The following is a 288,358-nucleotide window of genomic DNA, read 5'->3' on the forward strand; positions in this document are numbered from 1 at the left end:
AGCTTCTCAAGTGTCAGTCTTACCATTCATCTAAAGGCAACATACTAAGGAAAAATACAAAGAAACAGTTACCTCAAGATAGTCAAACATTCACAGAAATCTTAGTAAAAAACAACATGTCTTCCTCATTATTGTTCCAAGTACAAGCTGCTAGCCCTGTTGTAAAGCTTGGGCATGACCCACCTGTGTTGGACACATCCTCTCCATCTGCCCACTACATCTGTGACAAACTCTCCACAGAGCGTACTAACTTCCCATGCTGAGCTATGTCCCACCCAAGAACTGCAAGAACAACACTGCTTGCTGCGTCTTGTACAGACTATTTCTCCTTACTTTGGATAGGCATAGTTTCTTAATCACTCCCACCTTTGCCTTTTTACACTCCATCTTTTTCTTTACTGTCTGACTTTCATGGTTCCTTTCTTCCCCCACACCATGCCAGCAGCAATTCCCAGCCTCAACAGTGACCTCCTCATACAAATTTTGAGATCAACTCCCAACCATTTCTGAACAGCTGTTTGCTGCAGTCTCACTGTTTTAATCCACATGCTGGTAAACCCATTTTAAATCAGTTAATTCTCTTTTTGCTGTCTCATCACAGCAAGCAGGGGTAGCTCTGCAGGCTACACACCCTGAAATAGCTTGAAGGGATCTACTCTTGTACAGGTGCAGAAGGAAGAGGAATGTGCTCCAGCTGTCCTCACACAGAACTAATGTGCACAAAGTGCCATTGGTTACCCCAACCGCAGGTGAGATCCAGACTGTAAAGTAGACAGTACACATGTGCTTCAGCTCAGGAAACCTTGAAACTACTGACTGCCAGGAGTCTGAAGCAGGACAGCCACTGTAAAGCCACCTTAATATTCTTACTTGTAGGAACAACTGTCAGGGTTCAAATAAAAAACAGTCAGCTGCAGAACGTGAAATACATTTGGTTTATTTCTTTCTAAAGTTTGTACATATACATATATCATTATACATATGTGAGATCCTTCAATAGGGTTGCTTGAGTTCAATGACATAAAAATTATTGAGAAGCTTGCAGGCTCTTTGTTGCCCGTAAGCAACATTTATTCCAACTTATAAAAACACAGAGGAACAGAGTTATAGTCAGGAACATGGACACAAGAGAGAAGTCTACTTTATATCTCACAGTTTCAATACATCAAAGGCAAATTATTTGTCTGTATACTGTAGGCTTACTTTATCAGCAATGATAAAATAGAGGAAAATATTTATATACAGTCACCTCAAGTGAAAAATAAAGCAATGTAAACTTAAATTCCAAAATATTATTTTAAATGATATAACAATATCCCCAAAAGTCCTTCTTCCAAGGGGAAGAGGACTGATTAAGTGCCTTCATTTATCAGGAAATGATCATTCTAAGTACCAGATACATGAAGCAGAATAAGGGAGGGCATCCTGTGATACCTGTAGAAAAGAGTGACAAGTCTGCTTCAGGAAAGCATCTCTGTGTAAGCAAGTATATGTTTGAGTCCTTATGGACATCAGCAGCACATGGAAAAATCTCCCCTGAACCAGGGCTTGACTTAAGTCTGCACAGCTCTGACTCCAACCACCCAGTATACTTTTCTGGCTGGGCCTATTCCTAGGGACAAAACGGGGTGTCCTGGTGTTAGGACAGCATCAAACCTGAGATGATGACCTCCCCAAGAGTCAGAATAGCAAGTTCCATGCTGCTGGAAAAGATTTAATGGCTACCTCAATGTTGTTGCTTCACAGCAGACCAAGAAGTTACCACAAAGCGGCGAGACTGGGACTGTGTCTCTAGTGTATTACATGAAAAACACTCCAGCAATTCAGTGATGAGAGTAAACTGAATTCAAGGTTACCAGAAAGAAGGTTCCTACACATCACAAAAGCAATAGGAGACCACCCAGAGGAAAGGTCTTACAAGGACTGCTGTCAAGCCCTGTAAGGTTAGTTCTGCACACAAGAGATGCATAAGGTGTATGTACACGCATGTGCAAAATATTTTTCTGCACTACCACTGCTGAGAGTTATGCTTCCCACATGGCTACCAAGCAACATTGACTGAAAATTCAGTCCTCTTTCTCAGCCTAAACGAAAACAACAACAACAGCCCAGGTGGAGGTAAATGACACTTCTTAACTGTGACTCTGAAACTGACAGTGTTCACCCACATCTTCCCATCACCATGGAGGGCAGGAAATTCAAGGGAGAAGCCCAGTACCTGAAAAAAGATTACAGGACTACAGCTTGCCCAAAGCAAGGTGACAGGGTGATCCCTTTCATTTCACTCTGAGCTGCAGCTCACTTGTGTCTCAGTTCTGCAAGACATAATCACTCTGGCTGTGGTCCAGTGAAGTGCAAAGGCATAGTTTCACTGAAGTTGTTCAAGTTGCTTCAACCTAACTCCATGATAAAGAGCTTTATGACTCCAGGTGAGAATCACACCTCAGGTTTTGCTCTCTCTTTCCAAGAACAATGCAGATCATGCTACTGTTGCCCTTACTAGATCACAATAGGAAAACCCACCGGGTTTCCCTATGTCTTTTTCCTCAGACCAGCAACCTGTAAAAAGGTTGTTTAATGCTCCCAAGGGAAACCTCTGGAATGCATATGAGATGCCCAAGAGAGATATTTCAGCCCTGTTGCTCTTCTTTTGCCTGCTGATGAGCCACTCTTCTGGAAATTTGTACAGTTACAGGAAAAAAAAACCCTCACTACTGCTGTACGGCTGTATCTGCAGGAGACATCACAGGCACCTGTCCTTCTTGGACATTTTGGACATGATGTCCCTTTGCTGAATTTTCACAGAGCAAGGTCAACGTCTTCAGAAGTAAAGCTGTGTATTAGATCCCCAGGGCATGATTTTCAGAAGTAGTCAGCATGGATGCTCCTTGTACAGGCATCGGCTGATACAGACAGGGAGAAAGTCAGCCCAGTGTTAAGCTAACAGAAAATTCCACCCACTAACTCTTGCTTAGACTCTCAAATATATGCCTTGCCTTCAACACGCAGAACAACAGGCAGCCCCTGGTGGACAACACATGAAGATCAAGGCAGCTCAAAGTACACCATAAATCTGCAAAAGCTCTGATAGCTGCTTAAACTTATTTGAGAACAATTAGAACAACAAGCATCCTAACAATGTTTGCAGCTTCTGAAGTGCTTTGGCCAAATAAGCTTCAGAAAAGAACAGTGAGCTTTGCAGTGCTGAGCCATAGAAGCCATACTTTACTTATGAAATACACACATCTATAGGCATGTTCGCCAAGCAATGTAAGCCTCAGAGTGTACCTCACACAGAGGAGTGATTTCAAAGTTTTTAAATAGCCAAAAAACTCTGTCCTTTTTAGCCAAATTATAATTCTAGACTCAAGTAAGAGGACACATTTGTCATGAATATGTACAAATTTTAAAAAAAACCCAACCACAACCCACCCCTGTTCTCATCCTACAGTCTTTCAGAATCTGACAGCTCTGAGCATGAGATTTTCGTAAGTGTGTGAATTAAGACTTATATTACCAGTAGAGTTTGGCCTCTGTGGTGACACAGACTCGACAGCATTTATCTCCCTCTTCCCAGCAAGAGGCTAAGGGAAGTTGGAGGATTTTGTGTCAAACAAGTCTCCATGGTAGCTTAGCTAGCTGCTTTGTCACTACACCATGATACTCAATTGGCCCAAGCTGAAACTTGCCTGTTTAGACAAAAGGTATCTCCTTATGCCAGTCTCATTTAGAAGAGTTATAGGCAGGATCACTGCTAAAGTGGATACTAATTACAGTGGTTTCTGTCAGAGAAAAATCCAGCCCTTGTACCTTGCTGCACTTTCAATGCTTGCACTGCTAAGTGATGTACCTTCACTGGTCCAAATAAACCTCTGGCCTGTACCCGAGCTGGCTCCTGGCCCAGATTTAAAAGCAGATGCCATGAGATGTCCCTCATTGATTAAACATCTATAATTTTTATGGAATAATTAAGTGCTCAAAGGCAGGGAAGAGACAACACTTTGGACTAGCCTAAATTTGCTCTTTAAGGGCAGAGTCAGGTCAATGGTCCAACCTCTGGGAAAGTTCTTACTTGCATTTGGTAAGGGATGGGCTCTAATAAATGACTGCAACACAACCTTAATGAATCTATCAAAATGTATGAGCAAGGGACATTCTCTCAGGCAAAGCTGGGCCTGCCTCCTTTCAATGTTCAACTGTATGTTACCATCAGCAGAGCAGATACTCCCAGATGGCATTTAGACTTTTTGCATGGAGCTGTCCTCCTTGGTCTCATGTAAACCAGTCTCCTCACAAAGGGACTGTGCTAGCCCTGGATAAGGGTGCTGCTGTCACAAGGGAGAAAAGCAGCAGGTGCTAAGGACAGTTCCTCAAGCAGCACAGACTAGAGGGAAAAGGAAGCCAGCATTTCTCGTTACTCCCAGCACTAAGGGCAGTGCTAGAGCTCACAGTCTCCAGCAGGTGACCAGCCATGAAGGGTGGCACTGGCTTCTTCCTACAGCATCATTGTCCTGTGCAGTAGTGCTCAGCTCAGGTGGTGTCATTTCTCCGAAGGCTGACAAAGCTGCTTCTTCCTGGAGCTCAGGTCCCCACAGTGAAGCTCTAGGTGAAGCAGTTCCCTATGCTACAGCTATGCTGCTGGGAGAGCTCTGGGAGAGAGGAGAGAGGCGAGGCCAGACGTACTGCGTCTATATGCACTAAAAATATCCTTTAAAAAGCACAAGCTGCAGACTAGCTCTTTCTGAGACAGCTTCTATGGTTCATCCCTCTAGGCAGCCTAGATACCAGATGCTGAGAACACATGCTGAGGAGCAATGATTGTGCTCTGATGAGAAATGTTAGAGAAACTTCTTAACTGCCCCCTCAGAGCAGATGTGACGTACCAGAGCCTGGGGAGAGCAATACTGGAGAAAATTTAAACAAGCTGTAAGATTGCTTTGCCATAAGATGTATATACTGCCTTTGACCCTGCAGAAGCAGCCAGTGGTTCCAACAACCTGGATACTTAGAAGAGCAGGAATGTTGCAAGTGTCTGGTCTAAGTGTGGGAGGGGGAACTTTGCATCCCTGCAGCATACAACTAGAGGATCACCGCAGTCTAAAACTCGGTCTCACACCTCCCAGCTATAACTGTGGCTGGAAACACAGGCTACCGACAAGCAGAGTGAAAAAGCTGTTCACAGGGTTATCCATTCAATGCAGCCCTGCTTCAGAGCAGGTTTTCTTAATGCAAGATGGGAAAGTTATATTTTCTGGATTTCTGCAAGCATGGAAAGAAACAGACCTGTTATACAGAAGCAGCTGAGGTGTTAAGATGACAGACAAGAGCAGCTTGTCAGAAAAGGAGGAGGAGCTGTCAGACTAACTGCAATAAGACCAAAATTCGTTTAAAAATGGAGAATGCAGACACAGTAACCAGTGTGCCATCTGCAGAGAAAAGCCTTTCACACTTTCAAGGAGAACATTGCCATGCAGTGTCTCCAAGAAGCTTGATGATGACCCTGTCACCTCTGACTTCCTCCACTGCCATGATCATGTCTTCACTGAATGGCCTGCTCCAGTCAAGCAAGTACCTAATTTCTCCACTCGAGAAAGGAAAAAGTTTTGGCTTTTTCAAGTCAGAAGAGCAACCATTCTTGTTATCCAAAGGCATTGGAGCTGTGAAAAGTCACTGAACAATTCCAGTCTCTGGAGGTCTGCTAGGCTGAACTTCTCAAAGCAGGGCTGTGCAGATCACTGCTTTCCAGGAGAGCCCCTCAACGGGGCCTTAATGGACAGACTACAACCTGGAAGCAGGCAAGATCAGGGGGAAAGTATTTTAGTGACGAGCTGTTACTAATCATTAGAAAGTTTCTGGTAACCATTTACAAGTGAGTGGCTACAGACAAAAAACTCTGAGTCAGCAACACAGCTGAACAGCATTCCCGCACAACTCTGCTGCATCAGTCACCCTGCTGGCTGACTTGCCTCTCTACATCAATTGAAAACACAACATAAATACTGGATTTAGAAGCTGAAGTCATGTTCACTAGTTCATGCGTAATTTATCTGGAAGATGCAGACAAACACACAGCCAGTCCAGGGAGTCTATTTCACAGCCACTGATGAACAAAAACCATCTCAATCAGTCCCCTGCATCCTGCTGGCTCACAGAGGAGAGTGGCTTTTGCTTCAGAAGAGTATCTCACCCACTCTGGCTGCTGGGTGGGGAGAGGGGAAGGCAATTTTCCCCTTCTCCATCAGATTTCTGCTGTCAGGTGCAGACTAGTGGGGCCCTTTCTGGTCTCTCCTTCCTTAGCAGATGGTTCAGCCGCTGGAGGATGAGCAAGCCAGCAATGCTTCAGAGCAGGGTGGGTCTATCCAGAACCACTGTCTGCACCTTAAGAAAGGGGAAGCAAGGAGGTGCTGATCCCAGCCTGCTCCCCTCTTTGCATCCCTGCTTTACATGCAAGCAGAGGCTTCGCCTGAGCAATGACAGTGCACTGGAGCAGGGAGGGTGACATGGAAGGATGACACCTCCCTGCATCCCCAATGCAAAGGCTCTCCTGCATGCACACATGCTCATGGCAGCCAGCCAGTAACTCCTCCTTGCACTGAGCACACCCAGAAAACTGCAGGCTTCTCCAGTGATTTGCAGCTCAAGTCCCAGAGGAGGGTTGGAAACCAGCAGAATATCCTTACATACTGCAATCAGCGCTCCTGAGTTGCTGCAGTCAAGCACTGATCTCCCCTAAAGGCAAACATTTTAGCCAAGAAAGGCAGCGTGCAGGGTACTCTCTGCCTGAGAATCTGCCCCTTTATAGCATCATCAGGAGGGAAAAAAACCAAATTACAGTACTGATTGCTAGATGAACCTATTCCCAAGGGACGGCAGGAGTCTTAGACTTTCACAACAGGATATTTTTTCTTGGTCTCCAAAGCATGCATTTCTAAATGGGTGCCTGGGATGTTTATGAATTGTAAAGTAACAGAGGAAAATGGCATTAATTAAAACTGGAGCAGAAACTATAAATTCTGGGTAAACTAATCTGCATGCCTCAGCAGTCTCAGCAAGACTGCTCTAAGCTCAACAAATGTTTAATGACTAAAAAATGCAGTGAAAAACTGCATTCAATACACCCAGATGAGACCTAAAAAAATTACCCTACTCCGTTTACAAGTATACATGGAAATAGATAGTAAATAATGAAAAAAAACCCTCTCTTTTGCAGTCCACTTTTTGATTTTTCCCATTGCTTCAAATCATCTTTTCTGCAACAACTTTGAAGAGGAATTATCCAGTTTCTGTGTCAAAGCTAGAAAATGCACTTAACAGGAGTAATTTCTTTTTGAGCTCAGCAACTTAACTGGAATTTTCAGCAACCAAAATCCATTAAAAGCCAAGAAAGAAGAAAGTTAAATGTCACCTCTTTGCGTTTTGAAGCACTGCACTCCATAAACACAAGAGGTTTGCCAAGCATATTCTAGCCTGCCTTCAAAAAGATCATCTAGTCAACCCAACCCTGACAGCCAAGCACGGCCATTTACAGATCTGTACCTTTTCTGGGTTTTGCTTCTGCTGTATGTATCCTATTTTTATATAAAATAACTGGTTCTGGCCAGGATGGGGATAATTTCTGCCCTAGCCAGGGGCATGGCTTGGACTTGAAGGTTATTCTGTACTACCTCATGTCATCTTCCAGGAACAGGGGAAGATGTCCCTTCTGGGTTGAGGTACTGGGAAGCGAGTGGTTGGGTATTGGTGTCTGCATGGTGAGCATTCTTGAACACTGTTGCTGTTTACCATTCATTTTCTTATCTCATTGCCGTTTCCAGCAAATGGTTGTTTTCTCAACCTGCAATCTTTGCCTTTTATGCCTCCAATCCTCCTCTCCAGCCCACTGCAAGGATGGTGAGGGGAAGGAGGGAGCGAGCAAGGACCATGTAGTGTGTAGAGTCTCAGTGGGAACACTGAACTGGGGAATACCACTCCTCAATCAAAACAGAGAGGTCAAGTTTTCTTCCCAAATGTGCATTCAGCATTTCCCAACCAAATTGCTTCTCTCTGCTCTGCTTGTCATTTTCAACCTCCAAAGCATGACAAACACCTGGAGGGATCTATCTTTGTTACCCCTCCGTGAGCTGTACTTCTACCACTCTTAATTCCTCCAAATAATCCTTCCCAAGGAGCACTACCATGCATCTCTCTACACTGAGTCTCCCCATGCAATAAGCTGCACCATATCACTCTGGCCCCAGAAGCAGAAGATATCTCTCTTCTTCAAGAAGAGAACTAAATGTTAACTCCACCCTAGTCAGAATGCACAACTTCTAAAGCCTCAGCACTTGGGAAACACTGCCAATTTCTACTCAGGACTCCGCAAGCTTTTAGCAACGCTGCCAAGGTTAGGAGCCAACCTCCTGACTTTTAGCACGGAACAGCCACTCTCAGTGGCAGATGCCAGATGGATGCGCATCCCAGCATCATCTGTGAGAACAGTCTCCTCTGGTTTTGCTGCCAGGCTGGGGCTGCAAGGATCAATTTTCTCTAAAACCTCACATCTGAGTGTGCAACATCATTGTTACAGCCAACAGTCAGCAAAAACACCAGGAAAGCTGTTGCATGGTGGTACTTGGTAGGGGAGGCAAGTCATGCAGTGCCTGTTAAGGGCCTTTTCTCTTCGATCACTCCCAGTTCTGCTCACTGGACTGGCAGCTCAATAAACTAGATGAACTGACTTGGACCCTTGGGAAGCCTGACAGAACACACCCAGGTAGCAATTTTTTTGATGTGTGGCCCTTTGACTACTTGGGCTGAAAACACCAGTGCATTTCTAAACAGTCCTTGCACTGATCTTGATGTTTCTATATGCATTAAAGATTGCATTCATCAAGAAGCTGTTCTGTGCTGGGCACAACAGAATGAACAGCAAGGAGCAATTTTCAACTGGTTCTCGACATTATCTCCCCAGACACTCTGAGGGAAAGGCCAGTTTGGCTGTACTACTTCACAGAGGGAAAGGGCGACACAAAATGGGAGAGACCTGTCCAAGCTCACCCTGAGGGCCAGTATTAAAACAGAGATTAAAACTCAGATAATAGGTAACAGGAGAGCCAGCACTCTCTGCAGAGCCATGACACTGCCCAGACAAGAGGGGCTGGGAAGCAGGAAAATTATTTCTGTGTCATCTTTCTGCTCTCTGTGCCTGAAAACTGCTGGCCACCCCAAGGGTCTATGGCACAAACAGGAGCCTTTCAGGTGTGTAAAGATCTACCCATGGCGGTCTCTCCTGGTCCTGTGCTCCCCTTGGAAAGCCTGGCACAGGGTATGCAGGAACTGTGAGGAGGCACCAGACTCTTCCAACTGGATGTGAGCTAAAGAAGGAAAATGGAAAACAGAGGAGAATCCTTTTCTGAAGAAAAAAGGCAAAGTGCTTTGTCACTATGAGAGGAATTGAAAGCAGCTCTCTGTGCACACCAACAAGGAAACCCCTGGAAGGGGAAGCAACAGGACACAATATATCATAAGGCTCTATATAGCAGCTAAGTGAGAGCGTATAGTTAAAAACTACACAGAGGCCCTTTGTCTTTAATATATATATAATTAATATATAATGCTAATGGCTGACATCTACAGCAGCCTTCTTTGCAAATTAATGTGAAGCCCAGATAGCCATTCCAACTGGGTGATCTCTAATCTTCCTGACTGCAGAGACAAGCAGAGACAGCATGGGTTTGGATGCCTTCCAGCCTGCAAACTAAGGAGAAGGCTCTCTGCTTGGAAGGAAGCAAACAAATTATTCCAATGCCATCATCCCAGCATTGCCAGAGGTTTCCAGGTTTCATTCCTTCACACTCACATGTCCAGGGTCAATGCAGTAACAATAAGCAACAGTGACTATTTACTGTACCACCTGCTGCTAAGTACCAGTACCAACATGCCCCATATTGTCAGGAAACTAGTGTTCCCAGCAGCCTAGCCTCTAGTCAGCCTTCTGCAGCTGCATGTTTGCACAGCTCTTCTCACAGCTACAGCTCACATTCATAGCACTGCAGCACTTGTCCAGTTATTTTTCCCACCCACCACATAAATAAAGTGACAAGTGACTTGAGAGATGAAAGCCACATGCCGATGGGAGGAGATAAATGGGGAGGAGACAGAATAAACGTCACAGCGCTCTACGCCTTCCCCAGCTCCTTTAGAAACAGAACAACACAAGAAAGTCCCAATGCTTCAATTGCTAAATGATAAATTAACAAAGCAAAGCAAAGCAGGAGCAAAGACATCTCCCACAATCTGCACAGAAACAGCAAAATATACAATAGAAAATGTCACTAACACCCCATTCAGGCAGATGCACTTATTTTTTGTGAATGACAGGTTATTAAATGAAAAAATTTTGACCACCGATACTTCGCTGCATGGCTGTTCCCCTAGTTGTCATTTCCACTCTAAGTGACCTTCTGCTTAATGCTGGGTGTTTCTGGCCTGTGGTCCTTCCTCTCCGAGACATTGCGTTTCACCTTGGCACTAACTGGAGACTCCTGATTCAAAGAAGGACTTGAGTGGGATTTCTTCAGTCCTGGTGCATCATTCTCTCCTCCACTCAGCAGCTCCTTCACCCCTTCTTTCAGTAGGCCAACATAAATCTCATAGCGACTTTTCTGGGAAATGAAAAGAAAGACCCAAATCAGTCTGGAAGAAATTCTGCAGGGGCACATGACAGACCTCCTAAGTAACTTAATGCTTTCTGCTGGCCTTGAAAGCCAGGAGCTCAACATGTATGTGAACAATGGTGCCTAATATGGATATGAACAACAGTGGCTAATATAAATTGAACAAAGACGATTTCAGGCAGACTGAGGCCTGGGGTGCTGTGTAATTAGAGGTATTCAGTTCTGCAGCACAGAAATTCCAATGCTCTGCTGACTGGTGGCTCCCATTCCAAGTAACACCACCAAACAAAAGCTTGCTACCTTAGCCATGATGAGACGTAAGCTGTGCTCATACATACTGTGATCCTATGTGCTCAGGCACAGATGGAGATGAAGTGCACTAAACCAAGGAAAGTCTTGCTCTGGTGCAATCCTCCACTCCCACCAGCAGGTCCTGCTTTTTGTGCTTTTCTTATCCATGGGGGGAAACCAAAGCAAGGTCTAAGTTTGGACTGTACCATGTTGCTGTACCAACAGCATGGCCACCGCTAGGCCCATGAGAGAATCTTCTGAAAGGCCAGATCTTAACCAAAAGGAGCAGATAAGAGGGATATGACAGCAGCATGGTATGTTCTGCTGCTACATCACTCATAGGGAATGATGACGGTTGATGTTTGTCCACATATTTGTATTTTTCAACCGGAAAAAGTTCCCTTTAGTGTGCCACATGACCATTTGCTCTATTCTTTGTCAGAACCAGAGTTTTTCTCTCCAAGAGGGAGACTTTGTTCTGTTTGCTACAATTGCATCATTTTCCAAGAAAAAATTTGGCAAGGAAGAAAATGAGGGTACAGTAACAAAAGATCCCTAAAGGGTCTCAAAAACAGATGTTGGGGCAGGAGGTCCTGGAACAGACCAAACCACTTCACAGGATTTATTTAATAACCTGCCCCTAATATATCCACTAAAGATATGATGCAGACATTGTAATTACAGTGATCTCAGTGTGCTGGGAGTCAGGGAAGGTGGATCTAAACATCCATACTGATTGTTAACTTGTATTTCCAACTGGCAAAACAGCAGCCAATGTGGCAAAACAGCAGCCAAGCTATTATGTTCCTGACAAAGGAAAAAGCATTTAAGAAAATATTTTAAATTTTCTAATAAAATAATAAAGTTCTGGTGAAAAAATTTATTTGAGGGCAGGAAGTCAAAAAGCTTGGTAACCGCTTTGAAGTGTGGAATATAAAGGGGAATAAAAAAAGCAGAAAACATGACTGGCTTTTGAGAATCCTTTGAATAAAGAAACCCTCATAGAGGAGAATCATAGCAAAATCCTCCTACAAATTAAACAAAAAAGCATTCCTATGACTTCCATATCTGTAGCTGGAGCTCCACAACGTGAGAGACAAACACATGAAGCAGGTAAGATGTGTCATTTAATAAAAATGGAAAAACAACAAGAAGAACCCTGATGATGATGCACTGAGCTGATGGATGATTCATCACAAAATGAACCAGACACTTCTGTAAAAGGCCAGCCAGTGCTCTCAGCTTGGGAACAGCGTAATATCATGAAATAGAGAGGGGGGGAAGGGGGGCTTTACTGCTGTATGGATTTATGCTTTTACTGGTCCAGTAAATACAACCAGAGTCTCAAGACTCAACAATCAGAATGGAAATCCAGGACCTGCATGTGTGCAAATGGCCATTTTCCCTTGGACTCTGTGGGGCCTTTGCTTCTATTACAATTAATCAACACGTTCCTACTTTGATTTCAAACACAACAAAGTTGGTCTTTCAGTGACCTGACATTTGAAGTTAGTAAAAGCTAGTGGAAATTCTCCCTTAAAAGAAATTAATTTGGAAATTTCTGTCAAGAAACAAAAACCACAGAAGTAGAAACCATTCAAAAGCTTCTGCAACATTATCTCTGAAGAATGAATGCACATAATAAGGAAGTATGAGGCAGCCACGCATCAGTATTCTGGCTTCACCTCTCACCTGACAGCATTCAAAAGATCTTCAACTATAAATTTTCTGCATTAAGCAACAAATTTTTTGCCATCTGATGCAGTACTTCCTCAGAGAGCAGGCAAACTGGGACAGACAAAGAGGAAAACTGTTCCTTCTATGGTGTGTATAAGCAAAGACACCATCAAAAACAAATATACTGGCTGCATACCTGAACAAGGACCGGTAACCTCCTGGTTTACCTCTCCTCCATCTCATTTGTCTTTCAAAAGGAACAAGAATGAAGACTTCACCAGTGTGTGAACAAAAAGAAATTGTAAGGACCTACAGACAAGGAAAATGGCATCTTCCTTCCTAATGGTACCATGCTGCCACCTTAGGGACCCACTGGCTTTTTTGGTGTCTTTCCTGAGAGGTATCAGCATGGCCCTTTGTACACAGACACTTGGTTTAGCCTGCAGCCTCAGTCTGAAAGAGACAGCTGCAAAATCCTGCCTCACCTGCCTACTGCCTTTTCATTTAACCTCATGCAGCAAGCTTTTTCACCACCTCCTGCCAACCCTGACAGTACGCTGTTCTAAAGGGAAGGTTTCCATTCACCATGTTTCCATTCAAAAGTTTCATATAGCTCAACATTTAGGTTTGGTTTGGGATTTTTACTGCCTCACACTATAATAGAATAAAATGAGTTGGAAGGGGCCCACAGAGTTCATCCAGTCCAATTCCTGTCCCTGCACAGGACCATCCACAAGAATCATTCTATGTGCCTGATAGCATTTTCCAAATGCTTCTTGAACTCTCTGTGACCACTTCCCTGGGGAGCCCGTTCCAGCGCCCAACCACCCCCTGGATGAAGAATTCCTCTCTAATGTCCAGCCTAAACCTCCCCTGACACAACTTCAGGCTATTCCCACACATCATCACAGACAGATCAGTGCCTGTCCCTCCTCTTCCCCTCACAAGAAAGCTGTTGACTGCAATGAGGTCTCCCCTCAGTCTCCTCTCATCCATGCTGAACAAACCAAGGGACCTTAGCTGCTCCTCACATGGCTATCCCTTAAGGCCCTTCATAATCTTCACTACTGTCCTTTGGAGGCTTTGGGGCTTCATATCTTTCTTATACTGAGGGGCCCAAAACTGCCCCCAGTAGTCAAGGTGAGCCTACCTCAGTGCAGAGCAGAGCAGGACAATCCCCTCTGTTGCCCAGCTGGTGATGCTGTGCCTGATACACTCCAGGACACAGCTGGCCCTCCTAGCTGCAAGGGCACTGCTCACTCATATTCATCTTGCCTTGACCAGGCCCCTTTCCATGGCATGGCTGTACATTTTCTCACTCCTAGGGTTGTCCCATCACCATACATCCAGGGTTGCCCCATCCCAGATGCAGAATCCAGCACTTTCCCTTGCTGAACTTCATACGGGTGGTGATTGTCCAGCCCTGTAATTCGTCAAGGTCTCTCTGCAAGGCCTCCTTGCCTTCAAGGGAGTGAATGGCTCCTCCCAGTTCTGTATCATCTGCAAACTTGCATAGTATCCCTTCCAGTCCTGTGTCCAAGTCATTTATGAAGATGCTGAAGAGCACAGGGCTATGGATGAACCCCTGTGGAACCTCACCAGTGACAGGTGACCAGTCTGATGTCACTCCATCCACTGTAACCCTTTGTGCCTGACCCATGAGCCAGCTGCTCACCCATCACATGAGGTATTTATCCAGCTGAGTATTGGACATTTTCTCCAGAAGGGTTCTGAGAGAGACAGTATCAAAAGCTTTGTGAAATCAAAAAAGATTGCATTAACTGCCTTTGGTTGATCAACTAAGTGGGTTATCCTGTCATAAAATGAAATCATTGAAAGCAAATGAAAGCAGGACTTTCCTCTCATGAAGCTGTGCTGGCTGTGATGATGGCTCCAGTGTCCTCCTGGTGTTTCCCAATACTTCCCAAAAGAATAATTTTCTCTGTAATTTTACCAGGCACCAAAGTGAGATTGACAAACCTGTAGTTTCCAGTGTCACCCTTTTTGCTCTTCTTGAATACTGGGAAAACACTAAACAGTTCCCAGCCAACTGGGATCTCTCCAGACTGTTCAAATATTATCTAGGGAAGTTTTGTGATGACATCAGGCAACTGTTTGAGGTTTCTTGGATGAATCTCATTAGGCCCCATATATTTGTAGAGATCCAGCTGGAACAGCTGACCCCACACAGCTTCAAGGTTGAAGTTGAGAGCTGAGCATTCTCATAGTCATGGTCCTCCAGCTCAGAGCACTGAGATCCCCCTGGTCTGTCACCCATATTGAAGACTGAAGCAAAGACTGCACTAAACAGCTCTGCCTTGTCCATGTCCCTGTTTGTGAGATGACCATCCTCATCCTGTAAGAGGCTGATGTTATTTCTACACTGCCTTTTGCCATTAATATACCTTTTAAAACTCTCTTTATTGTCCCCCACAGTTCTGGCCAGCTGCAGCTCCAACTGAGATTTGGCCACAGAAATTTTCTTGCTACAACAGTAACCAGCATCTCTCTCTGTATTCCTCCCACACCACTTGACCTTGCTTCCACACAGCATAAACCTTCCTTTTTTGCTTTAACTCCAAAGGAAGATCCCTGAGCCTTCTACCTCATCTGTTTTGACTTCCAACATTTTGGAATTGCCTGCTCTCACAGCCCTTGGAATGGTGTCTTGATAGTTCAACATGGTCTGTGAAATCTGTGCTTAGTGTAAATATAACACAGGCACGCACATCAGCACCCTGAATTACCATTTCTCCCACATAACTGAAGTTGTGGCCACAACTTGCCTACTCAGATGAGCATTCCTTCTGAGCTGATCACTTATCTGAACTACACAGCTCAAATGTTGTTTGAGACTCTCACTAGTGAAGAGGACATGTCTTGTTTCCTGGACTATACTAGTTCTGATTTGTACTGAGGTACCTGAGGAGTATCTCAAAAGATCACCCTGATAAAATTGACAGGAAACAGAAAAAAAAACCAACAACAATCTACTCCCCCATCAATATTTCTATAAATGTTTAACACTCCAGCCTACATAACATCCCAAGCTTCTAAAAGTGATAGAAAATAAAAAATAGAAAACTTTGTGTCAAGAACCCAAAGCTAAGAAACTGCTTGATCTTCCAAGTTTTACAAGATCCACACCAAAGTGTGTGACTTACTCTGTACATCTGAGTACTCTGTTGAAAACTGACACTGTGCCATTGATCACAACCCTTTGATCTCGATTGTTCAGCCAAATCACCTTACTGTCAATTTTCCAATCCACTTCATCAGCTTGACTACAAGCACATTAGAGGAGACAACGTCAGAATTCTTGTCAAAGTCAAGAACAAACAACATCCACTGCTCTCCCCTCACCCATCACACCAAACATCACATCATAAAAGACTACCACGTTAGTCAGGTTATGTTCCTTCATAAAGTCATGGTGATTGGCTTTGCTACAGCAAAGTGAAACTCAACACAGTGGTTACAACCCTCTGTAAAAGCAAAAGTATGCAATGAGTTAAGTTCAGGAGTAAAAAGAGTCCCTCTAACAGAAACTGATAGCATGGGGCACAAGGCTTATTTCAGTTCTGGAGGCTTGTGCTATGCTGCCTCCAGCATCAGCTCTGGTGGTCTCATCTGTCTTATCTGCTCGGAATCTTTTTCAGACTATGTATTTTCCTTGCCAGGTAGTGCCTATTTAGAGTAGGATCCTTTCAGACCCAAGGCAACATTGACTTGCAGTCCTGAGGGAAATAGCTCAAAGGTGTAGTTGTAAGAAATATCAGACATCTGCTGGGCTGGCAATTCATTCCCACATAAACTGTGGCAGACACCATCACAGATAAAAGCTGCTGTCAGATACTCAAAACAATCTCCTAATCCATCTGCTCAAGTTGCATCACTCAACCCTGTGATCTTTGTATCTTTAATTCTACCATCTTCCTTCTCAACCTGACACCCATCTCAGTGGTATACAAATGCCTTTGACAAGGGAGGCATGACTATGACTATAACTTCAGCATATGAGTTCCTTCAGAACCTACCAGTGGAAGACAATTACCATGACCTTCATTTCTGCAGAATGCAGTCATTCTCTAGAGACTGAGGTTCCAATACAACAGGCAACACACTTTGTACATGAAGATCTTAAAATCTCTTCACACAGATACATCAGGAAGGAAAGGATTCTTGTTTTTATCCTCCATGTTACAGACTAGGAGCTAAATTCACAGCAAAAAAAGTTCTCATCAGAAAGAAGAGGCACACCCCAGCATCTGCAACTGCTGTGACTTTTGTGTCTAGCAAGAACACACTTCCTAGGGAACTGAAGTGAAAAACGCAGAACTTCAGGACTGTACCACAAGTACAAGACCATTCATACCCAAGAAATAAAAGTAATAATGTTTCCCATATATACCTCAAATTCCAGATAGTGGTCCTTCAGTTTGTAATCATCTACTTCCTTGCCTTTGAGCTTCTTGTCAGGAGGATAGGAGCGATGTTCAGCAAGCTCAGTGGAGATCTGCTTCAGCTTAGCTTCATGGGACTTCAGCTGTTCATCCTTCAGAAACACATTAGGCACTTAAGTGACAGAATCTAAAATACCCAATAAGCAAAGAAAAATAGAGACGTTCCTGTACCATAATACCTCATTGTTTATTTTTCTATCATCCCAGAGTGCTGCCACCAACAGCTCTCTCAAAGGCACTCAAAGTGGCCAAGCTTGCTAAAAAACTCAGCAGCTAGCAGATGCCACTGAGAGGGAGAGCAAACCTGTCATCCATTGCCTTGCTGTGAGCAACAGAAGCAGCTTGCTGTCAAGCAACAAGACTGACAACATGACATTTTTGCTCTAATACATTTTTTGGTAAATTAATTAAGACTGTTGTGTATGCAGACAAACCAAGGGCAGAATGAGACAGGCAGAAAACCCTGCCTCAGGTCTTAGCAATGTAAAAGGAGTTCTTTCCAGGATAGAAAAGACATGGAGTCAGCGCCCCTCCTTCTATTTCTGCACTGCCAAAAGCTCTCTGGTGTGTGGTTACTATTTGTTTAGAACAATACAATGCATTCAGAAGAAGAAGGGCTGTCCAGTCCCCCAAAAGTATACCATTTTGCTAAGCTTTTATCCCACTGTGCAGCTGGAGAAAGTGAGGAGCTGCTACTCCCACTTTCTAGGCAATTTCCTTTATCACAACCCCAGGCCCACTCACTTCCTCCAGTCCATCTGTCAAGCTAACCTTCCCTCATCTCAGAAGGTTTCCATCTCCTGCAGGATGGCCTTCTGTCCATTTCTAGGCTGGGATCTGAAATTATGTTTGAATTAGGTAAGTCCAAAATAGACACATGATCATGCAGATATTGGTGAACTAGCCAAGAGGCAGAACCCAGGTCAGCCCCTGTGTAGGCACCTTGCCTCAGAGGAGGGAACAGCTGCCAGTGTTGTCCCTCAGTGGTGCGGTTCTGAGCGCAGCCCACAGCTCAGATGAAGCCCACAGCTTCAAACCTAGCTCAGACATGCCTGCACTGCACTGAGTCACACTGGGTACTGAGTCTCTTGGCTCGCTGAGCTGGAGCTGCAGAAAACAGCAGAAAGGGGGAAAACTTCTACAGACGATGATATCTAAGCCCCAGTTAATCTTGTGTTTCAACTCTCTTGCAGGAGAACGGAAGAAAGAAACGTGGGATAATGTGCCTCCGCCTAAACATTGTAGGACTGAAACCACTTGATTGCCAAAAAATTCTTGTTGCTGTTAGTTACTACCCTAAATGTGCCTGCTCTCTTATTAGTGCCCAATCACTCCTACATTAAGTTGGTTCCCTGGTCCTAGGGACATCCTGTGGTAGTGAGCTCTACAGCCTGATGACAGGAGGTCTTTGAGCAGCTATTAATACAGCACTTGTCATTTTCAGGGCACCAGCTTTGGAGCTTTTGTGTGTGCTGTGCATTCTCAGAAAAAAAAAAAAGAAAAAATCCAACACCCTAGTAGATCTTTTCTAGATTAGTTCTTCCTTTATATATAGCTTTGTCACATCCCTCTTTGGTTGGACTAACCAAGATCAGACACTGCTCTGCTTTTGAAAAAAAATCTGGTACAATGATCTTGTACAACCTGTCAACATGTCCAACCTCTTCCTTACCCATGTTAGGTCCTCACTGCACCCCAACTTCTGGCTGACCAGGAACAGACCCTTTGAAGAAGTAGTGTCCATCATGATTCATCCCACAAAATCCTAAACATCAACCACAAGGATTTGACAATTTGTATTTTTTTTTTTTGTCTGCCAAAAGAGAAACAGCCTGCTGGCAGCTTTTCCACATTGACAGATGAAAGTAGACATGTTTCTGCTTGCCTCTGAATTTATCTACTTTGAACACTTAACATTCTTCTGCTTGTCTAAAACAGCTTATCTTATTTCACTTTTTGTGTCTCTCCTTCTCCAAGACACAAACCACAGGGTTGTGATCTATCTTTTCCCTTTCCAGATTAAACAGAAACAATGAGACTAGAAAATAACGTGCTAAATGGAACAATCACTCAGAACAAAAATGAGTAAAACAACTTACTTTGGTGATGGGGGTAAATTATGGAAGCCCCATACTGTATTTTTAAAAAGATATGCATGAGCAAAAAGTAAAACTGCAAGGATGAGACAAGTTAGTATTATTTTTTACATGACATGCTTTAAACTTTAACCCAGAGCAGAAGATGGCAAGTCAGTGACCACATTGTAAGAAGAAAGGCTACTTTCATGGAGAGAGAAAAAGTAGGGGCAACCAAAAAAAAATCCACACCCTTAGAGAAACAGATTTTAAGACAGTGGTTTCTAAGGATAGTTGCTAAGCTATGAAGATGGTTAAAAAAAAAAAACAAAAACAACAAATGCATTTAAGAAGCAATCCAGCATTGGCAGATCACTTTAAAAGGTACAGGAAGATGTCATGAAGTATAACCTCTGTCATTCTGTCAATCTGATCAACACAATCAGTATCATATTCCTGCCAAAGCAGGAGGAATTCCAGGCAGGCATTGCATCTCCCGAAGTACATAAGCTATGAGCACAAGCATTTCACACAGCCAGTCTGAGACAAGCAGAAATACGTGCGTTTGTGCAAGAAGCAGTAGAGCTGTGAAACTCCCTGCCATGGGATGCTAAAAGCTTGTGTGATCACAAAGGAGACTGAAGACATTCCTGTATGACACAGTTTAGATATATATATATCTCTATATAGATATATATATATAATACAAGAAATCTCTTAATCCGATAAATTGAGTCTGGAAAATCTAGTGGGAGAAATATAATTGATGCTTGTCTGATGCATCAGCTTTCATCTTTTAGCAATTCAATAAGCCAAAGGCCAGGAGTATGTCTACTTCTTCTGAAATGCATCGTTTTCAGGAACACCCAAATTCAAAAAACCCCAATCAATTAGTATTTGAAAAGTCCTCTACAGGGCCATAATTACAAGAAGAAATTTTTTTATCTGGTACTATTTTCTTCAAAAACATAAACCAATTGTATTTGATTCTGTTTCTTTTCTCCCCACACTTCAAATCTTGCATGAGGAAATGAGAAGAGATTTACTATGCAAACCTTCTCCTCCTGGGACTGCTAGTGGCAACAGCTATAAAACAGTGACATAGACCATCACCCAGTGTCCAGCCAGAAAAAGAAATCATCACCTACCCTCTGTATCAAAATGTCTCACCTGAGATAGCTTTGTTGTGGTGGCTGGCAGGAGTGGGCGACTGAACTTCTTCTGAGAGCCAATGGCTGCTGGAAAGGGTGGTGCAGAGAAGACAGCAGCCACACAGTTAATCTTGTTGATCCAGATCTGCATTTCTTCTTGGCTCCTGAGGAAGCAACACATATTAAGCACTTGTTGACTCAGCCTCTTCTACCTTTTTCCAGCCCTTCTACAGCATCTATAAGTCAGAATAACCAGAACTGGACAAGTCTTAGAGCCTGCTCCATCTTCCCGTCTATATTTGCAAGCACTTAATGCTAAGTAACTCAGTCACAGGCTGGCTTGTGGTTAGGTCCGTACTTCACAGGTTTTCCTAATCAAATCCCAATTACACAGGTGACAGAGCCAACTAATGCTATGATTCAGATGTATGTCCAAAGGTCTCAGTTGTGCTGGACACCACAGATCTCTAGGAGGTTTCATATGAATCTCAGTAGAAAAGGGCTCAGAAACAAAACGTAGGTCATCTGTTCTGTCTAGATATCACAGCATGAAACACTTAATCAAATTACTACCTAATTCTTATATTAGGTAGTAACTTTGTTTCTAACCACAGCATATCTTCTAGAAAGACATTGGGCCAGGACCTGATGACATCATGAGACAGACAATCCAAGACTGCCTTTGGTCATCTGCTTCAATGATTAATCACCCTGACTTTTATCAGTTTGTGCTTTGTTTCCAAATTTAATTTCCTGGAGCTTCAGCTTCTAGCTGCTCCATCTTGTTATGCCTCTCTCAGCAAGATTAAAAAGCCTCTTAAAACTTGATGTTTCTTTCTCATGCACTACATGTGCACTCTAATCACATCATTACTTAATCTTATTTCTGATCAAATAAACAGATTGAACCTCTTAAGTCTCTGTTTTAACCTGTCCAGGTAGGAATTTACTCCTCCTTCAGCACTGCTTTCTTTCCTCAATGAGTGGCATGAGGAGAGCACTTACTGGGCTTGGAAAAGCAGGACTCTCCAATCTGCTGTTTTAAGCTTGAGGACATTGGGCTTCTTCTCATAGTCTGTTGCCTTGGATGCCAGCGCATGGTGCACACTAACCGCATTCTTCAGATCTTCCTCTGACAAAGCCTTTTCTGGCTTATATTCATCCTGCAGGAGACAGCAGGGGGAAAACAGCCTTTTATTTCTGCATGTGCTATTCCTTTTTTCCTTAGCCTAGGGAAAAACCAGAGTTCAGAAATAATAATAGATTATATGAACTAAGTGCAACCTGACTTGCACACTTGTGATTTCCACTACCTTTAACATGTTTTCTTTCTCTTTCTTTCTCTGTTTTGATGTCTTTCCAAGGGAGAGAAGTAGTTCCACTACGTGCTTGACAGGAAGAGATGTAAGCAGGAAGTATGTGACTATGACAACAGCTGTGGATTATTTGTTTTCATTTCAAGAATCCTTCATAATCAGCTCCCCACCTCCACTGCTCATCTACTTGCATTCTCAGCCTCTACTGCCTGATTTTAATTTTTCTCAACCCATTACCTTTGTAGGTGCTCCCAGACAAGCCCTCACAGAGTGCAGAAGCCTCCTTACCAGTGTCCACAAAGCAAGTTACAGCAAACTCCTTTAAATCTCTCTAATGAAGGTCTACAAATGGCAAGCACATCTCTGTCTGGGTTTCTGACACAATAACAGCACCACTCCTAGCACTAGATGACAAAAACAGGGATTCTTGTTTTGCAAGCATCAGCCTGGTAGTAGTCTTTGACCTGAGTGACAGAAGCTGGACAAGGGTATAATGGAGCCACAAGTTCCACCCAAAGCCCACATGGCTTGGGAAAGCCAGGAGCTTTCTGAAAGAAAAATTATTTGCCAGCAAGGCCGCATCACTTTGTTTCTGAAGGGCAGGCCAAAGCAGTCTGTAATTGACTCAATTTCTCCCCCTTAGTATATCAAAGAAATCAGTCTCACCTGGAATATGCACCAAGTGTGACGGCTGCAAAGCAGTGAAATAACTCCCTGCAGGCATGGTAACTATTGATCCTGCACTTGAACATAATTCACGAGATGAGGTTTAGCAGGAAACACAGTGCAGGACGCAGAGTGTGTGCAGGGATAGCACTAGCTTCAACATCCAGGGAGGCACCCACTTGAGAGATGAGCTGGTGCATGAATTCTTTACAGAATTTTTCTGGCATTACACCAAACACGATTGCAGCCAGAGGAATCTACACCACTGTCAAAGGTATCTGAGCTTTCCACCAGGCTGGGCTGGGGCTCTCCAGGCTGAGTTTCAGTGGATTGAGAGTCACCAGGTGTGGTAACCACCTCTTAGAAGGTGGGATAAAACATCTTACTCCCCTGCTATGTCTCATCCTTTGTGATGGAGGTCCTGCTAGTACAGGCCCACAATATGCCACATTGCCCCTCAGACACTCAACCTGAGAAGAAGCAGCTACCCAGCAGTGCTGCCACCCCACAACCTCCATCTGGAGCTAGACAAGGGCACAACTCACCATGGGTCTGGCAGGCCCTGCAGAAACACAGAGCATTACTGCACAGGTGACCAAAAGGCAGCCTCCCACCTAAAGATCTATGGCATAAGAGATTTTCAAAGGCTGAGTTTCAAAGGCTTTGAGCAAAGCCAAGTGTCCTCCCTCTCTCATAATTTGAGACTCAGCAAGATTTGGAGGCATCTGTCTCTCTTGAAGGATTTTGCCTATGCCCACTTAGGGCATTCTTTAAATTTTTTTCAAGGAAGTCTGGCACACCAGACTTGGTCTGTGTCTTGAAGACGAACGAGGCAAGGCCTCAGGTCACGTCCCTTCCTTTAAGGGTTCACAAGCTGATTTATTTGGTGATAGTTTTGGGGGAAATGACTGGCTCCACTGTCCACAAAAACTGGGAAGGAAAACCTCAGAGCCAAGTGCTGTAGTTTGGCATTTAGGAAGAAAAGTGGGAAACACCCACAGAAGTGATTTCTCTGAGAGAAGCTGCTGGGAGTTTCTGCTCTGATTGAGAAGAAACTCTGCTTCTCTTCTTCTGAGAACTGACAGCATTTTGCACCACCTCTGAATAGTAAGACCACCTTTGTGAATACCACTTTTTAAAAACCCAAGCCCTTCCTTTCTGTCTGGCCTTGAAAGGTATCAGAGCTCTGGTGCTGCTGGCCCCGCTCCCCCGCAGCCTGTGCGGCCTGGGCTCGGATCTCAGCGGCTCCCGGGCTGGGGATGGAGACTGCGGAGCCTCCCCCAGGCTGGGCCCGGCTCTGCTGTGGCCCCTCCCGGGAAACCCTCGGGGTCCCATCCCAGCGGGGCGGCCAAAGCCCTTCCCAGGGGGACCCCCAGCCCTAGGCTGGGCCAGGCCACAGCTGCTGACACTTGCAGACACCTCTCCACCCCGCCCCGGCCTGCTGAAATCTGATACCATGAATACCTGCTGTGGCTTCGGCCAGATTTAACCCTTTCACTACACAGGTGAGACCTGCAGACTTTAATCTCTCCAAGGAGAGAAAAGGACAAAAGCAATCAACACATAAGAAGACAACATGAAACATCAAGGTCAGATGGAAGGAGAATGAGGAGATGCTCTAATAAACTGAAATATTCTTTTGGTAGGGCCATGGAGATGGACAATAATGTTCTGAAAATAACTCCTTTAATTCATGAAAGAGTATTGGGGGAAATGATGTATTCAAGCTGTAGATCTGAGCAGAGGCATTCATTGGTGAAGCCAAGCAGATGTTGGAGTAGCTGTGATCCCATGAGACGCTTAAACAGAGAAATGAGAGCTGATGAAGACCCTTTGTCTCCAGAGAGAGAAGAAAACCTCTGTTCCCAGAGGTGATCACAGAGACAGATGAAGAGAACTTTTGACTTTGAAGAATTCATCCTTAAGATAATACCCCATGAGTTCATGTCCCATGAACACACCTCTGAGCGGTGTGAAAATGGGAGGAAGGTATGATGGCAGAGTTTGTGCCCAGGCGGCTGCCAGTTGTAGAAATGAAAAGCCACGAGAAAACTGTTTCTTGTGGAGAAGTCTCCATGGCATGACAAGAAAAAACTCCTCTCCCTACAAAGAGTGATGAAAACACTATTGTATAGTTGGTACTGCTTTAACATCCCAGGTTTGTCTCTACATTGTCAGTTGGGAAAAGAAAGGTTGGGTGGGGGGAGAAAAGGTTTCTGGAGGTTTTATTCTGGTTTCTTATTCTTGTAGTCCTGTTAATAAACTTCTTTTATTCTTTTTAGGTTTTAAGCCTGTTTGGTCCTTCCCCTAATCCATATCTGACAGCAAAAAATGAGTAAGTACTCCGGTGATTTTAGCTAGAGCTAAAACCCACCACACCAGGAAATGAACTTAGGCCTCAGACATATGATATTCTATTTTACCGCGTATTACTGCCTAGAGATGGTGTCAGCTATCACTTAGCTTGTTGCCTCCTAGCTTCCTCTGTGAGTTGCATCCAATGTCTACAACCCTCTCTGGTGACTAAACCTGTTTCAGAAGAAGTCCACATTTGGGTAGTCCCAGAAGCAGCCCTGGTTGATAACCCCTTTCTTTCCAACAGAAAGCATTCATGGTAATCCTTGCTAATCCTACCAGATCAATTGCCTGCAATCTACCTTCACAGCTGGGGCTCTGCCAGCTTCTCCAAAGGCACGGATCAGCATACCAGAAATGTCTCCACGTAGTTTGCCAGCCTCAGAGAAAGCTGTAAGGACACGAATGTGCTGTCACAATTCCTTCTCCGAGGCCTTCAGCTCTTTTAGACTGGTAGGAAATTCTGAGGAAGTAGGAACATTCGTTTTTGTCTAAGCCATCAAGGACAGCATGTGCTATGATGTGCTGGTGTCAGTGTGCAGGTTGAGCTGAAAAGGAAGGCAGTTCTCTAAAGTTAGACCTAGACAGTGGCAAAAAATATATATGGAGCCAGAGAGGAACTGATCTGTCTGTCAGCTGAAGGCTGATGTGAATGCTGCATACAATGCAATGGCATGCTGAATTCATCTTTCTCAAACTCCTAGAGAATGGCACACATCCTGATGATCTAGAGTCAGCATATTTCTAAATACGTTTTTGGTAAACCAGAGAATGACATTTGTCTTTTCTTATCAGTGACTGTACCATGGATGGATATCTCCATGCAGCGGCATGTGACAGCTGCAAAATTCTCTTTCAGGAAGTCTCACAATCAAATATTTTACATCAGTCTGGCCTTTCCCTATTTTTTTTTTTTTTAATTTTTAATGGAGGAAATTTGAGAAAATTTATATAAAAATACCTGAAGCCTGGAGCATTATAAAGTGCCATATCAAAGAGCAAAGATGTTGCGAACCTCACAGAGGAGTCCAAACAAAACACGAACATTCACGTCCTGCACTGTTTGCCCAGAAGCAATTTCTAGCAAGGAAGTGAGGTCAACCTTATGTCCTCTCCTTATAAGCTTTTCTTGTGTATGCACATCACATCCCATGTCAGTCTAGTGAACAGACATTCTGTCAAGCTCCTACTTTGCAATTTCCTCTTGCTATGAACATAGGGCAGGAAATTAACCTTGGCCTGAGGATGCCCAGAGACTCAGCCAACATCCCAAACATGTCAAACTTCTTATTTTATATATAATACTCTGCAGGCATGTTTAGTTAGCTAATTGTGAACATTTCCACTGAGCCCCTGTGGTGCTCTCTATGCCCACTAATTCATAAACCATCTCTCCTAAATCACTCATTTAAGAACAAAACAATATGAACCACAGGAATTAGCACTGGAACAACTCCAATAGAAAAAAAAGGTAGGCAGGAAGACAAGCCTGCCCAGAAAAAGCCCTCAGTAAATCCCAAGTGACCACCATTTACAAAACACTCTCATACATGGGCTTTGACAGCAAAACAAGGAGAGCAGGAATACAAATAGAGTGAAAGTAGAATTGGGATCACACTGCTCACTGGGGGAATCACAGCTGCTATGAACAATTAATATTTACATTACAATAGTGTCTTGAGGGAACAGCTGAGTTACAGATGAACACAGAAACCAATACTGCAGAAGTCTGTACATGTGTTTGTGTGTAGACAGCACATGCACAGTGAGATTTCTCTCTATCCTGCTTGAATAGCGCTCATTGCAATGAAACCACCATCACAGATGCCATTTCCAAAGATTATATAGAGAATGAGAGAAAGAGGATGTGGATGTGAATGCACTCTGCCCTACTGCACTCTATAATCAGGAGAGAAGGTGAATTGAGAAAAAGAAATCCTTAGACAAGGACTGTTGCCAGAATAATGCACTTCTGCAAAGAAATCAAGCTGTGCTAAAATGCTTTGGTACTTACTAAAATTAGAATAATTTCAGTCCCTAGTATATTACAGAAGGAAACAGCAGCTCAGCAACCTTTACTATAACTACTTGACCTAGCTGAGTATTTTTTAACTCTGGCACCTTCAGCTTCTATGAAACTACATCCCTAAAAGAGTGAAGTTTATTTGAGTGCTGAAGGAAAGCCCTGGTGGACCTTTTAAAGCTGAAATCGCAGGCTTTATCACAGCTGCAGCATGTGGCTGAGCAGGGGCCAGAGGTACCCTGGGGAGGCTCACAGCTGCTCCGTCACTCTTGGAATGAGTTACTTCCCATCACACCCTTATGTCAACCTCTCACAGCACGATAGCAAAAGCCTTGCTTGTCACTCTGCTACAGTAAGATGGCTTCAAGGCAGTGGATGGCTCCGATGCAAATGGAAAGAATGCAGCTCTGCAGAGTACTGCCCTGTAATCACTCAATTCAAGTGCTCTGACAAGTGAAGAATACACAAATAACAAACAAATAAGAACAAAAATTCCAACAATGCATTTCACTCTGCAAAGATGCCGTCATATGTGAAATTACTCCCTGCTCCTGAAAACATGGAGGGCAACAGGGGGGAGGGCAGCATTCTGTAGAAAATTTGCATGCTACATCAGCATCTCTACATTTATTAAACAGAAAGTATTTTACACTAATATGCCAACAATATTAATAAAAATATTTAACTAAGGTGCTAAAATAGGCAGTATCCTCAGTTCTTTCCCTGAATATCAAATGAGAAATTATGTATTGCCATACAAAAAAGGAGCCTTCTTATTTCTCAGAGGACCATGCAGTCTTTTCAGGTGAACATTAAAGATTACTTATTTCAGAAACTGAAGCAGATTAATCCACTTCAGTCAGAAAAGGGCAAGTACAAGCCTGCCATGAAGGCATTTTAGTAAAACCTGAACTTGCTCCCAGCAAAAGGACTTGGGATTCAGCACACTTGGTTTTAGTCTCTTGCACTGGCTCTGAGTATATCACATCCAACTTTCAGCCCAAATATTCTATCCTGACAGCAGATTGGTTTGTCTGTTTCAGGATTTCAGTACCCTCAAAAAGGTACTGCACCCTAAGCATTCACCTTGTAAACCTCATGCTGTAATAATCTGATCCAAATTATTCTTTCTTCTGAAGAAGAGAAGATACCATTCAGGTTGGCTCCAATGAAACCAACAACTTCAGAAAACCACAGGAGGGGAGGAGGAAATAGCAGTATGTACTTGCAGTCCTGATAGTTACAAAACTATCAGTTTTTGAGTGAAAATGTAAAACAGCTTTCAAAGAAGCATACTTCTGCAATATAGGACAGTCTGGACAAGCAGCATCTATTCCATGAATATTTCATCTATATTGGAGGGCAAAAAGCCTTAACTACCTACTTATCTGCTGCCATTTATTTGATTTTGACAGTTCTCAGTCATATGTTGCATTTTATGTTCTAACAGTATAGTTAAAAATGTACTATAATATATTTAAGCTTGCAACAAAAGGCCTGAAGCATTTCATCTAACGTTTTTTTTTAGACATGAGGCTGTCAGAAAGCACATTTTGTTAGAAACCAGTCTTTTCTTGCTTATTGGAAAAAAAAGCATCCTTTTATCCTTCAATTTCGCAAAGGAGCGGAAGCTTCAGATTCCTACCAAGGCCAAGCTGTTGTTCAATTGTTTTGCAGCTGGTCTTGCAGGCACTGCAGAAAAGTATACTGTGAAAAGGTGGGAATCTTACAGAAGGGGAAGTCATACATATGAAATGTAAAGTTAAAAGCAGCCTAGAGGAATGTGTGCATGACACAGAGAGGTGATGCTGGCTATTTTTTTCAGTTGTGTGAGATAGCAGTGGCATGTACTGAAACTTACAGGGAGCACATGTGGATGCAGGCAGTGGAACTGATCTTGAAATTGTGAAAAGGGAGAGGGTGTCAATGAAAGGATTCATGCCTGAATGTGTATGTTAATAGGGTGGGGGTAGGGAGCTCAGCCATGCTGTGCATCAGAGGGAAAGGAGCCTGGAGGTGCACTGAGAGAGTGAAGAGGATGCATGCTGCTTTATCCCTCTTTAATTAGTTTTCAAAAGACAGTGATTTCCCCTACCTTCTGCAAGTACAGGACTGTTCCCTTCAGCACAGCATAAAAGGTTTTCCAGCCTCGTTTTCCCCGGGGAGCTGGAAAGAAAACAAATGAAAACCCATTTAACTCAGATCCATTTTTACACTTTGTCTAGGTTACAGAAGAGCTACATTACTCCTGCGTTAAACCTCCTTCATAGTATCTTCTTCAAAGGACAATGCAACTTAGCATAGTGCCTGCACATACCTGCTGTGAGAGAGGGTAATACAACAACCCTGATGACAGCCCTGGACTGGATCAGAAAGGAACAGCAGCAATGCAGAAAGCAGGCCACAGAGATCCAGTCTTTGTGCTCTTGAAGACAGGCAGACACTGCCCCTACACAGCCACACCTGAGCTCTGCACCATGGCAGTTTTCAGAAAAAAATACTCTTTCTACATGCCATAGTAGGCTGGCAGGCACTGCTCAGAACCAGTGGGATACCACTCAGAAAGCAGTGTCTCCCCAGCGCATCCTTTCCCTTGCTGCATGCCCAAGTTGGCATTGAGAAAAGGAGAAGGGTTCCAACCAAAATACCCAATCCCACAAGAAAGTCAAAGTCAGTTAGAGGTCAAAGAACGTAACAGAGGCAACATATCTAGCCCATAAATTCCTAGAGACAGGGGGTGGGGGGAAGTAAATTCAGCATGACGGCTGAAGGATCCAGTCTGAAATTCAGCTGCGACAGAGGGAGAGAATTAAGTACAGGCTGTACAGTCACAGCTCCAGAGACCAAAAGCCTGCATCGAAGCTCACCCTCCACAAGCACTCACTGATGACCAGCATCAATATAGTGTATCACTGACGCTATACTGAAATTAATACACACACAACTAAAGCATGACACTCAGAAAGGTGTTCCGTTCTGAAGACAGAAAGTGAAGATGAAGAGGTTACAAATCCCTTGTCCCAGAGATTAATAATTCTCATCTTGCATAACAGGCCTTATTTCTAATTGGCATTTGTTCAGTTCAATTTCCAGCCATTGGCCTCTGTTACATCCTTCTCCTCTAAGTGCCAAAGTGCTTTAGCCCTCAGAACTAGGTTCCTGAGAAAATACAGATGAGCCTTCTAGCACATCGCTTCATTAGAAATCCCACACAAGCTTATCTCTGCCTTGCAAAAACTCCATTAGAAAATTAAATATGAAAAAGTCTAACAAACTAACAAACAAAAAAGAAAGAAAAATGTTTTGTTTTATTTGTGCCTTGAAAGCCAGAATGCAGCTTTTCTGAGAAAGACAGATTTTAAATTGCACCGGAACTTCTGAAAACATGGCCTTAATTACATTACTCATAAAAGAGTTATCTCCAGAATGCCAGTGTCCAGTGTACTGAAAAATGAGCAATTCTGGTATTTATAATTAAGGAAATAATTTAATAAAGGCAACTAGATACAATTACTTATTAAGGTTGAAGTTTAACAAAGATGAGTCTATTTAGAGTATCCAGTCATCCCAAAGAATTACATCAGCTTGATTTTGACACCTTTGTCTAGATCCAGTTGTCAGCTTTTTTGAAAATACTGACCTCCAACTGTACCTCCTAAAACAGACTAACAAAACATGTGAACACCAGACATCTTAGCCCAGCTAGCAGAGACTGGCTGTTACTGGAAACCCATCATCAAGTCAGACTTTGTCTTTGGGATTTACCCAACAATTGAACCATGAGCAGGCAATCATCAACAGTGACTGGGGAAAACACAGATGCTCTGACTAGCTTTTTCCAAGATCTACAGACAACAAATGAAGCTATCCAAACTACAAAACATACAGGTGCATCAGAAGCCCTTGATAATTAGTGCATCACCAACAGAAGTAAGACAAGAAGGGAAGAAGATAATTAAGGTAAGTCAGAGATGCTGCAGGATTATTACAAGAAAGGGACAGGGAGGAACTGCATAGTAAAAAGCTGTCTGGTGCCAAAAGCTGCTGCCCTTCATTGGATATATGACCCAAGACTGGAAAGTAGGGAAGGGAATAGCATCTTCCAAATAGAGGTAAAGAACAGCCCTTCTTTAAAGACAGATCCAGAGGGGAGGGGAGATTTGCAACAATCTGGTGTCACATAAGGAAAAGGAGAATTACCAAATTACTGCAGAACAGCTACTGTAATTCACTTGAAATTGTTTTCTATTCTGTAAACCACTATATTAATTTTCTTTTAGCACAAAAAAATTCACATTGCTTTGCTGTATCACATTACTTCTTATACGCATGCATTAAGCTGCTGCAAATGGGACTGAGCATTGTAAATTCTGGCCTAACTGTGAGAGTGTGATAATCCAATTGTTGTGTTGCCTTTTATTGCTGCTATTTCCCCTAATGAAGCAGTGCTATTTGCCTTGAGAAGTACATGGGCTCATTGGTACGTGGCATTGTGAAGATATAACAAGAAAATAACACATTAAGATTGAAAAATTACTCACTTTTCTTTCCATCCATATCTGCATGGATTTTCCGAGCCAGAAATCCAGTTTTATACACAGCAGCATTGGGGTCATGAGGGATGTCCAGAAATGGGTTATTTGAATTTCCAATTCGACTCACAGCCTTTGTCTGGTTCCCATTATCCTTTTCATCTGTACCATCCGAGTGAGATTTTTTTTTCTCTTCTTCATCCCTTAAAAACCAGTGAAAATTATGCATGAAAGATGGACTGACCAGCAAAGTTTCATTTCAGCAATTTTTGAACACTTCTTATTAAACCATAGCTCTCTCTTTATAGGGAACCATATTTAGGAAGAAACCTACAGATATATCAAAATATGTACATATCATAGCAAAGCTTCAGTTCACCTACTTCACCAGCACAGGACACAGATTTTCAGCAAAGCCCAAGTTTCCATTATTGTCTCAAAAGAAGACTTCAAGAGTGTTCTGTGCTCCAGCTTTGCCTATTTTTATTTCCATGTATTTGAGTGCTAAAAAGGGAAATATTTTCCTGCTGGGTTCAGCTGAAAAATCCCCAATTTGTTAATGAGTTCACATGTAGATGGAAAGAATTAGAAAACTACAGATCATTGTGGCCTAGCCCTTAACTTAGCATATGAAACATATATAATAAAAACTCTACATCTTTATTTTCCTCTGCAGACTAGCATAAAATCAGTAATTTAAAAATAAAAATTTTGCTAGGTGAATTATGGTATCTTTACTTTGGAAACAAAATGCTGCTCAAAATGTTACTTATTAGGGCAATGTATTCCACATAGTTCTTGGGCACAACAATCAAGTCACAAGCACTGCCTGACTAATAAATACTATTTTGCTTGTCACAGGCAAAGGCTAAAAAGGACTAGGCAACCTAGAAAATAAAGGGTGTCCTTCACAAGAGTAGAACAACACTTTTCAGAAAACATTCCAGATTACAGAGTAGTCCTTCATCCTCTGAAGTCCACATACATTCCCCTCCAGGTGACTAGGAATGGTGTTTCAGGGAGTATGAAGGAGTATTGGAAAGTCATGGTAGCAACACCTCCTGAGACCAGCATCTGATTTTTTAAAAAAAAATATCATTTGAGCATAATGATGGCTAATATTGCCAACCCGCTGGGGATGGACCTCAAGTTGCTTCATCTCACTGGACCCAGATGACTGGCAGAGACAGGAAGCTCAGGCAGATCTTCCAAATACATGTATATGTTCAAAGGCATGTATTATGTGAGGATTAGCAAGGCATGTATCAATCCAGAAGCTCCTCTAGGGATACAATGCCACCATGGCTGCTTATGGGAATGACCATTCAAAGAAATGTCCTCCAAGAACTGCAGGCTGCAGCAAAAAATCTATCTTATCCTCAGCCCTGCTGCAAAGGAAGCTCATTATCACTCTCTACAACTACCTGAAAGGAGGCTGCAGCCAGGTGGTGGTTAGTCTTTTTACCAAGGCAACTAGTGACAGGATGAGAGGACACAGCCTCAAGCTGTGCCGGGGGAGGTTCAGGTTGGACATCAGGAGAAATTTTACCACTGAAGGGTGGTTAAGCATTGGAAAAAATTTCCCAAGGAGTTGGTGGAGTCACCATCCCTGCAGGTGTTCAAGTTCAACAAATGGATGTGGCACTTGGTGCCATGGTCTAGTTGAAAAGGTGATGTTCAGTAAAAGGTTCCACTTGATAATCTTGCAGGTCTTCTCCAGACTAGATGATTCCAAACAAAGTGATTCTATGAAATGGTCTTCAGGGGAATAGCTTAGTCTAAGGAAGTAAAAGATTAAGAGGCTGGTTTGACAACAAAGAAACCAAATCCAGGAACATGGGGGCTGTATCAGTGAACTCTGTAGTAGCAGGGAATGTTCCCAAGCATTTGACCGTGACCACCTCATATAAATTATGGAAATATAGTATGTCCTCCTAATTAAGAGGAACAAAATTTTTACTTGAAGACCTGATTCTTGCAAGGAAGAACAGTCCTTGCATCTTTAGCCTACTGATGCGTGCTTTCTCACTCCAGCACAGAAAGTTCTACAAAAAAAATTTTATTAGTCAAAGCAGTAAGGACTTCATCAAGTATACTTTAGATGAAGCTCTCTCCCAATTGAAAAAGTGAAGGCATTTCTGACAATTTTGTTTGTCCCTACCATTCATGAGTGTACTACACTTACTAGCTGCTGGTAAGCCTGAACCACTTGTGTTACGTTTCTTAGATATATGTCCATTCCAGAAGCAAATTCTCTCAACATGAGTCTGAGGCACTCAATCCAGATTAAAATCTCTCAAAGGGCATAAGCACACAGGCTGATTTTTCACACAGAAGTGCCTTGTGAATTCTGGGATTTCAGCCAAGGACACAGAAGATTTCTCCTTGTCAGCAGAAACCAACTGCATTAAAAGGCTTAACACTTTCTTGGAATAAGCTATCTCCTTTGGAGCTATGGAAGTGAATTACTGTATACTGATCAATTGTCCTGTGGGAATATACTAGTGCCCTTAACCAAGCAGCCACAGTGGTGTGATGAGCAATCCTGTGGGGGACCCTGGACACCACTATGAGCTGGGGGCAGTGCTCTTAAACTCAGCATTTCTAGGGCAGATGTTAAAACAGTAATTCCTCAAAAGACAGGGTGGAAAGGACAGAATAGCATCTGCTGTCATGGCTGCTGACAACACTGAACAGACAGTTAACTGATCTTTTATTCTATCATGAAAATGGGACATCTTTGAGACTCAGACTGTTCAGCCATTTCTGAGAACTGAGTGCTCTGACAATAGGCACGAGGGCAAGATGCACAAGTAAGTCTGCAACAAGCAATGAAGGGAGACAGAGAGGCAAGAAGGACACTTACAAACAAGAAGCGGATGAAAACCAGGGGATCTGGGACTCATTTACTTAAATACTCCGTGTTACTACAGTGGTCAAACATAAGAAAAAAGCAAGATGATTTGGAGGAATGGCAAAGTAGCAAAAAATGCAGGTATTAGCTTTTCCTCAGGTATCTTCCAAAGCTGGCTGAATAGATAGGTGCCAAATACTATTTATCAGGGATTTAACAATTTGAACTTCCTTCTAACAAGCCTTTAGGGCACTTTTGCAAGAAAGAACTGCAGAAAGTTCAGGGGGCCTCTGGATACATAAACCAAAACTGATCTTTGTTTGAACTGTTGGGAATGTGACTACCTGCCCATCCTCAGATGGCTCTCAAAGATCATCCATGTGCTGTAAAATCACCAGTGTTAAGGCCTCCAGTGATGTCAGTAGGAGTCAGTGGGTGGTGGTCTGCACAGGCATGTTCAGAGTTGTGGACATGGTGTCACACAGGCATAGCTCAGGTCCTTTTGAAGGGCAAGACCACAGCCTCTATTCCATTTCATATAGGAAGTAGCACAATCCTTGTGCCTTTAGGAGAAAAAAACCCCACAGTGGTTCCAAAACACATTTCAGTAGGCAAAACATCATCATGAGAGTTCAGTTAGGCTTGCAGAAGTCTTACAGTATTTTCCACCCCTGAGCAGCAAAGGAAGATCATTCCCTGCTCTGGTTCTGGAAGCAATTCCTCTGGTGACCCCTCCCGGATGACTGCAAAGGGTTGATAGCTGCAAAACTTCTTTTAAGTCCCACTTTCCATTCATAGGAAATGAATGTGTCACTGCTCTGCTCTGCAGGGTACTGGTGACAGGAAAAGGTTACCATCTGTAGAGTTTCTTTAAGCCTCTGCTTATGGCACATCAAATTTGCAAGGCTTCCCAAAACAAGGAGATTCAGTTCCACCTCTGTAAGCCTGTCTCTTTGGAAAAGGACCTGCAGAGAGAGCAGTAACCAGCCCTCTGGCTGCCCATGAGAACCAGCACACCAAAGCCAGGATCTGCTTGTGCTATCATTTACAGTCACAGGATTGAAACAGCAATGTTTACCTTCCCAAATACATAATAACTGACAACTACAAAGTTTTCCCCTTATTCTTAAACACATAGATGTGAAAACCATAAAAATCCAGATGTTGCCATTTTGATGAAGAAAAGCATTTTCTGTCTCTAGCAAGAAGATATACAAGGAAGCCCCATTTCTGTCTTTTGGGAGAAAAGCACCATCTGATTTTCTCAGTAATAAAATTATTTCTGTACACTCTCTGTGGTCTGATTTGAGGCTCTGCCTCAGAAAATTCTGAAGTCATTAATCTGGAATGATGTGGTCAAGCCTTTCATTTTTAAAACTGCTTCATCTCTGCATTTTTTCAAATAGCAAACTTATATGACACAGCAGAAGGTTGAGTTCATCTATTTAAATACTGCAATGGAAAAACAAAATCAGGTTTTCTATCATGTATCCTTGGAATTAACAGCATCTCTATTAGGAAATTGACTTGAGAGAATTTTTGACATCTTCCCCAGTGTGAGAAGAGAAAAAAAAAGAACCACCTGATCTCGCCCTAAAACCAATCAAGAAGTTGCAAACAGTAAACATCCCAGAACTTGGGAGACAAAAGTTAATTATAATAGAAAGAGATTTCTCAGTTTGGCCTAAAAACAGGTGGGCTTCAGCACAGATGTCTTTATAACTATCCTGATTTCAGCATCCTCATTTCACTGTTTGATTTGGCACCAACTCTTTCCCACCATCACTATCCGAATGACCTGATTTGTTTTGGCTGAAAGGAGGTAGGTTTTCAGTGTAGTCCAGAAAAAACAGAAAAAGAATATACCGTGTCCCTGTAAATTTCTCTGGATAGAGAAGTGTATCATTCTCTAGTTAAAAACTAAGTTATACTCTTGAGAACTGCACTGTTCTGCTGAGAGGAGGCTTTTGGGACGCAACTGGCTTAAACGCAGCCATTTGGCTTTAGCAATTTTGTAAGCAGTGCTTTGGGAGTTCATATATTAATTCTAGATCACCTGTTTTCAGATTATGATTTTTTATTCCTGTTACCTTCAACAGTAAACAGACACAGTATTACAAATAAAGGAAAACAATGATGACATTTCCATGTAGACATCATGCAAATGAAACATATTTAGCTCTGGCACCTTTGTAATCAAATAGATTTTCCTCTTTCAGCTTAAAGCTTACAATGGCCAGTGTGAGAGCCAAAGAATGAGAAGCACCTAAAAACCTTGGGTTATAGTATTATAGACAATAAAGGGATGTCAGGCAATCTATCTCCCGGCCTCTATGGCTGGATCTCCTCTTCCTGAACCATTCCAAACAGAACAACCAGTTCACAAAAACCTCCAGTGAAAGTGCTTCTGTAGTTTATCCAGGCAAACCTGTGCCTTGCTTTAAATTGATAGAAAACTTTTTTAAAGGGTTTCAAATTTCCCTTGTTTCAAATTTCCCTTGTTTCAAATTTAAGCCTATCCACAACAAACATGAAGAACAGTTCACACTTGCAGTGTGACGCAGAAGTGTGCTTTCAGGATCCCACATTCACCAGTACAATGTAAATTCCAGGTCAGATCATTTTATTTTACAGATTATGGTATGTGGTTCACTTTAAACTTCGTGGAGAACTTGAACCAAGCACTACTGCAGAAGAAGAGCTGTAATGCAATTCTCTCTTCAGAGCTGTACTCATGCTTTCCTGTTCAAAAAGGATAAATGAACACTCCTACTGAAAGTCTCTGGAGAACATCTGCTGATTAAGGTGTCACTTCTCATGATTACAAAATTGAAGTCAATGGTAGCCTTTTCTTTGCGTGGGCTTTGGATCAGACTATAATTCTACTGGAAATGTACTGCAAATTGTTCGAGATGATAACACACCTATCTCACCACTAGTAAGGTAAAGGCTGGATAGCAGTCTTTTGGCATTTTATGTTTCACCATTACCCTTTCCTGCCTATGGAATTACTGATAGCCATTAATCCACTAAATAACATACTTCTAGAGCAGCTCTCAAACCTTTTCTTAGCTCATGAGTGTCTTAGATCCTCAAAGGATTTCTGGATGGAGGAAAGGCATTCCCTCAAAATGACAACATTGTGGGAGAGCTTACACTGGGGTTTGCAGTCCTACCTTCACCTTTGCATTACCTCCCACTTCTTACCCTGCCAAGTGCACCAAGGAAGCCAAGGAATAATCTTTGGAAGGGAGAGAGTATTCTCTTTGGTCCCATCAGAACAAAACTGGCCATGTCTCCTTCCCTTTCAGTTTTCTCTGTGGCTCATAACAGTAGAGCAAGAGAGTTATGTGCCTCCTCCCTCAAGCTCAGGCAGCCCTAGGGCTTCTTGGGGTTATTACTTTACACCAAGCACACATCCCTATAAAAATGAAGAGAAATATCTTCACACTCCCTCTTCCAGCCAGCACTCTCAGCTCTAAAGGTACTGCCTATGCCCAGAATGAGCTTTGTTTCTCATCACACAAATCAACTGTAACATCAGTTCTATAATGTCAGTCTCAGATTGAAACAGACAATTAGCACCTTTGAGCATTCTTCTGTAAGAAGGTAGCTTTATATCCATGCAAAGTCATATTTAAGAAAGAATCTGAACTATCCCTCTTCCAGCCTACTTGGAATTTTCCCCCTAACAAAGGATATGGACTATACTATGTAAATGCCAAAGCAGTTACCACTTATACAGAAGCAAGATCTCATAAATCACCTTGACTGAGGTTCATGGGAGCAGAGCCAATCATGAGCCAGTTGCCACCTGGAGGCTGCCCAAGTGTATTAGACACGGTATGGTCTCTTGGCAAGAGCTGGAGGAAAATTCTGACATTGAGAAAGTCACATAATGGATTCTGCGGGTTCTAAAGCACCTGTGACAGTGTCTGGCAAAGAGCTTTGGTGTGACATGTAAGATTCACACAGCGTGTTCCTGGTCCAAGACACAGTCTGTGAAAATGTCTCCCACCATGACTTTTAATGCTCATCAGAGATGGCACTTCTTGCTGATTCCCATTAATAGCACACCTTCTTTACTACTCTGACATCACCTAACACATTTCTGAGCTGGGACAGCAATCCCACTTGGAACCAGCTGCCCTTGTGAGGCTACACACCCTGACAAGAAATTTGTTTGCAGAACATGAACTTAAAACAATGAAGATCAGAAGGCACTGGGCCTGCAAGACCTATGGCAATTGCCAGAACTTCTAGCACAAGAGGTATAGGACTGTGCATTCCAGACATATATTGTTCCCAAGAAGGTGAGGTTTCAGATATGTAAATACATGCAGGGAAATATCTTTGTATAGTTAAAATATATAAAAGACATCATATTCCTATTCTATACCAAAATCCACTGCTCTGCAAGTGACAAAATCAAAAAGAGACACTTCTACCCTTTCCTGGCATAACTAGACCACATGAAACCTAAGCACAAAGAAATGTCTGAAATGAAACTGAAGCTTTTTCTTGTCTGCAGCATTTACATAGTTAACAAGTGTTAGCCTGTCAAAAGCAACTAAGGATTGGAGAGGGTGATATCAGACTTTGTCTAATTTATCATCTTTCACATTAGGTTGTTGTCAAGTTATCCATAGTTAATCAGGAGACAAACCAAGACAATAAACCAACAGCAGGAAACTCAATCCAAGAAGTGTGTTTCTATTCAGCGGTTCTGACACAATGAACAGAAAGATAAAGGAGACGTCAACTTCTGTTTTATTTATGCAGTCATAGAACAACAGAGGATTTAATTTCTCTCTTTTTAGGCTGAAGTTTCCTACTAAATGAAGTGTCCTCTTTCCTTACAAATGCAGTTGGCTCCTATCATTAACAACTCCTCTTGTTGGAGAAACAGATGACGCTGCCTTGCCAGGTCATTCATTAGCAAAAAAGCAAACTCATTATGTACGTTGGCTATCTTCTACAGGCTTTGGATCCCACACAGATGGTGACATAGGACATATAAACAGATTACTACACAGGTACTGTTGTTAAACTTCTAATTTTACAACAGAAGTGTACTTACACTGCCCATTCCAGCTTCTCATTCTTGATTGAATTGTAGAGGGCCTGCAAAGGGAAAGAAATGAGATGGAATTACTGTTTGATCCCTCCTACACATATATTAATATGTTGAGGAAAGATACCCAGCTAGTATCAGCAAGCAAGTGGTCTCTGATCAAGAAAGTCCCATATCTGCTAACAGCAATGTGCAAATCTTCAGCAGAAATTTCACCTAAGAAAAAGATACTGTATAATAATAATAATAATAATAATATGCATGTTTTAAGATTACAGTCATTTTCTCAAGCAAGTTTTTGGGGTTTCTGGCTTGTGCCTTCTTAAGAACAAAGAATCATGGAATAGCTATGGAAGGGACCTTAAAGACCATCTAGTTCCAACACTCTTGCCCAGGGCAGAAACACCTTTCACTAGACTAGGTTGCTCAGAGTCCCATCCAACCTGGCCTTGAGCACTTACAGAGATGAGTATCTACAGCTTCTCTGGGCAACCTGTTCCAGCGCCTCACCATGCTCACAGTAAAGAATTTCTTCCCAACATATAGTCTAAACCTATTCTCTTTCAGTTTGAAGCCATTTCCCCTTGTCCTTCCCTTACATGCACTTGTAAAAACTACTTGTAGGCTGCCTTCAGGGACTGAAAGGCTGCAATTAGGTCATCCTTAAACTTTCTCTTTTCCAGGCTGAACAATCCCAATTCTCTCAACCTGTCTTCATAGGAAATGTGGTCCATTCACCTAATCACCTTGGTGCCCCTGTTCTGGACTCACTCCAGCAGGTCTATGTCCTTCCTGTGCTGGGACCCCAGAGCTGGATGCAGGGTTCCAGATGGGGTCTCACCAGAGCAGAGCAGAGGGGCAGAATCCCCTCCCGCCACTGCTGCCCACACTGCTTTGGATGCAGCCCAGGATACAATCGGCTTTCTGGGCTCTCAGATCATGTCCAGCCTCTCATCCACCAGCATCCTCAAGGCCTTCTGGGCAGGGCTGTTCTCAATCTGTTCATCCGCAGCCTGTGCTGATATCAAAGATTGCTCTGACCCAGGTGCAGCATCTTGAAACTTGGTCTTGTAAAACCTCTCGAGATTCCCATGCACCAGTTTTCTATCTTGTCCAGGTCACTCTAGATGCCAGCCCATCCTTCAGCTGGGTGTCATCTGCAGATTTGCTGAGGGTGCATCTGATCCTTTAATACATGTCTTTAATGAAGACATTAAATAGCACTGTATTGAACCCCTGAAGGACACCACTTGTCACTGATGTCTATCAGGACATTGAGCCATTGACCACTACCTTCTGAATTTGACCATCCAGCCACTTTCTTAACCATCTAACATTCCATGCATAAAATCCATCTCTCTGCAATTTAGAGACAGGCATGTTGTGAGAAACTCTGACAAATGCTTACAGAAGTTCAGATTAGTGACATCTCAACCCTTCTGTTGTCCACTAACAAGGTCACTCCATCATTCAAGGCCACTGGGTTGCTCAGGCAGGACTTGCCCTCGGTGAAGCTGTGCTGGCTGTCTTGAATCACCTCCCTGCTCTCCATATGCCTGAACACAACTTCTAGGAGGATCTGCACCATGATGTTCCCAGGCACATGGTGAGGCTGGGAGGTCCCTCGTTGCCATGGCTCTCCTTTCCACCCTTTTAAAAGATGTGTAGCATGTTTTCCCTCACTCAGTCACCTGGGACTTCACCAATAGATTGGTGAATTCATGACTAGGGTGATTTTACAAATGCCATGGAGAGTAGCTTGACAACTATATCAGCCAATTCCCTCAGAAGTCTGGGATACATCTCACTGGTTCTAATAGACTTAGGTACATTCTAGCTCCTCAGGTGGTCATGAAACTGAACTTTACTTACAGTTTGCAAAAGCTACAGGACAATGGCCTTGAAATTCAAGGTTCAGCCTAATTCCTGACACTCAGTGAGACCCATTGTCAATGACTTCAAAGATTTTACCATATGGGCTAATCTGTGAAAATTTGCCAGAATAGCTATCCAAAGACCCTGAGCCTCACAGACACCTGTATGCTTTCCCAACCACACACCTAAACATAAACATATTCAGTTTCTAAGTACAAAACAGAAAATGAATGTTAAGCAAGTTCTGTACTTAAAGATCACTATACTGGACTGCTGTCCACTAACACTGTTCCTCTTTCAATTCATAGGAAAGGTGCCCAGTAGGTTTGACACCAAAGGCAACAGTTCTGTTTTTGATACAAGCCTGCAAAGAAAAGGGTCTGATACCTGACTGAAGACTGGGTGAGTATCAGACAGCTAGGATGTATTTTTTTTTGAGAGAGAGAAAGTACATATATCAGTTGGATAAGTATGTCTTATTTCAGCCCCCCAGGATCTGATGTATGCAATGGTTAACACCTAGTATTACTACAAGCTAATGGAGTTCTTCAAATAGGTCACTTAAATGAAGTATTTTGCTAAGGAATGTCCCTGATTCTCACACATATAATCTACACTTGTAATTCACCTTATATACATAGCTACATTTACTCCCTCTGGCACATAACTCCTACACAGCCTCAAAATATGTTAACGTGTAGAAGAACTGTTGATGCACATGATAAGCAAAAAGTAGCACATCAAGTATGAACAAGCCTGAAAATCACATACTATAATAGCTATGACATAATGCTCAACAGAAAAGTAACATTTAGATAGCCTTAATGCTGACCCAAACCAAAAATAATTTGGAAGCTGCAGAGTTGAAATTAGTCTTGTGCATATGCCACAGCTGAATTCGCATGAGCCATACCATGAGCGTATCCAACTCTTCATCCTGTTATCCACTGGCTCCTTTCTGAAACTGGAAGTCTTATTTGAAGATCCTTAATATTCAGCTCTGTGGAAATCTGGTTTAACTGAACCATAAACAAGCAGGTCAAACATTATGGTGCAATTCACCTCATGCTGATACTACACAGGCAGCAACTCTTGGTCACAGTGTTCCAAGAAAGTAGGTTTCTCAGAGCACTACAACAGTTATGAACACCAGGAATAATCATGCCTCATCCTATTGACACTGAGCTAGCAAAGAGAGGTCCTCAGCATTAACTGAACTTCACTGTGCCATTCAGAGAAATACGATGCAGTATTTCCAAGCCTGGAGTTTTCACTACTTCTATAGAACCTATCTTCTCTGAAGTTGTACAAGGAGCTCTGAACCAAAGGCAAACAGCCAAAGGTGAATGGATGGGCATTTCTGGCAATTTGTAGGCACTTGTTTAATTTTCAGGTAAAAGCTATCAAGAGATTTTAAGACTACTTTGTAGAAAGAAAGCAAAATAAAGAGTTAATATTTCTCCTGCCAGTTCAGCAGAATTAGACACATCTCCATTTTTGTACACAAACCAATGCTGATATGGTTCCTACAGTCACTGAGCACTTCTTACATGATTTGGCCAAAGCCTCTGCCTTATTCTTTGACTTGTTCTTTTCTTCCTACTAAATTATTCTCTTACATTTTGAGCCATAAAATTACGAAATGAAGACCCTGCATACTTCCCCCAGTTACCTCCCCAGTTTTTCAGTAGTGCTTTTTTTTCCTCATCTAGCTGAATGAGTTTTAGAAACAGCAAAAATCTGCCTTGAGGAAACACATTTGTTGCTCGCTGGTCCAAACGCCTACAAGATTGGGTCAAAACCTCTGAAAATTAACACCTGCCCTGTGCAGGTTTTTATGAGATTTCACTGCTAAGCACGTCTCTAGGGATCACTGCAGTCAAAGAGCAGAACACACAAAAGCAGCAGTCCAGATTTGTGCAGGAATAACAAATGCCCCAGGCTTTTGCCTTTTGGAAAGAGAGCTATGTTTATCCCAACCTTTACTAATGAGCCAGTCATCGTCTTCCTTCTTTAGGGAGTAACAGACATCAACCCAGAGTCATACAACACACATTGGACCAAGGACATGGTGTCCCCCCACAGACCATCAAACAGAGCCTGTCATAAAGTTGCTCGTATTTTCAAAACAGAAAGAAAACTGTAGAGACTATGCACAACCTGGGCAGCTGTATACAGGACATGCTTTTTGTGTCTACCAGACACGTTCACTGAGACCTCAGCAAGCAGACCTCTCTAGAGATGCAAGTATGTGAATTCTCATGCCTGTCACCCAACCTACCTCTCTGGCAGAGACTGCTGAGAGGCTGTGCACTTGCTGCTGGACTCACTAGCCTTTCAGAGATGTTTCACGTCACTTCTCTAACACAATTTATACTTCAACATTTTCCTGGTGTCTATCTGACCTCTCATATGTTCCAGAGAGGCAAAATTTCCTCCTGACATGTTTTGCAATCAAAAGCATACATGTACAGCACAGCACCTGCTCCCTGATTTATTCCATGGCTATTCCCCATGGCCCTGATTGACACAGCAGACCAATTCAATAGACATTTTTCCAGAGTATGACTAAATCAAACAAACGTGGAGACAAGCACTTAAATGCTTCACTAAATTGCAACAAAGCTCATCAGAGGTTATGGCATGGTCATGATTCTCATTGTTCTTAGCTAGCGGCAAGGACAGGTTTTATTAACTCATGTTTTCTCTCTGGAAAATTTAAATAGAGAAAAGAAAATAAAAGCTCTCATCTAAAGCAGTCTTACAGATTGACAACAATCACCACTTCCTACTTGCTAGCCTGGAAAGTGTCTGGCAAATTTGCTATGTAACCTGGAAAATAGGAGGTTGAACCACAGCAGTGAATGATAGAATGAGTATTGCATAGGTGTCATCTTCCAAGCTGGACTGATACCAGTCAGAAAGTGGGAAAGCATTCTATCTCTTTTGTCACCCAAGACTGTTCTAGACAGGATCCAAACCACCAGATACCAGCTACTCAGCAGTGTCTGACTTCAATGCTTTGACTTTTTATCCCAGAACACACACTCCTTACAGCTTACAGCCTTCCCCTTTCTGAAAAGTGTTATTTCTAGGTCCACCACACCTCAGGCCCCACACAGTTTCAAGCTCCTTGGAGAAACAAGTGCAATTCTGAAGTCACAATAAAAGAAATTCACTGCTGCATAAAGCAGAACAGTAGGCAAAATCCTAGGCACCTTCCTTGTTTTAACTCCAATGCTGTTTTCTACAGTTCAAATTTGACCCTTAGAAGACTGCAATGTAAAAAAAAAAGTGAGATTTGTTATGTGTTTGTGGGATTTGTTTGTATTTGTACATAAACTAGGCAAGAAACACTTCACTTTTTAAGTGGAAGGCTGTAACTTTAAAAAACTGCATCATTCCACCCCCATTTACTCTTTGGTAATCAAGCAGGTCCACAAAAACCCCAGATTTTCACAAGCTCTCACTAGTTGGTACTTTTATTCCAACTGGAAAGAAAAGCCAAACTATGGAGAGAATGCTTCTGAAAACTCCTGTTCATTTTACAGAGCTACCAAGGGAAGAAAGGTCATTCACCAGCCTCACCTTCCTCAAAATCTTGTTGCATGCACGAACCACTGAACCCACTTAAACAGGCTGCTCTTGTCACCTGCTGGCTGCCGGTTATGCTGTGAGTCAGCCTCTGCATGCAGCAGCAGTGCACAAAAGAAAGGCACAACCAGGTGTGTACACAGGGACAAAGACATAGCAAATTACCCAGATACTGAGAGTAGTAAATCATCTAAGTTACAAGGGCCTCCAAAGCATGGCCAGCAGGGTGCAAGATACTTGAAGAGATCCCAAAGCACTGTACAAATTCCTCCTCTCAAACAGCAAGCTACTGACTTTCTGTTTGCACTAGCCCATGCAGAAAAGCCTGCCAAGAGGGAAAGGAATACACCACACATTTTTTACACCTGTTCCACACATAGAAGAGGAGCCAGAAACACCTCCTGTGCGCCGGTAAATAGGCAAAACCAAAATTAAGGTCATAGAGACAGCACAGATGACCCAGACTGTCTTTTCCAGTTCTTGTCCCTGTGATCTTTGCTTGCAACCAGTTCCCCCTTGATTTTTGGAGTCATTGTTGGAGGAATGATCATCTGACCCTTGCAGAAGATAGCCTAGGTGGTTTTTGATGACCCCAGGCCAAGGATGCACGTGTAGTGCCAGGCCCTTGTCACACTTCCCTGCTGCCACTGCCAGAAGCAGCCCTGCCTGGATATACTTCTTCTTCACCTTCAGCTGATAAGGGATGGCATGGTTGACTCCAAGCAACAGATACACCTCTGGGCAAAGACATGCTCAGTCTTTTCAGTCACAGCACCTCCCTCAGTCACTCTGCACCTGTCCATAGGCTTTGCCCTTTGGAGCTGAGCAGTCAGACAGGCATCAGCTCCAGTTCCTGCCATATGTGCTTTACTGGAGGGAGAAAAAACAACTGAAGTAGCAGAAGTCTACAAAAATAAAACAGATTACAGGGGCAACAGATACTAGACAACACAGGTGTCTTCATGGAGTCCCAATAGGTGTTGGTGTGCTCATCTTTTGGACCAGGGCATAGCTCTGTATCATTGCCTTCTGCCAGATTTGGATGGAGAGCAACATGTTGCTATATACCACTCGTAGCCTGCTGTTTAGGTGACTACCTGAAGGCTGGCCCTCACTCAGAATATAGATGTATATTACTCCACCACCTGCTATTTTCCACCCTCCCTCAAAACCCAGATTTTGACATTTTCTCCTGTCCTCATGCACAGATCTGTAACACCTGGCAAGGGGAGGATAAGGGTTCTGATCACCGAGTGCCTGTAGCTCATTGCCAGATTCAAAGCCCACACACATTTGATTTCTCATGCATTCTCCCCCTCTCTGATGGGGATGCAGCAAGGATTCCAGAATAGTACCCCAAGAAGCTTGTGCATTAGTGCATGGCATTGCATGTCTGCTGATATTGCTCTCAATTTTAAATTCCACTGGTTTGTACAACAAACGTTCTTCTAACAAGCCAGCATACATTATTCATAGAACAGCACAGAGCTGTTCAGCAGCATATGGAACCGATGAATGTTGTTTTGGTGTAGGAGGAGATAGGGTTGATAGGAATGTTTTAGGGGGAAGGAAAGGAGATCATTTCACCCAGGGAATTTCAAGTGCGTCACCAACAGGAGGAGAACATTTTGAAGAGAAACTCCTCTGTTAAAAATCTGGTTTGTATGGGGAAGGAGGGGGAGGGGGAGAAAGAAAAAAAAGGAGAGAAAGATTGTGCCAGATATAGCATCATAAAAGAGAAAAGGATGGTTAGCTGTGGCTCCTGAGAGCCAAGAAATTAATGCCACACAAGAAATGTGTCCTCTGCCTTGATATACACTTCCTTGAAAAGATTTTTTTCTGTACTTGCTGAAGTGATTCATCAGTGTTATTATAAAGGCAGCATACTAAATTATTACAGAAAAATAGAGTAAACGCTAGAGAAGTACTTGATAGTGGAGCACCTACACAGCCTATTTCAACCTGTTTTACTGGCCCTGTGCATTTGCAGGCAGGACAGGTGCAAGTACTTGGCAATTCAGTCCCTGGCTGCAGAAAAGAAATCTGTCAGAAAAAGAGTCTACTGACAATGCTGGGTCACACGGATGATCCTAAGATCCTTTGACTCACCTTGCATGCAGTCTGGACTTGAGCCTGCCCTCCAGAGAACAATGGTACAGAATTCACAGTATCCTTTTCACAGGTTCTCCTGCTGGTCTAAAGCTGTGGTGCCTGCCTATAATACACACTCAGGATGCATCCCCCGAGTGAAGTCTCTCCACACAGAGGCACTACCTGATGTGTGTCAAAGAGATGAAAGGCACTTGGGCTTCCTGGCTTCTCAGACACTGGCAGCAGGCAGATCTCATCTGCAGGCACCATGTTGGTGCTTTGTTCATACAACTAAAGCATGGGGACACACAATACTCTCTAGTTTACCAAAATAGGCTGAGTCACATAAGTGAAAGGTAAAAGCGGAGTATGTTTCTGAGGCACAAATTATTTAAATCTATCTCCTGCCCAAAGTCAACTGAAGCAGTCACAGAAACAGGTCTTGAGCATTGCAATCACTTTCTATGGGGAGCAGATAAAATACAAGGCAGTCCAGACACAAAGAGGGAGACACACCCACAGAAATATGCAGAGGACAAGTCTACAAACCGAACCTTACTTAAGACTGAGGAGATCTACGTGGCATATGTGTCCAGAAAAGCCCAACCTAGAACTGAAGACATTTCCTGAGAAGTGATGCATGAACATGTATGCACAGTTACACTGACAGAAAGAGCTCCTTTGCTACACTACAAATTAACAACCTCCAGGTTCTTCCACCAACACAACAGTATTGAAGAGCCAAAGTTCAATTATAAATCAGTTCTCTAAAGTATGTCTGGAAAATAAATGGGCAAAATAGATGGGCAGACAAAGATCAGAAGGGGAAACAGAGAGGTGGAAAGAACAGGACTGTCCAAAATCACAAGATCAATCACTTGCAGAGTCGCTTGTCATCAGCCAGGCAGGCACCACTAAAGGGAATGCAGGGATCTTCTCAGCCCTCCATAACACAGCTTTTACACATCTCAGATGCCCGACAGACACAAAAACCTCTGTTTGAAAAAAGGAACACAAACTGAAACAAAGCTGCAGTGTTCTTCCCAGCTTACTGAGATAGGCAGGAAAATAAGTGGGTATCTTTCAAATAACAACCTACAGCACTTAGAAGGAAGAAATGTGAATTACACAGAGGAATGAACACAGAGCTTTCATTACTGCAGTAGTTAACTAATTGTGTCAGACACCATCCCTGGGAGAAAGTCGCTGCCCTGAGGACGCTACACCATGCATACACAGTGGACACAAAGCCTGGGAAGAGGGAAGATGTGGAGATTAAGTAATTCATCCAATGTCAAAAGACTTGAAAATGAAATTTTTACCATATGCAGGAGAGTTTTCATGCACAAATCCTCCCACCAAGTACCGTGCAATTATTACCATGCTTCGGGTAAAAGAGAACAGGGTCCCATAGCACCTGCAAGATGCAGTCTTTACTTTGATATTTGTTGGAGAAGCACATACTGCATCAGCAACAGCCTGAAAATGATGGCCATGCTATTTCTCTGCCCCAACTCAGCAATACACTCTTTCTTAGATATAGTTTATAAGGTGCTGAAAACAGAACCTTGTTAAATCATACCAAAAAAAATACTTATATTAATTTCTGGTTGCAGTACCCTGTGATTTAAGTTACACAGATCAGGCTCTGAAATGCCATACAACCTGTAAGCTAGCAGAGAGTGATCTGCTAGGAACTACTGTGCAGCACTAAGGTCTTTTCACCATAGCAGAGGAGATTTCTCACAAAACGGATGGGAGATTTAGGGAAGGGACACCACAGGAAGATCCATGCATGTGTCCGCTTTGCATGCACGAGTTAAATGCTTGGCTGATGCTTTGAAATATTTCACCCTGATTCAGTACACCTTGTCAAGTGGTTTTATCTTTTAATCCCAAAGTCAGAATCAACTGGCAATAAGAAGGAAATTAGAGGCACATTTTGGTCACTGCATAAAGTTCATCCAACACTTGGAGACAGGGAGCACCTTTGAGAGGGAGACAGCTCTTAAAGCACTTGCCAGGAGTTGCTGAGTGCCTCTCAGTTATTGTGTGGGAGAGAGGGATGAGGAAAAAAAAGATGCTGCATGGAGTCAGAGTTGTTTGCTTAGGAACTGAATAATTGGGCTGGGCTGGGTGAGGAGATGCTGCACACAGTCACTGTAGCAGCTAGGAATAGCCTGTACTATCAACCATTAAAATACACTAATGTATTCCCATAAATGCACAAACAATGGCTTCCTAAAAAATATTTGACAGCAATATTTAATCATGCATTCAAGTGAGACAGTATTTTCACCTAGCACTGACACCTACTAAACCACAGAGCTGTAGATATGGAGTAAAAATTATTTTTCTGCAGAAAACAATTCCCATTAAACAGATAATCCCAAGGACATCAGCTGCCAACTCTGGCACGTTTCCCAAGAGTAGAGCTCCAACTAGCACTGTCACTAGCAAGTTTTTCCTGTTTACTATTGCACCAAGCTCAGTGACAGGGCATTCAACTAAGACCTGATCATTATAACACCAGAGCTCTTTCACCTTCAGGTCTCTCCTGAAATGCAGAGATTTTTTTTCATGACCTGACAGCAATTCTGTGATCACTGCAGATCATCCAGAGCTCTAAAATTCTGTAAAGCATAACCTTTTCACAACACTAACCCCATGCCTAACCAAGCAGACACTGCTAATATTGAGTGATTTACCTTGCTTTCTTTAGTAGAAAATTCAGAGGAGTTGGAGATTTTCATAGATTTTGACCGATGGGACTGCCGCCAGAGAGATTCTTCACGGGAGTATTTCACCGAACCTGTGGCTCTCACCCGGACTTTGCTGGTGCTCTGAACACTGTTAACTCCAATCATTTCCGAAAGTGAGTGTATGGGATGGGAAAGAAGAAAGCTAATGAAACTTCCCAATCCCCTGCAGAGGAACTGGAAAAGGTTACAACTGGAGAGCCCAGGCTCAAGCAATCAGTGTTTGCTTAAAGCACACTAGGCTGTTTTCTCCAGCATCTTCAGGCACAGTGTTTGGAGCCAGCCTGATTGTTCCAGGCATTGCTCACGTCACTGGATGGGAGAAAAAAAAAAAAAAAAAAAAAAAAAAGAAGTGGCTGATAGAAACTCCTCCCCTGCTCTGCTCCACTCCCCTCTCCAGCATCAACTCCCCCTTCATACACACACCAACAGTGAGAGGGAGAGAGGTGGAGAGAAAGATGCTGGAACAAATGCCAGCAGATCAAGCAAGATATTCATTTTCAGTTCACGCGGCCACACTTCCCTGCCTGCAACAACCTGCCATGCTCATTACTGCCTGAAATAACAAAGAACTATGTATAAAGAGTCTTCAATCACCTGCCAGCTACAGGCTTCTGGATGTGAGAAATACTGATGGATTCTCAAAGTACCAGAGAAACGAGTGAAAACCCACAGCACGATGACAAAGTACTGGCAAGCCCCAGAGAGGAAATCAGCAATTTTCCACAACTCTCAGTGTTTGCACTCACTAGCCAGAGTCCTCAGGGTGCCTTCCCAAGGTGCAAGAGAGAGCAAGACCACTTTCACACTCTAAAAGGGGCTTAGGGGAAAAGAGATGACTTTCCCAAGGTGATCAGTGCAAACCAGCAGCAGAGTTGTGAACAAGCAGCTAGGGACTCATCTCCCCACTAGGCAGCCAGGAGAGCTGTAGTCGTACCCCTACACATGTAAACCGTATGTTCCAGTGGCCGACTCCAAAATTATGCAGCTCGCGAGTGGCACCCTGTTTCGCCCTTATGGCAAACCCATACACCCTCTACTGATGGGAGGGCCACTACCACTGCCAGAGGCACCACTCCAACCCACAAGAACCTGGCTCCAGTGGCACGATCTCTGTGCCTGGAGCCACCTGCCTTCGTGCAGGGGACAAGGGGAGGCTGATGCCAAAAGGAGCTGGTACTCTTACGGAGGATGGATGCACTAAATACAGGAAAAGAGAGATGTTTACCTCAATGTTGCAAAAGCACCATCATTTCTGGCTCCTGGAGACCCAGAGTGCAGCAGACTGTGCATTGCCATGGCAACGCGCTCCAATGTGAGAGAGAGAGAGAGAGAGATTGCTGTGCTCTACTCTGCTCAGCAAAGGATTGTGACAGCTGCTGACACATACTGGACAGGGGGAGCAGCTTTGTGTGAGCAGCAAGGCAAAAGTGGACAATGGGGACATTGTCCCAAACCCAGAAAAGGCAAACAGTTTGTGCAGAGGGTGCACAAGGAGCACGAAGACTCTGCAGCAAGGCTAACACCAGGTTCAGCAACCTGCCTCATACCACCATATCACCAGGCAGGGCAAGGACAGCCGCAGTGGTGTTGGGTTGTGGGAGGACACAAGGGCTCTCATCCCACTCACACCAAGACACACAGGGAGCAAGTCTGTGCATGAAGGCAGCAATGAGGTGGTGCTGCTCTGGCATGCTGAGGTGAATATCCCGTGCTGAGATACATCAGGCAGTCAAAAGCTGCATGAAGAGGCTCCAATCTCCATTCACATCTGAGTCGCGTTCCGTGTCTGCCAAGCCATTGAAAGCAGGAGAGTTTGCTTATTCCATGTCATGCGCCCAGCAGCACCCAGGGGTAAATAAGATGCATATGAACTGAGTGGACTTTTCTCCTAGTTACATCTTCTCAGTCTCTTGCAATCAGGAATTTACATCCTTACAGGGCAAATGGCTAGACAGCCATATGATGGTCCTCGGCACATTTCTGCTCATGAAAGATGCTGCTGTCTCCCCAGCATGCAGCAGCCTTTTTGATAGCATTAACCCTTTGCTCATGTTGCCCCCAAGGATGCTACAAGGTGGATATCCTTCCCACAGACTGTGTGGACCCTGCCGAAGGACCGCAGTCAGTGGAACAGGGAACAGCTTACCTAAATATCAATACAAAAACTGTCCCTGGGGTAGGAAACTTCTGATTCCTTACAGATTCTGCCTCCGTCCTGCTTGAGGCACATATATCTTCCCTTCTGGCCAACAAGAAAAATACATTTTCATTTCCACAACAGTCAGATCTAGCAAGCCCATCTCTACCTCATACATTAAGATCAAATCCCAAATGTGCTCCTTTTTTATACAAACCTGTCATTGCTAGAGGATAACTGAAAGGAACCTTCTTCTCTGACAGTAATCATGCTCTGAGTTACTTCTGCCACTTCGCAAAAAAGGTTTTATGTTACTTAACCCAGATGAAATTATCCACTGCTTGTGGGAAAGCTTTTCAAAGAAAATCTCTTCTTAGAGGAAATTTGCACTGCAGTCAAACCACTCCAGATGAGCTAAGCAGCAGGTCCTGACAGGTGCTATGTAAATGGCCACAAATCACTCTCTATCCTAGCAGCCCCCTGCCTAGCAGATTATTCTTGCTCTCGGATTTATAAGGCCAACTCCCCAAGCACCCTCAACACATCTGAAATAATTATACTACCTAAATATCACACACAGACCTAGGCCAGTGTCAATTATAAAGAGCAATTTTATTATTAAACACAAGCTAGACTGAATCAAAGCAATATTTCTCTTCTGTTGCCCACAGCACCATCACTGCTGCCTAATTGCAGCAGTTCATCTAGCATTCTCTGAGATGAAGTTAGCAGATCCTCAGGTAGGACAGGAACCTTACTTCAGAAAGGAACAAGTGTATTGCTGCAGCAGTCCAAAACTCCAAGGATGACAGAATATTCTTTCTTCTTTTTTTCAATAGAGTATTGAATATAAAAACACTTCTCAGCACACACTCTCCCAAAGACAGCCTCCTGAGATCATGCATTTGAAGCCTTAAGTATCTTCAGATTGGGGATTCAGTTTAGATTTCACCAGTGTCCCTGATTTTTACCTGCAAGTGATAATACAATCTTGTACTCCTGACTGAGCCAGTGTTCTGTGTACACACTGATTGTTATTCTGGGGGAAGACCATGCTTCAACACCGAAGACCCACCATTTTAGAAATTAGTATGCACACAGGATTGATTTATGCCTGTAACTGAGCAACAGGGATTTCTGAGTTTCTTTGTTAACATAAATAGGGGGATAGAAGAGACGTTTTTAAAGAGGGGCTGAAATAGCTGTGCAGTATCAGAAAAATTAGAGCTGACTACACCCAGGGGACCCTCCAAGTGTGTTAAGAATTCAGGATCTCCCTTTTCTACAGAGATCAGCAAAGAGGTGGTAGGAAAAGGGCTGAATGTAAATCTTTGTTTAATTCCCTTTGTTTAATAATTTGGTCAATGCAGTGACCGAAAGGACTTTGAAACTATATAGGGACCCTCCCTATCAGTTCCTCTAAAGAACTATAAACCAGCAGGAAAATTTTATACTTTGGGTCAAAATAGATGCAGGAGCAGAAAACCAGAGTCTCTATTCCTTCCATCTCATCCTTTTAAAACCATACAAAAGCTTTTCTCTTGTCACAAGGCACTATGTCAGACCCCATCACCCATAGAGGAAATGGGCAGCTGCTCCAACTTACCCTTTAACAAGCTCTTTCCCATCTGTTCCTCCCACCAGTCAAATTTCTCTGGGAGGCAAAACGTACTCAGTCCTTGCTTGGTCTTCCTAATGTCATTCAGCAAATCAACAACACAAGAAGAAAAACTGCAGACTTCAAAGTAAAATTCAATATTGGCTTTTCAGGTGCAAACCTAAGGACCATATTACTTTTTCTAAGGATCTCCAGTGTAATCAAACAAAGTCACAAGAATCCATTAGCATCATTTAAGCCTGATGTAAATGACAAATACAAGCAACACAAGCTGACAAAATACATAAACACAGGCATATCAATTACTTAAAATATACAAACACATGCATATCAATTACTTAAAATATATCCTCAAAACCCAGTAACATACTTCTGTAGCACAGAAAGGCAGAATTATTTAATGCTGACACTAAATGCTGTTTGTTAAATAAACAACATTAAATCTTTCCTTCGTCCTTCATCTTTCCTTCTTTCCAAAACAGGAAGGAAAGGGAAAGTTAATTCTGATGGATAAGCTACTCTTACATAATGGCTACAGAACTAGAGCTTAAAACTAATCAACACTAAAATTCCTGTAATACTAAGATAACAATTTCTGAGGTTTGCTGACTAGGGGAAGCTGACAATGAAGATTAAATTTAAATGTCTCCTGTGAAGAACAGAAATACTAGAGCAACCACTTCATTTCTACATGCACAAGCAACCAGGTCAATAGAAATCCTAGCAGGGTAACAGCTGGAATGGTGGGAGAATGATGGATGACCGCATAAGGGCAACTGAGCTATCTCTGGTTTATGTTACATGAGAAGAAGGCTTAAAGAGCATCCACAACCAGCAGCTCACGGTCACAGCACAAGTCCTTACAACTGACTTTTTACATCAATAAGCACCTAGAAGTGAACAGAATGACAAAACCACAACGACTGGTGGAAGATCAAATGAATCCTTGTATCACTGTATATCTGGGATCCACACTGCATCTTGTGCCAAAAGAAACCACACCTAAGGTAAGTGCCCTGCTCAGAATGATAGATCACATGTTTAATGAAAACAAGTCATTGGATAATAACAGGGATGCAAAGAAATCATGCACCATGTTATCCTGCACTGCAAGTGAAGAGATGCCTTCAGCCATCTTCATGCTCCATGCAGCAAATTTGAGAGCAGCTGTTTCACAGACTAGTTGTTTTACTTCCTGACAAAGCACTACAGTATCCAAGGGGAAAAGTTCCTCTTCTTGAATTCCTCCTTTAAGGAATTATCATCTGCTGTCAACAGAGCTCACAGAAATTAAGTGAGCCATACAGTAGGCAGACTAACACAGACCACCGAGTTCCTTAAGTTAAAGCTGACAGATGTAGCTACAGAAAACAGCAGCACTTGGAACAAATCCATAAAATAATCAAAACCCTGAAATTCTGCACAGGTGTGACAGAAACCCATAGGAAGTGATTTAAGAAGTGATGCAAAGTCTACAAGCTATCTCAGATCAGCTGCAATCTCTGTCCCTGCAGTGAGCATGTTTAGTGTCAACTAAATTGACATTGTCAATTGTCAACAATTGTCATTGAAATAAGCCACTCACCCCAGAGATCTGCATTAAAAAAAAAAATAAAAAAGAAAAACATTCACCCTCCAAGGCACCTCTCTGACTCAAACAGCAAACACAACATCAACAAAAATTAAAAGAGGAAAAGGAAGCAGAAGACAAAGAAGTGGGGGGGAGAGGAAGTGGGCGAAAGAAGGAAGAGGGCAAAAGGAATGGGGCAAAAAGAAAGGGAGGAGGGACAACAGGGAGAAGTGGGAGAAGAGAGGGAGAGGAAGGAAACTGAGGCCACTCTAAGACCCACACAGGTTTCAAGTGGGTGTCACCTGTGGCTGTATGCATTGCACTATGAAAGGGGGAAAATAGGCATAGCCTTTGACATCCCTTTCCTCCAAAATTCCATCTACCTATGGAGTCATGTTCATCTACCTTTCCCCAAAAGCAGGTGAAATCCTTCCCACCTCTCTTGACACCTTCCAGAACCCATCTGTCAACAAGACAGAAAACTGGTGCCTTGGATCTGCCCCATATTTGTACAAGCATCTTGTGAATACTTAATCATCCAAGAAAGTGTGACCTCAGAAGGAAACTAAATATTCCACTTAACATCACAGAAAAGAAGAAAAAAAAAATGAAAAAACTGAATTTAAGGAGCAGCCTAATACTCTTCTTTGAAAGAAAATCGTCTGACTGGGTCAGAGAGAGAATAGTCCAATGCTATTTGAAAAGTGTGGCAACAAACAGAAGGAAGGAAGACCAAAGATTTATACAGCAATAGTCCTAAAGCTGGTGGAAGGAATATTCTCTCTCCTTCTGCTTTTTTTTTTTTTTTAAATATGGTATAAATTATATTCCTACTCCTCCTTCCCTTGAGATGCAGCACAGAACTTAAATTTCAAGCAGATCAGTGGGTGTAAGATCAAAGAATGTTTTTCAGAATTTGTTTTCTACCTACATGGAGGTGGGAGTAATATGTCATAGGGACTAAAATGTATGTGTGACATTGTATTAGAGAATTCCCAGTCTGAAAAGAGCATAAAATTCCTCTTTTAAAGCGGCATAATTCCTATAGAGTGCATAATTCCTGAAGACTACCAGTTTGTATCCTCCACACTTGACAGATGACATTCATCCTTGGGACCTGATATGAATTTCAGTTACAGTAGAAGATAAGTGACAGTCTTAGCTATCTTACAGGCTAGAGAAGCTAAACATCAAATAATTTCCTTGTCCAATCCACCTGGACAAGACACTACAGACAACTTGCCTCCACTGATGAAAATTAACCCCCCAAATGTTCATTATGAGGCTGGTATTGAGCCACGTAATTGCAGCCAGTAGCAATGGAAATTCTTAGCTGACTCTGCTAGGGTTTCATTCCTTGCTGACACAAAAGCCTGGCAGGCTAGGTGAGATCTTTTGAATAACAATTGGAAAGTAAGGAGGTGAAAGGTTGAAGGAGCAAAAATAATTCAGAGAAATGCAGATTGTCAAAGCAGAACAGGTCCGTCCATCCTGAAATCCAGCCTGCTTCCTAGTAATACAAGGAATCCCTTGTACTACCCCTAGACTATGCAAAGCAATCCTAATTCTTGGATCACCTTCAAAAACTTTTATATTCTAAGCCTTGTTTAAAGTTCTGCTTTCCCTGCTCAGACACACAACTGGTATTAGGCTTTTGCTACTATGAGTTTTTCTTCAACTCAGTATCTGGGTTTATTTGACTTGAGAAAAAATACATAGATTATAGACTTTTTCTTTTTATATGCACTGAGGTAAGTTCCTGAAATGCAAAAAGAAAATATATTTGACTTTCAACAGGTCAGGAAGGTGTCAGGAATCTCTGTAATTCAAGGGACACAAAGCAATAGACACACCATCATAACCTGGTCCAATTCTCAGTTCTGCACAGACATGCTTTAAATGGTTACTGCTCTTGAATAGGACAAATGACAACACCCAAAAAACTCCAGGTTGCGGGAGACAAAGGTTATCATGGCAGGAAGGTTCTCAGCAAGGATGGAGAAGAGTGGAAACAAGCCAGTTGCTCCCTACAGTCATTACAGATCTGTGGCTGCTCTGAGAGTGAAGGGAAAGTATGCTTTCACAAACAACTGTTTAAGACCAGGATTAATGATTTCATCCTGCATTCCCTAACTTTCATACTGCCAGACTGGACTCTGTTGTCTCCTAGCAGCTGAAAGGGGCCTTCCAAAACAGACCTACTTCATACAGATAAGAAATGGCCCAAAATTCTATTTCCAACAAAAGTATTTTTAAAAGAAAAAACTTTATTTTGGGGAAGAAACAAGGAGGCAGAGCTCTGTCTTATTCAATGGAGCAAAGACACTTGGTCCTCTCCCTCCTCTGCCCTCTGCTGCAGGGTGTTAGAGCATTCCATGTGATCCTCCTGGGGCCATTCTTGCATGCTGCTGTCACATGCTCTCATCCCCCCACTTTCATTCCCTCGAAGGTGGGAATTTCTTGCCAAAAAGCCACAAAATGGATGAAGTACAGAGACTGCTGATGAGAGCAATTAGGGTGCACACAGCAGTCCAATTAGTATGAGTTCCTCTCCATAAAGGGGGGCTGAGGCTGTGCAGGGAGAAGTTAGACACCTGATGCTCATTCTCCCCGCTAAATACCTGAAATCATTGGAATGGATGAACTAAGATGCCACTAACTCTCTTTAAATTGAGTGCTTGCATTGGAGGGCTTTCAAAGGGAATTAAAAAAAGAAGGGAAGAGAGAGAGGAGGCAGAAAGACAGTAGCAAAAAAATCCCTTAATTAAAGTGCAGGGAACTGCCAGCAACATGAGATAAACCCTACTTTGCAGCTTTTATACGAAATTGCATATACCAGGAATTCTGATCAAGACTGGCTCTTCACAAGAGTTCAGCACCAGCAACTCCAAGTTAATTTGGTCACTTCATTACAGTGCTTCTGCAGGAGAAAAGGCCTACTCAAAAAACAGCCTTTGAGAAAAAGCAGACCCTTTAAGCAAGCTTGGCATCATACCTCCATCAGCAGCCTCTGACAGGATGAGTCTAGCCAAGTCCCTGAAGAGCATCCCAGGTACCTCAGCATGATGGAGATTCCTTGATGGTATAATAGGTCAGGGAAGAGCTATCACCTCCTACCAAAAGATACACAGCCAGGTATGACAGCACATCCAGTGGTCGTATCATGGGGCAGCACTGCTACCAGTCAGCCCATGTCAGAGGGTGGGTGATGCCCATGATTCCATGAATGAGGTGTATTTGACACTGTAAATACAGAGGACATTTACTTACACAAGACAGGTGGTACTTTGCACACAGCCTAACAACAGAGTACCCCTCCCAGAACACTGCCTAGCAAAAACGGGGATCCATTTCTTGAGTTATAGCTTCTTGCAGGCTCTCGGTGGACCACAGAAGACATTTTCTTTCCTTACATGTGAAAGGCCTTGTTACTGCCACCTTCCTGGAGAGGACTCCCACACACCTTGTCTCAAGCTGACAAAAGGAAAACATTGTGGCCAGCACCATACCAGCACTTCATTTGTGGGGACCACACTGCTCTCAGGAATTTAAGCAAGAATGTATGGCTAAAGTTAGGCCATACAATCTTTCCAAGCCAATCTCCTCCTCATCCCAGAAAATCTTGTAAAGCCCAGCTTTGACGAAGGCTACAGTCACACAGTACAATTCCTTAGCCTATCACTGTGAAGATGGTATCACTACAGCAGATTAAAGATGGTGTGAGCATGTGAAAGAAACGACTCCTACATTGTAATCATGAGGTTCTTGACACTGCCAAAAAGTCACACTGATTTTGTTTGCTTTCCAAGGAGTGAGATCCTAGCCATCGCTTCCCTTTCTACATATATACTACAAGCAGACCCCATGCAGAGAAGTGCACTTTTAATCACAGTTTGATGTGTTTGTTTTTATGGGTCCCAACTTTAAAAACAACCTCAGATCTGACTAAAGGAGTGAGGAAAAAGGAAAGGCAATGAAACCTGTCTTTGTGCAGACAGGTGTACAAAAGCAGAATTTTCAATGCTAAATGAACAGACTGCAAGACACAAGGTGAGAAAGATCTTATTAACATTTCTCATTTCTACTTTCAAACCAGAGTGAAATATTTGTTCTCAAAGCACAACCAGTGACACACAGAAAACCACATCATGAAGGCCTTGTGGTTTGTACCAGAAGTGTTCTCATTGCTGGAAAAAAACTTACTAAAACATAGAGATAGCTCCCCCACAGATGTGAAAGAAAGGAGTAACTTGATCTAATGTCCCAAGTTTTCTGAGGATGATCACACAGAAGTGTGTTCCTCCTCACGTGTCGATGGCAGGCCCTTGATGTGCTATTCTCCTAGACAGACAAAACCCTTGGGGCCATATTCTACACTCAGGGTGAAGGGACTGACTGAAGGCAACATTTGACTGATGCCTGTCAGCCAGCTGTCCTGGATAGCCAAAGCATTCACATTTGCATCCCTGACTCTGGGAACTGGATCCACAGTAAATGCTACACAGATCTTCAAAGCCCTGGATGAACACTCAGCTCTACCTGGCTTTTCTTCCCCTCCAGCACTGCTCAGCTTTGCTCTGGGGCTCAGTAGAGTTGCAGAGCTTCATAGAAGGGTGCAGCAGGGCCACGAGGAGAACATGGGGAGACTGCAGAGGCAGAAAAGGCCTGTTACTTCCTCACAGGTCTGCATTAGTCACCAGCGGATGCTCAGGACCTCACTCCCACAGGGACACACTGCCACCCTGTGGAAACCGCTCCTCCTCTCCCAGGTGGCTGGACAAGGATGCAGGGAGAAGGCCTGCAGCCTCACCCATGCTCAGTGGCTACACAGCTAGTGCAGCAGCAAGCCACATGCACTTTGGTGCTGTGCTGAAGCAGAGTGCTGTGAACTTAATTTGTTGAGACCAATGCAAAAATTAATTCCTGCTAAATCTTTGTAATTGCACATGAAGTGGCAGCATGGCTGCTGTGACACAGCAGCACAATTACTTGTACTCACTCCACTCCACTCCACTGATAAATTAAAAAAAAAGGGTCAGTTCATCAAATCTTCAGACAAGCCAGATGAGAAACCAAAGCTGGGTGCCATCTCTGTCCCTTGACATCAAGGCAGCACACAGAAAAGGGGAGAAAGCCTTAAGCAAAGTGGAACACCAATACCAAACTTCTTCCATCTGTCTGCATCCAAAAAATCCTGAGCCCTGGTATTTGCTTTGGATGAAGAGTCAGACATCCATAGCATTACCAGGTGAGCACTAAACACCAAGGTACAGCCCCAACTGCATAATTCTGTTAGCAGAAAAATAAACAGCAGGTGAGCACCAGTGGAAGTCTCTTGTCAGTACATTCAGCTTATTTAAACACAGTCTGGAGATCTATTTATTCAGTAAGGGCTGTAATTAGCCTGCAAATTAATCTCAACACATCCCTCTATGGCAAACGAAGAAATGAGATTCCTTGGGGGAAAAAATAATTTAAGTGTGGCTGCTGACAGATACACAGATTCAAAAATTAAATACATTAAATCTAAAATAAAGGGGGGTTGAGTTTATATTCCCAATTGCTTAGTGAGAACTGAAACAGGAGGCCCAACAAAAAGTTCCCTGAAGAAAATTATGAAAATGAAGAAATTACCAATACTAGAAGACAAACTCTGCTGCTTTCAACTATGCAGGCACATCTGTATTTCAAAATAGTCCTGACACAAAACCTATGGAAGAGATGGCAACTCATTTGGTTTGCTTCAATAGGTATTGGGTCAGCTCTCAGATGTGGAAGCCTCTTATTTTTATTTCCGTTACAAAAAAATAAATAAATTATGAACTCCAGTGTATGCGCACCTGTCTTTATTTAAACAAAGTGCTGTTTCATGCTAGCAATCAGACAAAAAAGAAGCGAAACATTCCCATTATTACTGACAATAAAACAAGGTTTGTCTGTTCAGCCTCTTCCCCCATTCTTCAGATTAACTCCTGGCACTAACTTAATGAACAAAAGCTGAAGCAATGCTGCCTGTGCCAGACAGCACATTATAATCTGAAATTACATCTCCAGCTCTAATGTGAATACCCCAAAGCACCTTTGATGAAAAAACACACACGCCTTCCAGATTGTACACAGAGATCCTGCTTAGCCTTTATGTATTTGCATTCTGAGCCAACTGGCTGCTTCTGTCTGCTGTAATCAGGAGACAGCGCTCTGGGTTGGCATGACCACATGAGTTTACAAGGCACACATCTCTGGGGCAAGACCTGCTGCAGCTCAGTTTCACCCCTCTGTGCTGCAGAGAGTCTCCTTCACTATCAAGTGAAGACAAGAGGGAAAACAAGAGAATAAACATTATATATATTATGTGTGTTCTGGGAGGAGAAACATGCCCATCACTTGTCATGTTCGACAATTAAGATTCAGAAAATACAAGATGGGTGTTCTGTTTTGAACCATCTTTCACTAAAAATGAAACCCACATTCTGCAGTTAATTCCTTACCTTCAAGAGCCCTCTCGGGAAGTCTTTGCCATCGTTCATCCCCTGGAGGTTAGCAATGAACTCTTGGCAGGTCATCTTTTTCCCAATGTTCTGAAAGAGTGTCAGAGAAACACAACATCATATTCCTGCTGCTTTCCAAAATGACAGGAACAAGCAACATCAGATTAAATGCATCTTCCTGCTCTCCTTTAAGCCCAAGGCAGGCAGCACTAAGAACGCATTCATGAGATTACTCATAGATTAGCATCCTTGTATGCAGATAGCTAGAAAAGGAAAAATACTTTTGCACCCAAAGGCTCACTCACACCACCCCCAAAAAAAACAGCTTAATACTGGAGGTAATAAAAAGGACAATGATGAAGATCTCTGGTATTTGCATGGTGCCTTATATCCCCATGTCTCTAGAAGCTCTACCAGTCTCTGATGGAAAAGGTCTACTTAAATCTGCTGTGGGGCACCAGGAAACACGTGACTGAGGCCCTTTCTAGACCCTTCTCTTATAATTTCCAATGCTGCCTTTCAGTGGCAACTGCCCTGAGTTGGAGTGCGATGCCCAGGCGTGGCCATTACCTTTTCTGATTCACAAGCTAAGGCCACTTTGACACTTCCACAGTCTCACTTCTTTCCTCTCTTCCTGCCTAAGTCTCTGACTAGAAGTTGCCCAAATAAGCCACAAATGGAAAGGACCAGTTTGGCTGCTCCTGCACATCTGTGGAGGAGCTGAACTACATCCAGAGATTTGAGGCTGCCCTAAACTACTCTTGAATCCTCATCTCCGTGATCCCTCAGAAAGTGCCTGTACTTGGTCCCCCAGGTGCAAGAAGGCCCCTGCTTAGCATGTGGGGAGCCTTGTGAGTGGGCAACAATTACAACACTGCATTGATGAAAAAGGACACCAAAGACATCTGAGAAAAGGAAAGCAGCCTGAGATGAGCGGTGAAACATGCTATAGACAGAGGGGAAAACAGGGCTCTGTGATGGTCATGGTATCTTTGAGGATAGCACCACTGTTAGTCAGGAGATAGAAGTGAAGACTTTTCCACTGTCAGGGCATGCTTTGTCTGTAGAAATGCAATAGAAGAACTCTGTGTGAACTTTGTCTTGGGCTAGGAGCAGGATCCCAAATTAAGGGACCCGAGGACTGGAGCTCAAGGAAGACCAGTTGGATTACTGATCATTCAATGTTAAGAGTTACATGAAAGCAAAAAGTGCATATCCTCCATTTCCCTTCCATAATGTATGACCAGGAAAACCACCAAATCTTGACCATCAGCCTCATCTAGCCAATAAAGATCCCATAGCCTACGGCCAGCACAAACCCACAGAAAGCAGGTAAGCAGTAACCCTGGAACAAGTCATGGCAGCCCACAACAGGATGGCTCCTGACAACATAGACGGTCTGTAACTCGGGCTCTGTGGTTGCAAAGCTTATAGAACACAACTCATAACTTCAGTCTTCAGATGCAGGCTGGAGCTGGTCTAGTAGACTTACAAGTGCTTTCCTTTCTCTCTGCAACTTCAGCCTATTTCTATTTGTTTCCTCCATACAGCAGTTTGTAGCTTCTCCATGCTGACCAAAACCAACAGCAATCTGGCACTGCAGAAAAATGGCTGTTTTACTGCAGGACCAAAGCTAACATCTCCATACAGTGCCACAGAGGTTCCAGAAGATGTGCCTGGTGGTCTAGAGATACCTTAAAACTCTCTAGCACTTTTGTGGGTGATGACCTCTGCGCAGAGAAGCAAGCGTGCATTTCCAAGACATACCAAGCAAAAACTGTTTAGTTACAAACAGAAGTGTGGCAAGACAGGGAATATAAAGGGGATAAGTAAGAGTTTGTCTGAAAGACTTAAAGGCAAGTAAACTGAAGGCAGAGCAGCTGCATTACAGCCCTAAAAGCAGTGGAGCTGACTGAAACAGAAACGCCTGTGCTTACGATCAGTATGTCAGTAACAAATAGAGCTCAGTGTATAGACAGGCCCTGTGACTCATGTGCTTCCTGCTCTAGCAGAATACTGGCAAGAATGGGGCAAAGCAATATCTTTGCTAGGAAACAGGCAATTAGGCATATTTGCATGGGCTGCATTCCAAGTCAAAAATGCCAAACTTACCACCTATGTGGAAAAATGTAAAGCAGTAAGAGGAAGACCAAAATTAGAGGAAATCAGAGGGGCTGGAGGGAACATGATGACACACTCATGGACATAATACAAGCAGAAGTCTGGCAAATACTACAGCTGCATATACATAACAACACACTGCCAACTGTCAGTGGGATAAGCCTCCAAAGTTACACACTGCGACAACCAGAGTCAGCAGCAGCAATGATGGGTCATTTATTCCAGTACCTACTGAAGACTGTAGGGCCCACTAAAGCATCACAGGGAGCAATGGGAATTGCTGTCATGCTGATATGTGACCATTGTTTGGTCTCCCTCCTTGGACTGTGAGGCCAAGTAGCCTGTAAAGCAGGAGCCCCAGACTGCTCACCACTCAGGGGAGTGGGATACTGTCCCACTACATTAGGAACAGTGCAAGTACAACTCTTGTACTAGCTTGGTTGCAAAAGAGAGCAAGTTTTATTCTTCTAAATCCTCTTTTATAGACAGTTCCAAGAAGGTCCAAAAAGGTAAACCTCTCACCGGTCATTAAACCAACACATCACCATCTCCGGACAATTAGGAACACCACCCCTTGACTGTTTCTTGCAAGTAAACGACAAGGATCCAAACAACACCTGCATATGTTGTTTTCCCTCTCCAAGGACTGTTTGTATTCCTTCTTATGATTTCTCAGGCCAGAGCGAAAAGGTTCTGTGACTTAGTTTCGCACAGGCTCAAGCTAATGCCTGAAGCCTAAAAATCTCTTATTTGACCACTCAGTTCCCACAGGATACCTGTGCAGAAACACACAGGTGTGCTCAAGAGAAGCCATGTGTGTGCCAAGAGACAAACTGGGGCACATTCCTGTACCCTCTGCTCACACTCACATGACTGACACACCCTTCAGTAGGGAAAGCTAAGCCTTCGTAGAAAAAAATTATTCACAACTCCCTACTCCCTCCTGCTTCCATAACCTCCAGACAAAGGCATTCAGTTAATGGGAGGTGGGTCTCAGAACTCCTTGTGAATACTCAAGTCTTGGTTTTATTATCTGTGTACCTCTGCGGGGTCTAAAGCAGCCCATTAATCAGACCCAGGGTGCCTCCATGTCCTGCTGCCCAACACCCTTAATGTCTAACAGTTCCCGAGGAACACCCTCCTGTAAGAGCCCTTGCAAGTGCAGTGGAGGGCCAGAGAGAAGCCCCAGAGCCACTTGGCTGAAGCCACTGCTTTTGCACACTATCATGCCATGCTTCCTGTGTTTTTACACATTCCATCCTAACTGCAGGGCAAAGGAAGCTTCCCATCAGCATGGGAATACCTTGCATAGCAGGTGTATGCTCTCAAACCATGGGTGCTGAAATACCCATCCTAAGGCTGCTGGTATCCTGCAGCAGCCCAAGAGGACTCAAACCAGAATACTATTTCACCCACACAGGCAGTGGGTGTGCAGTGCAGGAACACAGGGCTACCACTCAGCATGCCCACATCCCCCCTCCATTCTCTTGGCTCTGAGTACATTCATCATTTGGGCAAAATTCTGCTTCCACCAGCTCTGCCCCCTGCAACTGAATGCCTGCAAACACCACCTTCCCTTTGTGGCCTTCCCAGAACTTCTTCATCTCCCATCTTTATTCTGCCTTCCCACATGTTTGTACCTACTGTAAATGGGAAGTCAATATCAGACACAGCTCTCCAGTCAGGGCAGGCTGCAGAAAGCATGGTAAGCACACCAGAAAGACAGGCCTGAGGACAGGGAGTATGCTCAAACATTATGGCAATGCCAGGCACAATGCCAGCTTATACATGAGTGATCAAGACATGCTGGAACGGCCTGCCCAGGACAACAGCCTAGGAGTGCAGCCTTCTCACTGTTTGCTGTCTGCAGGGGCTTTAGAAGAAGGCCACAGGCACAGGGACTGCCACCAAGACCACCCCGTCCCAGCATGGTGTAGATAGGAGTAGTCTACACAAAGCTGTGCATACTCACATGGCCATGAAGGTCTGTGTTCAGCAGCATCATGGCACACGTGAGACAGTGAACTCCATCTGCAGAAAGAGAAATAACCAGAGTCACATGCAAAACCACATCTGGACCTTTAAGGAGGTGAAACTGAGACTCATAGACTAAGTGAGTCTGTTCCCTTTATAAGAATCTGTTTTATCAAGAATACACATAATTAAATAAATGAACAATGAGGTCATCACACAGCTACCAAACCAGAACAGTCTTTCTTTCATCTTTTAGTAACTGTCAAAACTGTCTCGTAACGCCCATGGATGAGACAAGCAAGACAGGAAATCACGCTATCACTCTTAGCTTGCTAATGCCAATATTATAGTCCGATTCAACACCTTCTTCATTTACTTCCGTGCAGAAAGGAAAAATTAAGATACATTCATTCTTGTGCAAAGAGTGGGTGCAGCAGGGTATCCTGTTTTTCTCCCCCTCTGGCTCAGTCCTCATTCTGAGCTTAATTAGACCTAATTTTGGAGAAGCACAGTCAGTTATTTATGCTGCCTTGGCTCCACATTGGATAGAGAGCACTCCAGGGGTTTCTAAGCTGGTTTTGTGGCCAAGGTCTTCAGCAATAATCCACATTCATAGAACCATGGAATAGAGTTAGAGGACTGGGAGACTGAAGAAAATAATTACTGGCTCAAAACAACTGAAATATGTCTGTAGGGGGAAGAGTTCTGCAGAAAATGGGATGGTGCACTGCTCCACACCCCACTCTCTGGAGCCTCTAGCTCAGAACTGCCACCAATCACTGGGACACTAAAAGCAACATCCCATACCCTGCCCTGGAGCCTCAGTCAAACCCTGGGGTGGCCAGATGACTGGAAGGTCCCCTGGAAGAAAAGTCTGCCACAGGAAGCCAGAGCAGGCCCCAGGATGTGTGATTGTGTCCCTCTTGTCCTTGGATTTTATGGCAGCTGAAACACAAGGATCCAAGGCAGTAGCTAAATCTTGTTTCTCACTCTTTTTGTCTCTTTTTATTTTTTTCTACTCCTAATTTCCATTTTCTGAAATATGGGTAATTAAGGTTGAATAAGTAAAGTTTGCTAAGTCAGTGCTCTGTGAAAGGCTTTATTTTGACTGAATGTTTTTTTTTAAATTCTGCTAAATTCCTAACTTCTAAGGTTTGCTAGGAAAGTTTGGTTGCGACCATTCTGGGAACTTTTGTCAAGTTCTTCTTTGTGCCCACCTCAGGAAAAGTAGTAGTACTTTAAGCCCTTTTTGAACAAATTTTCCAAGCAAGTTTAGAAGTTGCCCTACAAGGATCATGGAGAAGGGGAAGCCTCTAAAGTTCAGCTCTGGCTCTGCACAGGATATCCCTAAGAATCACAGCATGTGATTGAGAGCAGTGTCCAAACACTTCTTGAGCTCTTCCAGGCTGGTGCTGTGACCACGTCCCTGGGGAGCCCAACCACCCCCCGGGAGAAGAACCCCTCTCTAACGTCCAGCCTAAACCTCTGCTGACACAACTACAGGCCATTCCCTTAGCTCCTATCACTGGTCACCACAGAGATCAGGGCGAGCCCTTCCTCCTTCCTCGTGAGGAAGATGTTGACTGTAATGCGGTCTCCCCTCAGGCTCCTCTTCTCCAGGCTCTGCAAACTTTGTGATCTCACTGCTCCCCATCTGGCTTCCCCCCTAGATTCTTCTCCACCTTCATATCCTTTTTCAGGATACCTTCTGATAGTCTTATATTGTGGTGCCCAAACCGCACATAGTACTAAAGTTCTGGGTTAAGCGTGGAGGATTTAAACATTTAATCAGGGTCCAAAGTCACAACTTCCCTCTTGCACCCTGGACTAGAGGAAGGCAGGCCACATCATCAGGCAAGTCACTATTTCACTCTGGACATGATGCACTTGTTCTACCTGACTGCCTACAGAGTCTTGAAATAAAAAAGGCAATAGGCAGAGGACAGAGACAGCACAGAAGCAGATCCCGTCTTACTCCTCTTAAGCTCTTTCTCACTTACACATGAAAATAAAGGTGCAGCTAAACCCACTGCCTTCTTTTTCAACCTCCTCCTTCAGTGTGTAATCAGTGTGTGCTGCTATCACAGGGCCACAAGACTCTGCCAGCATGTCTGGCTGAACACAGCAGTTTACGCCAACAGACAGTTTGTCCTCTTCTGCAGTCCCAGTCTTCTCAGGTTTGATCTATGTTCTTGTTTGTTTCCATCATCTATTTCCAAACTGACTGAAAACATTGGCAAGGAGGAGTGCTCTGACTGATGTTAGCTAGTCAAGATGAAACTGTGCCAAGGTCTGGCTACAGCACCCAAAATTCACCCCCACAACTGGCAAGAACTGGCATGCTTGATGCCAGTGCATGCAGACACAAGCACTGAATGGAGCACAGAAAGTGAACAGCCTCTCTTCCACCTAACATGGGACCTATTTTTATGCACATGAGCTCAAGTAGAAGTACCCACACACCGAAGCCAGCGAGACCACAAACTACAACAGTGGACAAATCTGGAGGTGTCACAACTGAGGATTTATACTGAGGTGGTCTAAATACCTTTCCTGCTGAGGGTTTCGATGCTTACCAGAGACAGTCTCTAAAGTGTGATACAATACCCACATAGCTTCATTTTCCTGCCATGCACCATATGGGCTATTGGAGGTGAGAATGAAAGGAGACAGCAACAAGCAAAGACTTCAGTATCAGAAACAAAGTTACCTTGAGAAGAAATGGCATTTGGGTTGCACTGGTAATATCTGCTGGAGAAGTGGATTAAAACCCTCTCACGTTCCTGAGTTTCTCCAATAAGCGAAAAAGCTTTAAAGAAACTCCTAAAAGGGCAATGGAAAAAAAAGTGAAATTAAGGTAATAAATCTCTTTTTGCTTCACACAGTGCAAAGAGCAAAGCACACATCACAGCAAGAAGTATGTAAGCACACATTCAGTTCCAAGAAGCCTTTCTAGGGAGCTGGGCTATCATTCCGCGTATACTTAACTCCAACATTACAGTAAATGAAGGAAGATTTAAATTACCACCAATCTCAGCCACAGAATAATAAATAATGCCACTATTTGAAAGAGCCGTTCTTACTTTTTAATTTTTTTTTCTTTGGGCAAGGAATTGGAACATGTGGGTTTTTTGCATGGTAAGATATCCAGGATGTTCCCTATTCTCTTCTAATTGCCCACGATCCCTGCACCTTTTAACTTTACCTCATTGGTACTAATCAGAGAAGCTACTCCAGGTGATGAAGTCAAGCAAGTGCACAGCAGTCATGGCTAACACCAAATGTGTGGTCCCCTATCAGAGTGGCCAGGACCACATCAGTCTGGGAGGAGTGTGACTCCCGCAGAAAATATCTGAGCAAAAGGGCAGAAGAGTTGCAACATCTCCCACTGAGCTTCCACAGCAGAAGTAACTTGGCCCTCCTGAGGTTCTTGCTCATGAGAGCCCAGGGTGCAGGGCTGCTGCACATCTGGGCACACTCACTGGATATAGCCAGCAAGCCCATGCAGAGAAATGGGGAGGACACACACCTTTCACTTCTATTCTCCTACTTGATCACCCCTCCTCTTAACCACATTGCTGTTCTTCCCCACTAGAAAAATGCGTGTCACAGCCAAAGATGACCTTCTGCAGTCATTTATCAGGATGTTTCTAAGAAAATACTGAAAACACAGAACTTCTGGATCTAAAGAAGACATACAGAATGACTGTCTAACAGACTATTTTTAAACATCCCATGAGAAGGAAACACCAGATCCGCAAGGAATGGAATATATTGCTGGAACATTCACATCTATCTAGTCTTGATGCATAAACTTCAATGTTAAACTTCTCTCTGATGTAAGGTCAGAGACAGGCTGCACTTGCAACAATCTCACACCCACACAGAGTGTGATCTGCCTGGTAATAACTTAATTTCACATGTAATGTATTGCAAATAATCCAATTCACAAGTAGATACAAGTGAATCTTCACAGAGTTTCTCTGTCCTTCCTACTTTGTGCTCCTGTCCTGTTTCTGGCCAGGACAGAGTTCATTTTTAATATAAGGGCTGATGTTACTTCTGATTCTCTTGAAGGGACCTCCAGCTCATATTTACAAGAAATGAGCAACATGTACTATTACTAGAACTACAGAGGCCCCAGCCAGGTAGAAGAAAGGGACCATCAGATCTATTGGACTGTGTGGATCCAGTGCCCTGGCACACCAGACACACAGGAGTGTAAGGCTTTAGTTCCCACCAGCACATGATGTACCCTGATGCCATCAAGATATGTGGGAATAGAATCCATCTCCTTCTGGGTTGCTAAATGGATCCCTACAGTGACTGCACTGGAAGGTAGAGAGAGCATGACTGGAAATGAATGGCAAAAACTCCCCACTTGACTGGCCCAGAGGCCTCATGCATCCTTGGCATAGACTGCCTCAAAAGATGGTATTTCTAAGACCCAAAAAGGCATTGTTAGAATTTTTAGAATAACTGTTGGGGACACAGAGGAAATGAGACAGCTGAATACCTTGCCTGGTCTCTCAGAGGACCCCTCTGCCTTGGGACTGCTGAAGGTCGAAGAACAGCAGGTACAGTCACTACCACATCACCGCACCATCGACAATACTGCACAACCTGGGACTCTGTGACTCCCATCCATGAGATGATCCGTGAACTGGAAAGCCAGGGAGTGGTCAGCAAGACTTATTCACCCTTTAACAGTCCTGTATGGTCAGTGTGTAAGCCCAGGGAGCAACAGAATATCATGGCCTGAATGAAGTCATACCACCACTGAGTGCCACTGCACCCAACATCCTGGGACTTTAGTATGAGCTGGAGTCCAAAGCAGTGAAGTGGTGTCACCATCAACACTGCTAACATGTTTTCCTCCATTCCTTTAGCAACAGGGTGCAGGCCTCAGTTTTCTACCAGGAGGGGTGTGACATGTACCTGGAACTTACACACCCAGGGGTGGAAACAGAACCCCATTATTTATCCTAGACTAATCCAGACTGCACTGGGAAAGAAAGTGAGGAAAAGGGTGAGGTCCTAGAATACTTGAAATATACTGACAACACGATCATGCAGGGCAACACAGCAGGAGTTTTTGAGAAAGGGGAGAAGACTATCTAAATCCTCCTGAAGGCTGGTTTTGCCACACAGCAAAGTAAGGTCAAGGGACCTGCCCAAGTTTTTAGGAGTAAAATGGCAAGATGGACGTTATTAGATTGCAATGGTCACAGTCAATGGAACAGGAGCTATGTCCCACCAACCAGCAAGAAGGAAACACAGGTTTTTCCTGTGAAAAGGTTTTCCAGACACTGTGGGTTTTTGAAGGATGCAGATTTCAGATTACAGTCAGATTGTAAAACCTCTCTGTCACATGACCCCAAAGAAGAACAATTTCAAGCAGGGTCCTGAACAATAATAAGATTTTGAACAAATTAAACAAGAGACTGCTTATGCAGTAGCCAGTCAAGACATTACAAGATGTAAAAAAAATATGCTCCACAGTGCAGCCAGGAAGAATGGTCCCTCCTGGAGTTGCTGGCGAAAGGTACACATGGAGACTAGATGATGACCCCTGATGTTCTGGAGTTGGGAATACAAACATTACAACATAAAAATGATATGAGGCCAGCTATACCCCCACTGAAACAGAGACACTGGCAAGTTATGAAGGGTTGGACCTCTCAGAAGTGATTGGCACTGAAGCACAGCTCCTCCTGGCATCCCAGCTGCCAGCAATGGGCTGGATACTCAAAGAGACAGTCCCTGCAACACATCATGCCACTATGGAGTAACTGGATTACTCTGACCACACAGCAAGCTTGAACAGGAAACCCCAATCACCCAGCGATCTTGAAAATCATCACTAATTGGCCTGAAGGTGAAAATTTCAGACTATCATCATCGCAGGAGAAGATTACACATGCTGAGGAGACCCCACCATACAGTCAGTTACCTAAAAAGGAATACACTGTCTTTACTGACAATTCCTTATGTATCACAGGGACAACTCAAAAATGGAAAGCAGCTGTAGAGAACCCTATAAGACAAGTCACAGAAGCTACTGAAGGACAAGGTGGATCGAGTCAGGCTGAAGAGCTGAAAGCCATCCAGCTGTCTTCAGGTATCACTGAATGAGGCAAACGGCCAGCAATCTCCCTCTACACTGGCTTGTGGATGGTGGCAAACGCTTTGTTGGGATGGCTGGACTGATAAAAAAAGGCCAATTGGCAGTGTAGAGGAAAACCAGCCTGGGCTGATGAATCGTGACAGGAAATTGCTTCCCTGGTAGAGAAGCTGGCTGTAGAAGTACATCATGAGATACACATGTGCCCAGGAGTTAGGCTACTGAAGAACATCACAACGATGGAGAGGTGGATCAGGCCACCAAGATTAAAGCGTCTCAGGTTAATCTGGACTGGCAGTGTAAGAGCAAATTACTTCTGTCTCAGTGAGCTCAAGATGCCTCAGGTCATCAGAGAAGAGAGATGCAACATACATGTGGGCTAGTGATCAAGGGGTGGACTTCCCCATGGACACCACCTCCCAGTTACCCATAACTGAAACATGCGCTGTGACCAAGCAGGCCAAGAGGGTAAGGCCTCTCTGGTATGGTGGGTGATGGTTGAAATACAAATATGGGGCAGTCTGGCAAATTGGTTACATCACACTGCTGCACACCCACCAAGGCAAGCACTGTATGCTTACAACAGTGGAAACAACCTGGATGTCTGGAGATGAACCCCAGGCCCCACACCAGGGCCCAAAACACCATCCTGGCCTTGAGATGCAACTTCTGTGGCAGCATGGCACCCCAGAAAGAACTGAGTCGGAATTCTTCTTTGGCTTCCCCTCCAGGCCTTTCACCATCTTTGCAGCCCTTCTTCAGGTACTTTCTAGTAGCTTCCTATCTTTCTTATATTGAAGGGACCAGAACTGGCCCCAGCACTTGAGATGAGTTTGCCCCAGTAGAGAGCAGAGTGAGACAATCCCCTCTCCTGCCCAGCTGGTGATGCTGTGCCTGAAGCACCCCACAACATAGCTGGCCCTCCTGGCTGCCACTGCTCAGTCATATTCAACTTGCCCTCCACAAAGACTTCCTGGTCCTTTTCCACAGTGCTGCTCTCCAGCAGCTCATTTCCCAGTCTATCCCAGGTGCAGAATCCAGCACCCACCCTTGCTAAATTTCACACACTTGGTAGTTTCCCAGACTTCTCATTCATCAAAATCTCCATGCAGGACCTCTCTTCCTTTGAGGGAGTCAATGGCTCCTCCCAGTTTAGTACCCTCAAACTTACTATATGTTCAAGACCTGTGTCAAAGTCATTTATGAAGACATTGAAGAGCACAGAGCTACGGATGGAGCCCTGTGGAACCTCACCAGTGACAGGTGACCAGTCTGATGTCACTCCATCCACTGTAACCCTTTGCGCCTGACCCATGAGCCAGCTGCTCACCCATCACATGAAGTGTTTATCCAGCTGAGTGCTGGACATTTTCTCCAGAAGGGTCCTGAGAGAGACAGTATCAAAAGCTTTATGAAAACCAAAAAGATTACATCAACTGGCTTCCTTTGATCATCATTGAGTTACCTTATCATAAAAGGAAATTTGGTTGGATAAGCAGGACTTTTTCCTCATGAAGTCGTGCTGGTTGTGACTGATCACTGCACTATCTTTCAGGAATTTTTCAATACCTCCCAGAATAATTCTCTCTGTAATTTTACCAGGCACTGAAGAGAGACTGACAGGCCTATAGTTTCCAGGGTCATCCTTCTTGTCCTTCTTGAAGGTTAGACAGTTTCCAGACAATTGGGACTTCTCCAGATGCCAAAGATCATTCCAAAATCATTAAGAGGACCTCACAATGACATCAAACAGCTCTTTGAGTATTTCTGGTAAATCCCATGTGGCCCCATAGACTTAGGAGGATCCAGATGGAGCAGCAGATCCCACACAAGTTCAGGGTCAGCTCATAGCCATGGTCCTCCAGCTCAAGGCACTGAGCCATTCTGCACTGCCTTCTTGTATAGATTTATTTAGAAAAAAATATTTTTGTTGTCCCACACAAGTACTGGCCATGTTCAACTCCAGCTGAACTTTTGTCTTTGAACTTTGAATTTGATTGGAATTTTCTCTCTACAGTGGTGAGCAGCAAATCTGTATTCCTCTCACATCACCTGACCTTGCTCCATTGGACGAACACCTTTTTTTTTTGTGTTAGCTCTAGAAGACCTCCCAGTCATTCAAGTTAGCCTTCTGCCTTGTCTGCTTGACACAACCAACATTTTCCTGTGCCCTTAAGAGGTGGTGACCGCACTGATGGATCCCAACACCTTCAGAAGCATTTTCCCAGGGAACCTTACTAATGAGTTCCCTGAGCAGCCTGAAGTCTGCTCTCCCCCGGTCCAGGGCTGGATTCCAAAATGGACACGGAGAGGAGCTGGAGCAGTCACCCCACCACATCCCCTCCTGTAGTCCTGCAGAGGTTGCAAGAGATGCTCTCAGGAGGTGCATGGGCAACACGGATCCAGGGAGTGGACAGTGAAGGAACAACCCTTCCCAGGTCTCAGACTTTTCACTGATGCTGCACAGCAGCCTCCCACAGCTGGGAGGTACTACAGATCTCAGTAGCTGCTTCCAAAATGGTCAATAAACCACAGCTTGTCAGTGAGCCAACAACAGCAACAACAGCACTGTTATCTCTCACTCCATGCCAACCATGAGGTAGCATGCCTCAGTTTCCTCAGGCTTTGGGATGATTCTTTGTCCCCAGCTGCTGCTGCATGCTTAAGGCATGTAGCTGGCAACTACTCCAGCTACTCTTGAAACCTCAACAACCCCTTGGCTTAAGTCCTACATGAGCCTGTGCACATTTTAGAGAAGGTCATAACTATTAATATTAACTGGAGATCTACAGGGAGTAGAAACCTCCTAAATATGTGCCACAAAGCAATTATGTGTTGGATTTCACAATTTAAAAGAAGGGTATATTTAGCATCATGCTTCAGGGGTGCTAAAACCTGGAACAAGCAGCAGACCTCCCACTGCCCAGGAGCTCCCACTGAATGCTGAGCAGGTGCTCCAGCTTGGCTCCACTCCCCCTGCCTCAGGACCAAGTGGTTCATGCCTGGGCACGCATGTTCCATTTCCACAGCATTTAGCAGGCAGGACTTTGTGGGTGCCTTGGATCTGCTATGCTCTCATGGCATCAGATCCCTGGAAACGCACCTGCAAAGAGGCTAAGAACTGCGTGCATACCTCCTAGATTTTCATTAGAAAAAAAATTCACACTTAAGTAACCTCTGTCAAATGAGTTAAACTCATTTAAATCCCCTTAAACATCAGAACACCAGCAACTGCGCTAACAGGCCACTGTTACACAAACTTGGTGTTTTGAGTTCTGAGGAAAAAAGCACTGAAAATAAACATTGTTGAGGTCCAGTGCAAAAAGGAAATAAAATGGAAGGGCTGGGTCTTCAAACACCCACGCTGACAGTTACCAAACTCACTACAGCTTCTTCCATGTAGAAGCTTTTGCTGTTCTGCACATTTCTGGATTCCTCAGGGAGACAGAGAGAGGGGAGCTGCTGAGCCACACCAAACCCTGGTCTTATTGCACTGCAGCAAAGCAGGGTAAGCTCCAAAAGGCATCAGCCAGAAAGTCTGCAGATCAGCTGTGAGCAACACTGTAATTCCTCACTAGTACCTGGCAGACTACTAGTGAGAGTGACTGGACATTTTTCTCCAGCTTCTCTGTATCAAGGACCATCCCTAAGCAGGTCCACCCAAATATTTCCCTCTCCACATGGCTAACTCTCCAGGAACACTAGAGTATGGCAGCACACCAAGCCAAACAGAAGAGGAAAGCTCTGTCCCCAAAATACATCACAGTCCTCTCTTCATCTTCTTACATTCCAAAAGGACAACCATGTAAATCAGAACACTGCAAATAGCACTGCTTGCACTGATGTACTTAATGTACTAAAATAAGTACATTAAGCCCACAAATAGAATTGTACCTGAGTGAGCAGTCCAGTGTCATGTCTGTGAAGTCAAAAAATTTAAGATATTCTTCGGCCACAAGCTTGCTGAATTCATTGCTAAAGAAAAGCAAAGAAATACGTAAAGGTTATCATTCAAGAATGAACCCCTCCAGAACCATCAATAAGAATGCGGCTAAAGGCCTCATATCAGCACATACTTTTTACCCAAATGTTTTGCCACATCAGAGCGTTTGAATCTGTCCAGATGGTAGAGGCGCTTAGCGAGGCGCCTGGCTGCTTCCAAATTGCTGCTGCTGCCATTGCTGAGATCGTGGCCAGGGGCTCCAGTGGCATCTTTCTCCTGAAGTTCATTGCTCCCCATGGCTGCACTAGAGTCTAACACCACATTCTGTACTTCAACATTGCTGTGAGATGAAAATAATATGGAAAGAAGAAAAATTAGGTAACATTAGAGCTTCCTCTTAGAATGGAAGGCAATTAATTGTACAGAGGCAAGATGACATAATGTAACAAAACTCACTTAACAGAAGGAGCAATGCAGAACAGGGATATTCACTTAGCAGTCAGCAGAAGTTAAGGGTGTTTAACAGACAGCCAAATATGGACTTTCCTTCTGACTAGGCTAAGTATCCTCAACTTGGGCTCACCTCAGAGAGGGCTCTTTGCTATTATCAGCCTAGAACTGTACCTGAGTGCTTCTTACATTAGTATTTTTTAACCCAATTGCCTGCTTGGCTCAAAGAGGCCTCTTTAAAAGTAGGAAATAAACAATTTTTCTGGAGAAATGCAGTGATTAAAAAAGGGCGATCAGTTACTCCAAGCTGAGTCAGAACAAGTCCCTTCCTCATTCTTCCCCGGTTGTCCTGGAAACTACACAATTCCTTAAATCTAAAATAGTATCACCAGAACTCTCAGCGGCTCCTGTGGCGCCCATGAGCAGTGGGCATTGCACAGGAAGACACTGCTAGGAAAACTGGGACTCGAAGCAAGGAGCCCAGTTTGGATTATGAGAGACACAAACCACCCATTCCAGCCTGGAGAACTCCTTGCTTCCCTCCTGCTCCCTCATGGTGCCAATTATTTCCCTCACCAGCTGCTCAAAGTCAAGATGTTCAGCATGGCAACACCGGGGCACTTCAGATAAAACATGCACTTATAGATTCCTCCCACCTCTAGTACAATAGGAAAGCTCTGGCTGAGCTGTGTGCCTGCTTTGCTTCTCCCATGAAAGAGTCAAGAGCCCACCACACCAAAAAGTGCACCCCCACATAGACATCCCTTCAGAAAGGTAGGCTTTTAACTTTAGAAGAGCTTTTCTCTGACACTACCATGAAAATTTTTCACACACCACTGTAATTTTCAGACTCGACAAGCCATGGTTAAGACAACTGATTGCTGTGCTCCAGTAACAACTGTCTAGCCATTTACTCAAATGTCTGCTAGCCACTTATTGATTCCTCAAAGACAAGATTTTCATATAAGGTGAGCTTAAAACAAAAATATTTGATATTTTGCATGCTACAAATCACCTGCTTCCTACCTCTCTTTTCATCCATGATTTAAGGACATGTACAGAACAGAGATTTTTCCATTTCACCTCTGTTTCCATCCTCTCAGTGCTCCTACAACATCAGAAGTATTACACATCCACCCTGTGGGTACAACTTCTTTATCAAGTATCTGGGGAAAACAGAAATCTAACCTTCTCCTGCAAGAACTGGGGATTTGCATTGGTTTGCATTTATTTCAGTGTAAATAAAATGGCACTATAACAAAAGGGAGTCAGTCTCAATGCGTTGCAGAAAATTAATACTGTAAATACAATTCCAACACTAATGCTACTGGCCATCAGTTATCCTAGAAAAGAAAAAAAGTCCCTCCTGACATCATTGTTGTGGAAAATGCCTCCTTGGCCCTATCCAAAACCACTAGCCAATGTCTGAAATTCTCTAAATTTCACCTATACCAAACATGTGAAGAAAGCAAATGACTGAGTACTCTGACACAAGCCCTGAGCAACACCTTGTTCATTCAAATCAGGCATAACTCATTTCAAATTCCCATCTCTAACAACTGACAAGAACAAGGCATACCCAGGTGAGCTAACACATCTGTGGAGCTTTTCATGTACAAATGCTGCTTCAGAAGCCATGACAACTCACAGCACCTCACTCACTATAAATCACAGTCCTCTTTCACCACTGCTCTTTATTAAAGGTAGCATTTACAGCCCTGAAAGATGGCCAGAGCTGACAAGAAACATCTGTACCCTGCTAGGAACCAGTGTATTATGAGAGCCAACGTTACCACAAACCACCAGAAGTTTAGAAAGAAAGGAAGCACCAGCATCTGACACTTAGTGAAATTAACAGTACAGCAGCTCCCAGCTTCTGCTTTGCCTATCAGAGCCATGGCTGGGATGTGAAGGAGGAACACCCAGCAAGAGGGAGGGTGTGCTCTTTCCCCTGCTTGACAAAACTAGTCTACAGGGCTGCATAAGAAACCCTATCTTCCAATTTCTCCAATTTAAAGCTTCATCTTGACTGAGGGTGCCCATACATGCATCGAAGAATAAGGGAGGCTTCCTTCTGCTATTCCAGTGGTTAATTCTGACAGTTGATTCGCTTATTACTTAGTACAAAGGGGGCTAAGTAAGTACTTTTTGTACCTAGTACAAAAAGTAAGTACTAAGTGAGTACTTTTTGTACTTCATACAAAAGTATAAAGTACAAAAAGACTGTCAAGTCAATACAGGTTGTCTGAAACATAAGCCTCTTGTTCAGGGGAAATGACAGATTCTTAGCAGTAAAGTAAGACTTCAGTTCTCAAGTGGATTTAGGTGGCTTGAAGACTCAGTGCTCATATCACTGAGGGCTTAGGAAATGCAGATGCCCTGTGCATGGCTACTGTGCAAGTTGCCTTCAGGGCAGGATATTTTAGCAGGGTCCAAGTGGTGTTACTCAGAGAAATGCCTGATATCTCTTACTTTCAACACTTTCTGGGCGCATAACTTTCCCACCATGCCTCAGTTTACTAATCTGCTGAAATCAGTAATACTTGTCTCCCTCTGTAAAGTGCTTATAATGAATTCTAACTAAGAGCTAAGAGCAACCAGGGTGAAAATAGGTCTCTCTTCTGCAGTCTACAGTTTCTACACATAAAGAATCCACAGCAGCATTACCATCAAAACAATGCCAAGAAACAGCGTTGTGTACAAAGCCCTACACAGCAAGGCTGGACATGTATTTCTCATGCAGCTTTACTCTTTCTTTATCACACAAAAATGGGAAACCTCCACTGAAAAATGAAGGCTGAAAAATGTAATGGATTATATTCCCCCTAATCCTAGATTCAAGGCCAATGGATTGTAATGATATTACTGGTAAGTGCCTGTCCAGCAATGGATGCTAATTTTTATCCAGAGATATTTGTAATAATCTCTGCTATCAGAAAACACAGAAAATGGAACTACAAAAAAATCCAGACCTCTCTAGTCTCACAGCACATGAGCTGTGGCCAGAAACCAGGTCTATAGGTTTCAATATTTCTGTCTCCAGCAACACACTCTTGATGCATCCTTTCTCCTATCAAAGCATCCCCAGACCCACACGGAATGCAGAGAGGTTGTGACCACCATATCCAGTAGAAATTACAGGAACTTGATAAGCAGCTGCTGTGGTAAACTGCAAATACAGCAGCAGACGCCTCTCCAAGCTCACAGATAAAACATGTAAACTGTAGACTGTAAGCTCAGGTAGGCTTTCCAGCTTTTCTGTAATACACCGTAACTACTAGGCATTTTATACTGTTTTTTTCTCTTATTCCATTATAGACCAGTTCTACAGTGATTTCGCTCCCAATGCCAAGCTATCTCAATCTTGCCAAGCTCAGCACTCAGCACACTTGATCTGTTTGAGAATATTCTAGATTCACTTACTGTCCCCGCCTCCCATTCCAGGTACCACCAAAACTGAAACTCTACACAGCAATGTTTGATTGAAGAATGGCTGCAACTTCCAGAAAAAAAACCACCAAGGCCAGTAACATAATGATAATGATACAGGCACATCATATCTCATTGGTCCACTCTCCCAGTCAACTAGGCTGCAAGAGGGAACCTCAGCCTGAGTGTGACTTTATGATACTTTAAACCTTGGTATGCTCCTCATTTTGTAGCAAATCCATGGAGATAAAACTCTGCTTTGTCCAAAGGAAGAAATGCATATTAGCATTTTACTTTATGGAGTAAAAGCACAGTGCAATTGGCCCAGCTAACAAAGAAGTGATGTTCAGAGTTGTCACTGAGTGGCAGGGTGCGAAAACTCAGCCTAAGTGCTGTCCTCATTGCAGATACTTCAGTGATCCCAGCTTGCCACTGCCTTTCAATTTTACCGACTGATCCACAGCATATGCTTTGTGGCACATGGACTCCCCTGGATGCATACATTTGTTCCTCAAGGAACACTAATTCATCTGGCATACATGTCTGAAGGGAGTGCACCAGTTGCACCAGTTGCAGAGGAGCATGGATTAAGACAGGGATGGAACCTTCACAAAAGTCAAAAAAGATTTTTTTGAAGGACAGGAGCAGAAAACAGGAGGAAAACAAACTTCTCTCAAATAAATATTGATGCCTTTAACATCAGCTTTACTCCAAGGCAGGCTGTATCAGGCATTTGCCAGCAAAACCCATCAGAGCAAAACGCAGCAATGATTGGAAGAAGGATGGAGAGACATTCTGGCATATTGAAGGTAGGGCCAGAACCAGTGCTTTTTCAGCAGGGCTATGGTGTCCACTGGGGAGCCACACTGAAGCTGATAATCACGCACTGCAGGACAGAGCTGGCCCTGTTGTTTTAAATGCTTTCACCCTGAGCCTTCTCCTTGGGCAGCATTCCCTCCATAACCATAAACTCTGTCCATGAAAAGCATACTTCAATACTAGTTCAACAGCCCCTCAGAAGCATTGCAGGGACAAAGCAGAAACAGTCAGGCGCCTGCCCCCACTTCTCCACTCTACCCCTTATCTCCTGCCCTGCAGAAACAAATCCCTGCTCTGCAACCCTTTGGAGAGATGTGGCTGTTCAGTGAACAATATCCTTTGACATTTCAGTGCAGACCAGACATAAGCAGTGGCACAGTCTGAATTTTGTTTAAAAGGATCTGAAAAGTTGTGCTTGAACAGTCTAGCTCTGAAAGGAGCAGCCCCACTGAAGAAAGTGAAGAAATCCCAGCAGCAGTGGGATGTGATGACTCAGTTCCTACTACAAATTACCTGACCACACAAATGGGCTGGGAATGGCTGTGCTGCAGCTTTGCTGCAGCTCCAAACCAGCTTCTTCAGGGCCAAGAGAGAGTGAGCACAAAAGCAGTTCAAGCGATGATTTACCTTGCCAGTTACCTTCAGCTCCAGGGCTCCTCCAAGATATAACTGTAGGAAGGGGAGAAAAATAATAAAAAAATAAAAATAATGCCCTTTCCTAGCAGATGACTCAGTGTGCTATTTTATTCCAAATGGTTTAAACAGCTTTGAAGTCCTACGTATGGATTCTCTTCAAAGATATGCTTTGAAGTAGAACCCTCTTTGAGGACTGACACAGCTGCACTTTGCTGCAACTCAATTCAGTGGGTGTCTCAGAAGCACAGCACCAGACAGGACATACAAAGCAAGGACAGTGTCCACAAGCCAGAGTAACCACCAGGCATCTATTAAAAAGTACCTCAACCTTGTCACATCATACGGAGACGAGCAAAGTTGTAAGTAATCCCTGTAATCCCGTAAGGGTTATCAATAAAATACGTATGCAAAGTCAATTTCAGGGGCTGAAATGCATACTGCTGTTCAAAAATAACCTCTTCCTTCCTGTAATCATTTATCTTTTTTTTTTCATTAAAATAATTCCTAGTGATTGTAAAAAAGGGAGGTAGCAGCTAAAGCATTCATAAAATACCATTTCTGTAGGCTTGTATAAAGCAAATGCAATTGTCATTACAGGATCACAGCACAAGAACAAGAAGTCCCACCACATGCAGGGACAGGATTGCAGCCCTTCCGAGAGACAGCATGTACTTTATTACACAGACATGCTGGCCAGCTGCCACCTGAAGTACAAATGTCTTGCTAAAAATACTTCAGGTTTGATTCCATTTTGACCTCAGGCTTCATACATCACTACAGCAAGGTTTAGTGCTCACAAAGGGACACTCACCACATTAATGTCACCATGCCTAGAAAGTGAAACCCTGGTCCTCACCACAAGGGGTATTCAAAGGCCTGCCATGGATATTCCTGACATGCACAGACACAGAGACTGGTCTCTTGAACATATTAGGACTGTCCCATATTCAGGATCTGATCCACCTGCCCCAATAAAAATAAAAAAACAGACCAAACAAATGCACTGCATACCTATGATCTTGCTCAGAAAACACTCAGCCCCTACATGTTTCAGGAACCCTCAAGCTCTCCCGTCAGCGCCCACCTGCTCCAGGTGTCAAGAGTCACCATCCCTGCGTTCAGCACCCACATGACCCTCCTTCCCTAAGGCTCCAGCAGGGTCCTCCAGGATAGGACCGAAACTAGGAAGCCAGCAGAGTACTTCCCCTCTGTGCTTGGGCTCAGTTTAACTGTTGGGAGACTGGCTCAGGAGAAGCATACCAACCAGGCAGCTGGTCCAGCTGGTCCTCCCTGGCAGGGAGCAAAACAGGGAGATGCATAAAAACACGTGTATACACCTTTTGGTTCAGGCATCCCTGCAAATGTGCAGATAAAGCACTTGATCACTGGCACTAGTATCAAACAGAAGCTTTACGATGAAACCATGCAGCAAAATGAACCACCTGTCCTCAAAAAGAATAGCAAATAAAGAAAAAACAAAGGAAAAACAACTACTAACCAACCCACAGCTCACCCAGCTGTGCTAGCAAGGAGTCTGCATGCTCGGTGCCCTGTTCTTCACCGCTGCTCCAGCATCACATCTGAAGACATGCATGCCTTTCTATGCTGTCCTGCCAGCTTCCAGGCTCTGTCTCTCTCTATCCCAGCACACATATAGAGGAAGAAGAGACTTAATCAGCAATAACATGGAGAGGGGCTTGACTAGCAGCCAGTCGTGGCTAATGGATGAGACAGCAGGCTGCACTTCTGGACCAGCTCAGAGCCGGCAGAGACGCCTTGGTTTTGGTGAATCAAGCCTTCCTGACCTAAATGGCTTTGACTTTAATGGAGATGTGCCAACAGATGCCAGCTTAAAAGCTGAGCTGCTGACAGCTCTATACTGAGGAGCTTTGTGTAGCAAACTGATCAGCTGCTCCACTTTTTTTTTTTTTTTTACTTTTTTTTCTTTTCTCTCTCTGTCAGCTCCTGGATTTTTGTTTTGTTCATTTCATTTTCAGAGGGGGCTGGGAACTGAAGAGGCGAAAAGTCAGCAGCCCTTTTTTTCCCTAAAACAACAGTTTATTTAGGAACTAGAAGCAGCTTTACAAACTCTGTAAACTGGCATTCCATGCACCTCATTAGCCAGAGCAAAGGCAAACTCTGTACAGAGTATCTCCAGAGCCTTGATAAAGTGATGACACATTCCTTGAGGGAATACCAAGGTCAATAGTGTAACACAACACAACTAGGCTGTGTAATAAATAACAAGGCAAATCTTCAGCTGTCAAAATGCCAATGGCATTTTGAAATTTACCCCTGTGAATTGTGCCACTTCATCTTTACCTAGATTTAACCCACACCCATGCCAGCATATTGTGGTTAGCTGTGGCTCAACAACTGACAGATGAAAATGGGCTCCAGTGGTTGTTTGCTTGCTCACCAGCTGCAGATGCATTTGATGCATTTGCTTTTCTAGGACAATAACCAATGCCATCCCTCTGAATAACCTTCCTTATCCTAGGCATATGGATGACAGCAAATATGAAGTACCATGTTCTGACTGACCTATGACTCCTTGGTCCCAGAGTCTGCCATGAGCTGAGGCATGTCTGAAGGTGAAAAAACATCCCCTCAGAAAAATAGGAATCTCGGCAGATTTCACACTAAATGAAAAAAATTCAACTGGGTCTCAAAGTGAATCTTCAAAGTGCAAAAAAATTCTACCACACCTACATCAAATAGACTAATAAAACGATTGTATAAAGGTTACATGTTAGATTCCTAAGTATTGAGTCTTATAACTACTCTGAAAAATCAAATACAAGCTACTTTGGACAAAAATACCAGTGTGCAAACTGAAAACTAGAAATATAACTGGCATGTGGGTACTGATAAACTGGGAAGAGACTTAGAGAATCAGCCCGGAGAGAGGAATCAAAACTGGATTTATTTGTCAACAAAGTTTATTGTCTTAAAGAAGGTATAAGCACAGTGCCAAGTAAGAAACTGCTGAAAATGACCTATAGACAGAAGAAAAATACCCACCATGGGAACTTCTACAAGAGGCCCCAACAATTAAAAGTAACCTGGTACCCATGGGAATTTCAGGCTACATTCTTGTGAATTTATTCTGAGAATCACCAGATTGCTTTAGGGAGTTTGTTTTTTTCCCCTCTTGAATACATATAAAATTAAATTTGTGTTTGCATCTCTAGGAGAAAAAAAATAACAGAACTTGCAGAATTTGCTGAGCACCAGCAGTTCTTTGAAGACGATGGCAGGTGGCAAATATTTAGCATTTTTGAGGATTAGGAGCTGCAATACAAATTTTTTTCTCTCTGGATTTACAAAAATCTTGGTCAATGTCCTGCCAACAGAGACAATACTTCCCAAAACAACAGGAAAAGGCACTTATGGCAGGAAAAGAAATGCCCTAAGTTTTTTGTTGTTGTTTTGTGGGTTTTTTAAAATTTTTTATTCTGACTCAAGTCAGCATACAAGGGGAGATGGAATGGAAAGCCTGCTGTAAAGTATGTAGTAAAAGAGAAGACTAAAATAAGTCCAGTCTTTGAAGTATAAAGATCATCATAGAGATAATTTCACACTTCACATTTAATCACGCAATGCTTTATCTGTAATGTACATAGAAAAGGTAACTCCTTTTCCCCTCAGGTATATCTTACTGCTTTGTAAACACATCCCCTTCACCACACTCTCATTTGGACCACCAATTTTAACCAGTTTGCAAATGATTACACCTAGTCCAGGCAACACAAACTCAAGGTCAGTATCTTGGTACCAGCTTGCAAACACTTTTCCTTCCTGCCTCTTGAAAGAAAGACTAAACTCCCAAATAAAGAAAGGTGAGCCTTGCTTGCCTTAACCCAGCCCACTGGTATGGCAAAGGAGTACAGCACCTGGGCGTAGGTGTGACAGTGCGGACTGCATGCCTCTGCAAGGATAACAAAGAGACAAGGGCACCAAACACACCCCAAATGCTACGTCCTTACTGTCATTACAAAGCTTCATTACACAGGCAACCTGCGGCTCAGCCTGTTTCATGAGGATCCCATGGTGCCCTGACACACAGCAAGGCTGTCACTCAGATCTAAAACCTCACACACTACCCCTCCTCCCCCTGTTCTCCCACCCCCTCCTGTGGAAATTTAAGGCTACTTCAGCTGCAGAAATATTTTCTTTTCCCCTCAGAGGAATAATCACTACAGAACGACAGAACATTCTGAGTTGGAAAGGACACAAAAGGATCATGACTCCAATGACTCCAACTGTTACGTGAATGGCCCACACAGGGATCAAACCCTCCATTTTGGCATTATTAGCACCATGTTCTAACCAACTGAACTTATCTCAGAGAACTGAAAGAGAATAAACTCCACCCCAAAGACCCAAAAAGTCCCGAAGGAAGGCAAGCTGCACTCCCTTGTCGCCCAGCCATCCCTCCTCCACTGGCCAGGCACGAAGGGCACCCAAGCTATGCCAAGAAAGGGCTACTTGCAGAAATAAGTCTGCCTGCCCTGCAGGAAAACGCAAGGGCAGCTGACATCCCCCTACCACAAGGAAGTACGGCAGGTGGCTGTCAAAGCAGGCAGGTCCATCATACACCACTCGCCAGGACTTACTGCGTTTAACCACAGCCAGCAGCTGACAGGGAGGACAGCAGGGATGAAATCTTCAGACACCCAGGAGCTCATAGGAACTTGCAGCCTGCAAGCCTCTAATAGTTTTTTTTTTCCTCTTTTTTTTTTTTTTTTTTTTTCAGTTCTGAAGGCATGTGACCGGCCCTCACATACCAGAGCTGACCCCTCCCAAAGCCAGCAATTTCCTAAGAGCAGAGAAGGATGTTACCCTCCCGCTTATTCATTACGAGGCAAGCTTTCCTTGTCCTTATACATCAAAATCTCACTCCCGTGTGAGGTACGCTCTGGATCCCTCCAGACAGGTGCAAAAGGGCCTATGGTGCTCAGCTACCTGCTAGCAGGAGGGCATGGCCACGGGGAGCCCTGACTCCTCCTATCCCAACTGGCATAAGGCTTTCAATTTCCAGGTGTAAAACCACCAGATTTTTGCTCTAAAATCGGCCGTTCCCTTCTGCTCTGGGCCGGGAAGAACTGCTCTGTTTCACACTGCTCCCCCATTAACTAGTGCTGGTACTTGGAAGCATGCTCCCTTCCCAGTCACTTTTTCTATCACCAAAATGCCACGGCACAAGCCGCTGCTGAGATTTTGTTTTCGGCTTTTGCTCCCTCGGGTTGGCAGTAGGGTTTCCGGACAAGAGGGGCGGGGAGGGGGGGGTGCGTCGGGGGAGGAAGGGGTCTCATGCTCCTTGCTGTCCCACACTGCCCTGCTCTGCTCCCATATCCCCCGCACCCGAAATCCCCCCGCTTCCCTTTGCACTTGCCAGTATCCACATGCCGAGCCCCCACAGCAACCCCCACCCCTCTGGGAGGGGCTTCTCCCGCCGCTCTCCTCCAGGCGGGAGCGGGGAGCGGGGAGCCGCGGCCGAGCAAAGCGCACGGAGCGCTTCGGCGGCGCGGGGCCGGGCACGGCGGGGCGGAGGGCTTGCCTCCCCCCACCCTCCTCCTCCGGGAGGGCTGGACCACTGCGGAGGGTGCCCCCGCTGCTCTGCAGCGCCAGGCAGGCACTACGTGTGAGGAATTGCAGCCCCAAGCACAGCCGCAGGCTCACGACACCGTAGGAAATGAGAGCTTCGGCAGCAGACGCAGAGGTGCCATACACACGGATCGCACAGGCAGACTTAGGTAAACCTGTGTCACGGATTGCTTCAGGCTACACAACCGCGCCTTCAAGCTCCAGCCGCCAGGGTTCAGGAGGCTATCTCTGGTTCACCTGAGCATCACCGTGACACACCGGCTTGACCCCTCTGCGATAAACCTCCCGCCGCCCCAGCACGCACGCACTGCTTCCCCGCGCTCCCAACACCGTGATTCCCCACTGGCTCCAACAAAGTAGTACTCACGACCTGCCAGCCGCCTGTCAGTCATCACACAACATACACGCCTGGCGCAATACAACATGATACCGGAATACCGGAGGAGGAAGGGTGGTGTTGGCTATAAGATTATTGTTGGGAGGATTACTCTGTTGGGCATACTCGTGGCTAGTCATCCTGCTGCAGTGACATTCTCTACTGGCACCTACCTTAGGTGAGCCCTTGAAGCTTGTCCCTAAAAAGCCAGGAACACTTTTTTTTCCTTTTCTTTATTTTTTTTTTTTTTAATTGAGGAAAAAGTATTTAAACATCTACTGCTGATTTATGAGTATGGCTGCAAATCTAAACTAAAATTAAATCCAACTGAAATCCACATTAGGCAGGCATCTGATGTGACTCATCTAAACACACCTTGTCTTTGTGATAATTTTTGTCTTGATGAGCCAATGTGGGCCTTACTTGACAGTATATTTTAGATACTAGATGCTGCAACTATGGAGTAACAGAATCAGGATCTGAATGTACTGCTTGTTCTCCCCTGTCCAGTTTTATGTCAGTCTTTGGTTTTGCTATAAGTAAGTAGCTCCAAGTCTCAGGACTGACCTCAATCAGGTTCTGGCTCCATACAGGTTATTGCAAATTAGCAGTCACTTATTGCCTATTGGCAGGCACAATGCATGCACAAGATTTAAACACAGAAGGACCTTTTTCACTCTATGATTGAAGGAAAAATACTTTAAACTCTAAGGTCCTTATCCTTTTATTTTAAGAGCAGACTGTACCTTAATCCATAGTTAGCAAAACTACTTCTGCTCAAAAGGACTTATTTCATTTTAACATAAAAGAAATAAAACAGATAAAAGATCTCCCACCCTTACTCCCTGGAAAGCTTGAACTAGATTAATCCCATCTAAAGGAATAGTCTTTGGACTCTAAGACAACATCCTGTCTCTGGAGGATGAAGACCAGAGGCATCTTTGTCCCTCACAAGGTCCTTCACCACTCTGCAGGTGAGTTCCACCTTCACCACTCTGCTTTTAACTCAGTCTCCTACTTTGTAGCTACTTTTCACTGTCCCTTCTCTTTTTGACTGCACACTATAAGAAAAGTTGCACATAGAGTGATTTCATACAATTGTACAGTACTTTCCAACCACTCAACCTAGTTCCTGCTTCTCAAATGACTCTTTCTTTTAATATATTTTCTCCCCTCCCCTTTTACCTAAACAGAAATTTCTAACATTTTTTGCAATGCGCACTCCTCTTTTAGGAAGTAAGTGCACAAATGAAAGAAGTAGCTGTGAATGTGGTGGAAGCAAAATCTCATCCCAGCAGAAGTTATGTCCCAAACTCCCACTGGCCTCAAGAGAGGAAACACTATGCCCAGAGACACGTCTTCAACATCCAGATCACAAACTGCATTTGGACAACTCATTTGTGTACACAAAGTGTTACTGCTCCTAAAGTTGCTGCCAGTAAATCCAGGTAGGAACTGGAACTGAACAAGGTTCATTTGTAACCAATAACTAACTCCTCCAGAGACAGGTCCCAGAGATGTGATAATATCAGACAGACTTTTATCAACACATCAGCATTGCCTAATAAACCTTCATAATGTAAACTTGCACTCTTCTTATGAATGACAGGTTCGGATGGCTCATTTCTCTCCCGCAGTCACCCTGGAAATGATTCTCTGTAGAAAATTTGAAGTGTTAAGAGGCAAAACTACACCCTGTGACAGTACAGTGAAGTAAACAGAGATTGGGGAACAATCTCCAAGCACATAGAAAGCTCACTCACTACTTTTACCTTTCCAGACGAGGGACTTCTGTGACATCTCCTTTGAAGAGTGTTTCGCTTGCATCCCTTAAGCCATTGGCGATGCCTTCACCACATGCCTTGACCTCCCTATCAGGGACATCTGTCTGCCCCAAGGCTGATGTCCTATCTAAAAACTGTCCACCCTCCTTCATGCGCTGCTGGATCATGGGAGTGAGTGGCATCTCAAAGCTGAAGTAGCTATCAGGCTCCGAGTACAATGTCTCCAGCGATTCCGCACTGTAGTACAAAGATGCATTGTCTAGGATGTTTTCAAACTGTGAGCTGTACAGATCAGTGGAGACGTCAGAGGGCCTCTGCCCAAGGAAATCTTCATATCCTCCTCTGGCTGCTTCCCCCTCCTCCACCATCCTGAAAATTAACCAGAAACAACTCATTTCAGCTTGGGGGCAAGGTCTAGACTTTTGGCAACCCTTATCACCTTCCACCTTTCTGAGCAAAAAGGTCAACACAGCTTTATGCAACAGAGGGCACTGCAGGTAAAATGCTGGCTTCTCCTTGCACTACCTCTCTTTATGAGTGGCATCATCCTCCTCTCCAGGGACATAGAAAGAAACTATTTTCTGGGTAAAAGAAGAGGGCTGGGAGACAGCCTAATATTGTCTAACAGATTGTATTGGCTGCTCACCTGCAAAGGAGAAAAGCACAATATGAAACATCTATCTTAGCACTAGTGCCATGTCAGAGGCTCCACATGCTGGAGATGTGAACCTCTGCCCTTGAAGGATAACTTGCTATCTCTGCAGTCCTAGGACTGGGGTCTTCAGCAAAAAGCTGAAGGAAATCACTCCAAAATGCAAAAGGAAGCCCATGTAATTAAAAATATGGAGCCTGGAGAACCAAATTTGAAGGGAGAAGACTCAGCCTGCTTGCTGATGCAAGGTGTGTACCATCCCTCAAGAGTTTTCTTCTCTGCTGCACCAAATACTGTGAGGCTCCTCAACGTGACAGAGGTTAGGGAAGCCAGCACAAGTAATCCCATGCCCAAGTAATCCCATCCCAAAGGAAAACTCCACAGATCCAGAGGTGCAGAGGCAGGAGAGCCTCCCTTGGAGAGATCTTGTCTCAGTAGCAAACATCTCTCCATGTCAAAGTCAGCATGGTTTGCTCAGAGCACACCAGTGGAACCCTTTGTTTTGTCAAGAGATGCTCATCAGGAAAGAAAAGCAAGCAAATCAGGATGCAAAACAGCAAGCCATTCTTGTAATATGTACTGCTAAATGATATGAACATACCTAGCTAGCTAGCTAGGTAATACAGAAAGCACATATTGTAGCATTTATCCTCCTATGAGCTACATGGCCCAGGATAAAATGTCTTTCCTTTTATGATCTACATGGCCCTGGATAAAATGTCTTTATTATCCAACCTTTCAAAGGTTCTCACACTGTTCTTGCATGAACTCTGAATTAAATCAGAAAATCTGTCCAGGTGCATATGGCCAGGCCTGCATGCCAACTGTATTTTAATTACATGACATGTCCAGATCCCAACTACACCTGCTACAGAAGCTTCATCACACAGACATCACATGCAAACAGCAAGACTTCTGATCTTTATGTTTCAAAACCTGAGATGGACTGCAAACTTCAGTAAGATAGTGTGAAGTAGCTTCAGTACCAACTTCAGGCAGTAGCCAACCACCAACTATGAACCACTTCTGTAAACACGACACCACAGGCAGCAGAGAAATATTTGCTGCTTCTCATTAGCTCCTAAACAGGTAGGCACAAGCCACATGCCAAAACAAAAGAACCCCTGCCTGACCCCTGCTCCCCTTTTAGCATCAGCTCACCTGCCCTGGCCTCTTGCAAGTACAGCCTTCTCCTCCTCACCAGAGTTCTTCCTGTCCTTCACAGAAATTTCATCCTTCCTACTTTCATCGAGCAGTGCTAGAGGAGTGGCTCCAGAGGCAGCAGGTCCCAGCCTTGGGTCTTCACAGACCTCATTCCATGCACTGTCTGGCAAGGAAAGCAAGCCTGGGGAGACCATTGGTGACACAGGGTGGCTGGATGTCTTGGGGAACGCCTTCCTCTCCACAGACACAGAGTCCAGCAGTGAGTGCTTCTTTCTTCTCTGCTCCTCAGCTTTTTGAAGCCATAAGATCTCCACACCTTGAAATTCTACATGTTTACTCACAGCTGGCTCTTTAGCAAGCCTTCTCTCCAGACCTGTTTGCATTTTGCCTTGACTGTACTCTGAAAACTCCTCAAAACATGTCCCCCTCTCCACTCTGCTGAATACTTCCAGGTTTGTCACAGATTGTTTATGACAGCTTGGTTCCTGAGCTGTGTGGACCTCCTCTGCTTTATTACTTATGGCTTGTGAGGATTCGGACTGCTTTTCTCCAGCCCATATTGAAGCCAGACCTTTCTCTATGATCAAATGCTTTTTTTCCTCAGCTGTTCGTTCAGATGGAAGAAGCATGTCTGAGAGTTTTTCTTGGCCTGCTGGAACTGGTTCTCTGGCTGCCTGCACATTTTGGCTGCCAGTAACACTCTTTTTTTCCATTGGCGTCTCTGAATCGAGAGAAGTATTTGCTCTTTCTTGCACCTTTATTGCTTCTAGCTGCCGAGAGATTTTCATAATCTCTGGAAGATTACCCACAGGTTGCAGACCTTCTTCTGGGGTGTGAAGCTGCACTGCCTCTGCATTAGGCCTCAAATTATCAGCAGGAGCTGTGCACTGAGGAACAGGCCTGATGTGGTGGTGACTGTCCCGTCTTTCTGGACTGTGAGTTACAGGCTCAGCCTGGCTCGTCGATGGAGCCGCTGGCGCTGGCCTGCTTGACTCTACAGTGCCGTACTCTGGAAATTCATTGATGATGGTCTGAGGAGGCAAACTGCTGCTTCCACGGCCACTACCTGCAAAGAAAAAAGAGACCCTGGATTTATCTACCACATGCACAAAGCAAAAATCTTCATCTCCCTCCCCACCCCACTCCTAACAAAGTAACAACGCTCTCCCCTGCAGGGAAAATAATGTTCAGGTTAACTTACTTCTGCAGGCTCTCACACTGCAGTTATCCAGAGCTGGTCATTTTACACAGGAGTTTTTGGGCAGCCCTACTTTGGGAGTGTGCACTACAGAGGAAGGAATGCCAGAAATGTCTGCTACACTTCAGAAAAGGTCCAAGTGGCACATGAACAGTCCGAGGCAACAGGCCAAGCGCATAGGCGTAAGAAAGCAGAGATTCAGATGTCTACATCCATCCACAGCATGGACCACCACACATGATGGTTTTACTTAAATAAGACACCAAACATGAAGATTTTACTTAATAAAGATACCACACATGATGGTTTTCGGTTTTTAGATAATTTGCACTTGTAAAGGTGAAACACTGGGAAGATAATCAGCCACACCCCTTATGTTCTACAGCCTTGACAAAACTAATTAGCTAAATTACAAAGCAATTAATAAGCAATTCAACTTTCTGCCGGCACTACCCTCTTCCTTTAACAACTCAGGTAGCTGAAGGTCATGTTGCAATGATGGATGCATACCAAGCAATTCAGTTTCTATTGCAGCAAATACACTGCTGCAGAAAAACCTTGTTACCCCTCCCTTCCTTGTGCTGCTTTTTCAACTGATGGAAACAAAGCAGGAGCAAAAATGGGTGGTCTCATTTTCCAAGTGCCAAGCACCCAGTGGCTCCAATTGTTTCGAGGTAACAGAGAACCATCTGTGCAGAGGGATCTCAGGGATCACATAATGACAGATAATTGGCCACCTTATATCACAGTCCAAGGAGGAACTGAGATTTTGGAAGGAAAAAAACCCAAAACAACAACAAAAAAGCCAACCATCAACAGCTGTATTTGTCCCACTCCTTTAGAAAAAAAATAAAAATAAATTGGCCTGGAGTATAAAAGTGTTTTGAAACGACCTACAGGGTGTCGAGACCTAAACACCTACTCTCAAAATTATCAGGGGTGACAGCTCTGAAACCAGACACCAACTTGCATTTGAATGGTTTGGTCCCAAGATGCATCTCTAGGTGCTGCATTGAAAACTGATCCCCACCTCTGCTCCGAGCAGGCTGGCCAGGGTCTGCTTCTGAGGCCAAAGCCATGTAGCTGTGATTAATGATAGGCTGAGTTCAAGGTGAAAGAGAGGATAATCTGACACAAGTTCAGAATCGCATTAATATGACTACCTATGCGCCAGTTGATTGCTGAGGTAAGCAGAAGCTTGCACCTGCCAGTATATCCCGGTGTATCTAGCCACGGGGTAAATACTGCTGCACTGAGAGTGGTGCAGCATCTAAGTGACAGTCTTGGACCATGCCAAGCCTCAGAATCTTCCCCAGTGGGTTCTCCAAACATCTCCATGCCATTAACTTAATCACTATATAATAAAAATTATTTCATTATATCAGCTTCATCCAGACAACTTGGTTGCTGTTCAGGACAGTGCTGTTCTGGACAAAGCAGGGACCTTTTCTCAGCTGTAAGAAGCAAAGATGCCTTGTCCATAACTGCATCACCAGCTCATCTTCATGGCAAGGTTTCCAACACACAGGTGTGGAAAAGCACCCAGAGTGCTTTTCCAAAGTGTCTGAAGCAGCAAACAGTCCTCTTTGCACACAACTCAGCCACACAGCACCTGCCTGCATCTCAAGCTCATACTTTTCAAGGCACAGGTACTATGTTGCCACTGTACGACACTCCCACCAGGACAGACTCACACATGACAGTGATGCTCTGTGGCAACATCCCTACACCTGCACCAGAACAAAACCCAAGCAAGCAACTCCAAGCTGCCTTCTAATCCTGCAACCCCGGTCTTCTCTAATGCAGCAGCTTTAGTGCTTGCCGCTCTCTCAGCATGGTCCAGAGGTGGGATTTTTCAGGAGAGGGCTGATAGTGAGCCTGTCACTATAGATGCTACCATAAGCCCTTCTTGGTGGACACATCCACTCACAGCAGTGCTCAGTGTGTGCCCTCAGCACTGGGACAACACTTGGTGAGGCCACTGCCTGGGCCACACTCTCTGGCTGCACTGCATGGAGAAAAGCAATGCTTAGTGCCTCAAGAGCTGGGACCCCCCGTGCCTCACTCCAACCCACACATCCCGCCTTGTTGGAAGGAAGCCCAGAGAGTCAGCCCGGGCCTCCTGTGGGGCTGGGAGGCAGCCAATGTGCTCCGGAGGCCAAGCCCTAACAAGGCACTGCACACAGATCCTGCCAAGGGGCCAGGCTCTTCTCTGCTAATTGCTATCTTAGCTTCTGAACCAACACGAGGGAAACAGAGGGGACCTTATTTCTCGTGGTGAATGCTAAATGCTCTGCTGCGCATCCCCATCTGCCACCAACAGCCACATGCTGATGGTGGAAAGAAATCCTGAGCAAGTTTCTGATTTACTTCTCCTCCTGAACTTCATACTCTGGCAAGCCCATCAGATTCCAGAAGAGGTACACATACAGAGCACATACCCACATATGCAGGCACAGAGAGATGTCCAAGGGGAGGGAGAGTGCTTACAAATACACCCCTCTGCCACACCTGCAAGCTGTGTTCCATCTGGCCAAGAGAGTAGCACTATCACAGTAGAAATGTATGGCCTTTTCTGAAGTGAGATGTCAGCAGCCCTTCTCTGGATGGACTGCTGCTGCCACCACTGCTGTATGTAAGTCAGTGGGATTCTTGCCTTCATGCAGGAATACTGCCTGATTCTCTGATTGAAAAAAAAAAAAATCATATATGACATCAAAGCAGTGTTCTGTTGCCATTATGTTAGGTACCACCATGCACATGACTGCCAAAATCTCTATTTTGTGAGGTAAACCACGACCAATCCACCGCTCTCTCCCAAAATTGCAAAGCCTTTCCCTTTCCTCAGAGTTATTTCAGGTAGAAGAGCTTAGGGGAGCTTGAGCTCTTTAAGGGAAACTCCTCCCTTATTCCCATCCACCACCACAACATCATGTCTTGCTGCAGCTACTGGCATATCCTGTCCAACCCCATCCCCCAATATGACTGCATTACAAACAAGGCTAGAAAGACAACAACAAAATTTAAGGACTGCACTGAAGATGCGCAGGGAAAAAAAATACCCATCACCAAACAAACAAAGAAAGGACACACACTTTCAGGTAACACAAATTTCTACTTTGCATTGAAGGTGGCTTCTTTCAACAAATGAAAAAAAAAAAAAAAAGAAAGGAAAAAAGAAAATAAGAAATGGATAGGGAAAAAGCTAAAATAGAAAGGGGGTGAGTGACTAGAAAACTGAGACCGGGCAAATATAAGCTAACAGCATTTGGCAGCCTTTCTGATGACTAGACGTTGAAAGAATTAATGATTTAAATCAGGCATAGATATGCTATTTCATAGGTAAATAACCATTCCATGTCAAGCAAACTTGTCTACAGCATAATAAAAGGAAATTCTAGGAAGCAAAACACAAGTTAAAAGCATAGACAGACATTTTGTTTACAGGTACATTTTAAAAAAGAATGGTGTGAGTGTCTCTCTCTATACAGTATATATATATATATTTCTATATATATATATTATATAGCTCGAGAAATTAGATATATTTGCTTGAACAGTCTCCTTACTCACAGAGGTTACTGTAGCTCCAGCAGTTACCCATTGGTCAAAGAAATAAAATGCACAGATCATCAGTTTATCTATAGCGATACCAGCTAATTCAATTGCTGCTGTTCTAGTCAACTGGAATCAAAATAGTTTCAAATTTCCTGGCAGCTGCTGCCCTGCACTGCACACAATGATGTAAATGGATGCTTTCTGAGTATTATGAAACTGATGGGGGAACTGCAGTCTCATTCAGTCTATCGCAGGAGCTAAGGAGTCCACCTTGGCAGCTTGCAGGGGGAAAAAAATTTCCTCCAGCAAGGCTGCCTGACGGCATGCCAGGGATACGTCTGTGCTTAGCTGCCGTTTTTGTAACTGCGTCCGTAAGGGGAGAATCGGGAAGAATGGCGATGCTGAGAGTCATGTGCTGGTTTTGGAACGCAGGATGCTTTATGGCATTTCAGCATTAGTGAGCTGAAAGCATTCACTAAGCAGCCCAGTCATTTTGCATTTTATGTCTCTGCAGCTCCTTGTGCCGATCACAAGTAGCACGTGGGTGAGCTTGCATGCAGCATCATATCAGTTACGTTTTCCTGCTATTACTTGCCACTATTTGTAAAAGGCAAATTAGGGCAAGTAAAAAACAATGTATGCATTAAGATGAAACAAATCTCTAGGTGACTGAGCTTAATGAACAAATCACAGGATTTATGGTATTATAGCACTACTGCAGCCTCCCAAAGAGGAGGGTTACATGTATCTCCTTGTCCTACACTGCATTATCTTATAACTTCTACAGTCACTAGAACTATTCCAATTGATAAAGCAGCCTGCTCCTACTGAGATGGAGCAGCCGTCCCCTATAAAAGGGGAGGGATGCTGCACAGCCTCTGGCAGCCTTGTGCAGCAAGGCTTTTTCCAAATGATGTCATTCTCCATGCTGCGATAGGTCCTGCCTGGCCAGCATAGCCAAACCCAGGGGATTAACATAATGCAAACACAGGGCTTTTGTAACTGTACTGCAAACATCCACACTGGACTGGGCTCAGGATTTTCTGCAGCTTGCAGACACTCCAGGCTTTTGGGCAGTTTGCTTACTCCAAAAAGGAGAAGCAGAGCCAGATTTTCATCCTATCAAATGTTACAGTGTCACTATGTAAAAACAACTAGTTGGTGGAAATGGGGAAGCTGAGTGAAAGTGAGAGGGAAACAGAAGGAAGAGGTTGGGGAGAGTTGCCTAGAAGTAAATCCTGGTGAAATGCCTTTGTGCCTTAGCAAACATGCAGGGAAGACAGAGGGGGACAGAGGTATGGCAGGGCCCTTGCAGAAAAATTGACCATCTTGGCTGAGATCCCTCACTCCAAAATGAGACAACCAGAGGGACTCCCTGCTGTGGTCACTGGGAGGTTTGGCACAGAGCCCAAGAGCATGCACAGGCTTCCTGCTCTTTGCAGTCACCATGCTGGAACAGGTAGACAGTGGTGTGACAGCCAGTGGTTCAGGGTTACCCAGGAATAAACTAATTTGTTCAAGGAAAAAAATAATCCCCCTGCAAGCATGCAGGGGCAGTGTGTTGCTCAGGAAATCATACACCCACAGCTTGCTGCACACTGGAAGATATTCTCAGAAAGGTACTGCTCACCACTGCTCTTGCATAGTTCCCTAAATTCTGGAGGGGTTTGGGCTACCAGAGGCTGTGCTAGATAAAACTTCAATCTGCCACAGGACAGCCATGCCCATATGCTAGGTAAATCTGTCTTGAATCTTTCTGCTAGCCAAATCCCAGTGCTGGAGTCTGATAGTGATGTGATGATGCCGAGTTGTTTAGGATAACAGAGTGAGAAAAGCCACTAGGATAAGAATGTAAATTCTGTGTGTTTAGAAAGCAATGACAATTTAGAAACCATGTAAAATACATAGGTCACTTTCTGCCTCTTTGACTGTTTGTGTGGATTTTTTTTACAACTGCACAAGTTTTAACCCTATTCCTGATGGAAAGCTTCATGAATGCAATGCTGTGACTTGGCTGCATATTTTTCCCCAAAGATTTTAACTAATTCCCAGTGGTAAACAGGGTTTGGGACCACTTGCATAACGCCAACTGCACTGAATTAAATGTCCTTCAAAGAGCCCCAATACCTTTCCCCTGGTTGCAAGAAGGATAGCACCTTGCTGCAGTCACTCCCAGGCCTATAGCGAGCTCAAAACAGGACAAAGTCCAAAACTAACATGCAGCACGTGCTGAGAGGATTTAGTGTGAGGGATTATCCACTACAAATTGCTGTATGGGCCACAGATGGTCAGTGAGATAGCTCAGTCCCAAGAGTCATTACCCTGGAAAGCAAAATGGTAGAGTGGAACAGCTGCTAGCATGAGCAGGAACAGGAGGGAGTACAAAGGGAGTACCTAACGACTCTTTATCCTGACGTAAAAGTGCAAGTGGGTCTTAGAATATTTAATGCACTTTTCTTCTTTAAAGTCCCACACTCTGGAATGACATGGCTGTGAGAATCTCAAGACTTATGTTTGGAGAAGTCTAAAACCCAAAATGTAAAAAACAGATTCAAAAAGAATCTGAAATTTTCTATTTTTCTACTGCTGTGATTTAGAAAGGAAGCAGGTAACAGGTGATTTTCTAAGTGTAGATACACACAGCAATTAGCAATAATTACTTTAAAAGCTCTGTAAGAGCCATCACCTGAAGAACAAACTTCCAAAGCAGTGACAACTCACAGCTGCTTTGACCCTTTCAGCATCTACAAAGACTTTACAGCCTTTCTAAATTCACTTGTAATTAATCTTATATGTTTAAAATACTGTATTTTTAAAGAATCCTCTCAAAACCCTTGGAAACTTGCATTGAGCCAGCAAAACTGGCTTTAAAAATCCCTCACTTCTAAGCACAGATCTCAGAAACTCTGGATTTTTGTAGGTCCAGAAACCAGAAAAGGATATCCTTTACTACATTTCAGGGTTTGGGACAAATTAACCAAGCTAAGAGTAGTCTTGCCAGGCAGTTCTTGAAACACCCTAGGAGACGCATCTCAACTTATGCACCCAGCTAAAACAAAAATAGGACACAGAGGAATATGTGTGTCTCCCAGGTTTCAAATGCTTGTTGCTAAAGGTGCAGTTGGACATTGCATGGCAACTTTTCAGCAGGCTCTCACAGTGAATGAGATTCCCTTCCTCAGGAAGCTGGACAGAGTTAAGTAAATGATGCAGGGATCTAATGCAGAAGGTACTTGTTAAAGCAGTGAACTGTGAACAGGAAAATACATGCTTGTACTCTGTGTTACACTTTTTCAGTCCAATACCAGGCCAGATCTGCATCTACCCACATAATTTTACTTAAATGCCTTCTCCATGTGCATATCCACAGCATGTTAACATGCATCATTTCCTTCAGAAAGCTTCAGAAATTAAGAAAGACTACAGCACAATAGAGGGTTTGTGTTGGTGTGCTGCAGATCTCACCAGATGATGGAGCTGAGGCCAAGAGGAGGAGGCCATGGTGACAGGTAAAAATGGAGCTGTGCCCATGATAAGCCAAGTCAACTCTCTGACCCTCTCCTGTTGTGCCTGCTGATCTGGATGCCCCATCTTCTGTCTCCCTGATGGAAAGGGATGGTCTAACTGCCTCCAGGAATGTGCTGCTGTGTCCTGCCAGCTTCAGTTGAATTCAGCCTGTGCCATGTGTGCTCAGAGCACCTGATGTGGCCAGACGCTGATAGACTGCCAGCATCACCAGGTCCCCAAATATTTGTGTGCTCACATCAGCAGGGCTCTCAGCTTCAGCCAACAGAGCACAGAAGGGAGACATTTACTGCCTTAACTCTGGCATTTCCTAACTTCTGAGTGCTTAATTCTGCACCTTTTAAAAACAATAAACAAACAGCCCATGTTTTAACGATTATTTGTACTCAACCCTTGGCCTTCAAACAACTCTGTTGTTTAGAAAGTTGAGGATGTGGTAATCTCCTCCCTACAGCTGTAGGTTATAATAACTTGAACTATCCAGCTTTCAAGTAGAGGTCACAAGACATACAATTTCCTCCTGTGGAGCAAGGGACTGAGCATAATGCCTTGTGCCTCCTTTAGTTTTCCTTTCCCCTGGACTGGAAACCTAGACATCCATCACACCACACCTGACAGCTCCAGAGCATGCCTCAGCTTCTCCCAGCCCCAGGAAGAGGGACACAGAAACTCAAGTGAGATAGCAAGACCCCTCCACCTCTCCAGCCAAGACACAGAGCACAATGGAACCTGTCCTCCTGCACTAGCATTTATTTTTCCATAGGCACAACTCTCTTCTGACAGCGCTGTAAGAGCTTGCTGCTCTTCAGAGCATCCAAAATGACCTGGTTTACTCTGTGTCAGCTTGAAAGATGAGCATTCAGCATGGCCAGTGAATAACATGCTGGTGCCAAAGAGGTAATCACTTCCTGTAGTGCACAAACTGAATTGGAAAAGTACCTTCTAATACAGTACCTCTGGAGACTTAAATTAAAAAAGTTAACCTTCTTTTTGCATCATTGCCAATCAGCAAAGCCAAACATCAGGGATATTTATGAGAAAACTACTGATTACACACGATGATTTAAAAGCTCCTGCAAGTCTTCTGTATATCAGAAAATGCATTTGGACTCTAGAAACAACAACAACAAGCTGATAAAGTCAAGTGTGCACAAGAAGATGATGGAATTTTAATTATGGGGGAGAGGGGTACCACAGCTCCGAGCTTTCTGTATTCCAGCCTTATATGTGCTCCTGGTAAACACTACAGGACATCTGATGTGCCAATCCTTCACTGTAATTAAGCAAAATTAATGCGAAAATCAGGCAGTCCTCCAACCCTTAAAAAATGCAGCTTTGCACCTTTTAAGGAAAACAGCTGTAGAGGAAGATACCAAACCAGGGAGCCCAGAATTCCAGGATTGCCTGGAGATGGAAAGAGCAAGAGATAAAAATATGGCAAAGGGTGGTGCCTCAAAATGGAAAACAATGGCGTTGGAGCACTGGGCAAGACTGCAGTCAGCAGTCAGGGCTATCACTAGAACAATGTAATGAGTGCCTGTGGTCTAAGGGCAGTTCCTGCAGTGAGGAACAGGAAGGTGCAACTTCCATGCAATGTGAGGAGGATGCAGCAGAGCAGGACACATGTGCCTTGAAGTAACACAGCGAGTAGGTATGTGAGGCAGAAGATTAAGGACAACCTAGTATGTCAGTGATGCTCATTTTACACAAAGATACTGGGATGATTTTCTTAAAACTGTTTAAATCACCAGCATAGAACCCTGAAAAGACTTTACTTTTACAAAATCGCAGACATTGTGCTTCTTCCTTTGTTCTTGAAACAAGTTCTAGAAATTCTAAAGCAAAAGCAATCATACCTATGATTGTGGTTCAGGAGTGGGTATGTTGGATTGGTCAAAGTACATGTTTGATTTTCTTTCCCATGTCAGATCTGGCATTGTTTGACCCCTTGCAAAGGTGATTCAGCACACATTGCCAGGAGAAAATAAGCCTTTTTTTTTTCAGAATTGCTCTTTTGGCCTTATTTTGGGGGGGGGGGGGGGGGGGCGGCGGGGGAGAGGGGGTTGTGTTATTACACAGTTTTTGCTGTCTTGAGCTTGCTAAGCACATAGATGAGCACAAGAACCAGCGTGAGACAATCCGTGGCAGCATGTGTCTGGGACCATCTCTTTTGGCAGAAGCAAGATGTTAAATGAGCTCAGTTGCCTCATGACACCTCACTGAGCACAAAACAGCAAGTGACAGGCTTTCCAAAAAGCTATTTGTTTCACCAGGAATTCAAAACCAAGCTACTTCCAGCAGCTGTTGGGAAAGACCAGATCTGCATAGCAACACGGGCAGTATTTGTACAGGGCCTTTTTATGAAGGATGAGATTAGACCTCTGGTACACAAGAGGGATGAAAGCTTTCTCCTCTCAGAAGCATCAGAGAAAAGACTGTTTATTAATCTTAAGAAGCTATTTTTTTCCTAACAACAGTCTTGGATTTATTTTCTCATATAACAGGAATTATGGGGTATTTGGCCTTCATGTTTATTTAAGGAATTATTTTGTAGTATCCCCCACTTTTTTCCCCCAAGGAAGCACTTTTAAGACTAAGTCATGTGCCTGTGACTTTTTTTTTCCTTTCTGGTATTTAAATGTCTTAACGGCAAAGTCATAAAAATCAGACCTGTAGCACAGCCAAGCCTCAAGAGAAGTCTGCTCAATAGAGATCACTGTTTCCACAGCAGTTTCCAGAGGAGGAATGTATGTTTCCACATACAACAAGCGGCCTTTTATGTCAGTGAGTCTGAGAAGAGGTCTTGTCCAACCCAGCTAAATTCAGTTCCTAAAAAACATTTTCTTTTGCTGGAAGGCAGAAGGCTGGGGTTTCGCCAAGGAAGGTGGCCAGACTGTGCAGGGCCACGTGGACAAGTGTGGTGCATCCTCCCCGCTCCCCCAGTGGGAGGGGTCTGTAGGGAAATGTGTGGTCTTGAACCCTTCCACAACAGGAGGGTCCTAGGGGCTTGGACCTGCTTCTTCTCAGAGTAATACATCCAGGGCAGGAGAACGGGCAATGGACAAGAGAGGAGAGGACCAAGACAAGAACACATTAGGGCATCAGTAATCACAAATATCCCAGATAAAACCAGACTGAAGACAGCAAAGGAGAGAAAATGTTTTACATGTGACAGCTTTATTAGCATTTAAATAATGTTGATGAAACACCTCTTCTAAAGCCATCTAACTTTTTACTTTCCCCCCTCTGATCTGAAAATGACCAGCAGCTTCAACCTGGAAAGTAAAAATCAGCAAGGGAGCTTATTAACAACAGCTGCCATCTCCCACCTGGGTAAATAGAAGTGTTTACCAGAGTCACCCCCAGTTATTGGTCCTTCTTTTTGAAATGGCTTGTCTGATGCAAGTGTTTTAGTACTCAGTCAAGACATGTATATCCTCAGCAGCATCAGCAAGGCTACAGTAACATGGCTGTGGCAGAAAGAGAAAAGATAAACCAGAAGGCAGTAGTAATTAAGCTGTTCAGCAGCTTACATGCTGCGTTCTGTTTCTGAGGCCAGCCATGGCATGGGTCAACTGCTTCAGGTTACACAAATTAAAGTTCAGCCTAACTGCCCACAGTGACAAGTTGTTTTCTTGACCAAGTTTAAATACCAGCATTTCTCCTGGCCCTGCCCCTGTCACTCATTTGCTTGAAATATTTCATACTTTGACCCCTAAAAAGCATGTCTTCTTTCTTTTAAAGGAAACTTCAGAAAGTAGCATATTTGGATTTCTAGTGGTGTTTTCTCCTTTCCCATTTAACACAGAGAAGAACAGAAAGATTTTCAAGCATAGCTGCTTCTCCCAAAAGCATATGTCATGACATATTTGACATATATCAAATCCAAAAAATACCATGATTTGGTGCACAAAAGCCCTGAGTTCATACTACTGTCCCCTCAGTCACCCTGTCCTCATTCACCTCCAGTAAATAAGCAGTTAAAACCTGCCCACCTGAAGAAAAACTGGAAGGGGAAGAACCATTCTCATTTTTCCATGGCAGTCAAACAACTTGGAAGAGAAGGAGGAAGACTAGGATGCATTTGTCTGTGACTGCATGAGGCCAGTCTGGGTAGGCACAATGTCACCCAATTTTTGGATACAATTCACAAACGTTGTGCATTAACCACTGTTAAATATTCACAAACCCTCCTGTGAGGGTCCCTTGAAATCACTCCCATTTTGCTAACTGCTAGCCCCTCATGGTAGTTTCTCATTAATAAAAGAACAGGAGGAGATCCAGAAACAAGGCAAGAAGCAGCACAGGAAAAATACAGAGAATTAGGCACATAAGTCAATATATCTGGCTTACTCTTTGCCACTTTTTATTTCAGAACTCAGTGCTTAGCTTGGAATACCCGTCATATTTGATAATTGTTTTGGATGGTAATAACAATAGATTCACTTGGACTTATTAGACACAGCATCCTTTATTTAATACCAATCTCTGGATTTGTACCAATGCCTGCTGACAGTGCTCTCACACTGTGTCTTTCCAAGCAAGAAATTAGGTCATCATGAATCATGTAATAAACTGATACACATTTTGCAGCAGTTTGGAAGAGTTTTTAAAATTCCTAAATGAGGTCCTTTTGGTTTGGGGCTTTTCAAGTGTTTCTTCTCTTTTTGGAAATCTGGACTTTTTCCACTTTGCAATTCAGACTTCCCAAGTAGATGACCAAACTTTAAAAAATCCAGGAAGAAACTCAAATTCTGCTTCTTCTTTTTGTTTGTTTGTTTTGTTGGCTTTTTTTTTTTTTCGGTTGGTTGGGTTTTTTTTTGGTTTTGGGTTTTTTTCTCTTCTTACTGAAGTTGAGTGGCCTATGAGTTTGCTTCTGAACAAAGTGCTGCCCTTTTCTGGCAAGAAGGGAGTCTTCTTTAATTAAGTGACATTCCAGAAACTTTGCAATTAGAAAGGATCAAGGTGCAAAGAGAACAGCCTGAGGAAATGCTTTCTCGAAGAGGGCTGGGCTTGTTGATAATTTTGACAAGGCAAGAGGAATAGCTACATATAACAAATAACTACATTTATTTTCTTCTAAGCTTGGGCTCTTATAAAAGGTAGAAAATGCCATGTATTTACAAGAAGACAACAGAAACAAGACAGATCCTTAGGCATAACATTAGATAATGCACCTGGACTTCTGGAATTACTGACTACAGCCGGCAGAGCAGTTCAGGTACCACCTCATGTATCTAAATTAAAATCTTACTTACTCTACCTGTAGAAAGACCACAAAGCACATTTCTGGAAGGACCTCCAGGCAGAAATGGCTATGTTTCAGCATGTGCAATTGCAGAACTCATGGCTGAACAACTCCATTGCAGAGAAGTGCAGGGACTTCCTCCACCAATGTGTCCCCAGCACATGAGACCCTGCTGTCACATCGTGGCAGGAGTTTAAGATGAGGAACCAATGTCATTTTCTGGGGCCACACCAGCAGGATCCTATGGTCCTTGTGAAGGGCAGCATAGCACAGTGAGTGAGCCCTCATGGGATCATTAAAGGAGCAGCTTCTGCAAAACTTTCCCGAGTGGTTTAAGAGATTTTTTTTTTTTTTTGACACAATAGTAATAAATAGCACTTACCCATTCCTGAAGGCTTCTCTTCTTCCAAGCCAAATAAAAATTCATATTTGGCCTTGGCAACATTCTGGGCATGAGTTGATATGTCATTATCCCGCACAAGTGCTTCTGCCTAGAGTCAAAATAAACAAAGCTTATCTACCTTTTAGTGAAAAAACAGCAGAAGGAACATGAAATCCCTTCAGGCAGCATTTTTGAAGTATTCATTTCTCTCTGTCACCACCAAAATCATCCAGAGGAGACATGGGCCAACTCAGCCCACCTGAAGAGTTCACCTCTCTGTCATTGAACTCAAGAATTTCAGTATTAAAAACAAAGACCTAACAGAGAAGTTAGACCACCCAACCACTCTTTACCCACTCTTTAGCCAGCTCCCCCACTGAAAGGCCAGCAGCACTGGCCAGCTATCTCAATAATACCAGTTAGGGTTAAAAATATCCAGGGAATTGTATATAGAAATAGCAAATTTGAGTATGTATGTCATAAAATTAGGACCCACAGGAAAACCATAAATGGAGCACTCTCTTTGAAAAGAGAGTGGGGTAAAGAAAGTGAGGAACAAGGATTACAACAAGGATGATTAAAGAAAAGGGAAGAAGGATAACGTATGCAAACATGTAGGAGTAGTGTCTAAAGGTCCCTGTTGGGCAGCCCATGCATGACCACCACTGTCTAGGTCAGGACAAGAGCCCAACTTCGTTTTACAACCATACCACACACGTCAAACCTGCTTATCTGGCCAGGAGGCAGGGAGGGGACACAGGTTGGTGAGCCCAGTGAGCAGGGGAACACCTGGAGGGATGGATGGACAGATGAATTGAGCAACTGGTCTACCCAGGCTTGGTGCCACCAGCACCTTCCCACTGCTCCCTTCTTGTAAGAACCACTTTGACAGACTAAAGGTCCAGTTTCTCAGAAGAGAGGAAGATTACAAGACTAAGATCAAAATACTTTTCTGAACAGGTAGGGACAAAACAAATCTCTGAGATAAAGCACATACCAGCAATAAACTGTAGTGCAAAAACTAGCTAGAGTCAGCATTAAGTTTCCTCCCAGCTGGGCAAGATGGAGACCGTAATTCTTCTGTTTGAAGTTACAGATAATATAAATCACTAACTTTATAAATTCTTCAGTAAACTTTATATTCATATGAGGCAGTCAATTGTTGTGGCATAGCAAGCCACGGCAGTTTACACTGGTGAGAGCATTAGCTTACAAAAACACTCTTTAAAAAACAAAGTTAAATGGAACATTCTGTTCCCCAGGACAACAGTAACTTTTATGCATTTCTATCAAATACCTCAGGATGAGCGTTGGATACAACCAGAAATTCCAAGTACAAGGGACACATAATTCACAGGAACACATAGTAACAGTTCTTTAATCAGAGATGGATGGAATCACAAATCCATATATTCCTACTAGGCCATCTGTCCAAAAATTACGTTTTCTTCCAAGAGCATATTGACGAATAGCTATCTTGCCCCATGCCCTAGAATGATTTTGCTCCAGGTTCTCCCGGCCTTTTACACCCATTTCTTCTCCTATCTTTCTGCACTGTGCCAGTTCTACAAGATTTAGTCCAACACCACTCTGCCCTAAGTCAACAGAAGATCTTAAACAGGGGTCTTGGACTAATTTATTTACCATTCACTATTTCAGCTACTCAGCCCTAGGGCTTCCAATACATTGATGCACATGCTAACACCAGCCTACCCAATCCTTTGGTAAAGACGTGATGGAACAGATAAAGGGCTTTCTAGCACGAAGATGACTATCACAAGCATGACAAAATGGGCTTGGAAGAAATCTCCATGTCTGTCCTGCCTTTACAGGGCTGCATTCATTCACTGGCAGGAAGGCAGGAAGGGCTAGAAAAGGAATAGCTGGAGCCAGACTACACAGGAGAAGGCTTTGTCTGCAACTGCTTAGACAGGAGTAGCTTACAGAGCCAGACAAAAATTCACCCTACTCAGATGGATGTGAAGGGATGGGATGGCTAACAACTAGCTGGTGCCAAATCCCAGTGATAGATAAATGAAATGGAAAATAAAATTAACACAACAGTCCAGTTCCTGAGCAGTAAGGAATTTCTGATGTATACCCCTCTGGGACACAGTTTCTTCAGCCCTCAGCCTTGCTCTTTGAGATTTCACAGACATCTGCTGCACTGTGCATCCCTGCCAGCAAACACACGTTCCAAGGATCTCTATTTGCCTGTACCTTATTGTAAAGCAAAGAAGAAAACTCCAGCTCACAGCACCCTCTGCATCATCCAGTAACAGACATAAATAAACTGTCAAATTACAAACAGGGCTTCAGTGTATAGGGCATCATTTATCAAAGTTATGTGCCTAAACAGAGGCTGCAAGATCTTAGTCTTTGCATCTGAAAGGGGTAACTTGATTTTCAGGAGTGCTCAACACTGTTGATGAGGATTACAGATACTGGCTTGTGTATGGGAACAGCTGTATTTAACATCTATTTAGGCTGTCAGAGCACTAAAAGAATGTATAAAGAAAGTCCGGATCCAGGTTTAAGGCTAAGTTTATCATATTTCATTCAAAGAAGAAATATGAAAAAAGAATGCAAGAGCAGGAAAGAATGAGGATGCTCTAAGGTCAGAGCTAGTTTTTAAGACTATTGCTTTAGCAATATCCAAATCAAGAGACATGTGCTCTTCTTTCCTTCTTTTGATCTACCAGTCACCCAAGCCTTGCAGAAGTCAAAATGCCATAAAACCAGGAGCCCAGAAATGGGCTGGACAAACATGCATGGTGCTTTCAAGCTGCTTTAACAAAGATTAAATATGCACAAGATTGAAAGGGATATAAAACTCCTGCTTAAGCCTTCTTTCTCAGCTCAAGGGCAAAGAAATCTGCATCCAGGTCAGCTCATTTCATAATTGCTTCCCTCAGAGGGCTTTAACTACCACCTTGTCTTTGTCACTGCTGGAGAGGGTGACACTTAGAGCACCAATCCCCTTTAAATCAGCCCAGCTGTACATACATTTCTCAAGAGCCATAGGTGTATTATTTTTCAGTTCAGTGATGCTCTGGGCAGAGAGGCAGCAAGTTCCTACTGATTTGTGCATCACTCTTGCAGTGGTTTCTGCCTGTTTGAACATGTTTAATCAAGCCTACTTCTTTAGGTTACAGCTTTTGGACAGGAGTTAGGAAGGCTGCATTTGCCTCTCACTGAATTTCAGATAACATTTATGAGGCTGCATTAATTTGCACTTGGCAGTCCTCACCCCTCAGACCTCCTGCCAACACACTGGGCCTGTTTCTACTGACCACACATAAAGAATTGGCATGGGTCAACAGAGGTCCTACCTTGCTGGCTTTCTGTTTCATGCTTAGGGAGCAGAGAGATTCTTCAAGATAAGCCCATGGTGCTCGTGGTGGTTTCAGGCCAGCTCAGGAATGAAGCTGCTGAATCCGTGTCTCAGCACTGAATTGAACAGCAGCAGGATACTAAGACCACAGGGTTCCTGCCACTCCAGCAGGAGCTGCTGGGGACAGATAAGTCAGCCCAGCACAAAGCATACATTGCCTCTGCTCTGCCGTCTGGATGTGCAAATGGAGCAGTGGGTCAGAATCTGCAAGGATCCTACAGTTCACCTTTGAGTGGTGTCTAGCTCCCGATGAGAGCTGTGTCCTTCCTTTCCTGAAGCACAGTTTCACTTTCTGGATGAATTTCATTTCAAGTCATAAGCTCCCCTCAAACTGCCCTCCAAAAATCCCAGTCGTTTTTAGATAGGTATAATGAGTTATAAAAAGCTGAAGAATATGCTTCTCCTTTTTCCACAGAAGAAAAGCACCAAAACATCCTCTTTTGACTTTCACTGAGGTTCTGGTTGGGACCTTTTTTTGGGACAAACTGGTTTTGTCTTAGGGCCTTTTTTCCCTTTTCATACTGTCTTGGGGTGAACATTTCCTCCTAACTTGTCTCAAACAAGCACACATACCTACATGTCAGAGAGCTTTAACTGAAAAACAAACTCTTGCTACCTCACCACCATTCTCAGCTGAGCTGACAGGAGAGCTGGGCTCTGTCTCAGTGGAAGGGGATGACAGTGTCCACAGCAGCTGTGACAAGGAATGGGTCAGTCTGAGCACAAAGAAGCAGTGTGAACCCATGCCTCCTATAGCATTCACACTTAAGGTCATACATTTTCTTTGAAAATGTCTAAAAAGGAGGAAGTATTCGAAGGAGCAGATAATTAAATGGCAAATTCCAGTCTGGAATTTTTCAGACTCCCTGAAAGGACAGATGCTGTTAAGATGGACTCTTTGCAGGAGACCTGGGAAAGGAGTGCTTGCGAAAAAGCAGAACAGGACAGGTGCTCAAGCATGAGTCTTCAGGGAGCAAGCCAAAATTCTGGACTGCAGGAGACCACTCATGCTAAGAGGAAGCATCAGCTGAAGGGACCTAAGGACCATTCACAAGGAACTGGTAGCTGAGACAGAGAGGCACAAGCTCAGAAAAAAGCCTGTAAATCACAGCCTACTATGGAGAACTTCATAGCCACACCTGGACCATTTCTAATCCCAGGCTGTGCTTATTCCATTCTCAATGCTTCACCAACATCTCTAGCAGCAAAAAAATTCAATTGCCTGTCAGCAACCTATCAAATACCCTGAATACAGTGAGTTTATGCTCTCAGCAGGAATGACGGCCAGAAGATTCCCACAGATTTTAAAACCTTCTCCAGCAAGTTACAATGCCATGGACAAGTCTTTACAGAATCCTGCACTGAAAGAATCCTCTGCCTCTGCTGTCACATCATCCCTGCGTAGCCAAGAGCTTAGCAAGCTTCACTGCTTTTGACAGGTCATACCAATTGTTCTGAAAAGACTGTGCCTGTTAAGCTTGTTTTAAATAATTTTCCTAAGTAACAGGATTGAATGCAGAAAGCTGGCATTAAAATAAACTTGCTAACTGGTGAAACCTAGTGCACCGACATCACAGGAGGAGTGTGGTGCTCACAGTAAGACCACTAGCAGGGGTTGTAGTGTTTAATTCCATGTGACCTCATACACCATACTTTTGTTTTTCTCACATCTCCCCACACTAATATACATGTTTGTAGTTCTTGAATTAAAGCACCAGTAAAATAGACTGAAATTCAAAAGAACAGGAGATTTGCATGGCTTAATCTCAGCTGGAGCTGCTAAAATTTAATGCTAGCCAAGGTTTGGAAAGAGAAGGCATCTCAGCTTGGGTTTTAAACTAATTCCTAACTATCAGGAGTTGCAGGGAAATGTATAGAAAGCCAGAAGGTGGGGAGGAAAGAATGGGCTTCTGTGAGAGCACTGCCTCTAGCTGTTTTCCAGCAGAGAAGTTGGGATGTTAGAGAGGGTCATGTAAGACTTTTCAGCTGTGAGGCAACTGAGAGATGTGGCAGAGGTGCTTGAAGTGATAAGGGGTCTGAAAAAAGCAAAGAACAATCAGTAACTCAGCACCTTTTTTTTTAATGCAACAGCCAGAAGACAAAAGAAGGTATTGGGAGTCAGCACCCCACCAAAGAGGACATGGTTCCTGGTACAGTTTGTAGTCAAAAACACCAACCTCCTTGCAAAGCAGTGTCACAGAAACCAAAACACTGAGGTATCTGATGAGATGGGTGAACAAGCTCAAGGGATACAAATCCCTAACAATGTAGAAATCCCATCCTTCTCATGAATCTCTAAGCTGAACTCTTCCTGAGCATCTGCTGATCTCCATGACCACATACATGCTCCTGGGCTAAAGCTAAAGAGCCCAAATGAGTGCACTGAGTCACTATGCTCACCAGGCTTTGGCATGGCTGTGGACTGGACAGACCTCAGGCTCAGTACCATCCAGCTCTTGAGTCCTTACAACAACACACTGCACAGCTCACCCCAGGGATTCACCAAAAGGCACCAGGGCACTGCAGGCTTCCTGTGCCATTATTCCCAGCTCTACAGGATTTGTTTACTATGAGCAGCCTCACAGGAAGTAGTCAGACTGGAGAGAGCAAAACTGAAAGGGTGCAGATACTATCAAAACTACTCTCCCTGCATAAAGGCAGACTTCACAGAATTTCAGTGTATAAACAGAGTTCAGAAATGAAGCAAAAGACTTGCTGCTTAGGAAAAAAACCTGGGAACAGTGACCAAAAAAACCTCAAATTAATGCCTTAGCAGAAGTATCAAGCAGGTAATTTTTTTTTCCAGTCTGGTCACCTTGTTTTAGACTTGCAGTAGAGTCTTTCTCCCCTTAAAGAAATGTTTGCTTTGTTGCATGGTTGAAGTTGTTAGGAAGGAGTCAGCTGTTACACAGAATTAAATGCTTTTTATTATGCACAGGCTGACGCTGTCTGAGTAGTAACTGCATGGCTGTGAACAGCATATTAATTCAAAGTCTGTATGATTACACTTTAGCATTAAAGGTCATTCAGCATATTGAATTTGCCAAGTTAGTGATTTTTGATGCATACTGTACAGACCTGTGGCTATATATTCATTATTTCTAAGGTACGTGCAAGAATCAAAACAAGCCCTCTGAGAAGAAGGCTTTAGCTCACTGCCTGAGCCACTGTGTTCTCAGATGTAACACACAGAGATAATGAAAAACACCCAAAACTTTTATAAAGCCACAGTGCAAGTATTCTTCCGATATAATTCCAAGTTATGTCAAAGAGCATTGGGGTATGATTTATGAAAAATTGTGCAAAGACAGTATCTTTTATGCAGAGAATTCAGTGATGCATGTAGTAGACATCTTACATTTACTGTTTTTGTTCAGTCTGTTCCAGTATATTTAGCAAACTGGATGGAAGCAGGTAGTGTGCTTCCATCGTCTTTAGGCATCTCAGATGGCAGAACAGTGTTTAGACAGGCTACAGGTCTGCTCCACATGGATTTCTGCTCCATGGAAGCTAAAATTTGAATATACCTAAATGCCTCATGAGCCCACCAGAATTTAGTTCTGTATCTTTAAGCAACTACATTTTTTCCAAAACCCTAGCCAACATCTGCTGTCCCTTGGAAATTTACAGATGGCATCCTCTGCCATGTGCTATACATTCTTTATGTCCAGCTAAATATACACTGCTTTTATTGATGGAAGGACAGGGTAGTGGGAGAGCTCATCTTCATTTTCAAATCAATAGTATAAACATAGTTTAAGATAGTGTCCCCAAGTAATTAAAATGTTCCATTTCAGTGAATGGTTAAAAAAACAACCCAAAAACCAAACCAACGAACAAAAAAACACCCCACACTCAACCATCAGACGGACTACTCTACACTGGAAGAATTTACATCTGTGCAAGCGCAAAAACCTGTATTTTCTCTGTGGCAAGCACAAACTGTAGAACCACAACACAGCAACAGTGTATGCAAAAAGGGGTAGGTATCTCCTGCTAACTCAGACATAGCTTATTGATTCTGCATGATTATTACATATTACATATTTAAATTCATTTTACAGCTTTCACCTCAGCAGTTTTTTCTGAGCCTTGCCTAGATTCAACGGAAGTTTTTTGGAGCAGAAATTTGACTGAAGTTTGATACGAGCCATCTTATCTGCAGCACAATTGAGGCAGAAGCGAGAAAACACCTCAACAAATTTCTCCTGATGTACAGGAACTGAAATACATTGTTGCAAGACTGTTTGCTTGCTAAGAAAGTGCACCTTACGGACTGCAGCATTGTCAGGCAGCTATGGCCCCACAAGCAGTCAGAAGTCAACAGGCTGTTTCAGCTGTGGCAGGAAGGCAGAAGACATCAAAGATGTTTCATCCCCCACAGGCTGCACAACACAGGCCAGCTGGCACTTATGTCCCACTGGTGAGGAAGTCAATACCTCTCCTTTTTTCCTCATTAAGTCACAGCAAGTCCACAGACAAGACAGCTGACGACAACCAGAACTTGCTGGTACTAGAATTTGTTTCCTCTTGAGAACAGGGCTTCCCTGGCAAGCATTCTTCTGTTAGCACTGACATGAGGACATATCCCAGGCCTAAGTGCATCTTGCCATCACACTTGGCATTCATTCAGCCTGGAAGATGCAGCTATTACTCAAATGACACTTCCCATTTGAAAACTGCTGTAAAAACATTGTAAGTACACTTTAAGCTACCTCTTCCACTGTGCCATTTCATGCCAAGAAGAGAAAGCAAGCCCCATTCATTGCTTCTGCAAAAAGGGAGGCTTGTATTATGTAATCTGTGTCATTTAGGTTGTTTTCTTACTGCTCCCAAAATACTGTATCACAGTTTCAAGACAAGGGCCTCTTTTCAGTCATAGAATCATAAAATACACCGAGTTGGAAAGGACTCATCATGATCATCAAGTCCAGCTTCTGCTCCTGTGCAAGACAGTCCCTCCACCAGGCAGCAAGATTTTGCTGTGGCTATGACCGTGATGTTCTTGGCACACGTGGCAGTGACTAGTGTCTGCCCTTTCAGGCCATCCTCAGAAGCCAGCTCCAGCCTAGTTTCCTTTAGCTTACCCCAGCTGTTGCAACACTGAAAATCTTTTTGTGCAGTTAGCAAAGGAAGCAACAACAAATGCCACACACTTCCCACAGCCATCACTGGTGGCTGAGGTACTCAGTGAGGTGGAAATGCAGTGCTCACACTCTGATGGACTGCCCGATCCTGTGCCCAAACAGGTTTTTTTACTAACAGCATCCAGGAAGTACAGTCAATTCAGGAGCCATTCAAGCTTCAAGGGCTAGGTAATACCAGAGCTCCTCTGACTCCTGATTCAACCCTGTAGCAACCTAGCCCGCACCCACAGGGCTAGCTCTCACCCCACCCTGCTTTTAAGCACCATCCACAAACCTGCCTTACTCAGTTCTGTAATGCAGAGAATAAATGTTTGGATGCATTAGTATCATAGGAGTCTGTGGTCTCCAACAGAAGCTGGCAAAATAGCAAGAAACATCTCAGAGCACGGAGGAGCTGCACTCAAGAGAAAGTATCTGGAAACCTACTGCAGAAGGATACTTCAAGTAGTGCTACTCCTGAGAGGAATGGAACACTTACATCCAGAATGAAAGTGTCAGGCACACACTTTGAGCTGGTCTCAAACAGCTTTTTCATCTAACGGAAGAAAATTATTTCTAACATAAATAGAAATAATCCCTGCCCCACAATTTCACATCACTACAAACAAATGAAGACTGGAAATAGTCTCTGTAATCATGGGGTTTAGAGGCCATCAATCCATTTAGAAAGACACAGAAGTTTAGGACACAAATTGCACAAGACCTAAATTTGTCTATCTGAAGACCCACTTTGCTGTACAGTGACTGTCCAGAGAAGCTCCCTAGCACACATCCTCTTCTCAGCCAAACTTCCAGAAGGAAGGAGCCACATGCAATTTTACAACCAGGATGCAATGAACCACCCAGATAAGGTCTGGATAGGACAGGCACATCGAGAAATCCCTGCTCCACAAGAAGCCAGCTCTCCATCAGGGAGCATTTGCAAGGGAATGTCCCTTCAAGGATAGTGGGTGGCGTGTGTCCCTGCTGATCCTAGGAACATTACTCCCACCTTTGCTGGGTGAGCTCAGCAAGACTCACACCAAATAACTCTAACAGCTGCTGCACCCTGGAGATCCTCAGCACTCACAACAAAGATGTGGAGCGGGATACTCTGACAGCCCCAATCTTTGAGTTTTGGCAGCAGTTCGCAGGTTTGTCCAGCCTCAGCTGAAGAAAAGCACCTTGGCAGATGGCTCCCTAGTACCCTGGGGAATCACCCACCTAATCTTACTCTGCAGACACTACCCTCCTCCCTCCCTTTCTTGGGCTCCTTTCACTAGGCCACTACATTGTGCTACATCTAAATTACCTTTAAATCAGCACCCAGAAGTACCCCAACATCTTGCTCTCTTTGAAGACCCCTGCAAGCAAACAGAGGTTCTGCAAAGATAAACACATGCCTGAGAAAAATCACTCCAGCCCTTCAGCAGGTCTGCCAGCCTGTCTCTCCATGAAGCAGGGATGGTTTCAAGCAATCACCTACCATGCATGCACAAAGACAGTTTATCAGCCATGGCCCAAGAACCCTTACTTAGCACCAGTGGCCTTGTGCAGTGTACAGCTTGGTAGTGTGCTGCCTAAACGCTGAATCTTCCAGCACTTGTCTCAGAACACACACATGGAGACAAGTGCCTGCAGAGATGCTCCATGGCTCTCCCACAGACAGCCTGCCTCTTCAGCCCACAGGAATCAAACCCCAAACCATCTTTTATATCAAAGCTGCAAAATCAATTGCCAGACTTCCCTGGTGTGATGGGCAAGAATAGAAAGGACTGTGTTGGTGTTGAGGCAGGGAGGGGAGGTACTCTGAACAACATCCACGTCTTTCAGCTACGCACCTTGACAACAGTAAAGAAGGGTTTGCTGAAAAAAAAAAGCTGCTAGCACATTCATTAAGATACTCACTGCTCTTTTCCTTCTCACTTTGATGGCACAGAGATAAATTGGAAACTGGAAATAGTAAATCAAACAGTCCACTTAGGCACAAACAGCACAAGAGGACCACTTTTGCACAGATGAGCTGTGCAAGAATTTTCTGTGTGCATTAAGAAGTCCTATTTTTTTTGTTTCAAAACTTGTTTCAAGTTTTGAAAACAGCAGCATGTAAACTTCTTGGATTTTTTTTTTTAACATCACCACTTCCACAAAGGTTCTCCCCAAAGAACCAAGTGAATGGGCTCTAATGGAATGGTATCATTCACACAGGGTCTCCTATATGGTTAACCTCACCTCTCCCCCACCAAAAGCATGCCCCAAAACTGACTCCCTGACTGTGTAAATCAATAGAGCTAGGACAGATTCTCTGAGAGCATTAAACTGGTAACATCTGCTGAAACACATCAACTAAGAATATGACTGATACAAAAGCATTTGGAGTAGAAAGAGGCTTCTTTCTACTAGCTAAACCAGAAAGGCTTGGATGACTCTCAGCGTTCTATTACAATTGCTTCAAACACTGGGTGCACAACCTCCAGTATCATTACAAATACTGCATTTGACTTTCTGTGTTAATGCCCCTACACACAGACAGAATTAAAGTGTGACTGAAGCTACAAAACTAATAGTACTTGCAGTTGCCTATTACATACCCAAATCACTTAAAAAACATATATATGTGTCTTTGCCTGACAGTATACTAACTGGACCCTGTGGGAGCCAGGTAATTGATGTTTATAGCATGGAAATACTCACCTATATGGGAGTTAGCAACTTCAGTAGGTTTATGTGAAGTTCAAACTCATTACAACTGTATACTTATGCTCTCATTGAGAAGCATAGCTCCAGTTCCCGGGAGCAAGGATGAAGACAGCACCTTAACTGCAGAAGAGCATGCTTGTTTAGTTTAATATTCTACAGTTTCACACTTTTGGTGAAATCATCTCAACCCCACTCTTGCCCTGAAAGTGCAATGCTACTACTCAGTCAAACGCTGGCTTTTCTGACAACGACTTGTTTAATTCAATAATTTAGCTAGGTTAAGAGAGCTTGTCAGTGCAGCAACAGTGCTGGTATGTTACACAAACAAGTTACTTGGAGACACAAGCAAAATGAACTGCACCATATGCAGGCTCGCGGTCCCAGCCCTGAGTGCAGCTTCCCTGCTGCAGCTGGTGTCTCTCGGGATCTAGCAGTTACGAGCACAGAAGTGGGCTCCGAGCTTCTTCCCTTAAGGCACCGTAAAAAGAATTTAAAAAAAAAAAAAAAAAAGGAAAAAGAAATTAAGAGGAGAAAAGGAAAACAATAAAAGGAAAGAGGAAAAAGGATAAAGGAAGAAGGAAGAGAGAAAAAGGGTAACAAAAAGTAAATAGAAGAAAAAATAAAGACAGGAAAAGGGAAAAAGAAAAAAAAATCAAAAGTAAGTGGGAAAAAGTGCCTCCGGCTGAGCGCAGCCCCCGCACCCGCACGGGCACACGCCGCCCCTTACCGCACCGCCGGCTCCCTCCATCTCCCATTGCCGGCCGCGGCGGATCGCAGCCGCCCTCCCGCCGGGCCGCGCCGAGCGGGGCTGTGCCGTGCCGGGCCGGGCCGTGGTGCCCCCCGGCCCGCAGCGGAGCCGGGCAGCGCGGCGGCCCCAGCGCGGTGGGCGCGGAGCGGCGCGGGCCGGGCGGCGGGGCCGGGCCGGGCCCGGCGGGGCGGGGCGGCGGCCCGGGAGGGGAGGGCAGGGGAAAGGGGGGCGGGGGTCGGCGCGATGAAGGGGAGGGGAGTACACCACGTGCTCCTTGAAAAGATTAAAAAAAAAAAAAAAAAAAAAAAGGGAATTATATCAGGATTAGCAAAGCAATAGAGTGAAAAGCACAACCTAGACCGCGTGTAGCAGCGGTGTTGGGCAGGAACACGTCCAAAGCCCGCGGGGGCTGGGACATGCCGTACTCTGCTCTTAAATCCCCTCAGTGCGGATCGCAGTTGTTGGGGGGGGGGGGGGGAAAAAAAAAAAAAAAAAAAGAAAAAAAAGCAGAAGCCTTTTCCAGCCCTGGGGCTTCTCCTCGCAGACCGACTTCAAAAAGCAGAAGAGTGCAGACGTCTCCAGAGTAACCCCATCTGAACACTTGAAACTGATTTTCCACTTTTGTTTTTTTCATAGTTTGCTGAAAGCTCTCTTGCATCGTCAGGTTTTAGAGCACTCGGCCGCGTGATCAGAATTTGTCTAACTAGGACCTCTGAGCCTTGTTCTTTCAAGTAAAAGTGGGGTTTTCCTGTCAAAAGCTGTGCTTTAGAAAATACCCCCAAATCTCATTACCCCAGTTAGAGGAGTTAACTACACAAGTAGCTGGCAGACTGCATAAAGAAGGATGTCATTTTCTGTAAGTTTAGTGTATCTGTGCTTTGTTCAAAGGCAGCTGAAAACTTCTTCGGTTTTAACCAATCAAACTTGAAGACAGGCTTTCTGGAAAAATCTCTCAGCACCAGGAACATGCTGTATGTTTGCTTCATTCCAAGCATAGGCAAAAAAACTTGCATGTTAGGGGGTAGGCAAAGTTGTTCTCTAATGCTGTGCTCTTCTGAAAGGCTTTGGACAGTGTTGGTGGTAGAAGTGCATCACCATGATATTACTGTCAAAAGTGTACCACACCCAGACAGAGCAGCACCTCTGTGGCTTAGGAGACAACATAGCCCTGCCTTGTTCCCCACTGGCTTTGCAGCTCGGTGTGAGGGCCACCCTCCCTGCCAGCACTGGGCCATCTCAGCTTTTCTTCAGTCCCATGGGGAAAAAAATCCATTTCTGGCAGGATGAAAGTATGACTAGTCATAATGTTTGAAGCACCCTGGCCTAAAGCTTTCCCTGTTTGGCAATAAGACAGGTAGCAGCACCATCTCTGGGCCCCTCCAACTTGTCTGGGGGGTCTGTTCAGCAGCACATCCCCATGCTCTTCCCAAAACGGCTGTGGCATGCAGAGTTCACACTGCTTCTCCTAGACTGAACCCACTGTTTCTCACCACTCCAGCTCCACGTTTACCCAAACAGTAGTGCTCCTGCTTTACACTCACATCACCCAGCAGCAGACTGCACCACCTCTGTCATCTGGGTGCCACTGGTGTACACTGTATTTCAGAAGGCATTCTGCTCTTTCCCTACAACTTCCCCTCTCCCCATCCTAAGCCCCTCACCTGCTCCCCAGCACCATGGGCTGTCTTTAACCATCCATCCCAGGAGCAGCCCAGGACCTGGCCCCTGCCCTGCTCAGCAGCACTCCAGTACAGTAGTTTCTGTCCTCTGGGGACAGGTGGGTGAAAACATGTCTTTCCATCCCCTGAAACTGCTGGCACAGGTCCTGAAGAGGTGCCTGTGGTATAGTTCCTCCATACCCATTGTCTGTGGGTGAATTGCGCTGGCAGGGCTGGGTGATGTGCTGAAGGGCTTCACCCCTCTCCCCCGCCTCAGATGTCACGCCAAATGTGTTTTGGCCCCACCAGGGTTTTGTCCCATCTGTCAGACACCCTGGGGGCCTCAGGAGCTGGTGTGGGGGCACAGGCTGTAGATTCCCCATCTGTGCCACATCTGAGATGGCTAATGCAGCGGAAAAAGAAACTACCCAGTGCCTGAATCTCTGGGGAGTTGATGCACTCTGCCTGCCTCTTCCCTGACAGGCTGAGGTCATGCAATTGCAGGCCAAGAGGCAGCTGGGAGCAGAAGAAGGGCGGGATTGAGGGGCTGGTGATGTCCCTTGCGAGGCACATCCCCCTGCCCTGGGCACCTAGGAGGCTGATGCTGCCACTGCACTCCAGTTTGGAGCTTTTCCCCCTCTATTTTGTGTTGAGAAAAAAAAATTTCTCTCTGATGCAGGCATCTGGTCTGAGTCACCCAGACATTTAGGCTTCCAGGAAGGCAGTTCTGTGCCGAAGGATTGGGAAAGGAGAACATTTGCCAGCCTGCAGCAGGATGGTCCTGCAAGCCTCTACAATGTGTGCATCTAGCTCTTGGTTAGCTTCTCTGCAAAGGAGGGTGATGGAGTCCTGAAATTAGCACAAATGTGTGTTTCTTACACCACTGGTCATTGTTTTCTGCAGAGGGGGCATATTAAATCCTAAAACATTTCTGTGAACAGGCAATCAGCAGAGAAATTTGGTAGGGTTAGTACATATATGAAGTAAATCTGTATTTTTGTCCAAATGCTTGATATAAATTTCCAGGTATTTATATTAAAAAAAATAAAAGTCACAAAAAGCTGATACAAAGCCTGGCAACTTGCTAAGTAGTTATGAGCTACATATCACAGTTAGAGAGCACTCTTAATTGTTAAAGAATTTAGTTGTGAGCATACAGCAGGTACTTTTACACAACCCAAATAGAAATTTTAAAAAAACCCAAAAACTTAGAAGGTGGCAAACAGTCAAGTCCAGCCTGTGCAGAGGCTACGGTGCTCTGAATTCCTGAGCCACAGGCAGTGATGGGGAGCAGGGAGCCAACACAGGGTGGGTGACGTGCATGGGTGCTGGGCTGAGGTTGAGCAGAGCACGGGAAATGGAAGACAGTCTCAGAAGCTGGTGGCTGCAGAAGACAGAAGCGTGAAAAGCACCACGAGGGACAGCTGGTGGACTGCTTGTTTGCAAAGAGTCTTGAGTAGAAAACAGGAGGTCAATAAACAGGAAAATAGGTAAGACTGGCAGTGTTAAGGGCTGCCAAAGTGTGCTTGCCAAGCAAGCCCACATTTGAGCACCAGAGTGAGAGCAGGGCAGCAAACCAAACCTGTTTTTCTGACTATAACACATGGGTCAAACATGCTTCTGGTCACAACACAGGGGTCCTAGGGTACTTTCTCTCATCAGCAGGGCAGCACCTAGGTGGATGCATGGATCGAACATTGCTGTGTCAGTGCCTGTTCCAGCCAGATGGCACCAGTCTCTTCCTACCACTTTCTAAGACAAACTTAATTGTCTGGGTCAAAAATTCACAGCTGAAAATACCGTTCCTCACTATACTACTCCATAACAAAGAAATAAAAAGAAGAAGGAATAATAAAAAAGGAGTGTATGAAAATCAGCATTCTGCAAAGAGTAACCAATGTATAAACTCTGTAATTTTTTGCCAATAAAGTTGCTATCTTGCTCATTATTCTCCTCTCACAGGGAAGTAGTACAGGAAACTCACTTCCAAATAATCTTTCCTTATTCAAAAGGCAGAAAATCACAAGTAAGCAATCATCCAGGTACTCACCAGAAAATTTCTCAGGACATTACATTTCAAATCAAAGAGACTCTTTTGTCTTGAGGGAGATGAAGGCTATAAAAAATAGTATCATTTTAAAAGCCTTTCCAGAAACAGCACTATCTACAGATGGAAAGACTGAGTTAATCATTTATTGGATTTTCCTCATGTGTCTGGATTTTCTGGACACAGCTGGGAAAACATTTTTTTTTCCATTTTACTCAGAAAAACACAGTCGCCATCACAACCAATTTTTATTGAATTAAGGGCAGAAAAGAAGCTGCAACAACACAAGGGGAACAGCAAACTTGGATGTGAGGTGCAGAGTGCAAAAAACCTGGGCATGTGTAAAGATGGTAACTTTCCTATTATTTCTTTAAAAGAGTCAGCTATAAATCATTATAGAAGGGCTCAGAGTGGCAGCTACAGCATGGAATGGGCCAGTGAACACACTGGCTAGTTAGCCAGCTTCACCGTGAGAAGGTGTATGCTGCAAACCACGACAATATTACCATTCTTCACTCGGCTATTTCCTCACAGGTTGTCAAGTTTGTTTGGCCTCATACCCAGAGTTCCTGGAAACTTCCCTTTCATGGGTTAACTGACTCTTATCCTGCTCCTTCACTCATGGACAATTCCCTAGAACCTTGCTCTGGCCAGGAAACCACCCAGACATTTCACATCACTCCCTCCTCCATCTGACAAGTTAATTGGGAGGAAAGCAAATGAGCAACACTCCCTGCCCAGGTAGCCCTGTAATTGGCCAAAATTATACCATTTGATGGGAAATCTCAAATTTGTTATTCTATCCATCAGAGTGTGAGGATCTCCAATTTTATATTTATTTCCAAAACAGGGGACTTCACAGCACTAGTACCTCCCCTGCTGGATGAGTCTTTAGAAATCTCATTATTAGCCCAAGTCAAACTGAAGAACAGAGAAAATCCTGCTGAATATCCCTACTTTGGAAGGTTCTTGCTTACCTTGTGGGTCTCTGCTGTCATGTCCTCTCTTAATCTTAGCCCTTACTCTTCCCCACATCTAGCAAATCTGTCACTTTGGCCTTCCGTTTAGGAAGGGCTACAGAGTCCTGAAATCAGCCTATCTATAGTGGGTACAACCTTCTGAACAGGCTGCCATCCCCTCTCCAACAAACAGCCACAGGTCTTGGATGTTTGTGTGGAACTGATGAGCCCACAGCTGAGACAGGTCATTAACTCTTTTCTTTTCCAACTCTCTCCAGAAATTGCAGCCCAATGCAGCAATCATGGTGCAACCTAGGGGCCCTACTAAAAGTTTGCCAGAGTGAAGACCGTGGTTCTAGCCAGATTGACGTTGGCCATGTTCTTCCCAAGCATCTCCAAAAGTGACAGAGTAATAGCCATTTGCTCCTGGGCTACTAAGCCCTACCAAGTCCTGCTCCGACTGCTCCCTCACACTAAGGGTACAACCTAGTCTTCTCTCTGGATGGGGGAAAGCCTGCCATCCTGCTCCTGACAGGCAAGCAAGAGGCTAGGTCTAGGAACTCAGGATACTCCAGAAAAGGGAACACCAACAGCAGAGGCAGGGAAAAGGAAATTTCAGCCAGTTCCCTGGCTGGAGTCACCCAGGAGCTCAGTGTTGTTTCTCTGTCTGTATCTCTGCCATATTAGATCATTAGATGGAGGTTTCTAGGGATCAAATCACCAAGACTCTTAACCTTCCCCCAATTTGCCACATGAAGGGTAAACAACAGAATCGCATTTTGGTTTCTTTGCAATGTCATCCATATGGCAAAGATAGATTTGGCCTTGTGAGAATATGAGGGAAGGGTTCTTTCACTGTGTCATGGTTTAAGCCCAGATGGAAATTAAGCACCATGCAGCTGTTCACTCAGTCTCCTCTCCTCACCCCTGTGGAATGGGGAGGAGAATCAAAATAAAGCCTGTATGTTGAGATTTGATATAAGAACAGTTTAATAGTGAAAATAAAACAAAAAAAACAATAATAAAATAAAACAAATAATAACAAAGATAATAAAAAAGGATCAAGCAATGTACAATGCAATTGCTCACCACTCACTGACTGAGCCAGGCCTTCCCTTCCTGAAAGCAGACCATCCGCCCTTCCAGGTAACTCCCCCCTTTTCATAGAGCGAGCATGACGTTTTGTGGTGCGGAGCATCCCTTTGGTCAGTTCGGGTCACCTGTCCCGGCCATGCTCCCGCCCACTTTCATCTGCATACTGCCTCCTGGCAGAACATGAGACAAGGGAAGAATAGTCTTTGACTTAGGATAACCACAACTTGGCAAAGTACCAAACCATCAGAGTGTGTTATCAACACCATTGTCATGCTGAATCCAAAACACAGCCCTGTCACAGCTACTGAGAAGAAATGAACTCAGCCCTAGCTTAACAAGGACACACTGCCTTCTACTACAGAGCATGTATCACACCAGAATCATCAGCACCACAAGTCCATCTGGCATACACTTCTCCTCTAGCTCTTTCCCAGGGAATACAGTGCCTAGTAGAAAAGCAAGGGACTCATATAAGGAAATAATTTCTCAGGCCAAAGCACTGAACCTGATGTTCATCTGTTGAATCAGATTATCAAAGGCCATCTCAAAATAAGTGAAAAACCTCTGCCTAAGCATGGCTACTTTTAGGAGTCTTCCACTGAGAGCCCCATCTGCCCTAGACTCACTGATTCCTTCTGCCATGCTTACTTTGTGCCTGCATTTTGTAACCAGATGAATTCATTTAGGAAAGTAGCACATGTAGACTATCAGCCACAAGAAAAAAGAATGTTTTGCATAAATATCAGCAGTAGTGTTCAAAAGTGCACTCAAACACACAGGTGAGGAGATATTGTAATTTAAGCAGAAGAGAAATGGTCCAGGTGGTCTTTTACCCTCCTGAACAAACAATATATGTGATTCTACAGAACATTATTCTTTCTATGTAAACCTTAGCCAGTCTCACAGAAATCTTTCTGGTCTTACCCTCCAAAAGGAGCTGCCAAACACTGTAACTGTATGGTCTGCTGTCATCAAGGGAAGCACACATTTAAAGCCAAGATATAGTGGGTTTGTGGTTTTGGCTTCCTTAGACCCTGGCATATCCCCCTTGAGTCTCCTGTAAAATTTTCTCTTTTTCATGAGTGTCTTCTTTATCCTGCTAGAGATGTTTCAGAGGACTGAGACTGCACATCAGATACAAAGCCAGTGAGGCATGAGGCAGAAAAAAATATTTATTCAATGGCATTTTTTTTGTAGGGTAGACAGCAGCTTTTTACAGGACTATCACACCTGGAAACCCCGCCTCAGAGAAGGACTGCTGCAGCTACAATTGTCAGTTGCACTGACATGCAACAAGCAGCCTTCAGAGCTGAGCAAACATAAAGCATAACACCCCACTCTCCTCCCCAAAATGAGATAATTATGGCCTATAACTCTGGCATGTTCATACAGCAGCCTCTGGCTGAAATGGTCCAGTCAAAAACGCTAAAAACATTGCTCTGAAGAGAAGTACTAACAAGATCACTTCCTCTGCTTAAACAAATCTGCTTAAACAAATGGGTGTTGACAGCAGAGAGCTAGAAATGGATGGGCACATCAGCATCCCTCCCCAGCTCTGCCCAGGCAGCAAGCACACATCAGTCACAAATGACAGGTGGAAAGTTAAATGGGGACAAGCCCATTTCACTGGGACAGAGTGAGCCTAGCCAGTGTGAACAGATCATTATTGGCTTTCGGTCAGAGCTGGAAGGACTCAGCTGGCAAATTTCTCAGCAGATTTTCTAAACAAAGGAAAGCACCATTCATTCCCACAGCAGAGGACAGGAGCCAATACTGAAAAAGACTCGAGACAGAAGTATCATGTGTCAGCTAGAGTGTGACACCAGAGACAGCCACTCTTGTGATGCAGCACCATGGTAACAGCCATGGTCTGCTGTGCAGTGGGCTGCTTCAGCAAGCATGGGGGAGTATGGTGTTTTCCTCTTCTGTGGCTGGTTTCTTGGGGCAGCCTGCCACACAAGGCTGCTGCACAGCCTGCTGAGCTATTATCAGCCTGGAAGGGTCATATGAAGGGATGGAAAGCCTTAGAAGAAGAACAGCCTTGAGGTGCCTGGGAGGACAGAGCAAGAAGGGAGGCATAGCTTTGCATCAAGAGACAGGGAGCATATGCCTCCCATGTGCATCACACACTGAATATGTGGATTAAAAACTGGCTACTGGGGAAGACTCACATCCTCTCATGTCAATCTTCTACAATTTCTTGCTCTTCTCCAAAGCTGGACACTAGACCTCCTTTCAAACTTTTCACCTCAGCCTTACTCTTCTGTCAGCAACTGAGTAAAGCAGCTCTCACCTGCTCCTGTGGTATAGCCCACAGCATTAGTTTTCACCATTGCACATATCTTCCTCTGTACCCCAGATGCCTGTACTAAAAGCCAGAGTAGGTGCTATACAGCATCTATCTCTTCCTTCCCCTTATTTCCAGAAAATCCTCACGAGGAAGGCAGAAGGCATGAAATGCACAATGCAATACTCTAGCATGGAGATTCCATTTCCTCCAAAGCAGGTTTTATCTGAATAACTGAGAGTGTTGGTGGGCATTGCCTGTCATTTACCAGTCCCTATCACTTACCACAACCACATGGATCCAACACCTAGAGGTGGAACAGATGTGCTGCTCCTGAGTTCCTCAAATAAAAAAAATCTTTATTTATTCTGTTTCTAAAAACTTGATTTATTTCATCCACTGCCATATTGACTTCTTACAATTCCATCAAGCCAGATTTACAACTCCTTAATTATCTCAAGATCAAATTCAACTCAAAAGTCAGCCCAAGGGAAAAAACTGCTCAGTTCCACAAGTATGTGTTCCAATCCTTCACGAGTTTTTGCATTTATATACTTTTAATTAGAATGCTAGATTTTGATAGCTAGGTATAGAAGCAACATACTGTTTTCTTCCCTTTCATTGATGCCAGAAATAGTCTCTTCTGGCTTGAAGAACTTCCTGGATTCCTGTTTTCTGAGAGAAGCAGAAGATGTAGTATGTATGGTGAGGAAGTGGTAACTATCTGAGGCAGTTGTGAGAGATACAAGCTTTCTTCAAAACCTGCTGGAATCGGTGGAACACTATCACTGCCTGCTCTGGCCTTTGGAGTCTCTCTTGGTTACTCCCAAACTTTGGATTTTCAATGGCTGTCTTAAAAGTAAATTTTTAGTCCGATTCCAATACTATTGAGCACATTCAGCCTTCACTGCCTTAAGTTCTAGTGGCAAACAGTCAGCTGTGCTCAGGATAAGGCTGTGTGCAAGTGTTTTCAAGTGCAGGACAAGCAATCTTAATTATAGTTTTTCATACTTGTAGGCTCATCTAAAGTCCAGGGTGCACACTCATGAATTAATCCTCCTACTACTTGTGAAAAATGCAAGCCCTAGCAATCTGACTTCTCAGATGAAACAACTGAGGTAGAGAAGTTAAATGACCCAATCAAACCACAGATGCAAGGGAGTGTTATGCTCAATATGAAAAGGCTGCTCTTTGCATGGCAATAAACCAAATGTCTCTCAGCCAGGCGCCTCTCAGTCCCTACTAAACATGTGTTTCAGTCCCACTGCAGGTAGTCACATACATTAAATTAGACAGACACACCACTACTTTATAAATCCAGGACCCAAAGATCTCAGATTCCCATACCCATTTTTAGCTGGTCAAGAACTGTGTTGAATGCATCTTCTACATTTGAAGTGGCCACAAAACAGCCAGCCAGCCCAGCTGCCTCAGGAGTAAGCTCTGCAGAATGAGACATCAAGGAGGGCCTGAACTTCCCCAGGTTGCCTGGGCTTGTTGGAACTGGATGGAAAAATAAGAGAATTATATTCCTGAGGCACTCAGGTTTGTCCCTCCATCCCCCTTCTTGAACTGGGAAAACCTTTCAATCAATGAGCTCAGATTAATAAACCTGACTGACATCTTGGATTTGAATTTGAGGGGATTTTCTGAATTGGATGGAAGATTTTTGCCTCTCTTTGCAAGTCTGTGTTTGTAAATGTGTTAGTGTCTCCCTTGATATGAAGATCACTCTTCTGTAGGTAAAATATAAAGGATCAGCTTTTCCTACAAACTCATCCAGCAGTTCTTTAGACACACCTATGAAAAGCAGTTTTTGCACTGGATGTTAGCAAAAGCCAAGAGCACAATGGAAAATCCTTCTTCTTCCCATCATGGGAATGTGATTATTGCTAAAGTAATTTACTTAAATAATGGCTTTGATCTCTAAAGAAAACAAATACTGCAGTCTTATGATGACACACAACTATCAAAACATCTGGTGGCATGACAGGAATCCTTTTTGCATTTCCTGCATTCCCCCTGCATTTCCTGCAGGGAATGCATTTTTTGGATGGAACGTGTACATCACAAAGGTAATCTTTGTACTGAGGCTATGGACCTCAAGCCATACAGCTGCACTTGATGCAGCCTGAGGATTTGCAAGTATCTCAGCGAGGGTTTCTTCTGGATATGAAACATTCAAATACATGGAGAGGCTCATTGTGTGATATGCACTAAGGTAACCTGGCAAAAAAAGATTGTCAAAGGTCTTTTATACTTTTTAGGAAGCTGTGTTTGAAATTAATAAAGCCAGAAGATCTTTGGGATCCAAGGACTGCTTTACAAGACTTGGCAGGGGTTGGGCATTTTAATCTGGCTAAAGTATGTGGCTGCAGATCCAGTAGAGGAAGATAGTGGAAGTGAACAGGGGTATAAAATCTGCCTTTATAGCCACCAAAATCATGGGTTTTCCTATAGATCAGAGCCCATAGAAAATCTGACAAATTATAGTATATGCACCACACAACTATACCTACCACAAATGGATCTCAAGCCACCAAGGTCTTCTCTAAGAAAAGACAAATCCCCAGTCAAAAACTCCCTTTATGGACAGGAATCATCTTTAGGGTATATAATCATCTTTAAAGCACTATGTATTTCAAATGGGATTGGAGTGATAGACTGGACAACTATGGGGAAAACGCATATGCTTGGAGTGCACTAGAGGATGACAGCCATCCTGAAAAGGAACACAGTGAAATGCTTTCAAAGACTAGAGCATGTTGCAGTAAATAAGGTACAGTACAGACCACTCAAAACTATTAATGTAATAGTTTTATTATTAATTATTTTCAAAAGTATTAATGTAATATTAATGTAGTGTACCCCATGAGAGAGAACAAAATGTGTGTAACATTGCTCCTAACCCAAAAAGTTCACAGTTCAGTCTAACTGGTATTTTTTTAAAGTTGATGTTTAACTTCTAAAATGGCAATGAATCACATGACAAGGAAGCTAATAAAGGTTCCCTGGAAGGAAATACTTGGTATCGAGATTCTGTGGTTCCCCTCTTGCCATATCCTGATACCCACTGCCTTAGCTTCTCCCTCTAGTCCCAAAAGAAGGCAACAATATAGATGGGAACAACCCCAGTTCTTCTGTACTCAGTCCTGCCCTTCAGCCACAAGGGTGTCTTCATCTCCTTTGCCCACAGTCTGCTGAAGCTATACTGAGAGCACGGCTGATCACAGTCCAGCCTGGACAGGGAATTTATGTTCATCAAAGAAACAAAAACAAATACTACAAATATTAAAATATAAACATATTCATATAGTGTGTGTTCCCCCAAGGAGTCTGCTGGATTTGGCCTCCTTGGTTTTTGAGGTGCAGGCTTTCTCTTGAGTGCCTCACTTGACCAACACACAGGCAGCAACAATTTGATTGAACAGTTCTTATTTTAGCTGGGTTCTCTTAAGAAAACAAAAGCTTATGGGGTTGTGCTACCAGCAGCCTCTGTCTGCTTCCCATAGCATCTTTTGAACTGGTTAGATAATTCCAAACAAAGGTAGGACAGAGGTCTCAGGGAAAATTAATTTAATGGAAATCAGCACTTAATATGTTTGTTCCAAGGCAAAGACAGGGAGAAGTACATCTCGTTGGGTTGCAGTCAGCCTTGGCCAGAGATTTACTCATCTAGGCATTTTTTTTCCCTACCAAAGGTATCCAGCAGGACACTAATGGTAGATGGGAAATACTGACACAAGTGCAAGAGATATGTCCAAAAGAGTGAATCTGTAGGAAGAAAAACTTCACATGAGTGTTGTACGCTTTGTTACCATCGGCAGAAGTTCCTTGTGATACATGTGTCCTGCTAGCAGGCCAACAAGGCCATAGTTTGGTGATTCAGCTCTAACACCACAATTCGTCCCTTTCAAATCCTGCCAGTTCAAACTAGAGGATTCCTTCATTCTCTTTGCTAGCAGAGGGAAGAGCTCCTGGTTACCAAAGGGCAGCTCTTTGGTGAACACTTGAGTTGCTGCCCCAACATCATAGAGAAAGAGTAATGGAAAGATCAGCAGAACTAAGTTATGGCATGGCATTCACCCTTGTTCACTCTTCCCTGAGTCTGCATTAATCCCAGCAAGAAATTCTTCATGGCATATAGAGGGTAGAGCTGCATTGCAATGTTTAATCTTGAAGCATCCTCGATTGTTTTGGTAGTCACTCCACTCAAAATGTAGGAGGCTCAGAGGAAAAAGACTGGCTCTTTGGCAGTAGCTGCCTGTTAAGAAACGACTATAAAAATCTTTAGGTATAAATACAAGTTACTTTCTCACAGAAACTGACATTATCTTAGACAAGATGTAGACATCATGTAGACATAGACAAGATGGAGGAAAAAGCCAATTAGTTCAAAAATGTCACAACTTTCATTAGTAAGGGAAGAAAAGGCTACAAGCCATTAAGCATTACAGGATCTGAGGGTGATTAGCAGGGATGGCAACACATGGGTAAATTACTTTGCATTTGGTCAAAGTGTCGACCAAAGTTTTCCAAAATGGTATTTTTGCTCCCAAAATGTCAAATGATGCCTCAGAGTAGGGGGCAGAGGTAGGGGACTAGGTGAAGACTAAAGGGTATCTTTAGATTGTTTTCCCATTGCCCTTGCATGTTGTATGGGCTATGTACATCTCATAGACTGTTACTCTGTAGTCTATATTTCAGAGGATAAAGATGTTAATCTACCCCATACCAGCTGTGTGAATGCATGAACGCCATTTTAACCATCCCTGTTATTTTTGGGCTTGGGTATCCTTCTTTCTCCCATGTAATCTTTTCAGATGTGTCACTATCTTAACAAGTGGAAAACATCTAATCTAAATTTCCCTTCCTGTAATTTCAGCCAGCTGCATTTATCTTATCCAGCAGAGAGAACAGATTATACCTTTCTCTCCTGAAGCACTCCTGTAATTACATGAACAAGGATCGTATGACCCCCAAGTTACCTCTTCTCTAAATTAAAACAACCCTGGCTTTTGTTCAGCATTCCTTGTAAGTCCTGCTGCCTGTGTAACTCGTTTGTATTAAGACAGGCCTAGCAGCCAGATAAACCAAAAATGCAACAGTCTACCTTCTCATTAGACCTGAGCAGTGATTACTGAAGCTATCAAGTGTGAAGAAAATGTTCCAGGTTTGTAGAATATAAATTTTTGGGACATGGAGCTAGAAATACCTAGATTCAAACTCAGGTTCTGCTGCTGCCTGTCTGTCTGTCTGATCCTGGGCAAATTGAATCCCAGTTCACAGCTCCTTCACTTGGCAGACAGGTCTAGAAATAACTTGCTTTACACCAAGCAAAGGACAGCCAAAGTAATTTAAAGCTGGACATTGTGCAGATGTTGTAAATTCTGGTGGAAAAGCTCATTGTTATGACAGTCTTCCAGGTGGACAGGTACCCTCTTTAAGAAGTTATTTTACTTTTTTTCTAAAATATTCCAGGTGTTTTAAAAAAAATGGAAGTTCTTCAAGAGGACTACATGAAACTGGTGAGATATCAGTAGCTTCCAAGTAAACATGGGGAATACAGGAACCCTCTGGATAAGTATTGATATTTGAAGCTCTCCAAGTGAATGATTAAACCTATTTGCCTAATGTTGCTGTGACCCATAAGTTTCCCAATATCAAGCCATCCAAGCCTACTGAGAGGATTCTCTCTATAATAGGTGTATTCTTTCCTACAAGCTGGTAACAAGTAACAGGACCCTTTCCAGTGTAGTCTATTGTTTTTATTCTTGTTTCACTGTAGGAGAGATCTACGTGGAATCACTAAAAACAGCTACTGATGAGACTTTTTCTCCAGACTGGAATTTTCTATAAAATCACCTTCTCTTAGTTGATACAGTCTGTATCAAAGCTTCATATACATTTCCTGACCTAAAACAAGAAGGATTTGATTTGTTCTGGGTTTAATACCTTAAATTCTAAGAGACATCTGTCTTCAGAAGCATTCACAGAGAACACAATTTCAGAGCATTTTCTGAAATAGTGTGGGCAGATTTAAAGACACCAGCTTTGTTTAACTCTTTATTAAAATAATATGTCCCACATGAGTAGATGTAAGCAAGCAAAAAGAAGCCTGTATTTTTTTGTAAAAGGGGCTGTAAAAGTGATGTAAACAATCCCCAGGTGTGTCAAGCCCACTTGCAAACATTCTTCACATTGCACATCCACTCATTGCCCTACAGCCACTCCTGTGTGATAGCAGGAGTGCTAAGGTTTAATCTTACAGCTCCTCTGCTTAGTACCACTCTAGGGACTGCTTTGAGGAGCATGGTGGCAGAATTTCTCTGTTCTGCTCCCAGTCTCTGTCCTCTAAGCCCACTGGATTATTTAACTGAACTATACCCCAGCTCTGCAGGTTTAACCTGTGTTAACCATAGCTCACTCACAAGTAGATGAAGTAGTTCAGCCTTTAGCTCTGCCCATTGCCCAAGCATCCAGATCAGGACAGAGACAGGGCTAGCACCGTGCTGGACAGATGCTGAGGTAGCTGACAAGTATGCTGCCAATCTGTCCTGTGTGACTACCACCAACCTGCAGCTCATTACCCTAAAGATCAGTAGTACCTCCTGAATTTTGGCAAGAGACATTGTATAGTAGGGAACCTCTCATCTTGCAATACCAAGAAAAGCAAGTTTTTTAAGGCTTGAGGGAAGGGCAACCAGGGAAGGAACAGACTCCTATTATCAGTGCTCATTTCAATGCAACTTCAGGCAAAGGAAGCCTTGAAAGAGGTTATTTACAGAGAGTGGAAGAAGGAATAACTTTTCCCGGCAAGTGGGACAAGGCTGCTTTTCTACAAGGAAGAGATGTTTATCTATGCAATGCATCAATAATTAGGAGAGGTGAGCTTCTGGAGTTAATAAGCCTTGCTTAGAAATCTCACTATTTTTGGCTTTTAATTTTTAAAAAATCTTCTAGGACTTTAGTCCAAACTCAGGAGCTGAATTAGGACAGAGGAGCTAGCTCACAACAAAAGAGCAACTCTAAGAAGTCTAAGTGCAGCCATCAGGGAGTTCCATTCATGAACACAGGCACTGGGACTTGCGCTGCAGGCTGCATGGGTCAGTGTCATAAGTAGTATTACTGGTATTACAGTGGGTCACAGACAAAAAGATAAAGAACAAAATACCTAGAAATGAGATGCTTACTATGTGCCCGCATTCGTGGATCTCCACCCAACTTGATGAGTCCCACAGTAAATAAGCAGCGCTGTCCTTAGGCTTGGGGCAGTGCAAGGGTCAGTCACACTCTCCCCACACACACTTGTCACGCATGCAAAGGATTGTGTCTTTTCCCCACCTATGGGCTCGGCCTGGCATGACACTACACGGTAAGAAGGTGCCTTCTCCATTCAGCGCATTACATTGGACTCCCTCTTCCTTTATAAAAATCTGAGGCAAGGGGTATTTTTGCTTGATTCCTCTATAACACAGGTTGGGAGACACAATATTGTTCCTCAGCTGAAACAACTCAGGATTTCTCCAAGTTAAATATGGCCAGGTCTCTGCATAGAAGACAGAAAACATAGGACCACGGAATGGTGGGGTGGTCCTGAAATAATGATGCGTGTAACCTGGCTTTACCCGCTTTCATACAAGAGATGTTAGAGCCTGACATAAAACAATATTTAGCTCCCATATTACACTCATTTCTCTTCAAGAAAACATGGGTTCTGAATGATGTCCAGGTGTTGAAAGACAAATTATTTGTTGGTAGAACTGCCTTGTTAAAGTTTAGAGCTTAAAATGCTTCAGTAATTTCAGAGCTAGTGGGAGGTTAACAAAGCTTGGGGAGAAGGATGTACTGCTGATAGTGGACAAAAACAAAGCAAAATATATGTGCCACAAGGACTTTTGGCAAAACTCCTAAGATAAGGAAGAAACTAATAGAGCAAACACAGCACTGTGCTGGGACCAGCTCCAACTGAGTAAAAAGTAATTCTGGCAGAGGGAGACGGGGACCACCGACTCAGAGCCCACCAACTAAAGAAACCTACTGACTCAAGAGAAAAGAAATCCATGTATGTGAACTAATTATTATGACAAGAGAGAGAATAATTTAACCAGTAGAAGGTCAAATACTAATTAGTAAGAGAACTGTAGTCAATGAACTTGGATTTATTTGTTTGCTAAAATGTACAGCTGGTATAAAATTTTGATGATTGGGGAGCCAGCTTTTTGTGGCTCACCACCTAGCTCATACTTTGCACAAACTAGAATAAAGAAACAGAAATACCTTGTCTTAGTGTGTATGTTGGTGATGCATATGAGGTAAGAAGAATACAAATGCAACTTTGGCTAAACCCTAGAGGAACTCTCACTCTCTGCTTCCTGAAGAAAGCTTGTCATACACATAAAGGAGAAGCAAATTAAGAGAAGCCTGTAGAGAGTTCTAAATAAGGAGAGAGGATCTGGGTGATTTATCAGCATCATTTAAGATCCTAATTTTATTGGGGAAAATGTTAATTGAGCTACTTAGTACCGGTGAAGTAGAAAGTCAACCCAGTTAAGTCTTCCCTGTGTAAGCCTCTGTCTCATGTTGAATCCTTTCACTGCTCTTTGTAGCAAAGGCCTCTCAGTTCTCAGCTGCATTGTGCTTTAAATATCCACAGTGTGAGAAACTACCTTATGTCACCCCATCTGTGAAGATATGCAAGCAGAGCATTCATTTTTTTCCCAATTAACTAAAAATGGGTTTACTAAAAGGAATATTTCACTCTCAGCTTTTAAAAATATCATTCGCAAAACCCAAGTAGATATTCTGAAAGGAACAACTGTAATTAGAGTAGTCAAGTAATAACCATAAACAATTAATACCATTTTTAAAAATTGTAATATTTCTTGGCTGTTGACAGGGAAGAGCTTTTTTAATATCTATAATTCAGAGGATTTCAATAAAAACATTTGTAGAAAAACAAGTGGAGAATTTCAGTATGTGTGTTGCCTTTAACACGTCCTTCTTCTGAAATCATTAAACTTTTGCAGATTTCCCAGGAAATAAAAAGAAAAATCTGTTAATGAAGTATGTAAGAAAGAGGCCTTCTAAAAAAAAGAACAGGGAACATACATGAATGTTTTATTTTGAGCTCAATTCAAGTGGACATAGTGGCCTGCTACCAGGTTTGTGCTACAGCTGCTTGAAAGATTAGCAGAGAGCATTTTGATGCGGTAGAATTTATCTCCTCCAATATTTGATATAAGCATTGACATGAAGTGTCATGATGACAAACATCAGAACTAAGTGTTCAAAAAAACCTCAAGCAGTATGAAGCAGTTCCCTAGTTCCCTTCCACATAGCTACAAGCACCTGCTCTGCCCTTTTTCTTCCAGCTGTGCAGCTCTGTAAGATAGCATCTCAGCCAGGCCAAGAGAGCTGGTGGGCTCCATGCTGGTGGGGTTAGGGAATTTGTCAAACCTCAGCATGTATTTGGGTGTGAAGCGGATAAACCCAGAGGGAACAACACAGACCTGCTTCTCAAAGAGACAAAGTGCTACATTGTTGTCCTGCTGCCTTCTCCAGCAAAGCAAAAACATGGAACCAATTTTCCCTGCGCTCTTTCACTGACTGATAGAGCACCTGCATATGACTCTGGTTCAACCATGTCCCCAGGCCCTCGGTACAAAGAATACTAACGTGACTCTTGCCCCTTTTAAACACAAAGATGGCATTGGTTCTTTCAAGCATTCTAATCAGTTCTACACAATAAATATTTATACACAATAGAGATTGTTTTGATGAGATGAGGAATGCATACTGGCTAGGAAAAACAGGGAAGAAAATACCAAGTTTGCTAAGTTGTTATCCAGATTTTCATATGGAATGGCTCAGAGAATGGAAAACAGAGGATATTTACATGTTCTGGCCTACTGGGAACATACTAAGAGGCTGCATTACATTCAGGAATGTTGCCTTGTGTGCATAGCAGGAAACCACTTGTTGCTTGCTCACACACTAGCAAATTGAGAGAGAGGAAGGGAAGCGCTCAGTATGAGAGATTTGTGAAAACCTAACAGCAAAAAGCCTGTGTCTAACAAACTAAACAAGCTTGTTGCACACCTTTCTCAAGCCTATAAAGAGAACAGGACTATGTAATGGAAACCCTCCTGCTACTGGAAGAAAATGCACGGTGTGTTATACCCTCCTGTACTTTTGAAAACTGTGTTTCTGAGAAAGGAATTCAAGCTGAAAGTTTTACGCAGAAATAGAAGGAAATGTCCTTGTTTTATCACTCGTGCAATAGCAGTCTGGAAGCCACGATTTGCTGGAAGCAAATGGGAACATCCCCCTGGCTAAGGAAAATGTATTGTGCTTTCTCCTTTTCCAAAACTCTGATTTTGTGTTTAAGCAAACATCACAAAGGAAATTTCAGCTGCTTTTGAAAGTATTGAACCTTTTGGTACCTTTTTTCCATTACCAGTATCTCATATGGAGTATAACCCCTACCCAGACCTTGCCCACATTCACAAGACGCATAAAGGTAAGATTAAAATTGTTTCCTGTTCCTTGAGAAAATGAGAATGGATGAAAACGATTCATGCAGGGATTACAATGTGCACAAATCACCTTCTTACATTTTGTCTCCATGGTGCTTTTGGCTTCCAATAGAAAGAAAACTTTATAATAAACCTCTTGTACTTGGGCAGCTCTGCCAGTCTACATAAATTGCACATAGCACATGCTTCATGAATTCAGTACCAAACTAAAAACATCCCATCAAAAACAGGATACTATTCAGTATGAGTTCTTCCACGAGATCAACAGTGTCATTTCCAGATGTTCAGTACCATCTGCGACCTGTCTGTTAAGCACAGCTCCTGTTAACCATTCTGTGTATTGGTAGACAGCCTTTCGAGTGGCTGACAGGAACTGGAGCTACAATCCTCTCTCTTCCCCTCTGCCTCTGCCACATCTACATAGAAACACAAACCCATGGACTTCTAGAAGAATATGAATGAGAAAATACCAGGAAGTATAGCAAATCCAAATTCCAGGCAAAACCTCAGAGCTGAAAGAACAATCTTCTCAACAAATTTTATCTTAGTCACTTCCTTGACTGCAGTTTTCTCAAATTTACTTGCTGTGTAAAAACATTCACTGACTTGTTTCAGGGAATCATTTCAGGCCTTCATTGAATTCCAGGGCAGTTTTGTACATTTTAACTCTGCACTGTTTTGAACTGTTATGCTCAGTTATGAAAATCATGATCACTTTTATATTCCCTGAATATACAAAAAAAAAAAAAAAAAAAAAAAAAGTAAGATCAAAGCTTCTTCTTGGCTATTCAGGTTAGCAAGAACTAAACCTGCATTTTATCACTACTGACTTCAAATCCTGGCTTTTGTGAACTTTACTGAGAAAGCAAGCACAGAAAATGTTCAAACAATAAAAAATAAAATCTTTCAGAAATGTGAAGAAATATTCCACTACAACATGGTTATGAAGAATGTTACTTCAACCATACAATGAGATAAACAATGGAGAAGTTTAAATATTTTGGAATTTGCCATCCTATTCTTTGCCTTCAGCTGAAACACAATTTGTTCATAAGTGAAAAAAAAAACTTCCACATTAAACCAATTTTAAACTGGCAGCAACTGCATCAGTAATCACACTTCATGTCATACTGTGATTATGTGATTTTGCTGTAGAAACTCTGAGACTTTTTTCATGCCATGTTGCAAAAAATCTATAACAAATGTAACCACTTGCAAAATAACATATAACACACAATGTAGGTGCTTAATTCTTTTCCTCTTTTAGTACCTTAGAACAACTTTTTCTATCTTCTTTTAATTTAGACAATCTTTCCTCCTTAATTTTCTTTAAGAAAATAAAAATTTGTTTATTGTGAGAAAAAGCATGAAAGCTCCATAGGCATAAATTCATAATTGCTCTTATTACATTTAACTTCTTGCAGAGACACTCAAAATCAATTATGTGGTGTAGAGGAACAAATGTCCCTCCCTGCCCCTATTAAGAGGAATCATAAAAGATGCCTTGTAAATTTATGTAGTCTTCCATAAAGCATCCTTTTCTAGGAGCTGTTTGTCTCCCAAGTAAAACTCTGGATTGCACTGATTCCAGATTGCACTGATTCCAGAAGAAATTTTGTCTTTATATTCATCTTAGTCAATATTTGATGCTGTGAAGATATAGTATCAGCCATCACAAAATCTCATCCCTTGGTAACTGTGTGATTAGAAGCAGTATGCAGTTGGACCCAGAGCTCTAAAAGGGCTGAGAGTTCCTGGTGCTGTGCACTGCTGGCACCTCTAGTTTCACCCAAAAGAACACCACAGAGGAGTGCCATGTGACTTTCTTATGGAGAGAACTGCTTATAAAGGATTTGTATCTGCAGAATTTGAAGTTTGGAGGATCAGTGTGATCAGTATGAAGTCTGATCTCGGGTGTGGGTGATCTTACTGAGTGCTTTGCCCCAAGGCAGCCTGTGAGGAACAAGATCCAAGGTGTCCTAAAGCAGTTAGGATACTTTCTGTTGTATTCAGGTGCATGGACAGAGGCACAGATACATTTCAGGCACCGATGCCTGGTAATTTGTTGCCCCTAGTTACAGCTAAGATAGAGTTAATTACTTCTCAGTAGCTATTACAGGGTTGTTTTGGATTTGGAGAAAGAATGCTGCTGATAACACACTGATGGTTTGGTATTATGCCAAGTCGTGTTTATCCTAAGTCAAGGACTTTTTTTTTTTTTTTTTTTTCCCTTGTCTCATGTTCTGCCAGGAGGCAGTATGCAGATGAAAGTGGGCGGGAGCATGGCCGGGACAGGTGACCCGAACTGACCAAAGGGATGCTCCGCACCACAAAACGTCATGCTCGCTCTATGAAAAGGGGGGAGTTACCTGGAAGGGCGGATGGTCTGGTTTCAGGAAGGGAAGGCCTGGCTCAGTCAGTGAGTGGTGAGCAACGACATTGTTGCGGTTGTTGTTGTAGTTGTTGCTTCAATTATTAAATTCTCATGTCAGCAAACAAGTTTTAATTCGATTCTCCTCTGCATTCCACCGATGTGAGGGGATAAGAAAAGGAGAGGCGGGGAGAGCCGCGGTCTGCTTCATCTCTATTGGAGCTGAAAACCACAACAGCTACGCCTTCCTCCTGCTGCTCCGCCCGCCCCCAGTGCGTCCACCGGCGGCTCTGTGCGCAGGCGGCGGGGCGGGCTGCAGAGGCGGTCCCAGCGGCGGCCCGCCCGCAGCAGGGAGGGCCCGCCGATCCCCTTACCGCCCCCATGGCGCTGGGCGGTGTCTGTGGCCGGGCGCTGACTGTGGCCAGGCCGTGCCCGCCATGCTGCCGCCGGCTCTGCTCCGCCGCCCGCTCGCCGCCGCCGCCCGCCTGGCCCTGCCGCGCTCCGGCCCGCAGGTAGCGGCGGGGACGCGGGGCGGGCGGGGGCCGTACCCTCCGCGCGGGGCCTGTCGCTGTCGCGACACCGTCTCTCACGAGTCTGGCGCCGGGCCCTGCCCAGAGCCGTGTGGAGCCCTTTGGGATCCATCCCCTGGTCACGGGATCGATCCGGTTGGAAAAGACTGCTGAGATCAGCGAGTCCAGCCCGTGCTCGAATACCACCACCCTGGGAACCAGACCGTGGCACCAAGTGTCACGTCCAGCCTTTCCTTAAACGCCTTGGGGGACGGCGACTCCACCACGTCCCCGAGCAGCCCATTCCAATGTCCCATCACCTCTTCTGTTAAAGAGTTCTTTCTGATGTCCAGTCGAAACCTTTCTCGCTGCAGCTTGAGACTATGACCTCTTATCCTATCACCGTCCTCGGCCTGCAAGAAGTGGCCGATCCCCACCTGGCTATACCCTGCTTTCAGGCAGTTGTAGAGAGGGATAGGGTCAGCCCTGAGCCTCTTTTTCTCCAGGCCAAACAGCCCCAATTCCCTCAGCTCCTCCTCATAAGACTTGTGTTCCATACCCTTCACCAGCTCCGTTGCCCTTGTCTGGAACAGAGGCAGTCCTGCAGTGTCCCAGTGTCAGCCTAAGCAGAAAGCTTCAGGGCCTCTCATTTCCCACAGAAATGCAGTAAGGAATGGGTCGCTACTGAAGGCTTCCCACTGTGTCAGGATCCTGCAGGGGTTTATAACAGCCCCAAGGAGCTGTCATTCATGGCAGCCAGCACTAGATGTGTCATGCTGCAAGGGCCATTGAGTAACAAAGCCTTTGGTTTTCACCTTCTGTATTCAACGACCTGTAAGTGCAGCCAGCCTGGGGTCAGGTTCTCCTTCCAGGCAACAAGTGATAGAATTAGAGGAAGTGGCCTCAAGTTCTCTAAACCAGGAGAAGTTTAGATTGGATATTAGAAATTTTTTTTTCACTGGAAGGGTTGTAAAGCACTGAACCAAGTTGCCCAGGGGAGTGGTGGAGTCACCATCCCTGGAAGTATTCGAGAAACAGGTAGATATGTCACTTGAGAATATGGTTTAGTGGTGGACATGGCACATCTAGATTCACAGTGGATAGGATGATAAAGTAATTTCTAAACATAAACAATTCTGTTCTGGTTATTAATGGTGCTCATGCCTGCAGATTCTTGTGAAATAGGACATATCCAAAATCCATCCTGTAGCTGCCTCTGTGCAAACATGGGCTATGGCCAAAGCTGTGTTTTGGTCTTAATTTTTCATGTTTTATTTGAGAGGTGAGTAGCATGTTCCAGGTTATTGAGTCAGTTGCAAAAGTACACTTAGTCTGGGACTCCCAAAGGGTTTTACCTAGTATGAGCAGAAAAACTGTTCTTGATCAGCCCTTGGGAAGCAGCCAGTAAAGAGCTAGGATGTGGACTTAAGCAATCATGTGTTGGAATGAATCACTCTTTCCCAAGAGTTGATATCTTTTTCCTTCATTTGCCAATAATATGTAATTTGCTAATACTGGTATAAGATTATAAGTAGAAAACACAATGCAGTAGCGTGAGTTGGTTGGGTAAGCACAGCACAGGCAGATGTTGGTGTTGCTTCCTCTTTGGTGGCATCTCAGCAGCCTTGCTTTTGAATAATGTATTTAGCCAAATGCATATTGCTGCTGACTTCCTGAGGAACAGGAAAAGGAAAAGCCTGCTTTGTTATGAGCTAATAATTAAACAGTTGAGTGCATCAAATGAATGACACATCACAGTCTGTTGCATTGCCAAAAGGAGTGGCAAATAATGGACATTGTTACTACTTCCAAAGAAAAGTGTCAAAAGGTATTTTTTTTGTAGCGGACGTCACGAAGTAAGTACTCATCTCCCAACCTGCAGTAAAAGATCCTTCTGTAGTTCTGCATTAATTAAAAAATAATAGGCAGGAAACAACTTTCTGCCTTGAGAATTACTTTTACTATTTTTTCTTACTATTTTCTTTCAGGTACGCCTTGCTACAGGGCCCAGACAAAATAATGGCATTTTCTACGAAATTCGCACATATGATATTAAGCCAGCAAAGATGAAGGAGTTCTTGGAAATGGTCAAGAAGTACTTTCACTTTCGCACAGCTCACTCAGAGCTGGTGGGATTCTGGTACTCGGAGCTGGGAGCAATGAACAGGGTGCTCCACATTTGGAAGTATGGTACGGTCAGCATCCCTTTGCACTGTTCTGCTCTCTCTGTGTCCCCTGTTTCCCTGGCAAGAAGGTGAGGGGAATGCTTACCTGGCTTTTATTTGTTGCTCTAACTGTAAGGAGGTTGCCCCATAACATTGCTCCTGTATTGATTAGTGAGTGACAAGAACACTTCAGACCTTGTCAGAACAACTTTTAACATGTTGGGATGGGAAAGTTACAAATGTTCTTGAACAGTATAACAGAGGAACTGTGGCCGAGTGTTTCATTAATGGTAAATATTTTAAACTTAGGGTCAGTTCCGCAAACGTCTTGAAACTTTCAAAATTAGTGGAAAAAAGGAAACATGCACACATATGTGGTCTGTGTGTGTTTATATGCATGTATAATTTTACTGTATTTTAGCTCAGAGTACCAGTCACTCCCATAAAAAAATGAATATGCTGTTGGTATGCTTAAACTCCTCCTGCAGTGGACCTGTACTGAGGTTGGAAGCTGCTCCACCAGGTCTGACTTCTCAAGTGTGTGAAATGTTTTTGTTGCAGCTTTAACCTTGCTATCAATATGATTTTTGCAGTATGATCACCTTTTTAGGTTGTTGGAGTTAGTTTTGACATGGAAGGTGCAGGTGAGCCAAAAAAAGCTACTATTATGCTAAAAGCTAGGTGTGCTGGCTGTGATTTTTGTGGAACCCAAGGGAAGTGATACTTGGGTTATAGAGGGGTGGGAAGGCACACTGGTATAATTCCCCTTGAATGCCTGCTGCAGTCCAGCTGCATGTTGACACACTCCATTCATTGAAGTCCAGTTCCGTCACAATACCTGTTTCAATTAAGGGAATTCCCTTTTGTTTTGGAGGGATGAATTGTGGAATCATAGACTTTGAGAATTGTTTGGTTCCTCTCAACGATACTGCTGTGTGCCTCATCCAGCCTGGCCTCTAACACTTCCAGGGACTGGGCATCCACAGCCTTCTCTGAGCAATCTGCTGCAGTGCCTCAACATTCTCACAGTGAAGGATTTCTTCATTATCTCTAATCTAAATCTTGCTTCATCCCAGAAGGTATTTAAAAGCTGGATGGAGCTCTGAGCTCTGAGCAACCTGGTCCAGGGGCAGGTGTCCCTGCACATGGCCAGGGGGTTGAAATTAGGTGATGTTCAGAGGTCCCTTCCAATCCAAACCATCCTGTGATTCTCAATCTACCCTCTGTCAGTTTAAAGCCATTCCCTCTTGTCATATTACTACATGCCCTTGTAAAAAGGTGCCTCTCCAGCTCACTTACAGGCTCCCGTTAGGTGCTGGAATGTTGCTGTAGGATCTCCCCGGAGCCTTCTCTTTTTCAGACTGAATAGCCCAAACTCTTTCAGCCTGTCTTCACAGGAGAGGTGCTTGAGCACTTGAATTATTTTTGTCACCTCCTCTGATGTCAATCAATCTTCTCTCATCCACCAAAGATGTAACCCCGTCACAGAAGGCCACCAAATTAGTCAGGCACTATTTGCTCTTAGTGAAGCCATGTTGGCTGTCACAAATCACCTCATGGTCTTCTATGAGCCTTGGCATATTTTCCATAAAGATCTACGCCTTGATCTTGCCAGGCACAGAGGTGAAACTTACCAAGCTGTAGTTCTGCAGTTCTTCCTTATGTTCCTTTTTAAAAATGGGCTGCCATAACTTCTCAAATACAACAAATTGTAGCTTAGCCACCTTCTCTGACAGTTTCCTCAGGACCTGTGAATGTATCTCATTGAGTCCCATTGATTTGTGCACCTTCACGTCCCTTAGATGGTCTCAGACCCAAATTTTTCCTACAGCAGGTCATTATTCATTCTCACAATCCCTGCCTTTGCCTTCTGTGACTTGCGTGGTCTGGCTGGAGCATTTGCCAGTGCAGACCAAGGCAAAAAAGGACACTGAGTCCCTCAACATTTTTCATGACCTGGGCAGCCATGTCTTTGTTTTCCTTCAAGAGAGGGCCATTCATTTGTCAATATTTTGAGTTCACTTGAATTTAAAAATTGTCCCGCTTCTCAGAACATTTTAGTCTTGGCTATTGTTACTATCTCTAAATTTAAAAAAAAAAAAAAAAAAAAATCTATGGGAAACCTTTAAAATGCAAAGTTAAGGCAAAACCTGTACTTTTTGTTTCCTTACAGTAATTTACATGTCTAATTGTGATGGTTCCTCCCCCCACCCTGAGACCACACTACTATCTGGGAAATGAACAAATTTCACAACATTCTTCCTCCTTGATTCATCAGACCCCTGCTTCCATAATTGCTATATTTACCTCTTTTTTCCCAGGATACTGATATTTCTCAAGGTTCTTCCCATTCTCAGATGCTAGATTTTTCTTTTGTAATGTTGGGAGCTGTCTGCATAAATATATTGCTTAAGATGCCACTGCAGCCTAAGCAGCTGAAGTTCATGCTCTTAATTAAGTGGACTTGTTTTCCAATAAGAAAAAAAAAAAGAAGAAAAAGTTTAGCTTTTGGGCATTTAACATCTTTTTATGTAACAAAACACACAAACATTAATTCTACAGTTTTAATGTCACTTTATATAAGCCAAACCATATTTATTATTTTTTTTCTTGATAGGCTATTACTTCTCCTGATTTTTATTTTTTCCACTTAATTTCCATATCCACTGTGCTTTCTCCAAATCTTATCCTTGGTAACTGTTGCCACATCCAGTAGACCCTACAATTGCCGTGTTCAAATCTATTTTAACAGTAAAATTGCTTAACTTATTTTAACTCCTTTGTAAACTTTCTTGGAAATTTTCATTTTGCTTGAATCCATTTTAATGTGAGAGCTAACGCGGATTTTAAAGGAAGTTTTGCAGAATTTAAAGGAAACTTACCACATCTGCTTTGAGCTAATATGATGTCTGAAAACTGCCAGTTTCAAAATTAGATGTTGTTTGCCTTCTTGTAATTATACATTTTGATTAAGTCTGACGTGACATCATATGCATTTTTTAATGCATTTTTTTCCTTTCTTACAGATAATTTTGCCCACAGAACAGCAGTCCGGCATGCACTAGCAAATGACAAAGACTGGCAGGGAAAATTCATCTCTGCAGCTGTCCCCTTGATAGAGAAGCAGCACAATGAGGTTGCTTATCTGGTGCCCTGGTGTCAGCTTGGGAAGCCTCCAAAGGAAGGGGGTGAGCTTATCTTTTCTTTTGCTGATTCAAGTAACCGGCACTAACAAAAAATGGCTTAAAGTTCAAACCAGGTATTGCATAGTTTTGTCTCCCTTTATGTAACAAATGCATGTACATGCATCCATGTGGATAAAGGTGACATAACACAGATGAGGGACAAAGATTTTCAGAAGGATTTTTCACTAAGGTACATCAATAACTGACTGAGTGCTGATCATTAAGGTTGTTAATGATCAGGATTGTGACTTGCTAAATGAACATGAAAAATGGCAATGCCATAGTAGTGATCAGAGCAGTCATCTCAGATTTCCTTTGTCTGTCCATCAGTGAGAGGGCATTTCCTGGATAATCATTCTCTTTCACAGATATTTTCCTCTTATCAATTTGCTTTGATGTTACTACTTCTTTCACAAAAAGTTTTAAAGATTTCCTACTTTTTTAAAGATACATGAAAGTCAAACATGAGGATCTCTCCTTGATCTTGCCAGGCACAGAGATGAGACTAACCAAGCTGTAGTTCTGCAGTTCTTCCCTTTTTGGAACAATTTTTTGTAACAATCATAGGTTAAGTGTAGAAGTCATGTCCCTATGTATTTTAATTCTCTCTGTAGCAAAGTTGATATTAATAATATTGAGTGTTCCCCCGTATATGAACATTGGCAGGCTTTCTTGCATGAAGTGACAGGGAACAGACCTTGCTTCAGCCCTCAGCACATATCCAGATACAGTAGTCTTTGTTCTTTATTTCCCCAGGATTCTGAATTTTATGCTGCTGCTGTTGAATTTGAAAGCAGTCCTGTTTTCTCTAAAATCTGGAGAGACGACTTCAAACACTGTTGTAGTTTATCTCCAGCCAATTGTTGGAGAGTGACACCAGACACTGCCAAGTAGCAAGTGTCTGGCATTCCGTTTCTGTGCCAACGATAATGATATGAAGTAACTACCTGAACAGAAAGAAGACAAGTAACTTTTAAAAGGACTGGAGTTTTTTTTGCAAATTATGCCATTTCTCTACAAATAAGGGAGATTGCTTGGCACAGCAGAGGTGCTAAACTAGTCCTGCTGTACTGGCTATGCTGTCAGGTCTTACGTGACCAACTGCCAGGAGTCAAAGGGGTTTGTAATCTTATAAACCTCTACAATGCCAGAAAACATCACCAGTCTTAGAAAAGACACCCAGCATTGTTCAAGCAGCTACAAAATCCCTCAAACAAGTATGAGCACTTGTGGTATCTGCAAAGTAGACTGAATGTCTTGATATTTCCATGCAGCATTGAAAATTGTAAAGTTGGGCTTTGTGTGAAGCTTTCTCTTCTTCAGTGCCCTCATACTTAGCTTTACACTTGAACTAACTAGGGTTAGTGAGCCTGTGCTCTTGTGAGCCTCTGGAAGCTGTGAGTTCTTGTGTGTGCTGGGAGTAAGGGGCAGTTTCCTACTGTCCCCAAATGACAGGGAAACGTCATACTGGTCTCACAGCAAGTACGCTGTGGCCATGAGACACAGCTCAAGATCTGCTGTATTAATTTGTATTTCCTTCCTTGTGGTAGTGTTTGCCTTTTCTTCTAGGTGTATATGAATGGGTTACTTTCCAGATGAAGCCTGGTGGGCCAGCATTGTGGGGTGAAGCATTTCGAGCTGCAGTCAATGCTCACATCAACACAGGATATACCAGCCTGATAGGTGTTTTCCACACAGAATATGGATTACTTAACACAGGTACTCATCAACTTCTGATACAGACTTTGGCATGGGAAAGGGCAGAGGCAGAGGGGCAAGCCCTCATCCTGGATCAGGATTGGCTAGCTAGCTGAAAATGTTGGTGTGGATCACCAAAGTCCTGTAAACAATCCTTGAACTCAACTATTGGATTATAGACATAAGCCAGTTGCCACAATCTTAAAAGACTTTCAGATCTGATGCTAAAGTCAAACCATGCAATGGCTCAGTAAACCATCATCCCACTACTGGGTGGGATGCCTGGAGAATTGCTTTTGATAACTGCATTTGTAGCAGATGAAGGCAGATGGCTAGGACTTAGAGAATGTGTTGTATTGCAGCATAATAGTGCTCCGCTGACTTTATTTGTACTTTCTCAGTTCACGTGTTATGGTGGAACGAGAGCCCCGATCACCGGGCAGCAGGAAGACACCGTGCCCATGAAGATGCCAGAGTTGTAGCAGCTGGTAAGACATGATGAATCTAGAGAACTCACTTGTGTTACCTGCATGCATGCTGAGAAAAGTATTACTTTTCATTGGAATACTGTCTTAATTAAACGTGCATTTAATTTTAGTGCGCGACAGTGTCAGATTCTTGGAGTCCCAGCAAAATGTGCTTCTGATTCCCCTGGAATGCTCACCGCTGAAGTAACCTTCTTCTAAAGGACGTAACTGATGGCAGGAGAGACAAGATGGAAATGCTGTCAGCAAGTGACATGGATCCCCATACCCTCATGAGCTGAGCTGTTCTTCAGCTGACAAAAAATGGATGCAAAATACTGATCCACTAGCAATGTAAATCAGCACAATTGATACCAATTGTTAAACAGAAGTTTATGGTGATGTTCCTGTGTCTCCAGGACAAAGAACTCAAGCCAAATCATGACACAAACCATGCTTCACCAGTCATCTATTTTAATTCCTAAGTTCTTCATAATTTCTTGCATAGCTGGATCACTTACAAAACTGAGTAAGTGCTCTTGTCTGGCATTCCAGACAGGGATGATATAATTTTTATAATATACTTTGATGAAAAATCCTTTTTACTTAATTACTTGTCATGGTTCATTTCAGCCTTTTCCTTTATTGTTCATTAAACACTGCCTCAAAACTGTGAGTTATCCACACAAGCTTTGCCTCAGGTATTTTAATACTTGCTTAGGGTGCTGAAGCTGATTAGTCCTTCTTGTTCAATTGTGTCGTCAGACTCATCTGATTTACATGTTCTGACATTCTTTGAAATACTTTTCATCAGACTATTAAAAGCTAAATAAATGAGTAGAAAGCATTAATTTTTAGTGTTTATGGCTCAAGCTCTTACTCTTTTTAAGCTGTGAGATGATAAATCCCATTCTCCAAGTACAATATTAATTTTGCAGGTTTTGTCTTTTGGTCAACAACGAATTGCTTTAGAACCAGTAAGCTGGAGTGAATAGCAGTGGGACAGAGGGCTCATGGGCTGAGAAGTCAAACTTCTGTTTTGTGTACAGTAGTACAGAGCACCCTCTTCTGCAATTTATAGGTATCGACTAGAAATTGCAGAGCACTTGGGAGGCTTTTCTACATGTTTATCACGGCTCTGCAATGAGCACTTGAGTACTGAAGTATCTTTGTGCAGTTTGCATAATGATTACTGCCTCTTATAGGGCCTTAAGATCTCACAGAAAGCACTAAATTATGTTTGTGTCCAAGGTGGGTGCATGGGATGTGGCTGCTGTAGTTAAGGGAGTGTAACGGGTCTCAGCTGCTATATCCCTGTCTTCATACAGTGCTCTTCCCCACTAGTAGCATTCTCAGGGTGGAACAAACACAACTTCAGAGACTTCTGTCTTACATTTTATAAATCAACTTTTTAAGGTACAAAGACCTGATGAGCCAGTATATTGTTTAGAACATGGCCTTACAACTGTTCTTTCAAAGGAAGTTTTTTTTTTTTTACTTACAAAAACATGGGCGGAAAAATGGGAAGAGAGAGTTAAAGACTTTTTTTTTTCATTTGCAGGCAAGAATTCAAGTTTCACTTAGGGTTTTTGGTTGGTTGGTTGTTCTTCTGCTTTTTAATTAAACTGTTTTCCTTAACATCAGCATTGAGACTAAGGAACATTTAGGATGTTAGAGATGTGCTTTATCCTGCGGTGCCAGCTGGACATGAGATCAAAACAGAAAACCCAGGAAATTAAGAGGGCTGCGCAATCATCAGCCACATGAAGTTCAACAAGGGAAAGAGCTGGATATTGTGCCTGGGCAAGGACAACCCTGGGTGTACAGACAGGTGGGGGACAAGATGCTGGAAAGCAGCAGGACTGGGCTCTGGGGGATCCTGGTGGATGGCAAGCTGATCATGAGCCAGCAATGTCCTGGCAGCCAGGAAGGCCAACCCTGTCCTGGGGTCCATCAGGCACAGCAACACAGCCGGTCAAGGGAAGGGATTGTCCTGCTCCTGCTCTGAGGCAGCCTCACCTCGAGTGCTGGGGACAGTTTGGGGTGCCACTGATGCCTTTTGGCACCTAAAAACAGAGGCCAGACAAAATTAAGATGAATAAAAAGCAGTTATATTTATTGAAGGGCCTTCAGGTACATTTCAGGCAGTTGGTGCCCCCACCCAGGCTTCTTAACTTGGGCAGAATTTTCTTGATGAGTGCAACTTCAGGAATTGGTTAGATATTGGAACTTGGTTGATGATGATACTATAGGCAGTAGCAGACAAGATTTTAGTATCAGTTATCCTTGAGCAATCACACTGTTATTCTGCTTTCATTTGTAAACTGCTATTCAAAATCAACCAACCCTATAGGGTGTTTTTAGCAAGGAGGAGCAATCAGCAGCTCACAGCTCTGTAATAAAAATGCAGAGGCAGGTACTTGAATTGGGATTTAGATCTAGAGAAGTTTGTTATGCTTTGCAGTTGGATTTGACAGTTAACCAATCACTTGCTAGAGAGCTTTTTATTTAATAACTTTAGAAGTTTAATCTAGCACTTACCTTTATATCTTGCATGTCCTCATTTACCTGAAAATAGTGTAACTACTCCATACAAGTTTTTAGAGCTACTGAAATCTCATGAATCAAAGTTCACAACAAAATAAAACCATGCAAAACAGAAGCTTCTAGCAGTGCTCCTTGAAATAAAAAATGCAAAAATTACACTTGTGAAGACCAGTGGTGCTATAACAGCTTTATTTTTTTTCTTAATACAAGGCAATTAGAGTGCCTTTTAATACTTCACATAACAGATATTAGCAAATACAAATATATATACTTTTTTTTTTCTTTTAATGAAAATGTCCATTTAAGGATTTAACTTAGAAATTTCAGTTGTGAAATCTCTCTAGATTTTTGCAAAGTTAACAGATATTCCAGTGCAAAAATAGATCCCATTACAGATAGCATAAAGTGCTTGGAACGAAGGACCAACTATAATTCAGGAGGGAAAGATAAGCACAAAAGTGGTTGTTTAACCATGGGGGAAATACAACAACTCCTTACTGAAATACAAATGTACTACAAAGAGGGATGCCACATGTCAATAGTACTGAAGTTTAAAATAAGTTAACACCTCAGTGTAGTTTCATTATCAAGAGTGGTTCATATAATGTATATGACTCCAGAGTGATTTTTCCCCAACACATACTTGAATGAGTAAAAATTAGTGGCTGTCTGAACATATTCCATGACAAGTCTTCATGCCAGTGTTGCATTGTGCTGTCTGTTCAGTACAAACAACGCAGATCAGAGCTGTGAAGTAGTCTGGTCAATATCCACATTTACTGCAACATTTTGTCACAGATAGCAGACCCTGTAAGCATGACAGTCATGGGGCAAAAGAAATCAAGAATCTTTTTTGTGGGCTAAGGAAAGTTTATTACCATGTAACTGTTTTTTCCTGATACATGAATCATTTAAATAAGCAGTTACCAAGAGCAAACCACAGCCCTTCCAGGACCAAATCTGAATCCTCCTAGAACTCGTTCTAGCTCTGCACGCACTAGTTTGGTGCAGTACAAAAAAGTTAGCCCTTCAGTGATGTAATGTGGATTTGTAATAGTGACTTGTAGCAGTGGTGAGACTCCAGTACATGCTATTTGTTTCAATGTTACCGCCACATAGTTCTGGAGTAGTCAGGGTTGTAGCTCTGCTGTTCTGCACTTGGAAGTCTGGCGTATTCGTCACCCTGTAACTCATCCCCATAGAGTGACAATGTCATAAAGGTAATAACAAAGCATGTTTTAAGTGAGGTATACCAATCCCCATTACACTCCTTTTCTCAATCCCCTCAGCAATGAATTATACAGATTAAAAAAAAAAAAAAGTATTAAAAAGGCACTTCAGCAGAGCCTGTACTAAGCTCTTACTTTAACTCAAGGCAGGACACAGAGGGACAAGGAACTTGTTTAAACTGCATTTTAAAAATGTTGAGTTGGTCAGTGTTACCAAGTACACTTGGAAACATGTAATCAATCTTCTTCAGGCTCATGCCAGCCTTTTCAGTATTTGGTGGGCTGCTATGGTCATTCACAGAAGAAAATGGTCCATGACTGATTCATGGAGTAGCATCAAAACCAGTGCAGAACCTGTGTGGGTATTTAAGGCAGAGGCATGGCATACAGGAACAGCTCAGGAACTGCACTTGTGTTCATACCACATTACTGAACCAATTTTCGAATGTAAAAGCAACACAGAGGAGCCCAAAAAGCATACTCTCCCAAGACCGTTGTACAATGTGAACAAGCATTGGTTGTTCTTACTATATAATTTCCCCTCTAATATTAGTCTGGTTTTGTAAAACTTGAAAAATTGACTGATGAACTGTAACACTATTATCTTGAACTCTCGTATTTTTCAGGGGGATTTTTACTGAAACAGTTGTTTGTCACATGTATAATAAGGGTGTATTCTCCAGTTAGGGATCACCTAATGACTGAAACTACACTGCACAACAGAAGCAGAAACTAACACACTAATGTTATACCAGTTTTCAAACAGGAAAATTTTAGGTGAACAACTTGCAGTTGCAAGCTGATTTTGCAGATAGCAGCTGATTGCTAGAATCTGGAACATGGTCAGATCATGAATGCAGCTATCCACCACAGGGATAGAAAGAGAGCATAGCATTACAGGCATAATGTAAAGAAATACCGTGGCTACAAAGATCAACTGAAAGCATTTTTAATCCCTAATTATGCTACTTATCTATTTAAAGTCATAAATAATACTGTTAAAAAAAAAAAAATCTACATCTCATTTCTAGTTTTTTCTGGCAAAGCCAGAAACAGCAACATGCTTGTGCTAAGCAGTAATTCCAGATGATGGGTACCTTTCTGCTGCAAAGCAGGGGTTAAAGAGCAGATATTACAAATCTGAGTGACAGTCATGATTTAGAATTTGCTCTTGGCATTAGCAGCTTGTACAACTACTGAGTTTGCTGCTGTGGTCCAAACCCTATGTCTGCTTCTCACCCACTTCTTCCTACTAGACGTTCATGCAGCTGCAACAGTACCTCAAAGGAGCAGGAAAGTACTTAACTGCACAAACATCTAGTCAAAGTACGTTGTTGATTGTGATGCTGGTGGGATAATCATGCATTAGGAGGGTTCACAGTTCTCCATATCACCACTTACTGATGAAGATGTGCGGTAATGATGGCCTGTCTCTTGCCATCCCACCTGCACAGTACTGCTTTGTGGCCTCAGCTTTGTCACCAGTGACCTACACCAGCCTAGAGAAAGCCAGCTGGTCAGGTATGTTTTCACAACCTAGGGCTTCAACACTAGCGGTGGCTCTTCTTGCCACTGACTGTTTTGGTGCATTCATTGCCAGCAATGGATATAGCACCAGCACATTCCCACTCCTGACACGAATGTTCTAAAGACTAAAACATGCATGTCTAAAATATCTGCAAATAACCACTGGCCATGTTTCCTCAATGAATTATTTTAGCAACCCTAATAAAAACATACTGTACAGAACAAGATACAGTATGGTTGAAATCCCACAGCATCTAGTGGGTGCTTTACCACAGCTTCAGAGTTATACTGTAATGAGCTAAATTCAAGTCTTTCACTGGAGAACAGTACAAGACGACTCCATGAGGCACTGCCCCTGTAAAGGAATTGTTTTCATTGCATTGAATTGCATTGCATTGAATGGTTATCAGTAGAGTGTCCAGTTGCTTTTCCTCTGGCTTCTTTGGGAATATGCTATCCCAGGAAAAGGAAGTTTGCATTCTGCTCATCATTTCTTTGATGAATTTGGCTCACACACAACTTTCTTTTACCTTCTCATCTTGCAGGAAGGAGTTAAGGATTGCAATGTCTACCACAGTCTGGTTTTTGTGCAATGACAGGTCCTTAGAATGGTCGTCGTCACTTTGGTCCTTAGCAAAATTTACAAAAACCTACAAGAAAAACAGGGCATGTCACACACCACCATAGTATTTCATTAATTCATGTAATTTTAAGCACTGGACACCCTGAAATAGTCCTGGGATTCAGTACTCTAGTTTGTTTAAATGCCCTTATAAGATAGGTGCATTAAATTGGTGGATGTACTCCTTCTACAAAAGAAGCTTTTGGCATCCAGGCTACTAAAAACTTACTAAAAACTTACTTGGTCAAGTGTGGTCTGAGAAACGGAGTAGTCTTCTATGTGGAGTCTCTTTTTGTTCTGGGAGAGAATACTGAATATTTTGGCCAGGGAGGATGGTGAAGAGGGAAGTTGGTACTGCAGCATATTCCGATGTTTTTCCTTTAGGACACTTCCAGGGAAGGCATGCCCAAAGAACTCCTCAACAGGCTTCAGGTCTGGGTTTGCTCCCGCAATTCTCACCACTATGGTGTAGCCATCTCCAAACCTACAAACAAAAATGTCAGTACAAGAGTTAAGTGCTTCTGAAAAACAAGTGGGCTAAAAATCCAGCAGCATTTACTATAGTCAGAATAGCAATAGAAATGCTGCATGAGGAACTAAGCCTAGCTGTACCTCCCTAAAAGTGCAAACTGTGTGGAATAAATGAAAATAAAACACCTACCTGTTCTTTAGGTGCTGGACACTGCCCAGACACCTGAACCGCCCATTGACCATTATCGCCATTCGAGTGCACAGGGCTTCGCATTCTTCCATGCTGCAGGCAGAAATAACTTCATTAGTAATGCACACAGCACTGAAGGGCAGAGCAGAAAGGCTGAGCTTAGCATCCAGCCCTGACAAATGTAAAAGGCAAAGTATGACACAAGTGCGCTGCTACTTACCTGTGAGATGTTAGCACCACTGATCTCCCCTCCTTGATTACACTCAGAGCACAGTTCCACAAGAAGCGACGTGCTTTGGGATCCATTCCTGTTGTTGGCTCATCCTGCAAAATGTGTACAAAAAACAAATTATGCTGCTACATTCTACTGACAAATACCTCATCTTTGAAATGACCTGTCCATTCCTGATTACGGAAACACTGAAAATAAGCAAGTTTGATTTCATTTTCTAAAATGAGAAAGTAATTTATGCACCGGATTTTTAATGACTCTGCATTTCAACCTTTCTGGTTTTTTGAGAAAAATATTGAAGAGCAAAGGTTGCAGACTCACCAGGAACACCACAGGCGGCCCTCCAATGAGGGCAATGGCTGTGGAAAGCTTGCGTCTGTTCCCTCCACTGTAATTCCCAGCGTATTTTTCTCCATATTTCACGAGGCCCAATTTCCGAATTGCCCACTCGCCAACCTACAACAGACAGCACACCTTCAATCAAGCATCTGCACAAATAGATTTTTTTTAGAAGCTTTGGCTTCAAAAGCAGGTTTCAGAAGGGCCATTCATCTGAGGATCTAATGTGGCATCAATACGGGTTTTGAAATACCCTGTGCACCTCTGGATCAGGATATATGTAACCCAGCTACTACTCAAATCACATCCAGAACTGGGTCCCTTTTTATATGGAGCTGGTGAGAACACCACATGGAAGAACTTGGCAGCAATCTTAGAAGGAGATTGCAGTTTCCACCCATCATGTCTACTCTCACAGAAGGATTCAAGCTACTTGGACATACCCTAGATATCATCTATGTAGAGCACTCAGGCCTCATACTGTCTCAAAAACTGTTAATTCTAGAAAACAGAACTGAGAAGGGTGCAGCATGGTACTGGCAGCTGTCATCAATTGCCTAAAGACAGTTCTTGTAACCTCATGTCTGAATGCTGAAATAGCAACACTTTATTGATGCCCCATGATCAACCAGAAAGCTTTTAAAACTCGGAACAAGGCTTCTGCTAAGCTGTAGAGTGTTTCTGGGGACTTTAAAGAAGTAACACTTGACAGTAAGTGAAGTTCTGCATGACCTGCAGCTCCATAGCCCTTAAATTCTTAAAGGAAGAGAGTTCTTCAGTGGAGAAGAACATCCACTATGACAACGCAGGACCCAAATTATCTGCCCTTCCATTTTGTACATTTTTCCAGGCAGCATTGGAAGAACAGGGCAACTCTTGGGTTTTCCTGAAGGAGAGGGGGGCAGATTTCACCATACCATATCTTCAACAGCTTCACATCATGACATTACATGAATTGCAGGGAGAGTGCATGCAAGCAAGAACTTCCAAGTTGGTCACTGGGGTGGGTCCTAGAGTGTTTCATTTACCTTGCAGACTTCTTTCTCTGGAACACCTCTCAGGAGTGCAAAGAACTCCAAGTGCTCTCGCCCTGTTAGCAGTTCATTAACAGCATCGAACTGTGGGCAGTAGCCCATGTTCTGATGGACTTCTTGGATGTTGGACAAGATACTATAAAATAAAAAAGCCTTTGTTAGGATTTCATGAGCATATGCTGCTATTCTAGATGTTAAAACAGTGTGAAACAGTGTTTCTGGAATCACTGAACTAACAAAAATACAGGATCCTAGAAATCCATCGTTATCAAGTTGCTTTTTATCTCTCTCCCTTTTCTGTCCTTAAAAAAATTATATTTAAATATGGAAGAGCTGTTACACAGAAATGAATACCAGACTAAATCAACTTTCCTAAGCGACTGACATACTTTACCAGACACAAACAAGGACTGAAACAGATGCCAGGAGTTGTAATCAGGAAAAGTGTAAAAGACTTTTGATGTGGAAAAAAAAAGCTGTTAAAACTGGAGGAGAAAGCAGAGAAAATGCATTGTCTTTCACCTGTTTCCTTTGAGGAAAGCTTCTCCTCCCGTCACATCTGTATCGCCAGTTAACATCTTAAAAGTGGATGACTTGCCAGCACCATTTACTCCCAGGAGTCCAAAGCACTGGGGATATAAATGAGCACAGTGTATTTGAGAACAGGATCCATCTGCACCATTTTCAGCACTGAAAAGATGTGTAGAAACAAACTTGACCCTCAGGACAGCTAGAGGGACCCAAGTCCATTTTCAGGAAAAAAAAAAATTCTGTGCTTTTATTTTAAGTAAAAACCTTTAAGCTGGGAAGACGAACAAACTGTGGTGTCACCTTGATACACGGTCACCACAGTTTATCTGTGACAAACCTTGAATACTGGAATTTGGCATCTAGTCCCAGACACAGAGTTAAGTATCTTCTTCAAAGGCAGAGACACACAGAAACTGCTTCAGCTTCTACTTTTCTTCGGCGTAGTTTGAACATTCATGTGGTTTTGATCTTACTCTACCCTGTGCTGGCTCCTAAATACTGCAGTAATAATTAACAATGCATTTAACAAATAAGCTTACCTCTCCAGGGGGGATTCCAACACAGATCCTGTCAACTGCTGGCTTTCTCTTCATTCTGTAAATCTGAAACCATAAGAAAAAAGAAATGAGGACAAAGTCAAAGAATTCCAATTAGAGCTGTACATATTCAGTACTTCCAACTCGATCAAGTTTTGACCCCCCTAAATTCCTCTGATAAGACAGTGAATTGCATAGTTTTGTGTCAGTGAGTACAAATTCAGAAGTTCTGTCACCTTGGTTAGCTCCTTGATTTCCAAAATATCACTCTGTCCTCCTCCACTAATTATCCTCTGCCTCTCTCTGGTTACATCCTCATCTTCATCATTCACAGGAGGCAGCTTGGCATAGACAGGCCTGAAGAAATCAACATGATAAAGCCTTATCAGAAAATGAGAGGGCCTTCATAGGTAATATTCTCCCCATTTCACAGGCAACACCAATGAAAACTTCACCTGCCTGTTGCAGCACAGTAGAAAGGACAACCTACCTGGGTTTGATGAAGAACCTGTACTGGATGAGCACTGTAATGAGGAAAAACACAACACCTTCTACTGCCATGGCAAAGAGGTTCCTTCCCACCAAGTCCCATGACAGAGGGGACACAAAACGATTTTCTCCTGCCAAAATGAGATTAAAAGTACAATCACATTTCCAGAGCAAGAGGAGCACTCTAGCATTTCTTCCAGCAGAGCTCACCAAGTTGGGCACTGGGACAACTGATGATCAGCCAGTTGGAGGAGTGAAGGGTTAGACCACACAAGGGGCCAGCTGCAGCTGCATGCACATTTTTTACTGTAGCAAAGCTGGGACTCAGGCCTGGAAAATTCAGTCTGCCAAAGAGCTAGCCCACCTTTCCAAAAGGTTAGTAAAGCACAAATAGACAATGACTCAGGCCTGGCATCTGCATGCCAAAGAAAAATAATAAATCCAGCTGTCCAGAACCTCAGCCACTCCTTAACACTAGAACTAATGATTTCCATACAAATGTCTTTTTTCACTTTTATTTAATGCTCTTAACTCAAAACTCTTTGGATCTATCTACCAGTTTCTCTTAACAACTTAGACTGGAAGACTATTATGACTTCCCATGTTTGACCAGGTCTCTGCTGCAAACTGTGCACTTTTAGTTCCTGAAAAGTTAGAGGAGCTTGTCTGGAGCAGACTATAGATTTCTCTGTTCCTTTCAGAAAGGAACATAGTCTCTGTCATACACAGTTTCACTTACCAAATCTCTCCAAAGCATCAGCCATAGCCTGGTTTTTCACCATGTCAATGAGTCCCCGGCCCAGGCAGAAGTGGGGGAAGATGAGAAAGACAGACTTCAGGATGTCATTGATGTCCTTCAGCTTCTGTTAAGAAAAAAAAATCAAGTGCCAGTGAGCCAGCTGACCAGAAAGTGGCCATCACCTCCCAAGAATGATCCATGTTGTCACTGACCCCTCCTTCCCTTCCTCAACACTACAACCCCACAAAAATCTAAGGATTAGAAATGTTCTCCCAAGAGCCAGGGCCATGGCTCCTCTGGACAGTCAGTGTTGTTGTGTTGCTCACATAACACAAGCAAACTGTGATAAAAGGTTTTTCCAAACACTCTCAGTCTAAAAGGCAAACAATGATATGCAAGGAGGCTACTGGCTGAGGACACAGGGAAGTTGAACTTGCACAGACTGGTTATGTCAGTAGCTGTAGGGAGTTTCTCCCTAACCCACATTGGAAGCTCTAATACATTTCCCTTTGTTGTCTTCCAGCTGGCTTAGCCCATGGATTGAACTGATAGCACCCTGAGCTCCTGTTCTGCCAGGTATTCATCTCTTGAGCATGCACTCATTTTTACTGAGCTAGAATAGGCTTTGTAACAAATGGAACCATCATCAAGGACTGTGTCCTTATGCCCACAGGTAGAGGTACAATCAACAAGTAACTCCCATGGGGTCTATTGAGTCTCCTCCTACAAGGAGCACTCCACACCTCTGTGGGTCAAACAGTGCTTTCCAAGACATCTTGTCTACAAGCATGAGAGGAACTTGACCTTCCCTAGGAGGCATCTGGTGTCGAAAATCTGAAGTGAAGAGTGTAAGCTCCCCAAGACAGCTAGAGAGGTATTTACAGTAGGAGTCAAAATTCAGGGCAACTAAATGGTTGGGTGATTAAATGGCCTTCATACGTGGAAAACGCCCTTCATTAAGAACATACAAGAAATTCCATCTGAATATAAGAAAATTCTATTTTTTTTTTAATTTTTTATTTTTATTTTTTTTTACCCTAAGAATGACTAAAAAATGAAAAAGATTGTCCAGACAGACTGTGGAGTCTCTCCCTGGAAACCTTAGAATCTAATGGCCTGACCAACCTGCTTGTGGTGGTTTGACCTTGGCCTTCCACTGCAAAAAACCAGGCTGTGCAAACCCAATATACTGCTGCAGCTGATCCTGCTCAGAGGTTGGAATAGACAGTCTCAGGAGTTCCTTAACCATTTTAACTACTCTGTGAGCTTTTCTAAAGGAGGCTTTAGCCCATTTCCACCAGAAATGGGCTAAAATCCATGTTTAAACTCCTGCTGAAGCTAACGCGTACCCACCAGGGCCTAGCTTTCCTGGAGATCTGGCTGCTAAAGACAACATGTAACCTACATGGAACTAGACTGTAGCAGCACATGACAGTAAGGAGTGTCTTAGGCTCCTTTTTCCTTAGGAGGAAAAACATACATTGTTGGTGAAGAGCTCCAGGACAAAGGTGGCCACACTTCCGTTGATGCCAATGAAGAGATTCACACTGGTCAGCACAACATACGCCGTGCTAGGGATTTTGAACACAAAGGAGGCCGGATACATGAGAGGGGTGATGGACCATCTGTCAAGAGAAAAGGCAGAACATGAGGTAAAAGTCTCCCAAGTCCAAGAGCCTTCCCAGTCACCCTCTGATGAGAAATCCCTTACCCATAGAGAAACAGAAGGAGAGCCAGCACAGGCAAGTTGGAGGAGGATACATAGGACTTCTGTTGGAAACAGATGAAGATGATGACAACTAGTGTGGCTGGAACAATGTAGTTGCACTGGAAGGTGAAAAACATGACTTTAGATTTCTTTCCATAAAAAGAGATTTCTTGACATAAAAAAAGGAGAGATGTTTTTCTGCTCTAATCCAATAGTTTTCAAAACTCTTCAGTGTTCCCAAAGCTTTTTTCAATGGGAGACTCTTCAAAGTGTCATATGTGTGAACCACAATACACTAGACATTTCTTGGTCCCTCTAGAAGTAGTCACTAGACTCTCAGAGGTTTAGAACACCACAGGTTAAGAAAACCTGCTCTGGACAGAGCAGAACAAGGGGCTACACAAACATTTTTGGGCAAGTATTTTAGAGTGACATAATAAATGCTAATGATTGAGCTTATGGTTGTCCTTCCATCCTCTGTTGTATTCCTTGACCCACTGAGAACCACTGTCCCGTGAGAGTAAATACAAAAGTCACAGTCACAATTGTTATTCACTAAAAAAATGTAGTGCCCACTGGCCAAAACTGCACTGTGCACTTCAAGACACCCTGGAAAAACAGAACAGGGGATAGTTTAGCCCAGCCTTAGTCCTTACCATATCCCACACAAAGTTGGCCACCCAATAGATCACAGGCTTCACACCACTGATGAACTGCAAGTGTTTAGCCTTGCTGACACGTTCCTGAATAAGGAAAACCACAAAGCTGGCAGGAACAAAGGACATGGCAAAGATCACACAGATGGACACAAGGACATCCACAGAGGTGGTCATCCTGGATAAAGAAAGGACAAAAGCAAATTGTTTTGCAAATTGTATGCTGCTACTGGCTGCTTTGAAATGAAATGAGGCAGCTCATGCAGGCTAGGGCAGAAACTATTTCTTCTGCTGCTGTTGTTATTCTGTCCTTATACCCAGAATCCTGAGTAAAGGATTACCATGCAAGACTCTCTTAACTGCACAGTTCTTCTCCAGCCATATAGCAAAGGGAACATACACAGTCTGTTGGCATCTCAAGCACAGCATCACAACTTGGAGACTGGTTAATAACTTCAGCATAATAGACTGCTTTCTGTTTTCCTTATCACCACCACTTTGTTTCCCACATAATCCATATCCTGGGGTTGTTGGGGTTTGTGTTTTTTGGTGCTGTTTCAAAGTTCAGAAGTATCTGCCCATCATCTGCCACTGCTTTATGGACTGAAGGATATATATGCACACAGATTATGAGTTCTGAGTCTGATCATAGTGGGAGTGGACTAGGCAACGCCTCAGTGAAGTTAACCCTGTGCATTACTGTGTGCCCCCAGCTTGAGGCAGTGGGTAAAACTCAACAGGACCTATTAGTGGTTCCTAGTCAAATGGTGGGGACAAAGAATGACCATATTCATGGTGAGACACCTTTATGATGGTGGCTGAGGGGAATTTCCTAGAGTTGCAGAAGGTCTGATTCCTGAAAAGGACTGGTTCTTAGAAACTGCAGCTTCCAGGGACTCAAAGACACAAAGTTTATACAGCAGTGCTGTTCAACAGCAAGTTCTCAGCAGCACAGGTTGCCACCTGCCCAGAACACAAAAAATAAGGCCTGCACATTAAGAGCCTAAATGGCAGAGGCCAATGACTATCTACCAGTGAGTCCAAAACCTTCCAGTTGCCTGTTTCCAGTCATTAGCAATGAGCCCAAACCCATCCATATTCATGTCACAACTTACAGAGCTACTTCAGAGAGCTGCTGCTTGGTGAGATTGAGTGGGTGATTGAAGGCAGTGATTCCATAAGCACTGGGGTTTTCACCCTGCTGGAGGTTGGCCCGAAGGATGGCATTGTTGATCACATTTAGGAAGGATGCAATGGCATGCCAGCCCTTGTTGTTAAACCACACCTACAAGACACCACAACATCATCAGAAAGGCACCAGGTACATCAGCTACCCAAAAGCTTCCTAAGCCCTGCAGAACAACCCTTCCTCTGTTAAGGGTGTATTTCTTTCCACATCCTTCCAGCTAGCTTGCTGAGGAGCAGAATACACAGTTTAATCAATAAGCACAAGGGGCTGCTGGAAGGTATCACTGATTGAGCCCTGAACTCCTTCTGGTATTTAGGCCTTGACTCCACATGAGAAACAGATTTTGAGGAAGTCCACATAAAACTACAAGCTACATTTACTCCACTAGCAAATACAGAGAACTCTGGTCCACACAGTTTTCCCAGACAAACTGCTGTGACTCCAAGTCACCAGAGTTTCAAATAGCAGGCACAGAAATGAGGATTGGTTAATTTACCTTCACATTGTTCTTCGTATCCAGGCCTTTCATGAAACTTGATAAGCTGTTGAGAAACCGATCCCCAGAACTTCCCTGCAAACAGCAAAGAAACAGTTACTTCCCCTCTAAGAATACCTTTATTCATGCCCTGGGGTCTTGCAGAGACTACGCAATGTTTTTCATAGCTCTGACAGCTTTCTGCCAATTCAACAGCCTCTACCCACCAAACTGGGGGTGGTAAGAAGGCTGAGTAACTGCAGCTTCCCTTCACCCTTTCCTTTCTGTAGTCTCACCAGTAAGAAGGGTCAATCTCATGTCTTTTTTCCCCAGCAAAATGTATTAACCAAAGTTGCATGCAACCTTCAGAGACACAGGCTGGCAGTCTCAGAGGAAAACAGTGGCCCAGATTCTCCTGGGGCAGTGAGCCAGGGCAGACTCAACACAGGAAGGTTAAACTGAGTTTTTGAAAATGACAGCAACCCCTTATTAATTTCCCAAGACAGCCCACACTGTCCTGCCACAAAACATTCAGATGTATGCAATCCCCACTGGCTTGTAACTGGTGTTGGGCAGAATCCACATCAGCAACATGGGCTGGGTTTAGCTTTAAAAACTAAAACTAAAGCTCAAGCTTTAGCTGAGCATGTTATCAAGCCTTCTGCTACTTCCAGACAACAGCCTGGGAGATCCCAACTCAGAGGTAGTGGGGAGAATTCAGTGGACACAGCTAACATACACATGTTCCTTATTTAATGGCTTCCAAGTCATCTCCCAAGTAACAAGACTTAGTGCATCCTGGGCTTACGGGGGAACAATTGCTCACCTGTGCCAGTTCCAAAATTTTCTTCACCTGTTTAATGGCATCAGTGACTTCATGGCTTGGAGGAAGCATGAGGGAACTGCTGGCTCCCAAGGAAAAGCCACCATATCTAAAAGTTCAGATAGAAAGTGACACTAAGACATGAATATTCACTGACCTCCAGATAATGCCACTGCTCATCCCTCTCCATGTGTCTCTTCTTCCTGCAGTCCACCCAAGTCTAGTGTTGCTGCTCTTACATGAAGGGATGAATTTTATTCTCCTACACGGTTGCTTAGCCATGAAGTCTTCTACACTTTGTTTCTGGGGTTAAATACTCATTTCACAATTGCTCAGCATGCTGTCCATTTAATAAAGGCAGGTATTCTCTGCTGCAGGCAAAGCAGGACATCTCCCTGCTGCCCTTGCTTAGAAGAATAGCACCTCCCAGAAAACAGTACCAACACACTGGTCATTAAAATCTTTTCAAGACTGCCCTCTGCATAAGGCAGACATGCTGTCCAGTGCTCTGGGGTTGTCCTAGTTTATCCTCAAACATCTTCCTCCAACATCTGGGAGTTAAGAGTCCTATAACACAAACTGAAAATCAGGGTGGATGTGTCCTGCTAAATACTATGCTCCAGTTTTAGTGGACACATACAAGCTAAGGAAAAAGCAGTAACTCACCTGAACTCATTCACCCAGATTTTATTCTTTAAGCTGCAGAGAGAAAAAAGAGTAGATATATAATACACGGAACCACAGGAGAGACAGACCTAACAGAACAGCAGGCTGGGGAAAAGAGTGCAATAGCTTCTCACATCTGATATAGCTCCCACCATTCCTCTTCATCCCTAGGCTTCTCCCATAATCCACCTATGAGGGTCAGCACACAGAATCACTAACAAAGCAGAAACATCACTTGAGCTGAGGATCAGGGCTGTCTAAGGACCTCAGGGAATTTGGGTCACTAAACTCACTGAAGAGTTCCAGCTGCTCAGGCTTATTTTCCTGATCTGTGCATCACCCATAGAGCAAGCAGTGTTTGTTGGGGAGGGAAGGGGGAGCATACCTTTTCCCAATGATTTGCGCATAGGTCTTCACCAGGTAGTCTGATATATTGCGGCCTGTCAGATTCTGGAGGATGTCAGCTGTGTCTTGCTCACGCTGGTGCCACCAGTGAAAACACAGATAAACGCTCATCAGAAAACACAGGTGCTGAGTGAAACAAATCTTGTGCAATGCTGCATGCAAGAATCACACCTAGCCACTCTGCTCCTCATGAGCGTTCCTCACAGCAGTACCACTGAGATCCCTCCTACCTGTGGGGGTGGCAGGCCCCCTGCACCAGGGGGGCACACAGGCAGCATCTTCTTGATCTTCTCACTGCTGCACTCACAAGATGGGGAAGGATTCTCCATGCTCCAGTTGCCTTTCAGGAAGATGTCCAGGACTGACTCTGGAACTGAAGCTGTGGCCCATTCCTTCTGCCCCACAGTGCAAGGAGTGTCTCTGTGTTTGGGAAGAGGCAAGAAAAAAGCAGTTTTTAAGACAAATACGATGGCCTTTGCTTACAAGGCATTTAAAGATCAAACTCCACAGTTCCCAGAAGAGACAGTGTGTTTCTTAAAGGAGCTTGACCTCACTGAGACAAACAGCTCAGAGCAACAGATCAGACTCTGCAGCTTTTAACAGATTTCACTGCCAAAGAAACTGAGGTTGGTCAACACTGAGTAGTGCCAGACACTCCCCTCTTCGCATTATAATTAAATTCTTTGTTTCAGTCAGTCCCAGCAGGCATGCTGTCCAGAGTTCAGTGAGCTGCTGGAGAATGCTCTTAGTCACATGGTTTAGTTTGAAGTAGTCCTCTGAGAAGCAGATAGTTGGACTCAACAATTCTTATGGGATTCTTCCAACTTTGCGATACCCTGTGATTTTAAGATCACAGCAGACAATCTTCTGGGTGACTTCTTGGATAATACTTCTGCCTTTGGAGCATCAAAACACTGCTCTTCCCCAAGGTAGCAGTGGGCAGCTTTTTCCCCAGGGCCCATTGGTGGACTAGCTCAGCTTTCATGCCCATTACAAAGGATGCGGCTTACTTTCCACGGCTGGACAATAAATCAGACACCTTGCCTCCCTCCCCATCATCCTGAACATGAGCTGCAGGTCTTCTGGACACACCATCCTGGACTCTTGATGTGTCTTGATACCTTTTCTACATTCACAGACTAGATCTTAGTGACTTGCGCAAGGCCATGCACCAAGTCAGGTGGCAGAGCTAGGAGACAACACAAATGCTGCCTGGCTCTGCATTCCTGCTGGTGCCTGTGGGGTGCTAACTCAGGTATCTATTGCAGCTGGAAAATAAGGATTATGGAGTGGGAATAACTACAGTCAACAACATGCAGCAACATAAATATGTCCTTTATCATGTTCAGGGCCAAACAGTAATTTGAGTCATTTGCTCTCTCCTTTCCATCTCTGTAAGCAAGGACTTGTACTCAAACCTCGCTTCCTCACCAGACTGAGGGCTGGCAACTTTTGAAAAAGGTTCTGAGCAGAAAAACTGAATGTAATTACAATTCTCTTGGCTTAAATCCTGCTCTGGCCATGTAATTACTATAATTTCCTGAAGTCAGCTAGAGCTACCAGGGATGTGCTTCCTGTTCCCAGACCAGAGTTCTACTTACGGGATGGAATGTCCCTGCATACAGCGTGTCCCAAATCCCGGCTTATCAAGAAGGGCATCCAAAAGCTTGTGAGTGCCTGCATCTTCTGGAGCATCGTTGCTATGGGAACAGCAGAAAAACACTATCAGTCAGTGTGGTAACAAGCACACAGCAAAAGAAGCAACAGCAAGGCCAAGAGCACAGTGAAAGGATGTGGGTGGGGATTTGCCCTTGATGAATGCTTGGCCTAAGAGCACACACACATTCCAAGTCTTTGTACACAGTATTAGGAGAGTCATAGCATCATTCAGAAAGGATATGGCCTTGCCTGTACTTGGACCTGGCATTTAAAGGTTGAAGAAGAAAACACCATGACTCTCTTTTTAAAATGTCTTTCTGAGATAAGCACAACACCCAAGGCAACCTGTTAAGGAACTCAGTAACTCAAGTTTGCAAAGAAGATAATTTATCAGCCACACAAAACATACCTAATAAAAGTGTACTGCTCATCATACATCCAGGGTTGTAATTCCAGGCTGGGATATTTCCCAAAAGGAGGAACAATCAGGCTGAACATGAGAGCAATACACACAAAGACAGCTGGCAGCACAATCTGAAATTGCAAGGAAAAAACAAGTCCTTTTTTTGAGAAAATGTTTCCAGAGGCATCAGAAGTTATGTATGAATCACTTATTGGATCAAAACTTTTTCAAAGTTTCTTAGGAATACTTTTGCTGTTTACACCAAAGCAGTTCTAGACACCAATGCAAGATCTGTCTTGGCATTCAGTCATGGAATTCACTTCAGATGCAGAAGATTTAGTTTGCAAATGCTGTTCTCAAGGGCAAAATTACATTCTGCGGTGCAAGAATACTGCAATTGCATGGTTTATCATGCAACTCCTTTCACTTGAACAGGGCCTCTTTCTGCCCACATGTGCAATGAAGGCTAATTTTGGTTATCTGCATTCCCTTGAGGTTTTTTAGCCCACCATCAACTCAGACTATAATACACAGTCCAGAGCTGTCCCTGCTGAGAGACTCTGCTCATGTTGGAGGCTCTCACCTGGGCAAAGAAGCCCTTCCGGCTTCTCTTGGCAATGAGCATCCTCTTCCACAACAGAGCCATGAACTGCTGCTGAGTGAGCTTCCAGCCTTTCATCTGGTAGGAGCCTTTCCCATCCATGCCACTGAGAAGGTCTGTCTCTCTGGATTCTGCTAGCAAGAAGAAATGACCCTCATTCAAAAGTTCAGAGATGCTCTTTGTGCTGAAGACATAAGGTGTGTCTGGAGTAGCCACTCTCACTCACCAAAAAAAAAAAAAAAGCACAGTCGAGAGCAATATCAAAAGAAATTTACATTAATGTATTTTCTCCCTTATCTCTGAGCTTTGAATGGGAGAATTGAGCTGGCTGTGCATCCCACACTGTCCACTATTCCTAAAGGCAAATACATTACCACTCCTTTGGCAGTCTCCGCCCTCAGATCTGCAGTAGTTATAATATGAAAGAGTATCCATAGGAAGAAAACAGGCTTGAATTCTAGCAATACCTGGATCTATGTCTGAGTCATTAGGATCAAATGCATCATCTTCTGTAAACGGACGAAGGCAGCTCTGTCTGTCTCCAAACACACGTCTGTTCCTTCTGGCTGGCAATGTACCATCTGAAAATAATGCAGTTATGGTTAGCTTCAGTTAATCTCCAGCTAGCCCCAGAAAAAACAAGGCAATATAATATTTATTTTACATGTCCTCCATTTGCAAACCAAAGAGTTGATCTGGAGTGACTTCAGTGCAGTTAATAGCAAACCAAGACTGTTATTCTGCAATGGATCATGTTTTACGCACCATACTTCGTGTGATGTCCCAGAAACTTCTTCTAGAGCACTTGACACTTTTTTTTTCCTCACAGGGGAACAGAAAGCTGCTCCCATTTTAAGAAAACTCTCTCTTACTACCTGAGAGTTATGTAGTCATGTGACTTTAAGTGCAATTTGCTGTTACGAGCGCTCAGTGCAGTGATCTGATCTCAGAGAAAGTAATTTGGACCCTACTGTGGTCTCATGTGTCAGGAGTTCTGCAGAGCACACAACAGTGTCAGCAACTAATTTGCAATATACTCAAACACTAGAAACTCTTCAGTATTACAAAATAAACATGCTACCCAGTCAATTGACCTTTACAGCACATAAAAGCATGAGTTAAATACACTAAACTCAGCTATAGCAGGTCATTAAAAATACTAGGATGTTACCGCTGAAGATGAATAGATCACATGGACACAGGTCGAGGTGTGGTGAAGAGAAGAGAAATTTTACTTTTCCCCCCAGGATTTATAGGCTCCTGACCACAGCCAGGGATTGGATGGTCATGATAACACTTTCTCACTGCACTGGCCATGAGAGATGCCCATCACAAGAGGTGTAACAGAAAGAATGTACACATATCTATGTTTATAGTTACTGTCCTGGGAAAGTCCTTAGAAAACCATGTGAGCAAGCTCAGAAGCTGAGTTTTCAGGGTGACACTAGGACAAAAGAGCTTCAGTTCAGTCTCAATCAGGGTCTGTCATACCTTGGCATATGTCACTTCTGTAGGAGACAACTATACCCACCTGAGGTTTCTGCATCCACACCACTATCATCAGCCACTTTCAGGAAGATCTGGAAAGGAATGGTAAGTGTGAGTGAAAATCAAAAGAGGAGAGATATTGTGCGTACTGCTTCAGAAGATGCCACGTGAGACTGGGGAGAGACCTGAGGATACTGAGTTTATCCTCTGCATGGAGATACAGACTTTGTGGCTTCTCTCCAGTTTCTGGGAACCAGACTGCTACCAGATGTTCCCCCTTTCCAGTATCAGTTCTCAGGTCATCTCAAACATGAGCTCTTTCCCGTATCTCAGAAACAGACCTAGTAACTAAACTTGGTGAATCTCGTATTTCCCCATGTCCAACAATGGTTTTCTTGCTTGAATAGGCACCTTCATGGAGCTTGACACATGGACTCTCCTAAACCAGAAAGAACCCGTTTTCAATTTTTCAAAGATAAAAACCAAGGTCTTCACAGCTGTGAAGGACCTAGATGGCAACTTCAGTAAGTGACAACACCACTGTTTCAGTTTCTCTTGTCATTCGTTAAAATAAACAAATGACAATTCCACAGAGATAATGTGCATGATACTTCTGTGATAAAAAAGAGTGACTTGGCAGCTGGAACACAGTCACATGGAAGAAATGCTGAAATAAAAAAATTCCTGACAAGGGCATATATCTAAACTGCTTACACAATGTATGCGTCCAATATGGAAATGTATGTTTTCACCTAAATACAACACAAAGCATCCCGAAAAATAACATAAACATTACAAGCCAAATCTGGAGCCAGCCTACACATGGTATCTCAGCAAGGTGCAGATGAGTACACAGGACCTGTCCATGCTTGTCTGTAACACATTTCAGTTTTTAATGCACACCTCTATGAGCACACACACAGGCAGAAGACAATCCATTTTGGGGAGGAACTCAAAGCTGCCTGTTCTGTCAAGTTTTACAGGAAGCAATAAGGCTTCATCGCATTCTTAATTCTGCCATGATTCATTTTACCTAGTTTAAGACAAACAGGAATCAGCAGCTCACTAACCTCCTCCAGAGTAGTTTCAGAGATGCCATAGCTGGAAATCCCAAGATCAGAAAGACGGTCATCAATTTCATGGAACAGCTCCACAAAAGCTCCCTCTTTAGCAGCTTTGTATGGCAAGACATAAGTTAATTCATGACCTATGTCCTCCACCAGTCTTGCCTCAGGAACATGTTTTGTAATGAGATTTGAAATTGCAGAGACATCTAGAAAAAAAACATATGTAAAAGATAGTTCTGTTCTGGTTACTGATTATTATGTGGAAAAAGCTCAGCCTTTAAAATCCTGCCAGAAGAAAGGGAGGACAAGTAGGACATCTCTAGAAAGAAGCTCATTTCCATGAAAAGTCTCATCTCTTTTTAATTTAACACAAGCCTGGACCAAAGCCAGACTATATTTTTTATGTGCAGAACTTGGGAGAGCTTGTACATGCTACTGGAAGATCTGCAAATCATTGATGTACAGCTCACCAACATTATCTACTGTTAACAGGCCAAGCAACTACATAATATTTGCTTATTAACTCTCAGGACAGGTTGAATTTAAAATGGCTCACTCAAGAAGAGCATTTCAATACTTAAAATACCATCACTGTGAATTTGATAATTGCCTCAAGACTGTAGCTATATTGGAGCAACAAGGTTAAGGCAGCTGTCCAAGGTGAGCTACAGAGCAATGTCAACTGGGATTCAATCTTAAATTATTTTCCAAGCCTCACCTATTGTCAGTGTGTCACTTTCATGGTCACTGCCAAGGCCAGCATCAGAGCTGCTCTGGGAGACACTGTCATCCTGGTCACAAAAGAGAAGACAAACATTATTTCCTGTTGTCTATTCAAAATGGGCTTACCAGATGCTACACTCCAAGTCAAACAGATGCTGAGATCACGGGTATATGAGTGTTCCAAAAGTGTACTTCACCTATTTGGTATCTCCCTGATCAGCTTGGGACCACAGACACTGAAGGAAACTATAACGGAGATGTATGTCCCATGCAACAGTTTAACTAGACATGGTCTGGCACAGTACCCACAGAACAGGTAACACTTCTTTCAAAGAATAAGGGATTTTCCTTTCAGACATTCTACCATGGAAAATCTTAGCTGCTGCTTCCAAAAAGCCTAAGATTTTATGAAGAAAGAATAAACATGAGCAGAAAAGTCGAGCTGTACCTTTTTCAGATAGGAAACTGTGCTGCTGCTGTTTCGGCAGGAGCTCAGAGAGGAATCCACATCCTTTTTGACCAGGGTCAAATAATAACCTGTTCCCAGCTGGTTCTTCAGGAAGAGAGAAGAGCCAACACAGCAGAGCTTGCCATGAGAAATGATGGCAATCCGGTCCCCCAGAATGTCTGCCTCATCCATGTGGTGTGTGGAGAGAATGATAGTGCGACCTGGAAGAGAGCAAGGAAGATAGGGGTGTAAGTCAAACAAAACTGTGTTGCCATGCCAGAGACACAATATATCTTGCCACGAAGCTGGATGGGGGAGTTGATGCTACAAGTTTGGCTCCTTTGAACAAGACTAAGAATATGGAGAAGATTCACAATTGCTATCATGGTGCTATAATTGCACTCTCCTCCACTGTCTGCTGACTCTTGTGCTCAGCAAAGGTAGGTTTAATTTCATGTCTGGAAGGCTGGCTGCATGGAGCAGAACTGAACATTGCTGAACACCAAGGGTGATTTTCTGACTTTACCTGCCCTCCCTTATAACTCAGTAAAAAAGTTTGTTCATGAATGCTGACATGAATAGGCGGAGGAAGGAATACAACTGAGAGATCTGAGCATCCTTGTCCTGCATTGTCTTTGTTCATTCCTTGGTGCAGGAAACAATAAATTTGCAAAGACAAATTGCTATTTTGAGAAAAGTCATGAATGAGATTGATTTTCTTTTGCCTTCCACAATGCATTTTTTAAGAGTAGAAAGAAAGATAACATACCTTGCCGATACTTCAGAAGCAGTTCCCATATTCCTCTGCGAGAATAAGGATCTACCCCAGCTGTAGGCTCATCCAGAATGACAACCTTGGAGCCACCGACAAATGCTAAGGCAACTGAGAGCTTCCTCTGCATGCCACCTGCCAGGCACAAGAAGAAAGAGGTGTTCAGGCTGATGCAGAGATGAGTGGAACAGCAATACTTGCAGTAAGGTGGACAATAAGCTCTCTGAAAGAAAGCAGACTAAGGAAAACAAGTACTGCTGCTGTTTCAGGCCTTCAGGGTCCCACTACTTTCTGGACACTAGATAATTAATCTGGGTTGTCTTTCCTCAGTGGAGTCTAACTCTCCTCCTACTGCAGGGAGCCACACCTTGCATGCCTTTCCTTAAGTGAATTACACTGTCTTAGCACCAGGGGTAGCAAATCATCAGCTTGGAGGCCTAAATATATCTGAGGACCTGGAACACAGGTCTCCAGAACTTGAGCTACAGAAATAATGAGACTCCTTTTCCACGGAAGTGTTCCAGAGGCAAAAGCAAGGAATTATATTGCATTCCTCAATACTAAAGTCAACCATGGTCACCTGCTCTCCCTCCCCAAAGTCAAATGTGCAGCCTGTACTGACACTTGAGTAAGACAAAGGTATCTCAGTCCCTCTCGTATCTGGTACAGACTGATACAGGAATTCAGCCCCTCCTGAGCAAAGGAGAAGGACACTCCAGGTCACCAACTGAAGGGGCAGAAGTCAGCATAAGGAATGCACATACGGCTCACAAACATCAAGAGACTTGGAGACTATGGTCCAAGCCACACTCACTTAAACTGATAAACCCCTAATATATTAGTAAGCTTTGGACAACACACAGCAAATGCATCTGAACTATGTCACAATGGAAACAAGTACAAAATACTCAGAGAAACTGTGTGACTTGTTATGGCCATTAGATAGTTTAAGACTGTGCAAGATTGTGATGCTTCTAAGATACGCAGATTAAGTACTTACTAAATAATTAACTTCCTTAAATGCTTAATTGTGTAGTAGTCTAGATATAATTGCAAGATCCCATCAAGGTCCATAACACAGCCTCTGCAAAAGCCAGTGGAGTGCTTCTGAGGCTGAGAAATGTAAAACATCTGAACCTACCAGAGAGCCTGCTTGTCCTAGCTTTCAGTTTGTGAGGCAAACCAACATCTGTTGCCATCTGCTCCATCTCTTCTTTCACCTTCTTCTCTGGCAGCCCTTTGAGCCGAGCATAGAACCAGATGTGTTCCTCCACAGTCAGCCTAGGGAACAAATGCAGCCTCAGGGCACAGCTCAATGCACCATGCTGGGATTAGTCCCTTTGATTAGCATTACTGCAGGCATTTCTGTTTGCTCAGAAAAACAATCTTTTAGGGCTTAGGTTTCAGGAAGGAGCCACAGACTGGGTGCACTCAGCCTGGGCCTGACTTCAGGGTGTGGCTCTATTCAGCACCCATGTAAATAATCCTTTTTTAAGGGTGCTTGACAGTACCACAAACAACCCAAATCACTAGGCACTGGGAAAACACTTGGCCTAGCTGAGTGGAGTAGATTATTAACAGACACAAAAGATGAAAGTATAAACTCTTGCTGATCAGTCCCAGGCACTTAGGAATGTGCTAATAAACAGAGTGTTCCTGTACCAATCCCACGCACCACCCTATTGTCTCACACCATGCACACACAGAAAAAGGCCTGTCAAAGCTCAAAGCTGTATCCTAGAGAACCCAAATTTCTGTTGGATAGCAGCAGCTCTGTGTCTCCCAGATGATACTCACAAGTCAAACAGCACATTGTGTTGTGGACATACACCCAGGTTCTGCCTGATGGTGCTAAGCTCAGAGCGGATATCTTTGCCCAGGATGAAGGCTGTACCTGAGGTTGGGGGGAACAAGCCAGTCAAAATGGACCTGAAAGAAAAATAGAACAGATCAGCAGGTTCTAGGAAACAGATCAGCCACTAGGAAATAGTGAGTGGCTGAATTAAGAGTGGATGGAACCCCTGGGAAAATCCCATATCAAGAAAGTAGCCTGAATAACATCTCACTAATGGATTTTAAATAAACCAAAGCAGAAATAAGCTCCAGGGGTGATCAAAGAACACTCATATTGCTGCTTGAATGAAGACTTTTTTTTTTCCTCTAAAAGCTTCCTGTTCTTTCAGTACCAACTTGCTTTCTTTCACTGTTAAGTCAGAATCACAAATGACATTACTACAAAATGCTGCCTACAGATTCATTTGACCCAGCCTCAACCTGAACCTCCTGTGGTTCCAGTCCCATGTACCTGTAAGGCAGCAGCAAAACTAGACTAAACCAGCAGAGGCACTCTGGCAGTGCACCATCTTGCACACTGCAGCTCTATGGCTACCTCTACTGTATGGATAGGAGCTGTAATATTCAGTCACTTCCCTACTGTCTTAAAGCATGATTTTTTTCTTACATGGTAGTGGTTTTCCCTGCTCCATTATGTCCCAGAAAGGAGGTGATCTGTCCTTCATAGAAGTTAAGTGTGAGACCATCTACAGCAACTTTCTTGCCATCACGGTAAACCTTGACCAGGTTCTGGATGGAAACACCAAGACTCAGATGCACTGGCTCTTCTTCTTTGCAGACTGGAAGAAAACACAACAAAGCAGAGAGACATGATAGGTTTTAACAAAAATTGCATGGGAGTTTTAATAGACATTACATTCCCCCAAGCCTGTGAAGAAATGATCTAGATGAAGAACTGTCCACATTTCTTTCTCACAGACTGGAATTTTCCACAAAAGTTGTCGTCTAGCTATTTTCTCTCTCCTGGGCTAATTTGGGAGCTGGAGATCTCCAGTGTTATCAGGGTCAGCAAAAATACAAGGCCTTCCCAACTCCATGAACCTAGAGTACCCAGCTGTATTCAGGTGGGCAAAGTACCTTAGGTTTATCTGGATGCACCCACCTGATCAGCTGTGATAGCAAAAGGGTAACAAATTTCACCTATCCATGCCAGTACTGCTCCTGCTGTCCTTGGACTCATTACAGAAAAAGGCAGACCTGAACACTCCACTTCAGAAAGGCTCTGTGTCTAGCACTTACCTTCTGAAGATCCCTTCTGGTCGGGATGGCGGTGCTGCCTGTCCTGTGGCTCCTCTCCAAACCAATAGGACTTTGTGAACGGAAAATACCAGGGTCTGGGAATCCCATACTGGCCTAAAAAGAAAAGCATTGCATGAGCCTGAGTGCATCGGTCCCTTTTATTAGCTTTCAAGACAAGAGTGGAAGTACTCCAACCCCAGTAAGTCTCCAGATGAGGCAGGACTATGAAATCTTTCTATATGAAGACACTGACAGACTCTGTGTAAGAGAAAACTAACTTCACTTTAGGGTTAAAAATCCTGTGCTGAAAGGTGCTAAGTAGTACATGTGGTACTGATACTCTTAACTTCTCCCTTGCAGCACAGTCTGTGAGCTTTAGAGGAGGCAACAAATGAAGTACAGCAAAGCTTCTGGGGTTAGATCAGCCATGGCCAAAATGGGATCATGCTTCTGGTACTGGGCAACACTCATTGCTAGCAACAAGCAACAACCTTGCTCTGTGGGTGGTATTGCCCCATGACCTTTATATAGCTTTGCTTAAAAATGGGCCAAATTTGCAGCTTAGTAAGTGAAAAGGGTGAAAGGATTTATTTAAAAGCCTTAAGACATGATTATCCCTCAGAAGCAGACCTCACCTGGGAAGACAGATTCAATGTACCAGGTCATGACTCCATACAGGAAGGTATCAAACAGCATCATGACAGCTGATGTGGTGATGCTAAAGCCATCTTCTTCCAATGGGCTCTCAAAGAAGTTGTCCCACTGAACACCAACTCCCTGCTCCTCAAACAGTGCAAAGTACTCGCAACCAAAACCAAAGGCTACTGGAGACAGCAGGCTCTGAAAATGGGAGGCATGAACAAGCACTGAGTTTTTTACATTTACCCTCCAACTAGTCATCTCAGTTGTAGCACAAGGTTAAGGGACATTGTCCATATGAAAAGTCAAATTTCCAAGAGCTGTCATTGTATTGGCAGATATGGAGCAGCAGATTTGGTCTATATTCCAAGAGGCCTGAAATCTCTACTGGACCTCCATCCAGAATTGCTTGTTTCTCTATTTACTTTTCCTTACTCTTTGGCTTTTCCTGCAAGGGCGCAGGTTGCTAACAGTCATCCTTCTCCAGACAGGTAAGAAGTGGTGTGCAGAGGAAAGGCAGGCAGTTCCTTCAGCCTGCATGTCTGGTGGTACAGTATCACAGCATACAGAGATCAAGGCAGCTTAGTCCAGCTGCATTACTTCTACTACCAAAGCCAATAAAACCCTCCCAGCAGCTTCTACCAGGCTGAGTAAACCTCTTTATCAAGCCCAACCCTGACAGACTCTTACACTGCAAATTAACCCCCCTTTGCCTCTTCCCCCCATGCAATAGTGCCCAGGAGAGTTTCATCAAGACTCACCGCAAAAATCTTGAGTGAGAAGCTGATGTGGTCCTGCCAGGCAACACACAGCACATAAGGCAGGTACAGTGTGAAGTAGACAATGCCCCCACAGGCAGCTGCCAGGTTGGCCCTGGAGAACACAGTGCTAATGAGAAAGCACTGGAGGATAGTCACAACACCGAAGATTGTGAGGAAAATGAACACCACGCTAGGATCGCTGTAAGGTAGCAGATTCCCCATCTGGCAGGAGAACAACAAGTGCATCAGGTTTTGAACAGGCTTTCCAAGGTACCTCTGTTATAGACAGCTCTGGAGAAGTGCTGCTCGGGGGACACAGCATGTGCAGCAATTTGCACAACAGCCTTCCCAGAAGTGAGGCAGTACAAGAGGCATCTTTTCAAGAGAACTGAATCTACAACATTCCCTCATGTTGTTTTAGGCCACACAGTCTTGTTCCAAAATCCAGTTCCCAAAAAGTGACTAGTCAACACACACCCACAAACTCCTCCCCAGTGTGTCAGTGCAGGCCACTGCTTAGCAAGCTCTAAAGCCTCTAGAGTCTGCTGCCACAGGCCAAACCAGGCAACTCACCTTCAGGATCAGCACCAGCAGTCCTGCACTCATCAGGAGAGGGACAAGGCTGCTAATGAACCAGCTTAACCAAAGGATGCCATTGTCAAGTCCCATAATCCTCATAGTTTCTTTCAGCCGGGCTTCCTTCTCATACACAATGCCCTTAATTATCACAGCCACTGAGTAGATCCAAGCTAGTGTCATGAAGAGAGGCATGGAGCGGCTCATGACACGCAGAAATCTGAGAAAATGAAGGAAAGGGGCCAGGAGAACTGAGTGAGATAGAACACTGCAACTTCAGATACCACTTCAAGGGCTATCAGAGCAAGGTGGCGGCTGAAGTGTCACCGCACAAAGCAGCTGATGTGCAAAGCCTGACACAGGATCCGTGTCTCACCGTGAGGCGAGGCAGATGGGTTTAGAGCACATTGCTAGTTAGGAGTGGGAGCTGGAGCTGCAACTGTCACTCAGTGGAAGTGCGGGGCAAAAGGCTGCCTTGCGTGGGGACTGCTCTCAGTTGCCTCCTTTCCCCTCTGCTGTGCCTGTCTGTCTGCTTTTTTTCCTCAGTGCTATATTTGCTTGCATCAGATGTGGGGATGTGGTCACACCTCAGGAAGGTACTTTGTATGTTCAACTCCAGTACTCACAGTCCCTCTCCTGGGTAGGACTCTGTAAGTTATTACCTATTATAAATCCTCCATGTGAGTGCCCTAATTCTAGGGTTTAGAAACACTGTGGAGGTTGCCTCCTCGCTCCTCACATAAACCATGCCTGAGGAATGACAAAAGCCCATGCCTCCCAAGCTCCTTCTCCTGGGAGCTTTTGAAGCAGCCTGCATACATACATGTCATCCACGTAACATGGGTAGGGCATCTGCTGCACATAAACTCCTGTCTTCTTCTCCGTGCCTGTCTGAACCCTGATGATGGCTTGCTCTACCACATCCTGCAGATAGACAAAGCCTCCCCAGACATAGCGCATGTCCTCGAAGGGGTCAGCACGGGGACCAGGATCCCAGTACCTGCACCAAGGGAACAAGACCTTTCCATTAAAAATCCTCCTCACCCCATCCTTGGTAAGCAATTGATCATAAGAATGTCAGGGCTCACCCATCCTTGATCTTGTTGGTCCTTTCCACATTATCAATGTCCATGCGTATCTTGTATTTCACATGTTGAGGAAGGTCTGTGCTGTCAGGAGCTATTTCAGTGAAGACTATGCCAGCCCAGAACCTCCTTTCATCTAGAAGCTCCAAGGACTTGTTAATGAGCCGGACTTCTGTGGGCACAGGCTCCAGTTTGTCCAAGTTGACACACTAGACAGGGACAGAATTGGAAATATTTATGGGATACACTGACAAATAATAATGTACTTTGTTTAGTTGTGGGGCGGAGGGAAAGAACACTCCAATGGTAATGTCACACCCAAGAAAATGACAGCAGCATCAGACTCTTTTGCAGTGGTTTGTTGTAGCCCAGCAAGTTGCAAGACTTGTCATTGCTTGACAGTCACCTACCAGTCAAATATATATCACTTAGAAATACCCCCAAAAGTAATTTTCTGTACAGGAGGTTAGACAGCACTGCAGTATTACCTACAGGATCTCATTCAAGTATGGATTTCCACATATAGTCTTATTCTATCTGTTATCAATAAATCAAGTCTGATTCAAAGCTTCTAGACATCAGTGGAGAGACCTAAGGCTTTGGACCAGGCCCTTAACAAGCCATGGCCTGTTTCTGTTTGCACTCATCTCCCAAGCTGATGAAGCAAAAAGTACAACTCACTTTGCTACCTCAGTTTAAAGCAGCTGCTAAGCTTCACCACAGTCCCCAGCTAAACCCCAGACTGAAGTATGAGCTGCTACGCTGCTGGAGACAGTAGCAGCTTTCAGTCACCCAGTAACAGAAGGGCAGGAAACCACACACAGTGATGGAAGCAAGAACTTCAAAAACAAGGCCTAAGTTTAGGTTCCTGCATCTATACTGGCATCCGAACAACTGATAATTTTCTCACATGCTACTCAGCTCTATTAATGCCTGATTGTATCCAGAAAATGGATGGAGGAACACCTATCTTCCCTTTCCAGAACACCCAACTGCATGAGTGGAGATCAAGCAGCTGCCCTCCCCCAGCACCTTGCCCACACTAACAGGATCTCACCTCCATGAAGCGGGAGATGGTTTGGATAGCCCGGTCTGTCTCATTGAAGGCATCCACCCAGGTGTACACAGAGGCATTTTCTGTCTCAAATTCCTCTGGGCTGTTTGACAGGAAACGGGCAACATCCTCCACTGTCCAGTTGGAAGCCGGCAAGTGCAGGTCCCAGAGGGCTTTGCCTTTCAGCAACGTCTGCAAGTAATTTGTTTCCAAAGAAGTAAAAGAAGTCGTGAGAAGTAACATTAGATTCCTCTCTCATAATGAAAAAAAGCACTACACAGAAACAGCTGTTAAAAAGGTGCAGGTAAAGGCCCTTTGTCATACTGAGAGGATCAGCACAGTGGCATCCTTCCCCTCACCTTCCCTTTGAGAAGGATGTGCCTCCCTCGGCACAGCTACACCATTTCGGAGTGCTTTGCAGGATGGCTGGCTGCCTCCATGTCCTGCCACCCCTCTCCCAAGGAGAGGGCAGCAGAGAGCCATGCACAGCTCTGCACCCCACACATGCAAACCAGGGAAGAGGGAGATGCTTGCTCAGCAGAAATGCATTTGGCCAATACTGGTTGCCTAGCTCTGCTCACTTCTCCCAGAAAAATCTCTCCTCCTGGCTGGGATGGAAAGCGACTGAGGCATGGCTGAAGGCTCAATAGTCACTGTTGTGAGCAGAAACACCAGCACCAGAGGCCAAGTGATTTTCGTGTTTTGTTTTTGTGCCACCAGGGCTGGCTGAAGCTGTCCTGTACAGCCATGATGTCCTGCCTTTTTCCTCCTGTCTGGGACAGTGCTTTCTTCACCCAGTTTAACTGGTAGCTTTTTGAGGACAGGCTACTGTATGCACAGTGCCTAGCACTAATGCTCTGAAGTAGAAACCAGTCCACTGGGCAGACACTGTAAGGCCAGGCAGGAAGGGAACAGTAATTGCAAAGGATACAGTTGAACTGAAGTCAGGAAGATAAAAAGAAAAACCTGCACAAGATAGAAAATGGCAAGAATCCTTAAGATTAAGAACAAGAAGTGGTTTTTTTGCCACAACAAAAATGAAAGAGAGGTGAAGACCTTCTCCATACTCTGCTGTTACCAGAAAACCAGAAAGTAGTAGGTCACACAGTTACAAAAACAGCTTTGCAAACTGGAAAAACAGAACAGACCAAGCCAGCAAAGGAAAACATACAAAAAGGAAATCCAAGCAAACAGGAATTGGATGTGCAGTGCTCTCTTCTCATTTGGTCTCCAAGGTTAACTTCTGCCACCATGCCTTGAGGGAAATGGCTCAACTTCATCTTGTTCGAGTCCAACATTAAAGCTCCTTAAACCCAGGGACACACATCACCCCTCCTGAAGTTCACAGGCACATTAGCATCAAGCTAGAAGGGGCAGGGATGGGCAAGCAAGGCACTTTCCTCTCCCTCAGCAGGAAGAAATATACCAAACAGATTGTACAACCCAGCAAGCTGAGAGGTGATGGCTGGTCAACCCAGAAGCATGGCAACTGAAGGGGATGCTGTCTGGGAGCTGCCAAGGCACTGACAATGAAGTACTCCTGCTTGTGTGAATGTCAACAGGTGACAACAAAGGGACCCCTGTTACTATACCGGTACAGAGAAGACCAGATTGCTGGGAAGATCAATAATTAGCTACCAGAGGCAACAGGGTGAACAAGCAACATAAAATAAAAAAAAACCCATAAAAGCCCAAGGCTCAGAAAAAATGAAAAAAAAAAAATTTTTTTTAATTTTACATTATATATATACATATATAGGAGGAACATTCACTTATCAGAGGACATCACTGCAAATCAATGTTTTGGACCTCAACTTTCTGCCTGAACTTTGCAACAATCTGTTCAACTGTCTCTGATGCTTCAGTAGGTCATGTTGATGGAGAAGTACCACAGGGCATGTCACAGATTATTCAGCAGAGCATTACACTGGGGTAAAAAAAGGAATGAATTTCAAGGTTTATAAGACCTGGGGAGGCCTCTGCATACAAGAAGGTGCACTGTGATATCCAACCAACTGTGTTGCAGAGGCAGCTGAAAAAACTACTCTATAGTGGTCCCTCTGTTTCTTGATGCCAGTTTTACATCACTGTGCTTCCAAAGACATCAGCACAGGGTGCAAAGATCCACCCCTCAGAGCTACACCTGAGGAACCATGGTGAAGTGCTCATGACACATTAGGGCAACACTATGGACAAAACAATACATTTTCCAGTAGAGGCAGATTAGAACTGAGTGTTAAATGTGCACTGCTCCTGTTTGCAGGAGACTTTTACATGAAGGAAGGAATGCCAAGCATAATACAAGATCAGTACAATCAAGATCTCTTTCAAGAAGAGGTCCCATCCATAATATTTATCTGCCCAATTCAGCACCATCTAAAATAAATATTTCATCACTTATTACAAAAAACAACAGTGGTGGTTCTGGCAAGGACAGCATACTGACCCGAATGAGATCCATTTCCTGACTACTTTCCATAAATGTCCAAATTTTTGGGCTTATCTCCTCCCACATTCCCCCGAGGTCACGAAACACACCCAGCTCCTGGAATGTCCTGTTCACCTGTCACAAAGAGAAGAGGAAGGTTATTTCCAAAAGCTGGCAGAGACCCATCATAGGCAGAGAGGGTGCATTGAGCCTTCAACAGTAAGTACATGGGAGGTGAGAGATTAGAGAGGCTGTGCTTTTGCAGGCAATCCTTTCTAGGCTTGTGTTTGGGTCCAGTTTAACTACGAGAGGATCAGTTGCACAGTCAGAGGACATAGCTAATGCTATATTATCAGAGAACAGGGGTAGAGTTACCTCAGACATGACCTTCCTTACAGCTGGTGTATCTGGAGTGTACAAGATCTTCCCAATGAGCAAGGGTTTCAATGCCCTCCAGATAATCCTGGAAAGCGGGCTAGACTCCAGGTTCTTCATGAGCTCATTGCAGTAGGGTGCTGAGGAAGAGTGCAAAGGTGAGTAGCTGAATAGCACAGTGACAACTGCAGAAGGCATAGAGCTTCAAGAACAATCAAAGCTGAAAGCAAAGCATTTTTCAGACACAAACCCCCTCCTTTACCACAAAGCCCCACAAAAAAACCCTTTTAGCCCAAGCCTGCACTGTCTGCCCAGTGAACAAGGAGCAACCAGGTAGCCTACAATACTAAGAGCCACAGCACTAGTTCTGCAACACTCCCACAGCTCCAGTGCATGGCACAAACAAAATTTGTCTAGAAAAGGTCAGATTTCCAGAGGCTGCACATGACTGTGCGCCCTCTCTCATTAAAGTAGGTCCACTGCACAGCTTTCTGTGGACTCTACAGAAGGTCCTTGGGAGACTCTGAAAGTTGATAACTTATTGGCATTAAGGGCATATGCAGGACAGTACGTACATGCCTTTCTAAAACAACAGTGAATATGTCCCTCAGGACTACCTGCTTTCATCTGGAAGTCTGGAAAACGCTAGTGATGACAATCATGAAGTAGATGTGACCTCAGACCATGCCATTGTTACACTTACTTGTGGAGTTATCATAGAAGTTAATCACATCATCTTCAGTGCTGTTCCCTCCAAACAGTGCTTTGTAATTGTTATCCTCATACCAGTTGAGGGATTTAATTTTGAGCCCTCCACCTTCAGGATGGCCGCACACGATGCGTGACACAGCCTGATAGATCTGCGTAGAGGAGTTTGAGGCATTCACATTGGTCAGGAACATCACCTCTTGCCTCATGTCACTCCAGCTCTTCATACTCAGCAGCTGGAGGGGAAGGGCAGAGAAAAGAATGGAAGGAAGCATCACACAGAATTAGTAAAAGGAAAAGTTTTTTACATGCACCTTCAAGCCACAGAACAGATTTTTTAACAGATGAGAATCCCCTTGAACACAACATCACAGGTAAGAACCAGGGCAAACATTTCCCCACCACCACAATAGGAGACTGTAGAGGGAAGTCTCTTCTGTGCAAGTACTTGGAATATATCCTTGCCAAGTTCTTTACTCTTGAGTATTCTCTTCCAGTCCTGTGGGTGGGTCCTGGCCTCCCTGCCCTCTAACATGGAAGCTGCTTATCCTCCTGGTTGCACAATGGATTACATTCCAGTGGAGTACCTTCAGAAGGACAGGTGGGGTGGGGTACTTGGAATCAGAATAGGAATTAAAGGAATAACATCAAGTGACTGCAGCTCATGGGTCACAAACTGGATGAGACACAGGCCACAGCAATGTCGCCTGGCACAATTCCACCAAGCCTCCACAGTGATTTACACCAGGCAGCCAGTTTGACCTCCCAGATTGGCATCACTTATCCCTGCCCCAGAAACTCCTTGCCCCACTGTCAACAGCATTCCCAGGAAATCCTTGGAAACAAGCCCTGCTGCAGACAGGAGCCTGAATCACAGCATAAATTTTGCATGCAGCCAGTTACAACAAGGAGCCTTCTCCTGGCCAGCTGACCTGACACCAGGCCTGAGGTGACAACATACAACCAGCCAGAACTATTAGTACCTCTAGACTCATTTGAGTGGCATAACCTAGACAATACACCTGCAACATGTCGCAAACAAAAACGCCCTGCCCTCAGCCTGAGATACTCACTACATTAATGTTGCCATACTCAGGCATGGCCAAGATCACCACAACAGGAAAAGCAACCCACCTGCATGAGCACTGTTTGCATGCTACACTGCATGGTTGCTTTGAGAGCCCCTTTCTTGAGATGTCAGAACATCACCTCTTTGATGGTGACAGTAAGCAGGTGTTATGAAGGAATAAGACAAAGGCAAGAATCTGAGATACTTCCTCTAAGTAACCAGCCAACTTCCATTTATTTTCAGCTCAGGGAATTTCTATTTCCTAACCCTCAATTAATTTGTCCTACGGTAAACTCCTAGAATTTATAACATCTGCAAATATTTAACATCCAACATCACAGGAAAGAACCTCTTCTCTCTCCTTATCTGGCTATGGTTAGCTCCATTTGGTGCCATGTGGTTTTGTTTTTTGTTTTTACTGCAAGAGACAGTGAACATTCAATCCCTACCTCTTCTTCATGCCACTTCTTGCCGCTCAACTCTATAGGTCTTTGTCATATCCCAAACTCATCTCTTCTGCAAGCTGAACAGTCTCAGCCTATTCCCTTGTTCCTTTTGTGAAAGCCATTATACTTCTATATGTCCTAACTGGCCTTCTCAACTTTATTCCAGTTCTGCTATCCCTTTTCAGAGAACAAGAGCTTAGATCTCTGTTCCGTATCAAAGGGTTTTGTATAGTATCAGCTGATTCTCTATCCCTTTTTTAAGGGTTTTCTAGAATTTTATCTAATTTCTTGACTTGGATGGTTACATTAACTTGGATGTTCTTACTGTGTTGTCCAGAACAGACATATGCACTAAACAGGGCAAGCAGCTGCTGAGACACCTATTTGTAACTTCTCATCAACTGCGTCTCAGAACATTAGATGCTGTGCTCCAACTGTCCTGTTTTCAGAGACAATAACAGAGTCAAGACCATCTGCCACTTTTGCTCACTTTGCACTGGTCTGTCACTTTTGTGACAGATAACCAAAGACTAAGACAGCTGGTAAAGCCAGCCAGCAACAATGCTGAAAGCAGCTGTGTGCTGGAACAATTCAGTCCAAGTTAACCCAAGGAAAGCACACTCAAAACTCTTTGGCCTTACCATGGGAGGTAAACCTGACCCTTTGTGTGACCCATCTGTAGCACTGTGCATGTTTTAGATGTGCCAACATCTGGAGAAAAATTCTGGATGCTAAGCAACAGCTACTACATGTCTCCTACAGAAGGAGCCTCTATTTTCTGATGCCTAAAAGCATATGACACACTGATATAATGGAAGACAGCTGTGAGAACAGCAAAAGCCTGAGTGCAAAATGTCCAGCTTGACTGATTCAAGTGTACTTTCATTTCCTCGCTACTCACCGCTGCCTTTGCCTGCAGCCTGGTGCCACTCAATATGGCTCCACAGGTTCAGGTACAGGACACCGGCATCATGGAACATGAATGAAAACTGTCATGCAACCATTTTTTTGTTTGTTACATATGTTCATGAAGATTTTTGAATTCCTCACCCAAAAGGCCAAGGCTGCATTTCAGATGTGACAATTTGAGTGTTCAATTCAAAGGGATCCCTTGAGGAGTTTTTGGTATCTTAGCTAAAACAGCTCATTTTTACTCAGCAAAAAGGCAGCTTCTTCAGCTAAAGTTACCATAAACTCCCTAACACAATGAGCAAAGGTACTCAAATAGGAAGTGAAACTAACTCCCATGAACATATGAAGTGTTAACCATCTTAAAGAGGGATTGCATTTGCAAATACATTTCTACATATTATTTTGAAACAGCTTGAGCAAGGAATTTTGTTTCGTCTTTGGCATCAGCATCTTTACAGTTTACACGCAGAACTGATCTTTTTCAACTCTGGAAGTAAATATGTCAAATGGGAAGGGTTACTAAGCTATTTATTCTCCCAGACATCAGACCTGGCTCCCTAAGTGTTTCTAAACAGTTGTTCTTGCTCTTGATGTTTAATCTGCCCTCCTAGAAGTTGATCTAAAGAGTGCAAGGACTCCTTGATTCAATCAATCCCCATACTCCAAGACAAATATTTTGTTCAGACCATTTTCTAATTAAAATTCCCTGCTAGAAGGGCTCCTAGACATGGCACAAACAATAGTTCTCTCCACCCCCTCAAGCTGCTGCCCTTTGAAACAAGGGAGCAAGTCCCTCCTTTTCACACAGAATTCTGCCTGACAGACAATAAGAAGTAACTTTCGGTCAAGCCATCTGGAGCAGCTCATGCTGTACACAGAGCAAAAAGCTGCCTTTGTTTGCACAGCAGGGCAGAATAAAAGGTAGTCCTACCCAAAACAGCTGCCAAGCAAAAGGCACATTACCCTGGGATGTTTTCGGCCACATCAGCAAACTGAATATCACGTGGTTTCAATTATTTTTATCCCAGACAAAAAAAAAAGCCAAGCTTAGATGACGTAACAGGAAACAGCTGTAGTCAAACTCTGAAGGGCAGCCTCCCTGCTAGCAGCAAAAGCTCTTCCATGGTCCTGACTGAAGCTGATCCTGGAATCGTCTTAATTTCCATGTGAAGGGGACTGCGCAGAAGGTTGTAGGACCCGGGGAGGGAGGGGTGCGTGCCAGGAATTGTTGGCTGGCACGGTGCAGGCTCCCGGCAGCTGCCCCTCCGTGGGAGTGAGGCGCACGCTAACCTGGAGTGACCCGCTCTGGTGCGCACTCCCAGAGGTTACTGCCGTTCATGGGCGCGGAGCTCGGAGCGCTGATGCAAAGACGGAAGACGAGCGAAGGGAGGAGGAGGAGGCGGCGGCATTGTTTAGCTTAGATGGTTGTGATTTCTGCTCCAGGGAGAGAATGTTTTTGACTAACAGCAGCACTTCAAAGTCAGAGCCAGACAAAAAAAAAAATAGGATGAATTTCTGGCTCAACACCCACCCCCTACCCCCTAGATTTGGACTTCTGATTCACACTTAAGTACACAGGGCTTTCTTTCTTAATCCATCATTTCACCTACAAAAACAAATACTTACAGTCTCTAGAATGTCAGCTTGGCTATGTAAATCGCTGTTTATGTTTAGTGTTGTGATGTCACTGTGCTGAGTGCCCCACAAGACTGGAAAGAAATCTCTGGCCCAAAAGAGCAAGACAGATAAAGAGGAAACAGTAGCCTGCCACTACTAATTTAAATTATAAAAGCCACAGCACCTTTTCCACATACCATACGCTCACTGCATACGAAACCCAGTAGATACAACCAAGTAATAACCCTGATGTAGGCTGGCAACTGGATGGAAAAAAATAGAAAGGAAAGCCTCAACATGTAGTTTGCAACAGTACATCTACCTGGCAACAGATGTACTGCAAGCCCAACCAACCATTGTGCCATTGCTGAGAAGGCAAAACACTACAGAAAATGTCCTAATTCCTGTTATGGTATTTGTAACTTGAAGTGCCAAGAGGTTGCAAAGAGCATGCTGCCTCCACTGACACAGGGAAAACAGCTGTAGGATGGGAAAAAGTTTCAAAACAAGCCAGGGATTTGACTTTGAGTTGCCTCTTGTACTCGATCAGAGGCTACGATAGCAACCACAGTGATGCATGCTCCTGGCACAAAGACTGTTCTTACCTCTTTAACAAGCTTCCCAAAGCTCTCTCTCAAAACTTCCACAGTTTCTGACAGATCCCACAAGGAAGAATTGAAAGAAAGTTGTCTCTGCAGAAAGAGAAAAGAAGAAAACTAGAAGTTACTGCAAAGCACAAACAAAGCAAACTCTTATAAACATTCTTATATAGAGCAGTTAGGACTGTTTACATTGGCAGGGAAGATGGAGCTGGCTTTCTGTGTAACCTTGAACTTACAATACCATGGTCTTCTACACCCTGCAATGTGTTAGGATCACCCCTTTCTCTTTCCACAGGTTAAGTACACAGATGCCATAATCAGAACCATACCAACAAAATGTTAAATGCATGCACATACACTTACAATGCAAAGGATGGCTTGCATTCCAGGTCACAAAACAAGGCCAGTCTACGGGACAGCATGTGAAATCCTGCAAGCCAGTACTAAGAAGGGGCTGCCAAGTCAGTACAGTGAAGGAAAAGACAATTTGGTGGGTACTGGTTTTCAGTGAGACTACACAGATACCAACTCAGATGCAAAGAACTCCCTATTGCAGTGTACATTATTATCACTCATGTCCTGCCATCAGGCCTTGATGTTCTTTATCCAAATCAAGTGTGTATTTTAAAACAAACAGCTTCCAGGAAATAGCTGGCATGCACTGTCACCAAAGAGCCAGACTGATAGGCTTCCAGAAGTGGAAGGTATAGCTTTCAGGAAACTATTTGCTATAGCAGGAAGTCACATTGAAGACAACTCCTTGTTTTCAATTGCTCTACATGTAATTGGTGGCCTGGAGTTGGGTTTGTGGGATTCTTTTTCCCTTCCATTCACATACCTGGACTACCTTGCATGGAAAACATTTGGGCACAATCATTTCAAGAGAATGAAGATGAAAATAAATTCCTAAGATTTCACATTAGTAGCTCCGTGTTGCAGCATTTAAAGGCATACTAAAGTTACAGCATTGCAACACACAGATGAACAGTTAAGGCCCTCAATTTTAGTACACATCTTTTGAGCTGAATTTCTTCCTTTTCATCTCTTTCCTGTGGCAATTTCTGAAAACAAAGTCTGGAGGTTTACAGTTGCTCTGCTTGATCTGCTGGAGATGAGTAATACCTGGTCAGTGCCAGCTGGTATAAATGGGCACTGCTCTGCTGATCTGTTAGGGTATTTAAAATTCAGCTAACTTCTCTGAGTGCACAGTTAGTCTTTGCTCCAAAGCTTGTTGCAAAGTCAACAAGGATTCTCTAACATCTATGGATCTCTACTAAATGCAGTCCTTAAGGTTTGAATAAATAAAGACATATATGCTAGGAGAAAAGCAATTAAAAATCCCCACAGGCTTAGACCTTCCAAGACATATTTAAAGATATTTAGTCAGAAAATATCAAAGCTACATATCTGCTCTACCACTACAATTTCAGCAGTAACATGAGGTAGAAAGTTCCAGGTTCATGCATAACAGGAGATGTGTTTGTTCAGCTCCACATACTTCATCAATCTCCACATAGATTTGTGATCACTGTATTCAGAGGTGATTCAGGAACTATGTGGATGAGGAAAAGTTTTCTGAAGATACTAGTTGGTTCAGAACAGTGAAAAGTAAAAATCCAGTTGCAAAGGATTAGTGAACATCCTCCTACTGACACACTGTTACAAAGTGCCAGACAAAATTCAGCTCTGCAAAATAAAGTACATAGGGAAAAGACAGTTCTACGTTAAGATACGCCTTGTATGGCCCTGAATTAGCTAATGCCACTCAAAAAGAGAGATCTCAGAAATACAGTGATAAAACTGATCAACATTGACATAAATTCACAATGCAATCCTGGTTCTCAAGTACTATGTGCAGTTTTGGGTTCTCCATCTCTGAAGAAGCTCAGGTACAGACAAAGGCCATGATTCAAGCTAAGAACGGTTTTTGAAGGAAGAGCAATAGACCACACTTCTTCCAATGAGACATGTGAGGACAAACAGAGGTTATGAAAAAGGTCTGTAGACTTACAAGAGGGATGGGGAATGCAAGTGGGATAGGGAATGGAAGTGGGATAACTGCCCTCTCTCATCATACAGCACTAGAAAACTTCCAGTGAATGATCCGTTTAAAACAAAACCAAAGGAGCTTCTCTGTACACAACTCAGTCAAAACATAAAAAATCAGCAGACTCTACAAAGTGTTGAAAGTATTGTGAGCTTGAGAAAGACTTAAAAGAATTCAATGAACATAAAAATCTTACCAAATGTTGTTAAACAACAAGATCCCAGCAGCAGATGAGAAAGTCTGGGTTGCAAGCTACTGAAGAACAGGACATTACACTGAAGAAATGTTGTTATGTACATGCCCAATGGCTGCATCCTTTCACATGCCTCCATATTAAGGGCCACTGCTGGACTATCAGTCAAGGACACTGAGCTTAACAGGACCTTTTCATGACCTCGTACATAAGTCTTAGGTGATTTAAGGAGCTTGCAAACCTTACTCTGAAATGCGAGGAGTATCTGTCTATCCTTTCATACCACAGTAGCCTGACCTTTCTTCCCCAACAGATTCATATAACTTCAAGATCATTTCTCACCAGAACTTGTAATAGTATCATTGATATGGAAGAAACTTTACTCTCTCTACCACCTCTTGAACCTCAAAGCCCACTCAGGAAACCTCTCATAAGTCATCTGCAGTGACAAAAAAAAAACAAAAAATAAATCAGTCACAAGGGCCAGTCTTCTTTGAACAGATGAGCATGTCATTAATTTCCCTGTAACATGCATCTTTGTAGTGACTCACTAAGTAGTTAATTACATTAATAAGAAACCTCTAGATTCAGGGTAGATCCAGGAAGACTGCTCCTACTGTGAGACTGTCTTTAGCAGGTATCTGCACTACATCTACAGGCTGGGGAGGGCAATGACTCATTTACTGGAAATGTGCTGCAGAAACATCACCTGTCTGTTCTAGGCACGGTAAAGACAAAGCTCTAGAAGATTTTGAATACAAATGCCTTCTACAACTACTGTGGGAGTGGCTAGCAAGTCACAAAATTTGTCTTTTGGGGCAGCCAACACTGAAATACTCTTGAGATACTATGTGCAGTGGGGTGACTCTGTGTGCTTGTATGTGCTTGGTATAAGATTTACTCTCAGTGACAAATACTTGAGATGGCTGGAGTTGACAGACAAGCCTTGAATAAAGTCATATGAGACTTAAGGGGGATGGACAAATCTGATTTTTTAACACACATGAGAATACATAAACTGTTGGGAAGTCAAAACATTCAGCCAAAATTCTGCATCATACAGCTGACTGTTTCTCCTTAGAAAAGATGACTGCCACATTTGCTTTGAAATCATTATTACAGCTTAGAACTGATCTTACCAGAAACTTTCCACTGGCCTGTGCAGAAAAATCACGTGCTTTAAGCTTCTGCTTTTGTTTCCTGAGAGTGGAAGTCTCAAACCACTGATGCTTAAAAGGATGATATCATTGTGCTTGACTGAAAACACTCTCAGAAGACCAAGGAAAGCTATGAGTTCAATTGCAGCACATATTTACATTAGGAGACCTTTTCTAAAAGCCATTTTTCAACTGCAATTCATTTATTATCTAATGCTTAGCTCATGTTAACCATTTGACAAAATACCATCCATATTACAAAGGGAGAAAAAACAATTGTATTTGCATGCGCTCACCCACAGTCTTTCAAGGACCACTGTAGTACACAAGCCACAGCATTTTTCATGGCCTATTACAAATCCATACTACTGGAAGTGAGTATGACAAAGCCTTTATTAGGCAGTGCTGTCCAAGAGATGAAATCCCACAGGAGCAATCTGAATTCTCATTTAACCTTCCCCTGCCAAATCACATTCAAAACTGGGGAGATTTGCAGAGGGATATACAAACAGGTACTTCTATGATATAAGACAGTCAGAAATGCCCTACTGGACTGAGTTGTAATGGCTGGGAACTTAGTGCCATTGCTCTTATTAGCCTTTCCCAAACTGTGTAGTTCCTCTATGGGACAACTGCTGGCTTACTACAAGGAGAAAGCAAGAAAGGAAATTTGCATGCATACAGTCAGATGCACTGCTTCAGTGCTGTTCTCAAACCAGCTTCTCCAGTCTCACTCAGCCAGTGCAAGACAAGCCTCATGAAGAGATGGTATGTCCACAAGGAGCTTGTACAACATGTCCCATGTCCTGCAGTGTTGTTGGTCAAAAGGCTTCAGAGAATGGAGGCTGATTAAGTTGTGGGTCATGGAATAAGGAATTTGACTTTTTGAAACACCTTTTTCATCTAGTGGAGTGAACACTCAGAGAAGGAAAGCTGATCCTCTGCCTTGATGGCCTGTGATTACATCCAGATTTTCTGCTGGGTTTTGATCTAAACAGTCTTCCTTGAGTAGGTTCTTACATGCAAAAACGTAAGGACACAGACTTTAACCTCCCTACCATACCTCAATGTGCTTGGCTCTGTTTCTCATCCTACAGAACAGGCTAAATTGAAGTAATACAAAATATCAGTGACAGAGCTAGGATCCTAGTGAAATTTTAATTAGAAGTTCTTGTCTTAACTGTATCACTGCCTTTTGACACTCAAGGTGCTCTGGATAGAACTGAGGAGCATGTATATAAACTGTTTATTCCCTGCCTTTATTTTTTAAAAAAACCCTTAACAGTGTTGTGACATTTAGAGCTCATGCATTTCATCATGCATGCATTTTATTTTTTTTAAAAACCTTGATCTGTCCATAATTTGCTAGTAATTACTGCATTTTTGAGAGCTACTTAGAACACTTAAGTTTCCCTGAGGCAGTAAATGCACACACACTAAGCCAGCAGAACTGAGTGTTATCATCAGGGTATCAACCCACACACTCACTCCCTGATCATAGGGCTCTCAATCTTGCACCCTCCCCTTCATGTTTTAGTATAAATATTTGTGTAAACATACAATCAGGTCAATCACTTTTAATCCGGATCAATTTCATGATGAAATTTACTGCATCATCTTGCAGAGGTAATAACAAACAGGAATGCAGAGGGGAAAAAAAAAAAAAAAAAGCAGGTGAATGTCAGGCTAAGTCATATGTATTAAGACATTTCAAAAAACCATAGCCACTTCACTGCCTAGATATCAGAGAGGTACAAATTTCCAGTTTACACTTTAAGCCCTTGGTGTTGAATTTACAGAGCTCTTGCACACAGTTGCAAGCCCTTGTATTAACCTTCTTGTACTAGGAGGCTGCCTCTCCATAAATCACAAAATAGTGCAACCATTGAAGCCCAAGTCCAATTACACAAACTAAAAACCTGTCTCTGAATTGTTACTGCACCTGCATTTGACTTGACCCTTACTTTGCTTACTGAAATGCCTTGACATGAAGTACATCAAAAGAATTAAGAAAAAAAAAATCAAAAAATAATTTAATCTCTTGACAAATTGTTGGCATTGGTTTACAGGCTCTGTAGTAGATAAAGAGCATGCTATTTTCAGTGTGCATGTCCAAGATTTGACACACAATGCCTTCAATAAGCTGTGTCAAAAACCTCCTTTGTCCACCAGCAGAAAGTTCCCTCTTTGTTCAAAGATGTTACTGCAGGTCAGGGCCTCTAAAGACACTAAGTTTCAAATGTGTTGGTTGTGATTCTGCAGTTAATTTATACATGTTGCCTGGCCACATTGAAGCCAGTTTGTTTTCATTTCACTCAATGATGCATTACAGAAGCTTAACTACAGGGTACACTGTAACACATTTCTGAGGAAAACTGGGGACCTTTACCAGACAATGCACCGCAGGTTTAGAACTGCTGGCTTATGGACTCCAGCTTTTTCCCCTTGAAGACAAGATCATGAGCCAGCTTCTCAGAAGCCCCCCAAAACTGCACATAATGTCTTAATTCTATACCGCTGTTGCCAAGAGGCACAGAGTGGCTTATGAGCGTTCTTTCACCAACAAACAATATAGACGTAAGAACACAGACATTCAGTACCTGCTTCTGTCAGCTAGGCTGCAGAAGCTTCCATAAATAAGAAAAGCGAGACTGAGTCTCCACAGGGCCTATAAAACCAATTCTGTGTGGTACAGTAGCTGGCTATTTTCAATTCCCTCAGACCCCAAAATTCTAGCATCTTTGAATGGTTTCAGTAAAATATGTATACATGTGTACATTCACATACAACTGAAAACAAGAAAGAAGTCCCAGCCATTCCTCTCCAAACAGCTCGTCTTTGTTACAAATTTGTGCTGTTACCCTATCTCTTAAAGCTTATAGGTTGTCTTGCTCTTCCAGCAGGAATGACAAAGTGCAGATGGAGGACATGTGGAAAATAGAAGATGAGCTATGGAGAGAAGACACTGACTGCTATGTAGTGTGCAGAAGAGGAATACGATTCCAGTACTTGATAATGACCCTCTTTGACTGGGGACAAAGCCAAGCAAGAGGTACATGTCTTTGAGTACTGAAAGGCTTATCAAATCTGAAAATTTACACAGCAGACAAAACAAGATTTGTTTTAGTGGGTAACAGAGTTGGTTCTGTGGCCCTTTCTTTACTCTACTGTCATTTCCAGCACTGAATTCCTCAAACTTCCATATTTTAACAGATATTGCAGATCTGTAGCAAAACATCACTGGATTTTCCTAGATCCAAGTCTGCTCTAGTCTCCAGTCACCCTGTAAATAATGTATTTTCTTGAAGTTCAATGAATTCTTCCTCCAGTGCTCATTCTGTTGGTTAGTTTTTGAAACAGGACTTTAAAACTTGATTCCACTTCATATGATTTAAACCTGCTTAAAGGTTGTGGTCTGTCGGTGGCTAGAAACTTCTGCACTCAGTGGCTCCATGCTAAGGGCAGAGGGTGGTGGTTTTGGCGCTCAGCGCAAGCCAGACTTATAACTGGGCTCATTCCAGCCAAGATACATTTGTACTAAAACACAGTACAAACAAGAGCCTGTTTGTTATTGTGCAGCATAAAGACTTTCCTCTTGACAAACTGAGCTGGAGACCACACACACTTATGCACTGCAAGTAGCAAACTGAACAGAAAGGGTAAGAATGACAGGAAGAAGCAATGCTGTTCATGCTCCTATGACAAACACTAACCATCTTTGCTCTTCCTAACTTCCTCTAAACAGTTCTGGAAATGCAGGGATGAGTTACTAGACTTAATGACGTGGGAAATGTCACTGTGTCAGTGACAGACTCTCACTGGTGGGGCCAGTGAACTCACCTGAAGAGGCTTCAAAGGATTCAGGTTAGCACGGAAGGCTTGCTCAGCTGCATGGAGTTTTTCCTTTGACAAGATGCAAATGAAGGCTGCTGTCTGATTTTGGATCGTGAGAAATTCAGAAGATGTCGAGCTATTGCAGAGATTTCGCAGGCGCATTCGATAACCAGACACAAGGACCTATGAAAGCGGGAAAAGCACATAAGTCTGCCTTCATCTAAGACTCCAATAAAAAAACTGGTTATTGCTCAGACAAAGCCAACCATTCATAATATTTCCAGATAGAGGTGAGGGGGCATTCTTCTCTACAGGCTGAGCATCACCGAATCATACGCAACTGTTCCAGGAAAAACTCTTCCCTGCTGAGGACATGGGAGAGAAGTCCTGGGGGAGGCAGGTCTCTCTTCACTTCCCTGCAAATATGCACAAAGCAGCAGTGATCCTGTCCTCCACAGCAGCCATTTCCTCCAACCAAGGGTACATGCATTGCCTAACATTCAGTCTTCTGGGAACTGAGCCACAGAGAAAAACAAAGCTTGTGACCAGACACAAGTCTGGCAAATCTATGTGAAGGGCAAAAGACCTATGTCCCAAACTACTTAGACATATCTGCCAGCCACATTTTCTATGCAGTAATGATTCAGAATCATCTCCCTTAACTTTGAAGTATCTACTCACTAACCGCTGAGACAAACATTTTGCAGTGTTTTTGTGCAGATAATGTATCAGCAAAAAAACTTATCTTACTGGCTGCAACCAATGAGATAAGATCCTAGAGTCTTCCTTCACAAGCATATTTTTCTTAAGGTAATGGTTTCCTTGTCAATAATGTTTCCTAATCCACATGCAATCACCTTATTAACAAAATTGATAAAATCCCTTTGAGTTATCACCAGACTGTTTCAGACCTGATAAACAAATTCTTTTAATAAGGTCAGTTACCAGCTTCATGTTTGCTGAACAACGAAGTCCATGTCGAAAAGCTGCATACTTCTCTAAGGTGATAAACAAGGAAAAATATCCACATTCCACTATTGGAAAGAAACTTTTGTTTGCTTTGGGGCTACACAGATGGAACCATTTTACTGTAAATGCACAGGTAACAACACCCGTAGACTAAAATACTTCTTTCTGTCATTTTGTAAGACCCAGTGTGCATTGCCCAACTTAGAACAACTAAAGAGGATTGATCTACATTCCAGAAGTGTTAGCAGCTCCTAAACCAGGCTAGTTTAGAGATTAAATTTTTCATTTGTCAAAACCAAAGGGGTATGCACAATCTGGGTGGAAAAGTGCATTAGGTTCAGGAAACAAGCAAATGAACTGACAGGAGAGAGAAGGGATTTTTAATACAATACTTATGCAAACCTTTAAGTTTGGTCTGTATTCATATGCCCAAAACAGGATTTTTCAATGCTGCACAGCTCTCACATCAAAAAGACTTGCCTTTTGAAAATTTGGGATGCTTTTTTTCTTGCCAGGAGAGATATTAATACCAGTGTTACAGCCATGCTGAAAAGGAGGTATTTGAAAAGGGCCACTGAAATAGAACTCCCAGAACAAGGTTTCCTTTAGAAAAAAACAGTGTCTCCCAGTGCCTCAGCATTCACTCACAAAAAGTGAAGGTCACCAACCTTTCACCATTCTCAAAAAATACTCTTTTGGAGAGAAGCTGCCCTTTTCAACCACTGAGATCCATAGCATAAGACCTTAGAGAAAACACTCTACCTATCCATTCCAGATTGAAACACCCATTCCAAGTCAGCAAGTTCTCTAACCACTTGCAGTCATCTGAGCCCATGGTATCTTCAGCAGGCAAAAATACATCCCAAATGATCGGTTTGGTCCCCTGACTCTCAAAATGCCAGGCTCATATCTGAAAGTAGTCATAGGTAATTGTTCTGTCCTTACACATCATATAATTCGCTCCTTGGGACTTTTCCTGCATCATGAAACAGAGATTTGTTCCAAGCAGAATATGCACTGGCCATTACTATTTACTCTTCACTGCTCTTCAATGCATCATGCTGCAGCACTGGCCCAGGACCTCATTGTGCTTTCAACTTTTCAGAGGGACACGACCTATACCCACCTCCAAGTCACACGAGAGCTGTCTGACCACACCTGGACATCAGCAGCATACCAGACTTGATTACATAGCTGCCTGCCCACTGCTGACCCAGGCACCTTCCAAATCCCACACCCTTCTGAACACACCTGCCACAGCTGGAAAAACACAAGGCTGAGCCACTCAGCTCCAGGAAGCAACATGTCCATCAAGACACAGCTTTGGTTGTTGTTATCTGTTTGCACTAATATCAGTATGCTGGATACACTGCTGGACATGCCAGAGTGCTGTCATTACAGTAATACCAGTGAACAGTCCCATTTCCTTGGTGACCTTAGCCCCTTACTTGTGTATCATAACTTCTGGCCTTGCTGAACAGCCACAGGACACGAACAGACTGCAGAAGAAGGCTGTGTTTGCTGTGAAATGTTGGAGCTCTCTGGTTAGGCCCTTTTGCTACATGACTCCTGACTCAATCTGTGACCCACTCATTCAGAGACCTAACAAATAGTGCCTATTAATACTGAAGTCACTAGTCAGCTCAGCAGTGAGGTCAGATCTCCAAACCAAATCTCCAGCAAAATCAAAGACATCCATTTTGTGAGTCAGACAAAGTCATTCTGCAGGAAGGGAGAGGTCTAGCATCTGCAGTTACCATCTGTATTAGAAAAGTGCTCAAAGAAAATTTGGTGTGCCACTGCTCTGCTCTCCAGCTTAATGTCCTGGTGATCAGATTAGCTCTTCTTGCCAACCCCGAGCACAGAATGCTGTTGTGATTTAGCAGCATCATTCCCAGTGCTTTAAAAGAATCAGCTCAAGAATTACACAAGAGCACAGCTTGAAGCACTCAAGGAAGAACTAGGTGACTGATTATAATATATGTTGGTATAATTTGTGTTTTATTGTATACATATAAGATCAAGTATAAAAGCATGTTTTATGTATAAAATACAAACAACTTGAGATTGCAAAAGCAGTTGCTGGAAACCCAGGAATTTGCAAGAGAACGACCCAGCAATTAAGATAACACCAAGAAGAGATGGGTCCACCCAAGCAAGACGAGCCTACTAAAGACCCAGCAATTAACACCTGATACTGATCTAGTTGAAATCCTCAGGACCATACATCTCAATGTCCAATTCCCAAAAAAACTACTCAAACTACTCTTCCTTTCTAGGAAAACTCATCAACAAACCAGCAGCAGAAATATAAATATGTAACAACACAAGAAAGATAAAGAAACTGAAGCTGCATAGCCTCAGGCCGAAAAATCTGTATAAAACTCAGCTCTCCGAAAGACAGTTTGTGAACTTGGAGGAGACAGTGGGACAGAGACTGGTTCTGAGTTCACCCAGCACCAACCCCGGGCTTGGTGCTGACCTTGATTGTGGCTGTTCTAAAATTCGATTTTACAAACTTTTCAGTAAAATCATTATTGATAAAATTTGTCTGATTTCATTTATAACACTGATCATCTTTTCACCAGCCTTCAGACACAATATTTAGATAAAAACTAAGCTTTTTTCCTCCTTCCATTTCCATATACAGCCAATACAGTATGGCAGTCACACAAGGTACAGTGAGGTTTTGTTGACTGTTTGAAAATCTTTCTGCCTTTCCACTAATTTAGGGAGAATGATGAGAATGCTGCGGCTGCAGCCTTCCAGTTATCTGTATTCCCAGAATAATCTGTAGCATGAATCTATCTTAATCTAATTAATTTCAAGTAAAACAAAGCTTGTAGCCTAAAATGGGTAAGAATTTCTTCTCTGCTTTATATTTTTCAGTAGAATGTGTCCTTAACTTGTAGGATAACTTATCAAATGGCACTAAAACAGATGGCTTGAAAGAATTCACTGAAGAACAAGACAATGTGTGTAAAGAGAGACAGCATTTGTAACTACAAGAAAACAAAGGCTAAGAGGACAATCCATTCCACTTCAATGAAAAGATCTGATATGGAGTTGAGGATCAAAATGGATTTCCTCCTCCTTTTGCATACCATCTTTTGCATTCTTTCAAGAGAACACTGGGTCTTCCTTTGATTTCTGTCTTTGACTTCTTTGTTAGAAAGGATGCTGGTGGACTAATTCATCAAGCCTAGCAAAAAACATGTTACAAGCTTGACAGTGACAGCCATCTTGAGACAGGGCTTTCGCCCACGGTCACCACTGGCTATATTTATGACTGCAATCATGGAGCACTCAGGATAGTAGGACTATTGTGCTACATAATTTACAGTGTGTCTGTGTTCATGCATTGGCTACAAAATAAGTAGAGCTCTTGCTGCTGCACAGGAGTATAAGGCAGAGCAAGACCTAGAAACCCTGCTCCAGTCCAAGATGAATGACTGAAAACAGTCAGAACAGCACTAGCAGCTTAATTAATGTTTTACTTCCATTAAAAAACAAAAACAAACAAACAAAAAAAAAAAAGGAAGAAATTCAGTTTAGCCTGAGGATACTATTTCCTTATGCAGGTTGAAACATTTGTTCATGGGTTCCCAGTGTCCTTTTACAGCTTAAAATCAAATAAGACAATAAATTGAGGGCAAGAGGGAAGAGGAAAATACATTTTCCTCTGTGTTTCTACAGCACCTAGCACAAAGGGGTCCAGCACCATGGATCTTGGCACTACAGCTAAACAAACAATAGACAAGCATTATGTGAGATGTTGAAAGTACTCTTTACCTGCTGGAGATTTACCCCTGCATCCAGTAGCTCCTCTACTGCAGATGATGGCATGGACACATTATGATGGAGGAAGTCAGAGAATGTTTCATTGTCAGTCAGGAAATCCCGAAGTTTGAAGTCTGGAAAATGACAAAACAAGCAAAATTCTGGTCATAGCAAAGCTGAAAGGAAATTCATGTGAGAGCACTGAACAGGAAATGTCAAGCTGACAAATGGGGGAGAGGGAATTACACAAATTATAGTGCAAAAGGAAGACGAGCTGCTGGTAAAGTGCTCTGAAACTTGGCAGGCTTCAGAAATGTCAATCCACAATATCTTGGTCTCAAAAACCTCTGAACCAACAACAACAGAAAAAGCAATCAACCTTCAAAACCAACTGACATTATCATCATTACTTCAAGGCAATTTGCTCATACATACACAGAAGCAAGGCACAATAGTTGCTATCCTAATCTGAAACCTACTACAGCATTAGCACTTAATCCCTGTGTTGTTACTGAACATGGGACTGAGCTGGTGCATGGACCACTGAGGGATTTACTAGCCTCTAGTCAATTATGCTAACAGCTGATGTACTCTACCATAAATTTCAAAGTCTGACACATGCAGACACACAGGTATGACACAGAACTGCATGCATATCTAGGAAACAATCTTAGCTACTTGGAATCCAAAAATACATTTGCAGCATTGTTTCCATTTTCTTTCCCACGTGCTCCACCTTCTCAAGCCATCAGTGTTTCAGCTTTTTAAAGTCATTGTCTGACTTTAAAACAAATTTGTACCTACATCACAGCAGAAGAACCATCTGGAAATTATAATCCAAGCACACTATTGAAGTCCACAAAACTATCTTCAGAAGCTGACTCTCATAGATAACACTGTGAGAGCTGTTTGGGTTGTTTTCTTGGGTTTTGTGTGTGGGATTTTTTTGGTGGGTTTTTTGGGGTTTTTTGTTTGGTTGGTAGTTTTTGTTTTGTTGGTTGGTTGGGCTGGGTTTTTTTGAGGGGGGGAGCAGTGTTTAGCTTTGGATTGGTTTTCATTGTTGCTATTTTCTTTGAGAGAGAGGACAATTCTATCTCCACAATGCTTAAACAAGAAGTGATGAGCAAAGCAGCTATGCCAGGAGGAGGTGAGAGAACAAAGTCCCTATAGGATTTACCAGAGTGAAGATTGCCAGAGTGAGGTAAGACAATCAGCTAGGTGTCATGTTGTGTTTTCTACTTTAGGAAGACAGGATGCTGCAACCCAGAGCAAATAGTGGACAACAATGAGCTCTAAAGAGAAAGTAATGATATGGAAGAGCCAGGGGCTTGCGCCTTCCCTCTCCTATAGGGGACAGCTGTAACAACGCTTTTCCCCACTTCTTATGCAGGAGGGTTTTTTTGGTTTGGCTTGGGGTTTTTTGGTTGGTTCCTCTTTTGGTTTTGGGTTTGGTGTTTTGGGGTTTTTTTGTTGGCTGGCTTTGGTTTTGTAGTGGGTGGGTTTGGCTTAGCCTGGGTTCCAGCAGGAAAAATTACAGTCTGCACTCGGGGTGCCACCGGGGGTGACACGGTGGCTCGGGTGCCACTTCAGCTTCCCAGCCAGATCCTGGCGGAGGAGCCGGCAAGGGGAGGAACCACGCGCTCTGCTCTTGAGGCATGAAGTACACGGGGTTACTGACGGTCATTGCTCCTTCATCTACATATCCAGTTACAAATTCCCCGTTGCCTTTTTGTTCCACACGAAAAAGTAAATCACCCGCCTCAGCTGAGGCAACACGGAGGTTACTCTAGGGCAGAAGTTTCTCCCTCGCCCTCCTCTCTCCCACGCAGCAGGACCACTCATGAATATGCTGGTTTTGGGCACACCCTGCAAACACCCCACTCGAACCCTGCTAGCAAAATCCACCATCACCCCCACTCCCTGCCTGGGGAAAGTCTGGGAAAAGACCTGGCTCCTGCAATAACATAAAACCGTCCTTTTCTTTCCAGTAGAGGCTAAATCACCCTGCTTCACCGCGAGCAGAGGAAAAACTGCCCCCACCCCGATTCCTTGGTTACTTCCTACATGTGCCAAACTCCCTAAACACTTCTGCAGCTTGTTTATTTTTTTGTGAGATCATCAACTGCTCAGAAAGTCAGATGGACAAAGGGGTAGCTGACTGAAGGCACACTGGCATGCAGAGATCAGATGTTTGCAAGCTTTTTCATTGAATCTGCCCCTACTTAAGATAATTTTCAAGCTTCTCTTAAAGGCCCAGTTGCCTTATGAAAAGAAAGAAAAAAAAAAAGGTAGCCAAGCAATAATTCTTCCACTTTTCTGTTTCCTTAGTGATGTGTTGCTTTTTTGTTTGGCTGGTCTATTTTATCTGGGTTTGGCTTGGAGGTCTTCAGCCATATAGAGGCATGATTTTCTTGGTCAGGGAGATATTCTATAGGCAATTGCAGGAATGCAACCTGAACTACACTGAGATTCCTGCTGACCTCCCTGTAATCATGAGGAGGAGTCACAAAGAGTCACTATCTTCCATAGCTGTAATTAACCAGCCCAGCATTAGCCGAGCATTCATCCCCTGCCTTTTCTGTCATGCCAAGCTTTTTCAGACTTGCTTAGCACTAGAATTTACTGAAAATCAATACTGCCTTCCAAGGAACTCCTATAAACATCTGAAGGAGTTTTCATCATCATTTGGAGTAAATCATAAAGGAAGTAGAACAAGGCAGCGCTCGGCTTCCAGACAGCTGATCATGAAGCTGTGATCACTACCCACGAGAAAGCTCTCTGAGACCAAGGGACCAAATCCCAGCTCCACGGTCCTAGCTGCAGTGCCCTAAGCATACAGCCAGCCTTCTGTACCATGCATTTGCTCCCCCACCCCATCTGGCCCTACTTCCAGGACTCGTGGGTCAGTGTCTCATGCAATTCCTCTCAATCACAGAAGCACGCATAACAGCCTGCACATGAAACCACAGAAATAACTGAACACTGCAATGCATCTAAATTCTTCCTCTGGGTACCTTAAAAAGTCAAGAGTTAACAGAGGTTTCCTCTTGAAAACAGCCATTCCCATCCAAGATGACTGCTTGCCCACTAGGGCCTAATGAAATAAAAGTGTTACTTAGAAAAACCCCTCCAAAAATAGAAAGCAAAAGAAACAGAAAAGCCTTCTGAAGGCTAACACCAAGGTTACTTAATAATGCAAACAGTTGGAGTGGAAGAACACATTCTACCACCACAGGCCTACTACAGCAATATTTTCCTGCTATAAAAATTTAGACACACTATCAAGTTACTCAAATACACAAGACAAAATGTCAGCTCAAACATGATATAAGTTGCGCGTCTCCTCTCTTGCTTGAGAGTGTCCAAGAACATTGTTACAGTCAGCCATGGCAAGCTGGTGGGCACAGAACAATGCCAGGCAGCAAACTGGAGACAAATCTGTCCGTGTACTTTGACATGGACATGCAGCCTGTTCTTGCCCCTCCCCTTCATCCTCAACATAAAGCCAAGTGAGCTGCAGCCCTGCTCCCTCACCCCCAGCACAAGGATCAGCCTCCTGGCTGAAGCCATAGGCCCCAGCAAGCAAGTCAAGCCCTAGGCACAAATGTGGGGACAAACTTGAGGTCAGACTAAGCAAACCCACTCAAAGACTCTCAAATCTGATGTGAACCATCTTGCCAATGCAGTGATGGGATAGTCAGCAGAAATAATACTGAGAGAGCTTTTACCCATGGCAGACTACTTTTGTGTTTTCAGTCCTGACATCAAGGGAGCAACAGCTAAGAACAGAGACTTTTACTTATAAACCATGCAAATAACCCCCAAAACCAACAGCAGGGCTAAAATGCCATTGTTGTAATTAGTTCCAGTTTGGGCACAGTATGGCAATGCAACAGGAGACCACCCCCATCCACATGAAACAAGCAGAAGAGATGTCCATATCCCATGTGGGACAGGGAGAAAAATCCTTTGTATGGCCACATGAGGAAGCTTCCAGCACAACCAAAAACTCCCAGACCTGGAGGTCTTGTGCCTTAACCACAAAACTTCCCTTCCTCTCTGAAGTCACCAGCTAGGATTAGACAATCGCACATGGCAGCAGTTCACAAATATTGTTTTCATAAAAAGCACAGCTGTCCTTCATTTCCACACAGTTCAAATGAACCTTGGGGGCAGCATTCTGGGCACCGAAACCAGAAACTTGGATTTTCATATCGCAGAGTATCTCCTACTGTAACACTGTATTACATCCTAAGATTTACATTTCACTGACAACCTAACCTTGTCCAGAACCTTCCTGCCTGGGCATGGTAGTAGGCCAGTCAGTCCTTGCTTAAGAATCAAATCTGAACAAAAGATCAAACCTGACAAAAAAAAAGTCCCCCAAAACCCAAATTGTATTTGAAGACCTCAAGACAATCATATGAATTAATGAAAATAAAACTCTGTGCTTGCTATATTACTGATTAAAATGAACATCAAAATAAAAATATGCATTATAGAAAAACAGCAAATCGGTGCTATGTGGGGTTCTCTGGTTCCATGCAGCCCAAAACTGAACACTGTGCAGCAAAGGAAGTGTCTGTGGCCTAAAAGCCACAGGGTTTTAGTTTCCTCATTCCAGAAACATCCCGCTACTTTCACAAGCTCAAAAGGTGGGTCAAAGTGCAAGAGAAGCCATGGCTGGGAATTAGTTTTAATTTGCTGATCCTACTACAAGTATAATCCTAACAGGTTCCATAGTAAGCAGTGACAATTTCCAACAGTACTTGGAAGAGCCACAGAAAAGTGAAAAAAAGAAAAGCTTCTAAGGGCAGGTTACAGCACAAGACTCTTCTCAAACTTCTCTCCCATTCTTTCTTCCTTCACTGAGAAGCACGGAGGTCTCATACCTTCCTTCAGAAGCTTAATGGTGCCATGTCTTTTAAAATTAAACAGCAGGGTGGGAAAACAGAACCCCATGGAAATTGTGGCTATGTTTTTCATATACTGAACACTGCATTCTAAAAATAAAAGGCATGCAAATGGTATTCAACGTTATCTCAATCCACTGCAGAGTACAAAGCTCACCAGGTCTCGTATTAATTTGTGGGGTTTCTGCCCAAAGGGTTTGTGCTCATAATCTATGCTCTATCAGTTTTCAGCCGCTTTAAAGCTAACAAACTCAATGAAAACACTGTGACAGTCAGATCTACTTCCCAGCTTCACATAACTCCCTATAAAAAACAAATGAAGGAAAGGGGAGAAGGAGCTTCCTACCTTAATGTAGCAACTAAGAGGAGAGCAGGGCAATGTGTCTGATCTACAGACGTGGCTTTTTGTCATCAGGAGATTTTTCTCTACTGATTAAACATGCAGGAGTGAAAGCAATTGTTCTACTTCCTTTATATCCATTGCAGTTGGGGAGACTTGCTAGCCTTTGGCTAAGCTGGTATTCCTCACAGCCAAATATTAATGCAACACAGAAGCTGGAATTAAATTCTGACCCTTATTTCTTACCACAGAGACTGCCCAAAGGGCAACCCAATCATTTTATAACAGCAACTAAGGCATCACATCAAGATGAAACAGTGAGATAGGATGAGGTATGAGACACTTTAGCTTCATTCTTTAGAATCAGCAAGGTTCCACAAGTGCCCAAAGGAGACTAAAATAGAGAAGAGGTGTCCCAGCTCAGCACCTGTCTCCACCCATTAACAGTAGGAGCAAAGCAAGGAAGAATATCAAACAAGCAAGCAAGGCACTTGGCCCTATTCAAAGACTTCAGATTCACAGTTCTCCATTCAGGTAAAACTGCACTTCTACAGGAAGTCTGACTGCACAGCTGGCTCTCAAGTCTCTGCAAAACTGTGCCCTGGCATGACTTGAGAACAAGGTCACAAGGCACCCTGGTCACACAGGCCTGTTTTGTCCAAGGCACTGCTTCTTCACTGATCATACTTCCAGCAACAGGAGATTTGGACAAGACAAGCCCATGCGGAAGCTGAAACTGAGACCAAGAACAGAAGCTCCAGCTGCAGAGAACATTACTAGTAGCACCACTACAAAGGTTCTAGCTAGAAACCTGTCTTCCAGGAAATCACATGGTGAGATGACCAGAGCAGGAAAATCAAAAGCTGCCACAGAATTACCTTGTACACTGGAAGTTTGTATTAATTTTTCATTATCTGGGAAGTATTCCTCTTGAATAGCTGACAGGTGCACTTGAACACCTGGAATGATTTTCACTCTCATTACCTATCACTGTGATTTATTGACAAAAGATGTCTGAAGCTACTTCCCATAAAAATAAGAACAGGCTCTCAAATAATTTCAACAGCAGAACCAAAGACTGAATGACCTGTAATTTTTTGACCATCCAGAGTAAACTGACAAACATTCAGAGGGAAGAGCAATCTCCTAATAGTGAGCCATGCTACTGCACTGTACCTTACTGAGCCAATGACCCTGACTGATAATGTGAAAAGCAAACTTTTTAGTGCTGGGCAAGGCAACAAGTTTCCATCTGCCTTCATTATACTCCTAACCTTGGACAACACATCCAAAAAGCATGATAAAGTAATATTTTTTGAGGTTTTTTGTCTTGGCTTTTTTAGCAGCTACTATGTTGTAATTATTCTTTTCCTCTAGGGTAGCTTTCCCCCTGTGAGGTGAGAATAGCTCTCAGAGCTGCCTGTGTACCTATTAATGCTAGCAAGAGCTAAACTCTCCTCAGAAAAAGTTGGACAGCCATGTCCTGATTTGCTTACAAGAAAACAAGCAGCTCAGCAGGCCTGCTGTGCAGGATCGACTAGTGTGAAAATACAAGCCTAATTTGCTCACAAAGTGCTGTTCCTTCTGCAGCCATGGCCTGACCTGTTCTTACAGCAGGCTACAGCTCTCTGCTCTAAAGCCATCACACATCAAACAGTGCTGCCTCTGCAGACACTAGATAATACCAAAGTGAACGCCCCATTAACCAGGGGCCATCATCTTGGTATATCTGCCATGCCAAACGGTGATGTGAGCAAAGAGGAGGCAGCCTGCCATCCATCTCCAGCAGCTAGCATCTCTCCTGAGAGAAAGGGAAATGCTGTGCAACAGGCACAGGTGTTCCCTCTCATCTTGGGACTGGGACATTGGGACCACCTCCATTCCTCTCTAAATCATTATTTTTGCTTAGAAGAGCTTTAAATATAGTCCAGCACAACTACTCTGTCAGAAAGCACCGGTCTCAGCATGTACTAATGCACATATACAAACCACTCCTCAGCTAGCCTTCACTGGGGGTATGCTGACTTCAGGCATGCAGAGCCCATTAAGCTGAGATCCCACTTCTGCTGGGAAGCCAGCAGCAAACACAACAACTAATACATCCCTCTGTGCAGTTGTTTGCTGCAAAAGCCATCGGGCCCTCTTTCTGCGTGACACACATGACAAGTGAAAGATGCTGCGTCAGAAAGCCAAGACACAAGGCACAGAGGCAAAAGCTTCAGGCTGGTCACCACAGCCCTGCCAGCAAACATAGCCTGCACAGCTTCTGCCTAAAGAGGGGCACACCCAACCACCTCCCTAAGCCCCACACTATGCCTCAGAGCTGATATTTTTGTGACTTTCCCAGTTTCAAGGCCAATTCTGTTATCTCCACAGACAACTGTGAAACAGAGCTTGCCAATGAAAAAAGCAGAAATTATGCAGACCGCTAACAGTGAAAAAAAATTTAGGCAGACTTAAAGGAAGCACCTTAAGAATAGTCCTTCTGTTCCTTTAAGAAGCAAGTCCTGAGCAGAGCTCCAAATTGCATAGCATTATAACTGGTTGAAAATTCTCCTGCTAATGTTCACAAAATATGGACAAACTTCAAATTTCTTAGCCTCTGAACTGGCTTGTCAGTCACAGAGATGATGGACCACAGATGTGGCTATATAAAATACTTCCTTATTACAAGAAAATTATTTTCAGGAGTGGTAAACCAAACACTCTCAGGGATGGTATAAACTACGGAAAAGGCCCTCCAAAGGTCAAACCCAGCTCAGGGCAAGATGGGTTCTTCTACAAAATGGGTTCTTCTACAGAGGCAGAAAATAGTACTTAAGTAATAGTACTGTTAAGATTGGATTTTCACTGCACCAGGAATATTATGCTCCGGATAATTTACAGGTTTGAGATGTTTGAAAACATCAACTCAGAAAGTAAAATACATTTAAAAACCCAGACAACAGAGAGACTGAAAACCAAATGCCATGGTCCCATCCAGTCACATACCATGATTCTAATGTCAAACACAAGCACATAAGGAATGACACTATGCTACTAAAAATGCATGGAGCTAAGCAGAAATTGAAGGAGTAAGCTGTGACCAAGGAGGACTCTGTCTGTCTGAAATTCTTCAAATCACAGAAAAAAACAGGGCTGGACATTTTAATCAAATGACCATTACAAATAGCAGAAGTGTTCATGTAAGGTGGCTATGTAAGCATGCATCCATGAGACCGCTGGTTCAAATGCAACCAGGAGACACTTATATGAGAATCATTCTGAACCCCCAAAACAAGCAGGTGGAATGAATGTAGCAGTATCTTCCTACATGAAAATTATCACAGCACCACCTCACCAGCTTGAGGAGCTCCCATGAAACTGGCATGGGTAAGGATGAAGCTTAAGCAAAACAGCAGGCAGAGCTTTCCAGGATCAAAGCACCCCGACTGTCCTGCACTTGTATTTGCTCCTCCTTACACAGAAAGGCTGATGAGAAGAGAAGAAGCTACCCCTCCCTTGGGTGCGAAGGCTCATCCTGCCAGCTACCTGTTCCTCTTACTTGTCACAAATTCGGGGAACCTGACTGACATCTGACTTATTCTAAAGTTTAGCAAGATATCAAGTCTGCAGTCAGCAGATCATAACAGTACTTACTTTTTCTATGTTCAAGACCTGACACTTTTGAATTTAGTGCCAAGTCCTAATGCTCCTTATCTAGCACACTGCAGTATAAGCCACCTTCAGAACAAAGAGTAAAACCAACCAAAAAATGCTGAAGGTTAACAACAATAAGCCAATTGTTGTACTGCACTTAGTTTAACCACTGAAAACACACCTGCATCTAAATTATTTCAACGTCCCATGATTGCTCCCTACACTTCAATGCAGTTGGTCACTGCAAAGTTATTCTTATGGATAGTTGTTTGGGTTTGCTTTTGAGTCTCAGGTGCAATGGAAGAGAATAAAACTCAAACTTCAGCACTAAAGAAAATATTATGTTTTCTGTACCTTGCTTAGGGCAACCTTTGCAACCATTCAAGCCCCTCACTACTATAAATCCAACTGTTGAGCAATACCACTCCAAAATAATTTAAGAACTTTCTCAATCTTTGGTAAAGACTGAACAACAGACGCTTACTAGGTAATGATTGCCCAGATTCACAAAGTTTCGGCTAGAAATCATGTCTCTCATGTTCTAAGTGTGACACTATACTACACTGCATCAGGATGGTCCCAACAGACCCAGCCTTGGTGGTTTCAGGAGCTCATCCTTCCAGATGGTTTCATATTAGACTGTCAATACACCGTGGAGCATTTGCACCACTCTTTTACAGAGAGGACTGGATTACTGCTAGGCACAGAGAAGAGCACTGCCTCCTGGTACTTTAGAAACCTGATTCTGTGTACCCAAGTCACAAAGCACTGCAATTACCTGAAGAAAATGGAGTAAGTATTGCTGGAGAGGTGTTATGCATGATTTCTGTGAATACACTGGTAAAGTTCCTCGCACTTTAAGGCAGCAGCAGAGATAACATGAGAAATGAGGAAAAAGACCAGATAGGTGAGGACACTTATGGTCTTAAAGGGCTACTTCATTGTCTTGATTTGCATTCTCTGGCTTTACAGCACCCTGTTCCCCACCTGCTAGGCAGGAAGCATGTGAATAGAGCAGGGTAAAACCATTGGTGATGGTTGCTGACCATGTTATCACACAGTTGTGCCTTTGCTACAATGAAAATTATTGGGACAATGGACTTCTATGTTTACATCATGTCTCAAGTGTCAAAACCACTTTTGTTTTTTCTCACTACTGTTCTGAAGTTGCTTTTTGCTGGGTAGGCAGCAGTTCTGCTTTTCTAAGGAGGTGGCTGGCACAATCCAGAACAGGCACTCAGACTTCAGATACTGCTATCTCTGCAGTAAGCTGTCTTTGTCCCATCAGCAAATCTCCTTCTGGCACGTATCTGTGCTCAGTCACCTGAGTGAATATGCTCCAGTTATGTTTCAGCTGCACTTGTTAGAATAGATAGAGAACTATAAGGAAAAAGACCTCCAAAGATATAAGAGCTTATTTTTATTAAGTTCTGTCTGTGTTTACATAAGCCTTCTGCCAATGTCAAGAAAAACTAATCTAAATACTACCTCAAGTAGTATGTTACTCTAAAAATATGTTTAAAAGAACAGAAAGGTTCAGGGTGGGGGGGGGAGCCCACCACAAAACACCAAAACTCACAGGAAAGGGGTCTTATTTTAAATCCTTTTAAAGGGTCTTTTATTGCACCATTCTTAAAACTAAAGCTAAGTTAGAAAGGGAAGGAAACTCTGGCTGTTTACAGAGGATGTGTGTCACAGAACAGCATGAATCTCCCCCACATATAGCACACAGAGTGCTGCCAGGTCAGCATAAAAAAAAAAAAAAAAAAAAAAAAAAGCTAGGGCAAGATCTTTAGCTAATAGAGGTACATTCTACTAAATTTTCAGAGCTACACCAAATTTTTATCAGATGATTCCTGATGCACAGGCCTAAGAAATATGCAGTTTTAACAAACTCTGTAAATTATTGACACTCAGTAAATACATAAGCACATGCTTATTTTTTTAATTCTGCAGCCGTTGTATTTAATTCAATGGATTTTTCCAGAATTTTGAAAACAAAACATGTGAACATATAAGCATAAAACCCATAAAGTGAATTACAAACATATTTCAAACAATTCACAGCAACAGCAAAAAAACTCTAGGGTTTGAAGTGGAGGATGTTACATTTTAATGAAGCTGCAAAGAAACTCAGCAACAGGTGGCAGAATATTTTTCTTCATTTTAGTCAGGATCCTGGTATTAACATTCGCTTATCTTATGACCAAAAATACTAAAATAGAACATTAAAGACTGCCCAAACATTGAACTGCCATGGATTTTCCAAAAAACCAGGCAAGCAATGCACTGTCTCCTTGCCTGTGTAAAAAAAGAACTTGGTTCACCATCAACATTTTTTAAATGCCGTCAGCTTTTATTGTATCCTGACTGCATTGAAAACTGCCACATCCTACTGTGTTTCAGAATGAGGGCAGATGTTTATTTATTTAGCTCACAGGAATGCTGTAAAAATTAGGTAATAAATGTTTGTAATGCATGCTGAAGATAAAATGTATCATTACTAGAGACAGCTCTAAAGCTGAATATTAACTTGAGAGATATGGGAGGTCAGACCCAAATTAGACACTCTGGCCTCAGTACCAATCAAACACAGAAGTGTACAGGGCTTTTTCCAAATGGGGCAATTTCATAATCTCCACTCTCATGAGAGCTCAGGCCCATGGAAATCCCCTGAGAAAGCTGAACTTTTCATCAGATAACAGTGTTACAAATTTCCTATGGGACAACTAACACTAAGCTCAATGTGGAAAGTCTCTATCCTGCTGTCTCAACCAACCTCAGACTGTAGCTTAAATAAACCCCACATAATCTTCCACAAATCAGGTGATTTCTTAAGATTCTCAGATAAGAAGTAAATGGAAACAAATTGCAGAATTTGCCAGAGTGAAAAACAGAAAATAAATGCAAATTGAAACTAAAAAAGCCTAAGTTTTGGCAACATAGTCCTGACATTAACAAGCTGTACTGACAAGGCTACATACAAAGAGGGAGATAATAATAGTGTGAGAGGTTTAACTGTTCACTTAACACTCTTCACTTTATTTGCTGGTTTAAAATAAAAGTCAGTGCTGACAGACAAGGCTGAAGAAAACACACAGAACTTTAAAAGATGGTCCTACCTCTGCAGCGCAAGCTAATACTCATTACTGACAAGCACAGTAAGCAATTCCTGTTTTCTTTATCATTATGTCTTTATCTGTACAAGTTAAGAAAGATAAAGGTGAAAAAAATCAAGAAATTGCAATTCAGTATCTATTGGAATAGCTCTGTTGCTAATTGTACTTAAGGGTGCTGTTGACTCCCCTACACACAGTCAAACCACTAACTGGAACCATCAGGTTAGCTGGTTTTAAAGTAACCATACTGCTAGTGTAGCCTTCTGCTGACAAGCTTGCAGTTTCCCTTGTTTTTTTTAAACAGGTTTCTCACAATCTTCTATGACAGGATTCCCAAAAAAATGTTCTGCTCAAGCTCCAGTCACCTAGTACAGTTCATGCACTACAGCAAGGCCAGATTTAAGCTAACACTGCTTATGTTTTTGCAATTCCCCATTCAAAGGGATTTCAGTCTTGCTCTATCGCATCCAGACTTATCTACCCAGAATAAGTTAATTCTACACTTCTGTCTTCAACAGTACAAAGGAAGTTTAGACCAAAAGAAGGCACTAAAGCCCAGTTCTACAGAATCAGAGTACAGCAATACACATTATGTTGTATGTGCTTACTCATCTCAACCTCTAAGCAAAGTCACATAGTAACAACTGTTCATGAACAGTCCCATGGAAAACAAGAATGATTCTTCTGGAAACAGATTTTAAAGCATGGCAGACCTTTGTGCCTTGAACTCTATCAAGATAATTTTATTAGTTTCATCACATCCTTGGCTTCCAAATAATAAGGAAAGCAGAAGCATGCTCTATTGAAAGTGATAAATTCCCTATCTAGTTATACTGTAATTATAGGATGCTATTTTCTGAATTCCACAAATATCATGCCACCAAACTAATTAAAACTACATATTTAACTGCCCAATACAAAACCTGGGACAAGCGCTGCCATAAGAAGTCTTTTCTACCTTAGCCTATCTCTTGACTGTCAGCCTCCTAGTTTAAGTTGAGGACAGAAAGAATAACAGACCCACTGGATTCACATAGAGACTTTGTCTACAACCTGTAGTAAGAGACTTAAAGAGCTCTTCCAAGAATGTTCTGGAAATGTATTTCTAGAAGATCTGCAGTTGCCTAAACAATTTCCATTTACTTAAGAAAATAAACTCTAAGGACCTTCATGTCTGTGCCTGTTCAGCAGCACAGAGATTTGAAGAAAAAATTAATTTGGCAAATGTGAGAAAACTGCCACGTGTACCTAAATTTCCTACCCAATCAACATGGCACAGGCACACATTACAATCTTTGTGCAACCCGAGTACCCAGCATTGGCCACTTCTTCCACTTGCTCATTGACACAGGCTACATCTGACCACAGCAGAAATCACATGGTTTCCACATAGTCCCAGACTCCCCTTCCTGGAGGAGTTCCTGCTTTGGGCTGGGAGGCAGTAGCAGCCAGGAATGTCCTAGGGAGCTCTGCTGAGGGCTAGTGCAAGGTAACTGGTACTGAAAACACAAAGGTAATTTAGCCTTCCTACCTACCTCAATAAATCAAGACCTCTCTACTGATACCGCAGGGCAGCATTTTTGGCAACACTTTTCCCCTGGCCTAAAGGAAAGGCAAGGACCTGAATGTCACTGTGGAGCACACTATCAAAGAATCCAGGTGCATAATTATGTGCAGCAATGGGAATGCTACCCTGCCACAGTTGGTGTTTGCAGGTGTCTGTGGGCGTGAAGGCTACCTGGACATATGGTTTTTGCTAGTCTTCATTCTAGCCTGGCTGGTTTTTGCTAGGAGTCTTCCCAAAGGAAGTCAGGGAGGAAACTAATTTAATTAGGCAGGCGTAGGCAGGTATAAGAATCAATCTGAATGTTTAGCTTGAGGGTATGGGTTCAATTTTGTTAGGGACAAGACACTGAAGAGGGAGTTAGCCATTACCTTAATGTCACCTAGTAGATAATGTATGACATCCTGTTGCCCTGAACACCCTGTCATCACACACAAGCCGCCAGAAAACTTCTCCAAAGGCTGTTCTCTAGCCCAAATCCTCTACCATCCTTTACCTGTTAAATAAAAGAAGAACCAATAGCACTGACCAGAGAGGCTGCAATCTCCTTCAGTCTCAACGTCTCTCTGTGCAGCAGAGTGCAACATCAGCAAAGAATGCTACCCAGCTGATGTTTGTCTCTTCTACCACAAGCAATACTAATCCAACAAACAACTGGGGCAGGCAGGGCACGTGTGGAATAATAGCCTGAGATCTGATGCAATTTCTCAGGTGATATTTGTTTCTCTCTATCTATTTCATTGCTCCATTCTTGTTTAGTTGGGTTGGCTTCAGGAAAAATAGAAACATGACTTTGAGATCACTGAAAACTAAGAGCAATGGAATAAATCATAGCCAGGCTGGCTTATATCTGCAACTTTTAGCAATAACCAAAGAAGATGGCTTTAATGATACCTGTTAATTTATTACCCCATGGCACTGCAGAACAAGGTAGTTGGGAGTCTTATAGAGAGAAGGAAGAAATAAAGAAAGCGTGCCTCAGAGGCAATAGCAAGCTGTATCTCCACCTTCTGAAACAGAAGAAAAGCTTATTTCTTGCAAACGCTCAACCTGAAAAAACAGCACTGAGGCCAACTGCAAATTCAGTGTCTGCAAGCAGCAGTGCAAACCCACTGCATCTGGCAATCCCAGCAGCCTTGTCATGCTCTTGAAAGTGCCGTCACCAAGGTCTTTGACTCTTTGTACTGATTTGCACTCTGCCTTATCATGAGTGTTAAAGACCTTGGTGACATTACTGGACAGAGATGTAACAAGCGGAACAGAGAGGGCACCTGGCACCTGCTGGCAAAATTGATTATGTTATGGTATGTGTGTGCCTGCACGTAGATTTCTCTGCTTGGGGCTTGCTGGAAGTGGCCACACAACAGCAGTGCCCACAGAGTGTGTCAGCTGCATGTGCTGAACTCCCTTACACCACCACTTAGCACTTTATCCTGGCATCCTGGCCAAAAAAGGTGCTACATGAAGTAACATGGGACTGGTCCCTACTGATAACACCTTCCTCTCCAACAATGAGCTCTTCTCTGCTGCTCCTCCTCAAACCCCTGCACAAACAGCCCTGTTATGAAGAATTATCTCCCACCTTATCAATAAGTGCCTAAGATACAAAGCTTGTTGGAAAGAGTGAATAGTGTGGCCTGAATAAAACCTTTATGTCCTACCTTGTCTTTAACAAAGACACTGACTTGCACATACCTGTGCAAACAACATGAGCAATCTGCCATCTTACATAAGTCCCTCATCCCCAAGGTTCAGCTCATGCCTAGGTTCAGATCAGATGACTAAGAGTCACCCCTTGAACATTAGTTTGTGAGGGCTGTTTTAGAAGGTTCAAGTGAAAGGATTTTGGGAAATGCTTTCTGAACAGATTCAGACATCAGAAGCCATATACAGACATGAATGCACTCTTGACTAGCATTAGCTCCAATTTCATGCTAACAATGAAAGATGAACTCCCTGCAAATCATCAGGGAGTAGTGTAAAGAGTGTGAAGGGAGAAGGGAACTGCAGACACTCCAACAGAACCCATGTCACACACCAAGGAGCATAGTCTGTCCCACTGTGGGAGCTGCAAAGTTGCACCCATCTGCAGGACCAATTCACATGGCTTCAGGCCCAAGCCAGAGTTAAAACATACAGGATATTAAAAGTTTTCAATTTTTAGCTTATTAATAATTAGCCTTTCTGCTACTGGGGAAAACACATGTACAAAGAAAGACAGTGCTTTCAGGCCAGGTGGTGCACTTACGTCTGACATTCACTCCTACTGCGTCCTTAGGTTCCCAGAGTCACTGGAGGAAATGCCCCAGAGTAAAGAGGAGTTGCATCTCTCACACCTTATCGTCAACATCAACTGAGAGTTGACCTTCCTTGCACAGGAATCTAAGCACTACTAAGTATAAATACATAAGTGCTTCTAAGATTAAAGGATGCTGTTTCATGCATGAGCATGAATCACACATCCAAGGAGTGGGCAGCAGGGTCCACCAAGCTGGATAGCTTTGTAAATGAGCATGAGAAAGACAAATGGGCTTTGTTCTCCAAAAGCCTTACCAACAATGGACATTCTGTCATTCTAATGACATAGAGGCTTGATTTTTTGATTACACATTTGAAATATAATCTGTGATGACTGAGTCTGAGGCTTGTTTTTGCAGTCAGTCCACTAGTCTTTACAGCAGACATACAGCAGACAGAAACATGAGCCTTCTGACTCTCAATTTGTAGAGTACTCCATATGCAAAGCTCTTCTTGGAATCAATTCTCCCCTCAGATCTTCCCAGCAGCAAGAGCTTCAACTTATGGCTTTGATAGTGTTCTTGTAAATGTCCATGTCTGACATTCACTGCATGTCTCAATACAAAACACCACACCAGGATCTACTCTCTTTGAAAGAGTTAACTTGCCAAAACAAATGTAAAAGTAGTACTACTGAAGAGTAAAATACTACTACTAGAAGTGTAAAACCAGTAACAACGATATTTGTCATTCTGATGGAGAAAGCTTGTTCTCAGCAAATCAAATCAAACAATTGAAGATATCCATGAAAACAGTATTCAACTTCTCCTTGGGAAATAGTAATCTTAACTCATTTTGGCTGTGTTCATTGTGTGTCCATCTCTGAACAAAGGGTCCACTCTGCATCCTATCCCCTCTGAAGCTGCTGCAGATTTAGGTAAAAGCATGAGGCTGTCACTCACCAGTTCTCTGAATAAAAAGAGAGGAGGCCTGGTGGTACGGATACTGAGCTCCTCAGCAAGGAGGAGCTTTATAACTTTATAACAAATATCAACTAACGGTCAGAGTCAGTAGTCCACAATATTATATGCAGATCTGATCACATCAGAATTCTGCACAGCCCTGAAGAAGAGAGAGGGGGATTAAATATCCAAGACTAAAACCTTGCACAGTCCATGTTTGTACATACATTCAGCACATACCTGCCAACCTGTCACTAATACAGATTATTCCAAGGTGACTTGGAGCAACACAGAAAATAAGTACTGAGCAACACAGAAAATAATGTGAAAACATCATCTCCGCTTTAAGTGTGCTCAGAACATATCAGACTACGTCAGATATTTTTCCTCCTGCAGGCTGCCTGAGCCATCCTCAAATGATAAGAGCTAGGAACTACTGTTGTGAAACCAAGGGCAATTTTCACAAAACACTAAAATACCACCTATGTCCAAAGAGCTCTAAATGCTGCATAAAGGCTGTGGGTGAAGACCCTCAGTGGCTGTGCTCCTTTTTCTATTTCCCTGCCATATGTCTTCCTAAATGGTTTCTTTCCATCACTTCCACTAGACACATACCACACTAACACAGCAGCCAAGACAGATAATCTTTCAGGGAAGAATATGCCAGAAAACTTAAACAAGGTTCCACGTCAGAGAGACCTGGCAACAGCAAGAGATCTGCCACATTTCCTGAGAATGGACAGAGCTCTTTCACATCCCAGCTCTGCTGCAAGCTTCCCATGTGATCTCACACTAGTTACTCGTTCATCTGCACAGGACAGGAGGCCACACCATCTTCTCACACAAGCTAAAAATGGGAGGATTCTAATTTTTCATAGGAAATAGGGCTGTGAAAGCCCCCCCAGACAGTTTTCCTTTGTACCTGCCATTCAAAATCCTGACAGAAAAATATCAAAGCTGCACTACACCAAAGAGTCACATAGGAAAAAAAAAAAAGCCAAAAAACCAAACTCTAAAACTAAACACAAGAAGGAAAATGGATATTTTATTGTCAGATAATAACAAGCTTTACATTGTAAGCTGGAGGCCAACATTAGCTTTTCCCTATCTGCATTCTTCCAGCGCACTTCCCTCTGGAGCTCAGGGGGTAGAAAACTATTTAAACTGTAGCTACAGTGTGTTCACTGCTTTACAAAATATCAAAATAACTAGTGCTTTCAAAAAGATACACTACTTCAACTCCTTTGAGAAAACAAGCACTTTGACTAACTTCAGCACACCCAGGATTATAGTTTCACATCCAAAACAGCTGCTATTCTTGGCATTACACACCACACCTTTTTTTCTACCACCAAAAAAATTAAAGAGCACACAAAGCTCTGACACAAGGGAGGCTTAAGGTATCTCTGCAGGATTGGTAAAGGTTTGATAAACTGCAAGCTATAATCACATGAATTCCTGAAATTTACACGCACATGGAATTAACCAGGTCAGAAATAAATATCAGATATTGACTCTTTCTATCAGGTTGTTACCTAAGCCAGAGGAATTTCCCAATTTGCGTAGTTTTCCCAGGACCTTCTGGACATCCTTTATACTCGTATCCTGTTGGCTGTACAACAGTAATCTCCTGGCATCCGAGAACAGGCGGGAAACACTGCAGGAAACAGAAAAACAACCAGCAGTCATCAGCTCTATGAGCCACCATCCACAGATACAGCTGTACATACGAATTCTGAACTTTAATACCCTTTAGGTATGTCACTCCAGCACAAAAAACTCTTTCCTCGATGACTACCCTGTGACAATCCAAGAAGCCTGATAAAAGATGTCTGCTAACACAAGGTCAATCTAAGTTACACTGGGAACATCATGCATTTGAAGGCCTTTTTAGGACCAGGATGGAGAGGGCTTCCTGCTGCCTATAAACTGCTGCTTCTTAGAAGCACAGTAATTTAAGAATATCCCTGCTCCTTTCAAATGCTTCTCTGGGTTGCAGACACATTGTACTCTACTCTGCTTTCAGTCTATCTTTCCTGACACCATTAATGTAGAAAGTAAGGTAAGGTATAGAAAAGCTGGCCATAAACTGTGCTCCCTGCATCATGTTAGGCAGTAATAAGCAATAAATGTCAGGGAGTATTCCCTAAACCTGTTCAATTGCTTCCCAGTCTGTGCTGTTCAGAGGTTCATTAACCAGGGAAGAAGACGCTCTGAAAAACGAGCATCTTAAAAAGCCTTACTTTTTATGGGTCAAATTCTGAGCCCAGGTAAGAGAACGGACACAGTCCTTACTCAAGCAAAGCTTTTCATTCACCAAAAGGTTCAGATGCTTGAACTTTGGAATCCTGCACACCTACCACCCGTCTGCTGGCCCCTATGAACTTGGTAACTGAAGAATCTGGTACATCAGAGGTGGTGAAACTGCAAAACCCTTATGTAGTGTAAGATTTCACAACTGGTAGGTGACTTTCATATATCCCTTTCCCCCATGCTTCTCCAAGAACACAGATGAGGCAAAAGTATAGAGACTCACATGGAGGCATTGAAGTTTCCAACAATACCAGGGGATTCCCCAGGAGTTGGGTAGCGGAAACATGGGTTGTTGGCATTGCAGATGATTCCCTGTATCCACGGCAAGGTTCCTGCTGAAGGCATAGCTTTATTTGGAAAGTGACCTAGAACAGAAACACAGGAGTTAGGAGACAAACACATGATACAAGCCTCTACTACACAACATTGTATTTCAAGAGCACAGTGCTAGTCCTGCACTAGTTATTGCCCCCAAGTGCTTATGAAAGAGCAGAACACTAAGCCAGCACTAAGAAGGACTCTCTATGCTGGTCATTCAAATCTTTTTGCTGAAGTCTAAACCTTTCCACTAAAGAACTAGTGAAGTTGTAGGCCAGAGTTTACATCCTGTTTAAGAAGAAAGCAGTAACAAACTACTCATAGCAGACCTCCACCAGTATGCCACTTGTATACTTATGAATCCCGTGCCCCACAACAACTGGGGAAGAAAGGCCTCCCTTGAATAATCCTGCACCTTACATAAGCTGTGAGGCTGCTTTTTCCAATGAGCTTGCTTCCTCACCCTTACACCATTACACTACACTGGAGGAAGGTTACGCCCCTTCATCAGTATCTCAAAGTTCAAGACTTTGAGGATCAGATGCCCACCCTCTCCTCTGGTGCCCGCCTTGTCCTCCCAGCATGTCTGCAATCACTCAGGGGGCTGGCTCCCTGAGTTGCTCCACAATCCCAATGGAAGTACCAAAGCCCAAGAAAGGAGTAGTATCAAAGTTCTTAAATCACAGCAATGCTGATTAATATGGGTGGCTGGAGGAAGATGGGAATCTTACCAGCCCTCCCTGGAGAAAGCCAAGGACTCTGTGCAAGAGAAAGGTTAAGGAAAAGAAGTTTCATTGTTTCCAGTGCTCAGGGAAGTCTTGCTCCTAGTTCGCTGTTTAAAATAGAAGAGTTATTTACCTGATCTGTCTGACTTTTGTTTCATTTTGTTTTTTTGTTCCCCTGGGCTGAGGGGCTTGGGGAGAAGGTGGGGAGGCAGAAAGAAGAAAAATGCTAAGACTTTCAGATTCTTCTTGTAAGATGTCCCAGAGAATCACCTTCTCTGTCCTCCATCCCTTTCATTTTACATTCTAAGTAACGCCAAGAAAATGTTCAGAGCAATGTAGAAAGAGGAACGGCACACAAGAGTTTATGGTAACTTTTTACACACAGTGATGTGTTTAACACCAGTTTCTCCAAGAGTAAAGCAGTAATCTGTTGGTTTTAAATCAGATGAGATACACAGAACAGTGCACATAATTTTCAATTACATTGCTGCAAACATTTAGCTTTGCAGAAGAGATTAGTTATTTTTTGTTAGATTCTCTCCCTCCCACTGCCAAAAAAAGTGCATTTTGAATACCTTCAAGGACCACAGGAAAAGAAAAGTTCTACACAACACAAGACAGTACTCTGGCCCAATAGCAATCTAGTATGCCTTCTCTGACTGGTCTGGTAAAAGCCACATAACTATCACTTCAAAGTTAATTGTTCTTTCATGTTTTAAGAGAAAACTTCCTCACGCTAAGCCAAGCTACTAGAAACAAGAAACCCTGACAGCAGTCTAATCCTAGTTTTTTCTCAAACAGAGAAAGACAACTGAAAATTTTACTTGTTGAAAAAGACTACCATTCAAATACTGAAGCTATGTGGAGGCTACAGAGCACTTGCACACAGCTCTGGTACTGCTATCACCAGGCATTACCTACCGGTGATTTCATAACAGCATATAATACTGCCACTACAGATAACAATCCTACTTCCCTTAAGACATCCACAGGGTTGCCAAAGAGTTCACCATCAACCCAAAAGCTTTCTTTCTATCTCTACTCACAGTTCAGCAAAAACTGCTTCACTTCACAAGACATTCACATCTGTCAGCATAAACAAACATTCAGTGAAATCAATCCAGGCAACACAGTTTAGAAACCTATTCACAGAAGCTCTTCAAAAAAATAAGAGGAATTAGCCATAGAAGTGAATTAAAAGTTACCAGATGCCCTGCGCTCTATAACTGCTGAGGACAATGTAAGAAGGTGGACAAAGCAATAACAGTCAACAAAAACGTGAAGGGAAAAAGATTGCAGGTGAAAGATTCAAAACTATGCTTATGACACCATGATGCCAGAGCAAACATTTTACAGGAAAGCTACTGACTAGCAAGATCAAGCCAAGCAGTTCTACAAAATCACAGCTCTTGCTATCTATGATTTTATATACAGGCCTGCCATACCTGAAATTAATTACTACTGAGGTTGCTAGTTATTTATAAAAGCTGAGTAGAGTGCTTATTGCTTCTCTTTAGCTTCATGTCTATATTACAGGTATCTCTCCTAATGTCACCGTAACGTTCAGTCAGAAGAGGCAGTTCAAATTCTATGTAAAGTATGAGATTTAACTCAGAGAAGCTTTGACTATGCTGTCAAGTGCTGAAAAATGCGAGTTAGGCAGTAAATGGGATCAGCAGAGTCCAAAGTGTAATGGGAAACTGCAAACACTAACACCTCAGCTTTAGAAGACACCATCTTGAACACCCAGCAAACAGCACAAAATACCCCAGCCATTGCAAAGACAGGATAAGTGCTGTAAAAGGGAGTTTTTTCCTTATTTTAAGAGAGAAACACTTCAGAGGGCCCTTCAGAAACATGTTTTGCTGACCCTTAAACCTTACCTTGCAGTAATCAGGCTAAGGAAAGATAAACAAAGAGCTCTTCCACAATCAGTTAATTGCAGTATGAAGCTGTCACCAAACACAGTAAAACAATATCATGATGCTAATAAACAAGTCATGTTTCCTAAATCAAATGGCAACCAAAGAGGCCTATAAATAGTCATTTATAAAGAACAAGCTTCCTTTGAAAGAAAAGAAGAAATGAACCCATTTAGGGTGCATAGAGAAAAGTAAAATTGCTTTTTGTCAGCAGTGTATGACTGCCGAATCTACTAAATGCAGAGCTGACACTGTAATCCTTTGAAGGAATGGAATTGCTCTCGTGCTCTTTAATGTGATACATTAATGAACTTTACTACCTGGAAACAAGATTGCTTTCTTAGAGATCGGAACACTGCATTCTTTTATGCTAAGTCACACACAGATCAAAAAAGAAAAATAAAACTGGGGCTGTGTTCAGGTTTTACAGATATGTCAGAGTTGTACAGCAAATTCTCAGGTAATATAAATGCAAAGTGAGAAACAGCAAGAAAAAGAGCAGCAACGTACAGTCCTGGATCAACATCATCAATTAACTGCAGTTCCCAAGGTGGAAGCAAAGGAGCTAGGAAGCCCTTCTGCAGATTTCTGTCTGGAGTAGGGAACCACTGCTCTTTGCATCTTGCCAGCTGCATTACTACGTTCTAACCATGAAACAACAAGCACTCTGGGTGCAGCTGCTGTTTGATACTTACATTCATGCTGCTCATAGGGCGGATATGAAAGTCTTACAGAGATCAGGATGAAGAAGATAAACAGAGGCCAGGCAACTTCGATCAGCAGCTGGAACTGGAAACAATAAAGGCAAAGTATTAAGACATCATATTCAAAATAAAGGTCAGAACAGAAATTCTAGGACACACTTGTAAGCCAGAACAATTTTGTAAGCACTGTCTCACTTCACTTTGCCTACGCATTCCAGGATCAAGAAGTTTGTTCCTCCAGCTACAGAGGATAATCTGCAAAGAATTACATTTTTTTAATTGATATATGCCAGTTATTCAACAAAAATGGATGTGCTTAAGGGCTATTTTTGGCTTATTTTTATAGTTTTCTATCCCCTGACTGAAAGAAACCTCCCAATGAATCTTTTTCTCGCAATGAGCTGATTTTTTTTTATCCCGTATTTTGAGGTACTTGGGTACTTATATCCCACTCTCACAGTAGACCATTAAGCTTCTACCCTAACACATCAGGCATGGAAACTGTGCTGATGCATGCTGTGCCAACACTTTCAGTACTGGAGAAATATATTGGTATCTAGAAAGCAGAGCTGCTAAGATTAGGCTCATATCTAGTTTTTGTTTTGTTCTAATTTACATTTTTTCCTGAAAGTAGACAGCACCCACTGGTGCAGGTCATCTACAGAAAGGCAGTGAGTATCAGCTAAATAAATAAAGAACTCAGTTATTCAGAGTGATGAGACAAGAAGAAAAGGTCTGCTATTAAATATACAACCTTTCTTACACAAAGAACTGAAGTGCAAAAAAATTCACTGAGATGTGTCACATCCCACAGAAGCATGTGGACAAAGCAACTCTCCAGCTTAGAGCTTCAGAGACACAAGCTGAAGTTTCCCAGACTTGAGCTTCACTAGTCACACCCCTACTTTCCCACTCCAGAATGACTGCCCAAACATGTATTTTCAGTAAGCTCTGTGACAAGGGAAACCTGAAAGCTTTTTATGCTGCTACTTTGGATGTTTCTCATCTATTACTAGTAGGAGAACAGAGTGTTTTCTTGGTCAAATGAAAAAAAAAAACCTTTTCCACATCTTTCCTGAAAGACTCAGTCTTTTCTAATAAGAGGTCTAGATCATTCTGCTTAAAAGCCAGAGTGTAAGACCTGCAATCCAGCGGGAGGCAGAATCCTCATCGACAAACATGTTTTTCCATGTTCCAACATTAACAGCTAAAATCGGACCCTTAACACTCAGCACAAGGCACTCCATGCAAGCTTTGAGGTGAGAGACTTCTTTCTAGGTAAGTACTGTACCTCAAAATAAACTCACACAGTAAAAACAGGGCATTAAAACAAAGGCCACTTGATCCAGCAGAGGAAATTATGTAGGATAGCTTTTCACAGATACCCTTCATTGCTTTCAAATAGCAAATACCACCCCTATCTAAAAGGCATAAAAATTAAGCATCAGTCTCCCAGGCACTCCTGGTAACAATGCCAGGCTCTGCAAGATAATTTTGGGATATTGTTACCCAGTGGCTCCTAGATTAGCTCAGCTGGTTAGAGCATGGTGCGAATAACACCAAGGTAGCCAACATAATCCCCACATGCACCACTCACGTCGGAGCTGGGCTTGATGATCCTTGTGGGTGCCTTCCATCTCAGAATATTCTGTCATCTGTTATTGTCATGTACACACTGTACAACTGCTGGGTAAGAAACTCCACCAAAACCACACTAACAGAGGTGCCAGGAAGACACCTCAGTATTTTTGGTCTCTTATTACAATAAAAGATCTAGTAGGAGTACATACTCAGCCATTAATATTGCAGCCTGCTTCCATCTGCATTAAACAGTGCTCTGGCTCCCAGAGATCAAAGTCGTTTAGACCTAGGACACTGACAACTTGTCTACTCCTGTTTTCAGGCTACCATTATAAGTGGCTGCCAGGATGGCATAGCAGGACTTTTCATCCACTTGACAGAAAAGCAGCTACGAAACAAGGACAAGCCCATTCTATGAAACCAGGACAAGTCTATTCCATCGTGTAGCATCAATGGTCATGCTCTAGCACATGTCACAGCCCTCTGCCACCCTGGCTTTAGGCAAGCAGCATGCACTCCAAGCAACTGCTGCTACACTGTTTGGGGAAGAGAAACTGGGCTTGTCGAGGCTTCCTGGGGTGACCAGTGTGGACAGACAGCCTGTCACAGCCTGCAACTGCTACAGAACGAATGAGAAAACACTGCCCTTGAGCTCAATCCGTAGCTTCTTCAGAGAAATATGAGCCCCGCCACACTGGGGGGAACAAGCCACCTGCACACAAAGCTCCTCTTCTGCACATCTGGTTACACAGTCACAAAGGTAACCACATGTAGGCTGCATGCACAACATACCTAACTTGGCACATCGACAGACTTGAGGGAGGATAGAAAAAGGAGGGATGCAGCTCGGACTGACCAAGCTGCACCTTTACAGCTGAAGGCAGGCATCATGGCAGGCACCAAAATGTTCACTGTGAGGGACAGCTGGCAACGGCTGCACCAGAGTCTTGTACAGGGACAAGATCAGTGTCAGCAGCATGTTAATAGAGCCGCCTCAGCAAGCCTCTTGTGCTGCTTAACAAAAACTGAGTTATCATCTTCCTTCGCTTCTAAAGGTCAGCAGGTTCCTTCCCTTACTGCTTCCTGACCCTGCTGTGACGGCACTTTTCATCCACTGTGGCCTTTCCAGACAAGGACACAAAGGTACTAAAAGGGAACATACCTCACTGAGATTCATCCTAAGTAGATATTGAAAAATCAAGTCTTCTCTGCCATTTTGTGCCGCAACGACCAGCCTGGTAAATAATGAAATGAATCTTCAAGCACCCAACTCCTCACCTACCCACTTGGAGTTGAAGAAGGAACATCCCATTTGCACACAGCAGGTGAATTCAACTAAGAACAAATTTGTCCTAATTTTACCAAGGTTAATCCCTAAACCATGCTGAATTTATACCAGTTGCCCGATTTAGGATGCCATTAAACACTGAGCTCTGCATTGTGTCAACAGGAAATCTGTTGAGCAAGAACTAAGCAGACTATCACCCCATCCCACTGTCAACTCCCCTTCCCACTTTTATGGCCCAGTTTCAATGCAGGGAGATATCAGAAGCTGACCAGTCTCTCCATGCAAGTTTGAGGTGTCTCTCCATTTGCAAGAAAGCAGGGAGAGAAATGTTTTTACACAGTGACCCCTGAACATGATTTTTCTTTCCTCTCTCCCCGTGTGAGCTCCTTCCCCCCACTCCAGTGCTGTTGGAAGCTATCCAGTACAAAGTAACACTTGAACTGCACACATCAGGGTGAGCTTTGAACCCAGCTTTCGCAATGAAGCCCAAACTCACAGAAGCCAACAAGGGGGGGTCTGTGGGAAGCCAAGGCTAGCCCACATTTTTCATGAGAAGGGTAAGGATAAAACTATTTCTAGGCTACACCTTTGGTAAGTACAAATAGGAGAGAGCCTTCATCAACACAACCCAACTTAAGGACAACGGTCTCCTAACAGGAAAGAAAAGAGATGAAGAACTGTGCTGCCATGTTAACAGCATGGTGACAGGCTTCTCTGCCATTTCCTGTTAAGTGGGCTTCACCTCCTGACATTTTCAGGTAAATCCCAAATAAGAACCATTAATGAGAAAACAGCTGCATAACTGAGAAGCAAACACAAGCCACGTCTCAGGCCTTCATGATCTGACTAATAATCAGCGTAGAATAGAGATTCTGAGCAGTTTCATGCCCTCTGGGGTACTTGATGGGAAACCAGTACAGCAGCTGCCAGAAAGTACCAAGAAATAGCTGAGCAGATCCAGAATGTTTACTCTACTGTGCTCTTCCGGCACCACCAAAGGATATGAATGTACCTCTGCTGCCCAGTAAGCATGCAGCTACCCTGACATGACATGCATGCTAAACTCAGACCTTTTCACACCTGATGCAATACTGGGGTTGTTCAGCCTGGAGGAACACTCTTTAAAAAACTACCTGAAATGAGGTTATAGAAAGATGGAGGTTGTTCTCTCAGGGGACTAGTGAGGACATAGCCTCTAGCTGTGTCAAGGGTCAGATCACATCTCAGAAACATTTTTTTCCCTGCAAGGATGGTCAAGCATTGGGACAGGTTTCCCAGAGAGGTGGTGAAGTTGATGTCCCTGGAAGTGCTCAAAAAATGACTGGACATGGCACTTAGTGCTAGAGTTTAGTTGGCATGGTGGTGTTCAGATAAAGGCTGGATTTGATGATCTTGGAAGTGTTTTCCAAACTTAATGACTATGATTCTATTATTTTCAGAAGATCCTGACAAAAAAATACCAAGCCATCATTTATTTTCAGTGTAAAATTCAGCTCCTCTGAAATAACCTCCTGGTTTACCTAGTTTAAACATCACTCCAGAAAAATCACACAACATTCTAGAATGCATTCTAGAATGCATTCTACTTTCAAAGGGGAACCAGGGGACAAAGGCAGTCTGGTAATAGGGAAAAGTTAGACCTCTAGTAGCAAGATAGGAAAAGTGTTTTTAGCTCTTAGGGACTAGGTTACATGGGCAAAAGCTGAGAAGAGTCAACCTTAAGGAATCACAGCCAGTTTTGAGACTACTTCCCCAGCTTCATTGGTAACATTTTTTTCAACTATGAGGCTATTCACAAGGCCAGGATGTGATGCCCATCCAGAGAGCAGACAGCCTCACTCCTTACAGCTGACACAGTCCATGTGTAGACTCTGGTGGGCAGTCCTGTCCTGGGAGATCAAGATCCATGAAAGGCAAAAAACATGCAAAGCAAAAACTTTTTCATCATTGACAGTTCTGTTTATATACAAGAAAAGACAAAGAGGCCATGAGCCCCTTTTGTCTGTTTTATTTAAGAATGAGTAATTGAAGCTATGAATTCACTGGACCCAAATCCTGTAACAGCAAGCCTCAGAAACTTGAGTGAAGACTTCAGGAACTGTGACCATTACTAGTGGTGAATATGATAGCCTTTCCTCCCTTGTGACACAGTTTCTAAAACAACGCAACCCAACCAGCTGGCAAGCATCCTGACGTTTGCAGGGTTCAAAAAGCTTATCAGAGACCACTTTCCACTCACCACTTCAGTAATTTGTGTTCCTTTCACATTCCCTGCTGATACCTCCTCAAGGTCAGATCTAACAAGCCAGATCCTCTGAACAAGCCTTGGCACAAATCATGCTCTTGTCCAATACAGGTATTCCCCAAACCCCTTGAAGTTCAAGACCATGTTTTCTCAGACTTTCAGCTGTTTGCAAGTGGTATGACATCCTATGAGGTCTCAATCTAAAGGCAAAAGAATTTTAAGAACACCATACTGGATTCACACACCTGTGCCCTTTTTATCACAAGGGGAAACTCTTCTTACATATTGTCTATTCTTAACAGGTACATTTCCACACTGTTAACAGATGGTGAGGACAGCATTCTAGCCACTCAGAACACACCTTGGCAGAAGAACATCAGTTGTGAGTTTATCCTCATGCTGTTACAAGAATATGCTTCATACCAGTCACTTAATCTATATCTTCTGTTGTAAAGTTACATAACAAGTTTGGGATTCTGTCAATGATTAAAGTGACTGGAGATGTCTGTTATTGCCTCTGCCACTTGTGCTATTAGGAAGTGGCAGAATTTTGTTGCCTTTGCTGCTGCTTGCAGCCTTCAAAATATTTTAAACTCGTGGGCACATCACTGCAGCCTGGCAATTCCTCACCCACAGAGCGAACCAGGTCTCAGCCCAGTTTCCATTTCACATCTTTGTTGCTGCATACAGCAGTCATGTACCCTCTCTGCCTGATCTGACACCAATGTTTCAACTACTCCAACACTCACTCACACTGGAATTCAGGACAGAAGTCTTGAGCACCTTCAAGCCCTCTGGTTTCTGTCCACCCACCACCCTCTCCAGTTCAAATGGGGTCTTTCCAAGCCAGACCAGCTGCTCAGCCAGGGATCACTAGAGGAGGGACATTAAGTTAGATACAGGATGCTTCCCTGTATTTCTTGAGAAGTTGTATAGCCGTGTAAGCTACAACACCATAACTTAAGATCTCAAAACACCCTTGGATTATTACTTACAGTCTGTCTTCTTCTGTAGGTAAAGTTTTTCCATAGCAGCAATCCCAGCTGCGTCCAGAAAGCCATCTTCCTCCAGCAAAGCCTAGAAGCTCCCTTTCTTTGTGTAGCAGCAGCAGTACACAGTACGGATGTTGTGGCCAGGCATTAACTAGTGAAAGAAGAGAAAAACAGGAAAAAAAGTTGAAAGGGAAAAGTTCTGTCATTCAAAACAGAAAAGGCAGCAAGATAGGGAAAGACAAGAGGCTGCACTCTGTGACCTTGTAAGCTCTTCCATGGAACACCCCACTGCCTTCTTTCTTACCCCATGCACTCCAGACAAGTCTTATGTGTCTCAGTAAGCTCAGATTTATACAAAAAAAGAGGTTTGCAATACAAGTGTTTTATTTTCTGCCCCAGAAATTCCAAGAGCAAGGACAGCCCAGAATGAGAATAAGTAACAGGCTTTGAAAAATGATCTGAAGATTCCTCTGTGTAAGACTAAACCATACAATTCAACCCTTTTCCTTAAAGCCTCTTTCCATATTTACCGTCAAAATGGTGAAAAACTGGCTGCCAAATTAGGAAAGCCTTTGTTTTGAAGTCCAGTCAACACCGCTTGTAGGAGAAAGTGCTATGCATTTAACAGGAAAGGGAGAAATGCCCTTTCCCTTGAAGGTAAGTGACTAAGGAGGACGCTAGAGTTGTTAACAGTTGGAAAACTGTTGTTTAGTCAGTGTTCAGGTCTTGCAACTACCTGGCCCCCAACACTGTTGTGGATTAGATGTGTTAAGAGTGCTTCTTGCTACAGTATGAGCACAGAGGATTAAAAAATATTAATTATAACTATTTTAAAAAAAAATAATCTCTTTGGTGGCAATTAGTAAGAACATAGCATAGGCTTGGTACACATACCATTCCAGCAAGGCTCAATCTTTAAGCTCTAAGGTGAGCTTTCACTATATTACTTAAATGTCACTATACCTTTTCTCCAGAATTAATTCAGCATATCTTAATTTACTTCTGAGTTTTAAGGCCACTTCAAATTAAGAGCAGTTGAATCCTGAGAAAGTGTCTGCACAGGAACCTCGTTAACTTATATTAAATTAATTCTGATTTATGTATCTGAATACAATCTGTTGACAGAATCAGTATTAAGAGGACAACCAGCAGCTGATTCAAACACACACCAAGAGAGCCACTCTTTCCAACACCTGTTAAATAGGGAATGCACACAGTTTTGACTCTGGTCTCCCACAGCAGTACTAGCCCTAAGATTCAGAGCTGCATGTCTGATTGCAAACTGCATTGAAACGACTACACAAAAAGCACATAAATGTTCCAGGAAACATTTCATCAGGAAATGCTCTAACCAGTCCTACACTGGAGTAAGACTAGATGAAAAATTCTGGATGTGAGCTTTGAGATGAACGATTGTCACCTTTAAGCCTCATTCAAAAGTAAATTCCATTACTACAATGACTTGTAATAAAAACTTGATTAAAAACTTGTCTCTTAGTAATGTAGGTCTGTGCTACAAGAAAAACTCTCTAACATGACTAACAAAAATACACCTACTGCACTGAGTTCTGTAGACGATTACACTGTAGTATCACAACAGGACAACAGTGCTTCTTAGCACCACCATAGAGAACCAAAGAGCAGTAATAGATGCCTACAAAACCTTAAAAACTGAACCTCATTCCAGCATGCCAGCAGTACAGTGTACAGTCAGCATGGGCTTGTTAACTTCTGCCAGGTGCTGCTGTGCCTCACTGATGGGACTTCCACAGCTGCTTCTTGACAGAGGGCTGCCCGACTCATCAGACAGGGCAGTCATCCTTCCCTGCCCAGTGTGTCCTGCTGGCTGGAACACCCTGACACTAGCACATTGCAGATGCATGCACATCTGGCTGGTAGACCATGAATTCCCACACATACTTAGAGAAAGACATTTGGCAGGCTATCGGCATATCCACAGCAGGGAAAAAGCCTGCCCTTTGTGGGGAATGTCAGAGGACAAATCCTGGCTGATGACTGTAGCCATGCTCATGGACCCAAAGCACACCTCTGATTACAGCTTTGGATAGGGGGGCTGCAATAGCGGGGGGTCCTTGAAGCACCTCCTCTCAATGTCAATATTACATATCTAAAGTTACAACCAATTTAGCAACAAAAATAACTAGGAAATATTTAGTACTCTCCTTTGTACTACCAACACTCTTAAGTTTCTGCATAGTATTTGGGGGATTTGGCAACACTTTCATTCACCCTAAAGAGAAACCTGGATTATTTCTCACATAGTACACAGGTACTTACTGACCACTAATGTGGTACAAAAATCTTTCTAAGAACACTTAGAGAATTGCTCTTTTTTAGCATTTTTCCACAAGGATACTGGTACTGGTCTGCCAGTCACAGACCTCTGTTTGACTTTTTGTGCTCTCCACCAAGCCACAAAACAATCTTTGCTGCCTGGGTCTAATCCTGCAGCCACTGCACAAGTTTAGCATATAGAAGCAGAGGACTAGAAGGGACTGTATAGCCTTCTACAGTCACTGGTAGTTTTGCAACAGGTATTTTTTTATCTTCAGAAGGGTGTTTTGAATACCCACTCCATACATCATGCTCGGGCCCCCAATACTGTTAAATCTCAGCAAAAAAAATGATTTCCAATGCTTTCCAGAAATTAAAGCTAAACATCAAAACCCGTAAGAATTAAGTGCCACGAGAAGAGCACAAAAAGTATCCCATGGAGGGTCAAATGGACTTTTGGTATTCTCATTAATGGAATTACCCCCTCCTCCTGAACCTTAATACCCTGCAGAGGCAAAACCAAAGTTCAACCAATCTGTGGAATTAGAAAATCAAAGGGTAGCTGGTTTCATGCACATCAGTTAAAACTCAGATACTGATCCCTTGCAACTGCAGTCAGACCACAGGATGCAGAACATGGAAATACTGCTTTAGAGAGTTTGTAACAGTCACATCATGTTAGCAAACTAGTGAGCATAGGGCAAATATTTTATCATTTAACTCATCTCAGCTGACCAGCAGAAAAGTCACAGCCAGGAAGACTCAGCTATGCCACATGCTTGAACTTCAGGTCTTTGGAGTTAAGCTAAACTTTACTGGGAGCAAAGCAAATGATCTGGCCTGTTCTGCCTGGATGAAAGTTTCAAATGACAAAAAACTTTTAAGGACTGCCCAGATGTAGGCAAACCAGCTAAGTCCCTGCATTAAACTAGGGCATGCAGCCTAACAGTGGACTAATCACCAAGAGCACAACACCTAAGCCTGAAGTGTATCCAGTTCTTCCAGACATGCTAGGTGACAGCTGCTCTGACACTGTATGCCCCAGTCAGTATCTGTTACAGACCAGGGAACAGGTTTGTTAGTAGTCACTTCTGATTTTCATCCACAGAGGCTGACATACTTAATTCACTGCTGACAAAAGTTAACTAGGCTCACTTGAATTACTAATGCATCAGAAAGCACTCAGCAAACTAGTATCAGAGGAAAATGGCTTAGCATCCTTTCAGATGTTCTTCCAGGTCACAACAGGCAAGAACTGTAAGCCAGAGATGCAAAGAACTGATCAACCCAGCACTTCCAGCTTGGTTAGAGCTCAAGTGCCACTTTATCTCCACCTCAGACCAGTCTGGTAAGTTCAACATAGCTGGGAAATGCGACTTGCCATTTAGTACTGCAGTGCCAAAACTCTGCTGGTTTCCAGCGACAGCTGTTATGTCTCACCTGTGTAAAATTTTGAGCCAACAGCAGGTATCAGTGATCACTCCTCACACTCACCCAGAACTCCCTAAAGCAGAATTACTGCTTCTTGTCTAGAGTAAGAAAAGCTGCACGAACTCATCCCCATAGCATTAGATTTTCTGTGATATAAAGTACCCACCTGCACAATTAAAGCACAGATTCCACACACTTGTCCCATGGTCTGCCTTTGCAGAAGACTCCCTGCACATGACATTTCACCCTGCTGCAGAAATCTTGAGTAGCCTTCTAACCTACACGGCTGCAATTTCATCTCATTTTCTGCAATTCAGAAAATTACTCAAGAGAAAATTAGGCTACAGGGCAACCTCTGAAAACCATGACAATGAAACACATCCTTCAGGCCAGCCCTTTCTTTCTTGAAGGGTGCTAGCAGCTATTTCAAAGTAGAATGGCTGTTGAAAAGTCCATTAGCTGCTATACCAACAGTCTCCGGACCCAATCCCTCTTAAATAAGTGTATTTTTACAGCTGTAGAATTAGAGAGTCAAAAGCTCAAGTGGCAGAAAATCAGTCCCCCACCCCCATGCCTGGTGTCTGTACTAAGTAAACATAAAATAGCCTTCAAAAGCAGCTTTCTGCAAACAATGCAGCTGTTTGCTTTCTTTGGGGAGGCAAAAAAAAAAACCTTTCCCCTAGAGAAAAAAAAATTTTAATCACTATTTCAAGAGGGAACAAAGTGAACTTACCAAAGCTTATGAGACTAGAACATTTCAAGGCTCTGGCAAGGCAAGACAGGCAATTTAAACGAAGTCCTTGTCAGCAGGCCTAAAAAGCTTTCACCAGTTGATGGAAGGCTCTGAGGCCTCCATGAAATAAGCTAGCAGCCCCTGTCCTCTCAGTCAGATTTTCCTTATCACAGAAGCTACCACCACTGGCAACTCTCCACAGATGAAGTGGCCATGAAGAGTACCAATCTAACAGTGCTACATATGATGCCCTTATGAGCTACGAGAGCCAGCACTTTCCTTCCTCACAAGGAGACATGATCTAGCACTTCTGCTTCCTGCCCCAGAAAAAAAAATTGTATATCTGCTTAACTCCCATGGTTCTTGTCTACACAAGAATAAAGTCAAATGAGACTCCTTTTGGAGGAAAAGAAGCAACTAAAGCATAAACACTGGATTTCTGCTGAAATACAGTCCTCTTTGTGAACACTGACAAATGTCTTGACATTTAATTTCTTTTAGGTAGCGTCAAAGCTGCACTTTGTGAAGGAAACAATATCATGAGCCATGTGAATTCTGCAAATCCCAGATGTAGAGTCCTTCAGTGATCCATATGCCATTAGTGGTGAGCAGATCCCTCTAAGGACTCTGCATATGAAGGTAGAACAGAAGGGCCTGACTCATGAACTGACATTCCAATCTACACAAGACAAACCACCAGAGGACTAGTGGCCTCGATGGGCATTAGTGTAACAGAGGTGCAATTAAGTCTAGAGCCCAGAATTAAATACTCATTTCCCAAGTCAAGGTCTAGTGCCTTGGCCACTTCTCTGCCAAACACCAAGATTTCCCTTCTTCCAGCACAATAGATGTAATCAGAAGGAAAAACCAGTACTGATCCCCATTATGTTAAAATTAGGTTAGATAAAGAGCAGCTGTGGGCAAGTGCAAGCAGTTTTTGTCCTGCTGATAGAGATCTAACAGGACGCAAAATCCCCAGCAGAAACAGGCAGTGTATAAAGAACCAAAAGTAATATCCATTCTGTAACCTAAAGTCACATTAAGCTTGCAAAACCCAAAAGAACAAATCCGACATTCCCATCTCTAAAACCTCCAAGCAGTCAAAAAACTTATGACATCTACTGGAGCTCTAGGAAAGAGGGGAAACTGCCACCTGAACAATGACAATTTTGTACAAATAACAGTGCTGATCTTTTAAAGTAATCTTTTAAACCAAAGAGCCTGAAATAGGTTACAAAGAGGTGCCATAAAAAAGCATTAGCAGCACAGAGCTCAAGCAACTCACCTAAAGCCACAAAGCAAGCAAAAGCAGAGATTAGAATGAAACCATCAGATCCCACACGTCCGTCTCCTGGCTTAATCACTGCTAGAGTCTGTAAGAGTCACAACCAGTGCAGGATCAGCAGTGGAGGTGTGAGCTTTGGACCTACGGGCTTCTGCCTGGGACACAGGATCGTTATCAGTGGAGGCATGCAGACACTAAAAGCTGGTCTTTCATAACATCCCCACAGAGAACATATCTCTCCCCTTTGCCAAATGAATACAGGACACAAAGTTTTCTATTCCATCTAAAGAGTCCTTCAGTGAGAAGTGCTTTCCTCTTCAAAATCACCCAGGTCATGTCACAGAGTTTACACTGACTCCTTGTTCCTAGCAATTTGACTGGAGAGCTTCTGGGTCAGCAGACAAGAATTTGATTAGAGTGACAAACAACACTATTTTAGCAGCAGTTCTTGGCAAGATCCTCTACTGGTTTACTTCCCACACAGACTACCTGGCCTTGGGTTAGGTAGTAAATAGATTCTGGTCCTGTTCTCCAGTGCTTACTAATACTGAAGGCAACTAGTAAATGGCTTTCAACATGGCCATCCAGTTGAACACGTTTTCCTTCCCTGAGGAGCATGTAAAATTTGGTAAAACCGACATTTAAAGGATAATGCCAAAATATCAGGAAGCTGATGAAACAGTCTCATGGAATACTTCTAGCAACCTGCCACCTCTGGTTGAAGACACAGGACCCATGCAAGCCAGCATGCAAGTAGCTACAGAACATCAAATAAATAATTTCACATTGCCATTTAAGGGGGCTCCAACCTCACAGAATATTGGAGACAGACAATGGAAAAGGACTCCTTTCATCGCAGGCCAACAATAAAATACTTATTCACAACCTGCTCCAACTGCTGCTATGAAAATAACTAGTGACAGAACCCAAGCCCCGTATTAGGTCCTACTTGCAGCATTAGGTACTACACAGAGAAGCAAGCCTGGATCTTGCTCTGACACGACTCAGGCTCAACATAATGTCATGTTAGGAGCAGAAATCTGGCTTCCCAGCTCTTTAGGCAAAATGGCAAGGGGCTTCTAAAGTTATTTAGTCTTGGCAAGAGGACTGAGCAAATGGGTATTTCATAAGGCAGTATATTATGTGCTGAGCTCTTCTGAATGCTCCACTATGAACAGATGAGCAGATGATCATTTTGAAAGACCTGGCCCAAAATTAATACCATGAACAGTGACATTCTTGGCCCTTAACTGTTCAGAGTATCTAACTTGCCTCTCCTTTCAAAGCCACTCCTACGATGTATTTCTGAGACACTGGTGGGCCTATCCTTACCAATCAGAAAAAAACCACATGGGACAATTCCTCACACAGGAAAGCACTAGCTTACAAACTGCTCCACAATAAAGACTGGATTACATTTTTCAAAGTCCTCAGTGCCTCCTTATAACATTTACACAGATGTGAATTTTCAAAAATGGCTGCTGCTTTACAGCCTTCCCTTTGGACACAACATGCCAAGCAATTTTGAAAAACCTGTCCCAGGTCAGCAATATCTGCCTACCAGAATGACCACAACAACTAGTTCTCATTACTTGTGGTATGCTTATAGAGGGCTCATTGATGAAAACAAGCACAACTCCAGCGCAATGGAAGATGTCAAGTTTGCATGCACCATAGCTGGACTTACCCTAAGGAATACACATGCAAGGGACTGCGGCATGCACTTAGGCAAGAGGATTGCTTAAGTGTCAAGTATAATACGCAAGATGAAATGCAGTCATCTACTTTACAAAAAAATAGCTTCCACTAGAAGGTTGTGAAATACACAAAGCATTTCAACTTCCAACATTACACTGAGTGTCCCATACTTTCCTCACAAAAGAAAAAAAGAAAAAGAAAGAATCTAGTCCATTCTTTGGCAAAAACAAACACAAATGTGATTTGCTTTATCACGGCCAATGTCCAAAAATCCATAGTCCATATTAGCAGATGATTTTTTTTTTTTTGGCTCTCAAAGAATGGCTCTTTTCTAGTGGAATGTAAAAATAATAGAACATCCTGCTAAAATAATAATTGCGACATTTGAGCTCAATTCATGCCATTAAGCTTTGATCTCTTTGATTATATTAAGCAAGTATAGTATCGCCAGCACACAGTTTGCAAAAGGCTGTGCTATACAGCCCCAGTCACTCTTTCCAGCTTTTGACACATCCTGTAGAAGGACAATTTAACTGCAACTAGGAAAAACAGGTAAAGAATTTCAAATTGCAAAAGCTACCTTTCTGCTTGGCAGCAACCACAAAGGGGAGAAGGAAGACACAGCCTCCCTAAGAAAGCAGCTTTTCCCAAAAGAAATCCATAGGGTCAGACAATGTTAGGACAGAAACACTTTCTGGCCACAGGACATCATGGTCACTGAATCATTTACACTAATCAGCAGATACCTGGTTATAAAAAGTGTAACACTGACAGGTGCTCCATGATCCTACTGCAGTCACTGAAGCATCTGGCACATTTCTATCTGCTGCTGAGCAAAGTTACGAAGCCTTGTGCCTTTGTCATCACATTTATAAGGACTTGTTTGGAAAGGAATGACTTCTCCTACATCTTGCTTTTGGAACTTGCTGTTTATCTTGGGACAAGATGAGGACCGCAAAGGTGTTCAGTACAAGATTAAACTGCAGTTTGAGTGCCTGCCCTCTAACATCAAAAGAAACTGTGGTGTTATTTTCCTCTCCATCTCCGCTATTTGGGAACATCATGCCACAAAACAAGTTTTTGGTAACAGACCAGAATGCAACATAGCTTATAGCATAGAGAACATCACAGTGGTGCCTCTGAGATGGAGAGGCATAAAGAATAAGCTGTCTGTTAAGCTTGATGTCTACACAACTGCACCAATATCTGTGGCACAGCTATAAGTAACAGCAAATGAAACAAAAATATCCCTGAAATATGCAGAGAAACAGCCAAGAAAAAGCCTCTAGCACAATGAAAGGAAACGACATTGACGAAAGAAAGCAATAAACTGGCAAAGACAGTATTTAGCAGCCATTGTCAGCTTGAGCAGACTTGGAGTCTGTAAAGCCTACAACAAGACCTTGGCTCTCACATGGCTACCATCCAACTATGCTGATATGGAAGATGGTAATCCACTAAAGTGATAAAGAGATGCCCAAGTACTTTTGAAATCAGTGAGTGTCAGCTATGAAGAGGAATGAATTTCTGATCAATCTTGGCAGCCCATACAGACTTCAATAACCACTTATCTCTGAAGTTATTCATAGAAGAATATGAAAATAGCTGGCACACATGATAAGGCAGCCCGCACACCTGCTGAGTCAGGTGTGGCACAGGGCAGTTAGCTCGGAGCACTGCCAGAAAGTGTGTGCCAATCTTCCCTTTTTGCCTGATCCACAGAGCAAACAGCTGTTACTCACACTTTCTACTCTTCAGCTCCAGCTGCACCCCTACCAATAAAGCTTCAATCCTTATGGGGAGCATGGTAGTTAAAGCCATGCAAAGCAGGCTCATGTATGCCTAATTCAACATCATGCACAGACATACCCAGAAAAGAAGGATGACAGAATTTGTACAAGTCCTAAGCTACACTTCAGAATTCAGAAGTATTTTCAGCTTCAAGGGACTAGGCTCAGAGCTGAAGACCTGCGGGTTGACTAAATTTCAACCAAATGACTTCAAACAGCAGGCAAGTGCATAAAATAGAATGAAGTGGGAAAAGCAATAAGCTTACAAGAAAGTAAGGTGAGCAAAAAGAAATTTTCCAAGATTTTTTTATGGATGTAGGCTCCAAAACGTACATTTTTTACCTTACATTTAGAATATTCTTAATGGTGTTTAGAAAGTTCCACTGAAGCCAAAGCAACCACAATAGACAACCCCATTTTGCAATTATATATGGTTTTATATTTGAAAATAATTGGGAGAATAGCTGTAGAGATGTGAATATTAAGAGTATGTCACAAGAACCGGGAATACAGCTCCCAGAGATGTGGCTGGCAATCACGAGAATAAAAAAAAAATATTTGGGAAAAATAAAATCTGTAGAAATATGAGGACAGGTCATTGCATTAGTTTGCTAAAAGACATAAGGGAGTCCAGGTCTCTCCAAACACAGTAGGAAAAAACTCTTATTGCTTACTTTAACATGAATATTTAAATATAGGTTTGAAAGAGATGGGAAACGAAGCAGTAAGAACTGCTACTCTGATTAATACATGAAGAGTAATTAAAATATTTTAAATACCTTAAAACAAATAAATTACATAAAAAGCACTTTTCCTTTTGCCTGAATAGAAATACAAATGCAGGATTCATTCAGTTTATTATATAAGAACATTGCATTCGGAGGAAGAGTAGATTGTGAACCTTGGCTCCTGTACTAGTACCACAAGGAAATATCCATGAATCTGCACTCAGAAAAGCTCAGTGCTGCTTTATTGTTCGGATGAGGAGAGTTCTGACAGTTTTTAAACCATTCAAGTTTGGTCCTAACTGGTTTTATTGGCAGCCATAACCAAACTCTTGCTGCAGAAACATAATTAAAATAACAGGAAGAGAAAAAAATGCCACCAGTAGATCCCCAGACATCAATGTATTCCTCATGAATACAGCTCTCAAAGAACATTTATGATAATTTGTTTCCTTTTTTTTAATGATAACTTCGTTTCCTTTTAAGTCACAAAAATTTAACTGTAAAAACGGACATATCTCTGAAAACATTGGACTTAAACCCAGGTTGCTGGCACTAGCAACACATCTTGAAGACTTAAAAAAATTATGAATGTGAGAAAAAACACTCCAACTTCTACTATTAAGAGTATAAACTCTGGTCATGCCATTACTGGAACAATGGTGAAAGTAGATAAGAGGAAACAGTCATCACAAGAAGAGCAGAGGTGCTGGAAACCAAGTCTTCCTGGTCCCTAACCTTGCTCTTGTCACCTATATCACCAAAACTACTGCTCTGAGACCTTCCACATGGCTTAATTTTGACCTTAATTAATCTAACAAGTACTCTGCTAAGGAATATTAGCTGCATGGTTTCCTTGCTTGCTTGCTCCCAGGAACAACCCCTCATTTGGAAACAGGCTAGTAAAACCACAGGTTTTTTCAGAGAGTCAAGCAAGAAGAGTGCTAACAGGTTTTGGCCACCTCTGTGTTCCACACAACCCTGCCTGCTATTTGCTACAAAGGAAACCAGATCCCCAGAATGATCTCTGAACTGTGCGGTAAAAAGGCTCCAACTTTGTTCTTTCACAGAGAATAACCTTGCTATCTAGCCCAAGCCAGAACAGTCTTATAAAGGCTCTTTGCTCTCCTTTTTCTATCCAACTCCAATTGTTCTCTAACAAAGTCAGCATAACGCAAACCAATCCCGTTGCATTTGACAGAGCTCTGCTAAGCAACACTCCTCCAGAAAAATAACAGAAGAGGAAAAAGGTCAGCTTGTATGTCGATACTTATGGCATTCAAACTGACATGAATTTTTATCACCTATGATCAAGATTTTTTTGCCCACAAATAAAGATCTTTTTAGCTACAGTGTTAGCCTGTTGTACAGGAAAGTTGTATCAACAGTTTCCCATTCTACTCTCTCTCTCACTCAGTCCTTGAAGCAAACAAAAATACTTTTTTTCATTCAAAAATGCTAAAAAAAGACAGGACTAGCTTTCCTACCATGTATTTGAAAGAAAGGGAACAGGGTACTCCATTCAGTAGTTTTAGTTATTTTTATTTCTCCTGAATTATCTGTATTACTTTTGTACAATCAGCACAAGCAAGACGTGCAGCTACAGAATGAAATGTTTTAACTTTTGGGTTTTTCTGTGGTGATCATCTTTTAAATATTAGAAGCAGAGCCTTTTAGTAACTGCAGATGTGCATGCTCATCAACTACACTAAAAAAGTTTTGAGCATTCAGAATTCAAATCTTTATCTGGCATAAATATTAAATTATCTTAGGGAGTGAATTTCTGTCACGCCAGACCTGAAGAAAGCAGGCACAGTCCCTGGCAGCCTCAGATAATCATGGAAAATGTATCTTATAGATAGGTAGGTAGGTCTATCTTATATATAAAATGTGTTTTACTAAACATATTAAACCCTGACTCTAGCTCCTCTCACAGGAGTCATCAAGAATAACCAGCAAAAGAGAAACATGATGATGTTTGGTCAGCCATGGCCTCTGGACTTATTTCAGGATTTGGTGTGCTGCCCAGCCTAGAAGACCTATATAAACACTGAGGGTGCCTGCTTCAAGGTTACTCAAACAAAGTGGTAGTTTGGATCCCTCTCTGATCCCTTCTGTCATCATCCTTGTGCTGGCACCAGTGCTCACAAATCTATGAGAAGACTCTGAACACAGGATGCTTGGGTGAAAAGAAAACCAAAACAAAACCACCAAGTAAAAAGAAGAGAATTTGTTTTCAATTACTCATCCTGGGTTGGTGAACTCCAGTGCCTGCACAAAGGATGAAGCAGACAGGGAGAGAAAAGTATAGGCAGATCAGGGGAAATGAAGCAGATCCATTACTAGCTCACCAGCAACCTTCAATTACTCTGGATTAAAATTCTGGAGAAACCACACCCTAAGAAATACTATGCCTGCATGGTGCAATGCACATAATAAACACTAGCAGAGCTGATTGTATTTGGCCACAGACAGATGAGCTCCGTACCAATCCTCCTTCTGCTCTGTCTTTGTGAATCTAGCTCTGCCAGGTGAACTCACTGGTGAGAGAACAGCCTTGTAGAGATGTAGGCAAGGGAAGACTTCCTTTATGAAATGTGTGTACTACACTTGATTAGCAGGTGAGAATGCTTCAATCCAGAATTCACATAGAAGATCTGCTGTCACTTTGTTTAAGTTGTTAAGGCTTCCTCCTGAACCACAGAAGACTAGTTTATCCTCATATAGAGAGGGAGAAATACAGCCTAAGGAATGCTAGAGAAAAGGCTGATCCCAGAACAAAGGCCAAAATATGCTTACTGGCCTTTTTTTAAGCTAATGGCATTTCATCTTCAGTAGCACCTGACCAGGGGCTACACAATGATATATACCAAATGATGATGTACCAAATCTGGTGCCAGATCAAGTCTCTGACAACACCAATACAGCACTGAGTGATGTTTGGGTTTGAAAAAATTTAGCATTACAAAAAAAAGGTTTGCTAGCAACTGATGGCACACTGATGTAAAAATGTGCCTCAGCCTCAGTGTGTGAAGAGACCATTAAGAAACTTTCAACATACCTGCTTGCACTGCTATGCAGCTCTACTCAGAGGAAATTTGGAACTAATATTCAAAAGATTGCCATGACTCCTGGAAACACTACAGTTTCACATATAGCTGTACCCAAGGTGTTTATGTCACGTAATTATCATATGGCTACATGTTCTTCAGCAGCAACTTATCAGGGGAAAGTTACTGTGAATAGTTTTGGGCTGGATGCTGGATTATTACACTTGAATGACAAATTACAGAAAATCGTGGTTTCTTGCAGTCCAGAGGCCAGCTAGTAACCCCCTCAGAGTACTTACAATGAGCACAAAAAACCATGGTATTTTATTATTTAATGCTAAATAGTCTCAACAGATTTAACTTAAATTCTACTATGCAACACTTGTGTTCCGTGCTACCAAACTTACAGACCCATCTTTTTTGTAAGGGGTTGACTTCTAATTTTTACTATAATCAGTCCTACTAAATTATTATTATGAGAAACAAGGTTCTTCATGTCATAAGTCAAAGCATCAAGCTCCTGCCCATACCAAATACAGAGTGTGTCACACAACTCACTCTTACATAAATTAAAATTCAAAATTCACAGTGACGACCCACCAACACCATTTTTATCTGTAAAACACTGCAGAGTCCCAGGTACTACCCACTGAGCTTAATATCCTACTGTGTCATCACAGAATCACACTCTGATTTGAGTGACAGGAAAATGTCAGCATACATTGCCATTCCCACTTGTTAGGCAGTCAAGCTGTTCCACAACCACCAAGTACAAAAAGCATTTGCACGGAATGTTTACTAACATGACCCCTTTTCAAAACTGAGCAAGACTGCTCCATTATAATAGCCTTTCGAAAGCAGGCTTGACCATCTGTTGTTAATGGAACATCCCCAAGATATGGCTGTTCTCTGCAGTACAAGGACCAACTCATTTTAAAAGGTGAAAATAAATTTTAATGCATTAATCCATAGCAGAATTTTTTTAAAAAGGTTAAACTCATTTTAGGCTTTAAATTAGAAGATGTTTATACCCCTCTAGTTTCAGTGAGGTCTATTCCAACACACTTGAAATCAACTTTGATCCTTTAAGTATGTTTTTGTACGGATTTTAAAATCTCCCAGGCCAACAGCCTGGGGAAAAAGGGGAGCGTCTGGTTAAAATTAGGAAAAAGTAGGGCTTAATAAGAACTTTTAATTTAGAATCCGAGTATCTTTCCAGGCATGTTTTAGGCATCTGGGCTGCTGTGCAGCTCGTTTGTAACAATAGCCTGCTGATAGGTTGCAGTGTAGCACTCCAGACTTCACAACAGTCTGGCACGCTGCAACACGATTTGTTGCATACAACTGAGACTCCTGCCCATCACAAAGGCAGCCACATCGATTTTTTATTTTTACACTCCCCCCCCATCCCAAGGCCCTCCCCTTATCCCACCCCCTCGACTTCACAGGATTCGCGTAGGAGTGAAGGGGATGAAAACCCTCCCGTTATCTTCTAGCACGCACCGGGGCTGGGAGAGGCAGCAGTAAGGTGAGCCACCCTCCGTGAGCGCTGCCAAGTCAGAGTCGCCTCGCTCAGGATAAGCTAAAATAAAATAGCTATTTTAAAAAAATAAGCATACACAACCACGCCACTCACACACACACACAAACACTATTAGCCCCTTTCGGATGCCCCGCTACGCTGTAAACCATCCTCCGACCCGGGCAGTCGACAGGCTCGGCACAGAGTGGCAACACGTCGGAAGACAAAAATCCCAAAGCAATAAGAAAATAAACAAACAAAAACAACAACAACAAAAAAACCCTCAACAGAACACCTCCTTCCTCCCCCCCACGCCACCACTACTCATTTGCTTTTTCCCTCTCGCTTTGTGTTGCTCGTTCCAGGCGGAGCGGGGACAAGTGGGAAACCTCCCCGACAGCTGCCCGCGATGCGTCCCCCCGCCTACCTCCCCGGCCCGCAGCCGCCGTCGGTCCCGAGGGGAGCCGCCGCCCGCTCCGCGATCCCCTCCGGCTCCGCTCCCGGCCCCGACGCCGGCCCCGCTGCCGCTACCGGGCGCCCCCGCCCCGCACTGCCTTCTTATAGGGCGGCGCGGAGCTGCCCCCGGCGGGCCAGCCCGCCCCTTCCACGGCCGGGGCCGCCCAGCACACTGCTTTTCCCCTCCCTCTGGGGTATTATCGACGTCGCCTTTTCTCGTTTCTCTCTCCTTTCTTCTTTTTCTCCCCTCCTGTCCTCCTCGGCCCGCTCCCCTCCCCCCCCCCCCCCCCACCCCCTTTTTTTTTTTGTATTTTCCAAAGTCAGCGGCTTCTACTGGGGCGGATGGGGGGGGGGGGGGGGGGAGGTGCGGCGATTTGCATGTAGGCGTGCACCGTGCAGCCAAAAACAAACTGCGAGGATGAGTATATTCTCCTCGGCCCCGCACGGCGGGACGGCGCTCCGTGGGCTACCCACTCTCGCTGCTTTTTGTGAAACTCCGGGCCCCCAGGTGCCTCGAGAGGCATCCCAGCCCCTGGCATTGCCTCCCGCGCCGGCCCCCCGGGCGCCTCTTCCCGGGGACTGTGGGAAGAAAGAGCAGAAACCCGGGCACGGAGTTACCTGCGCGGTGAGTGTGCTGCAGCCGCCCACGTCTCCAGGCCTGCACCGCTCCCCGCATCTCTTGAGCTGAGCCGGTACAAACTGGGCACAGGTCCGTCCTCAGCTCTACAGCTGCAGGGGTACTGAGTGTACCAAGAGTGTTGGCCTGAAAGGAATCAATCAATAATGAACAGCTTCAGCAGGACCAGACGTCCTGTACTCCATGTCACGTATGGTAATAAAAAGGCAAGCAACTGTGAAAGGTAACACTTGGATAGATAGCCACAAATAAGGATGAATTCCGTTGTGTCAGTTTATGCAGAAATTTACAACTATTCAAACTTTGTAAAAACAAATCTCAATTTGTTTTTAATAGTTCAAAGTGAGCAAACTGACTTGCTCCAAATACAAAATCCGTGAATGATACTGTGTTTTATCTACCAGAGAAATGGTCTGGTCTTAGCAATATTGTCTGATGGCTGAAAGTGTCCTCTAATATGGGGTCCTCCCTTAGAAACCCCCCATCATACAAACCTTTCCAAATTTTTTGCTGGTTACACGTCAGGAGCCCTGTAAAATCATGCAGTGCAATTTGTGAAAGTATAGCAGTGCACTTTCAAAGCATAAAATGCTCTGTGAATGAAAACAAGTAATGCACAAAAGGCAGGCAACTCTAAATTATGGTTCCCTCTACAGACATAATGCACTGCCATTTCTCTTATGCAATGAAGTGGCTGATGTTATCATTCATGGTCTTAATGCTTTGCCTTATTGTGAGCAATCTGGATGACACATGGTTACTGAGGGAACCGTATCTTCAAGATTCCTGGCTTTTATTTCCATGCTCAGACTACCCCCATGGTATTTTTTTCAAGTGGCACAGAAATACAGACACCTGAAAGCAAATTCCAGAGAGCTGAGGCAATTTGTAATCTGACATAATGCACTGGAGTATCACAGATAGCAGTGAATATTCAAATTAATAATGCAGACCCTTCTACACTGAATAAAAGGTCACACATTCATTTTCACAGTGACCCTAGCTCCTTCCCTCAGTACCTGTGTGTCAACATCTCACAAATGGGCTAAAGTCTGGACAAAATAAAAAAGTTCCTGATTCTGACCCCGGTGTAACTGCTACATAATGTCGCTGACTTGAACAGATTCATTCTGTTTGTACCTTCATCTGGTGGTAAGACTGAAGTAAAAACAAGGTCTTTATTTAGTGTATAAATGCAGCTGTGTGTTTTTCACCATATGCTAGAGCTTTGCATTTTGCACATTTCCAAACACTGCTGGATTGTAATTTTAAATTCTAAAACAAAGAATTTCTGCATGGTTAGTCAGAACGCAGGGAGAAAGAGCACATTTAGTTTACAATCAACAAAGCGTTATGCCTCATCCCACATAAAAAGGAGTTTGAAAGAGAGGTTATATTGGCTGGATTTTTAAAAATAATTAGTGATTTAACTTCAGTGGAAACAGAGCTATGTCAATACTGAAGAGCTGACAATTGCTCTGCTGCTGTTAGGTTCCTCTAAGGAAAGTGTGAGTTTTTGCAACACCATCAGAATGCTGGATTTTTTAAATTCTGGGAATTGGTGCCAACTGTTAAAACACTTGAACAACATTTTCCAATAAGACAGCTAATATACAGCTGTTCATGAGAAGTGAATGGAGTATTTGATTCATTTTGTTAAAATACCTGTAGCATGATGGGAAATCCTTGTGCACTACTGGATATCATTTTGCTGGTTTTGCTTCTCCTTGTGGCATGGCAGTGATATGAGGTCACTAAGGGACAAGCATTGGCAGACGGTACAAGAAGGATGACAGGAAAAGGGGGCACAGTTAGATCCAGTGAGTAGGCTGTACAAAGTCAATAGCCACACTGCAAACAGTTTCTAAGAATAACTATTCTTACTTTTGAATAGTTTGAGACCTCAGGGCAGATGAGCACATGTGACTTCTAGAGATTTCTTGAAGACATTTGTACCTCCCAACTCTTTCATGTACAGCAAATATTCTGGCTTCTCTCTCCTGTGGAAGGTATGATAGGTCTTTGCAGATAAAGCAGTCTCACATGGGACTTCCTGCTTAATTTAATTTATTGACGACTAACATAAAATTTCAGCTACTGATTCAGATACAGAGAGGAGAAAGGCAGACATAAAAACTTAGGGAAAGATGTTTCTCCTTCCTTCCCAAGCTCAAGCACCTCTCCTAGCCCTTTCTGGTCTCAACATCCCTTGCTTTTAATAAGTGTTATGATCAGTCCCTTTGCCCCAATTCTTTCTGTGAGAGGCACTGGGCAATGTGGACAGTTGGGGTCAGTGTGTAATGGTTCTTTTTACCGTTGTTTGCTTCTTACTCATTTTCCTCCACTGCTTCTTGCATTACTATTGCACTGTTTCATAGCGTGTCCTCTGTGTGCCACAGCTCCCTACAGGGTGTTCCTTCTTTGGCATGGAGCAGCTCCTTCCAAGACTGTGTCTCTTCCTTCTACATGTCCCCTCCACTTCATCTCACAGATATCCTCACATTTTCTCCAACATCTCCTGTCCTAGGGGCTTTTCTTTTTTTTAAATATGTTTGAGCAGAAGTGCCATGTGCTGCTTTCACCTAGCTGAAGTTTTGGCACGCAGTAGGGGTTGTTTTAATCCCTTTCAAACCAGCTGATGGCAGCTGTAACTGGCACAGAGGAGTTAATGGCCTCTTCCCATGCAGCTTCCACTACTAAAGGCCTGCCAGTTATGCCCAATATGCAGTTCACATGACATGCACTTTCAGATAAGACCTGATCCTTTGTCTTTTTCCAAAAGCCAGTCCTCTCCTTCAACCCATTCCCTTATTACATTGGCTTTCAACAAGCAGCCCACAGTAGTGTCCAAGGCTGGGTGGAAGGGAGAGCTGCAGACCTGCGAAGGGACTGTTAGCTGCACCAGGTTACTGAGAAGTCAGAGGACATGTAAACTGCTGTTCATGGAAAAGACATTATGTAGTGGAATGAAGGGGTGGAACTGAAAATAGGAAAACACGCTGTGTTCTCACAGGAGGAAGTGAGGAGGAAGTTGTTTCTTTGTACTTGTAACTTCTACAAGGCAAAACACACCATTGTTAACTCTGAAAGATTGATGTTTCCTAATGTCAGGATACTACAGAAGACTGTGGGCTTAGACAAGCATACCAAGAAATGTCTTGGTATAAACCAAAGGTTTCTATGACAGGTTTCAGAAATAAAGGAAGCTGCAGTTTAATACACCTTTAGTTGCATCATCTGGAAATCCAAGTTCTTTTTAGCCCCAGATGATCTAGTTTGGACTAAATTCAAGAAGCAGGAAAGACAGCAGATCAGCAATACTTCCATTTAAAAAAAATTACTTTTCAAAGAACTTTGTTCACCTCTTTTTTTAGCTTGGCGTTCTTGTTACAGAAACATAGCTTCAAGATTCCTCACTCTTACCTTGGGACACACACTGAAGATTATACTCTATTTCAAGCACCTCTTCTGTCTTGGTTTACTTTCCCTTGATTTGAAATATCTGAGTCATAGGATGGTGACAGCTTTTGTAAGGTCTTCTTGGAAAGAGCTTCCTAACTTTTAGAAAGAAGTAACTGCATTGTTATTACTACTTTATTGCAACCTGAGCTCTCCCTGAACATCCTAGCTTTGACTTATAGCATAGCAGTGTTAGTCACTCCAGCCTGGTTTACAGCCCAGTTAGTACAAGTGACTACAACTTGCTGTTTACTGCAACCTTCCACACACACTTTTCTTCCCATCCTATTTCCAGAAGAAAGTACGTAAGAGAGTTACTGTTTAGCTACTGCACCTGCGAATAAACAGAAGGTTTAAATACATCCTCTGCTATGCCTTGCAGTGGGAAAGCTTTGAAGTGCTTATCTGTGCCATGTGAAGAAGTGAATCTGGGAAGCTGCTGCCTCCCAATCAAAGAATACTGCAGGCCTGTCCCAGTGCCTGACAGGGACAAAAGAGATTGTGCTCATCCTCTCCATCTTTCAAGATAAACATAGGCTTCAAACTGGCAGCTGTCATTAATAAGACGGTTCTAAGTCCTTTAAATAAAATATAAATATATTGTAGCTCAGATATGAGCAAGCCAGAGTTCAAGCAATTACTAGAAACACTTCTTAATGTTTACGTTAATCTTGTGTTTAAGAAGGGTGATTTAAAAGCCATTTCTCATGTGGGTTAGTTGCCAGACGACTGATGTTGTTTTAAGAAGAGACCATCATCACAAGCATTGCCTTGTAATTTATCACAAATACTTAACATTAATATGAGTAAAATTACATCTGCAGTTAGCTATATAAAGTAGGGTGCCATGAAGCTCACTGTTAACAAAATTACTGCTTTTAAGATGTAAAATATACATGCAGTTAAATACTTAGGTGGTAAAAATTCTTTGACAGAAATAAACTGATTTTCCCAACTATGGACATAACCTATAGTTTGAGGAGCAAGGAGAACATGTAGAGTTGCCAATTAAAATACTGGAAGTTTATATAAGGTAGCAATTTTAATTCAATATGAATTTTTTGCTTTTCTCAGATTCTCCAGGTGTATACTTCCCAATGTCATGCAGCATGGAAGTATTTTTAATGTTTCACCCTTCCTCTCTGCAATTGTCAGTTTTCTAAAAATTAGCCCAAAATAGGACTCCTATAGAAATATTCCAGTGTGCATTACATATGCATTGTCAGATAGGGATATGGGGATAGGCTGGCCTGTGTGAGCCAGGGTTTCTGTGCCAGCTATGGGACTGAACGGATAGCTATGTAGAACATTAAAGTTCAATGCAAAATGTGTCGAAAAATTCTGCACTTTGTCTCCCATTATAAAATTATATGCTAATAACATCCCCGGTGCATAGAACAACATAGAAAAAATTCATCACGAAACAGAAATAAAGCCTAATAGACACAGAACTGGATCAAATGCAAAGACAGCTAATTAAATGATGCAATATGTTTTTATTCAACCTCAGTTTAGGTACTCATGGGTGAATCTTCATGGGTCATCCAGGATATAAACTTCACCAAATTAAGCCCCTAAAATGAAAGTTAAAAGTATCAATTACCAAAACTTCCTTGAGGTCATCCAGATGTTATGGCACATCAGCTGCATTACTTTAGTTTCTTAAACTTTAAAAATAAATAAATTAATGTAAAAAGAAAAAAAATCACATTTGAGATCCTTCATCAATCAGTTGAATTATGGAACTCAATGCAACTTTTTCCTGAATAAGTACTCATACACTGAGTTTGTTACTACAAAAGTTTTGGCCTTTTATATAAACAGCATAGATTTGAGTAGCCCAATTAAGTCAGTGGAGATATGCACCTGGGATTTTGATGGCATTTGTTTGCTGTAGATTTAAATGGAGTTAAAGTTAGTCCCTGATTAGCAAAACTTCTTTCACCCACAGCTTCTGAGCTGCAGACAACAATATTCAGTGCAAATCGTAGTGGTAAGGGATAAGTTTTAGGAAGTGATGTTTTTCCTTCACTAGATAATGACATTCCAGGAAGGAAGAAAATGAACCATCACGTGTTCAAAAACAGCTTGTGAACCAGAAGGAAAGACAGGATGGAACTGGTCCGTAAGCTGCTTACTTCAGCACCAGCATGACCAGAGGCCATGAGGGAAAGCGTGCTGTCCCTCACTTCTGGTCTTAAAAATTACCCTCAGAGCAAGCCATCCTCAGCCCCTGGAAGGTTTTTATGTAGGCTCATGCCAATACACAGGCCAATGAACCTTGTGGCCTCCACAAAAGCAAAGCTGTTTAAGTTTTTAGGCTCTTCAGCAGCTTCCCAGCTCTCACTGTATCCCTCTTGGGGCTGTAAGAGTGCCCCATACCTGACAGCATCTCACACAATTGCAGAATGCATCAGATTGGAAGGCCCCACTGGATGTCATCTAGTCCAAGCTCCTGTGCCCCAGCAGGGTCCCTTTGAGCCTGTCATTCAGAAATGTCTTCAGATGACTTCTGAGTACCTCCACTAAAGGACTCTGCACCATCTCTGTGCAACCTGTGCCCATGTTTAAAAGAAGGGAGGATAAAGGCCTCTTGTCTATCATAAACTGCAATGCCCTCAAAGAAGGAGTCACCCCTTTCTTGCTGTTATCAAAACCATATCCTCCTCTTGTCCCATCTCCTTGCCACTGCTGAGCTCATGAGTACTCCACATTATTGAGCTTTTCTGAGTCCATGCTTACAACCAAGGATTTGCTTTCCAGGAGGCAAGAAACACCTCCTTTATAATTCCTTTTTACAGAGAAAGGACTGAGGCTTTGCTTCTGTTCTCTTTATACACCTGGAGAAACATGGTCAGAAAGTGAGCTCTAGGGGTGTTTCTTCAAATCTTGTGTTTCCTCAAACATCAAGAAGAACCCATGATGCAGAATGAACAATCTCTAATCAAACCCAAATTTTTCCAGAGCTGCTTGGAACTGACAGCTGAATTCCACACAGAGACCTTCAGTCTGGTCTGTAGAGCCTAATTTGTTTTCCTCTAACTTGATTGCCCAGATTGGGGTTTGCTTGGTACTGTTGTTGTACATAAAAAATCAGGCAGCTTTCGAGTTCTGCCAGCTGTTACATTTTGGCCCATTTAAATATCTGCACTTTCTGAATATTTCCAGTAATTTTATCAAGGCAATAAGTTTGACTTGTACATTTCTTAGCTGCTTGCAGGCATGCGGGGCTGGATCTTGGGTGTAGACAGCTTGCTCTGGAGACACAGTCCTGCTGGCTTCAGGATGAGTTCCTGCTTCTGCTCATTTTGTCATCATATGAAGAACAGGTAACTCTATGTGTGTCTGTTAACTATCACTCTAGCATCTTCAGATGATGATGCAGAAGAGACTAATGCTCTTGCTGCCTTTAACCTGCCCACAGTGTTGTTGCCAGAGTCTGTGCAGCCCCTAGTCAAGATATCAACAAACTTCTAGGGTATTCAATGAACTCACAATCTATTGTGCCTTTCCATAGAGACCCAGTACCTAAGCTATGTCCTATACATTCTTGGTCACTTTTCCTCTTTATAGCATGACATTCCCAAGTGAAATACTGCCTTGTGGTTGTCCAGCATCCAAACATACCAGCTTCAGTATGCAGATCCTGCCCCTCCTTCAGAAGATGTTCTTTCTGTTTTTCTCCATCTTAGAAGATCTCCTTCTCACTTTGGTGCTTCTGCTTCAGCATATTCCCACCTGCCCCTGTTTGGAGAAGGACAAAACCATCAACCTTCATTTCTCTGTCCTCATATCTTTACACAGTCATTCTCTCCTGCTGCACATGCTCCTGGACATGCTAGACAGACCTTCCACAAAAACTATTAATTCTGGGGCTTCTTATTTCTTGTATTAGCTGTTTCCTCCATTTCTTAAGCATCAGAGTATCACTCCTAGTTGTACAGGATTTATTTATGTTTACTGACTCTACTACCTTAAAAGGAAAAAACCACTCTGGTCTCTTTTTCCCCCAAGTCAGGTTCTACTAGATCAGGGCTCTCCGAGGCAGCCATTAATATGCTTTTTCTTGAGAAAAGCAATGTCTTCAGCATTATCCCCATCAGAATTACACAGCAACGAGCACCTGTCTCTTTTTCTTGATAGCTGTAAAAACTTGTTCACTTTCTTATTGCACATTCAGGGAAGATTTTTATTACAATTGCTGTATTCTGTGATCTGTGTCCAGGCTACTCCCTGAGCTGCTCATCAGTATTGACATTTATATCTTTCTAAAAGTGTTTATGATCAGGGACAACCTTTTTTGACTAATATTTCCAGAACTTCTCTTTATTGGTGGGTTATCTACTGAATCAGTGTAGCCTGCCAGGAAGAAATCTGCAGTGAAAATGATTCCTAGCAATCAGCCCAAAACTATTAGTTTTCAAAAGAGATATATGAAGAAGGCATGAGAAAACTGGGTATATAATGTTAAAAGGACAGGATGCAGACCATACAGAAAGATGTAATACAAGTTTTATTTGTATGGTTTTGTATAAAGCTCTCCCAAGATTAGCCATAAGATAAACATGCATTCTAAGTTTTGGCATATTTTACTTTCTTTATTAAAATCAATGAAATATTACCAGGACAAACTTTCAGAATCCAAGTGCCAGTAACAGTGTTACCTCATAAGAAGCTATGATCAAGAAAACTATATATGAAACCTATACAATACCTCTACACTAATACCTATACAATACCATTTCTGTAAAAACATCTTTTTCCATTAGTGCCCTTAAAACTTTGTGTGACATTTTGTGCTAAGCTTAGAGAGATATGGAATTAACATAGCTTTGTATAGCTTTCAATATAACTTCAGTGTTGACACACATATTTAAGACACGGTTGCAATAACTTTTAGAAATTAATTACTTGGACTTTATGCCTCTTCTATTCCTTCAGGATTCTATTCCTTCTAAACATACACTCTTCAGATTAAATGGGTGTTACTTCAGTAGTTTAACTTCAGATACAGATTTTTATTTTTTTTTAATCAGGTCCAACTGGTTATTAATAATTTTCTTTTCTCCGCTCCATAACCACTTATTTGGTCAGAAAAAGACAAGAAACTTCATGGATTCCTGTTAAAATACAGAAGGGTTCTCATTTGCAATTTGTTTATAATCCACAAACTTCTTCTACAGAAGTTCAGACTCTTCAGATTCAACCTGCTACTCACTGGGCTAAATGTATTTCTCTCAGGATAGAAAGATTCTATGCAGTTCACCTGGATGTTCTGCAGTCCCTTTAGCACATAAAGGTAAAGCAGTTCACTGACTCTGAAAAGTGAGCTAAGGTTGGATTTTAAATGCTGCCAAGTGATTTTAGTCCTCAAATAAGCACTTGTCTGAATTTTTGCCACCCCAAAAAATCCATTCAGTTACAGGTTCAGAATTTCACTCTTGATCTCCAAGACCATTTTGGAAGTGTTTGAGTTTGGACATTCAGATTTCATTTCCCTAAGTTGTTTTCAGTTCCAGTTAAAGATTTTATGAGCCTCTCACAGATGAGTAACTTTGAAGCTACCAACAATAACTAGAATTTCTTCAGGACTGTAACTCTAGAGTTACAGCCCTGGAGCCACAATGTATCACCTGCTTTTGTCTTCTACACATTGTACTTAATAATTAGGGTGCTGTTCAAAGGTAATATTAATGATCCATTTATATATGTTCCAGTATGCATTATAAATAAGTCTCTGATAGCAGAAAGCTTATGCAATATTCTTCCCTGTGCAATTACAGTTTAGACATCAAAGCATGTAATACTGCATAGTAGTACTGTGCCCTGAACAGATTCCTGTATATAAGATCATATATGATGATACGTGGTTTGTAGGGTATTACAGCTGGGAAATCTCAGGCTGTATGAATAGAACAAAGCTTGTAGAAATAACTGGGGACACATTTTTCTGTTCCCCAAACTAGACTTTAAGAAGGAAGATGGGTTTTACAGCAAATTAAGAATGAAAATTGAAGAATGAAAGTCTGCTGTCTACAGAATAAAAAAAAAAATAAAAATTTTCTTACCCTAAACTCAGCTATAAAAGGACTCCATCTTCTCCATCTTCTTTGTTCTTTCCTTCCACTGCCCTTGCTGCCATGGTTTCAATGGAATTTAAAACAAACAAGAAAATCTAGGAAGAGCTAGAAAGAACATGAGACAGCAAACGGGAAACACATTAAGAGGCACAAATTCTTCAATTTTGTATCAGCCACAGATCAGAGATTTCATAGAATAATTACCAATGTTTTTTATCAGTTCTGTCTAATTAGGTTTTTTTTATTAGCTTGCTGCATGTGGACACATAGAAACAGCAGTGATTTGTGGATGCAGTGTGACCTTGCCTACAAAAGGAAAAACTCCTTCCAGAGGGGGAAAAAACCCGAAACCCTTATTTTTTTCAAGGGTTTCTTTGGTTCATTTTTCAAGGAGAACTGAGCATCCTCTATGCATTGAGCATCTTAGCTATTTTGGCCCCAGTGCAGGCGTGTCCCTGAAGGCTGCAGACTACACCTTACAGGCTGTAGTCTATAAGAAGGGCTACAGGGATTATAGCCCTTCTTATAAACTGCTACTCTGAAAAATGGACTGCAACCTACCTATCACAGAATGACAGTAAGAAGCAGCAATCCATCTTGATTTACACTATTACCTTTATTTTGGTGTATCTTTAATTCCCTAATGTGCCAACCCATGGCAATTTTTTACCTTGTACTGGAAGTTTGGCTAGCAATTCTATTAGGAAAAGTTTATGTTAGGTTGGTCCTACTTCAGAAAAACATGGTAGAAAAAAATTGCTTCCCAAGGGATTTTCCCACCCTGTCTTTCCATGTTACTCTCTCTGCAAAGGAACAGAGCATAACTATAAAGTACACCTGCACACTGCTATATCACAATCACACTCAGCTGCGCATGCTGCCACAAGGGAGCTGGAGGAGGTATCAAACCAAGTATGGCACCATGGTTGGATGCCCTGTTCTCACAGGAAAATATACAGTTAAAAAAAAAAAAAATCTAGCTATGCTGTAACTGCTTGGAGGGGAACCAGCAGTCAGGATTTTTGTGTCACCTGCTCCTTTTGCACAATATCTACAACCTTGGGAATGTCAGAGTAAATCTACTGCTTACTGTCACTGCTGTCAAAGCTTTATGCAAGCCACTGTGTTTCAGGTTAAAATTTTCCAGCAGTACAGGAGTTACTGGCTCCTCCACCAACTGGAACTGATTCTGGAGACTTGAATGATCTAGTTCTATACATAGATGCTCTCCCTGTTTTGAAAGTTGACCTCCCATGCACAAAAAAACAGTTTTATGTATGGAATTATTCTGTTTGGTATTAGCACGTACTAGAAATTAAACATACCTCTTTGTCACTTCAATTCCACATTTCTTGGCCACTTAAAATTCTAGAGAATATCCTCACAGATAAATTTTCTGGCATGTGTCTAAGATTGGAAAACATGTAGTCTTGGATGCCTAAATTGTTCACTAAGGAAAACTGGAGAAGAAAGAGTAAGACTGCCTTTATGAAAAACAGCAACTGACCCTAAGATTAGTTTACTTGGGTAGAGCATGGTGCAGTGGTAATAACAAAAAGATTTGTGGGTCCAATCCCCATAACGGCCATTTACTTAGAAGAGATTGACTTGATGATCCTTGCAGGTCTCTTCCCTTCCAACTCAGAATCTTCTGTGAAACAAACTCTTTTTTGACCTGTGTCTTCAAATATCAGTAGTACTATACACTGCACTAAACTACATATTCCCTTACACACTCTGAGTTATCACAACTGCGTGCAAATCTTGCATGCACTTATTTTAGCTATACTTTACTGAGAATCTCAAAACCCTGGTTCTTCCAGCTTTTTGTTCCTGGGACTGATTTGCAGACATCCAGTTTTTGTATCTTTTCACTTACAGTACCTGGCACCTCCTAGGTGGACAGAAGCTGCTGGCAGCTAAGCTCTGACTTGCAGTTTGTATTCTGTGGAGTTTTGGCAGCAGTGGTACAGAGCAGATGGCAGGCCTTTCTCCTTTCTTTAAGATGCACCAACTGACTTGGAGCTGTGGATGTCAGGGAAGCAGAGGCTGAATGCAACCAGTATAGGAGAGAGGGGCTGTAAAGCAACACACAAATGACCCACACATCTGACGCCTCACAAATCACTGTCACTCACCTCTGAGTAAAGTTCTTCCCTGCTGTTCAGAATAGGAGAAGGGATTCTGTGATATCAGTGGAGATTAGCTACAGACAAAGTCAAGTTTTGCTCAGCTCTGTATAAACACAAAATAAAGGAGAGGGCAAAAATCAGCCTTTGTTTTTCCTACAAAATCAAGTTCATGTTGAGCTGCTAAACCACTGGTAAACTTCATATCAGCCTTTCATATATTCGTGCATCAAAATGACAGTACTTTCTTTTAATTGGAAGTAACAGTTTCATCGGCTCCAACACTATTACTGATCTGTATGGGTCTGCATTAGAGAACGTGGGCTTCACATACATATACTAAAGGGAAAACCTTTCCAAACTTTTCTGTCAAACCAATTTAAGTGAAATGTTTCATTCTGCCACATAAAAATGGCATCCAAATTCTGCATGCCTATGGCTGCAGGACAATATTAGCTATGATTAAAAATTAATCTTTCATAGCAAAGTTTGTGCTTTTAAATTTTTCACAAGCTTAATTAATTACTCCCATGTTTAATGAGCTTTAAATGGATGACTCATCATCTGTTGGTGTTATTGCACTATTCAAATTACCTGGAGCACCCTGTTTTATCTCTTTTCTCTTTGACAAGGTTGGTTTCTAAAGCATCAAATTAATATTTATCTTGAGGAAAAACATAGTACCAAAGGAAATATCAACAAGCATTCATGTGAACAGAGAGAGAATAACATAAATGGGATTTATTGTTTATGCCAGTTCAGCCCTCACCCTCCCTTATACTTTCCTCCTACCTTTTTCCCTACAAAATGAACTTAATTTCTGCCTATGCCCAGCCTATACAAACATCTCTCACAAAGCAGCACATAAAGGTAGAGTCTGTGAAAGGATAAACCAGGGTGCTCTTAGCTACATCACATCATTCCAAACCAGTATGAAAGCCTGGCTTATGTACATGGGGAGTTTGCTTTTTAAAGGCAGTAAATCACCAAATTGCTGGGACTGGCTGCAAATATGTCTAAATTACTGCAAGACATTCCTCCATTTCCATAGACCACTATACTGCTGGTGTAAACATAAACAGACTTAGAGTTTGTCGACACAAGGAAGCTACTTCTTAGGAAGGAAGGAAGTTAGTTTACAGCTGAGTACTATTCTTCTGTGAACATATTCAGTGTGCATGGAATGCACTACTGTTCATTCAAGCTTTAAGTGAGTATTTGTTCAGGATTCAACCCCTGAAGACTATTCAGTTCAATACATATCAGACTTGTGAGACATAGTGAAGAGTAATCAGCTGAACACTCTGAAATATGCAGTTGTTAAAAAGTGATGAAAAAAATACTAGAAGAAAACCATAGGATTCCTTCAAATTTATGTTTATCACCTGTTTTAATCCTTAAAAATTATGTTTATCACCTGTTTTAATCCATTCTTGATATGTTTCTGCAGCTTGCCAAACTGATGGCAGGTTAACTGCTTGAAAGTTAACTCCTAAGCAGCCTAGGCAAAGGCTCTTGCTGTATCACACACACAGAGGCACACATGAGGTGCATTCTGCTGTTAGTCAGGCAGCTGTTAACAGAACCATTACATATTCAAAATGAAAATTAAACCTTCCTGTTGCTTCATTTTGTTTTCCATGCTGTGCTGCAAAATCCATTGGCCTTCTACTATTCCCTTCCTAAAATCAGGATTTCTTTGTCAACTAAACTCCTCAAACTGGTCTGGCTCTTCTATATTCAGCTTAACTGTTCTACCCATCAGCTCTTCTTTTTTCTATCCAATTTGATGTCCCATCCTTTCTGACTTAACACTAAGGCAGGCAGTTAAACCTTCCTGAAACATTACAGAATAAGAACTATCAGTGGGAAGTGGATAATTTCAAGACATGGCAGCATGGTCTGAAAATACCTCTCTTCCAGCTGTATCAGTTACAGGTTTGGAACCACAGGGACAATGGTCTGACAGCTTTAGATTATGTAGACTCAGATTTCATAAACACTTTGCACATGGGGCTGCCTTTCTGAGTGATCTGTAAGTAATAAAAGATAAAGCTTGAGCTCTCTTGCCAACACTAGATTGTGCTTAGTACAAATTCTTAAAGAATCCCACACAGAGTCCCTGTGATTCTGGGATTTGCATGTAAATTTATATGCAAAAAGACAGAAGAAATTGTCTGATATATATTACAATGAACGTAATCTGATTCCTCCTGCCAGGAAGCCCATGGTACAGATGAGCCTTAGGCACAGTGCAAATGCCCTAACAGTGTGTAAAAGAAGATAGGTTTAGTTCTATCCTTTACAAAGTCCTTTAGTCCCCTACACCCTTACTCCTGACAAAAAAGAAAAAGAAAACAAAACCAAATCAAACACTTTTCTAAGGCTAAAAAAGGGAAATTTAAAAATAATGTAAAGAGAAAGTTCCAAATAACTTACAGGAAGAAATGAAATGTTTGTCCTATCTGCACATGCATTTTTAAGCCTTGGGCAAGGCCACTGTTTTTGAAAACAGAGGTGGTGCAGGTGGAGTTTGGAACTGTAGGTCTTTCTTCCCTTCTCACAGAGATTTCATGTACTGATGGACTACAGAACTCAGAGGGCAACAAAGGCTCCACTGTAGCAGACAAAGCTGAAAATGCTGCTGTTCTTGGGTGGGATTTTTTGTTTATTTTTAACAGTTTTTTGTTTTTATTCTCACAGTGACTGAGCAGAAACCTGTTGAATGCTTTCTAGAATAGGTGAAGACATGCAAAGCAAAGCAAATTAATTTTTTCAGTTTGGTGTATGTATGGAACAAAAAATTGTTATGCTGTTAAATGCAAAACATTCCTGTCACCAAAGGTTTGGGCATCACTTAATTCAAGATGGCCCTATGATCTAGAACTGGACAGAATTTGTCTTACAAAATGTATGGCTACTATTGAAACGAAAACATAGCCCTCTGTCAGTGAAGAATCATCTGACAGAAAACCTTTGTGATCAATATGACTCATATCCCCAGCCAGAAGTCAATATCCTGCTCTGTATGTGGGAATCACAAAAAAAAGCTTCACAGAATAACAGAATAAGTAGAGTTGGAAGAGACCCTCAAGGATCATTGCAACTCCCTGGTGGCCTGGCACCAGACCATCCCCAGGAAACACACCATCTTCCCAAGAGCATTGTCCAAACACTTCTTGAGCTCTGTCAGGCTGGTGCTGTGACCACTTTCCTAACGAGCCTGTTCCAGTGCCCAAGCACCCTCTGGGTGAAGAACCTTTTCCTGATATCCAACCTAAACCTCCCCTGACACTTAAAACCATTCCCTGAGGTTCCATCACTGGGCACTAGAGACACAAGATCAGTGCCTGCCCTTCCTCTTCCCCTCAAAAGGAAGTTTTACCAGTTTCTTCCTTCAGGCATGTTCAGGTGAGGCAAGTTGTACTGGCACCAAAACATCTCCACAAAACCGTTCCATTCTCTTCTTTTCAGGAAGATGATTTTGTCATACATTCTGCAAAGTTCCAGGTGACTCCAAGGGAGTTACAGCTGTAAAGGCTGCTTGTGCACTTTACTGTAACTCTTCTTAGCATGTTAGACGCCAATTCAGAGAACTGCTGTGGTAGCAAGTGAAGAATGTCAAAAATCACTTATGAACAGAGAACCTCTACATTATTTATTAAATAGGATCACAGTGTGTAGTTCAGCAGCCAAACCCAGACTGCTCGTATCCGTTTGCATGCATATATATATATATATATTTTTGTTCTTAATATCAGGCCTATAAAAATGTATATACTTCACCTTTCTTTTAATGCTACTGACATCAGCACATGGGACAATTCTAGCCAAGACCCATGTCCTGCATCTCAACTGTACCAAGCACCATATTTAAGATTCATATGTCATATAATGATGTAATGTAGAGGCAGGACTAATGTGTATCCCCCCTGACACAACAACTGATTAGAAAAAGGAAGAGCATACATTAAAGCTACATGGTGTTTCTGTGGCATGGCCGCTCTACCTTCATTTCATCTATTTCCTTTAGGAGTTGCTCAACCAATATAATTCCTGCTTAAGTGTGATGAGCTGTGACAATTTCACTCTGGTGTCAAGATGACTGAAATCAGAGGAACAAAGAGAAGGCTTGAGACTGCTTGATAAGGTCTGTATTGCATTGCAGGCTCTGGGACAAATGAAAAGAGCAGAGCTTCAGACATATGATTCAGAATTTTATTCAGGTCAACACTAAAATATGCAATTTATATTTTTTTAATGGCAATCAGAAGAAAGACAATTATTGACACATTTCTAACTCCTAGATAGATGCATTTATTTTCTGTTTACTACCTAGCATTCTCAGCCTGCTGGGGTTGTAAAGCTGGGTCTCAGACCCAGGCACAACTTTCAGTTACTGCTAACAGGTAACCATATAAAAAAATAAGAGAATAGCGTTCCTTACACAGAAAGAATTGTTATTTACATAGTGCCCAGAGCATGCTACAGGCTCCAAAGGGAAAGTTAAATAACGAACATATGATGTAAAGCAATAATCCTGCTGTTACTGTAATAAAAATGAATGTGCTTTCTTCCCTTGGCACAAGACTGGTCTCCACATTCATTTTGCTGCTGAAGTAGCCATGTGTTTTTAAATCATTATGCTGCAGAGGTTTGTTTTGTTTTGTTTCCTTTCAGTATTAAACCTCTCAATTCCTCAGCCACAGAACAGGAAGAGATTATTGAGTTCAGCACAGCTCTTGAAGTCAAAAAGAGTTACTTCTCCAATAGGAGGGCTTTTGTTCAGAGTACAAGGCTGTTTAGACAGTGTAGATCTGTAAGCTGTAAGGAACAGCTAGTGCCAGAGAAATTAGCTTGTTCTTTGTGCTCATCAGTGTATGTTACCATTTTAGCATGAAAATAGAAAAGCTGCACAGTATTAATAGAAGAATTATTTAAAAGGTAAGACAAATCCATAGCCAAGCTTCTGCAGTTCACTGTTATTTCAGACCTGTACAGGCCAATGACTATGCTGACAAACCTCAAACAGTAGCTGGGCATGACCAAAATACATTCTTTGAATGCTCTGCTCTCGCAATCAAATGCAAGTGCACATGTGCTTGCAGGCTCTCAATCTGTAGCATCTGTGTGCACACTGCAGGACAGTCAGAGCATTTAAAGCAAATTTAAAGGGAGTTAAATTGAGAAAAGTATCTAGATTTCTTGCATGTATAGAGAAATGTTCACCACTTAGTTTAATAGTATGTGGGACATCCACTTGAAAACAAAGAAACAGAGAACTCCATTTTTCTGAGAGAGGAAAGCTTATGTTACAACTAACTTCTACTTATCTTCTTTTTGACTTCCACATTCTTCATGATATTTTGCTTTACTATTTTACTTCCATCCTGATGCAAAAGTATTTCTTACCATTTCATTTATTACATGTGATGGTTGCCACAATACATTTTATTGTTTGTACTAGAGTAATGCATAAGACTTCCAACTAGTAGTTTTGAACTGTGTAAGCACCAAATATGAAGACAGTTATTGCAGAATATAATAATTTTTCGCATACCTGAAACACTGAACTTTTATAAAAAATTAAGTTCCTTTAGCTCCATACCCAGCCTCATATATTTCATTCAATCATTTCAGAAATCTATTTATAAAATCCCAGTAACATGACTGAAGTCTTAATTTCAGCCTGGAGAGGCTAATGGTGATATTCCTGCTAATGGGAAAGAAATCTGACCAAAAATTCCCACATGTGAGATTAAAATATGTCATTTTAGTTCCTAACACTAAATTCCTAATTCTCAAAATAAAGCTGAAAATGAAGACTTAAAGATCCTGACTGCTGTATTTACTGCACATGATTTCTACATTGGAGTTCTTGTCTTTGTAGGCCAGATAATGAATATTCCATTAAACAGGGCTCCAATTACACTTGCAAGGAAACTGAATTGGAAATCTGTGCTATTTTTAAAGACAATGCAGTTTACAATAAAATTCCAGCTCAACTGGCTTAGTTTCCAAGCTGACAAGACATGTCCAGTCTTGTCAGAAACATCATAGGGGCATGAGCTTTCTACAGTCTGGTATAAAACAACCCCTCTCAAGAACAGCTCTCTTACATTTTAAGGTGTCCAAATTAGAAATGTAAAATCACCTTAAAATACAGTAGGAGAGGAATGATATTAGAAAGTGCTGTGTGTCTACCTGATTTTCAACTGACACTTTGAGACAGATTAGGAAATGCACTTGCCTGAAGCACAACATTTTCCACTGCTGCAGTCTGGGATTTCTAGCTACAAGTCTGAATCACCACTGAAGTGACACAAGGAGGGACAAAGATCTGGAGCGACAAAAAGAGTAATGGCAGATGAAAAGGAAGCACAAAAAATATGAACACTCACAAGCACAGATCCAGAAGAAAACCCATAAGAGTCAGGGTCTTTTGAAAGAGACTGCAGTATTAGCTCTGGTATGTTCCTCTTCAAAAGATTGTTTTACCTACACCAATTTTAGCTTGTAATTCTGTCCTCCCAAGCATGCTGACATTTCTTTTAAAGTATGGAAACTGCTTCTTCACTGGTATGTATGCAAGTCCACAGCTACTACAAAATTCAGGAGACAATAAAATTGTGTGAATAATTGTAAATCAGATAATCTCTTTATCCCACTAGGGACACAAAATTACAGCTTTGGTAAACTTTGTATTCATGAGGAAGTCAGAAGATTCACTTTTATGTTTAATGAGACCCCAGACAGTTCAGTACTTAGTAAACAGCAATTGTGTAGTTTCCCATAAATATCCCTGAAGTGAAAGAAAGCAAATGCAGGTGTAAGATCTACATCAACAGCTGTGGGCAATGCAAGCAGAGGGGGAGGGGAAAACAACATCAAAGACTGCAAAGCTGATAGAATCGTTACATTCCTACCCCCTCCCTTCATTTCCTATAGCAAATAAAAACATTTCTCCTCATTGTATTTGTGCCTTTTTGCAGCATAGGGATGATCAGTAAAGATCTTCATCCAGCAACCTGGTAACAACAGAGTACTGAGAGAGAGAAAGGGAAAGAGAATCAAATCGGTGCTTTAGAAGTGGAGGGAAGAAAGTCTGTAAGGGGACAGTGGGTGGAATTCCAGTGAAAAACACACCAAAAAAACCCCACAAGTGTGAGGGAAAACATCATAAGCATTTATAGCAAATCACAAAGCTGCTTCTAAGGACAAGGAGACATTCTTCCTCTTTACTGCTTCATTTTACATTTCTATCCAAACGTCATGGTTTTGGCTAGTGTATGCCACAGTTTAAATAGCTAAATAGGAGCAATCTGTACCTCATGAAAGAATAAATTCATTCATTTCTTATGTAAGTGTTTAATGACAAGCTGTACTTACATTTCCTTTATGGAGTGGTATACAAAAACTGTGAACGTGTATTATGTTACACATGCTTGCATTAAATTTACTTCAATTTGGTCTCTTCTAGACCAAAGGAGGACTGTTGTGTTGTGCTTTGAGAGCTTATCCTTCTGTTAAGACAGTTAAAAAGAAGAAAGTAATTACAGTGTCAGAAATACCTACAAACACTCCTGAAACTGAGCTAGAAGTCCCCATGGATAATCAGTATCTTCAGTTCACAGGCCACTTAGGATCACCTTTACTGTTCTTTATAGCCTTGCCCTTGAAACATGGGTAGGAACAGCCATGTTGTAACTACATACAGTACAAAAGAACAAACTCCTTACCTGATTTTCCTGGCTAATGACTACAGGGTAAGTTTATGGAATTAATACGAAAGGCCAAATTGAGACTGGGTAAGTTTTACCTAGAGGAAGCAGGTATTTAAACCTCCTGAAAGTACAAAATTCAACCCAGCTGCAGGATTCACATCTGATCTCAGTAAACACTTAAAAATGTACTTATTTTTAATATTTTTATTTTTTAATATTTAATAATTTAATATTTTTTCTTTTTATTTACTCTTCTAAAAATTGCTGTGCATGCCTCATCAGTGTAGTTTTGACACTAGAGATATCCAGCTTTTACAGAGCAAGCAAATGTTTCAGTTCTCTCCCAGGAAAGACTTCAGATCTTACTGTTTTCTCCATCTTGTACTGCAAGCTCAGAAAAGAATGGTTTGGTGTCGGTCTGGAGGTTTTGTAAGTCTCTTTTGAACACTTTTGGTTGATCCAAGATCAAAATTCTCGGTAAAAGTAATCCCTTCATGCTAAAATCCATACAGTATTGCTGCAAGCTTTGTGCCCAACAGAAGACTCATTCAGGCAGCGTTACCACTGGGACTACTGAAAATTACTTTGCTAGGTAATTGTGGTGCAGGTCGGGCTTGCGTTACGAATTTGCTAGCAGCGTTTGAAGGAAATGCAGAAGTATGGTTTACAGGATCGGAGGCGCTCTGCAGTAGTGGAAAGCGAGCGGCGCACGCCCTGCAGCAGTGACCGGCAGTAACCCCGCTCTCAGCCACCCTCGGCGAGCAGCGAAAACACTCGCTCCCCTTGCCAGCGTTTGGGATGAGCAAGCTCCGGGGTATCTACAGTGCGAGTCCTGCGAACACATAACCTCTCGGCTGCAAAACAGGTGGTGGTCGTGGGAGCAGAGGGGGAGCCGAGCTGACGAATATAACACGCACCGGCTCCTGCTGCATCGGAGAATCCTCGCCCCTACTAAAGTGACACTGCCACCTGCGTGGCTTCCCGCGGGAAAGGCTGAGGGCCTGGGGGGCTCTGGGGCAGCAGATGCGCTCGGGGTGCGTGTCTGGAGGAGCAGGCTGCGGGAGCGCGGCACCGCTCGGGGCTCGGGCAGCCTGACCGGCAGTAACCCCGCGGCGAGCGCCGCCGCCAAGTAGGTGAAAAGTAACTCGGAGTCATCGCCCGCGGGAAGCGCTTCCCCCGCCCCGCCTGGACCGCGGGCACGGGGGGGCTGCCCGGCGTGGGGGCAGGAAATGCGGGGGGGCAGAACACAGGTAGAGACGGGGGATGGGGCAACTACGGAACAAGGGGTGCTGATAGCACAAAAGAGCCAGCGCCCCCAACTTTTCTCTCCCCTCCCGAAACGCCTCGTCCATAGGAAAAAAAAACGTGGTTGGTATGTGCGTTTGGTGGGGAGAAGGGGATGGGCGGGCCGGAGCCTCGTGCCTCCCCTTTCCTGTCCCCAGCCGTCCCCTAGCAGCTGGGATGGGGGCGAGGGGTGCATAGGGAGCCCGCCGGACAAAGGGAAGCACTGCTCTGCTTCCACCAACCTCCCACCAGCGTCCCCCTCTCGGGAGACCTGGCGCTCGTCCGGGCTGCAGAAGTGTCGGGTGCTGCCACGTCCCTCTCAGACACGAGTCGTGCTTCGGTCACATGTGCTGCTGCCGCTCAAACACAAACCCACCCCAGCCTCCGGGCGGCCGCGCACCGCGCCGAGCCTGGCACCAGCTGCGGCCGCCTTGCCTTTATGAGCCACTCTGTGTACAGCCCTTTATTAGCAGCAGTAAAGCTGTATTTAGTAACTTTAATAAATTATTGCTATTTGAACAGATTTTCATCTCTGAGGTGACAGAGACAAGACAAACGGCGTCTCTCTAGACTTACTTTTTAGTTGTTTACGATCTCCCTTAAGGAGCTTCGGATAATTCGTGCTGCTGCTAACCCAGACAGCCTCTGACCTCCATGTTAGTTCCCAGCATGTGAAAAAGAGTCAGCTCTCATATACATATAATAGTGTGCATTAGTATGATTATGTGTATAATCAGCATCTCAGGTCCTAGACTTCACAGTCCTAAGCATCTTCCCGGTGGACTGTGGTTAGGGACCAAAAACCATTCTGGGGAGAGGGGTGCCCCGGGCAGGTTGCTGTGCTGTAGCAGGGCCAGCCGGCAGAGGTGTGACTGGGGGCGACGCAGCATCCTGCCCGGGGCAGGACCGGCGCGCTCCAGCTGGGCAGCTGCCTGTTCTGTAAACAGGCACACACGGAACTTAAAATCCCACAGGGACGCTAATAAATCTCCAGGTTTTTTTGCTCTCTTCCTTCACGGAGCGCAGTAGGGGGCATTTGTTTTGTAAAACATTAGGAGGAGAGTGGCTATTGTCAATAGTGGCATGGTGCAGGTGCTGTAATAGAGACAGACTTGCACCATCACACAGCCTTCATCTCCTCTCCTTCCTCTGGAATTTAATTCCTAATAAGCGTGAGTAACTTACTGCAGCTATGTCAAGCTTCAAATGGTACTACAGTTTATAGAGCACAAAGATCACTGGTTTTTAATATTTTTTGAGTTTTGGGTATGTCAAGAGATAGGAGATAGTCATTATACCCAAACAAAAATACAGTGACAGGAATTCTGCAGATGCTTTACAGCCGTACATAAAGCTGTTTGAGTGAAAATCTCGGTGGGCTGATCCTACATCACCACTTCTGCCCTTTATAAACACAACGTGTAAGAGATTTTTGGGCTGATTTCTCCTCAAATCATGCATTTGACTGCAAATCAGGCCTTTGCCTGATTTAACTATCTATCTAAAATTGAGTAGGTGTGGTGAAAGTAACAATATGTAGAAAACATCGTGCCATTACTCAATACAGTAGGTTTCTAAACCTGTGTATCAATTATATCTATGTGAATTCCTTCCATTTTCTGCTTTCAGTGTAGAGAGATCATCTACTTTTTTTTTAAAAGGCTGAGATGACTGTGTTTCTTCCATAATGAAATTTCACTGCACACTTGGCTTTTCTCCCTCCCGAGTCCACTAGTCTTCTTTGCAAATGCCTCAGAAACAATTGTTCCAGGTATTATGCCAGTCCTTGGGAAGATAAATGTGTTTAACCTCACAGAACAAAGTGCTCTCCCTCAACCTGAACATGCTGAAACAAAACACAGCTGCCCCAGAGGACAGCACGGGGGGCCTGCAAGTATATTTCAGAAGAGGAGAAAAAAATAAAGCTGGTAAGAACCTTCAAATTGTTCAGAAAATAATGTATTCTTTCAAAACCCTTCATGTTTGTCCAGGCATTTGGACAATGGCATTCCTAAAAGCATACCATTTCTGTCTTATAGCACCCTCAAAAGTGCTAGATACCTCACAGAACAATTTGAAAGTAAGCTCTGGCTTGAAGTGTTTACAATCCATTTTCCTTAAACTCGAGCAGGTGATGTTAAATTCAGTCCAAAGTGGTAAATGGCAGACATTTTAGCATTTAATTTCAGAATGTTGGTTCAGATTTGGGTTTACAGGAGACTTCAAGTGTTCACCTTGCTTTACTCCCTGAATGTGGTTAAATTTTTACCAAAGCCAGTAAGAGAGGAGTTGATCCCACCCAATTTACTCCTGGAAATCTCAGTTATTAGGAACTGAAGTTTACCAGTTGGATACCAGTAAATTTGCAATCTAACTTTACTGTTAGGACCTGTTATCCCTGTTACACAGCAAAAGCTTGGCCTGACCTCTCCCATTAAAATTAGACCCTCCATTAAGTATGTTTAGTTAAAGCACAGCTTTGTTTTCATGACCTTATGATGGATCGTGCCTTATTGCAGCTACTTAAGTGTCATGCTGCTGATTTTGCCTTCTGTCAGACTTACGTTTTTCCTGCTTTTCCCACTGTTTTGACTTTTGGAAGGCCACTGGAACATAAGGATGATCTACTCACATGCCTGTCCTTTATGTTGACAACTGAGTCACAGTCACAGAAGAGTATTTGGAAAAGCATGAGAAAGGAAGGTAAGCATGAAAAAGAGTCACAGAATGGAAATGAAATACAGGCCTCAGTTCATATCTGGCAACTTACAAATGCTAGATTTTAGGCCTAGATCCTCAAGCCCTGTTGAGCTCTGCTCACTGCATTATGAGAAGAGAGAGTGCAGTTCTTTTCATACTCCCTGAACCATGCAGCTGCCTAGTGCTCAGTGGGGATTGAGCTGCATGGGAAATCCAGCTATTTCATTTCTCTGGAGCTTTTTAGTGCTGAGCTGTTAAAAAAATCTGTCCTACATAATGTAAATGTATTCTGCAACACAGCACATTATTCTTGATGAAGTCATATGGATGCTAGGCTGAATATTTGCCTCTAATTTGCTCAGAGTATACCGCCTGCTTTCAAACATAAGGTGAATGACTTATTGTAACCCCAGATTGGTTTCAACACCAAGTGATTAAGCTGTGACATCGAGACAAAGTAAATTAAGGAAGTGGTTTCATAGAACAGGCTGACACATGACAGGCACAGAACTAATTCTGTAGCAAAAGAGGGATGAGTCATTCATCTGCTGTATGTGCTTTGGTTAAATTCTTGTGGATCTGTTTCTCTTGTACATATAAAAACATGAGGAGAGGGGCTAAGCTTTCACATCATGCTTGTGTATAACAATACTACTGTAGCAGTACCTACTTTCAAACATTTCTCTCCACTACACTAGCAGATGAAATTGAACATCCCTCTTACATTAGGGGAGCTATAATTTTCCTTTCTACTGATGCTTTCTTTTTCTCAGCCAAGCTCCCTTTTGTTCAGAGAGCTGAATCTCCAAAATCATGACAAGTTTGCAGTGGCTCAGCAGGCCAACACTTTTCTTTAGTGGTCATTTGTCATATCCCAGAACTTACATGGATTACTTATCTCTTATAGTTTCAAAAATGAGAACCAGATTCCAAAACTACACTTTGGTCAGCTCAGGGGAGCAGATTCATTATCATTAGCTGACAGATTTAACTCATATGCCTAGTGGACTGTTGATGAAAGAAGAAAGATAGGTAGAGGTAGTTCCATTCTGGAGAGATGCAAAACTGTTACCTTGTTGTTTGTTATGAATAGATGAAGTCTGACTGATAGAAATAGGTGAAGTCTGGTGAGTACATGCACTTCATATTCCTCAGACAAGCCCCCAGTCCGTGCTTGCTGAGACAATCATCTCATCTCAAATGAGCTCAGTGTAGAAGGGAATTATGATACCCACTGACTAAATATCTCTTGCAGGCATCTGCTTTTTTTTTTTTTTTTTTTTTATGTACAGTGTTCTGAGTAGTGTAGCTACATGGGCATATACCATGACACTTTAGATAGGGAAGAGACTGGAATGCAAGTGACCAAACTAAAGGAGATGATGGTGTTAAGTAAAATGTCTCTATTGCCCTGACTTTGCTTCTTCCAGATGCCTGCTCTCTTCAGCATTACTCAGGAAACAAGTCAAGGAAGCATGTCTCTGCCTTTTCCCTTAAGTATTTGTACCAAAATTTCAGCTGCTCTGTTAGATTATATTCAATTTATACCAGAAGGTCCTGTCAGACAGTCACAAAATGTGTTTTATAAAGGATCACTGTGCACTGAGAATTCTGCAGTTCCCTGACCTTCACATACCTGCTGCACTAGAAGCAGCTGTACTTCTCATTGGTCTAGCATGCAAATATCCACTCTGCTGCAACCACTCCTCACATTTTACATATCTTTCCAAGTTCTTCCCCAAAGACTGTGAGATCTCATTTGCACTGAGAGCACTTGCTTTTGTGAATGGACTTAGACTTTCCTCATCCTTCCTTAGCAAAGCCCCCAGGTACTAGCTGCTTTTAAATAGATTGACATTGAGCTTCTATTTGTTCTAGCTATAGCCACTGTTGGCAGGCTGTTGTTACACAAGGCACACACTGCTCTCACGCACACTTAGGGTATTTCTCTTTCTTAACTCATCTGTCTTCTGTTCTTACATATCGTCTGTGTTCTGCTGTTAAAGAACTTCCTCCATTTCAGCCTAGAAGTGGCAGCATTCTGCTGGGTGATAAAGCACCATGCTACATTTGTGTAATATCTCTGAACTGAAGTAACCCCAATGGAGAGCTCTTTCATTATTGTGAGTGCTGGAAGAGACCACACAGCAGAACCAGATCTTCCTACCCTGAGCCACAAAAAAAAAGGGGAAATGCAAAATCCTGTTTTCAGCATTAAACAGCCAAAAAAGGCATCTGATTTGCAAGGTAATACATGCTAGAGGGGGCAAGGGACAACTGGGTTCTGAAACACGCTGGCATAATTTTGGAACTAACAATCTAGTTGTTAGATGTAAATGTAAGGAATTTTCCAGGGATGGAAGGGCCAAATTTTAAAAGCTATTTCAGTGTTATGGAAAAACTCCCAAAGAGCTTATCAGCCTCTTCAGACTCCTAAGCACTCTGTGCTTCCTCTCAGAGGCACATATGTTTCTCCAGCCTGGCTATGGAGATACTCTGGCAAATGTGTTTGTGTAGTTCTCCCTAGTGTAATAGCAGTACCATGTCATGATACTCATATTAAGAGTGCTTTCAGCAAATTTTGACAAGAGTTTTGCAGTGAGTGAAACAACAGGACTTTACTGACACAACAGCTTGTAAATTTTCATTTGTCTGTAAAGGCTGTGAGTGTCTTAAAGGCTCTCCTCCACAATGAAATCCAAAACTAGTTTAGGAGCTCAAGGCTTTTAAGGTGCCTCCTTTGCAATAGCAACAAACCAGGTAGGAACAAAAGGGCTTCTAAATATTAATGTTCATGTAATGTCACCTCAGGCAGAACTTTAGCCCTAAATTTACTGACTGCATTTTCTAATAGCAATCCTGATGAAGGCAGAGACCTACCAAATCAAAGTAACAGCTGTTTCCTTTGGAGGTTTTTTCTCCCTGAGATTTTGTAAACAAACTAGAAGGACAGCCTTTTGAAAACTAAACAGGATTTGTGGAAAGAAATGTTTAGAGAAAGCTCAGCTTGCTTTGCTGGGCAGAGTGATTCCACAGACCAAAGGCACCCTGCAGCCAGCTGCCCGAGCCTTGTTTAGGACCTAGAAGCTGTTTTCTTCAAGAAGTTCAGGAGTGCAACAGTCACAGGCATTGCCTTAAATTATTTTGAGATTGAGGCTAAACTTTAGTTCAAAGATTCTGAATTCACAGTGCAAAGAGCAGTCAAATTCACACAGCCATGGCACACTGTCTCCAGAAGAGGATGAGACTAGTTTTACCTGCTAGACTTCTATGTGCCATCCCACAGTCATTTGACCTATATCCTTGCCCTCAACTCAGCCAAACACTCTCCTTCCAGTTCCAAAACCCCCTGCTTTAAATGGTGCAAGGACAATATCCAGCAGTCCAAACATCTGAGTGCTCCCCTGAGTGCCTTTACACACTGGTGAATGGTGGAAAGGGAAGAGCCGTAAAGCTCTGCCTGTCAACCAAGGGTTGATGGCATGCTGCCATGCTCCCCTGTGCCTTTCATCCTGATCTGCATGAGTACATTTGACCATTGATGCTGGGTTTTGTAATTAAATAAGCATTTGAATCAGTGGAAGATAATTAGGAGGTTTGAACAGGGAAAACAGTGCAAACATCTCTTATACTGTCCCGGTACAGAGATGAGTAGTTAGTCTCTTTATTCCAAACAAAGCAAATTTATTCAAAACCCAAGTAACTGCTAGGAGAGATAAGGGAAGGTTTGGCCCTTGCCGCAGTCCCTTGATACTTTTCTATTTCATGTATATGCATTATGGCATTACAGCATGCACTAAAACCTCCCTTTCTCTAACATAAACCTTCACAGCTGCCAGCCTAGAAGCATGCCAAAACAGGGCCAGAGCCTCTAGCTACATATCAAGATAGGCAGAAAAAGAGCCACTTAACCATAAACTCCAGAGCTGCCTTGAGCAACAAGTTCCCATGGGTTTGTGCTTTTCCTCCCTTCTGCCCCACCATGTGCTTGGCTTATTTCACAAGTCTCATGCACATAAATAGGTTAGCCCAACATACAGATAGAATTCTTTGAATATCTATGAATACCAAATAAAAATAATAGATTATAATAATTTCCTTCTCCTGAATGGCTGACTGAGTCAGTCCCCTAAAGCAAATTCCTATCACACTTCATGTCTGGTTGCATTTATCTAAATATATCTGCAGCACTTACCATGTGCACATTATTATTCGGGGAATTTTGTTAAAAAAAGTTCCATCTATTAGTGTCAGCCTCATTGACCTGATGTATGTCTATCATGGCTCATTAATCATACACTTAAGACATGTGGGCGCGGTCAAGTTTAGTCCTGGAGCAGGTTCTACTTCATCAGGTTTGAATGTCACCTCCTGTTGGGATCATTTATTTCCACAGGAAAGTAACACCTTAGGCTTTTCAGGAAGTTTCATTATCTTTCACATTTTTCCCTTCACTTCATCTAAGTTTCAGTCATCCCTCCTCTTCCTGGTACAAACAAGCTTTCCCTGAAGTCACAGTTCATGGCATCAGCCAGAAGCAGCACTAGAGAAGAACTCATGATGCTTTTGGCAGTCCAACAGTGTTGCTTCTGTGAAAAATAATAGGCACATGAGCTCGGCTTCTGCACATTTTCTGTCCTTAACCCTGAGAAGTAATTGTCATCTTTCAAAATTTTATTCAGAGTCTCCAGAATACTTGGGGGCGGTGGTGAGGGGGGTGAGGGTGAGGGAGCAGGTGGCATGAATGCCATAGATTAGTTTTATAAATAATTTATTTTTGCATATTTGTTGGAGTCACACATTCTATTGGAGAACTGCAATTAAGCAACAAGAACATGTGTTACAGATCTCAAATGACTTGAAAACCTGATTTTTGGCTTGCACAGATTTGTGCTCATTATAACAGATATAACAGATTCCTGATTTTATACAAATACAGGGCTTTAGAGTAAGTTTATTCATGTCTATCAGGAGAAAGCAGGCCCACTAATATTCTGTAAGAACAGTTTGGACAATTTGTATCCTCCAGCTTTTATTTTTCTATTGTGAGAAATAAACAAATAATAGATTTTGCAAGTACTTACACTATGAAAATCTAACTGTGAGACTGCTTCTGGGAAGTGTTGCATAAAAATCTGTGAATGTGTCAAAAATTAGTTTGTCTTAGACCCTGAAGGCACATTTCTGGAGTTCTCCTTTATCCTGGCTATTCATTCACCTCTGGTGTCCCAGGAGAAAAGATTTAGGAACGTGGGGTCTCTCTAAGGTAAGTCAAAATATAGAGCACAGAACTGAATGTCTTGAGAACCCAAAGGCTCCATGGATATCACTTCAGTGCCTTATCTTTCCTCACACATGTGTTTGCTATCCAACCCATCTCCTTTAACAGGACTTGCCCCTTCTTTTCATAATATACAGCAGCTAGCACCATGAGGGTTTTATTTAATGGTCTTCTCTATACACGTCATCTTTAATGGACCTATATACAGAGGATATATATAATTATATAGACATTTATTTACAAGTTCTGTAGGAATAGTTTTATTATTATTTTTGATCAGTGTCAGACAGAAAATACTAGAGAGACTAACTTCGTCTAGATATTCCACATAAACAGGTGCCATTATATAGACAAGAATTAAAAGCCTCTCTATATTACTAGTAACCCTAAATAATAAAATAAACAGTAATACTCAGTCTTTTTCTAGCTGTGCATAACGTTTTATGAAAAATTAATAAACAGAACATTTAGGATGAAGATATATTTTCATTTTTGGGGCTATTTCTCATTCAGTGTTTTAAGCACAAAACTGATTAATGAAAATCAAAGTATGTATGAAAATACCTGCACAATGCTCCAAAAATGCATGCACAAACACAGTACCCAGAAAACAGAATTCAGCATTTACTAGCAACCAAAGGGAGAACTGAGGAAACTCTAACAGATAGAGGCAGTACCAAAGAGAAGTATACAGGTACGTTATCACTCCCTAGAGCTTCCAGAAAGGTGTTTGTAGTGAGGTGAGGGCTGATCTCTTTCTCCAGGCAGCAACTGACAGAACGAGAGGACACAGTCTCAAGCTGTGCTGGAGAAATATAGGCTGGATATTAGGAAAAAGTTTTTTACTTCAAGAGTGATAAAGTACTGGAATGGTCTGCTTGGAGAGGTGGTGGAGTCACCATCCCTTGATGTGTCCAAAAAAGACGATGTGGCTGGCACTCGGTGCCATGGTTTAGTTGACGTGTTAGGGCATGGATGGGACTCAATTATCTTAAAGGTCTCTTCCACTCTAGTGATTCTGTGATTCTATGATTTGTACCTTAGTGTTCCAGGGAGTCTTCCTTCATAATGCTTTATAGAAAAAAAATATTTTCCTATATTGGAAATCAGGAAGAATCATGTGACAGTCATTGTTGCAATAATATTGAACATATGTAAAATTACTTCTTTAGTTGTCACAGGAAGCAGTTCAAAGTTGAATTTGTTAGCCACCAAGAGATTAATGATCCTCTTCATGTATCTAAAGAGTTTATTCTAGAGTTCCAGGAGTGCACAGGGAGTCTCAACATAGCTTTTCCTTTCCACATAGTTGAGGTTACCAACAGGTAACTCCATTCACAATGTGTGAAATTCTCTTCAGGAGCTGTGCCTAACCCATGCTATGCTCAAAATCTTACATGAAGAAATTAAATACGCCTTATACATAAATGATTTGTCAATAGTATAAATAAAGTCATAATAAGCTAATTAAAAAATTATTAATCCGTGTCTAATTATTGCCATGAAAAAGGAAAATAAGAATGCAGTAAGGAGAAAATTCTCCATAATAATGCAGTTTAAAATGATGAACATACATTTCTCACTGTCTATCCTTTTCCCTAGTATTACACTTGCTCTCTATTACTCCTCTGGGTCCTAATGTAGATGGTTTCCAAACAGCTGGATGAGAACAGAGGGAGTAAATCATCAGCATTCAAATTCCCTTGCCATGCTGATTTTGATTTCTCTTTCCTAATCTGCTTCCTTTTTTTTCACCCCCCACATACATGTTTTATATGATACTTTCACACCTTATTCTTTGCTCACTGGTCAACAACTCCACATTAAATCGGAGTTTGCTATGCTTTTATGTGCAGTAAATACTTGTAATTCTTTCACTTTCCTAGTCATGCAAAGAGCTTTGCCCACCTCCAGGTCTCTATTTCTTTAATTCGTCATTGGTGGGCTGGGTCCTTCATAACCAGCCTATCCCTCAGCTTGTATCATTCCATGCCCATACCCTTCCTACACTGCATCCTGCCTACCCTCTTGTCAAGGCCTCTTCTCTAATACCAGGCCAGTCTGTTACTGCTCTATATGGCATCACTGTGGGTAAAGTTATATCTTGTTTTGCCCAGAACAACTACTTCGTAGTGCTGCTGATAGTGAAACCCAGAAAAGAAACCTTCAGCGTAATAATGATGAACGATGACAACAAAATCACTAGAAATCCATGCTGACACCATAAATACCAGGAAATTCTACAGTAATTTTGGTACAGGATTCCATGCTCAAAGCTGAAGCGGGATTGGCATACATAGGATCATAGAATCTCCTGCGTTAGAGGGGACGTACAAGGATCATGGAGTCCAACTCCTTGTACTGCACAGGACACCGCAAGAGTCATACCATGTGCCTGACAGTGTTGTCCACATGCTTCGTGAATCCTGTCAGGTCTGACCACTTACCTGGGGAGCATGTTCCAACCACCTCTGGGTAAAGAACCTTTTCCTGATATACAACCTAAAGCTTTTCTGACACAACTTCAGGCCATACTCAACCCCAAACTTTAACTGCATGAACACCCAGTACATATATACTGCTCTGCAGAATATATATATATATATATATATACTGCTCTGCAGAATTTCTGAAGCAAAATATAGGTTGATGAGATTTTTACAGCTTCTTTAGGAAAAACAGAAAAAAATAAAAATCACAACCATCACAAAATTCAGCATCTTCCATAAAGGTGATTGATTATTAATATTCCTACATGAATTGTTACTCATGGCATGATGTATTATGTGAAGTTCTAAATTGGAGGTAGTTCTTTTGATTCATCAAATGGAATTATATGAGGAAAATATGTTACTAATAGAGACAAAGTTAAGGTTTTTTTTTCCTTTAAAGCATTGTCTTTTACCTGCTAGTCATTATTATTCCTATAATGACTTTTATTCCTTAATTTATGATCTGAGAAGATTTTGGTCTGTCTCTAAAAAGCAAATATTTAGTCTGAACAAATGCCAAAATTTTATCACCTGTCTTCTGTTTGACATAGATCAATGCAAACACTGCCTTATCTTTTGCATTTAATACTGCTTATCAACTATTCTACTTCTTCAGGTTTAGAAGTACTGCATATTCAAACTGCTTTTATAACTGTAAACTGAAAAATAATATTGAATAAAATTGTAAAAAATAGCAAAACAGATTTATAAAAATAATATTATGTAGGGAGAATAAAAAATTTATCCACAAATCCCTGGAGATTTTTAATAACAAAGTACAGTACAGGAGCTAATATATTGGGAGATATTTTTTTTGTTTGAATTCTGTTTTCTCACCGTAGAGTTTACCACTATATTATTTGATCAGCTCTATTAAAAGACAATTATATAATAATAGAAAAAAAAAATCTTTTTAATCACTCTATTTATTCATTTGACTGAGAACAGTAAGATCAGATGAATTCTCACATTATATCTACATGTCAAAGATAAATCATTCTGCAAGTTGTCCTTGAAATAATGGTGGTTACTGAATAAAAAAGTTAAGTAATAATCTCCCCTCTGAAGACATACTGTTGTTGGGTCTTCTTACTCTTTTACAATTAAATCCAAGTTTTTACCCCATCTCAAACTATTCACAGGAGTTTGTCTTGAGAGTGTTATTTTGGTAAAGCCTGTAATTTTAATCATTTCTATACAAGCCATTTTAAAAGGTGAGTTGCTTTTACTATGATTTCTTGATTAGAAGGAAAGAACTTCAGTCCCCTCTAGCCACAAGTCCTTGAACAGACTGTGCATTACAAGTCCAGTTCCTGCACAACAGATAGTAATATATTGTACAGTTGGAGACTGCTGTGTATCCAGGCCTACACACAATGCACGAAATGAGCCAAGAAGTGTTTAAGTGAGAATTGCCTTGAGGTCCATAGGTTAACCCATCCTAACTCCCCCTCTAATGGCCTAATCAGTTGCTGGTGATCAGTAATATCATCTGCCTGTGAACAGCCCTGGAAAATTCCTTGATCCTCTATCGCTGGTCCTGTGTTCCTTCTGTTTCTTTACCACATGAAAACAATTGTGTCTCACATAGCCAGAAGGCTGGGTACTCCCTGATTTCAGCTTAAATTAATGTGAATGACTGCAATATTTTTGTATTTACCAATCATCCACTGTAAAAGTCTATTCATCTAGTAACTGTTCCGTTATTTCCTCTTTACAGAAAGATATCTGGGATAACTCTCTGATGATACTGATCTAGGCTGAATTCCTCAGCTCCCTAGCCAGTTACTTTCCTGATTCCTTGATGTCTCTATTAAATAAATGTTAATTCATGTAATTCTTTGGGGTTTAGATTTGATTTGTTTTGGTCTTATGCCAGGGTCATTTTCCTTTGATTGGTTGGGTTTTTATCTCGTTTTTTTTCCCAAAATAGGAAACTAATTCCCTCTAATATAAGATGTAAGTGTAATTTTGAAAATAGCTCATTCTGTTCAAAAGCCAGTCTGGATAATACAGCATCAGGTCTGCCATATGTACTCTTTTAGTCATATCCATAAAGGTTTTGCATGTTCAAAACAGCACTTACGTGCACTTAGGCTGCCTAAGGCATGCAACATAAAATTTCAGTGGCACGTAAGAAAATACTATGCTGCCAGGCTGGAAAAACACTGACCACCACAGAAAGCAGTATCTATCTGCCTTATGCCCACAGGGCACTGCACCAGTGCAGTGTGGATATAACCCCCATGGTCTAGAATCCTCAGCAACTGTGAACATAATTCCACATCACTTGAACTGAAGTGCAGGAGGTGGATGCTGCTAGCAAGGAGGTACAGCCAGTAACTCTTCCCATTATCAGCTGACTTGACACTTCATCAAGCTTATCTTAGTACTGAACTGTACCAGTAACCTCAAATGCTTTTATAATAAAGTCAGTGGAGCACTGAGCTATGTGCTGTGCTGTAGAATCTGCTTGAAGAGTAAATGGAAGTCTCAAAGCTTAAACTGTATCCAGTAAAAAATAATATCAGGTCTTACCCCAATCCTATGCAGGAAAAAAAGGGAACTTGGTCTCTCCGTTTACTCTGGGGTTTGTTTGCTGAAGTAAAGTGGAAGCAGTAAGACTCAAAGCACATCTGTTTATAGTAGTTTTCTTTTGATATTGTATTTCTGCACTTATTGAGTTGATACACACCGAGATGAAACTGCAGCTGCTACTATGAAGGTTTTGATGTCTATGGTCTCCTGGTCCTGCTTGCTTTAGCTTTAGTGTGGAACGACCTAGCGTATTGGTCTGGTCAGAATATGGCTTATTCAACTGACAAGTAAATAAAATGTAACTCTTAGTTTAGTTTGACTGAGCCAGTCAGTTCAGATCGGAACTTGAAGACCTCCAAGTCCATGCGTTAACAGAAGCACATAAGGATAGTTGTACCAGTAAGATCAGAGCTCCATCTCACTCAGTGTCTGGAGGGCAGTAGCAGGCCCAAGGCTAAATGTAAAATGAGGGCATGCATACAGTGGTACTTCCCTGGGATAAACTCGCAGATTCCAGTGACCTAAAACTCTGAGATGTCAGGGTCTCCATGAGATTAAGGAAAAAAAAAAAAATAAAGAGAAAAGAAGGTTAAGGTAATACTCTAAAACCAGATGATCCGTACTGGCTTGATGACTGAATTTGAAATCTGCCTAGACCTGTACTACTGACAGCACACACTGCAGTAATAATTGCTACAACACATGGCTCCTACAAGAGGAAGTGTTTTTTTTTGTGGGGATTTATGACTATACCTGTAACGTCAAGGAGAATAAGCTGGCCCTGGAGTGGAGTTACAGAAAACGTTAAAAAAAACATATTTACATGAAGATGTAAGTACTGTCTTTCAGTATGCCAAGTCTGGTTCAAAATAAAGACCTGAACTGTATTAAAAAGCCTTTATCAGCTCTCTGATAACTTTTTTACAGAGTGTGAGGAAGGTCTATTTATGGCTGCCTTCCAGGACTTGAGTTCATGTGTTGGCCTGCAGTAAGGTGTGTGAAGTAGGTCTGAATGAAAGAATCAGTCTAGAGAGACAGACCTTGCTCTGAGGTTCCTGAGAAATTCAGAAATTCTGAGGTTCTCATATTCTCTGGGAAATGGAGAACACATTATTCAGTCTACATCAGATCCATCAAAGCTTCAAAGAAAAAAAAAATTGCAATGTCTCTGTGATTTATTTTTACTTTTCTAGAGGATGATTGATGAAGTAGTGATTAACAAAACCAGCAGAGATATACCCAGCAGGACTGTAGCTAATGATGTGCACTTTGCCAGTGTTTTTGGTTTCTGTGATTTTCTATTCTATTTGGTACAGGGGTCTCTGAAGCATTCTCTATCAAAAGAGCTGTAAATATCTTCAGAAAAAAGATGAATGACTGCCACTCATCAGAGTCCTATTTTCCCTTTGATGACTGCATGTAATCTAGATCTCCTACAGTGTTCTTCATCCGCATTTCTCAAAGTGTTTTATAAAAGAGACTGTAAACATTGCCTTCATTTCATAAAAAAAGCCTTGACCATGGAAGGAAGTGTTTAAGGTCACACTGAAAGTACTGATAGAGACAGAAACTAGATGTCTTTCTAAGTCAGGGAAAATAAGTAGTGAACTTTTTACTTAATGATCACACTAAAAACTGAGGAAATCACATTTGTTCAATCCAAACCAAAAGACATGTCGGTAAATTAGCAAATTCATATTGAAATGCAAAGTACAAGTTGCAACATTTACTGTTGTTTTTCTAGCCAAAGCATTTCCTCAAACTCAACCCAGATTTGGAATTTTCTTCCATTTTCTACTTGATGATCATAATTATATTTGCCATTATGAGGTGAGAGCTCCAGTTCAGAGTGTTACCTGGCCACAATTATTCCAAACACATTAAAAATATAACATCACCAAGACAAATGCTAGAAGAGAAACCTGAACTACTGTCTCTTTCAAAGGACAATCAGTAATAATTACTAGATATTATAATACTTTGATACAAAGAGAAAGTGGACTAGATCTTCCATATGAGCAAGTTTTCTGGAAAGAGCAGAACAAGAAATGTGCCAGAAGAGTAAAATACATTCAAAGTTGTCTACCGAAACCATAATGAAAAGTGTACCACTACAAAAGATGTGAGATATCAACAACAATACAACTGTGTCATATGCTAACTTCTAGGTACAGCTACAAATATATCAGACAATGTGCATTAATTCAGTATCTTGTCTCAGACTAGCCAAAGGCATGGGTTTAGAAAAAAATTACAAAAACAGGGCATTTATGAAATTTTTTTCACTGATATAATACTGTCTTTCAATGGTTTGAGGTTTCAGAATAACCTGTATCCTCACCTTTGTGTTTAATAGATTTCCATTAATTCATCTAATGAAATTTAAACAAATTACTGTCAGTACTTAGGGGTGATGCAGCATGACCATTATGTGACACACACTGCACTGCCAAATCTTCATACTGTTCTCCCAAATATGAGTTCCTTCACATGGTACACTAGAAGCTGATCCACAGACAGAGTCAAAATATTTATTTTATCTCTGTGCAGAGATGAGTGCTGGGTGGTAAACTGACAAACCTGACAAAGAGTATAAAACCTTCTGTTTTATACTCTTCAAACAGTGAAACACTGGCATTTCCCATATACATAACAACCTGAAACCATAGTCACTGACCTTTCATTCTCTCGTCCCTGCTGAAAGGTACACTGCACACTTATTTTACTGCATGTGCTCTGTAAGGAAGAGGCTTGGGCAAGTAAGAGGTAATCACATGGCGGGTATTACATTATTTAGTGACTAAGGCTAACACAATGTCCCCTTCTTTGGCTTTGTAGTTTGATTTCTAGTGTCTTCTTGTTTTTATTTCTCAGGTCATAGCTCTTGGCTCCTGAAGGTTTGGTTATTCCCTCATTTTTTTCATAAGCTTTTTTATTTACTTTGTACTGTGCTTCAGTTAATTTTTTAGCTTTTTATGGCACCTTTGTTCAACAAAATAGAGAAGGGTTTACACTGCTATAGTCCCATATAAAACTGGACCTGGTGCTAGACACACCTTTACAAATAAAGGTATCACCCATTTTACTGATAATGTTTCAAAGCTGGGCTTTGTCTGGTCATTCTTGTTTTCAAAACAACTCACAACACAATGCTACCTTGTGACCTATGTTTTGAGTAACACATGAAAGGAACTGAAAGAGTATTGTCCTGTGGGTTGTTGGAAGCTACTGATCTGTGTCTACAGCTCTTTGCTGTGAACACTTCCTCTCCCCCAGCCTTGTTCCAACATAAGAAAGCTGTCATCTTGTCAGCTATGGGAGGAAATTATCACTAGACTTTGATATGAATGATGCCTTAATCATCTCTGGTGTTGAATCGATTTCCTTACAATAAAGCTTCTTTAAAAAGGCCAAAACACTTAAAGAAGCAAATACTTATCACATCAGTAATTCCAACAATCTATCTTTTGACAGGGAAACACTATCTACAGTGGCAGGGACACTCTCCTGTCCTTGGGCTATGCAAATGTTGGAAAAAAAGATTAGTTAATCTTCTGTACTCCAAGTTTAATCCGGGATATAGCTGATACCACTCACACTGAATTCACAAAATGCAGAAGCAAAGGGTGAGCAAGCCCTGCTGCCATGTTTTTGACCACTTTCTTGTACATCAGTCATGAAATGACTGACCAAATTTTCAAACCTTTTAAATATATTTGAATGCCTGGGGTTTTTTGTTTGGGTTTCTTTGTTGTTGTGTTTTGGTTTTTATGTTTTTTTGGTTGTTATTGTTTTTTAACTATTATTGTGATTTTTGAGTATTAGATATTTTAACCAGCACACATTTTTAAACAAATTGTTCATGTTTCTAACTTGGCAAAGTTAGAAACATGCTAGGCTTCCTCTGCCTGTGGATTTCAGGCTTATTTGATAGCTTCTAACTTGGTGGAGAGGAGCTAGTGGCCCAAAAACTGTATTTAAAGACACTGAAGGTTGCATAAACATATCTGATTTGTGTGTTTAAGTATCAAGACATAAATACATGCAAAATATAAAGTCCTTCTTTAAGACTCTATATGTTGGACAGGTTTCCAGAGCTGATGATTACATGTAGCTGTCACTAGACTCCTTTGGAAACGTACATACTCACATCTGAAAATCAGACTGCTTTTGTTAATTCGTTCAGCTTCAGATCCTGGGCGCTAGAGTTTTACTCATTGTTCTATATATATCGTGAATAAGTGTTAAAGTATCTATATATATCATGAATAAGTGGAAAAGCTAAGAAGGTGAAAAAAAATCAAATGGTTAAGCTATTGCTGCAGGGCTTTTATAAAACTAATCTAAAAATTAAAATAATTTCTAATTGGTCATGGAGTCCATTTCCTTTTCTTCAGCTTCAGTAATGTTGTGAACTCGTAATTTTCCAGGAAAACACAAAAAGTTAGGTGTCTACTATTTTCAGGAAGAACTTAAGGTGAGAAAACAACTGAGATTTTGAACAACATATTTATTATAATGACGGGGCTTGTGATCCTGAAAGCATAGGACAACACCAGAAAAAAGGCATCTCTTTTGTTGGTTATGCTGGTTAAATACATTGTTGTAAACATTATGACTCAGGGCATGACCCACAATAGAAGCAGACAGCGCAACATCCCTGTTGGCTACTGGGCCAATCTTTCAGTGCCTAGGAAAGGATTAAGCTTCCAACTTGTGACAGTTGCTGGTTTTACCAATGTTGTATTTGGAGAATGACAGCACTATCTGTAACTGTTTCATCTCTTGCAAAATTCTCATCTCACAAATAAAATGACCAGCAGTGATATTTGTTTCTTGCCTATCTGCTCATCAATAAGCAGGTCTGGGTCAGCCTCTCTTTGAACAAAAGCATCCACTTGCCATTGAATGATTTACATTTAAAACCAGTGTCAAGGGCTTGGTGTTGACTTGCAGGATATATATGTTTTAAAAGCTTGTGAAAATACAAGTGGGACTTTCCCCATTTGTGCATGAGAGTTAGGATTTGTGTGGTCAGAACTGTATACCTGTGATGGTTCCTGCTTACAGTGGTTAAATAGGGCTGCCATCTGTTTGGGATTGGCTGTATTCTGATTATTGCTAATACTCTGAGCCATAAACACATAATAAACTGCAGTCCTGAAGTAGTTTGGGCATATAAACCACATAAACATATAAATCAACAGGGAAATCCAAGCTCTTTCAAAGCAAAGGAGAAGGCTGGAGGCCATTGGCACCTCTAGAACTCATGCACAGCTTAACTTTTGTCTAAGAAGTTGGTAGATCTCAGCCAGGTATCTTGTGAAGTATTACTTCACAAGATAGGCAGATGTGACTCTTACAGAAAATTGCCAACAGCACTCGTCTCTCACCTTGCAGCAATAAAAGAAGTCTTCACAGAACCATCAACCATTTCTTCTGAGAACCATCCCATTTCTTCTTACCAGTGGTAATATATAGGTTACCTTTACTGCTGCTTGTGGTCACTTTCCTTCTAGCCTTAGTCAGAGCCTGTCTGCTCCATTTATATTTGGGATTTGCTGTTGGAGTAATGTTCTCTTTTTATAATGGGCCAAGTCAGTTCATAAAGGCTGTGTCACTGCTTGTGTCAGCACAAGAGACATTGCAGGAGTATGCAGTCAACAGCAGGAAGGGGAAGCAGTGTCATATATATCATATAATATTCTAGCTCTCCTAGAATTTTCCTAGTCTCTCCCAGTACAGCTTACCTTAAATCTATGTTTTCAGCAGGTTTTACTGCTTGAATGAGGAAGTGGCTTATTTCTAACTAGTAATCAATTTTTAATCTTTCTCAAGGCTTCTTCTGCCTGTGGGTTACTTGATAGCTTCTAACAAGGCCCTTAAAAATTTAGATATATTTAGCAAACTACTTCTTTATCTTGAATGGTTTGTTTTATCCCCTAGCCTATGTAGCTTGGCTTCCCACCACAGAAGTCAGGGGACTCTGCTCTTTTATACTGGTTGGGAAGCCAAGAATCTGCTCCACTAGCTTACTTAAGAATTTAATTTCAGAAGTAGGATTTAAAAAGACAGGACTATTTCAACCCCTATTACACTGTTCACATCACAATGTTATGCAATTCTGCCTCTAATGATTTGTCTCAGAGTATTTCCTTCTCACATTTTTTTCTCAGAAAAACAGTATAAGATGGGCAACTCTCCAGCCAAACTGCTATTCTGAAACATAAAGAGCAAAATTTTTTGTTACCACTATAGCTATTTTATTCCTTGGTTCTGTAAGAACTCCCAGGTATCTCCCAGGTACTCCCAGAACATCTAGTCCTGGCAAACATCCACCAATTCCTACAGTTTTTGTATCACCCTTTTTAAATGCCTCTCCTTGTGACAATGCCCCATCATCAGACAAGCATCAGCATATCCTTTCCTTTGTTGTGAGAACTACGACAAAATGCTCATTTTGCTGCTGCCTTTTGATGTTCTCCCTTGATAGAAAATGCATACTTGTTCTGGATTATATTTATTTTTCCTTGGAGGATAAAATAAGGAAATAACAAACACAATGTCCAGAGAAAAAGTCCTCCTCCCTATTCCCATACTATGAAAAAAATGCCAGGGAGATGGAGAGCTGGCTATGGATACACAACAAATGCCAATGGTTCAGATTATCATTTAGTGCCATTTGTAATCAGGCAGTCCCCATTGATTACCGCTCAAAATCAGAGCCTTATGCTCTGATAAGTACCTCTGTGCAAGCTACTGACAAAGCAATTAAGAAGAGAAGCAGACGCTTACATGGAGTATTAATATCTAGACAGCTTATGTAATTTCTGGCATTTCCTGTTTCCAAGTGGACTATAAACAATGTTAAACATTTACATCTTTAAAGTTTTAATTGCTCTCCATAGGAATTCCAATAAGATATGTGCTGTACCCATTATTATCCATGTTTATTAGGAGCAGAAGACAGGAATGGTGAGCTATACAAATATTGATGAGGAGTTCCTGGCAACTACTGGAAAAGAGGCCAGTAGCTCTTCTCTCAACATAGGCTTTCTCCCAGCTACATCATCTTTTTCACCTTAACTAAGAAACTAATGAAGGCTATAATAATTTTGAGGGTGTAAATATTAATTCACATGTGGACTAAAAAGATATTATCCACTTAAAATTTATCTGGAATCTCATTAAAACCAAATACTGTCAAGATGCCCTTCCCTGCCCTTGTATTCTTGCTCAATATCTCTGACAGCACACATGCCATGTAAGCACAATGACAATTTCATGAGGAGGCTGCCTGCACACTGAGTCTGGTGCACCTGTTCTGCTTTAAGTTATTTTATGTACCCACAGATACCAGCAATTTGCAAGAGTTTTCCTTCTTGGAAGCAGGAGAAGTGTTCTGACCAAAGAGATTGAAGGCAGGTGTGCAAAGTGACAGGGACAGGATAGGTAGTTTTAACAGCACTCAAGTCCAGAGCACACTGCTGAGTTTACAAAGACAGATCAAGGTAAAGATACGGAGACCTGGAAAGAAAGTGAAATCCTGAGCTGAAGCTGGAAGCGTGCCCAAATGCCAAGCATCCCACTTTAGAGCAGAAAACCCTTTTGTCCATATATGTCCGTCTATGTATCCTGGTGGTGTCCTATTGGAAACAGAGTTTTAACAGTCTTCTGCTGCAGAAGTGTGTGTTTTCTTGAAAAACTTCTGAACCTATAGTCCAATTACAGTCAAATTTGACAGAGAATGAAATCATGAAGGTAGAGATTTGCTTCACATTTTAGGAAAATGAGAGAATGACTGGAAGAGTGACTCTCAGTTATCAGCATTCTCTCTAAAGAAAGGGCTGCACAAAACACCAGCAAAGATGCACATGGGACAGAGATTCTGCTGCTTGCCTATCCACTGGAGAGCTCGAGTCAGAGCCATGTTTAACTAACCAGAAAAACTCACTCTGTAGTCTGTTTATTGATGTCTAGTAAGGATTGAGTTGACAAAATAGCTTTTATATAACAAAGAAATCAAGCAACTATAAAATGTAAATCTTAAGAAATTAGGATTTTTGAGCTGTGCTACTTCTGGAACTAATTCTTTTGATTCAAGAAATGGGACCTAAAGGGGTCAGCATTACATTTTACATCTATTTGGAAAACCAACTCAATTCAATATAAACCAACACAAGAAGAACACTTATCCTTGGTCAACCTTTAGTCACAAGAATTAAAATAATTAGTTACTGGAATGCCCTGGATTTAATCACTTTTGAATCTTTTGTTTCCTAAATAACCTACAAGCATTTTTTACAACGTTCAAGACTTAGATGAACATAACAAAGTGTCCAAATTGCGCCCCTTGCATGGAGTCTTAGAAAGGAACGGTCTAAGATAAAATGTTATATGAAAAACATATTTTCCAAGTTTCTGACGAACTTTTCAAAAAGTAGTTAAGGAGACAATAATGTTCGGCCTTGCTAGTTACATTTCCAATTCCTTCCCCATTTAACAGAATTTCTCATGGTACCACTGGTCTTTAGGTTCCTGCCAGAACTGTGCAGGATGTCAATTACTTCCAGAAGTTTTTGGAAAGATCTAGACCATGATCTGGAATGTGGTTTTTCCAGCCAGGTAATCAACATGCACTCTTGCTATAGATTCTCTGATTTGTTAGCACTTACCTTTCAAATGCAAAGCCCAACAATATGTTTCACTTTCCACATTATTAGTACTTGAATTTAACTTTCATTTTAGTAGGTGTACTCAGGAGATGTTTGTTCTGGTTTTGATTTGCTTTTCCCTATTTGAATTCCAAAATGGAGAGAAAGAAAGAGCACCTCTGAAATCTCACATGTTTAGTGAGTTAGATTCTTAAAATAAATGTCTTCCTAGTGCAGTATTGTAAATATATAAATGGAGGTTAAAACAAATCCAGAAAATATTTTAAAAATCTTCTGTCTCAAAAGAAACTAAAGTCCTGTAGATTACCATATCAGAATTGTTCATCCTTTGCATGGGCTTTTCACTGATATTGCATTCCCTATGTCCATGCAGATCATCAGAGGTAGCCAGGAAAGAGAAACACTGCTTGCCTGCATCTCTGAAGTGGTCCAAAGACATGATACAATTCAAAGAAGGTGAAAGTACCACCAGCTCAATCTTTTTGGAGGACATTCTCCCTGTCAGTCAAATATTTCCCCCTGACTAGCCCAGAGTGCTATCAGGGATAATAGAAATAGAAATAGTCAGTTTTCTGATTATATGGGATTAAAGAGAAAAAGTAGTTGGGATTTAATAAACATGTTTTCTATTTCTTTCTATTTCATCTATTTCTCTGATGCTTGTGCCATTCTACTGCCCTGCAGAGTGATATGAGGTAATAAAACTGTGCAGGGTATTGCAACCCTTAATTAACCTTTGCATAGTTTAAGTCTAATATCCTAACAAAATCCAGCTAATACTAAACCACTGGCTACCCATATGCTTACTTCTACTGCGATGGATCTCTGAAGATAAGCTGATTCATTTGTGTGAGTCACTACATATACAGGCTAGAGAGTAGTCTAGATGGCAAGAAGAATAGTACCACCAGCCTGTATGTTCACACCACTTTTTCAAAAAAGCAGACTGACTTAGTATTTACACATCCACAGTGAGGAAGGGGAGAAGGGTGTGGATTTTTTGAGCAGATGCTGACTCTGCTAAGTTGAAAAATGGATTGTGACAGGCCAGCCTGCTACACTGGAGGTCTGGAGCACCACTGAGGGTTATGGGACAGGTACAAAAGGTAGAGGTATTGAAGATCAAGGATGAGGGCTTGAGTGGCATTTCCAGACCTTCAGAATTACTACCTCAGAAACTGCAGTATCAAGAAACAAGGCAGGCACATGCCTGCCTCTTGTTAGACGTGAAGAAAGTGAATAGGAGGATTGCAGACCAGAAGTAATATTGTGCAAATTCCTGACTCCCTCAAGTGTAGATTCAGCTCCTTTTCAATTCTCACAAAGAGAATTGTGTATATTTATATTGCTTCTGCATCTTGAAACTTAAGTGCCAAGCAGATGGACCTTTGCTGTCTCCTACTTTTGACAGTTTGCCCATGGGTGAACTTTCCCCAAGCCCGTAACATCTCAGGCAGGATACAATCACAAAAAGCTGGAGGAAAGGGAGAGAGCTTTGTTAGAAAGCTAACTTCTGTATTTTTGTATTCAGACTGAGCAGGGATTGAGGGCTTTACTCTGTGCAGAGGTGGTGACACTTACAAACTGAAAACATTTCATGAATCCTGGTGCCACACTGCTGCTATGGAGGATTGAGAGCACAACCTCCTTTGCAATCTCTTTTGGTTTTTAAATTTCCATTGGAGATATAAAAGGTATAAAAAGATAACTTGTTCTATGCACATCCAAGTAGTATTAAAAATCCATAAAGAGGACAGTCTACAGTCCTAAACAGCTTCATACAGGGTACTCAATAAACCCTGTTTTCTAGTCCCTGAAAAAGTAAAAACAATTTAGATATAAACTGCCATCTAAGAGCTGTCAAACTTCATTTGTCATCAGTGATGGCCTGAACTACAGAAAAAACTCGTAAGAAAACTTATAGGCAACCATACCTTACCAGAAGGCTTTTACACTTACTGTAATGCAGCAGTTCAGATACATAATTTATATTGGTTTCCTTATTTGACCCTTTATTTTGAGTGTCTTTGGTAAAGTACTGTAATCAGTATTTTGGAGTTACTAGATTCTTCCTTGAATTCCTCACTGGGATTTATATGCTGTGTTCATGTGTAGTAGATTTATATGCTGTGTTCTCCAGCTTGATGCTGGAGAGAATTTTTATTCCCAACCAGCGCTGGTGTTAACCTGTTGGCATGAGTTTGATTTGGTACTTGCATGACTTTAATCTTAAATAAGTTTCACCAGGAGAACAGCTTTGAGAAAAAGGTTTTCTTGACTTTTTGGATAGTCATTTGCATTAAATTGATCCTAGGTTTCCCTTTTTAGTAGAAACAATGTGAGTTAAGGCACTTGTAGAGGATTAGTGATCTCATGTAAAAGCCTCACCAACACTCTTAGATTAGACTAGATTAGATTAGACTCAGGATCTTGCCCTTTTAAAAATGTCAGTTGTGTCCTTATTGCCTATAATTAAGGAGGAATATAATTCCAAATAAATTATTTAGCGCCTAAAAATAACAACTAGCTGTGCCATGAAATAAAATGTGCTTCAGCTCCCCGTGGTTACACCATCAGCAAAAAATAAATATTCTCCCTTGGCAAATGCAAAGCTTCAAAGGCAGTAAGCCTGTCAATCTTCTAGGCTCAAGTGGCATCAGAATTGGAACTGTCAGGAACCCCTAAATACTTCCATAAGAAATGGTTTTCCACAGTAGACATAATAATATTGAAAACACAGAATACTTCACATTAAAAAAATAACAACTGACCAACCCATGACACTATTATTCAGGACAAGCATTCTAATTTCCATGCTCACCATCACATTCTTTTACATACGTTAGTGATTATATGCCACTATACAGTGGAAGTATAAAAGGAAGATTATTTGTTGAAATGTGATGACCTCTTTCAGTGACATCTCTTAATCACAGAATAACAGAATAATTCAAATTGGAAGGATAATTCAATCTGGAGTTCTTGAGTCAAATGTCCTGTTCAGAGCAAGGTCAACTGAAAAAACACCAGAATAAATGGGTAGGAAAAGTGGCCCAAGTCACTCTAGGGTTAATTTGACTTTTAAGTCAACAGCAGTACAAACATTATGAGGAGTAATAGGTACAAGAAATAGTAATAGTAATTAGGCAGAGGGCTTTCTTTGTCTGTAACAAGAGTATACAGCACGAGTTGTACCAGTCTTTTCAAAGCAGGTTGCATGTGGAAAGCATTAGGAAGTGGAAATGGCAGAATAAAGAAGTATTCTCCTTTCCTTGATGGGAAGCAACAGAGCTTGCTGGGTTGCATGGTATGACCTATAGAAGGACATGTGTGGCCTGGTAAAAGAGGAAGTGGTAAAATCTGCTAAGTTTTGCTTACTGAAGTGCTAAATTACAGAAAAGTGGTAAAGGTTTGTGCCTTTACTGCTTCAAACTAAGTCAGTAAGAGTCATTCACTGAAGATGGTCAAACAGCCAGGAGTTAGCTAAAACCTTATCTGTGAGATATTTTTCATCCAGCTGACAATTTAAACTCAAGACAGCATCTAAAGTCTAACTTTCTCTTGGCCTCTTCTTAAAGAAAGGTTTAAAAGAATAGCAAGACAATAGAGCAACATGGAGAATAAAAGGGCCAAGGAAGATATGTTTAAAGCAACAAACACGTATAGTAACTATAGATAAAGACACATGGGTGAGTCATGCTGATGGTTTTGTGGATGCCATAGTTTCATCATTATCTGCTCTGCTACCATTGATCATGCTCCACCCCCACAAAAATTAATAATGAAAACATGCAGGACCAAAGAAGCTATTCAAGTACACACTAACTGACTGAGCCAAATGTCAAATACTTGTTGTCAACTTTGGTAAACGGTTAGTTCCCATCAGGTTCAATTTAGTATTGTTTATTCCCAGGAACACCTATCATGTATTGTTTGTATCAGGATAGGGTCAAGAAGAGGAGAGAAACCATATCAGAATCTTAATCCCTGTGATTATTGTAGCCATAAATACCAAGAAAATTTCAGAGTAGAGAGCAACAGAAATTTTATGTACAACCTTGCAGATTCGATTTGGTTAGAATCAGAAACTTTAAATTTCTTCCAAACAATTCCTTTGTCTGTGAACCCAAATGCTATTTGACCTAAATGAAAAATGTTTTGAGTAAGACCTCTGCCTACTTCTATAAAACAATAGAAATGGTGCCTGTGACTTTATGGAACCATCCTGGGCCCCTGTGTTGACAGCCCATGTTTTATAACAACCGGAGGATGGCTGTTTCACATGGCAGGATGAACAGCCAGATAATCCTGTGAGGCAGAGCACCTTCCATCTCACTTAGAAGGCATTCCCTAAATGCAGATAAGAGCTATTTATTCTACAATGTGCTCCTGTTCATTTGGCAGCCAAAGTTCTGTGAGAATTGAGTAATCCATGCTTTCTGCAGGCCTTTGGTGAACTCTGGTAACCCTTCTGCCTGCTACTGCTCACTTGTCATGGACTACACAGGCAGGTTCAAAAATTCTCTTGTGGGCTGGCACTGCCTAGAGCCACAATTTTGCAAACTGTTGTTTATCTGGGTGTCTTCCATTGCACTAGAATAACCCCATGACTGGGACAAAAACATCTATTGATAAATGCCCTCTCAGAGTAAATGCCCTCTCAGAGAAGCCACATACACAACAATAGCATATGTTCTGCATTTAATTGTGATTTTGCAAACATTGCATTGGTTGTAAACACATCAGCTAAGCAATAACTGTAGATGCATGCACAGGCAATGTAGGAGTCTTTGTTAAAAAAAGAACATCTACTGAAAATTGTAACTACTAACCTAGCGCTTGCTTGCAACAAATTACTCTAACTTCCAGGGGCTGTTAGGACAAATCAAATTAATGATTTCCATTTGTATTTTTATTTTTTTAATTATTCAAATAAAATTTATAATAAATACTATCTATACTTTTTTGGGTCAAATATGCACACTGGGCACAATAAGAGGCAACAGGCAGTGTAACCCAGATTCAGCTCCAATGCCTCTAGCAGTTAGGCAACATAACATTAATAAAATTAAAATAAGAAATGGTTAAGCAAGAACTACTGTTGAGGTCAGAGCAGCCAACACAGCAAGGAGCTAAAAGGCCCTGTACTAGTGTGCTCTTGTTAACAGAAATTAATCAAATATGTATATATATCTATCTGTTTACTTAACTGTGTTTTTGAACACAGAAATATCATCAAAATGTTAAAAACAGCATGAAAGGAATCCCAAAGAGGGTCATGGGATAATGGGATAATTTGGGTTAGAAGGGACCACAGGAGATTTCCAGTCCTGTGGAGCCTCATACAGGGTCTCCATGGGATCAGACCAGAGTGCTCAGCGTGTTGTCCAGTT

General features: G+C 42.6%; 3 protein-coding genes across 12 annotated transcripts; 1 reads left to right on the forward strand and 2 right to left on the reverse strand.

Annotated features, from left to right (window-relative positions):
• Nucleotides 1–921: 921 nt before the first annotated feature.
• PSD3 (pleckstrin and Sec7 domain containing 3) lies at nt 922–120,043 on the reverse strand. 7 transcript variants are annotated; one of them, XM_058865130.1, is made up of 16 exons: nt 119,937–120,043; nt 104,261–104,369; nt 90,347–91,415; nt 88,522–88,902; nt 75,563–75,769; nt 75,381–75,461; nt 68,073–68,185; nt 65,361–65,419; nt 61,268–61,357; nt 39,139–39,182; nt 31,214–31,407; nt 28,768–28,838; nt 21,318–21,475; nt 20,332–20,476; nt 17,035–17,178; nt 922–10,643 (listed from the first exon to the last, which is right to left on the reverse strand). In XM_058865130.1, exons 2-16 carry the CDS (start codon nt 104,262–104,264, stop codon nt 10,431–10,433), a joined length of 2,973 nt encoding a protein of 990 aa, XP_058721113.1. In that variant the 5' UTR covers nt 104,265–104,369; nt 119,937–120,043; the 3' UTR covers nt 922–10,430. The 7 variants fall into 7 exon arrangements, with proteins under 7 accessions (XP_058721113.1, XP_058721112.1, XP_058721116.1 ...); XM_058865129.1 differs by lacking the exon at nt 119,937–120,043 and adding an exon at nt 116,208–116,362; XM_058865133.1 differs by lacking the exons at nt 88,522–88,902; nt 90,347–91,415; nt 104,261–104,369; nt 119,937–120,043 and adding exons at nt 80,755–80,796; nt 82,277–84,849.
• Nucleotides 120,044–137,538: 17,495 nt separating this feature from the next.
• Nucleotides 137,539–149,082, forward strand: LOC131573887 (protein NipSnap homolog 3A-like). The gene is made up of 6 exons (XM_058828233.1): nt 137,539–137,695; nt 139,681–139,882; nt 142,884–143,045; nt 144,612–144,761; nt 145,142–145,228; nt 145,339–149,082. Exons 1-6 carry the CDS (start codon nt 137,621–137,623, stop codon nt 145,413–145,415), a joined length of 753 nt encoding a protein of 250 aa, XP_058684216.1. The 5' UTR covers nt 137,539–137,620; the 3' UTR covers nt 145,416–149,082.
• Nucleotides 149,083–150,755: 1,673 nt separating this feature from the next.
• On the reverse strand, nt 150,756–240,087 carry ABCA1 (ATP binding cassette subfamily A member 1). 4 transcript variants are annotated; one of them, XM_058828229.1, is made up of 51 exons: nt 239,938–240,087; nt 239,492–239,570; nt 224,985–225,132; nt 218,867–218,960; nt 215,430–215,571; nt 214,429–214,550; nt 196,131–196,252; nt 191,376–191,552; nt 184,142–184,228; nt 179,488–179,728; nt 178,785–178,924; nt 178,428–178,544; nt 175,985–176,173; nt 174,931–175,136; nt 174,666–174,842; nt 173,840–174,062; nt 173,267–173,488; nt 172,502–172,706; nt 171,867–171,980; nt 171,235–171,406; nt 170,571–170,702; nt 169,915–170,054; nt 168,771–168,908; nt 168,002–168,222; nt 167,549–167,621; nt 166,834–167,036; nt 165,807–165,855; nt 164,743–164,856; nt 164,258–164,409; nt 163,681–163,805; nt 163,214–163,312; nt 161,843–162,032; nt 161,593–161,687; nt 161,208–161,240; nt 160,545–160,650; nt 159,740–159,814; nt 159,170–159,339; nt 158,055–158,232; nt 157,402–157,517; nt 157,171–157,315; nt 155,691–155,814; nt 154,953–155,082; nt 154,699–154,819; nt 154,466–154,528; nt 153,918–154,024; nt 153,390–153,531; nt 152,344–152,478; nt 152,011–152,114; nt 151,791–151,883; nt 151,370–151,613; nt 150,756–151,157 (listed from the first exon to the last, which is right to left on the reverse strand). In XM_058828229.1, exons 3-51 carry the CDS (start codon nt 225,048–225,050, stop codon nt 151,017–151,019), a joined length of 6,774 nt encoding a protein of 2,257 aa, XP_058684212.1. In that variant the 5' UTR covers nt 225,051–225,132; nt 239,492–239,570; nt 239,938–240,087; the 3' UTR covers nt 150,756–151,016. The 4 variants fall into 4 exon arrangements, with proteins under 4 accessions (XP_058684212.1, XP_058684213.1, XP_058684210.1 ...); XM_058828230.1 differs by lacking the exon at nt 239,492–239,570 and having other exon boundaries at nt 164,258–164,406; nt 239,938–240,071; XM_058828227.1 differs by lacking the exon at nt 239,492–239,570 and having other exon boundaries at nt 239,938–240,071.
• Nucleotides 240,088–288,358: the final 48,271 nt, after the last annotated feature.

The sequence above is a fragment of the Poecile atricapillus genome, chromosome Z (assembly GCF_030490865.1).
Source record: "Poecile atricapillus isolate bPoeAtr1 chromosome Z, bPoeAtr1.hap1, whole genome shotgun sequence".
NCBI lineage: Eukaryota > Metazoa > Chordata > Aves > Passeriformes > Paridae > Poecile > Poecile atricapillus.

Excerpts from the sequence above, each read along its gene's own strand:
- PSD3 (XM_058865129.1), bottom strand. The coding sequence starts at position 116,228 with ATGGAGGGAGCCGGCGGTGCG. Across the intron at positions 68,186-75,380 it reads ACACTGGACTGCTCACTCAG|GAGTTTCTTTAAAGCTTTTT; the intron begins GTACAATTCTAT and ends TTGCCCTTTTAG. Across the intron at positions 39,183-61,267 it reads TCCCGAGAGGGCTCTTGAAG|GCCCTCTACAATTCAATCAA; the intron begins GTAAGGAATTAA and ends TTCCCTTTGCAG.
- LOC131573887 (XM_058828233.1), top strand. The coding sequence starts at position 137,621 with ATGCTGCCGCCGGCTCTGCTCCGCCGCCCGCTCGCCGCCGCCGCCCGC. Across the intron at positions 143,046-144,611 it reads GAAGCCTCCAAAGGAAGGGG|GTGTATATGAATGGGTTACT; the intron begins GTGAGCTTATCT and ends CTTTTCTTCTAG. Across the intron at positions 144,762-145,141 it reads ATATGGATTACTTAACACAG|TTCACGTGTTATGGTGGAAC; the intron begins GTACTCATCAAC and ends GTACTTTCTCAG.
- ABCA1 (XM_058828229.1), bottom strand. The coding sequence starts at position 225,050 with ATGGCTTTCTGGACGCAGCTGGGATTGCTGCTATGGAAAAACTTTACC. Across the intron at positions 165,856-166,833 it reads CTGAAACTACTCTGGAGGAG|ATCTTCCTGAAAGTGGCTGA; the intron begins GTTAGTGAGCTG and ends ATTCCTTTCCAG. Across the intron at positions 163,313-163,680 it reads GAGCAGTACACTTTTATTAG|CAACGATGCTCCAGAAGATG; the intron begins GTATGTTTTGTG and ends CTGTTCCCATAG.